Raw genomic sequence first — 280,765 nt, 5'->3', positions numbered from 1 at the left:
AATGTGAAGACTGTGGCTCTGAGAATTCATGGGCCATGCAGGCTCCTAATGGTAAGGCAAACATCTCTTTAAATCATGGTATTCAAACTTCTGCAATTGCCTCTATCAATAACCTAAATTAGAAGCAACAGCGTTTTCTTTTTATGGAGTCCAGCTTTGTATTCCTCTCACCCAGGTGACATTCTATTTTAATGCTCATCTCTTCCTTTCCTCTATGTTACCATCTGTTCACACTCATTCTCCCTTATATTTATACTGAGGAAAAACTTGAAGCATGATCCAGTAGCCACAGAAGACTACACCTATAGAACATCTAAGCTCATTTTCTCGTTCATGTGCTGTTGTTCCATACAGTCAATTACTCTCCATGTTGCTTAGATTAGTCTGTTTAAATTATAATCAACTGGGGGCAAATATTGCTCTGTGTGTGTGCACATAGCCTGGATCTTGGTTAGGGTCTGTGGGCACTACTATAGGACTAAGGATAAACCCAGGGAGGCTGAATGGCTACGTCATAAGGCTGTTAAGAAGGAACCATCAGTGAGTATTGCAGGTCATGGTGGACAAGTGAACACAGGGGGAAAAAATCCACCTCTGTGGATGGCACAGCTGAGCTGCCCTTTGTTGTAGTGCATTGATGTCAGGCTGAGGGTGATAAACTGTTGAGATAAAAAATGAAACCCCTGTGACAGGCAGTGTTAGGAAACACATTGCTAAAGGTGCATTAAACTTTGATGGCTCTATTTATACATTATACATGTGCAAGTCAGCAAAGTTGTACTGGTGGTAATTTTCCAAAGGAATCAGCTAATAATGTTACAGCACATGCTGGAACAAACTATTGCACACGTTGCTGCTCCTTTTATTATATTTTTTTTCCTGTTTTTGCTTATTAGTACACAAAACAGGAAACATTCCACACTGCTTTATGCCCCGGTGTATAGTCCAAGGAGCAAAGCAAAGGGGAGCTGTAAGGAAGATTGATAGAGAGATGCTCTGCCTCTATAAACAGAATGCTGATGAAGAGGAGAGAAGATGAGAACTGGAGATCTCCATATGTTTGAACCACTTAGGAATCACAATCTTAAGGAAAAGCCCACTGCAAAAATTATGCAAACTATGCAACAAGGAAGATCAGCAATTTTAGGAAAGGCTGAACTCCTTCAAAGCCTGAGGCCACGGGTGTTTAGAAACCATGCTGACAAACAGCATAAAATATCCTGATCGAAAGGGGCTGACAGCAAAGCAACCAGCTGAGACTTCAGTAGTTTTCTCCTTTGAAGCAGAACTCCAGCTGGTTACACAGTTGGAATATGGGGTTAAAAAAGAAACGGGTAGCATCAGTCTTGTCCTCAAAATACCTGTAATGCTGTGGACAATCATTGCTGCACAGAGATAGGCAGAAGGCCTGGAGACTTGGGCGATGGCAATAGCATATATTAGAGGTGTTTTGTTTTCATCGTGTGGAAGAGTCTTAGACAAAGCATCAGCAAGTCCTGATCCAACATCAAGTTTCTCCCAGCAGTTCTCCAGTGCTCTAATGGTCCAGGTAACATCTGGGACAGCACAGTCAGAAAGGATAAGCACCTTAAAAACTTGGGTTTTCCAACAGCAGGTGAAAAAGCATCACCTTTTTCTCTCATCTCCCCCTAAACCTTATATCATTTTCCAGGCTCTTCTTATGGCATTCAGGCCTCAATTATCAGAGACACAACTTGGACCATAAACAATATTTCTCTCTGGCAAAGGTAGGCTGCTTTATTACTGGCCTCAAAAAGAGGAAACAGTTTGAGAATGGAGTTAAAGGAAAACCAGAACTGCACAATCTGAGAGCAGCCTTTTCTGATCAAGACGTGAGTGCTGTGCTGGTGAAAAGTAAATCAATAATACAGCCCCCGGGAAGGCTCTATTTATGAAAAATTCTATAAATTGATGCTTATGCACTGCTAGCAAAGAATAATATTTTCTTTAAGGGGCCTGAATCTCTGGAGATAAACAGAGGCTGGAAGGAAGTCAAGGTATATTTATATACTGACTGTATAAACACACGTAGTGTGGCTGAATGTGTCGAATTTAAAACATGAAAGACAGGCAGGGATGCAGGGAAGGCAGCATTGCTGTAGCCTGTAGGAAAACTGCTGTTTTCTTGGATGGCAGAATCCACCCCTATATGTGCAAGCAAGAAGTGGGAAGCCACAGAGGAAGGATCCTCTGCATTGTGCAGCTCATACAAAGAGAAATGCAGCAGGGAAGGCCTGTAAGGAGGATGCACAGTGCATTATGAGTTTCTTGGACAAAGGATTCCACTTCCACAATCCTTGCACATGAATGATAGAATCTCTCTCGGCTTCCACCCTTTTGAGGCTAAAGAAATAAAGATGCTCCAGTACATCTTAAAAAGCTCATTAAAAGATGCAAAGGACTCCACCCAAGGTCAGCAGATGGAGTGTGAATGTAGAGCTCTTTGTCTCTAATTCAAGGACTGAAGGAAAGGCTTTGTTTCAAAACCCCCCTGATAGGCCAGCAGTCATTCAGAGGTCACTGGCTTGCAGTTCAAATTGTGTATCACTGCCCTTGTGCCATTGAAAAGCTTCTCCCACTATTTTCACCTTGTGACAAAGAGGGGAATTGTAGCTGATGAAATACAACGTGACTTCAACTGACAGCATGTACCTGCCTCCTTCCTCATGCATATTTTCTTCCTAGATGTTTTTGGCTTCTAAAAGTCACCTGCCTTTACTGAAGTGATGAACAAAGTCTGTTATTTTACAGATACTGCCTTGCATTTATCACTCCTTACTTTAAAGCCATTCCCCATGGTAACCACATTAGCATCCTACTTACTCCAGGCTCCTTCCACTACCAAAGCTGAGATTTCAAATGGCATCAGCTGTGCTCTGCACATTAATCCCTATTTAAACTGAACTTCAGAGAAAGCTAAAGGCACCAGATTCCTTATCTACACGCTTCAGTTAATGACAATGTCTGATAAATTTGGACACCACTTAAGTTGGTGTGCATTCCAAATCATATTAAAAGCATAAAGATGCATGCCCAAACTTTCCCAAGTCCATTATTACCCACCCAACTGCTTCACTCTTTCCAAACCCTTCTTATTACTGTATGTTTGCACTCCAATCTGCAAAGGCTTAGGAAGAAGCTTTGCACAAACTATATGCTTTCCCAATAAACACCTGAATTCTTGTATGATTACAGCCTTAGATTATCACCTTGTATGTACAAAACCAGTTACCCACCCACCCACATATATATATATAAAACAGCATCAGAAGTCACTGGGGGAACCAGTAGCCAAAGTTTCTAGAAGTTTCTCCTAGGCTGTTTTCTGACTTATGCCTCAGTGCATTTCCCCACTTCTCCCTTAGGAAAGGTGTAATTATCTCGATTTCACAAACAAAGCATAAGCTGAAATAAAACGTTACTCATAGGACACACAGGGAATAAGTGGTAAAGTAGGAAATGAAACCCAAGAGCCCTGCCTGCCCGTTCCCTGCTCTAATTTATACAGAGCAGGAGGAGAACAAGCCTGCCCATCTGGACATCCACACAATGGGGAAATTCTACTGTAAAAAATAACACTAATTGCTATTACAGACAGAGCAGAAATCTTCTTGCTTTTGCTGAAATGGACTTCAAAGCTTCTGCTTTTCTTTCATTTCATAAAAGCTCCAGGAGCAAAAATTCAGCATTAATGACAAAAACGGTTTCTTCTCATATAGTCAAAAACCATTGGTTTGAAAATACCTTTTCTCTCAGCCTCATCAACACCCCCTCATCATAAAAAGGATTGGGTCAGCTTCAAAAGAGACCCAGCATAGGATTAGTGCAGAGAACTTGGAATTACACTTGAGGTCTCTGCTCAAGTGCTGAGATTTCAGCACACGTTCACTTGTTCCAGGAGCAAGAGGCAAGTTTCCCACCTCACCTGTGTCAAACAGAGCTTGGAGAACAGAGACATCTCAACAGTTGCCTTGAGAGGACAGCAACTAAAAACAGAATATATACATGAAAAACCTCAAGAAGCAGCATGGAAGGCATCTTCCAAAATGTCATGTGAATCACTACCATATGTAGAAACATACTGGGGAACAGAAACTCAGGAGGTGTTTCTGTGTACAGCATTCTAAGTTAACAACCTGAACTCCCAGTTCTGTGTGTCAGGTCTCTCCTACAAGCTCTGATAAAAACCTTTTGCTTTTCATGCCTGACTGATACTGAAACAATGTGTTTTTTTCCTCTCCAGGATTTTGCATGCACAGAATTAGAACATCAAAGCTTGGACTGACAGCCCTCTAAAAATGGGACTCTGACTATTCCAGTCTAGATTTGGAAAGCAACTGATTACACAAGGTTCTTCAACAGGTTTTTGAATGCCTCAGGGCACACTGAACAGAATGTTCCCTTCTAATGATGAACAAGAAGAGAAGGGCTGCTCAAAAAGACACTGTGAAGGCTTGGTGGACACTACTTTATAAAGAATCCCATGCCCAGAAAGGCTTTCATCACTTCTGTTAGTTTTTGGGTGCTGAAGCCAGTTTATCACTATGAATACAACCATGGAAAACCATAATTTAATGGGATATAAAGGCCCTCTGCCTTAAAGGTGCAGGGCATGGCCATGAGGTCTGATGAAGAAACTTGAGTGACAGTGGGGTAAAAGAAATGGACAAACTAAGAGCAAAGTTGTACTAGATCACATTTCATAATCACTTAATTACTCTGTAATTAGCCAGCAATTACGGTACATTTACACAAGGCGTTTGGTTTTAGCCTTCTTGAAATTGCCACTAATTTGTCTAACTGGAAATGCACCAAGCAAGCAGCAATAATTACAACATGAATATGATGTAGTTAGATATCTAGAGTTTAATAGCACTTCATTAAGAGTAATATCCAAGGCTGTTATGTTGTCATGAAGTTAACCTCCCAGTCATAGGAATAGGCATTATTTACACATTTGGAAACAAAACTGGGATGTAATTACACTGTCATTACACAAGAAGCCTGTGTTACAGCAGCCACTGAAAGGAAGTGACCATAAGGTCACCATAAAGGCTACAAAGACTGTTTTTAATCGCTCACCAGAAACTTCAAAGAACTGTAAAACTGAAAAGAGAAGAACCTTCCTAACACAGTGCCGAGCCTCTCACTTCAGGAGAAACAAGCAGCAGAAGAGTCGCCAAGTTTCCATTTCCTTTCAAGGTTTAAACTCAGACCTCAACACTGCAGCCTCACTGGAACCACTGCTTCAGAAACAGAGCCTCCTCTGCATGTTCTGTTTGGTTCTATGCATGCAGATATCCCAGTATGTTCAATAGGCAAACATCTTGATCCTATGTGAAATCCTGTCTGACTCTTAAAGCAAAACCAGCCTTCAGAGAACAACCAGATGGATGCTGATTATTCCAGACTGGCGCAAAGTTCAGTCTACCTTATGTTCAGTGCACACAAAGAAAGGCAGTCAGAAGAACTCAGGCCCAAGATCTCCCTGCCCAGCTCTCCTGTTTGAGCCCAGCTATTCAAATAGTTATCACCTGCAACCACAGAAACAACTGAAAGCAGAGCACAGCACGGCAGCTAACAGGACAACTGCACCCTGTGCTACCAGAGATAAGAAACATCAGAAAAGCCTCAGAAAGTTGAGTTCAGAAGGAAGGAATGGCAGAGGCAGGACTCTGTAATCACAACTTTCAGTACAAAGGTTGTAATTCAATTTCAGAGTTCTGCTCCAGTGCTTCTCTTATGATGTTAGCAGAGAATCTCTCAACAGAATTAAGGAATTGTATCAATCAGGAGACAGACACTTTACATAGAGAGAAAGCAAGAGAAAGACAGTTTATATGTGTGTGTCTGCACTGTGTTCCAATCTAATTACTTATAATTATAAGGTAGTGAGATGTGAAACGCTAATTGAAAACTTCGGGTGCTTACGTCTCAGTCTGAGAAGAATTTGTGTGCCCATCTGGTTAATAGGAAAGGGATTTTATTTTCTAGATCATTGATTTATCATCATTAAGGGCCCAGATACGCAGTTCTGTAAGTCAGCTTCAGGAATATGTTTTTTTCCATTACGTTTATACTCTGTCTGAAATTGCCTCCAGCGCTGTGAATGTTAAAATTGACTGGATTCAATTTAGTGAGATCGCCTTCTTGCTCTGTCAGGGGTTATTTATCTCACTTAGCTTTCATAGAGGAAGTTTCTGTTGTGGTTTTATTTTTTCCCTCCGCTTTGTTTTTTTAAATAGAGGTCTGTGTAATTATTCCTTTCCTGTTATTACTAAAATCCAAGTGCCAAACTGCACTGACATGGAATGGTAGCAGTGTCTGGATGGCAGCTTTTGTATAAACACACTGATTCTTGCCAAGTAGGAGCTCAGTAATCACAAGCGAGGCTGTTGTTTTATTACAGCCTATACAAGAATGAGTCCCATTTAGCATCCTGAAATTCCTTCTCCATTTAGTGCCAAGGTCTATAAGGTACTATAGGACATTACATCTATCACATCTCAAGTTCACTTAGCACGTGGGCTCATGAGAACTTGTACAACAGAAACTGCTTACAGAAGAGGAGCAAGAATTCTCTAGAATAGCCAACCTTTACTTCCATAAAGCCCTGTGCAAGTATTACTACCAGTCCTGGAAAGCACATTACATGGGGAAATGGGGAGCACAAGACTGAGTGGACAGAAGAAATAGATGAATAATGCAACAATGGCACATAGTATTAACATGAGATCATGTAAAAGATGTGGTCTTGTACTCAGTATCTATTCCAAAGGACAGATGGATTAAACTCTGCATTTTGCAACTTACTGTGTAAAAAGATCCATCGTGTTTAACCTTCCTGGGCCTCCATCCCACCTGCCACACTCTATAGCACTTATCATACATCAGCTTCTAACAGCTATCACAGTATTAGTGCTAACAGCATGGGTAGAAGTATAAATACAACTCTATCCAGCAAGAGCACAGTGAAAGCACCTAGTGCTCATAAGTCCACAATGAGTACGTCCGAATCAAGCCAAACTCCTCAGGCTGAGATACACTGAAGGCCACAGTTGTGAGAAAGCCTTCTGTGTGCTCCTAATGATTTATTTATCCACCAACTCCAAGAGGAACAGCAATCTGTTCACCCTTCCACCCACCCCAGGCGCTAACGTACCTTTTCATTTCTCTATTGAATACATTACCCAATAAGCAGGTTTTGATGAAACTGCAGGGCTGCAGTCTCAGAACAAAAAGCACAGAAGGTATAAGCAGCCATAATCTTCATTTTCACAAAACACAGCATCAAAGGGCCACTATTTGTGAAGGACAACTCTCCTCTGGCATAAATACGCACCTTTTTCTGGTCCAATGTACCTCTTTTTCCTCTCTTTTTGCACACAATCGTTCCGAGGAAATAATTAAGTATTCTATGGGGCCAGTGGGCATCTCCCCCCTGAAAAATTCATCTTACATAAAAAGAAAGGCTTAGGCTAATGTACTGAATACCTTGCGATAAGTACGCTGCCCTCGGGTTCCGTTTGAAAACTTCCATTTAACTACCATTCCAAAATCAGCTCACAGCATTTGCAAAATGATTCATAATTGAACTGAGATGCCTCCGGCCGCGCTCAGGTTCTGTTCTAAGTGAAGTCCCTGAATCTGTTAAAGAGCATCAAAGGATTTCGGTCCAGATAAAAATAAATGGCTTGCTTTGCTGGGAAATCCACAAAGGGGAGGGAATATACGCTCTGTCTACAGCAGGGGTACTGGACATAGATGCTGCTTTTCTAGAACTCACTCTGGAAACAACCTGGCTGCTGCTGCTGAGATAAGACTTGGCCGCTATCCTCCTCCTGCACATCCTGCTTTCCTTTGGCAGCTAATTCCAACAAACGTGCAAGGAGGAAAGGAATGAGGAACGGAATACGAGGCACATCTCATACACCAGCTCTGCAGTCCAGATGTGGCCAGGAGTGTCTATGGGGACCCAGACTTTATTGCACACTGTCCATCTCACCACTGAAAGAAGCAGCTTATGTCTACTTCCTCCCCATAAGCCAGTCAATACAAAAATAGGTATATCCATGAAACCTTCCTTTGGGTACAGATGTCTGTACTCTGTTTGAGGGAATGCTAAGATAATGACTTGAGAAATGTAACTTCCCCAGACATTCTGGCACTGCCTTCCCATTGCTTTCCCTTTTATCAGTGGTAGAAAGTAGGCCCACTCTCCATCAAACAGAGATGACCTGGTTAAGGTGAGGTGACTCAGAGCAGATTGCAGCATTTTCTACAAGCTTTTCAAAGTGCAATGAGCCTGACAGCAACTTCTTCATCCCCTACTGAGCCATTCTCCCACATCTCTCATTTCCCTCACCTCCCACCAACACAACCAGTTACATCCTTACCTGCCCTTTTGCTACCGCAACCCTTGCATGCATTTCCTATTTGATTTTTCTTTCCAGCAGGGGCCCTGTGAAAGCAAAGATTGGCTTCCTGCAGAGGGGAGAAAACCACTCTATAAACACTAGGCTGGTGGAAATCAAATTTGCTATTACGGTTCTTGAAATAAAGACCTTTTTTCTTTATCATTAGTTCCTGTACAGGCCTTTCTTCCCAGCTGGGCTTACAGCACTGAGGATACTGATCGCTAAATGCCCCTCAATGAGCACACACCAGAATTCAGACACTTACAGCCATCCAAACCAATCTAGGGGAATCTGGTGAAGAAATGCTCTCACGCTTGCAGCAGAGCTATTAAACTTTTCCCCTTGCTGTCTGCAGCCAGCCAATCCCAGGCACGTGTTCATGCACTGACAGGGCTACAAGAAAGAGCACAAGCTTAGAAATGATGCTAAGATGTATTTCTTTGTCTCTACACTCACGGTTTCATGGGAGCCTTCCAGTTATTCATTTGCAACTTCCTATAATAATCATGCTTTCAAGCCACTCTAGAAGCCATTATAATCAAAAGGCCAAGTATCCAAATGAAATCAGGGCTTCCCAGGCACAGAGGCTTCAATTTGCAAGACCTCCAGCTTTGCTCCTAGTTCTACCACTGACCCCAGGCAAGCCAACTCATTTTTCTCTGCCTTAACTCTATACCTTAAAATGAAGGAATAACAGCTGCTTTTAGCAGAAGGAATTCTAATGGGGAAAAAAAAGGGAAGCTAAATCAGTATTACAGCTTTGCTCAAATATGGTACTGATGGAGAACACAGTGGAACACTGACAACTAACTCCATACCTAAATGCCTTAGAAAAACTGCCATGTATCTCATTCAAAACATGAGAACCTCATTCAAATAGCACAGAAAGAGAAGATGGGAAAAGGACAAACGCTCCTGAGAGGATTTGAACATATAACTCTAAAAAGATTGGGATGATGCTTATGAGAGACAACATTACAGTTCCTACAGCCTGAAGCTAATGCTGAGAGGCAGAATAAACTGGATGTGGATGTAGCTCATGGTAAAGGTGTCACTGCAAATACAGCAACCACTGTAGAGAAGTGGAAAATGTCACTGTAATCTAATGAAGAGTGACTACAGGTACCGACAGCCTTGTTTCCTAGAGGAAGCTTGTTCCAATACAACCCAACACTAATGAACTGAGGACACAAGGCACCAGCATCACATGGCAGTAATAAACAACTGTTGCCCACTTCCCTGCAATCAGCCTCAGAACCAATTATCAGATGCCAGTTTTGCTCAGGTAACCACAGGCAATGCAGCACTATGTTGGCCTTCTGCTTATGTTCACCTGCTTGAAAGCATATACACGTGTTCATTGTGCATCTACAACTGCACGTGTATGTGTCAACTGTGCAAATTCTTGGTATATCAGCCAACAAACACATAGACCAATGTCTCTAATGCACATTCATTTTAATGCAGAGCACGTGTTTGAATTTCTATCTCTGCAGGTCTCCCCCCTGTGAAAGCACGTCCTGATTAGAACACATACGTAGATGCACACGTCTGAAAGCATATGTGACAGGCATACAGATTCCCCAGGTATCTCCATCAAGATGTGTATATGTGGAAGTGTAAAAGCTGTGGTGAGTCCTTGGGAAAGCAATGCTACCCGTCTGCTGCAGCAAGCTGTCTTGTGATGTCAAGTAATAAAGCAATCAGCCCTCATACCAAGGAAGAGCAAGGAGTTTTTAGAATGATTGCACCTCCATCTAACAAATTCCCTCTGATGCATCCTTTTCTTCTACTACAAAATTAGCATGGGCCTAGAGAGCTTATTAGCATGGGCTCTTCATCGGTAATGCGCTCACATCTCAATACTGCAACAGGAAGCCAGGAAAAGGCATGAAAGGTGAAAATCTATATGCAGAGAAGCTTTAAGCATTAATGAGCAAAGCTTGATTAAAAAACAAACAACCTTCCCCACCCACAATCCCCTTGGGAACTGTTTGTCTGCTGGGTACAGAGGATTTTGTAATGCATTTTGTAACAGTAATACCTCTAACCTATAAAATACTACCAACATAACTCAAATCTTGATATTTAATATCAGAGATCCAAAATACACAGAGAAGCACAATGACAAGAGAACACAATACAGTAAGATGGAAAAATGTATTCCCACTTCAGAGTGAGAAACAGGAAACTGATGCAATGGTTTGCTCCCAAAGCATCATACACATCATTGCCCATAGGGGTGGGACAGACCAGAGCTGTATTGATAGAGAGGCTCCTAAGAAATGCCTGAGAAAAACCAGTTCCTGACTTGAACCAGGTTAACAGGTGGGTAATACACAAACCCATTTACTAAATGCCACTTGAAAAATCACAGGCAGCATAATTGACTTTTACAGCTCGAATAATGTAGGTCACCGCGTTAGTGCAACAAGAAAATGAACGTATGCTGGAGTGAAAGACAGAAGGGAAGTAATTACAAAATATAGATTAAATAACCATCAGATAACAAGCATAATAATAACAACCAGGGTGAAGATAGGGGAGAAACAATTTGTTAAATGGATTGCAGCAGGGTTCTAAGAAACTGCTGGGCTCAGATGCTAGGCCCTCTTTTTGATCCTTGAGTGAAAACTTGAATGAGTAAGATATTCCTCCCCTTTTCATGCTGATATCCTACTTCTCATGGTATCAGCTTGCAGCTTGTGCAGCCTAGAGGGTTATTAAGTTAGAACCTGATTATATTAACACACAGTTCTTAACTCTTGCAGAAACAGGAAGCCACAAAGCTCCAGCAAATAAGAAGGATCACAGTTCAATCCGACAAAGCCCTGAATCCAGCAAAGTCTCACCTAAGGCTTGGTTTTATCAGTGCTTCTGCAGGTTAGCCTGCAGGAGTTAAAACAACACAAAAACACACAAACCTACAGTGAGTGGCAACCCAGATGTTCCAGGGCAAGGAACCAGAAGGGGTGTAACACAGCTGTGCTCATACTCAACCGATATCAATGGTGACATGACACTGACCTGCACTCCAGAAGAGAGTATTTTGTTTTTCCTCAACTCCTGCAAATTCACACCTGCTGGTGAACGTGCAGCTGACACCCAGAGACTCAATGGTGGTTGCTGTAAGGAAAGCAGGAACAGAAGCTGTGGAAAGAACAAACAAAGAGTCACCAAGAGCTTAATGGAAGTGAAAGATGCGTAATCTGTATATTGAAGAGCAATAAGATGCACCGCCTTTCACAGCCACCTCTGAAGTCAGCTTTATGAGACCAAAGGAAAAAGACACAAAACATGTCCTACAAATGCATGCTTGAAGAATCCTTTGTTTCTCATGAATGCAGGAGAAAGTGGCACCGTTCAGCTCATTGCTTCATTGCATCAGATGGCTGTGCTCTACAAGACCTGCAGAGTTCTGCTGCTTTTCTCCCTTAAGGAAACAGGGATTTAACATGGGCTCAGCATCCCCCATTCGATCATACACTTGTACAGCTAATGCATAAACACAGCATGGGGAAAGGTGTAAGAAACAAGACTCACTTCTGCCCATTCACAGCCCAAGGGAAGGAATAGGATGAGCTTATCTCACAGGACACAGTTTTTGCCTTTAAGTGCAATAAGGGGCAGCACTGCCTTACAAAGCAATTTGCAACATAGACCCTAATAGACATTCTCTAGAGGCAATACTTCTGCTGCATGCAGCTCGTAGCTGTGTTGGATCATCCTTGTCCTCCATTGCTCTGTTCATTAATCAATGGCTCTGAATGTGAATGAGTTCAGAAGGAGTGAGGTGAAAGGCATGGCAATTTGCTCACAGCTTGATAATTATGCATTTTTCAAAATAAATTAAAGCCAGAGCTAACAGCAGCACACTGTTTTCAGAAGTCCTGCTTACACAAAGAAATTAATTGGAAAGTACATTGATTGGAGGGGCTGCTGAATTCCAGCATAGAATTTATTTCCCTGTTGTTCTGAAGCAGCTCCTGTACAGCTTACCAAATAGAAGACCTCACCTCCAACAAACTGAGAGGGGGATGAAAGGCAGCATAAATAGCCCTCATTCATTGGAAACTGACTGGAGAATCCTCATTGCCTCTTATAATAAAGCAGCGTTCGGGAGGGGAAAAAGATCACAGCCTCCTTGTTGGTTCTGTGCTACCAAAACAAGTTCCAAGCACACATACAACTTGCCACTCAATCCAAGGTAAGGTAGAGAGGTAACCTCACACATTCCCAGGCAATGAGACACCACAGAATGTACTCCATGAGGACCCTGCCTTAGGAGCATCCTTCCCACTGAGTGTGCTACACAAGCCAACACACAGCAAGATCAGGGCTGTCTTCCAAGCTATTACTACAGCAGGTTACAGAAAGTGATTGTGCTCTTACAGAACCAATATGAGGCTGCTTCTTCTCCTCCTCCTCCCCCCCTTTCTGTTTTTCTTTACACAGAAAGCCAGCACGCCAGTTGGCCAGGATACAGAGTGCAGTAGCCAAAGGGGTTTTCTAGTCAGTTGTGCACCTTCCCTCTGCTAAGCATGGAATATCCCTGTGTGCTACAGAGCAACACTGCAAAGATAGCACTGAGTTCCAGAGCAGTTCTGTAGCCCCCTGATTTTCAGCCAAATCATGGTGTTAACCATGCAGCTCACAGCATTAACTATTCATACCAAGGCTGTGCTCACATCAGGGGCAAAACCCTGCTGAACTCGAGAACAGTTTGACAGTTAACACCATAGAATCTGTTTACAACTCTGAACCTGTCCAATGCTGAGCATACAGCCCGTTCAATCACTGACATCATCACTTCTCTTCTACAGCAGAGCACATATGGGCCCTCACACCTTTAATCAGTTCCTTGACACAACGTACTTAATTGCTTATCCATTCACTAATCAACACTGCTCATCGCTTCTTGTATGGATGAGGAAGCCTCTCCTTGGGGTCACTATGAGCCCAGCAGAATGACTGATGAATGGATTACAGACACACAAGCTACTATAAAACTGACCTGTCTCAAAACTACCTGCATTCAAGGGGAAAAAGAAAACAACAAGATGTCCAAGGAAATATTGAGTGGGCTAAAGGGCTGTTGTCCCCCCCAAAAATGGCCTCAGATCTTCTGGAAATACAAAAGAACACCTAAAGAAAACCTCCCATCCCGTTCCAATTCCTGCTGTAAGCCAGTCCTGTGCTCTGGACCAGGAAAACTGAGGTTCTACTCCTGGAAGTGATGCATATTTGAGGCTGTCCTTATCCTTGGTTGCTCCACATAACCGTAGTTCAGCATTTGTTTCTTTTATCTGCAATATATCTTCTTATTTGCACCTATTCAGGAAATCAGCCTCCTCACTATGCCCAGAGAAATACAACCACCTCAGGCAGAAGGCACTTCTCACCTCTTCAGAAGCAGAGGAACAAAGCAACTGCTGGATACAAAGGGAAGAGGAAAGGTGCTGTACTCTATACTGGCAGACCTCACACTGGGGTCAGACAAACACTTCAGCCATAAAACTCAACAGAAAGACAGCAAGGGCTGCACTACAATTCTGAGCAACCAAACCCTTCAAAACAAGCTCATGTGAGTGTGGATGGACACAGCTGCAGAGCACACCAAAGCAAAAGGGTCAGTGTGCCTGAGATACATCTCACCCTAAGAAAGGGCCCTCAATGTCCCCCTTGGGGAGCACCCCAAGGCTTGCAGCTCTCTGCAGGTCTTGCTCCAGGAGCTCCTCGGGGCTGCTGTGCTGCAGAGACAAGCAGAGCATCAGTGATTTTACTGCGCCGTTTTTATTCCTAATTCATTTACACAGCAGAGCTGGGTGGGACCAGGGAGGCAGCAGCCAATTAAGGAACCATCAAACTTCCTTTAAAAGCCTCCCTCAACAATGCTCCCCCCCCTCCAGCCAACACGGTAATTGTGTCTAATTTCTAAATTTTCATGCAGTTGCTGCATTTGCCTCCCCTTAATGAGATGTAAATGTGCTGCTAGTTTGTGGATTTGGTTAATTGCAGGGTAGCTGAACTGTGATTGGCCAGAAGGTTCATTTTTAAATTTATTTATTTAGCACACACACAAGGCATTTTAAAGATTCTTTTCTCCAGCTAAGAGAAGGAGGGGGGGATATCTTCTATATTCCTGTTACGTTCAGGATCCGGTTGCAAAGAAACCATCTGGCTTTCCAAGTGTTTGCTACAGAACTCAAAAGCCACATTCCATGTGTTTGAAGTAAGCCTGAATACCTCCTGTTTGATTCAGGCTCAAAGCAGGACTTGAACTCAAGTATCTTTGAGGGGCACAAGGAACACACAAAGCACTTTGAGTGGCTTCACTACACAACATCACTAATTCTCTGAGCTTCAACTCACCCACCTCCCACAAAGGTATTTGAAAGAAAGACTGAAGCCCTTAACTGTGAAAGAGCAGGGTCACCACTGACTAGTCCAACTCCAAACAAGCTCCACCAAAGCTCCAAGGAAAAACAAACTGATTTTGGTACCTTTAAGTTACTGTCAGTGTAGACTCTGCCCACATAGAGGAGAGCAGTTAGTTGCTAAACCTCAGTCGGATCTTATCCAGTAGCTCAGGCCAGTTCACAGCTGTAAATGCAAAAGCAGTTTGGCTGCACAGCTGTGTAGATGAAACCCTTTCTTGCCCCATGCAACCTCTACTACTAAGGCTGACTATACACAACAGGTCCAGTTTGACTTGCAGATCTCAAAACATCAAGAAACATCCTCCCCTACAGACTGTGACCATCTAATATCAATCATATAAACATCACAGGTCTATTTCTGCAGGAGCAGCTTGCAAAGCAGACCCACCAGTAAAAGCAGAAAGCTCTGGCTTTGCAATTCAGAGAGCAGATCTCCTGCTCTGCTGCTACTTAACAACAATTAGTCTGACCAGACTTCAGAAGTATAAGCCTTAAAAAGTATAGCTTGTTCAACACTGGCTGTTCAATATTAAAACCACCGACTATAAATGTATTATTTATGCTGAACTTCTTTAACATTCTGAATTTTATAGCATCGTTGCCTTCACCACTTAACTCCATATAAGAGCTCACCGATATAATTGAGGCATGATCACAAACGTATCCCCAACCTTCCAAGCAAGATGATTCTAAAGCAAGATTCACCTCAACATTAGATATCTAAACAGAGGACCTAAAAACCTTACTCCAGTCATCTAGAAGCCCCAGAAAGTAACATAAAGAGCCTGAAAAAAACCAAGTCTCAGGGTCCCTTCCCCATTCTGTTGTCTTACAGGAATGCCTGAGGATACACATCAGAGCACAGCTCCTGTGGGACCTATGCAGATGTACATTTAAATATTCTTCATGGCTGGAAGGCACAGACCTCAGAGCAAACCCAGCACGCTTCCTCTCATGGCAAATCTAAGGGGTAACACAAGCATCTGAGCACTAGTGAAAAAAAAACTGCTGTGCAACTGGTGATATCCTGCCATGCAAGTCATTGCTGTGTGCCCTGGAGAAATGAAGATGATTTGGGCTCTATTTGCCTGCCGTTTCCCCATATACAGATACCTACAAAGGCAATCAGCATGTCCCAGGGCCAAGGGCATCACTTCTCTCAACCACTGTCAGTAACAGCCAATAACACCCGCCGACACAGTAAGGGGAACTGACAGCAGGGAAATAATTTAGCCTTTAAATGACACGTTATCCAGTTAAAAGCCATTTACCTTCTGCTGCTCGGTGTGTCATTGCTCATTTTAGTTTTGAAGTGACATCTCCCCAAGTGCCATTAACATGCCAGCAGTGAAAGGGAATTTATAGAGTATGCACCCTGTTGAATTACAGCCCGGGTGGTTGTGGCAAAGGAAAATACTTTGTGGACTCCTTATTTATTCTGATAGCTCCCATCCCATGGGATTCAGAGCATCCAGAAGGAGAAGCATCAGGCAAATCCACCATCATCTTCTCCCCGTGGCACAGTATGAACCCATAATGTTATTTCAACAGGAACTTTCTGGAAGGATCTCCCAGCGTTTGATGCAGCACAGCCCTCATTGTAAGCTTCTCTTGCTGGAGAAGGAATGGGTGTATTCTAAAACACTTGCAGGCAAACACTGCTGAGAGGATCACAGCAAAAACTTACCAGCAAATGCAGCGATCCTGGGTAAAGCGCAAAGGATTACAGTATAAAACTGAGAGAAGCTCCATGCAAGTGCATGACTCTAAAACGGAGATTCTTTCTCCAGACTCTTGCAGTTGCAAAAACATCATGTGAAACCTGAAGTGCACAGATACCTCAAAGACGAGAAGATACCCAGGAGCACCATCCCTCCCTTCTAATCACCCAAGAAATGAACAGCAATGGATTTCAAGCTCTTGGACAAACTGCCATCACGTGCCTCGATAGCATCAGGATAAGGATAAAACTCACCATTTATCACGTGCTCACTCTTCAACTCTTAGCAGAGCTCATCAGGTTGTGCTGTGGGACAGATGCATCCTCAGACCAGATTGATTGTTCTGCTTTGCACACTGGGCTGCATGCAGCAGCGTGATTGGGTAAGGAGTGTTGTTTCTCGCTTCCTAAACAAAGTTGCCATCTCAGTCATCATTATTTTGCACAGTTATTACCTCTGGGTTTTAATATGTTACTATATGGATACTCATCAAATAGAGAAGTACGCCAGTCCCAAGGGATGGAACCCTGCATCCCATGAAGGAGGGCTGTGATCTTGGAGTGTTTGCATGTGATTCCTGAGGTTCCTAAAGCAAAGGAAGCACCTGATGCAGGGTGAGACAGGAGCAGAACCTGTTATTTTGGCTAAATTTCCTTCCTGCAGGGTAAAGAAATAAATAAATGAGTGCTTGAGAGAGGTCTGAACCGAAGGGTCTTTCCCCACTGAGAAATCTTGATCTGATTCTGTTCAGTAATGTGACTTGGTGTTTCCGAGGCCAGAGGGGGCAGCTGCTCAGCAGGGGAGGATGCTGCTGCTGGCAAGGTTTCTCTTGTTTTAATCTTCTTTATCTCCTTTCCTTTCAGTACTGTCTCCTTCACTGATCCATCATGCAGGGTTAGGCAAATCACGGTCCTTAATGCAAGCAAATGGAACAGCTTTTCTGGTTTCTGCTGCTCTCTGTGACCTTTAGTCTCGCAGTATGAGTCCAGTTGACCGCATGACCTTGCATGGGGCAATTAGCACATTTTCTATTGATGGTTTTGCATAAATGGCTCTTCTAGCAGTGGCTCAGCAGAGACAGTGGCTTTGGAAGAATGCAGCAGTGTTTGTGAACGTTGCTCATTGCTTTAGACTATACGAAGTCTAAAGTTGTGCTCTGCATTAATCTGAATGCACCACACTTAGGACTCCCTTGGGACTTTGCTCACTGCTGGACCCATTTTCATTCATCCATCGTAAAGCACTGATTTTTCCTTTCTGCATCTCTCTCCGCACGGATTCCTATTTTTCATTATCTTTTAGAGCACTGAGGAGCCCCGTCCCCTCCATCCCCTTCTGCTTGAGCCACGGGATGATGATAAAATTGTTTTTCCCTCCAGCTCTTTTCAATGCATCATTTAGCAGACCTCCTCTAACATGTTCTGAAAAGCCTCTCTTATCCCAGGTGGAGGGCGGGGAGGAGAGGCTGCGGGCCGCTGGGACCATGAAGTTGAAATCCATCTAGGTTTAAATAGCTCAAGGTCAGCTCAGGATGGAAAGGACAACAGCAGACTTCTGGAGACTCCATACAATGAACTGTTGATTGGAAAAGCTCCTTTGGATCCCTGCGGAGCAGAATCTGGAAGAAATGTGTTTTTCAGAAGGAGGACAGCGGGTTAGTTGTTAATGATTTCAATAAAGCAAGAGAAGGCACATTAGGAGGTTGGCCATGAGGGTAAAAAAGGAGGCTGGTGTGTTGCTCATTAGCGGTTTGCTAAAATTAACTCCATCACCGTGTTTGCTTTCATTGCGAACCTTCCATTTAATTGCAATTATTGCTGAGCTGCAGAGGAGGGGCCCTGCTCTGTGCTACGGGTTGTAGGATAAGGGGAGAGCCCAGAGCTGCCGTGTGTGAATGGGGTTGTCTGAGTGGCGGAGCTGAGCCTGCTCAGCCTGGCTTTGCTGTGCTGTTACCTTGGGAGACCAGGGGGATTTACTGTTGGACCTCTCCTAATGTATCCTGTGTGTTGTTTCTCAGGCAAGAGCAGGAAGAGTAAATTAAAAGAATAAAATAGAGGGCTGAAGGGTAGGGAAATGAGTGATAGCTGTGCTGTGGTTTTCTGCCACCTTGCATTAAGCCCCAAGCCCTACAAAATTAATTTCTATAAGAAAACAATGTTGGTTTTTTTCCTTTGTTTTTTACCTTTTCTCCTCTCTGGATTCTTGCTTTTCCTTTTTATGTTCTCATTGTTCCCTTCCGCCCTATTGAGTCTTGTCTACTATTTACTGCCTGTCCTCTCTTTCCGCCAGCAATCCTATACTGAAATGCCTCTCCATCTTCTGCACTCACAACCTTTAAATAAAGAAAAAGCTTTGTTACTCTCAGCAAGTTGCTTGTTAGCATTTTCATAGAAGCACAGAATGACCTGGGTTAAAAAGGACCACAATGATCATCTCATTTCAACCCCCTGCTATGGGCAGGGTCACCAGCACCAGCCCAGGCTGCCCAGAGCCACATCCAGACTGGCCTTGAATGCCTGCAGGGATGGGGCACCCACAGCCTCCTTGGGCAACCTGTTCCAGTGCGTCACCACCCTCCGGGTGAAAAACTTCTTCCTAAATCCAACCTAAACCTGCCCTGTCTCAGGTTTAGTTGATTCTTAGATTTTAGATGATAACGCAGAGTGAAAGAACAAGGAATTGTTGTGATATGGTTCCAGCATTGGAAGAGAATTCTGCTTTCTACATACACATACCCATATAGTTTAGAAAATGAATAGAATAATACGTTAATATTGGTGAAAGGGGGAGAAGTCATCCATCCCATTACAAACTATTACGCCTCCCCTTACCTATTAGGAAGGTTTTCTCCGAGGGGCAGTGATTATTCAGAGCCAGCAGAGGTTAGTTAGTTAATTTGTGCATGCAAAGCAAAGAGATTCTTCAGAGCACCAATAGAGACTCATCCCAAATCAACAGGAATAAACACTGTGTGTCCCTGGGAGACCTCACAGCTGCTGATGCTGAGCGGGACTGTGGTGTGTTATTATACAGGTCCACATGGTACTTGTTTGGGGGGTTTTCTGGATGCTACTGCAAGTAAAGTCCAAGGGACCTGGATGGGAAGGGAATAAATGAGCTGTCTACTGCGCTGGGTTCAGTTGCATCTTTGTTTGCTGATTCATATGGATGAGAGGGAGGAGCTGGGCTGTGAAGGCAGATTGCAGGCAGGATGGATGCAAATAGAGGAATACAGCGGAGCAAGGTGTGTGTTTGTGATTGGGGCTGGCAGTGCTGTGTGAGGCCCAGCAGAGAGACAGGACATCTATAAAGTCCAATTATTGGCATAAACAGTAGAGGAAGAATAAGGAGCTCCCAGCTGCTGACCTTACTGGTGGGTAATGCTGAATGTTCAATGGTCACAGCTTCTGGAGTTGGAGGAGATCCCTGCATGCCAGAGCGTTTTATTGCCTCTTAAATGTGCGGGGAGCCAAGGCTGTCGTGTGATGCTCTGGGTGGAGGAAGACAAATGAGCCAGTTAGGAGATAGTAACAAGGACTTATGGCCAAGCTGGTAATTTGGAGCCTTCTGTATATCTGCTGCTACCTTATCTAAGAGAAGGGCAGGGGATGAGTGAAGCAGGTGGTTTAAAAGCAAAACCATAAGAAGGTGCCACCTTTAATAGCTGTAGATGAAAAGGGCAGCGAAAGTGACCAGCTGCTTCTTAGCTGTTCTGAGCCTCCAAGCAGGTTCTCTCCAGCCGAGCCCAACCAATAAACTGCTCCTGCATCTGACTGTTGGTTTCTTTGTAGCTTCAGCTCTCTGAGTGTTACTACAAATGAATGTCTGCAGTCCAGAGCCAATGTGAGAACAAACAAAAACCCCAATGACAAAAGTAGAATAATGGAAAGGAGGGAATGTGCCCTGGCAGAGGATTAAAGGTCCTCCAGGGGGTCTGCAGTGAGCTGTGACCCTGCTTTGTAAGGGAAGAGGAATGGTAAAGAAATAAAGTGGAGCCTGTGCAGAGCAAAAGGGGGTATGAGGAAGGATGAATATGCAGAGATGAATGTAAGGCAAACGCAGCTAGGGGGAGTTGTGCAGAGTCAGATGAAGACGTTCACAGAAAGAAAGCGAATGTGTGACTGTGCTTTGCAAGAAGCGTTTGGGAGAGATATTTTAACAAGGCCTAACTATCTGACTGTGGGGCTGAACCTGCATCCTGTCACTTTCAGATTGCAGCCAAGCTCAGCATTAAGTGAATTTAGTGCCATCCTATGCCCCAGAGAGAAATGAGTCAGGAGCTGGCACTCACATCCCCCAAAACGTTACTTCTACCAGACATGGTGGCTTTTAGCTTCGGGGTTAAATAAGCCTGTTGCACTCTATGTCACTATGGAGATGACTGCAGGAGGGCAGGCTTGGTTCAGCGAGGCACTGGAAATCAGAGAGCTGCTGAGATGGGTCCTGGCTGAAAAGAAGCTCTAAAGCTCAAATTTGGCACTTTATGTCTTTGGTGGTGGTTTAAATAGATACAGCTTGTGTGGGTAACCAGCTGGAAGAGTGGCTAGAAGAAATCAATGTGCTTTGCTGGAGGACACTCACCTAAGCATCAGCAGAGGAGCTAATGCAGCCCCTCTGGTCCCAGCCAGCTTTGATGCAGATCTGAAATCAGCTCTTGCTGGGGCTCTGAAGCAAGACATTGTAGCAGTGCAAACTGCTGCTCCCTGCAGAAAATTAATAAGGAGACTTTGGTTTCTGCCCTGTGTCTGACCTAACCAGCTAAACAGGTTACACTGAGTTTTAAGAAGTGCCCCAGTTTTCCTTTTAATAGGCAATTTTATTTTTTTTTTTCCTGCTTAATTTGCAGAAGAAGCAAAAAGCTGTTGTGTAAAATTTATCAGCAGCAATTGGCTCTCATTGGAGATTGGGAATGGGAGGTTTCATCATGGGGGGGAACAATGCTCCAAATATTCACGTCAGCCTCAGTTTCCCAGTGCTCGTGCTAACCCTTGTCCTGAACACATTCAGACACAAAACCATCCCTGTTTTATCCTGTCCTCACCTCCCTCGAGTCTGGTTCTGGAGTTTTGTAGCATTAAGTAACATCTGATAGGGGCTGAATGAAGGCAGAGGATAAGCCACGGTTCCCTTATCTTTGGATAAGGTGTATGCAGACTTTCTCTCCCTGTAAAAAGTAGGAATACTACACTTGAATACAGTGATATATGTACAGAAGGGCTCTGGATGTCTGGCCTAGCAGTGGCTCTGCCTGTCCCTGCACGAGCTCATGTTTTCATGCTGCAGTAGCTTCTTTTGGCAGCAGCTGCAGACAGCTGTGATTCGTGTTGTGGGGGGGTACAGGTGAGCTGTAATGTAACTTCCTATGAGAGACGTTAAAGAAGTGGAAATTATTACTGACATTGAAACACTCAGATGGGGATTTTCCTTTTCTATTCCCCCTACAGTAAATGTTAATTATACATGAAGTTTCACTACAGCAGAAGGGATTATAATTAATTTATATTTGAACTATAATAGATTTCACTACAAACTGCATTTCATTGCAACAAAGTGCATTATGACTGTTGTTTGCTGCCAGTAATTTACATAAACCGACCACAAAGCATTGCATCCATTAATCCTGCATTAAGGACAACAGCAGGGGGATGAAAGTATAAGAAATAAAAATAAATGAAAGCAAGTCTGTTTAACTTGTGAACAGAGCGCTTGTGCTGGCTGCAGAACCTCACAACCTAACCTGGGAAATGCAAAAAGGAGCGCATTGGAACACAGGGGATTGGGATGGTGATGGTTGATAGCAGATTTTGCTGTGTGCCAATGCTGTGCCAGTGTAGAGCAGAGTGTGTGTGCACAGTTGGGCCCTGTGTTGTTGCAACCAATTGGTCTGCACTGGTTGCTGGGTGTATGAACCAACGTGGTGCTCGGGATGCCTGAGTCACCCTCACCTAGAGGAGCTCAGATGGTGGAGCAAGTTGCATGTCAGCACTTCCATCTTCCACAGAAGGCTATTAAAAGCCATGCTGATATTGTAAGCGGGTTCTACGTATGCAGCACATCTGGATGCACTCGAGCTATCTTTATACCAGAGAGCTGGGGCAACTGAAAATCAAAACTGCAGCTTCAGCCAAGAGTGCAGTCAGCACGAAGCTGCTGGGGCAATCCTTGCCTGCTTTGCACTTTCTTTGCTTCCTGGATGGTTCATGGCTGCTCTAAAGGCTCTTGTGGGCACTTCAGAAAAGTCTGGTTTGCTTCCAAGAGATTTCTTATGCAATTCATATTTCTGCTCCAGCTGTAAAATTAACAGACTGTTTTATTACTGAGGCTTCATCATTCAGGAGGACCCATGCAAAGGTGAGGAGCTGTTTTAATCCCAGCAGAATGACACCTTGGCAGCAAAATGGTTTTGCTACCAAGGAGGCATCTGCTCAGAAAGGGGGAGAAGCCCTGAACAACGTATTCCAACTCCTCCTGACATGAGAAGAAGCAGGATGGGGCATTCTCATTTTGGTGCAGCGCAGAGCAATAGTGACGTTTGGGTCTTCCCAAGAGATGCTGTCCCCCAGCACAAGGCTCAGGCATTTGTCCCTTAGTTGCCTCTGCCTTGGCCTGAGATAAAAGACCATTTCCAGAAAGCTCTCATGGTGAAAATATTTCTGTTTTCTGCTTCTTTGCAGTTGCCAGTCTCACAAATTTCTACTCTGCTGTCACCAGCAGTGGCCCCATTAACGTTATTTATAGTGTTTGTGCCTTGGGCTTTGGTTGTGCTCAAGGCCCGTTGCGTGTTTGCAAGGAAGGGAAGAACAAATCTAACCCTTTCAGTGGCATATCTCAGCCTGGATTGTATTCCAGATTCTCTCTTTCACACCTGGGCTGCCTGGATCTGTGCCTGACTTCCGTCCATACCTTGGTTTGCTATGACAAACTAACCCTTCTCAGGCTGTATTTTAGTTATTTAGAACTTAGCACACAGAGTGTTGTGAAACCCAGCCAATCCGATAAAGATGCTGCAGGGAAAGGCAGTCTGCAAAGCCAGATGCAAATGCAGCCAACCAGAAAGTAAAAATGTATTAATACTGAGAGAGCAGGCAATTATTCTTCTCTCAGAGTCACAAGGATTTCAGTGCGTGTGACCTCAGTGCTACTTAAGGACAGCTGGGCATTGGGATCAGGGCTGGAAGTGGGCCGGGCCATAGTTGGTTCAGAGCCCACATCTTTCCCTGCATGGTGCCCATGAGCTGCAATTAATTGATGCACTTAAGAAGCACGTGTTGGTCTGTGTGGGAAGAACCTTTGCAGGTGACTGAAGCTGCTAACCTGAAGCATAAAAAAATCATGAGTCAGGCTCTATCTGATGCCTCTTATCCTAAAATTAAAGGTCTGTGAGGTACTCTGCCTGAAAGCTGAACTTTCTAGCTGATCAAATGGCTGGAAGCTGAGGCTTTTTGGATAAAGCACCAGATATTTCCAGAGACAGTATATCTAGAAACTGCAGTCAAAAAGCTGTCCCAAAGGAGCTATTTCAGTGCTTCAGTTGATCTCTGGTGTGAAGTGTGCATTGCTTGGTGTCTGTGTGCAGGAGAGAGACTTGGTCAGACAATGTGTGCCTCCCAAACAGTCCTTGTATCTTTAAGACATCCCATAAACCACATGGCCTGGAATCAATCCCTGGGTGAAAAATTTTTTGTAGTGAACTTGTGCCCCGTTCCTTATGCATTTCACATTGTTCTGCAATATTTCAGCCTGTAAGAGGCCACTCAACGCGTTAATGATCAGGAAATAATAACGTTCTCAACCCAGGGCCAAGCATCCTCCATCTCCCTGCCATCTGCAATAACAGTGTGCTTAATGGGTGTGTGTGCAGGATGGGCTCTCAGGAGCCCTCAGGGAAGCACGTTGCTATGTGAAGGCAGAGTGAACTCAGCTGTTCCCAGAGGATTCAAAACTCTTTCCTATTTTTCAGTGACTTTCCCAGCCACGTCAGTCTCTCTTACCTGCAGCAGGTTCTGCTTTAGCTTCCTTTCTGAACTGGGAGCTGTTTGCTCTGTTGGCACCAGGGTACTTTGTGCATGTCCTGCAGCAGAGATGGATGGTAAGCAGTGAGAACCAAATGGCTGCAAAGTCTCCCAGCAATTGCCATGCGTGATGGAGGAGGCTGTCAATCAGCAGTCAGCAGCATCAGTGTTATTTTAAATCAAATATACAGGAGTGACTGACTATACTTGTAAATTGCCACTGGGCATCAATTGCATTTTGCCAGATCACTCACTAACAGCTTTGCTCTCTCCTGCTGTTATTGTGTTGTCTGCACTGCGTGCCTTTTGTGGATATAAAGGCAATGTATGATGCTGCCTCCCAACCCAAGAGAAATCCTATTTTGAGGGACGCTTCTCAGAGTGATTGGTCACAACCATTAGACCTAACACATGGCTTGTTCTGCCATCTAATTCATCTTCAGCTCTTCAAGAGACCAGCACTAAGGAAAGCACAATTACTGGGTTTGATCTAGGAATCACAGACTAAAAGCTGATGGCCTTTGTTAAGTGCTATGAGCATAATGGCCTCCACTGGGTATTAATCACTATGAGACTTTGAACGTGGGATCTTGGGCTATTTTTCAGAGTCCTGTCAATTGTGAGCAATGTGTCCTTGGGCAAGCCTTGCCTTTTCTCTGGGACTGCTCTCACACCCCACTGCACAAAGCATGGGATGATACTGAGGTGCCTACAAAGACTGGTCCGATGATGAACGAGTTCTTACTGCATTTGTTTGAGATCTTTGGATGCCAACTGCTATTTTAGTGCTAAGTAGTATTGATTATCATCATGCATATGTAATACAGTAAGTTGTTATTCATTTCTTTATTGCTTCTCTTCTTTGACATGATCTTTATTAGATACCTCAGGGGGCAAGTTAATAAAACTGTCTGCTTACATTAAGGAAGTGTTACCCTCAGTACAGTCCCACTTGCTGTCCTAACAAAAAACCCATCAGCTTGGCACAGGGCTCCAAGGCACTGGTCCAGCACACCTCCCAAGCATCAGGCTGGAATCCTGCAGTGATAGATGCTTCCTTTCTTTTTCTTCTGCTGCATTTTGTAACTGCAAGCCTGACCTGGCATTGCTACCAATCATAAAGAGAGGTTGATTCTTTCCTGAGTAATCTCATAGTGCTTATTTTTATAGGTATACTGAAGACAATGATCCTGCTTCTGAATGGGAGATAAGCAAAAGACAAAGACAGAGCTGCTGCCTTTTAACTTGCGTGACAAGCTTCAGTGATGAGGGCAGTAGAGGAAGACAGAGCTGTGCCATGACATGTAGGAGAGTGAGCAATTTAGCAACTGTGCTATGAATAGTCACCTTCTCAGTATTAAGCACACTGTGTGACGTTGCAGGGATGAGGCTTAAGACCTGAACTCACCACGGTGACAAAGTGATGCTGAACTCAGCAGCACTGAAGTATCTAAATACCTTTGTAGATATGAAGACGAATGCCTTACTGAGTATGAGTTAACATGACTGGAAAAGTGAAGTAGAACACGCTCCATCTGAGGCTGTGTCTCCACTTTTCACTGTAACTGCCATTTTGTGTTATGAACAGCACTTGTTGCCAGCCTTGCCCCAGGCAACGTTAACGAATTGTATTTCCTCTGATCTGCCCAGCTGCAAAGAGCTACACCATATTTTGCTGCAGGAGCATCCCTGGAAAACTATGGAACAGCAACACAGAGCCGCTGGCTTTGATGGTCTTTCATTGATTGGCCAACAGCTTCCATCAACAGATTTGCAACACAAGGGTGCCAGTGTGGCTGGTGACCCAGCCAAACACGTGGCAAAATGCTGAACAGAACAGGGGAGCCAAAAATTGCCAGCTGGAAGCAGGGCAGTGGAGGGAGAGACAGCAGCAAGAGGCTGCCAAGCTTTAATGCCCATAAAGCTCCGGGTCATGGGGAGGGACACTTGATATAGGTAGTTTCTTTCCTCTTTCTTCCCTTCTTTGGTCTCTGATATTTTCCAGTTCCCGTTCTCTGTAAGAGCAAAGCTGGCAGAGCTGTCAGGCCTCCTCATCACACCACTGGTCAGATTTTGTATGAAACCTGGAGGGAAGAAGCAACTGCAGCAGTTTTACCAGCGTTTTACCTCGTTTATGCCAACTGTGGTGTGCAAATGACTTGTTTTATGACTCTGCCATCCTTTCCCGTAGAGAGAGGGAGAAGCATTCTCATTTAATATTAATCTCCCCTCTGCGGATTCAGGCAGCTTCTGACACTGTATCAATTATTAAAACTGGTTGAAGAAATTTCCAGGATTAAAGAGATTAGTTTCTTGTTGATTTTGGTAATTCCTCCTGCTTTTGCATCTCTGAGGCTACGAGTGCAATGCAGCTTCTGCATTCCTGTTTGCTCAGGGTTCGCCCTAGTCAGGGGCAAAATGGAAATGCTGCTTCTATGATTGCCAAGGTCTTGCCTGAGCTGCAGGCTTTGATATCAGGGAAAGTGAAGTCCTTAAATGGGTTCTTTCACTGGGTCTTCCCTTTGGTAAGCAGAACTGCCGGAGCAGTCCCACACATCACTCCAGCTGAATGGAATGTTTGTGGCTTCCTATGACATCCCATAAGTATTCCTTTGCCTTAATTAGCTGGTCAGGCAATCTTGCTTAACAAAGGGAAGACCTGGTGATGCTCATATCTAAAACCAAGTTTCTATAATTACAAATTAATCTGGGAAAAGCTCTCAGTAATCTTTCCTAAGTATTCGCTGTTAGAAAGAATCAGATGGCCCATTATTTTTCTTTCCGAGTGTTTCATGCTGCATGATAGACTTTATCCATCAGCCCCAGAAACCAATCTCCTCCCAGCCTCCAGCACAGCCATCATCAATCAAACATGTAAGCAATGGTGCCAGAGCCCCAGCACTGCCTTTCCTTCACTAGCAAACCTCACAGCTTGGGGAGAGAGGTGGAGATGTGCATTTCCGACATTGATCATTCCCTCCTGCAGAGGAAGGATGATAGGAAGAGAGAAGAGAGAGGGGGATCACGTGTTAAAATGTTTGTTGTCAGCATCTCTGGCTAGAGACTATGAAGCTGCAGGACTGAGAGCTCAGGGAGAGCCTGGTGTGAATGATGTGTGGGAGGCAGGTCAGGGAGGGAGGAAAACAAAGTGTCTTGGTTTTGCTACCATTATTTGTATTAGAGAGGTACTACAACCTCTGCAGTGTCCCCATGTAGCATTGCCTTCCCTCTCTAGGAGAGGGTGGTTCTGAGATTGGGATCTCTCTGTGTAGATCAATACAGGAAGAAAACAGCCTTCCAATGGTGCCAGCATTCTTCCTGTTTCCTGAGTGCTCTCTGTCAGTGTAGGTCATCTGTTGTATGGTTTCCATCTCAGATCCTTATCCTGTGCTTTGTGCACCCATCACTGTGGTGTGCAGCCCAGAGAAGCCTCTTCCAGTTCATATGGCTGGGGGAAGAAGAAGGAAAAAGCGACTACCAGACGACCAATTCATTTCTTCTGTTTGCTTCATACTTAATGGAGTTCACATTCCTCATTTACACAAATGAAGAGGAAGGTGTTGTCTCCTGGGTGTAGTTTTCCAGCCGTTTTTGCAGACTTTGTCAGCAAATCATGCCTGTAAGGTCTGCGAGGGAGACAGACAACCGAGTGTGTCTTTCTGCCTTATGTCTATAACACTGTTGGTTCTCCTTGCAGGCACTGGGGGAGTTTATTCACTTGAGGTTTCTTTAAGCCTTTCTCAGATGCTGAGAATATGATCTCTGGGTGTTCCTACTTGAATGCATTAACTCCTTGAAGAAACCAGGCTGAGGCTGCATCCCCAGTTGAAACATGGCTCCTTGGTTTCAATGGTAATTAAGCTGGCAAAGAAAGCTGCATGGAACCAAATCACCTTGTGCTTCCATGCCTTTCTGTCCTTAAAAAAAAAAAATACTCTGCATGCAGGTTTACCCTAATTGGCTCTTCATTCTTGCAAGCCAAAGAGAGCAGCTTCTTTTTCACTGTCTTTGTGTCCCTGCTTCTTGTCCTAACTTAGTTTAGTCTTCTGTGAAATTGTTTTCTCTGCAGAGACAGAGTTGCCTCGTCTCTTGTAATTTCACTAGAATAATCCTTGGATCCATGCTAGAAAAATGCTGAGCGGAGTCAGTGAGGGGAGCACTGGGGAAACACAGGCATCTATCTGCACAGATACATTTCTTTCCTTTAACATTTGCTCTATGATAAAGTAGAAAAGGCAGTATGTGCCAAATGAGCAAAAATAGTGGGGCACCAAAGGCAGCTGTGGGGGAAATAGCTCCTTTGTGCAGAGCCTCACTGCAGGCAGCTCAGGGTAGTCTGTATGTAGTGTGTATAGAGACCCTGCATGCACCCAGGGTTAGGCTGGATGGGACTCTGAGCTCCTGATGGAGATGTGGGTGTCCCTGTGCATTGCAGGGAGTGTGGCCAGGTGGCCTTTAAGGTCCTTTACAACCCAGACTATCCTATGATTCTATGAAACAGGCTTAGTCCTTTAACTAAATGAAGAGTCTTCATCAGCATCCTGTAACCAAGATAAGCATTGCTCTCATTTTTTTTACATGGATGTATAGAGGTAAAGCATGGTTCCATTAACAGGCCATAACGTTTCCAACATAGCATCTGAATCCCTAACCAGAAGGTGCCAATAGACATAGCTATTAAATGTGTGTGATTTAAAGCCAGAAGGGAGCAGCCTCCTTCATACAACCAAGTGATTCTTTTCCCTTGTTAGATAAATGATGACTATAATACCAAGCGTAACAATTCCCAGTTACGCTAAAGAGCATCTCTTTTCTGAGTTAGCCAATAGCAGTTTTCAGATGTTATCGACATAGCCTACAGTCCCAGCCATATCACACCAGTCCTGGCAGACGGTTCATTGCTCCCTGTGGAGAGAATAGGACTTCTTTCAGAGTTTATTGTCCCTGTATCAGTATTGTGCCTCAGGTTATCAGCCAGCATCCAAATGGCAGTGCTCAGGAAGCTGCTTATCCTGTGGTCACATTGTTCTGTAATTTCTTGTTATTATTATCATCTATTTGCTTCTGAATCCTGGCTGTTGTCAGCAAGGAGATTTGAGGTAGGTAGGCATGATCCAGTTAATATGGCAATGCCCACATTCATAACCTGGTCGTAACCTGTGGTGCACTGAACTTTGACAAAGTCTGATAGATGAAAACTTTCTGTGGTTAGAACAGCTAGAGTAGGTCAAAATTAGAAATAAAAATGATATGGCTCGAGATAGGAAGGTGTAGATTGGGAACCCACAAGGAGGGGGCAGCACTCGCTGTGCAGTGATGGGGTCTGTCACTTAACATGTGTAATGTGATGGGTGTCCTAAAGTATGAGAGGTTGTCATTTAGTCTGTGGATATGCATATTTGTTATGCTGACAGACAACAGAGTCCCGACTCTGTAACTAATTAAACAGTCAAACCAGTCAACAGACATGACAGATGAAGAATTGTAACGTGAAGAATTAAACATATTAGTTAGAGAGACCTTGCAGTGGTTCTCCGTTTAGTTTTGTTGACTATCAGCAGCCTGATCCAATGGATGGTGACCAACCCATAGCAGGGGTTTAAGTCCCTTCCAACCCAAATGTTCTATGATATTATGAAGGAAACCCACAGTTCACTGTTTGAAAGTTATATCTGTTACATTTAAAGCATCAAAGATGAACTCTTTTCTTCTTGCCCATCTATTTGGTCTTTATCTTGCTCATTGGTAGTGCACTGTACCGTTATTAAAGTTACACAAGGAAGTCTATTGTATAACCCTCCATTTTTATTTTTATTCAATTATTCATTTCTAAGCAGCACAAGTATGGTCTCTCTCCTATTCAGCCTTATTGCTTTAAACACGGTGAACTAGGCAATGCATTTCCTGTCTCCCTCATTCATAAAGCCATCTGGGTACATCAGCTGTGATGGATCATTTCAGTACTTTGCCTTCTATCCTGGAAATGGAGCTTTCCCTCCCCTTTTAGATAAAAGCTGCTAATATTTGAGTCCCAGTTCCAGTCAACCAGGCCACCAGACGTAAGGCTTCCTGACAGCATATTTGGGCTGTGAACATGTGATGCTGCTCCTTGCTTCGCTAGGCCAGACAATAAATATTGTGGAGGCAGAGCAAGAAATGAGAAGGGGATTTACAGTGCATAGCATCATATGGCTTGTAGGCAAGGTTCATCCCTGGGTTTGTGCTGTTCAATTCAGAGGAATTATCCCAAGCAGTGAATCTGCTCCAATGGCAGACATGCAAGACTGGAATTTCAGTTGTTTATTTATTTATTTATTTTAACTTGGTCTTGTCAAAACTCTATGGGAGAATGCTTAGCACAGAGCTCTGGGGATTTACACACCACTTGGTTGCAGAGAGCAGGGGGAATTTTGAGCCTGGGATTTGACTTCCACTCACTTGGCATTGAGTTGCTAAACCTATCCGACTTTCAGATGGATTCCAGTAAGAGCCAGGATGAGTACAGTGCTGATATACAGATATATATATACAGATATATATATATATATGCTTATATACAACCCCAGAGTAGGTGGAACTTAGCTATTAGATTAAATTCTGAAGGACATTGGTTTATGTGGAAATCACTGAAATTGATCAGATTATGAGTCTTGCTTATTTAGAAGAAAATTAAACCTTATGGTATTTGTGATAATTTGGACATGCAAGCTTGTAGCAGCAAATAACTAATGCCCTCTCCTCCCTCCCCCCCATAATATGAAACCATTTACACCTGAAGCTGGGGTTCCTGAAACCAAAATTCAAAGGCAGCCCTGGCCAAGGGAGGTGTAGGGAATGGGCAGCGAGAAGGAAATGGCAGCTTTCGTATCTGCCTGAATACCTCTGTGGCCTGTTGCTATAGCATCTGAGCTCTTCCGAATCACTAACCAATTTGGACTGCAGAGCCCTCCTGTCCAGGATAGAAGCATTTCCACTGCTTTAAATTCCTTCTTCCTATGGAGAGTTAAGCAGAGTGGATGGGAGGGAGAAAGGTATGGAGAGACCAAATAAATCAGTATCATTTACAAAAAAGGTGGAAAATTGAAAGAAAGGGAGGGGAAAGAAGCAAGTGCTAACAGTAAAATGAAAAATGAAGTGCCGTGATAAAAATGATACAGTGTCCATGCAGCCCAGTGCCCAACCTTGAAAATCCCACGAGTAAAACATTGCTCGGTGAAGATGAATCCTTTCTCCTAACCTTGTTCACAGCTACAGCTTTGAAGGTTAGAAAATCATTCCTTGCTCACTTTGCAGCTCTCAAATGAGTTCCTGCGTTTCTCTGCGTATGGATGGGTAGAATGGATTGGCTTAGACTGAACTGAATGGGCAGAGAGATTCTCTGTCTCTAGGAATGTTGTGCAGTGTCATTTGTTTTCAGTGAGAATGTAAGAAAAAATCCTCCCTGAAACAAACAAAGGGACCTCAATATGTTGCCATCAGGCGATCTGTTTGTTTCAGCCATTGGCCGTGCTGAAATAGCTGCACTGCAGCAGAAATGCTTGGAAGAAATAGGAGGGCTTCAGCAAAACTGCACAAGCTATAGGAGTAAGTAGCTTGTGGGTTCCTGCTCCTTTTGCAACTAAAAGGATCTGTGGACCTTCCTTTGTAGCTCATCCCCAAATGAGCTACACAAGCATCCAACACTTGTCTTCCCCTTTTTCACTTCTACTTGGAAGGTGAGGTCTTTAGACTGAGGCTGGGCACTATGACTATCCATGAGGAAAGGCCCTTGATGGGAGTTTTTAGACCCTGGTTAACATGAAGTGGACTGGCCAGAGCTTGCAGGTCACAGTTCCCTACATTTCACCCAACTGGCTTTAAAAGGAGATCAGTTCTTTTAGACCTCAGGAAACCAGGTGGTTCCTCGCCACAGGCAAAATAAGCAAACAAAAAAATGGATGCCATCAATGTCCCAGGTACTAGAGGTAAGATTGGCAAGAAAGGCATGAGTAAAGGCAGCAAGAAGCACTGGGAAATCTCACTGATCCTTCTAGGATCAAATGCTTTAGATGGAGAACGTGGTAATAGATTAGAGGACTGTCTCAGATCATCGGGGAAGTTAGCCAGAAAAGCAAAAGCATGCAGCAATGAAAAAAACAGCCTCAAGAAATGGAAAATAGACCTTTTCTGTTTTTAATAATATGTCAGCTTTTGTATAAACTGGCCCCGAGCCCAAAGATACGGACTGTTGCTTCCATTTACAACAAGACCATGTCTGGCTTTTTGATGGCTGTATAAGTAAATGCTCCATTATCTCTTACGGATATATATTCAATATGCTATCTGACCCAAGGTTTATTCATTCACAGATTTGGTCATCTCTTTAGCAGGAGCGAGGCTCTTGCTTTCATCGAGGAATTTCAAAGCGTTCCACACATATCCGTGATTTCAGCTTGTTAAATGTCACTGAAATGGAAGCTGAGGCATGGAGAAATGAAGTAAATGTCTCCAAATTCACACTGTGAGTCAGAAACAGAGCCAGAAATAGGCTGGCAATGAACATACTAGAGATGATGGAAGGTCAGGACAAAGCCCAGCGTCACTAGCGGGATGGAGCTGCCTCTTTTCAAGGTAAGACATCCTCTAGGATTCATGATGTGCACAAAGAGAAGCTGATAAAATGAGTGCTCCTGCACTTCTTATGCAGCTCTTGTCTATAGCTTCCTCTCATTTCCCCATCTATGTTTCTGTCTTTCTCCTCATCAGAAGTTATACAGCCCTTTGTAGCATATCTTTCACTGGCAGATTTCCAACAGTTACTTTTAACCTTCCAGGATCCCTCATTCACATGAAGGATGGAGATGCCTTGGGTGCTTCTTTCACTTTGATTTTCCTGCAGAGGTTTGTACCATGGCTAAGCACATTACATAAGAGTCACCGCTTGATGCAATTTGTGTTAGTTCATTAAGCACAAGATATGATTAACGTGAACACTTCTTTAATCAACCAAAGATGCTGTTACAGGCACTTAAAAGTCTTGTGCTTTTCTAGCTGTTCCTTTCTCCATATTACTTTTCTGTCTAGATTTACAAGCGAGCAGACAGTCCTCAATCTCTATGTGGCACTGTGAAGCAGTTAGGAGCCGTGGAAGCATTTTCAGTGCTGGATCAGAGAAAGTGGAAGAGAATCATCTTCCCCTAAAATAATTCTGTAGCTTTTGCTCTCGTGCATACCTATACAGGCTAAACCAGAAAGAAAGAAAGCGACGTTTATTGCCATCTTCTTTCTTGGCTCTCAGTCTCGAAGCCACTTTGACATGATAGTTATGGTTTCCATCATTATCTCCATGAATATGTGACCACACAGGGTCTTTTCATGCATTTCACCTAGTGGTTGCTCATCTCTATTTCAATACCCTTTGTTACCAGTCCTGTTATTTCATTAAGGAACGACACTCTCCTCACCATTTGATTCTTGCAGTTCTGTCATCTCTGGCCGCAGTGGTGCAAATGTGTAGTTCTGTGTCCATGCTGCAATGGAAGTAACTTGGCATCTCTTTGCCCTGCCTGGTATCATCAGACCACAGAGCAAACTAAACAAAGAAGCACAGACACTGCTTGCAATTCACTTCGGCTCCTCACTGCAGCCTGGTGATTCTCCATTACATCTCTGCTCATTATGAATACAGATAACAGACTATCATGAGCAGAGTAGCCTTATCCTTAAGAGATAAAACTTATCTGTGTGCTTAGATCAGCAGCCTTCTTCTTGCCTAATCTCACCTTGGAAAGCACAGTAATTGCAGAAACATAGAAAGGAAGAGAAGAGAAGGGGGTGAGAACCCGGGTGAATGCTTCTCTCTAATTCTACCCTCTGAGCTTGTGAGCTTTCACTGCTTCCTAGCCACATCCTTTCTAAGTATTGAGCATTTACAATGAGCATTGTAAGGAAACAGTCCTTTATAAGAATTCTTTTGTTCAAATAAAAGCAGAAATAAACCTTATGCCTAGCCGCAAGAATAATCACACTGGGTAAAAGAACCTCTTGTACTCAAAGCTTTGCTGGTACAATAGGCACCATGTACACACCACTTTCCTTTCAGGCTAGATTTCCTGTATTTTCCCTGTTTTGACTCTTTTTAGTGTTTTCTTAGAACAAAAGCAACATCCCTATCCTCAGTGTCAGATGCCTGTCTTTTGACCCTACTCTGCTGCAAACAGTGAAAGCAACAAGAGCAGGGTGGTTCAAGTTGGGGTTCAAGCTCTAACCCAATTGGGGTCAAGCATGTGCACAGCCCTGCTAACAGAACACATAGCTTGTAGGGGAACTCCTGCCCCAAATTCTGCATTCGGAGACAACAGACAGATCCAGGTGCATGTTTCTTAGATGGGTTTCCATTCTCACTGTAGTCTAAAAACCAGACCTTTTAAATTAGTTCGATTCTGGGGTTTGTTTTGGAAAGAAATCCAATGTGACCCATAATCCCAATTTCCTTCTTGGCTGACTTTACAGCAGACATCCCAAATCCCCCACCAAACTCGTTGCCACAATCTCCTCGCCCTTGGTGAAAGCACATGCTTAAGTTTTTGGGACAATTTTCCACATTCAACTCGTGTCATTTCACCCTCTAAATCCAAGCCGAGACTGTAGAGTTATAAAGGAAAAAATTAATAGAAGGCCCTCCTATTTCTAAAACCTACAGTTTAATATTGATTTTGGACTTTCCATGAATCAAAACAAGCCTCCTGTGCAGAAATCCTCTGTAGGTCCCATGCTCAGCTCTCCCCTCAGCATATTATATCGATCCACATGTTTGTGCCACATGAATGATGGATTTATCGCATATCAAACCTTGCAGTATTCATTTAATGCCTCTGAATAAAACATCTCTCACAGATTAACAGAGCAGTTTTAAGCGAACAACCATTTTCATCTGTTTTAAATTTTCATGGGTACTTTTCTGGAGAACGAGTACATTGTTAATAATTGAAGGGATTGAGACCTTGCTAATCTCTTTGTATTTTAATAAAGTCCTGTTGCACCCTGGACATTTCTTTTTAAGATCTCAGCATTTATGAAAATTCATTAAATTTTATTCCCCTCTCTTTGAAATGAATAATCCTGAGATTACATGAGAAGAAGTGATTGTTTATGTGCCAAAGAGTTGGGACTTTGTTGTGTGCAGAGAGATGCAAGTGTGGCTTGTGATGGATTTAGTGAGAGGAGGGAGCACCATTTTTCAGGAGAAGCAGAGGGAGAAGGAAGCAAGAGATGAGAATAAATAGGGAAGCAGTTTTGTCACAGAGTCATATGGGCGTATGGAAACCAGACAAAGTGCTGGTCGGTCAGTCAGGAGAAATACATGCACGTGGGTGAATGCATTCATTGCTAGAATACATATTTTCTCCTGTCCTTTCATCACTCCATCTACATTGCAATCTCTATGACTCGTGCGACTCTTTCTCCAGCTCACCTTTTGACTTCTGTCTCACACTATCCATCCCTGCCTGTCTCTCAGACTCCAATCTGAATTTTCTCTGACTCCACGCGGTCCCATTTCTCTTTTTCAAACAAAATCACTTCTCTGCACACAGCCCCAGGATTACTTTTCAAAGGAGAAGAAAAAACCCAATATGTACATGATTTCTTTTATCATTTTCAGGACGGTGTCAACCCCTTGGAATGCTGGTCTCAAAACTATTTCATTCCAGTAAATTTCATTAAATTCTGTAGTAGGATAGAGCATGTTTGGTGCAGGAGTCTGATAACAAGATTCCTGAAGGCTCCCACAGATAACGTGTGTTGGTGTTACATGCTCAAAACAAGAAGTGACTGATGAGGCTTTGGCAGAAGTAGCAGAAAAAAAAGCAAAGCAATTCCACCTGATGCCATCTTAGGAAGATGTTTGTGCACAGAGAAGGGGGTCAGTCCTCCTTCATGAAGATTTTGGTGGCCAAGAGATCTGTACTGATTCCAGCCACCCTTGAGCTATTCTGCTGCCAGCTGAATGGCCAGCTTTGGTTTGAAGGGATCGTGGTGAGGGGGACCAAGTTCTCATGTCATGAGCTGAGACCTTTGCCCCCTCTGTAAAACTCTTTGAAACGCTGCCTGATCTGTGACCATTCTTTGCGTAATCTGTGCCAGGCTATCAAAACCATTGAAAAGATGCTGAAATGCTGCTCATGTGTTGGTGGGAACAAGAAATTGGACTGGGCAGCACAGCTTGGGTTTGGATTGACAGGTTTCTATGCGAGTGATTTCAAGCAGCAAGTTGTGAAAACCTGCTGTGGGAATGAGCTTAAAATTGCTCTGCATTAAATCTTCCTCTAGAGGAGAAAATCTTTCTCTTTTTTTGCATTTATAATCAAGTTTCTGCTTAGCTGTTTACAGATGAGCTCGTGGTGGAGGATGGAAAAAGGCAGAATCTGTGCATGAGACAGATTCCTAAATGGTGCTGCTGTTATCAAGCTCAGCAGGCTGGGTTTGATCTCCAGAAAACATTTCTGTATTGCTAGAAAGGGTTTTCAACAAGAACATCAGTGAATTAAGTACTGCTAATGAGGTCTTTGGCAAGGAGTATGGTCACAGAGGGTGACAGCAGCCACTGCCATCGAATTAGATATAAAACCAAATGTCTGAGTACCAGTGATCTGTGTTGCCTTCCCATTTGCAGACTAATATTCTTCCTATCTGTATTCCCCCTGGATGTGCACAACTTAGAGCTCCTTTCACTTCCTATTTCAGACTGTGTAGCATCATCCTTAAATAGCTGTCATACTTCACCCAAGGTGGGATTTGCTGCATTTAAACAGTGGATACCAAGGTATAGGATGTGACGTGGAAGCTGAACTAAACTGTGGGCCATATTGCAGCAACTTACATGACTTCAGTGGTAGTTTCCGTGGGAAACTGGATTATCCATGTGCAGACAGATTCCCAGAATCACACACAGCTGACATTTATTACCCCCACTGTGTCTTCTGTTGCATCCTCGACTCTTGCACCAAGAGGCAGCACAGAAGAAGGTTCTCTTCTAGGGCAGCACACAGCTGGCATGTCCTCTCCTTGGAAGTGAAATAGAGGCAATTTACACCTTTCCATTACACATTTGTTTAGAGCGGTTGCCTTTCTACCAGGTCAACAGTCTGTTCCTATACACTTCCTTGTCTCTAAAAGATATAACCCGCTGCTTTCCTGCAATCCAGGCCCAGTTGACTGTGACTGATGGCTTTGCTAAGACCTTGGGAACTTCAGGCCAGCTGTACATCTCAGAGGAAATAAGGATTTAGCCATTTTAGAAAACAAATGACTTGTCTGGAAGTTCACTCTCTCTCTGGGGTATAATGCAATCAGTGCTCACACAAGTACTGCATGCGCTCCCAGTGACCACAGGCTGGAGAGTAAAGCAAGGCTGGGCTCAGCTGCAAGCTATTTGTGCTGCTGTGACATGGGCTTATTTGGGCTTGAAGTGCAGCGATGTCAGTGCTCTTGTCACCTGGAGCTCCATCCTCAGGATGATCCTATTTTTACAACTCCTTTGTCCCAGACTGACCTCCTTTAGCTGCTGCTTAACAAATGCACAGTCGTGTGCACACAATGAGACATGAGCATGCAGTCGCACAATCCAAAGTCTCATGTGCTCATCCATTTTCCCTCTACTTCTGTTCCCTTCCCGTGCACCCTTTCTGCATCTTCTACATTGAAGGTCTGTTATTTTTTAATATCCCATATCCCCAGGTGTATTTTCAAATATGATCTATAGGTGAATGCTGAGCCAGCCGTAACCCTGACAACACTGACCCAAATGGTAATCAGCAACATGGTCTAATTGAATAATGTTGAGTTTAAACCGGTGCTTTGCAGAACTCTGTTAGACCCTGCAGAAACTCCATGTAATTTAAAGATGTTGACTGAATTTCACATTCTCCTCTTTGCTTCCACACCTGAAGACGTATCCCACAGTGGTCAGAGCAACATAAATGCTTTTTTGGGACCTTCCATTAATTTATGGGGCTTATCTGTGCCCTGAAAAGGGACGTAAATGCCTTTTTGGGTCTTTCCATTAATTTATGGGGCTTATCTGTGCCCTAAAAAGGGACATAAATCCAACACATCTGTGCACTCCTTTTTCTCTACTGGGACGCTAACCCAGGCTGTGAAATGAAACCTCATTCCATACGTAAGTGTTGTAGTTGAGAGGTTATGGGTGTCCCATCACTGTGCACTGGGATGGAGACAGCAGTACAGCAATATAGTGAGGTCCCCATGGCACAAAGCATGTGTTGCTTTGGATCAGCCAGTCTGCCACAATGGAAAGCAATGACTGCAAGTGGAAAACAACCTGCCTGTGAATGGGGAGGGGTGTTGACTTTCTGTCATTAACCTTTGAGATTCTCTTTGGCAAGGAGAAAAGTAATGAGCAGTGGCCAGTGATGTCACTGTACAGAGAGCATTCCAGCCCACTGATTTATGGGGCAACTAAATAATTCAGCCTGCCTTTGCAGTACTGTATTAATTCTTTCTCTGTCACTGGGGCTGAAGGTTGCCTGGGGAACATGGACTTAGAACAGATAAGCTCATCTTCCTCGCTGCATCTTGGACACTTGAGCCAGGACCAGGTGGGTGAGTACAGGAGAAAGGTGCTGCTGGTGGGAGCATTGGGAAACTGCTGGTAGAAATGGAAAGGGTCACTGGATTCGTCTGCTTTTGCTCAGCATCCTGTCCATAAGAGCTTAGCTGTTTGGAGAGCACACTGAGAGCACGATGTCAGTAAGAATGGAGTTTGGGGGTGGGATTTGTCACCTTCCAGTTAGCAAAGATAATGCTGCCTATAAGTATCTTTTTCTAAAACCTTCCATTTTCCTAAATTCTGCCTCCAGCAAACCCAGTCAGTGCTTGGTTTGTTTGGTGCTTGAGACTATTCCACATTCCATCACCTTATGCTCCTTTCTTACCCATTGATTGATTGACTGATTGATTGCTACTGAGACCCTTTAGCTTATATTTTACTTCTGGCAAAGGAAGAGCCAAAGAATGCTTTAGATCAGGGCCAGCTGCTGTTGCTGTAAGGCAAAAGTAGCACTCATCTTCCATCTAAAGACACTAATAGGATTTTTGTTAATTTCAGAGCACAGGGTTCTGCTGCCCTTCACATTCTGTCCCAAACTCAAATCTCTTGAAGACCCTTTGAAGACTTTCGTGAAGAACAACTGGTCTGGTGAAAGAGCTGAGTCCAAGCAACTTTTCAGCCAACAGAATTCTTGCAGGATCTGCAGATGATCCAGGAATAGTTCTTGGATGAACAGGGAGCCCAGAGCAATGCAAGATAATTGCCAAGGACAAGACTGGGTCAATCCAAGCCTGGAGCATTCATCAATTTAGCCACAGTAATTCCAGCAGACATGCACAACTTTGTCCCTGCTTGAGAGCATAGACCCAGGGAACCTCTGAGCTGCAGAAGTTTGGAGAGCTTTCTCCTGTATGCAGTCACTTCAGCAATGGTGAATGTGTGTGTGCATAAGTGTAGCAGCTCCAGGAATGCTACAGATGTGTTGCTTCCTGTGGAAATCACAGCCCCCGGTGTGAAGAACATCTCAAAACTACATTCAGAGGCCCAATGATAGATGGTGGTTTGGAAAGAAAAGACAGGAGAAAGATGGGGACTGAGGTATAGGAACAGAATATGGGATGGGAGAGGCTGGCAGCATGTTCCTGTCAAGGTGGGCTGCCTGGCACCTGACATTTCACAGAGCCATAAAAGCCAGAAAGTAAACAAGCCTCATTAATTCCAGCAAAGGGCAATGTACTCACAGCCGCCAGATTCTGCTCTTTTCTTTAGCTTTCTCCCTTATTGTCTGAGGACTCCATTGTCATAAAGAGCTTCACAATTTCGTAACAAATAGAGTTTTAAAATATTTAAGGAATAGTTGAATAGTAACACATATTCCATGGAGAAAGCAAATCCTCATCTTCCTTCCTTCGTACCATTGCCAGACATCCCTCCTTTTCTACTCCACCCACATCACTTTGTCTCAGTTCCCCTGATGTCTTCCTCTGCCCCTCTCTCATTCTTCTGCAGCTTCCCACTTTGCCATGCAATGCTCACACAATACACACGCCTTCCCAAATCCTCCAGCGTTCAACACAGTTATTCTCCTGTCTGTTGGGAAGGAAGAGATTTGGGGTGGAAAATTTAATGAGGTGATCCAGAAGCCAGCTGTTCCCTATTTGTGTTTGTTTCTTGCTGGAACGAGATAATTTGTACATCCACTTGGCAAACTGCAGGACAAGGCGCCAGCCCAGCTCTGTGGCTCATACAGGCTTCCATACACTTGCTCTCATATTGGGGGTGCAAAGCTGTATCCCTGGGGTGCAGCTGAAGGCAAGCTAAGCCATACCCTGGGCTATGCCTTGCATAATGCTGCCAGGATACAGAAGCAGGGTGCCTGGCAAAAGGAGGAAAGCAGCTTGAGAAAGCAGCTGATGCTGAAGAGCACACGCAGCAGTGACAGACATTATTTGCAGAGGTGCCAAATCTGTTCTGCAGGATGTTTCAGTTCAGGCACAGGGTAGAAAATCACGCTTCCTCCTAATAACATGCCATGCTGAGGAGCATTGGAAGGGATGACAATTCAGCCAGGAATGCTCTCTCTTTTCACAGGGCCAGCCTGCTGGCCCACACACAATAAAAGAAGATGCTGCATTGTTAGATATGAAGCATCGTATTCAAGCAGCAAGTTTATTTTCAAAGATGAAGGACCTGTAGTCTGTTCCTGTCTGTGGAAAGGTCCCTTTTTGAATAGCCTGGACAAAAAAAGCTTCAGGATCATCTGTGGAGACAAGAGGCAGCTCTCCCACTTTGCAGAATCTCTTTCTTGCTGCTAAATTCACAGAAATTCAAACCAGGCAAAAGTCGGTGTGACGATAAGGATTGTTTTGTTATTTAACAAGACTGCCCAGAATTAGAATCAAAGCAAGGAGTAACTTAGGGGTGTATGTTTAAATATCTTGCTCCGGGATGCTGACGTCACTGTGTGCATGAAGGGTGAGATGTGATGCAGTGCTGGGGATGGATTACTCCATCCAAAGAGTTCAGGAGCATCCTGCACACAGCTTTCTTGCCTGGGCTCTCTATGTCTGCTCTTCTCCTGTCAGCCTGTGATGCTGAGGCTGTGCAGTGTGGAGAAAGCCTTTCTCTGGTCTGAGGACTGGCCTGAGAGCAGCATCCTGCCTCCTGTGTCTCACCTGCTGCTGCTTCAGAAGTTCCCTGTTACGTGCATGCAGGATTCATCCTGCACCAGCCATGGCCTGGGTTAATAGCTGCTAAATTCAGTGCCACTGGGATCTTTCCTCTTGGAGAATCACCATGGAGACCCCGATGTGACTGTACACAGCACACCTCTTGGCCCTGGCATTCATCCTTTTGCAATGTACCACAAAGTCAGCTTTAGCTTGGGGGAGCGATCAAATAAATATGAAAACTGCTCCCAGAGGAGGTAAATATTCACTAGACAAGCAGAATGAAAAGCAATAATATACCATGTAAGCTGTTGCCTTTTATTAGCTCAGCTCCCTTTTCTCCCCTTGTAAAGTATTGTTGCACTGTTATATTAATCTTCACTCTGAAGCAAATTAAAGCAGGGACAGTTGTCAGAGCATTATTAAGAACATCTGTTTAATTAGGGCTGCTTTTGCATCAATTTGAGAGAGGAATGTACCACCAATGTTCACCCAGTGCTGCCTCGCTCCCCTTCCTACCCCTCCCTGGGTGCACTGTGTGCTGGAGGGAACTTGCAGGGAATGTAGGAGCACTGGGAGCTCTATAGCATTGCACCTCATCTGCTCCTGAGAGGTGTCAGATCTCCCTATCGGTGCTGGGGAAGGAGGCAGGGATATAGCTGTCATGGGTTTTTTAGTGATCTCTGTTGAGAGCTTCGATCCCTGCTTTCTTCTCCTCAGAAGTTAATTTGGAATTCTGTAAAGTGATCGTGAATAACTATTAATTATCATTAGCAATTTGCCATTCCAGGCCAGCCTTTCATCTGGGAATCTCTGAGCAGTTTTACAAATGCTAATTAATTGAGACTACTTCATGAAATAGTCTGTTAAGCTCATTTTACAGGGCTAAATCAAGGCTGAGTCACACAAAGAGACTTGCTTGTGTCAGAGGTGATGCTGACAACTGAACCCAGATATCCCAGCTACAAACTGTGTGTGGCAACCACTCCAAAAGAGAGGTTCTCAGGCTCTCCCACTTTCAGTGCTGGGTGATGGCTCTCCCCCCAGTACTTGCATAAGGCAATGCCAGTAGGTAATGAAAAGAAATTGCCAAAGGTTTGGCTACATCTGTTCCTTTTACCTGCATGAGATGGTTTTCAGAAGACAGGTCCACTAGAAAGGATAAAATATGAAGGTCTAAATGCAGCCTGCCTGTGATTGCTGGAATGTTAAGAGAGGTTCAGGGTTTCCCAAAACACACTCTGTTCCTCCTTAAACACTTGCTCCTGCTCTTTGTCAAGGCAGTGATGCAGGACAGCTTTTGCTGTGACCCATTCAAAACAGTTCTTACAATCCTATACCCATCTATCCATCTTTCTCCACATATCTCTGCTTTTCTTTATGTCTCCAGATTGCTCCATCTGATTGTCAAGGCACCATTTCTTCTGTATTTATGTAGCCACTCACCCAGGCAGCCAGAAGTGAATTAATCGTTGCATCCACAGCCTCAGCTGGGAGAGGCATTGACTCACAGATGCAAGTCCAGGAGGCCAAGAGCTTTGCTATGTGAAAAGACAGAACTCTGTTTGGAACTGCCTAAGATGTTCATAGTGCTGTCCCATCACATGGCTTTGAAAATTAGAAGTTGTTACTGAGTTAACCCTACTCTGTCTCCATTCAGCACAGACCATTTTCCCCTCAGGTTATATTTCCTGTAAGGTCTGTCACTTCAGTTCCACACATTGTTCCCATCTGATGTGTCAGTCAGGGTTAGAGCTGTGTCAGATCACACAGTTCAAAGCAGTGCATATCTACATGTGAATCCAAATTCCAGCAAAAAGCCTGAGATAGAATCATTAAGATTGGAAAGACCAATAAAACCACCTCATCCATCCACCAGCCCATACCTTAGAGCTCTCTAAACCACGTCCCTCAGTGTGACTTCTATCCTTGTCTTGAGACAGCGACTCTACTGCCTCCCATAGCAACCCATACCAATACCTCACCAAAGCAAGAGCTGGAAGATGAAATCCTAGAAATAAAGTCATACGTTGTTTCTCGATCTACAAGTGCAGGCTGATGTCTGGAGTTCTGAGATGGTCTGAAGAATCAGGTCTGAATCACTGAGGTTTTCCCATCATTATAAGAATTAGCCATATAATTAGGTATTATCTGAGAATTATCCATAAATACTCACCACAACATGGTATTTGCTAAGTAATAATTAGACTATGAAAAGAACTCAAATAATACCTTTGTCAAGAAAATTAACGGCCTTGCCTTGCATTTATACAGCATCATGCTGAGGGGGTAATAGGGTTTAAAATTGCAGTAAATTACAGCTCGACCAAATCTCAGCCCCCTTAAGTGTAAAGAAGCTACAGGGCAACAGAGTGTCAGGCATCCCATGGAATTCCTGAGTCAGAAAGCAGAACAAAATGCACTTCTTTACAGCAAGTCTGAAATTCACTTGGCATAAAATACATCATGGTGCTCTTCAACATCCAGCTCTGGGATGAGACCCAAGGTCTGCTCACAGGGGCAATACCTGGGGGCTACACTGGCTTCAGCATTTTCATTTTAATTCAAGTCTTGGATTTGGGTGAAACAAGAACTCCTGAAGATGAAAGGGACTTCAAGGAGCAGCGCTGCATTTTGCTTTGCTTTGCAGTGCCTCAGAATCCTCCTGATGAGCGCAGCAGAAAGTTACGTCTTTATTTATCACCATTAGAGATGTTGAATTTAGTCTAAGGAAGACAAACAAGCAAATTCCTCTGAATTTCGTATTTCCCCTGGATGCATTTCAGAATCACAGGGAAGAAGCACAGCAGGCCCTCAATTATGCAGCAAACTTTTGCTGCAGATGACAAAGTGCTGAGCGTCTCAAAGCAGACGGCAATATTAAAGGAGAATTTAAATGTTATCTCAGTTGTATTTTAGCTGCCCTCCCTCGCTGAAGGCTGTGTAAAACAGGGACAGCTTCCTTCCTCACAGACCACATTGGTGTTTCAAATATAAATCTGTAGACGTGCACTAAATAAACACTTCAGAAAAGATGGGGAGGAAGCGAACAGCTCTGCATGCACAGCAGGACTAGGAAAGCAACCTGAGAAAGAAGCAAAGGGCCACATGAAGGGCTCTGAAGGTAAAACAAAACACTGAGCAGATGCTCATTGCAGGGCATGTAGTGGGCAAGCATAGAGCCATCTCTGAGGTTGGGGGCACAGAGGTATGCCAGGACACCAGAGCACACTGACTGCAGTGCATCTGAGCCAGGCACTATGGGGGAAAAGCAGTTCTCATTTTGCCTGAGTTTTGCATGTCAGAACTTGGGACATGACCTGTAAAAGCAGTAGATAAGGTTGGGTGTTTTCTCCCCCTGGTTCTGTTGATCTTAATGGTGGTCTCTCTGTAGTGGTCAAAGCCAAAGCTGTTATCCTGTCTGAAATGTGGGGTTTACCAAAGGAGAGTTGAGTTCTATTTGACTCTTGAAAAAGGGGAGTGCACCTCTTCTGTGAGGCATCCGGATCCCTCTTCCTACGTGCTCTGCTTGTCGGATTACCCTGCACAACACATTCACATTCCCTCTCCTGTGCTGCCAAACCTCTATGCTGATACTGTGGTACCTGGTGCAGTTTGATCAATAGTTGCTGTCTCTTAGTTACCTGTAAAGGGACTGGAGAACAGACAATGCATTGGACATTCCCTGCAGCAGCTGGCACACAGCTTTGGCCATAAGGGAAATGTCAGACTGTCACGTGCTCTATGGCGTGCTGCTGGTGGACTTAGTGCCCTTTGAAATGGGCATTTCACAGTATGGAGACCTGTCTGTGAATGTTGGGATTGAACCTCACCAAAGGCTATTCCTGCAGCAGCCACAGCCATCATTCAGTGCCAGACTGGGACCTGGCTGACTCTGCCTTGGAGAGGGGGGCAGCTCTGGGGCTGGCAGCTGGGCTTGACTCCTGCTTCTTTTATGTTCATCCTCTCACAAAGGTTTCAGTAGATCTGAATCCCGACCTGGTTGTTCAGTGAGAGAAAGCAGAAGTGAAATTTTTATGCCATTAGGAACAGCTGAGGAACGAAAACAATTTGTCCAAAGGAAAAACAATGTTTGAGGGCATCAGTGGTACTTAAATGTGAGCAGAAAGTGCAGTATAAACATTAGCTGCTGTGCAGGAAGCTGTATCAATTGAAATCTCAAACAGATTTAGAAATTGTTTTTATTACAGCTTAGCAGTTCCCCTTTCAGCCTTTTTATTGCAGGTTTTAAATTCTAATGTGTGCAGAGGACCAAGTAGGTGACTTAAACCTGCTACTGCTCGGCGACCTTTGGTGTTATGCAGCAAATACCTCATGGTATATTGGGAGTCCTCTTCTCAGAAGGCTTTGAAGTCTGTATCAGGGGACAAGATGTGCTTGTGTGCTCTGATCCGTGAAGGATCTGTGCTATATTTGCTCACTTCAGAGAAGTAAACACCTGCGTGTTGAGGACTGAAAATTTCCAGGCAGTGCCATGCTGTTAGCATTAGGACTGGCTTAAAACTCTTGTAAATTTGGATGAAAAAGCTTAGAAAAAAAAAACAGCCTCTATCTATTGCACACACCTACACCAGCCTGAGCTACTCAAATCTGCATGCAGGTGTTGGATGGGAATATGCAAGTGGAAACACGGGTGTAGTGGGACCCTGGGGCTGCTAGTTGTTCTCCAGCTGATGGCTGCGAAGGGGACCACTCTGGCAAGGCAATGGGAGTCTTTCTTTTGCAGAGCTCTGTATATGTGGATGCTGCAGCCCTGCAACCCATTGCTCTACCGCAGATTGCCGTCTGCCTGTCGGTGGGGGGAATGTTTCACATGAGTGCGGCTCCATAAGCTGCTTCCATCAGGCTCAGCCAGGTTAGTGCAAACATATCATTTATGCCATTTGAGCTAAGCTGACCGATTAGGACTGAAGTGGATCAAGGGACGCTCTGAAGCAGCAGTCTGTCTGCAGAGCTGCAGGGCTGCTGAACTCAGACAGAAGGGCAGTGGCGATGCACTGAGGAAGGGAGACGTCTTAAACTTCTCCAGCTGGCTTGCAGAAGGTCCATCGTTTGGAAAAGGCATTCTGGCACCACGTCAGCCGGTGAGCTGAGTGTCAGTATAAATCCCACAGCAGGTCGTGTGGAACTTGTTTTGTGAATTGCTGCCATCTCAGTCAGAGTTCCCCGGTGCATTCAGGTAGATGGGTGAATCTTTTCCACTTGCCACTGCCTATTTGGTCATGTCACCTCACACTGCCTAGCAGCAGGCTTAGGGCTGTCTCAGAACTGCTTCTACTTCAGCAGTGGCTGCTCCTCCTCACTTGTCGTCTTGTTTTCTGCTTTGATTCAGGATTTTTCCAGCACTGGAAACATAAAACTGAGGCATGGAATTGCATCTTCCTCCCTCCAACAGAAGGCTGTTAATGCTATTCATTCATCAGCTCTTCCCCTAATATTTCAGCAGAATAATTCTGTTCTCAGGCTCAATAGTTTACATTTAACCCCAGCCAAAAGAGAAGTATTTGTTTCCCTTCCTCCCTCCCAATGAACACATCAACTATTCTCAGCATTGAGATGTCCTGAGATACAAGGCTGATGACCAGTGGAAGTGAAAGCACCGTCTCACGCTCTCTTTAAACTTGAAATAACTCTTTTTCCTACAGACTTCAGAGTGATGGAGGAGGTATTGAGCAAAACAATTCAAGGTGAGAACTGACCAGCCTGAAATCTTGCTTAGCATTTTTTGGCATTGGGTTTTTTTCTGTTCTTGGAAAGGAGCACCATTTACTACTTACTCTGCAAGGAGATAATCCGCCATGTCTTTCTGTTACTGTGATGCTGTGACCATGGACTAAGCCCTGGGGTTGATAACACCACTGTAAGTAGAGCTTAGTCCTGAGCTGAGCAGAGAAGTTTGTGGTCTCTGTAGTCTGAATCAGATAAGTTTAATGCAGAAGTAGTAGTTTGATTGTCAGCATTCCATGTACACACGTACCGAAATGCACGAGGTCAGTGTTGCTTGAAGACATGATGGGAAATGATGCAAAAAGGTCAGAGACAGGCGTCAAGCTTCAGTTTGGAAGTTTCCTCTAATGCTTTCCTTTATCTTTTGTAGCAGCTGTGGCTGAGTTCTGTATTCATATTAGTCCCTTTGAAATCCTCCCGCTCTCTATTTTATCTAGCACTGAATTCCACAGCTTAATTATGCATCTGAGAAAAGCAGCAGTTGACCCGTATTTGTCACAAAAGTGACGCCCTGCCCCACTACTTCACACATTCATGCATTTGCAGGTTCTCACATCTTCATAGCAGGAGCAGCTGTGAGCTGATGTGAAGAGGGTTTGGGTGGCACCTGCTGAGTGCAGCATGGTGAGCACATGCCATGGAAAGAGATGGGTACACATGGGGCTGCAACCTCCTGTTTTTCTCCTGGTACACACATCTGTATAATGTTTCGGTTTGGCTTTGTGTAATGTTTTCTATACATTAAAAAAGAACGTGGCTCCTCTTTCACCTGCAGAGGGAGCGCTGGGAGGGCCAGGGAGAAGGCAGCTCTGTCTCCCCCATTAATTGTCAGTCTGTGACCCCCTCAATGCTGATGGTGCAAATCACACCCCTGGTGCCTGCCTGTCTGTGATCTTCTATCTAAGACAAGAAGAGGAAGAGCTGTTTGTTGGCTTTCTGGGATGCCTATGGCCCCATGTATCAGGAATTAAAATCTTAGCTCTTATATCCTGATGTTACACCTACTGCATTCAAATGCTGATATTCATTTGTGCAGGGAAGGAAGGAAAGAAAGAAGGGAGGAAGTGAAATCCAAACCTATGTAAGCAGGCTTCAAAAGTGCAATTCTAGCAACACAGTGCTGTATTCCAGCAAGAGATAAAATCGCCGTGCTTTGCATATATTAGAGATGGGGTGATGAAACAGGCATTTAGATGACCTAAAATTCTTGGTGGATTACCATAGGAAATGCAGCTACTACAGTAGGATCTGAACATGGAGTTTGCTTTTCCAGCCAGCACGTAGCATGGTCCCAGGATGACGTAAAGCCACAGGGTGGGATTTCTTGTCAGCCCACACACGTGCTTCTTACAGAAAGATTCTCCCCTTTGGAAACATTCCTTTGATTGTGATTCTTCTCAGCAGTTTTCTGTGACCTTTGAGTTTAGAAGGCCCTTAAATACCAAAAAGGAGGAAAGCAAAACATTTGTAGTGATAAATTTTCACCCTTGCTGGCAAGTCAGTATAGTCCTATAGTCTTTGTTGCGTTGTCTGACTCTGGAGGATCAAAAATGGACCTCATTTCCAACAACCTTGACCGCACCAAATTGCCAGCAGCATCCTAAATCAGCGTACATGTAAATAGACTGCATTAGATATGGAGAGCCTTACTGCATTGCAGCTCAGAGCATGGAGATATCCTGCATTTACTTCAACAGCTCCTGTTTATTCAGCTCTGTAAAGTAGGAGCTAGGACTTTGCAGCTGAAGTATGGCCACATGCACCCAGCAAACCCTGGGGCTCTGCAGGCAAGCTGTGTGCTAAGGAACACCCCAACTTAGCACCATGGTTTTATGCTAGCAGGTGCCTTGCTTGCTGGAGGCACCCTCCTGCGTGGGAGCTGGCTTTGCTGTGGCTGGCAGGCAGCAGAGTATAAGGCTCTCTGTTAGGAGGTGGCTCACCTCAGTGCGTGTGCTGTGGTCTGGTTGGATTCCTTCCACTCAGTTTAAATCACTCCTGCAGTTTCAGACAGATGTGGTATGTTTTACAGTCTTTGCTGAACTGCTCGATTGTCTGGCAGTGTGCTGCTGTAAGGTCTACTGCTTGTCATGCCAGTACTGGCTGCATTTCAGTGACAGATGACATTTTCCTAGTGTATGCATAGCTTATAACCAGCTTTTATTAAAGCTTTCTCCTTGAGCAAAAGGACGTGTATTAAGAGGAGACATTGGCAATCAAATCCGGGGTCTCTGATGCCATCCTGTTGATTGACTAAGGACGAACCACGTCCCGCTTCACAGAGCACAGCAGGAGTCCAACAACAGAAAATCTCTTTTCCTTGCATCTCCAGCTCTGTCTCAGCCAGCACTCAGCCCAAATTTCTCCCTTTGCTGTCTTTCAGTTTTGCTACTGGTGCTATTTCTGCCTCTGCAAAGCTTCTCTCTTGGCATTCCTTAGCCTTGCTGCTCTTCCACTAACAAACAAATCACAGCAAATAGCCAACTGCGTGTCTACATCTGGGAGCTCCTTGCAAGTGTATTTTTTGGTGGTGGTTATCTGCCAGGTTTCTTGATGAAGCACGAACTTCTTGTCTTCTTCAGCTTCTGTATATATCTGCTCTCATAGGAAGGGAGGTGTGAATACACATGAACATGAAATGTATGGATTCTGTAGGAGTGCAGATATGAATAATCATTATTTTTGTGTGCATGTGTGTGCATGTCTCTTAGTCTGTGCTGGATGTGACACATAATAGTACAGTGATTTTTTTCCAAATCTGATGCATTTCTGTTCAGCATCAATATAGTTTATTCATCACATGAGTCACTGTTTTAAAGGCCCTTGCCTTGCCTTGCCTTGCCTTGCCTTCCCTGCCTTTCCCTTCCCTTCCCTCTATTCTTTCCTTCCCTTCCCCTGGCTTAATTATTTTAAGCTCTGCCTCAGAGTGAACTATGAAGGATAGGTAAAGCAGGTAGAGAGCAAATGGAGCAAGGCAGCTGGGAGATTATTAATATTGAAAATATCAGCAAGTATCGGCTCTCTGATCACAACGCTTGTTTACAAAAGGACCTTTCCACTGTGTGAGGATACTTGTGCACTCCACCAAGCTAGTTGGCATTCAGAGCACACCGTAGTATCAGGTTCTGTCTCTTGCTCTGTGGCTGTCCAGAGAGAGATTGCAAAATGAGTCGACAGGTAGATAAATAAAGAGAGAAAACCGGGCTATCGTCAGAGACAAATACAGGTTTATGTAGATGGAACTTGACAGGAGGTGGGGAGAGACTAGTCACAATTGCAGGCTCTAAATGGAAGTGTTGCAATTGCACTGGAGCCTCTGGTCCAAAGGGCCTGGGAAGGAGACTGGGAGGACTGGGAAAGGAGAGGTAGGCATAGCCAGGTATGCTATGAAATAACACCTGTAGCTGGAGATGATGTGCTGGAATGTCTGTTCCCTGGCTGAAGCAGAGTTCAGTGTAAATACCACTAATAAATAATATTGTATGAGCAGTGATCTGAAACTCCCCTTTGCTCAGTGCCATCTACATTGGCAGGCAGTAGCAGGAGATGGCGCGGTATTTCACAAGCAACATTTGCCAGCCTTTGTTCAAGACTTAGTGCAGATGTTCAGTTCAGCCATGGTTGTGCCCCTTTCTGTTTGCTGCTGGCTGAGAAATACATGGGTGAGTCTGGCTGTATGGGAGAAGGGAGCTTGTAACCTGTCTTCTGTTAGTAGAATGACTGAACGAGAATCTCAGCCTCTTCCCAGTGCGCTCACTGATGTATGTCTGCCTTGTAGGGCTCTGAATTGCACGCACCTCACATCTCTGCAGATCAGACCTTGTTTGAAAATCAGTGAATTTCTAATACCGTGAGAGGAAAACATCCCCATGGGGAAAGATATCTTAGATTCCAGTAAGGTGATCTGCACGCTAAAATGATGGGAACAGAAGGTAAGGCTGGGGGATGAGTCTCTTGCCTCAGAGGCCACTAATGCCCAATCACTCAGATAACATAAAGAAGAGTTCTACATTTTTAGCCCCTTCAGCACACAAGGCATTCTCTATAGATGTAGCCCCCCTTGCCCTTTCCTCGAGCACAAAGGCAATGTCATACAAGTTTAGGCTCTGTCTATCTCACACATATCCATATACAGAAATGTACACAAAAGCTGTTTTCACAGATTCAGTCCCATGTATCTCCATCTCAGAGTTCAGAAGGTTCCGATGGCTTTTGCTGATGTGCACATACATAAACAGTCTCTCACATCCCCACACATGAAAGCGAGTTTCCGTATCTTTAGTTCTGGTGTCATACGAAAGCAGGTTTTTCTTCTTTTCAAAGTGTGGGAGGCTGTTGACTATCTTCAGATTCCCAAAAGTAAAATAAATAACAAATCTGCAAATCCTTTTCCCTTGGCAAAGCACCGTTTAGACAGAAGAGCCCCAAATGCTTTAATTTAGCTGAAATTGTGTACTTGGTAGAGGTATAGCATGGTAAATGTAACGCTTGTGATATACAAGAGATCATCCTAGATAATCAGCTGGCTCCCTCTTATCTGCAAAAAAGGTCTATGTTTTCTTTTGTTCTGTTTCCTTCTGCAAGAGAAAATGGCAAAGCAGTAGAAGAGTGTATGGGAACACTGTAAAAGCGTTTGTTTCCCTGCTTTCCAGAATGTGAAAATGGCAGTGGGAGCCAAATCTGTTGATGGAAACAAAGGAAAGTTCATTTTTAAACAGCAGATAATAGATTGGTTTGCTGCAAGTTTGTTCTCTTTAGAATTCTCAGTTTTCGTTAAAAGTAAGCCGAGCAGTAAGCAAGCAAGCAGGAGGCACAGGAAATTGGGTGAAACATTTTCCCTTCAAGATTTTTGTCCCAAAAGTAAAACAGAAACAAGGAGCATTCTTTTCTTTGCCAGCTTGTCTATAGACTTTCGATTCAGCGCTGTGTTTTTGTACCTCCGGTAATGAACTGCTGTGTAATGAATCAAAAATGTCTTTAAGGTTATACAGTACAAATGCGTGCATGGCATTCTTCATCCTGCATTGCCCTCTTTGTTCCAGCAGCGCTCTTCCCCACAGGGAACAGGAGGTGCTGACCTTTGGGGTTAAAGTATCTGGCACTGGGGGATGGGTGTGAAACTATCAACATCCTCATGGGCCCATGTCACACCAGCAGCATTTGGAGCATCTTTGCCTGGCAGAGAATAGGAGCTGAAGAAGGGGTCATTTTCTGACATCACATTACATGTTCTCAGGGTGGTCTCCAGTCACACTGTTTGTACAGCTTAAGGTTGGAAATATAACAGTTGCTGTTATCCTGAGATAAGGCACAATGAAACGGTGCCTGTAACTGGTGAGGGTTATTTCAGTATATCAAATTATTTCATGCTAGTAGGCTTTCAAATGGACTCTAATTAAATTAAACAGCTTTTTTTTTATTATTATTATTTTTTTCATTCATCACCGCAGGCAGATCAAGATTGTGTTGCAATTATGAGGGAAGATCTATATTTATCTCATGAAAAGAATCTGTACAGAAGCCACAGCTGTATCTCTGCCTGGCACAGCATTTCCAGCCTGCACTAATGCTGTAGAACCTTCTGGTAACGAAACCTCTAACGCTGTGCAGTCACTATTACAGGTCCTTCTTCTCTTTTGCTTGAGAAGCCATTGGAGATGCTAAAAAAAACGTTTATTTCTTTCTTCTATGATGAAGATAGAAATGGAATGCTGAAATTCACGTGTTTGCTAGAGCTGGGACTTCAAGAGAAATATCGAATAACTTTGGTCACAGCAGAGAAGCACACAAATGCAGTGCTAGGTAATATCTGCTGCAGAGTTTCAGTTGTACTTTGGCATTCATTTTCTATCTCATAACCTCATGCAGTTGTATCTGAGTACCTTATAGTCTGCTGAACCTCTGTCCTCAGAACATCCCTGTGAAAAACTGCCGACCAATTTTCCCAGGAGATGCAATAGAGATTGGCAAAAGAAGTTCATAACTGTTCCAATATCAGGCTCTCATCAATTCACTGTTGACAAAGGTTACGCTGGAAAATTGGTTTCCCCCAGCACAAAAACAACGTGATCAGAGGCATTCCGTAATGATGAAAGATGCTCTTTTTGTAGCAGGCCTTAGCTAGGGAGCTGTAAAATACAAGTTCCGCTTGTAAAATCTATTGTAACATCCAACATCAGTTTTGGCTCTGCCAAAGCTTACTCAGTGTATGCTCATGGTCAAAGCAGTTCTTCCTCTCCCTCAGTTCTACCTTGTTAAAGGTTTCCAGAGTATCTCAGCTTATACAAGTAGTCAGTGTCAGCCTCTGTGCCATGTTCCTTTATCTCGAATATATCTTGTGAGATTCTTTTTAATGCATATAAAAAGAAATGAATGTCAATGCAGAACCCTCCTTTCTCGTGGCTTTCTGGTGATAACAATTCAGAGCGAGGAGAAATGAGAATTCGCCTCTGAATCTGTCACAGCAAACAAATGACCGTATTAACGCATGCCCTTCTTTGCTTTGTTCATTTTCCTTTAACAAGCTGTGATTTTTACCCATTTGCCAACACGACGCAGCTTCTCAGTAAACAGCTCAGTGGGCCAAAGGCTGGTCAGCTCTCAGTCTATCCTTTAACATCAGGACAGGGCTGAGCACCAAAGCTCTGTAGCTGCATAAGGAATAGACATGATCCATGCACATGGTGAAGATTTGCTGTATCCCAGCAGGGACAAACAGGAGATCTGTGTCATGTTCAACTCATGGTTTGCATCCAGAGAGGTCTAGGAACATCTTTCAAATGCTGCTTCAATAAGCAGCAAATTCAAAACCAGTTAAAAGTAGATGGACAGGGAGAAACAATGTGAGGAGTGGAAAGTGGTGGCCTAGCTCTGCTTAGATTTGGTATTCTGCATGTCACACTTCATCAGATTGTGAGCTGTAAAGACAGTGTGTTTGTGCTCAGGGGCCTCCAGGTAGCAGCACTGTTGCATGTCTGAAGCAAGCAAACACCTGAGCACCAGCAGGCACAGGTTATCACAGAGAACATCTCCCCTGCCTCATACCATTCATCACAGGGCCAGTGCTGCCCTCCCTTTACATGTTGCTTTTCTTGCTGTGCATCACTAAAATTCTCCTGACTTAAAACTTCACACTCCAGCCAAGTGTCTAATATTATTAATCCAATGTTATTACTATGAATGTTATTCAATGTGCTCATTTTTATCATGGTTGTGCTTAAAAGTCACACTTGTATTCCTGGTTTTCTTCTGTACGCCCAGGCAGTACCAGCACCTTTCCAGAAAGCTTTCTCAGGTCAGCCAGACAAAGCAGATCACTGCTGCAGCATTATGCATCTTTCTTGCAATCCAGTTGGTGCAACAAACTTCTCATTTCAAGTCCTGGTGCCACTGAAATGAGCAGGAACTTTGCCACAAGCATCAGCTGGACAAGGATTTCATCTCTAATACAGCAATTGAGCCAGGGCAGCTAATGGCACTTGGGTTTCATCTTCCTTCAAAGAGACTAAATTTCCTTATGTATTTGTTTATTTATTTTGGTTTTTGCTAATGAACAGGTGGCCTCTGGTTCCTGACTCCTCTTTGTAATGAAGCCATTTGCAAATATGCTGCAGAATTGTTTACTAAACACAGTTTACCAGGCTCTTGGAATAAAAACAACTTAAGATGTCCAAGAGCTCCAGCTGGTGATGCACCTCTTACGATCTGTTATTCAGTAATGGATTGTAATTCCAAACACGACACTACTTATTCCACTGTGTGGAGTCTAATTAACTGTCAGAAATGCATTGTTGAAGGGATGATAGATTATACCAAGGAAAACATTAATGAAGCTCATTCCAGGCAGCGTACGTGAAGACCACAGCTGATGTCATGGGCTGCATGGAAAGTCCATTCCTCTTGGCTTCCAAAGCCTCCAGCAGGGAGAACCTCAACTGCCTGTCAATCCCACCCAATTAAGAGCCTGTTAGATGCACCCTTTTCTTTTGCTGCCATGAATGAGGTGATTTGTGTCTTTGCAGGTAGCTAGGGTTACCACAGAAAGAGACACTATGGAAAGCGAGCAGTGATTGTGCCGTAGTCACAGTGTGACTTAATTATTCCTGATCTGACAGAGCTGCCCGTTAGCAGAGTGAGTGTAACGTGGCCATGGTGAGGGAAGAACAGCCTTCCCAGAGGGGAGAGCTCCAGTTCCCCAGGCAGCCCCCAACACCTGGACCTCCCGGAGGGGAAACTGCTGCAAACAGGGCACTGTGCACAGCCTGTCTCCTGCTGTCACAGACTGTGCCATCTGCTGAGGAGAGAACATTTCTTTCCAGTCTTCAGGTGTCAGTTCAAAGGCAATAGCAGTGCATGCAACGGTGTGAAATTAAGGGGGGATGGATGCCCGTGTGAGCCCAGGGGACAGAGGTGAACAAAAGAATTCTTCACACCTTGTCCTGAGCAGATGGCACCAGATTAGTCCTTTTTATATATTTATTTACTTACTTATTTTTGTTACCTCTTAAATAATGAAGCAGTAACCCAGCTTAGAATAGCAACATCTGGCTCATGTCATGCTGATCTTCCTCAGGGTTAAGTGCATGTTATCTCAGTAAGGGCATGGTCACCAGCACACCAACTGTATGGCTGGAAACTGATTCTTTTAATTAAATCACATTATTGTCACAAGTGTTAAATCTAGAAATGTTCCCTTCTATCTGAAGACCTTGGACCAGAGGCTTAAATTAGTGGATATTCCACCACTTCTGCCTTTTCTACTTTCCCTAGTCACCAAGCCTACATCAGGCTGGAAGAACAGAAACAATCCTTGCTCTACATTCAGCTGGACATCCTGTTCTCCTGACCCTGAAGCTGGCCCTGGGCTGGCAAGGAAACAAGTTGGAGCTGGGGTTGTTTCCTTAAGCTGATGCTCAAGGGCTTGTTCAACTGATTAGTTCAGCATAGTGGGATGCCCTGGAGATGGATTCTAAGACTTGACCCTTCCAGTCTTCCAGCCCCTTCCTACCCCTGGTCTTCATAGGAACAAACCCATCCTGTGAAAACGAATGGGATTCAGTAAAGCACGGAGAGGTTTTCACTATAAGAAATTACATCCTTTTCAATTATGGGATGATCCCAAAAGAGGTGACAGAGTGCAGCGAACAGTTTAAACCAACCTGCATATGCCAGCTGTAAGATGAAAGGCAGCAGATAAATTAATTAAAAATCTGTGGTGCAGATGTGCCTTAAAACACCTCTTACTGTCCATGGAATTCATAAAAAGAAAGAAGAGTACAAAGGGAATGGAGTAGCACAAGGGTAAATCTCTTAGCGTGTTTCTGGCACCTGATAATGTTGGTTAATTTAAGCCATAGACAATCTAACACACACACACACACACAAACAGCATTCCAGCAAACAAAAGTCTTAACTGAACAAATCATTTTTCACCCTTTTTATGATGGCATTTATCAGACAATCTCCGAAATAAAGTTCGCCTCACTTATATCTCATCGGGAAGACTCAGTGTCTGCTGAAATGAAAGCAATTAATTGAGGTCTTTTACAGAGAGCTGCATTACTTTCTCTCATGCATCACTGAGTTAATTATTTAATGACATATAAATCCTAATGGTTCAAAAGGTCTGGAGCTGTGCTGGAACTACACTGCAAAGCTGCCTTTCATCTTTCTCTTCCCACAGAGGAGCAACTTCCACTTTCTTGTGAAGAAGGAGCGATCTCTTTGAAATTGTGTTGTGGCAGCCATCAAAAGGTGCGATATGAAATGTTTATTCACAGGCAGATCCCAGATATTAAATGAAATGAAACATATGTGAATGCCTGTTTGTTTGTTATTCCCCTGTTAAACCCTAAAGACATTTTCCTATCACTCTCTCTCATTGGATTAGCTGCTGAGTAGTAGACGTCTGTTTGATGCAGCGTGTTAGCTTCATTAGATAATATTTCTCATTAAGGAAATATCACAGAATAATTAATTTGTAAAAAGACTGAACATATTGTTAATAACAATGCCTTGGATTTGTGTGGTACCTTTCATGTGGGAATCTTGGAGCACTCTGCAGCACTGAATTAATTCGTGATGAACTTGCATTTTGTCACATCACTGCAATCCTGGCATCACTGGGGCCAGAGCTTTATGTCTGTCCTTCAGCCAGGATATGGTTTTATGCTGACATCTCTCCCTGCTCGAGGGATGCCAGACTGCTATGGAAGTAGACTGGGGAGTGTTGAACTCCCATTTCCCAAATTAAGAGTAAATGCTTAGTGTTCAGGCTTGGCTTGTCACCTTTGCATCCTTGCATCTCATATCATGCTGAATAAAAGTGAAATAGCACACATAGCCCCCAGTTGTCCCTGGGACAACTTTCTTGGAGCTCACACTGTCTCCTTCTTACTTGCAGCCATTTTCTGAATGGGTTTGAGTGCCTGTTTCACAAAAAATAAATGGCTCTTTCTCAAAGCCTTACTCTGAAGCCTGGACCAGCATTTGAAACATTATCTTGTGCCCATCACAATCAATTAAAAACATAGCACAGATACATCCACTGCTGATGAGGGAAATTCAAACACATTTGCAAACCTCCCTTGTCTGCAACTGAGACAATAGGCTGAGCACAGCTGCCTGGAAACAACTCAGCCAGCAGCAAACAGCTGCAGCTCTCACAGTGCCTGCATTTCAGAGAGACACATCTGTGAGCTGGCAGGGCATCCAGACAGCTTGGGGTGAGAACACCCTACTGCTGAAACTGTGCAAAAAAGCCAATTCCTGGAGACACAGTGGGCATTTAGCAAAGAGTTCAATATGTTCTGCAGATCTGTTTAAGCCACGTTACTCTGTTTGGTGTGCTTTTGGTATCTTGTATGCTTTGGACAGTGGAAGCACTTGTGTGCATTTCCATTCCACCCAACCTGTCCAAAATCTGAGGGGGAAACAGTTAAAGGGAACAGATGAGGTTTTGATATGAAAAGAACACAGAACTTCAAATGCAAAGCAGACTGATTGTTTTCCTCTTTCTAGTGACAAGAACGTGTGCTAGCACTGGGGTGAAATATCTAGGATAAATGGAGCTTGGAAGAGGTTGGTCCAGATTCACTTTTGCATTAGCCACAGTGCTGGTGCAACACACTGTTCTAGGAAAGGCAGCTCTGTGCCACTCCTCGGTTCACCAGCATTTCTTGCATCTCCTTTTATTAAAGAGCTGTGGCAGCCTAAGGGAGAGCTCTGAGGAGCCTGCTATTTAGGGACACCACTGCATCCACATCAGCTGGCATTTCTTCCCCTACATAAATGTGCTGCAGAGGCCACATTCCTCCAGAGTTCATCATTTCTGCAGCAGCTCCTCCCTCTTTCCTTCCCTACCCATATGAAATGAGTGTTCTGTGTAGCAATTGAAGACACAAAGTGCAGCAGAAGGATCTGAGTGGTGTGATGTGTTTCCACCAGCTCAAAACGAGGAAGAGGCACTGAGAATTTATGAAGAAATGCAATGTTTTTCTAGGTCAGTCATACCAGGTTGAAAACAACAAAACACACAGGTACACCTGCACAAATAGATGGAAAAAATATCCCTCTTGACCTCCAAAAGACAATGATGGAACCTGTAAATCGAGGTATCCTTATCTGGCTGTGTTTGGAAGCCATGGGGTTATGATGGGAAGTGGCTACTATTACCCTCTGGCTGCAGTTTCTCCTTCATATTTGGTTTTACCCACCCTGAGAGACAAGACCTGTGCCAGGTAGGGCTTTTTAATGAAAAATCCTGTTCCAAGGACCCCTGCTAATAGAGAGATCAAAGAAAAAGCTTGGCTTCTACAAAAGCAGCTGAAGACATACACATCAAACTAAATGCGAGCAGAAATTAGCCAGGAGAGTGAGGACCACTCAGAAAAGAATTCTTATGCTTGATTTAACAAGAGCCGTGTGGTTTTAGCAAATTATTCTTACCACAGTGTTGAGGAAATGCCCTTTTCCAGTGAGTTGCTGATTCGTCATTTCAGCTTCAGCCAACAGGTTCTCTTTGGTTTCCTTTCCTCGGGGAAGTAGCTGTAATTGAAAAGAAAGAGGAAAATGAATTAAATAGATCCACCCTGAAAGTGAATCGCAGCCTTTCAAGTTTCCCAAAGTCAGACAAGCTGCTCCTGTTTCTGAAGGAGAAAAGCAACTGGATGGCCAGGACAGAGGAACCACTTCCAAAGCATTCCAGCCATGCTTTCTAAATTAAGATTCCATCAGGCACTTACTGGATGTTTATTGTGTACTGACTGATTGTGGGAAACATATTTATGGGGATATGAGACCTGCTGATGTCTAGCAGTCGTCCAGGAAAGGCTGGGTGGACAACTTCACTTTGCAAAAGTCATCAAAGGTCAATAGAGACGTTGTGTGATGCTCCATCAAAGGAGCTCCATCAGTCATCTGTTCCCTACACACAGGTTCCCTGAATGTCACGTTGTGCTGCAGATGGCCTGGTGCTGGGTCCAGATGAGCAATGCAACTGACTGAATCATGGAGACAACTTGATATATCATCATTTGGCTTTTATTTAATCCACAATAACATTCCCCTCTAAGCCTAAATTAATTGCACAGTAGTACATATGAGTCACTTAATTGTAATTGTTATTACCTTAATTTCTACAATTACAGTGGATAAACAACTGTACTTCATTTTCCAAATGATGTGGCTTACATTTATAGCATGCATTCTTTCTACCTTGCACGTTGCCCAGAGCCAGTCTTAAGAAAATTTACATTGACGTAATATCCTCCGTAGCAGAGGATTCTGAGGCATCACAACTCATTGTGCTCTGCACTTAACCCAGCTGTGGTCGCCTCCTATGTGGGACATGGTGACTAATTAGCACCAGCCTGCCCTACTGTGCAATCACTCCAGATATCAGCTGAGGATCTGGGGTCTTCTTTTGGTGGCTGTACCCGCTGAGACATCTATAAAGCCATAATGTTGTTGGATTTACTGCTTTTCCAGACATTGATGGGCTTTTAATAAACATTTTGTAATCTGCTGGTTCTGGGTTCCATTCTAGTAAATGGCTGATCTGGGAGCAGTGTTTCCTTGCTGCTGAATGAGACAACGCTTTCCCAGCAGCAGAGCTTTGCAGATGCCTCGCAGCTGCTGCGCACATGCAGATCTATAAAAGGAAAGTTCACTAATAACTTTAATTCTTGTTCTCTCCCCTCAAGTTACAATCCCTTTAATTACAGGCATCTAACATTTTTCAGCAGTTCTCACTTCCCAGCAAATAGTTTGGCTAATAGTAGCTGTATTGATGGACCCATCCACCAGAGCACAGAAAGAACCAAAGCTCACAGATTTAGAATGAATGGAGTGTTTACCTGTACATCATTTTAATGGATGGTGAAATTCATTCTCATGATAGGCCCATAAATGTCACTTTCTGTCTGCCACAGCAAAATACTTGCGTAACAAATGGCGTGCTGCATTAATACCCAACAAGAGGACATTCAAAGCAGCTTGACTTGCATTACACACGCTAATAACAGCTCAACCTGGGATTTTTATTCATTCCCGCAGCAGAAACACATGGGTGTAGGTACAGCAACAAGGAAGATGGATGATACGAAGGCAAATAAACCAGTCTGGCTTCCCAGAAATGACACTCTTTGTTAAGCTTGGGCTTATTCCAGATGCTCTGGTTGAAACAATTATTTTTTAGCCTAGCTCCGAGGAAATTCTGAGACTGGCCAGTGTCATACATTTGTCAGAATAAAGAGTTCCATCTCTGCCATCGTAGTGCCCAGAGAAGCAGTGAAATCAAAGCCCTCAGATCGATGGGTGTGCATGAAAGGGGAAATATAACCCTTTCTTTCTTTATATCCTGTTTTTCCATCGTCTTTCAGAACTGCAGCAATGTCACAGAATCATAGAATCACAGAATTGATCAGGGTGGAAAAGACCTTGAAGACCATCAAGTCCAACCTTAACCTATCCATACTGCCCTAACCCTTACAACCCACTGCTAAATCACATCCCTGAACACCATGTCCCGTCTTTGCGCCTGCCTGCAAAATACTGTGGACACTGGGCAGTATGTGAACTGTAAACATCAATAGGCATTCAGATTTTATTTTGTTTTATAGCACCTGCGTACTTTTTATCCAGGAAAGGTTCCATTTACTGAATTCCCACGAATTCTAGAGTTGTACAGATTAAAAAGCAGCAATACTGCCCATCAGACCCAGGGACAGCAGTGCTTAAAGCTATGAACCCTTTGCAGGAGGAAGCTGCAAGGCACAGAGCTTGAGTAATGCAGAGTAGTTTTCCCCTGCTTGCCAATTCCCATGACCGATGCAGCTCAAATGGCCTCGAAGCATCATCCAAAAGGGCAGTGTTGCTCAGCGTTTGGACAGAGTCATCTCTTAGGTCTGCATCAGAAGGCCAGGAGCATCTGTTAATCTCTTGAGCACTGACACTGGATCAGGACATATGGCAATTGACAGGCCCTCAGAGGAGATGGGATCTGAAGGGTTCATCTGCTGCTGCTATTTTCTCTTGCAGAGCTGCTGTGAGAATATGTTTAAGGCAAATGGCCTTGCTCCACTCTGATGGCCTTTCTGGCTTTTTATGTGAGGAGAGTGGTAATTCCACAGTGATCTTTCAAGAAGGTTGGTTCTCTGTATTTAAGAGCTTTGAATTGTGAAGGGAACAGGAAAATATAATCTTCTTATATTATCATTAAAGGCATCAGCTAATCCTGCTGCAAAAGGTATGATTTGCTGATTGGAAGGAAAAAAATAATTCTTCTACATAGAAATACATATCACCAGCTAATGAAAACTTCTTCCCTGTTCCTCGAATGCTTATCTGCATCTGATATATGCCAAATCCCTTCATGGTTAATACAGAATCCCCATGTAGCAAATGCTGTGTCCCTTCCTTTACATACTTTCCTTTCTTTTCACTGCTGTAGAAATTCAAGCTGCAGAAAAACAGCAAATTACTGATGCTGGGACACAAACACAATGCAGTTTTTTTAAGAGGTAGCAGTCAGGTGGGTAGTCAACCCCGGGTGAGGTCTGGGGTGCACACTCAGTTCTTCATGTTGCTGCTGACTTGATCTCTTGCCTTAGGCAAATCACTTCACCCCTATGTGCCCATGGGGAAAATCAATATTAGAACACCCAGCTTTGCCCCACTTCTTTCAAAAACAGAAAAGAAGGAAAGATCTGTCTAGCTGTGTGACAGTGATCTCTATCGGCCCTCTTGGCCTGGGCAGGATGGAAGGAGGTGCTGACTGTAAATCCCTCCTTTTCACAGACAGATTCCCCACCAAGTGAGCCTTGAGGAGGCACAGCAGTTGTGCAAACTCCCAAGTGAGGAAGAGGGATGTGAGCAGTGTAAGTCTGCTTCTGTGCAAAGCCATTTATGCTGTCAATTTGCTGACGGTGCATTTTCCCCCATGGCGTATTTTGCTATGATTATAGGTGCAAATTGGCTAGATTTACCTTGCTGCAGTGTGTTTATGACAGTTCCATCTGCAGGCATGCAGGAAATTGGCTTTGCTAATAACACGCATTGCTTCCCTTTCCTTTTTCCATCCTTCTACAGAGATCAGCTCCAGACCCTGAACACACAGATCTGCAGTGGCTTCAAACAGACATTCCATGATTGCAATGAGCTCAGACATTCCCAAAGCCTGTATATTGCCAAAGCTGAACAGAACTACAACATGGGGGGGGGGAAGAAGGGTTAATTTAAAAGTAGCCTGATTAGCTTTTACTTTGATTAATTAATGTTTTCATGGCCTTTTAGCAAGAAAAACCCTTCTGGCAGCCATGTTAGCTCTGTGAGGTGCCACCAATGTATCCTGACCAGCTCACTGCCCAACCTGCGGCCTGCAATGGAGTAGGCCGCATCTTTACATCTTACACCACAGGCCTCCAGATTTGGGGTGTTTTGTTCTTTTGTGCTTAGTCACAAAGGCACTAAATATGCCAAAATTCCTCCAAACTTACCTTTTTTCAGGATTCCTGCCTTTTTCAGGTTTCCAGCCTCTTTTTCACCCCTCACACCCACACTGTCCTCAGGCCTTCCCCACAGCGACAAAACCAGGCGCTGAGGCAAGAAGGAATGTGGGCCAGCAGTGGGACAGAGAACAGAAATGGAGTTTCAAGCTTGATGCACCTTGCGTGGAAATATGAGTGGAAGCCAAAGAACCCCACAGAGCTGTGTGGGATGGGGACAACCACCAAGAAATCAGCTGCAGATGATGGTTTTACAAGTACAAAAGGCACGCAGGCCGGAGAAATGCAGAGAGGCTGCTGCTTCAAATACTGGAGGACCTCTAACATGCAAATGGGAAATATTACATTAAGAAGGCTCATAGGGAAGAGTAGCCCTGTGACATTAGCTAGAATTACCTTAGGCACATGGGTTGACCATCACCAAGTACAAAGACACAACCAGCTCCCGACACCGCCGGCAGCAGACGAGGTTTGCAGCCAGCTGGCAGCAGAGGGTAAGTCTCTTATTTTAACATTTATTTGGTGCCAGTATTTTGCAGTGCTGAGTGATTGCAGCGCTATTTGAAAATGAATAAAATTATATTTGGATTTCCTATTTCTTCTCTTTTTTTTTTCTTTCTTTTTTTTTTTTTTTCTCTTTCCTTAATGACTTGCTTTTAGTTAATGAAACGGACGCTGCTTCTTGGGAAAGAAAAAGAATAGGCTGTGATTTCCAGCCAAATGAGTATGTGCTTGCCAGGGTCTGTCAGTGCAATGCCCCATTAAATTCTGGGCAGGATCTGGGCACAGGGAGCTGCTGCACCATCAGCACCTGAAACCCTTTTCTTGTCCAATCCTTTCTGTCCCATACCCGAATTTAAAGCTCAATGCTGTTTGTTGGTCTGTTATAACAAGGTGTGAATGTGTTAATGCGATCACTTCAGGAACGCTCTAAGAGGAAATGTATTGTGCTGACCAAAAAGTGGGCAGCAGTTGTTATTTTGAAAGAAAACATCCTTTATTACCTCAGAGTAACAACTGTGTCTTGGAAATGTTCTTAAGATCCCTTTAAGCTACAGTGGTCACAAAGGTAATGTGTTTCTTTGGCCCAAATATAGCAGGCACCCTGTACTCCACTTGGCCCTAAGCAGGTGAGCCAGCCTGGTACATCTCCACCAGAGGGCTGGAAATGCAAACACATAGTAATTTGGTTAAGTGGGAAGAGGAGGAAAACTCATCATAATAGTTCAAAACAAGAAACCCAAAACCAACAACCACCCCGAAAACAACAAATAACAGCTGCTTTTTGCAGGAGCAGCAACGGCCAATTTTCCTTCTCATAAAAGAGAGAAATGATGTGTGTCTCTGAGCCTGCTGCAGCTGCAGAGCACAGCCCTAACCAACTTTCCGGAACAATATGATAGATTGTATCTGCATAATCAGAAGGAGGCAAGATCCTAAAGGCACAGAAGTACTAACAGGCAAGAAAGCCAGGGCTCTGTGTGCTCACCCCATGCATCACCTCAGCAATTACCTTCATACTTACACAAGTGCACTGCTTGTGGTTATATTTTTGGCTGAAAATAATGCATTTGGGCACTCTTTTGAGAGGTGGGGTTGCAAATATTTGAACTCCTTGCTTCTGTTCCACAAAATCACTCCGCTGTTCCTTGCTGCATCTCTGTCATTTTGGGCTAAGTGTGCTGAGCTGTGTGAGTCACAGTTCTCATTTGCATCACCTGTGGCATTTGCTTTCTCCTAAAAAACTCTTGTTCCTGGAATTGCATTATTTCTCAGAATCTCCATGGACTTCTTTCTCTCCCTTATCCCTTGTGGTGAGCATCATATTTTCATGGTTGTGAGTAAAGTAAAATACTGAGAATGCACGCTCCAAAGAGGAAAGAAAGCTACATTCTGGGAAGGAAAAAAAAGCATCAATTGCCTTTTGTGACACAAAGTTGTGAGTGTAGAACTAAGTGCAGCTGTTGTACAGAATGGTGACGTAGGTCTGCACTTACTCAATGATCCTGAAAGATGTCTGTGGGTGGCACAGGACCAAAAGCAGATTTAAGCTTCTGCTCTCAGAGGTGAAGCTCTCTGCCTCAAAGTGCTACTCTGACTCATCTCACAGCAGGGCCGTGATTTGATACACGCTGTAGCCAGATGTGGCCACGGAGATAACACTTCACCAGATGTGTTCAACAGATGTGAGTGACCTCAGTGTTACTTCAATGACCTTATTTTCCCTCCACAGATCTTCAGACACACGTATGTGACTTTCTCAGCCTTCTGCTGAAATTAAGAACATAAATAGTTACGTAGCTCATCTGGTTGCAGATGGAGTGTGCTTCAGGTTAAGTTTCTATAATTGCTGAAGTTGAAAGGCAAAGAAAGAGAACTCCTAGTGTTTGTTTTGTCTTTAATCATGCCTTTACAAAGTCAGTTTTGCGGATCCCTGGGGTTTAGCTGGAAAGTTTTGCACATCTAAGAGAGGCGGTGCTGCCTTCCTCCTGCCCTCTCCATTATTTGTCTGTTCCTTTGTGGTGGGTCCCTCTGAATCCGTGAGCATTCTCTGGGCTTTGTTGTTAACTATATTTATTCCTTGGAGATGGCTTTCACTGGGTTGGCAAACAAGGCAGGTCCTATGAGATCCTACAGCCCTTGGCTCTCTGATGGCACCAAAAATGTGTCTATAGGCTTTGTAAATGCAGGTGTACAGAGAAAGTACTCTGCTAATCCCACTGCACTGCAAGGTCACCCTTACTAGACACTGGAATCTGTGTGGGAGATGTTGCAAATATCCCAAGAACAGAAAGAGCTCCATTGTGAGCATGTGACAGGAGCCTAAACCAAGATCCACTTCTGCAGGAAACTCAGATTGCTCTGGTCCCCCTGCGCACAGAATGAGCTGTGTTTTAACAGGCTTATATGTTTAGCTTATTTCTTCACAGAGCACTCCTTTCAGCACATAAACAATATACCTAACATCTATCACATTCTTTGCTTTCCTGTGTCCTGAGAAAGGAGCATCTGGGGACTGGAAGCAGTACAAATGGTGCCATGTTTCAGATAGAGAAGGCAATGTCAGAGAAACACTCCTTGTGTTGGGCATCTTGGGAAGTGCTGAACTATCTAATCCCTTTTCTTCCTGGAGACAGAGAAGCTCCTGGGCTGTGTGATTCAGGTTAACTTCAGGATTTGGTTGCTTTTGCATTTTGGAGGTGGTACAGCATGGCCTGCAGGATGAGCACAGATGACCTCATGTCTAGAAGAGTGTGGTGCACCCTGTTCGTCTGCTTCCAGCCAGAACAAATGCACTTCCTGAATGTCTTGAGATCTGATTTGAAGCGGTTCCCCGTTCTGAATGTCTCCCTTCAAAAACAAATACATAAATAAATTATTTGCAGGGATTATTATGTCTTCTTTTAAGGGAAGAAAAGAGAAAAAGGTAGGCTCTGAGTATAAAGCAATTACACTTCAGTACTCTATTCTTTTTAAACATGCATGGAAATCAGAGAGGTATCTCCTTGAAAGCTGCTGGAGCCTCACTGATCAGACATCTCCTTCACCACGTACCATCAGACTTTGAGGGCAGGCAGAAGGTATGTGGTGGGAGTTGGGAAGGGATGTGCACCCTTCCCCCAGCCTTGCAGCACAAGGACAGTCATTGCTCTTCTCTGTCAAAAGCTTTAATTCCTAATTTGGGAGGTAATTCTAGTGCAAATGAGTGCGCCTTGCAGATAGAATTAGAGTCTGTGTGATGATTTGGAAAATACAATCAATTTACTCCAATTGTTTGTACATGTCAGATCTCTCCAATAATGAAGAATTTACTCCTCGTGCATGAATACAAACAATGAGCTATTAGCCATGCGAGATGAGAGAGCCTGTCAGAAGCAAAAACCCCAAGATGCGATGTGCTACATCTGAACATCAGTGAGGATGTGCCCAGGTCTGTGCCATGGCTGCGGGGTGGAAGCACTGTGGCTTCAGTGTGTGATGAGGGGATCTCCTCCTGGCCTAGGGGATGGAAATCAGCTCCTCCATCCTGGATTATGTGGGAGGAAGGTGAAGGGAAAGCTCTTGATCCTTCTGCCATAAATGGGGAAGAGAATCTGCTGGATTTGGAGCTGCAGTGCCTCTGAAATGGGGTTTGTATTGATCCCTATTGCTAAGCCAGCCTATATCAGGTTGCTCCCGAGTCACGGTGGCTGCAGCCCTTAACAGTGCTTCTCCATGGCTCCCCAAGGGCTTAAGGTGCCTCTGGAGCTCCTAAAGGATGCTACAGTGCAACATCTATTGAAGTCCTAATTGGGACTTTACTGATGTTGACCATTATAAATAGTGTAGCTGTGGTTTCTCAGTTGCAGTAACACATTTCTTAATATTTTCCCCATCTGGAAGACAGACTGGATCTCCAGCTGCATACAAGAGCTGTGGATTATTTGACTATACGGTGATTTACATCAGCGCACAGTCTCGTGTTTCTACCTCTTTTAAAGCTCTTACAGACTGTTCCTTTGTTCCACGCCCATCCAGGGCTCGTTAGAGGGTTAATGGAGAGTGACTGTTGGTCTAATCATTAATTTCAAATCATTTCATGCTCTGATCTAAACCGCTTTTTAGGAAGCAAACAGTATGCATATTTCATGAAATTAATTTCAATGTCTGTTTAATTGTGAGTGCTCTCCGTGAGCCTACGAGATACTTACTGCTCCTTTTTGAGCTCACAAACATGGAAGCTATGAAACTGATAATGAACTGCTGCATCCTGAACCTCCTTCAGCCCCTTGGACTGGGAAGCAGCTGTTGGGAAAGGTTGGTACCACATCTGCAGACCACAAGCCCTGTGTTGCCTATTGGAAGGGGTGACTGCCTTAGCAGGGCCTATGCTGGCTGCTGGGAGCGGATGCTGCAGTGCAGAGCTCACCTCTGTGCTGCATCCAGGTGGGAGATCCTTGTGGCTGTACGTTATTTAGGCGTACAGATGTTAAAGCATATGTATCCTATCTCTGGGGCCAGCCTTAATGCTGTGGGAAATGTATGAGACAGTAAAACCTACATTATCTGGGATTTAGGATGTTTGCTTTGCAGAAGGGGGGATTAGAGAATAGAAAGCCTGAAATGACCATCTGTCTGCAGAAAAAGGATACTGTGAATTACAATTTCTGTGGTCATTTTCCCTCGTTTCCTTGGCTTTGTTTGATAACTTCTAGCAGAGGTGATGTCCTTGTGCCCCCAAACAGTGACATAGTTCACGCTGAAGTTTTCTTCTCCTTATGTCCTTTTCCGTGGAGCTGCAAGATATCTGTAGGAAGCATTCACTTATCTGTTGCTCTCAGAGTTTTCTTCTTTTTGCAGCTCTGCATAATCTTAGTGCTTCCAGCACCTTCTCTCTAAAGAGTGACAGCTGTGAGTATGCACCTCGTTTCTGTATTGCTTCTACATCTAGCATGGAAATGCAATTGCCTCTGGGGTGGAATGACTCATGCTGTTGAACCTATCACTGCACAATAGTTTAGGTCAGGAAGAAAGTAGTAATACTGTGTGCTTATATAGTAGCGTTGTCGATTTTTGCAATGTGATTGTGGATCTAATGGTATTTGATGTTTCTCTGTAGAGCCTCTTTTCCTGGAAACACAGGAAGCTCGAGCTTCTGTTTTTCAATAAGTTTCCAGGCCTTGTGGCTTTAGAGAAGGAATGTGAAAATGTGTGAAATGCAGCCTACAGATTCACAGTCCGGGGTATCTTGGGGAACAGGAGCTTTTTTTGCTTACTGTATGTTTTCTTTTCTCCCTCCCTCCCTTACGCCCTCCCTCCCTCCTTCCTTCCTCCTTTCCTCCCTTCCTCCCTTCTTTTTTCCACTTAACACACAAACCAGCACCCCCCACTTATCATTTCCTTGTTTACAGCAAGGTGAGTCGTATTTACAGTGCTGGGGAATTTGTCAGGAGATGCATTCTGCTCGTCATCTGTTTCTTCCCCATTTCAGAAAGCAATTAGCAGGCGGAGCATGTGAATAACAAAATGTGCTGGAAGGGGCTGCTCACCCAACTGTGCCGAACAAAACGGCTGCTGTCAGTTCCTGCAAGCTGACAGCTCTGACACCAGGGTACAACCCAGGTCCTGTAAACAGAGATGCCCTGAAATGGCAAGTCAGCAGGAAAGAGAAAAAAGAGGTGCACAAGTAACAGCAAGCAGACTTTAGGGATTTTGAGAGAACAGCCTTGGGGCAAATAATGGCCATTGGGAACATAGAGCATAAAGCTTGGTCCTTCCTCTTTCCATGTAAGCTGGGAAATACCGGGGGAAATAACTTCTTTTGCACTGACTTTTGCTGCTTCTGATGCAACCTGTGCTGAGGCAGTATGTGAGGCTGTGGTGCAGCAGCTCATTGCCATAGGAAGGATACAGAAGCGGACCTTTGTGTCAAGATCTGCTTTGACCGTCCAGCAGCAGCTGTGCAAAGGGGCTTTGAGACTCAGGAACAAAGTGGTTATTTAGGAGGGAGATGTTTGTTGTTTTCATGTTCTTTTGGAAGGATGGGCTCAGCTCCTTGGCATGGGATGCTACTGGGTGGGAATGTCACGCACAGCCCACACATCACTGATATAGCCATAGAAGCACCCATGTGCTGGGCATGGCCCACTGCTGCAGCCTGGAGCTCTGTTAATGCAGGTGGATGGAAGCACACGTCTGCATTCCTGATCTAGGTCCAAATGCTGAGCATTCTCCTGGCTTGCTTTTGTCTGCTTTTAGATGGAAGACAAGGGAGGAAAGGGGAAAGGAGAGTGAATAACGAGTAGATGTTAAATTTCTGTTTATGAAAGGCTTCTTGATGGCAGTCATTTAAACAGCACTCAATAAAATACACTCCCTCGGAAAAGCCAGTTCAATTCTGTACCGTACACGGATTTGCAGTATCCAAGACAGATGAGATCTCTCCCATGCTTTCACAAGAAACAATTTATTTACAGCTGTCAGGCCTGCATGGCCATTGCCAAACCTGGCAGCTCTGCAGAATAAGCCTTTGTTTGGTTTATCTTCCTTGCTTCTTCCTTCAGCCAAAGCTTTGTTCCAAGAAGGTCAACGGACAGTCCTGTCTGTCAGCTCATCCAGACCAGTGCTGTGAGTTGTTGTCAGTGTGTGGAAAGGATCTGAGCAGAAATCAGTGCTGCACAGGAGTCCATTGAAAGGGAAATCTTGTTAGGAGGGGAGCAGAGGTCGTGCTGTAGGGAGATGAAGGATCATGTTTGATGCAGCAGGTGGTGGAGCGTTCTATACCCTTGGTGTGAAGATGCGCATCCTCTGAGGCCTCAGCATCTTGCTCTGCCACAGCGACTCCCCTCCATTCCTGCACTGATTCTAGTGGGCTGGGAGCATTCCTAGCACTGGGGGCTTTATCAGCTGCGCTGCAGGCTTCTTCCTTCATCCCTGCCAAAGGGTTTGCAGCCTGTGGCCTCTGCTATGCAAAGGCAAAACGTTTTGCTGCCAAGAGGATGGTGTAACTGAGATTTAAGGTCTGTCTGTATGCAAAACCCTGCCGCGTTTGAAATGGAAGTAGAAACACAGTCATCCTCAATCTGTTTTTTTTGTATGATTCACAAGGGGACTTCTGGGACTTGAAAAGAAAAAGCATGTCCAATGCCAATAGATAAGGTCGCAGTGCTTACTGTTGCATTAGCAGCATTTTAATTGCAGCATTGATGTCAGAGCATTGAGTGAATGTGCATTCATACCCCATCAGCTTTATCAGTGACAATGTTGTTGCCATTTAAATGTGTGAGGAAGCAGGCTCTGAGGTCAGTGTCTTGCATAGGATCATTTGGAGGCAGCAGCTGAGCTGAGCCCCTGTTCCTCTATATTCCCAGCACTGGAAGTAAAACAAAGCTTCCTCCAACCTGAGCCACTTGATGCCCAGGGTACTCACCTCCTTTTTGGGGCAGAGGGAGCAGAGATATGAGTGGAGAGCTGTCTGGGGCTGGAGAAACTCCTCGTGTTGCTCATCCTGATGCCTTGGGGCTCCCTGCTACTAACCACAAGCTGCTTTTGTGTCCTTCTCTCCCTTACTGGTGGCTCTGATGGCCTGTTGTTTAACATCAGTTTCACCTTCATTGCCAAAGCTTGTGGGCCCAGCAAAGAAGTGTAATTAAAGTTTGCTCAGACAAAGGCGTTTGGTGACGAGACGCAGTGTTGCTGAATCCACAAGGGGCACAATTAACTGATAAGAGTAAACTAATTGTTATTCATATTAAATTAGGGCACAGGTGATTTGGAAAATCTATAGACACTCCCATATGCTTTGCAATTTTGCATTGCAGATTATGGTTTTATAAGGCCCTTCTGGGATTCAGATTATAGAGGCGAAGCGTGGAGCTGTATCTAAACTGAACCTACTGTTTCCTGATTAACTACATGATAAAAACATAAATGTGCACATCAGAGAATTTATCACTGTGTTTGCATATTAATTTTTCTTCCCAGGAAAAAAAAACACAACCAGTTTTTTATAGAACCGAACCATTGCACTTCGTGACAACTGAGTGAACCCAGAGCCAGTGATGTGATTTCAGTGCCGTCACAGAACCGTTTGGAGGTGGAGGTGGCTAACAGAGACTGGGCATGTGACAGGGATGTGTGTGGGAGATATTTGCTGCTTTGGTGCTCTCATGCTGTGTTTAGGAGGTAAGAAGCAGCAGGACAAGGGGCTGCACATGGATGTAGGCACTGCATAGAGTTCTTGCACTTGTGGGGCAGTGTTCTAGCAGGTTCTGTTGGTTTAAAAGAGCACTGAAATGAATATTTATGAACAGGTGTAGTAGAGATGCGAAGTCAGGTCTTGAAACAGTGAATGAGCACCTAGTGGGAAGGCAGGGCCAACCCCAGGGGAGCTCAGGTGCACGCAGTGTACCTGAGTGACCAGAAGGACTTGCTGCTAAGTCTCCTGGCCCCCAAAAACATGAAGAGCCTTCAACGTGTCATCTGAAAGTCTCCATTTGAGCTAATCTCCCTTATCACACCAAGGCACCCAGTGGGAATCCCAGCCCTGTGCTTATTTTCTTGCTTATTCTCCTGCTTATGGTCTCCAGTTGTGGTACCTGGAGCAAAATCAAGTTTCTATCCAGTACAATCCATGTGTGGAGGTTTGGAAGGCAGAACTTAATTACTGAGTAGCACAGAGAGAGCTGCATCAATGCTTCTGTTTGTTTGCTAACAGGGTGCTTCCCAATGAATTAAAATCCCTCTGAAGACCGTTTGGTGGATGTGATTGAGTGCTGTCTGGGGTCCATTGGTCTCTGAACAATCTCTGCCTTGGATTCTGGCCAAAGCAACGATCAGAGAAAAGCTGCAGCTGGACAAGGAGCCCAGGCGTTATTGAATCACTCCTGTTAACTCCCAGCAACGTATTAAACCATTTCCTCTTTGATGCTCCCCTGAGTCAGGTTTACCTGTGATGGGTCTTTAGGCTGTGAAGTTTCTTCCAAGCCATCAAGAAGCAGCACTGCTTGCAAGGAGCTCTGTGTGGTGGTGCCTCTCCTTCCAAAGCCAAAGCCTGGCTCTCATCTGGGGTGGAACTTCAGTCTGAGGTTTCTTTGCAGGAGGAAATCCAGTGGTGAAGTGATACGCTTGGCCTGAACTTGTTTGAGGATTTGAAGGGGAGAGCACCACCTGCTGATACGTCACTACGGCTGTTCTCTCTGTTCCCCCCCGTGCTGGCTCTGACCCCTCCTAACTGTGTGACTCGAGTATCTGTGAAGCATCCCAAGGGCACCCTGCTTCAACAGTTGGGATGTGCATGTGTCCTTCATGTGTGCACAGAGACTCGATGGGGTAAAAGAGCTCCTGACAGGTGGTATTGCCAGGGAGGAAAGCATATCCTCATCTTAGTATAAAGGGAAAGATGGGCCATAGGGTATTCTGTGGCTCTTTTGTGCTCAGGGAAGGGTTTTCCTCCAACAGCCCTTTTACTCATATTGAGTTGTCCAAAGCCCTCTGCAGGTGCCTTATCCTCTGTGTGTGTCTGTGGGCTGTGAGCTGGTACCCAGCCTGCACCCCTAGCTGCTCACCCCATGCTGCAGGAGTCATGCTCATTGATGAGGAAGCATCTCCAACACCTTGTGTAGGTTGTGAAATAGACTTCTTGGGTGAAAACTAAGGAGATTTTGGATGGGGTGACAGCTTTTATTGCTGCTTGTTGTACATTTACTAGAAGAAAAAAAGAAACCTTGTCACCGGAGCAGATTTGTCACAGAATTATCTGCTGGTTTGCCCCCCACACCCCTCACTTAAGTCTAACAGACTAAAAGGCTGAAACAGCTCTTTGTAGAGTTGGTAAGACATGGGCATTCTCATCATGTGTTGGAAATGGTCTGTTCAAATAGCAGAATTTGTGGTTCCACTCCATAAGAAGCTTATTCTCTGCTTGAAAACCAATTGGCCTCCAGGTAGAAGCTGGGATAGGAGGCACCTACTGGTGGATCTTTGTGCCCAGCTCGGACCAAAGGAAGAACAAGTACCTGTTCCAGAGGCTGAATGGAACAGACAGGCTCCTAAAGGGAGTAAGCATTAATGGGTTGAGAGATGCATCGCATGGAGAGCTAACGTGAATGGCAAATTGGGGTTGTGAGTGTGAGCAGCCACTGCTCAGCCTTGAAGTGGGATTTTCAAATGAAAAACCCACTTTCTAGTGTTTTTAGACAGGGCTGGACCATCTCTTTCCTCATCCATAGGCAATTTCTCAGCCCTGGGGTTGCTCTGGCAGCTGTAATGCTCCATCCCAGCAGCCCGGCGCTGATCGTGTGCTGAGCTGTACCCTGCTATTTGCAGAGCATTTGCCCTCATGCTTTTCCCTTTGCCCCGTGCTGCCTCGGCTAATGAGGTTATTGTGCAGCCGGAGAGAGGCATCCGCTCGTGTTTGTGCCTGGCTGCAGCTCGGAATGGAGATGCTCCTGACAGTGCCAGATGGAGAGCAGGGAAAGGGACGGCAGCTCTGCCACCTCCCGGGAAAACAGCCTGGTGGGAGCATGCCCTCCCCAGCACCGAGCTATTGGGGTCTGCAGGGGAGACGAGGCAGTGCTGGGCAGGCAGAGCACACCAGGCTGCAGCACCGAGTCTGGGCTTTGTTGTGCCTCCAATCCTATGGTAATAAACCTTACGTAAACCTAGCCAGAAGCATAGCATTAATATTTAAAAAATGACATTTAAGGTATTGAATATACGCTGCGTTCTCCAGAAGGATATCTGTGTGCGTGCGTGTGCGCACTTGAGGCTTTGTTTTGCTTTTATAGCGGATGGCTGTGTGTATGTATTTTACTCGGGGTATTTGCGCTATAATAAGAAGGGGGAGGGAGCAGGGAAATACTGCTCTGTTTATATTCTCTGCTGTCAGTGGTGGAGCTGGATGGTTTAGGTTCAGCTCCTCTGAAGCACTCTGATTTCCAGCAAACAACTGCCTTCCCCCCACCCTGAGACCCTGTAGGAGCTTTGCTGAGCCTCTCCTCAAGCCCTCCCCTGGAATCTGGTTCTGGTAACGTGGCGTGCTCCATATCCAGCGTGCAAACAAGTTGATATGCTAAAGTTCAAAGGGACAACCTTGGAAAATGTCAGAGCAGTCGCTCTGCACTGTTGTTCTGCTGCTCTGATCACAAAAAGGAGCTCTGAGTGCTGTAATTTGCAGGCTGGGGGCAGGGGAGGGACATAGCAGTGTCTCTGTACGTGTCTGTGTCCCTCCTAAGCTTCTTTGACTCTTTTCCCGGTTCCTTTCACCTTTGTGAGTCTTTGGAGACACTGATGCAGAGCTGAACCTGAAACGTTACTGCTCACCCATAATTTTTATAAATCTCAGGTGTGACACATCTCCTCTCTTTCCTCCCTGCATTTTTATGTGTTTAGGTTTTGTGACAGGAGCTCTTTTATGTCACTTCTCTCTTGTTTTTCCCTGTCAGTCCCAGCCCTGAAACAGTCAGCAGCGATGCCCTTTCCCGTCTCTTGATATAGGCCTCCAGGGACGGCTCCTGCCCATCCATCTCCTGCGAGCCACACCAGCAGTGAGCTGGGGACATGCTGGAAAAGCACCGGATCTGAATCTGCCCTTTGATATAAGCGGACATTATGCATTTTTAATAGACATAGAGCTCAGTGAAACCCTTAGTACTAGCTGAATTGGCACAAAAATCCCAGGCAAACAGTCTTTGGAGCTGATGTCTCCCCAGGTACCTTGCAGAAAATGAGCCCAAGGACACAAAACCACCACGTTCTCTTTGATTTCAGGAGCTGGTTCATTTTGCAGAGGACATGGCTGAGCAGAAGGCACACAGTGGTGGTCCTCTGTGCAGTCTCTCTGGATTGGCCAACCCAGAGATGCTTCTCATTCACCTGCAGAGCAGGTGTAGTGTGAGAGGGGAGGCTGTTGCAAGACACCTTCCTTTAAGGCATCTCCCTCCATCTCCAGCACTGGCCTTGAGCTGGCCAGCAGACATCCCTGTGCCCTGGCAGCCCTTTTGGTCCCCCCCATAATGAAACACTTGGTGGCAGTGATGGAAACAAATGGTGAAAATCTGAGGCTGTTCCATGATACAGAACTCCTCCCTCTGAGTACTGATTCCTTTTGCAGAAACTTGAAGGCATTTTCTTTCTTTGTCGTTCCCTTTTGGTAAAGTGCAAGCAAATCTCTCCATACCTATGTGTTACCATGGCACTGTAAACTTGCCAGATGGGAAAGAGGGAGCAGCAAGGCATTAGCTGTGGCTGTAGGTCTGTGCACATACACTGACTGGTAGCCAGGAGGTGATGGTAGAGCGTGGTGGGAGCTGGAAGCAGGTAGGCAGGCAGCAGTGGCAGGGAAGCAAGAGGTAAGTCCCCCCCCAACCTCAGGGCTGGTTGTTGGCTCGTGATAAGCTGCCTAGCTGTGAGCGTGGCATTCTGAGGCATATGTACTGTGGTGTTCAGCCATCTCAGAGAATTCTGCTGCTGAGCATGAGTCAGCCCTCCCTGGGTTAACTGTTAAAGAGCAGTATCAAAAGATATGATCTTTTTCTGATCCCTGTGCCCTTCAAGCCCTTCCTTTTCTAAGTGGCCCCAGCAGAGAAATGGAGTGTCCCTAAGGTCTCACTGCACTGTCACAGGTCATAGAAGTGAGATGTGACTCCCAGCTCCCCATGGACTTGGTGCGATTGTCCTCACATTAAGGAGTGTGGAAAGACATGATGCTAAATAAGAGGAGCTGTGTGACATCTAAGGAGTAGGGCCCACTGGTTCAGAGCCCAGGTGGACTCAGCCTGGGAGCCATCAGTCAGAGTCTGTGTGCTACAAGGCACGAAGGGTGCTGCATGAAGCAGAGCTCAGCCTGCCTTCCTGAGAGCCTTGCTTTCCATCTAGCATCATGTCACCACTCTGTCTCGGAATGGTGCTGAGCCTCCTCACCAGCAAGACCCGTCCCTCGCACCCATCCCTTCCAGCCTCATGCTTCCCTCTTGCTGCTGAGCTGGGAGAGCATCTCCCTTTGCCTGTGGCAGTAAACTCACTGGGTGATGCCGTGGAGTGAGGATAGCAACAACCAATTCCTTAAGGGGCCATCTCAGAGCCTTTCCTGGCTTTTCCTCCTGTCGCAGGGAGAAGTGCCCCTGCCTAAGTGGAATAAATTGGTACAGACCATTAGCAGCGCAAGACCTCCTCCAGCGGGGGAAAGGAGGGGGCTGTCGGCGCTGCTCTGGATACAAAGCAGTCAGCCACGCTCTGGCTCCTTCCTCCCGCATCCCGTTGGCCTCCTCCTCCCTGTTTGCACGCTCCCTCCCTCCCACGCTCGCTCCCTCTCTCATTCTTTCCTTCCCTTACCGCTGCAGAGAGACAGACCTGGGGAACTGATGGTCCACGGAGGAGGAAGGAGCTCTCCCCTGCATTTCTTTGAGGGTGAAACGGAGAGGCAGAGAGATACGATGAAGGAGCGTTTTTGTTGCTGCCTGGATTAAGAAAGAATACATAAAAAATATATATAAATAAATAAAATCCGGACCCAACAAACAAGGAAAAAGGGAGGAGAGAAGGAGGAGGAGGTTGTTGGGGGGAGCCCACTCCAGTGGGTGAACAGCTGCTTTGAATCGTGCCTCTGTTCCCAGGGATTAAAGCATGAATGGGAGCAGCCTCCCAGCCACGATGGAGAGAGAAGGCGGTTCAGGCTGTGGGAATAAGGTAACTCTTGCCTCTCACAGACATTGCATGGCTGAGCTGAGCAGGACAGAGATCCTTTATGCACTAGGGCTGGGTGTGTGTATGTGTGCATGCAATGGGCAGGGTGTGGGAGGAAGCAAGAAAGACTCCAAGCAATTTTACTATCTCTTTCAGTGTATTTGAAGGATGCACAAGGGGTCTTGGGGGCTGCAGTGCTGGAGATCGCTTTACCTCCCTTTCTCAGGCTGGGTGCCATAGGATGTCAGGCTGCTTTGCCTGGGGAAAGGTTGGCTGGGAAAAAATGCCCATGTCTCGCCTCCAGGAGCACTGTGCTCCCAGCTTTGCCCTCCCAGCCCTGCACCTGCTCTGGGGCTCCCCTCGTGGGCTTGTGTGCGGCTCTCCAAGATCTGCTTGGGGACTTCAATGGCCCTGTGTCCCCCAGAGCCCACCCGTGTACTCTGCAGAGTGACAGGAGGGAGGTGAGAGGCAATCAGAGAGTTGCTTTTCTCTTTCCTGGGTCAATCTCTGCCTTTTCTTTGAACAGAAAGAGCAGGGATTTAGGAGGAGGGGGAACTGAAGTCCCTTTCATTCGTGCCAGCCAGTGGCGAGAGCCAACTTTGGGGCTGCTTAAAGGGAAAAGCTTTCCAAGTGTTGGTTGTTTTGCTTTTTGGTTTTTGGGGTGTTTTTTTTTTGAGGAAGAAGAAATGGTTGTGCAATGCTCTGCCAGCTGAGGATGATCTCTGTGTCATGTCATGTTGTGTGAGTGGACTGGGATGAGAAATAGTGATTAACGGCCAGAAAGTCCATAGCGATCAATGAAGCAGTCCACAAATGACGCTTGCCCTTTTCCTGCTGAGCTTCTCTCTGCTATAGTTCTTGGATCTGTGACCTTTAAGGTCCTCATTTCTTTCAGCCAGACCAGAAAGTACAATTTCAAACCATGCTGGGAAGTGGCTCAGCCCAGATGTTGTTTGGGAAAGCATGGAGGAAGTCCTGATGTCTCCAGATGTAGATACCATACCCACTTCATGCCCATAAGCACCTTTGGGGGCTTCTTGGAGGGTCTTCAGCTTGTCATGGAGCTGGGAGGAATTTGCTTTGATTACTTTGCTAGCAGCATGTCACAGATCATGTGCACACAGTGCAGAGAGTCACAAGCCCCGATGAGCTGTCGATTGACTTAAGAGCTTGTATACACTTGTAAGGAGTTCACAGCCTGATGTTTGCTATGGACTCAGAGGCAGTGCAGTCTGTTCGTAGGTCTTGTGTGCTTGTCTGACACGTGTTCCTGAACATCTACAGCAAGGTGATGCCAACTTGTGAAAACATTGTTGTGTATGTGCATGGACATCAGTACAGAAGCTGGGCTGTGGAAATGTGGAGTGGAGCTTCCTTTTGTATTGTGAGTAATTCTTGCTTATGTGAGGACATTGAGCCATTGAGGTGCATCTTGCTGACTTGTTTGTGTGATTAGTGCTTCCCTATATGCAAGTCTCTGATGGGAATGAAGTGACCAAGATTTGGCTTGAGAAGATGGTTGGGATTGCTTGGGTAACCTGACAGGGTCAGTGTGAAAAAGGTGGGAGAAAATGGAGGCGTGTGGGGGGGAGGGGAAGGTAAAATAACTTTCAGTACGTAGCACCAAACTCTTCTCTGCATCAGCTTCAAAGCAATGAGAAAGATGGAAGATATTCAGAAGAAGGGATGGAGTAATTAGGCTGTGAAAAAGAAAGATATTGTGTCAGAAAGGCTAACCCTGTGATATGAGCCAAGAGCCTTGGAAGTGGGCAAAGCTGGCAGGGCAGTGGATGCTGCAAGGAGGGGAAGGTAGCTGAGCAACATTTTTGTTTTCTTGGTAGAATATTTTGGGGTATAAGAGAGGGAAGAAACGCAATGAGCGATGCTGACTGTGAGTACTTTCCCATCTCATGCACCCAAGTTCTGAATCTCTCCTGCCTTCCCATAGGCATTCCAGGTGAAGCACTTAGCTCTCCTGCACAGCACTAGGAATCTGGGGTCAGTAGTGAGGTGGTAACGGCTCTAATGAGAGCTGCTGCTTCTGAGCTGGGCTAACTTGAGGAAGGTGCAAGAGATGGGATGTAAACCTCGTGTCATTTCTGTTCTCTAAGGTGGCAAATTGAGAGGGCATCCAAAGGAAAGCTCTCCCTCTACATGTATGTGTTGGTACAGAGAAGAACTTTCATGGGTGTTAATTGGCATCTCGATGTTTCCTGACCCAATGAGGTGGCTCAAAGTGGAGAATAAATACCGTCCTTCTAAGGAGGAACAGTGCCCTGAGCCAGGGACAGGACTGTCACCTTGGATGTGTCACAGGCCTGGCACAGTTTGTGATTCTGTTCTCCTGTGGCTTTGTCCTCAGCAGGGCAGTGTCTCAGCCCCAGCCAGCTCCAGCAGTGCTGGGGTTTTCTCTCTCCTCCCCTGACCTGCAGCATTGCTCCGTGTCTTTCTGGGTTTTGCTCTGCAGTTGTACAACCCCTGAGGCAAAAAGAGCCGTAAGTGCATCTGGTGTGCAGGGCTGTGTCACATCAGCGTGCCCCCAACACCACCAATTTCTAGTAAATAATTTCTCTGACAGGGAGATCTGGCCTGAGCTGACCAAGAATCCTTCCAATTGCCAAGTGTGAGCACAGACCCCACTTGTGTAACGCTGGCTGCTCAGCATCACGATAATGCGTTCTGAAGGGAAAGCAGCACATCTGCCCTTTGAATTTTTTTTCCAGAACCCTCACATTGCAGCAGCAGAAGTCTTGGGAAGTGAAAAGAACTGTTATTTAAGGGACAAATTAGGGCAAATGTTGCAGTTCTTTTTTCCTAGTGTCTCATTCAGTCTTGCCCTTTGCAGTACCTTTGCTCTCTCTTGCCCTTGTTTCACTGCTGCCAGCTCAAGAAAGTTGTGCAAAAGCAGTTTGTTCTTCTTCAAACAAAATCCAGTGTGCAGATGTGAATCCACAGGAAGAGAGGATGCAGAGCCAGGCTGTTCTGCGTCACTTTGCATTTTGTCTTGCAGGGATGCACAGCATGAGAGGCTGCCTGGGTTCCAGATCTGCTTTATGTCTCCGACTCCCAGGGACGCAGCAGACTTGGGTCAGCATCCTTCTTGGGGCTGTTGCCCTTTATGGTTTTCTCACCCCACACTTCTTTACAGCTCTGCATTGTGAAGTGCCATGCAGCAGCCCTGAGAACTGAGTGGGCCTCTGCTTTATTTTTTGTTCAGACATATGGCTGGAGCAGCTTCAATACACACTATGGCAAAGCATCTTCTGGAAGCAATGTCACAGGAAAGGCCGTCTGCAGTATCTTTTTCATAGGTCCACACTCTCTGTACTATGTCATTCTTTCTGTTTTACTTGAGGACATCCTGAAATGGGATATTCCCAGTGATTTGTTCCCTGGATGGCAAGAGAGGTGGCCTTTGCCAGCTGCAAGGCCTGAAGAGTGAGGATGGATTCTCCCTCTTTCTCCTGCCAATCCCAACTGCTTGTGTTTGATTTGGCAAGCTGATGTCAGGGCTGGATTCACTTTCCTCAAGCGAATAAGGGCCTTGCTGAGTAGAGATCACAAGGTGTGGCTCATAATTAATCTTAATATCCTGATTAGACGTGTGGACCACCCCCAAGTACTCTAAGCAGCACAGCATATTACTCACTACTGAACATATCCTCCTACATTTTCTAATGGAACTCCACAGCTCCAGGGAGCTGAGAGATGGGAGAACTGAGGGCAAACAGTTCCCAGCTGTGCACTGCTATAGGTCTGTCCCACAGCTGTAGGCAAGTTAATCCATTCTGTCTTTGTACAGAGAGTTGAGCTCTTCTGAGATACACACACCTCGCATGCTCCTGGCCCTGCCCCAGCACCACGGAGCCTTTAAGCAATTTGCCAGCTGCACTGGTACTCAGCAACCCCTCCGGATGATCCATGGGGAGCACAGTGTGATATTCTTGGCAGTGACAGCAGAATAAATAGGAAATGCTTAAGATCCCCTTCCTGCCTGGATCAGAGCTGTTTTCCTCCAGACAGGAGAGGAGCTAACCTTCTTTGCAAGGCTCCCTGCATTGTTCTGTAACAGCAGGTGATATGTCAGCACTCAAAGGGTGTGTGGTTGCATCGGTCACTGCTGGCCCAGCTCCAGTCTGTACACTGCCTGCAGTGCTATTTATTGTTAGCTCCTGAGATGTGGTTTGCTGCTCCTTGGTGCTGCGTGCATCTGAAGCATAGCGTGTAAGGAAGCAGAGGAAATGGTTGTAGGTGGAAGGAGAGCTAGATGCTGACAAGAAAAGGTGAATGTGAACATACTGAGAGTCTTCTGGCAGAGATATGGGAGAAATTTTGCTCATTAGAGTGGACCAATCTTTAGAAATGCATACAAGCCTCCAGCTCTGATGCCTATGAGGAAGTGATTTATGGCTTTGCATCGTGACTGAGAATTCTCTCCATCCAGCTCCAGGCTGTTGCAAAGGTGTGTGTGCACCATGGAGCCTACTAAAGACTGATGTCTGTTGGGCCCTTCTGTGTCCTCTCTGAAACAACAACAGCTGGTACACAGCTCTCACAGTGAGGGAAGTGGTGCTCAGACTCTCCTTCCATTCCTGCCTGGTGCAATCTTGACTGGTGGGTTGGGTTGTCAGAGGAAATTGCTCTTCTGCTCTGTCTGCTGTCTGGGAACCCCGTCAAAGCCCAGTAGGAGTAAGTAAGGAACTGAGAGCTGTGGCACAAAGAACGGTGGCTGCAGAAAGGTGGGAATCCCTTTGCTTACTGATGTCTGCTTGCATAGATTCAGCTGTAAAGTGACATGGGCGGTGGGAATTCGTCTGGAGCTGCGAGCTCACAGCTGCAGTACCTAATCTGCAGCCAGTCTGCTCTCCAGCCTCATGAGCAGTATGTGAATGGGGACAGAACCCCAGTTTCACCAGTGCTGCAGTTTGCTGTGGTCAAGGGGAATGAGACGTGTTTTGCTTTGTGAAAGCAGACAGGCCTGTCTCAGCTGCTTTCCTAAATGCCCTGGCACGGTTGGTTTGCCAGATTTGGCACCTGAAAGACAAGGAAGGCTAATTCAGAAGAAATACCTGCACTCTGCCTGTTCCCCAGCTTTCATACAGCTGGGTTGAGACCGAAAGTAAAAGGATGGATGCTGAGGCTCCGCTCTGGATTTCATGAATGGATGAATGTAGAGAGGCAAGTGGGGATTTTGAGGGGATTTGGAAGCTGCTCCAGGATTTGTCTGGCAAGCAGAGCATTTATAATACTTCCAGCACTACGATAACATAATGTCAGCATGATTCAGGTCCCACTCCTGTTCTTGGCAAACAGGAAGCCCAACTCCTATCACCACCAGGAGGAGAAGGATCCCATTTCTGACAGGTTGTAGTTTTAAATAACCCTACTCTTGTCTCCCATTGGTGTTCCAAAACAAGAGCTGAGATGCTTCTGTGTGCTGCTGTGGACGAGTGGGTCTGGCTGCAGATGCTTATGAGAGAGGAGCAGAGCTGCATGAGCGGTGCTGCCATGGAGCAGAGGAACATGAAATGAGAGAGGAGTGGGTGCCTGGGCCAACTCCCACCTACCCTGGACTGCTCCATAAATACCAGCGGGGCGCTGAGGCATTCTGGCTGCGCTCCTCGCTTTGTTTTTCCATCTGCTTAGCAGCTTCTAAAGCTAAAGAAGAAATGTGTACCGACACATTGCTGTTAACGCAGGTGGCCCTGCAAGGGCCAGGACTGTGCTCACCAGTCTGTGAAGGAATGTACTTGTGGTAGACCCACTCCCAGCAAGTAGGAGAGCAAAAGGCAGTAAGTGCTGTGGAATGACATTTCTCTGACCAGAGTAGGGTGATCTGTGATTATTCCATCTGAATTCCATAGACTGTGGTGTGGAGGGTAAATTTGGAGCTTTGCTGAGATACAGCTGGCCCTGCAATGCTTCTGGGTCATGTTCTGCCATCTCTCCATCCCCGCTGGGATGCAGCTGCAGGCCCAAGGGAAAGGCTGGAGTTTGTGGAGTGTACAGGAGGTGAGTGATGCTTGCTGTGCCATTAATGAGGTACATTAACCAGATGATGAGGGAGCGGCCTGACAGGGCTGTTAACTCCTGTCCTTTGCTATAACAAAGCTGTAAAACCCTCCAGAAGCATCAAAGCAGGAGAGCAGCAAAAAGAGCAGCTTTGCAGGAGGGATTTTACTAGGGGCTGGATGTGGTATCTGGAACCCATTTTGGTACATGGATAAGCTGATAATTTTTCTGAATAATAGATGCACTTGTTGATTGCTGAGGGGCAGGTAGAGGAGAGGGCTGTGTCTCTAAAGGAGGCAGCAGGACACATGGGGTCAGCTGCAGTCCTGAGGGCTCCTGCTGGACCCGGGGAGCTGTGGGTTCTTTGTGAGGTGGTTGCTGTGCTCAGATTAACAAGATGCTTTGAGATACTCCTTCATGCAGTGGTACTGAGAGCGGCCTCTTCCTTGAGACACAGCTTTCACCTTTCTAGTGACATGTTTTGCTTCTAATTTGGGATACAGAAGTGAAATCTGGCACAGGCCTGCCATCCTTGAAAGGCTGCCAGCCAGTTTATGGCACTCCCTGACTGTATGCTCCCCACAGCCTCAGTGAGACACAAGATTTGCTCACCCTTCCCATCCTTAGCTCTTGCAGTAGCTGCAGGGATGCATCACACCCTTGGGAGAGCCTGACTTTGGCTGTGTGACACGGGCTTGTAGGGATATTCAGAGGTTTATTCAGATGGGCTCTGATCCACTTGTATAAGTGGCAGCTGGTTATGGAGATTAGAGCTACAGAAGTCACTATTAATGAATAATTTTCCCCACTGTCTTCCTTATAATAGTGGTGTGTCCACAAGGCATGACTCTAATGCATTCATTTTCAGTGAGCGTGCAGCTCCTCGAATGCCCTTCTGTAGGAATTGGAAGTACTTGTTTCTCTCCATCAGTTTCTTCTTTATACCAGGCATGATTTTTACCAGGGAAGAGTCTCAAGAGCAAAAATTAGATGCTCTGAAAAGGCTGGGTGGGATATGAGTAGTAGAAAGGGCCTTGGGATGGAAGTGTTGTGGGCTGAATCCCAGCAGCAGGGTGTTGTCACATTCATCATGTGAAGAGGTGCTAGGTAGGAGCATATAGAATGCCATACACCTGCTGCTGAGTGCCTGTAAGGCTTTGTGCTGTCAGGATGGGGTGAGCAGGGGACCCGAGCTGTCTCCCAGCTGCTGCCCTGGTCCTTGCTTGGGAAATTCAACAGCTGTGAAACTGATGGTGGCAAAGGATTTGTTACGATCCTCTGAAGCTCTCACCCCACGCATGCACCTCCTTTCTTCCTCCGATTTATCTTTTAATAATGCTGCCAACATTATTTCTCATCTCTGTCTCGTGCGCTCTGCGCTCTGCCTGGCAGTCCCTTTTGTCTCACACAGGCATCTTGAGCCATTCTGCTCTAATGGGGAGAGACTCTGGCTGCTGAAGTTAATAACTTATCCTGCAGCCTGCGTCATTCCTGTTACAGAGCAGCTGTGGATGATGCAGCCCTTGCTCTGTGGGAGGGAAGGGGTTGTGGTGGAGGTGCTGATCCCATTCAGTCTGGGATCAGCCCAAGCACTGGCTGTGTGTGGTGCTGAGCCCTCCTGCATGCAGACAGCACTTATTTCTCCCTCTTTATCTCAACTGTTGTAGCTCATTTTCAACTGAGCCAAAGAGTTTAGTAAGTTTGCCTTATTCTTGAAGATTAGTCATCTGCAGCGATGACATTTGCTAGACTGACAGCTCCAATCAAATGTCAAGGGCTGCACTTGTGCTTAAAGATATCTGTTTAATTTAAAAATAAAAGAAAATCAACCTGACTAATTAAGCGTTGCATGTCGAGATACAGTGTAGGAAAGCACTGATGTGTTCCAGGTTGCTTGAAGAAGCTTCCAGGGTGCCGTGGCCTGGGGTGGGCAGAACTGGAGGGAGCAAAGTGTGGGTCTGTGCTGTGCCTGTCAGTGCTCCTGCCTCTGCTCTGCCCTTGGGCAGGGGATGGCCTGCCCCTCTGTCCCTGCCATGAGCTTGGTTGTAATAATAACGATGTAATTTGCCTGGTTGATTTGCATGCAACATAATTACCACATGATTACAATATTCTTAGAGCAGCCATTACAAAACTCTTTGGTTTCGCAGAGCTATCTAAGAGCTTATCTCACTCCTCACCTTGCATGTGTGGCCCTGCAAGGGAGTCTGGCTGTCCATCCCTGTCTGCAGCGCTCTGTATGGCAGGTTATACCCATGTACTTTTAGCTGCTTGCACATTTGAGCTCCTTGAAATGAGGCACTGTGTGGTTCATGGGGAGTATTTTCCAGTCTCCTGGCTATTCTGGAGACAGATCAGTGCCTGGCTGAGCAGGTCAGGTTTGCATACAGAATGGAGGTGCTCTCATACATGACAGGGGCTGGCAAGTTGTGCTGGGGAGCTGGGCAGCACCAGAGGCACTTGTGAGGATTAGCCTTCCATAGGAGCTGCTGCTTCACTCTGCTTTGACTTGGGCTGAGAAACCATTGGCTTAATTCTATACCAGCTTTTATTTGGCTTTTGCATTTCTTATTCAAAATCTGTGCAGGGTTTGGCCTTTGGGTGTTTTTAAAACTCGGAGAAATGACCTTTCCTGGGCACACACACCAGCCCATCAGATCGGTGAGAGCTGTGCTTTGCCAGCACCTGCAGCATCAGAGTTTGTGCCGTTTCCCTATTTAGCCTGTGAGCTACTTGAGCCTTGCCATTCCTGTCCAAAAGTAGGCAGCTATTTTCATCTCACCCCTAGAGCAAGCTGCGGTGCAGGTGAGCCAAAATCACTCAGCCACAGGGAAGCCAGTGTCAGATCTGGGTTTGGATTGGAAGCTGGACAAACTGTGGATTTAGCCTTTGCCTTCTGCACTCAGAGTCAAACTGAGAGCCAAATCCTACCTCCTTGGGCACTGCTGGAATGGCTGTGGGTTGATTGGATTGACACACAGGTTTGTTTTGCTGGTAGACACAAAGAAATCCTTGCCTTCCAAATGCCTCTCAGCTGGCAGACGGGCCACGTTATCCTGACAGCTGGTTCCCAGGCAGGCAAAGCTTCAGTGCTCACTCTGGAAAGAGGAGATAGAGGAAGAAGGGAAAGTGTATGATGGAAGGAGCCCCATGTGCTTGCTTTTGGCTGGCACTGTGGTGTGAGGAGACCCTGTTGGATCTCAACGGTGACCAGAAATTGAAGGGAGGTAGTTTGAAAATGACCTTCCTGTTTCTGAGGAGAATATTGTGTAGGTTTGTGGCTGCACAAATGGGCTGCGGAACGGCAAGCAACGATTGATTGTGTTGCAAGCTGCTGAATTACAGTTGGGCATTTGCTTTATCATCCCAGGTCCCTCCCCACCCCCTTTCCCTACCGTAGCCTGAAAGAATCGATGTTAATCCCTCAGTCCCATTAGTGACTTTTGCAGAGGTCACAGGCTGGCGGTCTCTACGTGCTGTTTAACCCCCAGCACTGAGCAGGGTTTAGGATTTGAGCCTCATCTCTTTAAAGAAGCTGTCTAATGGAGATGGGAGCTGGGGATTTTCTATGCTTTCTACAGTTTTGGGCTGACTTTGTTGCAGGCTTGTCCACAGCAAGCAGACGGTGTGCAAGAAGGCAGGAATTTACATGTGGATGTATAGCACAGAAGCTCTTTGGTTTGAATTGCCTGCATGGCTGCTCTTAGAGCCTCTAAAATGCAAAGCAACCAATGCCAGGCTCCTGCAGCTCCTTGCAAACAGGGCACGTTGGAAGTGGCTCTCAGCCACTGACAACAAAGACATGAAGGGGGTGCTGGTCAGGTGAACCTTGTTATTCTGACAGCTGTGCCACTCATTTCATCACCCAGCTATGTTATGCGTGTTTAACTTGTTAGGTTTCTTTGGGCAGAGGGAGGAAGGCAAGCCCCCATGGTGCACAGTGTTAGCTTGGCATCTTTGGTTCAGTGATTCCACGGTGCAAGTCCTGTGAAATCTGAATGGGAAAGGAGGAACCTGGCTGTCACAGCCTGACACCTCTGGTAGGTTGCTATCAACCCCTTCGGACAAAGCATATGCAAAGCCTCTTATGGAGCTGTGGAATTTAGACCAATCATGTTGAAATTGGGTCATCCTTTGTTAATGTCCCTTTTAAAAATCCATGGAAGTCAGCGGTGCGTAAAATATTCAGTGTCATGCAGACCACGGAGATGGAAATAGAGTCCGGAGATACGTCTGCTTCTGACAACATTGACGTGGCCTTAGCTGAGCAAGGGGCTATTTTGAGGCATTGCTGTGTCACCAGCCTGAGAAGACTTCATGGAGAAGGATGAGGAGCTGATGTTGGAGCTCTTTCCTCAGCACACGTTCAGCATTCACCCACGAGCAACCTCAGAGAAAGCTGAACGACTTTTCATGGGTGTCGTCAGCATTTCCCCAAGATAACAACTCCCAGTTGCCTTTCTATTTTGGAAGTGGGCTGTAAGTCAAACAGCTTTTCATCTCAATAGGAAGAGAGATGCTTTTTAAAACCAGTGCGTGAAGTGATCAAGTAGGAGCGGGTGCTGGAAGAGCTTTCTAATCTGAGGCTCGAGTCAACCCACAGCTTTCCATGCTGGAACAACCCCAATCCACCAGCACAGCCCCTGGGACCTCCTGCTGGCCAGGGCCAGGATGCTGAGCATCCCAAGGACCCACACTAACTGCTGCCAAGTGTGTGACATGGTTTTGATGGTGCCTTGCTGAGAGCAAACAGATTGCAAAGCCTGTGTTCAACTCTCTTCAAAAGCACTGCAATAGAGAGATACCTGCTGCTGCGGTGCTGATTGCTTTTCTGTACAGAAAAGGAAACACATTTAGGACAATGTATTAAGCCTCTTAAGGACTTAGCACTTAGCAGAAGGTCCATTTTGCTGTTGGAAGTAGCAAGATGTGAGGGTGTTTGCTGTCAATGTAGGAGCAGTGTCATCACATCTCCAGCCCTGCCCATCACTGCAGGTACCTGCCAAGGCAGAGCAGTGTGGAAGGGGTTAATGTGGAGAGGAAAAAGTTTCTGGTGTTTGTTAAAATTTGGCTTAAGCTCCGAGACTCAGCGGTGTCTGTGTTTCCAAACTGGGTGGGTGGCTCATTCTAATTCTGGATATGCAGTTTATTCACATACACAACTAATCCCTTTTTGAATCCTGTTAAGTTCTTGTTCTCCTTAGTGTCCTGTGGCAATAAGTTACAGAAACTAATTGTGCTTGCGTTGAGCTCCCTTGATCCACTTTGCTCATGCTTGCTTTCAGTTCTAAGTGTTGTTCAGAGAAGCTCATTTTCAGGTTTTATCTTGGTTGTACTTTTTTAGTGAGACAATCTGTGTTCACAGTCCCATTCGTTGCAACCAGGGGCTCAGTGTTGGAGAGTCACATCTGAGCTCCTATGGCTGGATGTGGTTCTGCTCTTACTACCAGAGGAGCAGCAGGAATCAGAAATGTTTCTGATGCATTTAAACTCCCTCTCTTAGTTTGCAAAGCCCTCATGCCCATAGAGCTGGGAAGAGCTGAGGGTGGAGTCAGCACCCCCCTATATCAAAGAATAAGCAATTCAGTTCTAGCAACGCTCTACTTAATAACTAAACCACAATTAGCTTTGTAGTTTTGCTACTATACTTATAATAGCACCCATTAAAGTTATGGGGTTTTTAGGCAGTTACGGCTTACAGAGTAATTAACGAGCAAGAGGCTTTATTGCTACCTTTATTTTCAGCCAGTGCTTTACAAAGGTTCTCTGCCAAACAGCAGCTCATGGACAGGACCCTGTGGGTAAGGACAGGACCCTGGGCTGGGTAAGGAGACCCCAGGGCTGCACTGCTCCCCATGGGCCAGCAGCAGAGCTTGGTGCTCCTCTCTGCACATAGAGGATGTTTGTTTGGGTGGCTTGGAGCTTTTGGTGCTGTTCCATCTAGGCAATATTTTTCCTTTGGTGACTGATGCGTATACACAAGCTCAGCGAAACCCATTCTTCAGCTGAATGTGCTCCAAATTACTCCTATTCAATAAGGGGAAACCGAGGAGCGATGCTGTGGGGCTGAGCAGCCCCAAAGGAAGAGGGAAGGGGAAAAGTGACGCTAAACCTGACTGCAGAGCAAACCAACGTTCCCTATGGCAAGTGTCAGAGCTGACGCCAATTAGCCGGGTCTAAAAAAAGAACCTTCCACATTTAATAAGCCAACACGTTACTAACGCATGGCTCTGGGATTTATTAAAGCTTTTTTATTAGATGAATGCCCTTTTGATATCACCATGCCTTGCCACCATTGCCCTCTGCCGGAGGATGAGGAGTCTCTCCCACCACGTGGCCTTTGTCAGATCCGGCTCTGGCAATGACAGGTTTCCAACCTGTGCAAAACACCTTTGTTTTAGGAATGCTTTAACTCCGGGATTGCTTACAGTTGAGCTGATGGTTTGTCTTATTTTGCTTTGGTTTTCCATACTTTTGCTTTTCATAGAAGCAAACGGAGCATGTTCTTTTTTAATTAATTCACATTTCAATGTGTTCCCCCTCCTTTTCCTACCATTGTCAACTGGAGACAAGCCAGGTTTTGTTCTGAACCTTTCAGTGGCAAAAAGAGAGTGGTATTAGGAGGGGGCAGGAAGGGAGCGGATGCCTGGAAGAGGAGCAGTGTTTCCCCCACAAACAACAGCAAACATCCTGGGGCAGCATTGGTCATAAGGGGCTGTTGGGCTGCAGGGTGAGCTTTGAGCTGCCAAGCTGTGACTTTCCTCAACAGCAGCAGAATGAAATCAGAGGCGACCATCTATTTCCTCACCGTTGTTGTTTGGAGGAGAAAATGGATTTCAACTCTTGAAGCCTTAAGGTGTGATGGAGGGAGGGAGCATGGCAGCGTCACTGAGGCCCAGGAGAATTCTGACCGTGTCCTTCGGTCAGGTTTATTGGGGTCATCAATAAAACATCGCTTTGTGAATTAACACTGAGCATCTGGAATGCTGTGTTTGCTGGGGTACAGAAGTGTGGGAGGCAGCTGCAAGTGAGATACATTCCCATGGCAGAGCATCATCCCCTGGAGCTGAGAGCAAAGCTGTGCTGGCACCTGGAGCACCAACTGACACATGAGTGACCTGGAAGCTGCTAAATGCTCTGTGGCAAATTAAAAGGAACTGCTGCTGCAGAGACCAGTGTACAAATGGTTGGAGCCTGCTGGCTTTCCTCTATTCTATGCACAGAAATCATGCAGTGTCCCAGCCTAAAGGTGCCCATTCTCCATCACATAAAGCCCAGAATTGAGCTGTCCTATGGGAAGAGATTGAAAATTTGGGATTTGATCAGCAGGAGGCAGGGAGAGGTAAAAGTACTGGCTTTAGGGGAAGCTGCCTTTGACAAACAGGGCATTTGGTGCATGTCAGTCCATGCAGGCATTTCTTTTGCAGGATCACTGCCCCATGCCTGCTGTGTTTGCAGAGAGGCACTGCAAGGTGTTGGGGCCTTTCAGAGGCACCCTTCTGTGCCCTACCGGTGTGCTCAGAGGGCATTGCTGGCTTTAGCAGGGAAATCAGAGGGTACCATTGCTCCATGCCTTCTGTTCAGGCACTATCACAATGGCAGGATGAGGCCAGATGCTCTTTCCTGAGGGCACCATGTGCCTTGGCAGTGTGAGGCAGGAAGGATCTCTCTTGCTTTAATAGCTGGAAAGGGATGGAGCAGAAGGCTGATGTTTGCTGGAACAATTCCTCCTCTTCCTATCTGCTTTATTTTGTCTGGATAAGGCTGATTTCTTCAGTTCTGAAAAAATTAAGGACAAACCTGCATTGCCAGGAGATGCTTCCTAGAAAGCCTTTGGGCTGCCCAGTTGCACAGCACTTATTTCAGGGCTCAGAAAGTTTCCTTACCACTGATTCCCAAAACCAGGCTGCAGGAAGCCCCATTCTCAGTAGAGGGGATGTGTTTGGTGGCTGGTTTGGGGTTTTGTTGTTGTTTCCTCTGAACACCCTTGCAGAACAATAGCTGTCCTATGTCACGCTCACTTGGCACCATGGTCCCTGGCCCAGATTTTGGCATGGTTATAGATGTGTCCCCAGAGAGAGCCCTCCTGGAGTTGACTGGGAGTTCTCAGTTGTGTTTGTAGGTTTTGTGTGGGTTAACATGAAGGAGTCCCCAAAACATTTGTTGAGGATTTGCATGTGAATTTGAAGGACAAAGGCATATCCCTACCCTTTCTTTTCCCTGGCAGAGGAACACCTCTGTGATTAAAGTGCTTATCTGGAAGAGTCAGAATCCATCCAGGGACTTAGATATCACTTGCTTGCACTTTAAAGGGACAGCCCATCCGTTCCTGGAGCCATTTCACTTCAAGTCTTCCCTTGGGCTCGGTGCCATAGACTCAATGTGCAGCTCTATGGTCGAGGCTCAGACAAGGAAAATTCAGATCAGTCTGAACAGGGCTAAATTGGAGCTCTGAGCTTGGATCTCTCCACAACTGCCCAATACAACTGAGAAAAAGCAAGCTCCATGGCTGTCAGGAAAAACATCCGCAAAGCAGCATCTGTATGCATCACATCCAGAACCTGGGCTTCAGGAGCTCCCCTGTGATTTAAGGAGGGGATCTGATGGTTTCTAGGGCATTGCAGGGAAAGAGAACAGTCAGGCAGCTTGTAGCTGTGAGGGTGAGAGATTAGAGCTTTTGCCCAGCGTGGAGACCTCCAGCCTTTGTCTGCAGTAATCTTTGGGCTCTTTGTGACTGCAATGCAGCCCTGGAAGCAGCAGGCTAATGTATTCCCCCACCAGGGAACAGCGGTACTAAACTGCTACCCGTGTTTGCAAACTGTCCGCCGTGTGTATCCCTGCTAAGTGATGTACTTCTCTTGCCAAGATACTGGGATAAAATACAGTCTGCTTAAATCTTGTATGTGCTTGTGTTGAATCAAACTAAGCTGCTGTGGCAGTTTAATATACTCCACTTGCAACACCTCCGAGGTGGAAGAAATGAACCTGAACAGGCCATTGGAAGCCTGAGTTAAAACTGGCTGCATCGAAGGTGCCAGTGGGATGGTCAGAGCTGAAGGATTACAGAGACAGGCAGTGTGTGGAGCTGCTGGCTTTGCTGGAGCCAGCACAGGGTCTGTGCTGATTGAACTATGAGACAACTGGATTGGGGGTGAAGGGTCCTTCTGGGCATGGATCAGAACTGGTATTGAGCAACTGCTGCTCGGCTGATGTGGTGGCCTTGTTCAGTGAGCAAATGCAAAGGAAAACAGGGCCCTGAGCACCCAGGAGGCATCCATCTCTCCTGGAGGGGCTGGACACATTTCTGTCGCTCACTGCCCTGGTGTAGTTTGCTTTTCTCAGGGAGGATTGTTGAGCTTTGTGGAGCAGCAACCTGGTACTTTTCTCTGCCTTCTTACCTTTGCTTTGTGTTGCAGGTTTCCTGCCAGATGGGTGCCTGAGGTTCCTGCTGGAGGCCCCAACAGCATCCCATAGAAGTGCTCTCCTGGTCCCAGCAGCTGAGGCCCCTCCAAACCTGCTTCTGCAATGGGTGGGTTGTAAGCACTGGTAAGACCTATGAGTCGTGTCGCCTTCGCTGCTCTCTCTTTTCTCTCGCGTTCTCTTTCTCTGTCCTTATTCCTTCCTGCCCATTTATTTCTGTTCTCCATTTGCTCTGCTGTTCTGTCTCTGGGGTTTTCACTGTCAGGTAATGAGGAGCTGTGGGTCCAGTCAGTCTTGGAGATGCCGAAGAGACGAGACATCCTGGCTATCGTGCTGATAGTTCTGCCCTGGACACTACTAATCACCGTCTGGCACCAGAGCACCATTGCTCCACTGCTTGCAGTGCACAAGGGTGAGAGAAATCAAACCAGCCCATGCCAAGTCTGCGCATCACTCCCTCGTCCTCATCTCTCTCATTTCATCTCTCCATGGCAGCCATTCCCATCTCCGCTCCCAGTCCATGCTCATGCAGAAGCTTCCCCACTTCTGCTGCAGGAACAGCCCTGTGCTTTCCAGGAGTCTTTGGAGACATCAGTCTCCAAGCCATGGGACATGTTCCCTACACTTGGAGAGCTCTTCCCCACCTACATCCAGATTCAGTGGAACAGAGCACAGAAGGAGAGTGCTTTCCTTTACTCCCCAGTTATATCTTTTTTTAAGGGAGGAGTCTTTATTCTTTGCTGTTCCATTCTCTGGGCATCCTTCTGGGGAAGAAGGCCAGCTCATTTTCTGTCTCTAGTCCTTCGCTCTGGGAGATTTTCTACCCTTTTCACTGTAATGTTCACTCCATCCTCAGCAGTTTCTTTTTCTTTTGCTGAGCACTCTGGTGTGTCATTGGAATTGTCAGGAGCACAGAGTCCATCCTGAACAGTTTTACCTTTTCCTGGAGGACTTGGACTTGCAGCCACCTACAAGGCTTAGGACAGCTCTTAAGGGAAAGGGGACTCATCTCCAAAAGGTGTTTCACAGGATGTGGGATCTCTATTGGGCTCCAAAATGGGGTTTAGAGAAATATCCTTTCTATATAGTGATCTGAATTGATGCCATAAAAACTAGGACCAGTTTGTTGGTGAATGACCGTGGACAATGAAGTCGCAGCACGGAGACAGCCCTGCTGTGACCCGGTCCTGAACTTGCTGGTGCCCTTGGTAAGATGCTTCCTCTGAGAGCGCTTCTGTGAGCGCTCAGTGGAAAATGAGTGGTGATAGAGACCGACCTGAAGCTCATGGGAGAAACTGTTATGTGCTTGCAATGCATTTCTGAGATCCTTTGGTAGCAGGTGCTGAAAATGAGATGTGCATCTATATGCTAGTGGGGACATAGTGACAGTGGATAAATGTGCCAGGATTTACAGCTGAGGGTTTGCAAACTATCTCATATGTCTCCTTCAGGCTCCATCCTGGCTAATTATCTTGTGCCCGTGTCCAATGCATTTTGCAGCTTTATTTTTGAATTGATTCCGGTGCTCGGTGCTTTCAGATAGCTGTGTTATGCAATGCAGATGTGCTTCACCCTATATAGGATGTGATCCTCACGTGTGCAGGATCCTTTGGTCCCCAAACACACACCTTCAAAGCTACCAAGTGCAAATCCCTCATTCAGTTCAGGGCTGTATCAAAGGCTGCGCTGCTCTACGTGTAACATGCTATGAAAAACAGATAGTACCCTGCTGGATCAGATCTGATGGCTGTCTGTTCCTGTTCTTTCTCATCTGAAGTCCCCAGCAGCAGCTGGCTTTGCAAAATCTGGGGCTCTAAGAGTCAGGCACCCACTAGAGAGCAGCTGCCGTACCTCTGAATGGCAGCGCCCCTTTATCTCTCTCAGTTCCTAACTGTGGATGCTGGTGTTCCTGCTGCTCTACATAGTGTGAAAGTTGAAGGCTGAAAAAGTGACAAACTTGTTTTTTTACCTTGAGCTGAGTGCCTTACCCTTGCTTCCCTATGCTACATCCCAGGCCTGTCAGGAAGCAGCAGGGTATGCAGTGTCCTGGCCAGCAGTGATGCAGGGAGCTTCAGGTGATAGAGGGACTCCATGTGTTCAACAGCTCCAGCCCAGTTTGATTCCCCACTTTCCAGTCCCAGTGCTCCAGTGCAATGAGTCCTGCCCTGCTGAGTGTGGTGCCGGGAGCACTGGAGCTCTTTGGGAACAACAGATCATCAGTCCCTGTTGCTAATTTCATTATCTAGATCTAATTGCTCTACAAGTCTGTCTCCTCTGGGCTCTCAGGCCCTGACGGGTGCAGCTTTTCTAACAGCAGGAACTTTGTTTCTCGTGGGTGTTTGCCCCCGATTCCTTTATTAATTTGTGTACTTATTTATTCAAGCCTCTGTTTGAGCTTGTTTCCTTTCCTCTTGGGCTGTGGGGGTGATCTCCTGCTATCAGTACACAGCCTGCTGGCTCATCTGGGGGGACGGGGGGTGTCGGAGGAACGAGTCCATGCGGTTTTTCTTCTCTCATACCCTTGCTCAGATGATGGTGGTGACTCCCGGCGTGATCTCGCTGCAGGCTTGGACTCCAAGGAATACTGCTTGTCGGACCGGGACATTGTGGAGGTGGTGAGGACAGAATATGTTTATACTCGCCCACCCCCGTGGTCAGACACCCTTCCCACTATCCACGTCATTACACCCACCTACAGCCGGCCCGTGCAGAAAGCAGAGCTGACACGCCTGGCCAACACCCTCCTGCATGTGCCAAACCTGCATTGGATCCTGGTGGAGGATTCCCAGCGGCGCACACCCCTCATCACCCGGCTGCTGCGGGACACAGGGCTCAACTACACCCACCTCAACGTGGAGACCCCTCGCAACTACAAGCTGCGGGGAGACATGCGGGATCCCCGCATCCCTCGGGGGACCATGCAGAGGAACCTTGCCCTGAGGTGGCTGAGAGAGACCTTTAACAAAAACAACAGCCAGCCTGGGATTGTTTATTTTGCTGATGATGACAACACCTACAGCCTGGAGCTCTTTGAGGAGGTAAGAACTTGCTGGAGGAGCCCCAGCCACCTGAGCACAGCATGTGGGCTGCAAAAGGTGCTGGATACATCATCTCCTGTGCTCTGGATCAGTCCTGTGTACAGTGGTACCACTGCAGCTTTCCTGAAGGTTTCAGGGCAGGCTGATCTAGTGGTTGGCAACCCTGTCTGTGGCAGGGGGTTGGAACTAAGTGATCTTTAAGGTTCCCTCCAACCTAAGCCAAACCTCATTTCTATGATTCCTTTGGGGCTTGGTGATGTGACTGTTATGTGTGCATTTCCCAGTGTCAAAAGCAATGCAAATTAATGGGGACCCTAGTATTGCCTATGGCACACGGTGAGGAGGCATACATCCATACACTTCTCTCTGGATTAACATGCTCGAGAGGAGCATGTGTTTGACAGCACCTGCTTCATATCCTGGAAACATGGAGCCCTTTGTGCTGCCTGGAGAGGGGTCTGGAGGGAGATGTGTACCTCACCTCTCAAGAAGGACCTGTTCCCATACGCTACTGAGGCTGAGATCCTATAGAATGGGACAAGAAAGTAGGATTGCCTCCTTCTCCAGTGGCTGCCAGTTCCCATACCAGGGATCTCCTGTTTATTCACTCCATGCATGCCCCGTTCTCTTCCCTGATGGCTCTCACTTCAGCTTGGATAGCCACAGAATATACACGCTTTTAAAGCTGAAAGCAAACTCAAGCTGAATGTCTTTCTTCCACTTTCCTCCTTTGAGGCTGGCGCTGGCAGCATCTTCAGAGAGACTCTGTGCATTAATAAAGCAGAAAGGGTTCCTTCATTCACCCGCCTGCTTCACCCATGTGCTTTGCTGAAAGAGCCTTCTCCTCTCTGATACCGAGCTGCAGTTAAGGTCACATGGAGCCAATGGAACGTGCTGTGAAATGCAGAAGACACGCACTATTGTTCCCCGTGGACAGGCACTGCCGTTAGCATGTGTATAATGCAGAAGGGCAAGTGCCAGAGCTCTTCTGGTCTCGTTTGCAGTAATTAGCAGTGATGAGATTAGCTCTGGGAGATCCCTGATCTAAGAGCCTGGGCTGAGAGCAGAGCGTGAAGCTGAGGCTGCCAGAGAGCAGGGCCAGGCACTGGGAGGGCAGGCAGACGGGCATTCTGATCATCTGTACTGGCAAGCACACACTGAAGTGTCCCCTGATGGCTTCTATCTATTTCTGGTGACTCTATGGGGAACGGAGGCATCTAACATCCCTCTGGATAGCAGGGCAAGCTAAACCCACTTACTTAAACCTCCGTTACAACCATTGCTTGAAGTTTTGTACCTAGTGCTGAGCTCACACTCAGTCCCATGGCCATAAGCCCCTTCCCAAAGCACCACACTCCTGCAGCCCCGGGCTGCACACCTTTCATGGGTGAGTGATACACAAAGCTCCATTGCTCCCGGCCCCACATGTCTCTTGCAGGACGCTGGGAAGGTGAAGGTGTTTTGCTGGAGGTCTGTTGTGTGGTGGATGCTGTGTGCAGCCCATCCTTCAGCACACACCCACTGTGCCCTTCTCTCTCCTTTGCCTCCAGATGCGCAGCACCAGGAAGGTGTCGGTGTGGCCAGTCGCCTTCGTCGGTGGCTTGCGCTATGAGTCCCCCAAAGTGAATGCTGCAGGGAAGGTCTACGGCTGGAAAACTGTGTTTGATCCCCATCGGCCCTTTGCTATAGACATGGCAGGGTTTGCTGTGAACCTCAGACTGATCCTCCAGCGATCTCAGGCTTATTTCAAACTACGAGGAGTGAAGGGAGGCTACCAGGAGAGCAGCCTGCTGCGAGAGCTGGTCACCCTGAACGACCTTGAGCCGAAAGCTGCCAATTGCACTAAGGTAAGGTCTCTTCCTCATACATGGGATGTGAGGACATAGTCATAGGGCACGCTGATAGTTATTGCCCTTAAGACTCTCCAGTCCAATCTGAGAGGCAGCAGATGGATATCTAGCTGGGATGACAGGAGCATGCGAGATACAATGAGACAATGCTGGTTAGCCTGACAGGCATCAATCAGAGCACATCAGCAACAGAGGGGCTGTCAAGTGCTCTGAAAGCTTTGTGAGAGGGTGGCAGGCACTGGAGGGACTTTATCTGGGATCAGAGACTCCTGCTTGGTGCTCATGCCTCTGTCTGTAGCAGGCAGCCACCCAGCCTCCATTGTGTAATCATCCCAAGAGGACTTTTCTTCTTTTACAAATGAGCTGTTACTGCAGACAGAGACAGTGTTGGGCCATCTATTCCAGGTCCTTATCCACTTCAGAGCTGAAAGCTTTTCCTGCAAAAAAGCTCTGGCCTTGCCCTACAATTAGATCTTTCTGCCTCTTACCCCCTTACTGCCCTACTAGCTAACAGCAAGTGCTGGCTGGAAATTAGTGTGCTTTCAGCAGATCAAGGGAGATGCTCAGGTTGTTTTAGGCTGTACAGAAGAGTTGGGGCACTGTAAGGGAATTAGGAAAAGGCTGGAGGTAAGAAATGGTGCTGACAGACAGGCTGCCGTGCTAGTGCTGCACATAGAACTGCAGGTCAGAGCTGGAAAGGAAGCAGGAATTGCTGCCCAGGATTTGAGGCAGACTGCATTTCTTTTCCTGGCATGGCTGTAGGGATCTTACAAGGGTCCTTGTTGAGAACTGAATGCTGTCTGCTCCTGGCAAACTCTGAGTGCAGCTTTGCAGGTTAGTCTTTGCCTTTCTGCTCTTAGTTGCTGCCAGCAGCCTCCATTTTCCAATTGCTGTTTTGTTCACCCTTCTGATGAGGAGGAGAGTCCAAACGAGCAGCAGAGGAGGACAAGAGGTGTCTGTGCTCTGGGGTCCCCAGCATCACAGCGCAGACTCTCAATGGGCCAGTGTGCTCCTAGCAAGTGTCATTGCTTGCAGCTGTAAAGCTCTGCAGTCAGATTTACATTACAGATTACGACGTGCTCAGGTACCATCATTAAGGAGGGATCAGAGAACTGTGTAAGATAAGCACAGATGTCTGCTCTCCAGCAGAGCTGCCCTCGCTATGTATGGGGCTGTAATGTTCAGCTGCCTTCATCCCACAGATGCTCACTCCTGCAAAAACCTTACATTGGGCTGAAGGCATACATTCTATTTATCTTCTTCATTTGGTACCCACCCAAAATGAAGAAGAAAATGAAAGAAGTTAAAGTGAATTGCCCAGGCTGGTTAGCAGTGGGGTTGTAAGGGAACGTGGCTTTACAATCATGCTCTGTACTTCTGTGTCCTGCTGCTTCTACATTTCCCCCACAGCACACAAAGCTCTCTTCAATCCGTTGACACATTACATCTGACAGGATCAAGGTCTAAGAGATCTCATGTTCCCATAAGGTTGATGTAACTGGGACATATTCTGCTCCCCATTTCCTGGGAGTGCCTGAGGAAACGAGCTGCAGCGCTCAACCAGAGCCCTTAAAGGACAGGGACCTTGTCAGCGGCCTCAGCTATTTGAACAGCACGAGAGCACAGACACAAAATACAAGGGCACTGCAAATGATGTGCTTCTTGTTCCAGCTGCTCGTTCAGCTCCTTGTTTCCCCAGATGGAGACAGACTTCTAGTTCTGTGGGTGAGGCAAGTTTCTGTGCACTTGGGTGGTTTTGGTAACTAAAAGCAGCCATTTCTTTGCTCTCCTTCCCTCCTGGCTGAGCGTGATCTGTGATTAAAGCCGTGGGCTCCAGCCTGGCATTTAGGTGGATGTTGCTGAAGGAAACTGGCTGGCAGCCGTGTGCTGGGCAGGGATTGCTGGGCGACAGCGTGAGTGTGGGCAGCGTGAAATGCCACCATGGGAATGGCACTGCTGTCACACACACAGGCTGAGAACAGGCAGCAGAGTGTCCCCGCAGCGCCTGAACCCCAAACTAATGCTGTGGGTCTGGGAACCAGCTCTGAGAGGGGGAGAAATTCTTGTGCATTGGAGGAGAGCAAGCCTGGCCCTGCAGCAGCCAGGGAATTACGCAGCAAAAGGGACCAGAGCTGACTGCTTTGTGACATCACGGCTGTAAAACAGCTAAAGCTGACTGCTAATGGGCAGGGGGAAGGAAAAATTCAGCCTAAGGCAAGAAAGCTTGTAAAGGAGTGCTTTGCTTCCTCCTGATTTTACCCTGTGGTGCTGCAGAGTAGGCAGGGAGTTGGCTTCATGAGCTCTTTGTGTTCCTTCCCTTTCAGGGCCTGAGCAGCAGGGTATGGATGGAGCAGATCTGCCCCTTTTTGCTTAGATTGCTCCTGAAATTGGGCTGCTGGGTTTGTGTGGTTTGCAGTGAGCATTCAGTACTGTGGCTGCTGTGCAACAGCGCTTTGTTGGTTAAGCTTCACACTCAGTGCCTGAGTTGGTGATTTTTAGGGGACGTGAAGAACCTGGAGGGCTCTTTTTGCCTCGTTGAGCCCTGATGAGTCTCCAGAACTGCTGTGCCAATGCCATCCCCTGTAGAACAGCTACATCTGAATAGTTGGGGTTCTGCAGCACTCTGCCTGCTCCAGGACCTTCGGATGACATGGCAGTTGTGGTAGCTCAGCTTGGACCACCAGAACCCTTAATTTCCTTTTGGAAGACAATGAAAAAGCCTGCAATGGCGACAAAGCTATAAAATCTCTTAGATCTGTTCCAAGCCTTGTGATTCTGGATGACAAGGCTGTCAATGACCGACATGTGTTGCAATAGTGAGGACTTCTACAGGGAATGCAGGTGAACTGCAGGATCTGCTGCTTATGGGAGGTCAGGCACTCAGAGCCCCCCTTTGCTCCCATGCTAAATGCACGTTTGCTCTGAGATATCAAACCAGTGCTGCTTGTGGAAAGCATCAAACTGAGAGCAAAAGCAGGTGTTGCTGTGTAAAATGGAGCTGTTCCTCCCATATTAAAGAGCACCGTGTGAGAAATAGTAGAAGCTGCTGCATTGAGCCGCAGACTCTGAGAATCAGTCAGTTGTGGTCAGTTAATTCCACGTAACTGCCTTTTTGGCACTCAGATTTAACAATGTCAAAGCGGGATGCAATTGCAAAGAAAAGCTATTAATGTGTATTTGTGCCTTGGTGCCTGGAGCTGTGTGAGACCAAGCCCCGTTGCTGGCAGTGTTTGTATGGGAGCAGATCTTCCCAGCTCCTGCTGGAAAGCAGAACTGCCCACCAGCTTTGTTTCCAGCACCTGCCCTGCATTAAGGCTTGGCTATTCTGTTTGTTGGATGAGGAGCTCTTAGCTGATGCTGATGCTGCCCAAAGAGCTGCTTGGCGAGACCTGTTTGCTTTTGCTTTTCATTAGGAAGTAAGGCAGTAATTGCAGCAGCGTAATAGCAGCGGCTTCTTGGGAAGGTGGAGGGGCTCCTGTTTAACTACAGGGGCCTTTGAGGAATGCTCTGTTTGCCCTTTAGAAGCAGAACATGGCCTCATTTTTTAGAAAAGCAGGGAGCAGGTACGAGACTGTTTGCATATATTGGGATTGAATGCACCAAGCATTGTCATAGCAACAAGAGGGAGACCCCCACGAGGAGGAACCATCACCGAGCAGGTGAGGGAGCAGGAAACCACAGCTCTGAAGGGACAGAACTGCTGCCAGCAATCCAGCTTGTAGTGCTGAGCAATGAGCATAACTGAGTCTGGTGAAGGGAAAGCATTTCCAGAGCTTGAAGCATGGCACAGCTGCGAGGAACCATTGACCTATAATGTCTCCCCCACCACAGATGTCAGCCAACCTCTTCCATTTATATTTTTTCCAGTTCTCTTTTGTAGGTGTTGATTTACATTGAGCTTTACTGCTCAGATTTTAATAGGAGTTCTAGTCCTGATGTGCTTCAGTGCTGGTTGGAGAGGGGCCCTGAAGGTGATGCAGCTCCACAATGCCCGAGGGTTGGCTAACACTGTAAGCAAGAACCAGAGTCAGGATGTTGACTATGGGAAACATGCATCTGATCCTGCGGTGATGAGGGAACGGCCTTACATCATTGGCAAGGTTGATGAGCCTTTGGAGGAAGATGGTTGCTAACCACATGGAAGGAGCAGGTTAATGTCCCAAGACAGTACACTATAAGATAGGTAATTTCTGTGCACTGTGCATTCTGGGTAGCAGCAGGCCCACCTAAATGAAGCTTTATGCAAACCTCCTTGCAGCTGTGAATGCACCATTAGGCTCCAGGGTAGATGGTTAAATAGCACTATTGACTTAATGTGCAAGAATGTTTGTTAGTGCAGTGAAGGGACGAGGCTAATGACTTCTGCTGGTTTATTCAGATTTTAGTCTGGCACACGAGGACGGAAAAGCCTGTGCTGGTGAATGAGGGGAAGAAAGGATTCACAGATCCCAACGTGGAAATCTGAGCGTGCACAGCTGAACGGAGACCAACACCAGGTGAGAACTCATGTTCTGGAACCATAAGGAGGAGCAGCAAAGGAGGAAAATACCAAACAGTGACAGGACATACAGACCACACAGTCAGTGGCAATAAGGGAGGTTGTAGGTTAAACCCCATTGTGTATCTGTTTACCTAAGGTCAGCATATATAGTGTCTTTGGATGCCACTGCTGGAAGAGCAATGGAGAGGAGCAAATTGCAGACGTGCATGTTGGTGGCTGACTTGTCCATTGTTCGTTCATGCCCTGGCTTCTCACCTTTAATTACCCGAGCATTCTGGTGCATTCAGTCTTCTGTATCTCCAGAGTGCACCCTGCAGTTGGTTTGCTAGAGTGAAGGATGGAATATTTGCTCATATCCATGTCCAGACCACTGCTCTTCATTCTTATGGGGGAAAAAATATATGCACAAATCCCTTCAAGCAGAGCACAGAACCAGGCCTGGAGGGGAGAGAAGGTTCTTGTTCTCTTTTCCTCTCAGATACAGAGAAGTCAGAGCAGCAAGGGGTATGGGAGAGGGGCGGATCTGCTCACAGCAGTGTATTTTTAACATAATGAGTTCTTACAGCACGTTCCCTCGGGCTGCGGGGATGGAGCCCTGCCTGCTGCAGGGCCTGTGCTGTGGCCCATTGGCAGGACAGCAAAGGAAAGCCTGCACTGCACACTGTCTGTGCTATATATAGCAGCTTTGCAGAGAGGCCATAGCTCTTCAGCGCTGTCACAACTGCTTTCCACCAACACCCAGTTGCCTAGCAGCAGTAGTCACAGCTCTGCAAACCAAGATGGGTTTTGGGTTAGCTCCAAGGGGTGGCAGCTCACTGCAGCGAGGCAGAGGGGTAATAAACATGCTGGTTGTGTCTCTGTTGCAGAAGATTTCCTCATGCACAGCCTCCAAGGTTCCTCCCCACAGCATACAGCCAGAAATGCAGTAGCCAGGACCTCTGCTGACTTCCAAGAGTTTTAGTGTACTGAAAGCAAGCAACACTGCATACATAAACTACCCGGATCCCCCCTGCCCTTCCTCCTGGACTCTGAGCAGAACCTGATGCTCCGGGGATGGAAAAAAAGCACAGAAATACAGGACTGAACTTCCCTACGAGAGCAGCTGCCCTGTGAGACGCTCGGTGTGGGAGAACTGCACGATGCACTGAAGATGCAGCTCGGCTGGAAGGGCAGCCCAGACTGAGCGGGCTGTAATACGGGACCTGAGAGCAAGGGTGAGAATGCACACATGAGTGTGCTGGCCCCGATGACTTGTCCTTCTCAGACACGCACCCTGCAGCTACGTGTCCAACAGCCAGAGCAGCTCCCTGCTGACATAAGGGACAGCTGCCTCCTGAGGTGGCACCTCAGCCCTTAATTCTAAACCTACTTTAATCAGTGTTTATTACGCTGCACAAGACAGGAAGGCTTTGGAGGAGAGTGAAAAGCAAGGCAGGTTAGAACAAACCCATTTGTACATCTGTTTCTTCTACCCCCTTCTTCTTCCCTTTATTCAGTTCCATGGTTTGGAGGGCACTCTGTGCTCCTGGATGGAGTTACACGCACAGCACACAGCCCTTGATGCTAAAAGAGCTGTGGGTGGGTTGTAAAGAGATTGTTGCAGCCATACACCATAATGCTTTGTCTGGGCTCAGATCTTAGTTCTATTTAGCTCTCCTTTGGTTCACGTGAACATCAGGTGTGGGATTCTCAGAAGGGCGCTCCTACATAAAGCTAAATTTCTACTCTTAAAAAATAAACTACTTAAAACTAGGGTTTGAACATGAACAACTGATTTTAGTGCATTTACCATCTTAGTGGGGCATATCTTTCAGCCCTAGCTCCTCTTTCAGGGCTGGATTGGTGTGCAAAGGAGTTAAGTAGTGGGAACAGAGCAGCATCCTTGTAAAGGGATCCTGTGCTTAGCACGCTCTGTTCCCTCTACCTCTGGCTCCAGGTAGGCTGAAAAACTAAGCAGAATATTAGTTGCCTCTTCCCTGCTCTGTGACATCAAAGGACCTGAGGTACTATTGATGAAAGGGTATTCTCTGATGAAACTATATCTTGCTCCTCAGCAAGAGGCACGTGGCTGAGCAATGCAGAGGAGGAACCTGGGCGCTGCTCCCTTGGCTGACTCTATTTGAAAACGACACACTTGCTGAGGAAGAAATTAAGGTACAGCTTAGCCCTTCTCCCTACTTCCAGCCAGCAAACACACAAAAAACCCTTAATACACACAACTTAGCACCCTCCCCTCACAGCTGTCAAACATCTCATCAACCCCCACTGCCCCAGTTCTTTCATAAGGGTCTGAAGCACAGTTTTCCCTTTGAGTTGAAGGAAAATGTAATCCCAGATTTGGTTCTTTTTAGCCCTAATGCATAGAAGTATTAAAGTACTACAGATGGGATTGTTACCTTCACGGTGCAGAAGTCTCCCCTTGGACTAATGGCTGTGCATTCCCTAATATTTAAAGAAACATTTGGGTTAGTTGGGGGAAGCTCTCAGTCACAAAGCCTTGCTACACAGCCTTTACAATAATGTTCTTTTAGACTGGCTGAAATAGTATTGGGATAGAAAGCATCCAGTTCCACTGGCCACTCTATTGGAACAGGCACTGTTACCTTGTGCTAAAATGGGAGCTCTCTGCATCTGAGCAGACCGATTCTGTTCTTGTACAAGCATCAAACACCTCAGTTCAGTCTGCACAGCCTAGAGGGGAAAAAGACATTGTTAAAGGCATATAAATTCTTCTGCTAAGGTAGTTTCCAACTGATGGCCTCTCCTAGCTGCATGTTTTCATTCACTAACGTCAGCTCCAGCTCCTGCTGAGCTGCAGCATTCCCTCCTTGGAAGGAATTAACTTCCAGAAAAAACACAAAAGCCCAAGTCCTGAGCACAGCCCTGCTTTTACACTCCTCAAAGTTGAGCCCTTCCAACCTGCACAGCAGCACTGTGGGTCTGGGGAGCAGAGATGTGCACGCTCAGCGAGGCCAGCTCTTGTCAGGGTGGAGTGTATGACAGCCACACTGTCTGTTCTCAGTTTTAAATAAACTGTATTTAAATTTGTTAAATAAAATTAAGTATGGTTTTTAAGAGCTAGAATACCCTGCAACTCCATTATGAAAGGCACGTGGTTGGTGCTTCTCAGAGCCCAGATGTGCTCACCCATTTATGTATGTGACTCCTTGGCTTCTATCACAACCAAAAACTGATTGCTGCTGCTTTACAAGGGGGAACTTCATCCCCAGGTGCAAGCAGGGATCTCTCTCTTGTCAGTGACTGGAAACTCTTGCTCATTCCTGACCTGAAACAGGACGGTATTTTTGATAGAGGAAAAAAACACTTTTTGAATTTTTAAAACTTTTTTCTTTTTTTTTTTCTCCTTCTTTCTGAGAGAGAAACAACCTCCACATTAAAACACAGTGGAACAAAGCTCACACTTAACTCATTTAACAACCAACGTGGCTTCCAACAAGTGAACCGGTTGCAGCCCCTCTGCAGACTGCACTGATAAATTGTGCCTGGAAGTACAACACCATGTGTTTCCACACCTGGTTACTCAAATGTTCACCATTTTCTCTCTAATTATAAAAATGAAGAGGTCAGCAATAACACGTTTTTAAAGTCAGTGGAGAGCTGGACTCGGGGTTCAGTTCACTCTCTCCTGCCTCCAGCACCGTGTTACTCCCTAACATTCACTGCTGTCTGTAACATCACGCACAGCCATCCAAGCCACAGCTCCTCGGCAGTGCAGGCAGATGAGCTTCCACATCCATCACTGGAACAACAGATTCTGGTTCCTTTGGGGCCCATTCTCTCTTCTGAGCTTATTGCCAAAGAGCAAATCCTTGACCTGGGTCTAGTGGAAATTAAGAGGCCCAAGTGCGTGGGCCATCATGTCCCCAGACATGCAACCAGGAGTGTTCAAGATGAACCAAACATGGGAAAGAAGCTCTCATCAGTCCACATACTGGGTCCTTCCCAAGTAAGGTATGTCGACAGACTGTATGATCCGTCCTGCAGCGCGTTCCTCAAAAATAATGATCTGCAGAAGAGAGGAACACGGAAAGCTCTTCACACAAAGGCTGAGTTACTTAACAACTTGTAAGGGTAAAGGGCACACAATCACTGCAGAGGAAGGAAGCCTCATTTAGAAGAGATCAATCAATATGATTCAGAATAGTAACTCTGATTCTTCAGCACCACACAATGCAGAAAATGAACGAGCATCAAATCAGCTTCGTCTTGATTTTGAACTTGATGCTGCACTTTGAAGTTTAGCTGAGATCCCTGTCATGTCTTAATGGCTGTCAGAACCACACTCTTAGCTTTAGAGCAGCACCTCCCCTAATTTTCACAGATCCTAGGAGCTACGTCTCCTTCCTTCACTATTGCCCTGGTCTTCAGCTGTAGCTAGCTAATTAACGTATTGTATGAGTTTAGCTCTTTGGGACATGACCCAGAGCAGGATCTTTAACAACACACACACACACACCAAAGCCTCTCACCTCATTGCTCCCTTTCCTCAACCAGGGGCCAGGAAGGTACAGTGTTTCCTGAGGTCCAATTTTCCAGTAGCGGCCAAGGTTGTGACCATTGACAAACACAACTCCTTTTTCCCAGCCCTGGAATCATACAGGATTAGTGAAGCAGCTGTATCTAACATACAGGATCTCTTTAACCAGCTTTTGCAACCCCTCATGAATCAAAACCGGTGGGGAAGGACAAGGACTTACCTGTAGCTTCAAGAAAGTATCCTGTGGCTGATGCTCTATCCACAGCTTTCCACGGAAAAAAGCTGGACCGACGAAGTAATCTGGGACTGCGCTCCATCCACCAGCGTGCTGCAGGCTGCAAGAGAATGGCCAAGCACAGCTAACACAGGGAAGCTCTGGGCAGCACCAAATTCCAACAGCAGCTTCAGCATCACTTCAGAGCCCTGCTTACAGCAGTGGATGGGTTACATACAACAAGGCTGCAGTTTCCTTCCATGCCTGATGGAAGGAGTTGCTTCCTACTGGTAGTGCCTTAAGGCGATATCCTTCATGCTGCAAGAGGGTGATGCTGTTTAGCAAACTGAAAGGAACAGGTGGAACACGTCTTGGTCTTCATTCTCCTATACTTGCCATGCCACTGAAATGCAAGTCTTTGGTGCAAGAAAAGGAGATATGGAGTTATCACTATCCATGATAATCCAGGTTTTGCATGTTATCTCTCAGAAATTTGATTTTTCTTTTTTTTTTTCCTTCATTTTTCCCTCTTTTAAAAGCCTGTTTGGTTTCACATCACCTCTCTCCCCTTCCCACACATTGCGGGAGCTGTGCTATCTTGGGGGACGCACACGTGTTATTTTCTGACATTAAGAAAACTCAAAATAGTCTTGTTGGAACATTGGTCAGAGCCCACGGGGTATCTGCTGCCTTAAAATGCGTGGAGAAAACAGCCCAATGTTCTGATAAGGTATCAGCAAGGAACTTAGCAAGGCATGAGTTTACTCACCCACTTTTACATGGCCTTGCCTTTCTGTTACACGTGTAACTGCTGCCTCTCAGATTCTGCAATGCTGCTAAACAGTTGGGTTTCAAATGAGCAAGAACCACATTTAAATCCCACCAACCTTTTCAAGAAGTCAGGTTTCATCTCCAGACTGTAAATCCTGAAGTTCCTCAGGGGGGTTTTATTCAAGAAGATGTCACCAATTAAGCCTGCAAGAGCAATGGGGGTAATGAAGAGTTGAAAAGCAGCTAAAACTGATAGATTTTCCTCTCTGAATGCAAGGGAACAGCAGGAGATGGAAAGCAGCCACACTCTGCAATGGAATTAGAGTCCATATGGTCCCATTGCTCATCCAGACTGAGTGGAGAACATTACTATACTTTGGCCTCTCCACTCCCTCCTTCGCTTTAACTCACCAGGCCATTAAAATACCCTCCAAGCAGAAAACATTGTTGGCACGCACAGCAGATGGGGTTTTGTTGTTATTGTTGGTTTTTTGTTAGCTGCCCACATAGAGATTTGTTAAAGCAGTAGATCAGTTACTTCTCTAATAGGAACACCAAAGTTTAGCACAGGGAAGCACTCACACCCAGTGCTGATGCACTGTTTTTCATCCAAAGATCTTAAGATACTTTAAGAAATAACTTCCCTCCAGCACTTCCTTGTTAGATACTCTGCACATAGCAAACAGTGCCTGGGTCCTAATCTAGCCCCCTAATTGCAGGGCTGCAGTTGAGCCTGCCCAAGCAGCAGAGGCTTTATACACAGTATAAAGCAGTAGAACAGAATTAGTACAGTCACACGCCTCACTCCATTATTCTTTCTTGTACACTTTTTGCATACATTTCCCCACTAAAATAGTATCCTGGGGTTTCAACCTCTTCCAGCTCCACAATGGTACGTAATGGACTTGAATGCTTCAGCAAATGCTGCTCAACAGGATGTAACTGGTTCCTCCTGAATATGCTGAGCGTTGTGTGAGCTTTAAAACGCTGTGATCCTCCAATATCAAACCCCAGAGCTTAAAAAAGGTTTTTCTCCTTCCTGCCCTGTGAACAAACACACTCAGAGAGCAACAGAATGGGTACCCTCCCATCACCTGGCAAAAACTCACCTTTCCGCTGCTCGTTCAGCGACAGGCCGTAATTGACACGACCACGGTTCTCAACCAAGAGTCTCAACTGCCTGAATCCCTGTGAAGAAATAAGAAAAGAAGAAGATATGGGATGGCATCAGCTATAGTAATGCACAGCATGTGATGCAACAGCCCTAATGCCTGGACAGCAGCAGTCAGCAGCAGTGCTGAAGAGGGGAGGTTGTACCAGGACCTTTGGCAGTTGCAATTCATCTGCTTACTGATGGTCTCAGCCTTTTTGTGAAGGTTTTCTTTCTTTTCTTCCTCCGTTGAATTTTTAAATACCAGATTGATGGAGAAATGGAGTTTAAGATAGTGCAGGCTTTTGGCATGTAGCTTTGCCATAAGCCTCAAGAGCAGCACTGAGTATTCATGCCTGCTCACCTTACCCAAGGGGCCGTGCACAGCAAGAACTTGGCAGTGAAATAATGCTGTGTTCCACCAGCAAAATGGTGTCTCATTAGGGCATACCATCTTCTGCATCAGAGTACCATACCAGCTCGTTAAATGGATTAGATGGGACGTACCTTCTTGGGAGCTACATCTCATTACAAGTTTTGGTTCTGTCTGCCACCTCCATCAAGTTACCTGTCCTTCAGGAAGGGAGAGCTCCACCGTGTTGTAGTCCAGCTCACCAACATACATGGTGTTAATAAACACCTGCAGAACAGAGCACGAGAGACAAGAGCAGCATCTCATTAATTAAATTCATGGGTTGCATAGGTTACTGGAGCAGTATTTGGGGAGAAAACTGTCTCTAATGGGGATTAGAACCAAGGGTCCACAGCTCTGTCACTGATTCAGTCTAGGTGGAAAAAAGATTCAAAACCAGCATTTCTCAGAACATTCCAAATTTAAAGATATTCTGAGTTTCAACAGACCTCAAGCTGATTTACAAATGAAAAAGGTTGGTGCTTAGCTGAGAACTGAAAGAGCAAGTCATGTTTCTAATGTAAAAACATCACATCTTACTGCGTGGTCGGCCCATTTGCTGCCTTGCTGCTGAGATCAGAGCATTCACATCAATGGGAAGTTGGCCCCAGGCTCCTCACCTGTGCTCGGTCACGGACATGGTCTCTAGAATGCAGTTGTCCACCACCAAATATGACAACCTCGTAGAGTACGTATCCATAGGACTGCCCACTGCTATCGTTTAGTTGGAGGTTCTCCATGTTAACTGGAAACTCTGATTTTATGGGCTGCAAAGGAGAAGCAAGAAGTGCTTTCTTAGCACCAACAGGTCACATAGAGGCAATTCATTTGAGACAGGTGTTCCACTCTGCCACAGATTACTACCTGTACAAGTGATGGTAACACATCCCAGAGAGAGATATATTGATGCAGGAGGATGGCACCGTACGACGCCTTGCTTTCAATCATGGGAGGGAGAGGAAGTGGCTGGCCTGTGATGCAAAAAGAAAGATGGAGCAACTATTTCAGATGCAAAAAGGCGACACAGATTTAAGGCCTCTCCAGAGCTCTTCTGATCAAACTTTCCATTGAATTACAGAGCCTTGTATCTGCTGCCAAAAAACGTGAACATCTGGGAGTACAGTGAGATGGTGCCAAGTGCCACCTGCCTGCTAACAGACTAAATACCTGAAATCCCTGGTCCTCCTCCTTCCTGCCTCTTGGGAAATGCTCCCAGTCACACAATCAGAGCCATAGGGCTCCAGCAGTGTAGATTATTCTGATTTTAGTGCAGTAGACTGCAACACTATTTTGGCTCTAGGATTTATAATTACCAATGATTGTGCTGAAGAGTTGTCGGAGCTTGAAAAATTTGGATGTATAGTCTCCAGCCTCTGTCAGCACAGCATCGTAATCTGAAAAAGAAGCACACATACCATCATTCAAGAAGTGAGAGCCCAAGACAATTCATTCAGCATTAAGTTAAGGAAACTTGCACTCTACAAGCTGTGTCACTGTGCTTAGCGACGCATCCTGGAATGGGTCTGCAAACAGGGAATATTAATGTGAGCCTCCTCTGAGATAAGCATTTGCTTCCAAGCTATATTCCAGCTCAGCTACCCATGACCATGGGGTTACACTGATCATTTCAAAACACTTCTACCAACTCTAAGTAGCCCAAAGGGCAGCCTGAGCTGTGCTCTCACAGCAGGTGCATGAGCAAGGCAGTGACAGAGAACTCACCATAGCTGGTGACATCTGACTTGTACTCATCAGTCTTCAAAGCACCATTCATGAAGCCAAAGTTGGTGCCTCCATGAAACATGTAGAGATTGATGGATGCTCCTAATCTGAGGATGCTTGCTACAGTATTCACCATTTCTGTAAAGGAAAGGCAATGCCATGAAGTCCACAAACCAATAAGCTCGTCTGACCCTCTTCTAGTAATTCAAAGCAGACTCAGACATTCTGGTCTGTGTAATTACAGCAATCTGCATTTAGCCCTCAGGAAGGGCAGCGCATCCATTGGCACATTGGGACAGATTAATCCATGCAAATATACCTCTTCTAATAGGCAAAATAAGCATAACTCGTGGACACAGGCTGGAGTTTTGCTGTTAAGCAGAATGACCACTCAATCATACTCCTAAACTCAACACAGCAACAGTCCAGCTACAAAGACAGCTGCAGGTAGATGAAACAGGCATTAAAGTAGACTTACAGAGGCCTTAGATGCCCTTGAGGTTGTGGGATTATTTATTTTAGTGCCTTCCTAACGAGCTTAAAAAACACAGTAAAAATGATGAACAGAGCATCTGAAAAGGTCCTGCCATTTTCCTGTTACTGTTTGCAGAGCAAGAATCCCCCCCCTCTACAACACCATGCACTGCTCACCATCCGCATCGAAGACACAGTGAGGGCCTCCCCAGTTATCAAACCATCCGGTCCAATACTCCATCACCATCATTGGCTGATCTCGCTGCACCAAAACAAAAACAGAGTTAAAATGGACCAGGGTGGTGGAGCTGTAGCAAAAAAAAAGAGACTAACCAACTGTCACTGTTTAGCTTCTGCTAGAAATAGGCATTTATAAATGTCTACTTATCAGCTACGCCACTGCCAGCTGAGGGTTTGCAGGTGCACTGCAGCCAGTGCTTGCCAAGGTGGGAACAGCAGACCTTAGCAGCTTAATGCCTTTTTAATGCTGCATATGGTGTTGGCAGGAAAAAATTAGCCTTTGCAGGAATTAGGTCTTCATTATAAAGGTTCTGCACACAGAGCAGTTGCTTCCCATTCTTCACTGCTTGCCAGCTCCTTTAGCTCCTGCAGAATTCCACCCGGCCCCATCACCTTGCACAGAACAACTGGCACTCCCTGTTCATGGTATTTATTTCCAGTCAAGGCAATTTGGCCATTTATTTGATAGGGGCTTTATGTGATGCCGCATGAAATAGCCAAGGTAAGTGGCATTAAAGAAACTCATGTTTCATTAGGAGAAAACAACTGCAGGTGCCTGTAATAATCCAACCGCTCCAAGTTCAGACCAGCTCTCAGTGATATGTTTAATCACTCCATCCCCAGTAAACAAGTTGAATAAGTTCTACTGACTTCTGGAATAAGAGATCATGACAAGGAAAAGGTAACGCAGCCTCACAATCCTTATGAATATGAATGACAGGCTTCCTGTCTTCTAATCAGTACATGTGGCAATGGGGGAGCTGCTTTTGCTGGGCTGTGTTTTATGTACGTGTTCAGTTTGTGGGAAAGGTGCCCTCTGTTCATTTGCTGCATGTGGTGGAATTTTCCTAGACCTGAAGAAAGCAGAATCTCTTTTGTCTGAACGAGACAAAAAAGAAGTTAGTGTGATGGGATGCGGCTCTCAGCACGCCAACAGCAGGGCTGCATTTCACAGACTGAGCAAAAGCCAGGCGAAGAGATCAGAATAGAATCGATCGTGACCAGGGGCACATGTCAGCTATTCTGAACTTCCCAGGCTGACATCTGGAGCACACAGAGCAATAGAGAGAGAAGAGGACGGAGGAGAGGAAAGGGAGAGAAAGAACCTGTCACTAAAAATCAAAATTAGCTCTTGCCTTGCTACCCCAGCATCACACAGGATACTTTCTGCATCAGATGCTCATTAGGCAATTCCCTACCTCTTTTTTCATACTGATTCACATCTCTGACAGCGCAGGGAATCAGAGATGCTCAAGCAATGCACTCCGTGTGAATGCATTTCTGCAGCAAACATTAAATGCCAGGTAGGCTGGGCTGCTCTGAGGGCACAGCGCTGCTGGAAGGAGCTGCTGGGAACTTATTCAGCATCTGAAGAGCACAGCCTTCAAACTGAGTCCTAAGGGAACGCACAGCAGCAGGATAAAAGAGACTGGGAAAAAGAGCAGTGATCTTCTGGAGGGAAGGCAACTGCAAATAGGATGCTATTGGGCACCAACACTTGAAAGTGGAGTAAGCGCTGAAAGTGGGCATTTATACGTGTATAGAATCAGCTCCACGTATAATACAGCCACAGTAAGGCAAGTTAGGCAGGGACCAGACAGCTCCCCTAGCTTTATTGGATGGTCCCTTGTCCTTCCCACTGGTACACACTGCACTGCCACTACAGAAAACATGTCTGCCAAGCAGCCTCATGGAGAGCACTTTCTCCTGCCAAAGCGTGCTCATTTTAATTATTTAATCAATCACTGAATATTCAGAAAAGAATTACTAGGCACTCAAATCTGTTAGGCACTAAAGATGATCTACGCGGGCAGACCTACAAATTCAACCAAGGAAAGAGGAATAATTCAGTTTATTGCAGCTCGTGGCCCTGTGACAAAGCACATCCATCGCCAGATGTCAGCGCCCTGTTGTTTTACAACAGTGGGTGCAATTGTACCATACTCCAGTAGCTGGACTAATACCTTTCAATGTGTTATGTAGGATCCTTTTGTGGATTTAATAGTCATTGAAGCCCAAGTAATAACGAGCTTGCTGCCTGTACCCAAAGGGTAACAAAAACTCCAACTACCCTCCCAAAGAACATTGTCTTCCAACAGAAGGAACATGAACTTTCTGTTGAGATAAAGCTGTCCCGCAAAACTCAGACAAAACAGAGTATTTCTGCATTTTACCTGTATCTTATCCAGGTATTTCAATACACCAGGTTCCAGCTTCTGAAAGTTAACAGTGGCCAATGCTGTCAAGGAAAGAAAAAAAGCTGTTATTAATTCCGATGCCTGCAAAATGCTTTCATGTATGGGACCGCCTCTCTGGGCATCAGCCCAAAGGGAACTGGAATATCACCCAAACCACCTCCCCAGAAATTTCCCATCAAAGTCCTCACTGAGTATGTGGGACGTGAGGGGACCACAGCACACAGTGGAATACCTGCAGGCTGTGTTCTCAGCCACAGCATTCAGAGCTACTAGAAAGAGAGCATCAGAACGCCTCATCAGCTTTAATTAGAGGCTGCAAAGCACCTAAAAGGCACCACATAAAGGCAAACTTATTATTAGAACATCATATCTGAATGGCACACCGATCTCCCAGGCTATAGCTGCAGGAAAGCCAGGCAATCTCACTGCTTGTGATGTCTGCGGGGATGGAGAGAGGGGCTGCAGTGTGAGTGAGCCAGGCAGAAACTGAGACTGGAAGATGCCTCTGTGCTCCTGCCCCATGCAGCACAGGGGAGCCAGCAGTGCTGTGTGCTGCACCGACAGCAAAAGGCAAAGTGAAGAGCTGGCTGCAGAAGCTGATGCATTACAACACAGCGACCTGCTGTCAGTGTCCTAGCCCATAATAGATGCTCGAATAGTTTTCATACTTTCCTAGACCTCAGTCGCTTCATTCTCCCCAAGAAACTTTGAAACTGCAGGAGCAGGAGTGTGATTCTCTTGTAAAAAGTGACTTCTTACAAGAGCCGGCATGGGATCCAGCCCCAGTTGTGTCACACAGAGCACTTCAAACAGAATACTTACAGAAGCAAAAGCTTCCTTCTCTATATATATACCCTGAAACTAATGTGCTGAACTATATAGTGTGCTGAGCTGAAGAATTTAGCACAGGCAAACACAGCAGGAGAACAAAACATAATGTAGACTTAGCCTTGATGTGATACATTAGTTGGCAATCCAGAATTAGGCAAAAATGCCCAATTCTGCTCCTTGTGCAGATTAACAGCACACCATTCAACTCTGGACAGGGGATGGAGAACCAGGCCCAAAGCCTTACTCAGCCTTTCCACTGTAGGCAGCATTCCCATGTGTACAGCTTTCCATCATGGTGCTTTAGCTTTGGCTTAGTGGGAACCCGGAGCTTTATTTTGGTGCCCATCACAGTGCAACATGCTGGAAAAGATAACTCTGAGCATGATGGAGCTGGGAACTCTCCTGCAGATGCTGAAGGATGGGGCTGTTCCACACCTCCTGGACAGCAGGGAGAGGGTGACCCTGTGTGGTCACAGCTGGAAACTGCTGTGCTCCATAAGAATCAAAGCACTGTGAGAGCACTGCTGAGAGCTCACACTGCTGAGCTGCTGGATTTGTCCCTCTGGTACTTCTATATACAAACATAGCATCCATTCAAACAAAGCAGTAAAGATTCTCAGCCCTTTAATAGCACTGCCTGGTGTGACACAGGAGCAGCGAGGTGTTTTACCCACACCCATTGAGAACCCTCAAAAGCAGAGAGGCTGCCTCCATGTGGGGCAATGCTGCAATCACTGCAGCACTGGGAAATCTTTCTAAGAAGGGATTGCTGTTGTTCTGCATGCTTGCAGCCGCTCAGGGCTGAGATCCAGCCACATCCACAAAGCAGCCACTCTCATTCAATGTGATTTCATTCAGTTTCATCCGCTGCCCCAAGGAACAGCCTCCCAAGCACTCACCTCCTTCCACTAAGCCATATGATAACCCATTCTTGTTGTCTGAGGTCATCAGCAGCTCCACAATCCCCCTGCTTAACAGAGCCTGCATTAAAAAGAGGAAAAGCCACTGTGTTAACAGCCCAAATTCTGTATTTATCAGGATATTAAAGCACATTATCACCATCTCTCTGTCTAACAACAGAAAGTAATAGGAGAAAAACGCCCATTTCCAGTGAGCACATCCATCACAGGACAGCTCGGTTCCTTGGATAGTCACGCCTGAAAGAATTGATGGTTCCTCAGTACCACAGAGCTGTATGCAGCGGCACTCCCAGCTGTGTTAAAATGCATGCACACGCACCTTATTCCCACCAGGAGTGTTCTCTCACACTTATCCCTTTACACTGTGGCCGATGTTTGAAAGAGGGATTAGGAATTGCTAGTAACAACTTAACCCCTCTTCTCAGCACAGCTGCAGTCAGAGGGACTCCAACAGCTCCACAGAGCTCTGAACACACACCTTCACCTTAATAACAAACCATGAACTACAAAATGGTGATACGAGCACCTACAGCACGTGTGCCAACTTATTACAGCCTGCTGAGCATCTCACACAACCTACCTTAGAGACAACAGATTCAATTCAGAGTGGAAAAAACATGTTTAGTTTATCAATCTGCCATCAATACCCAAATGGACGCTGGGATCTGCTAACAGAACTGGAATTTCCAGTAAGTTTTATTAAGATAACTCTTGAAGCACTGCACTCAGAGCTAAATTTCTTCCTTTTTTAATATATTTTCTGCTGAAATACAAGTGCAGCACGGAGAAACAGCAGAGCTGGAAGGCATTTAAATGCACTGCAGGACTTCAGTGCACAGCACAGAACCCAGGAATAGCAGCAGTGTCAGAGGCAGACACTGGTGTGTGCTCAGCTAACCCCGGGTCACTGCCAGCACACCCTCTCGTGGCCTGAGATGGGTGTGAGAGCAGGACAGGCTTTTCAGGTTGTGTGTGGATTGCACTGCACAATAAGGTGCAGCTTGATCTGCTTGTTGCTGTTGGAGCTGAAGGCCTGAAGCACCGCAGACCCCACTCCAACCCAAGGAAGCCCTACACATCCAGCTTTCCCACAGCTTCTTCTGGAAGCACTTCACAATTCCAGAATACAACAAAGCAGCACCACAAAAATACACCCACAGGCCTGACGAGGAAAGTTATCTGTTCTGACAAGTCCATGGAACATCACAAGCTCTTTCATCACTGAGATATGGGAAAGTAAGAACGGAGCTGGCACGCTGTTCAGACACAACAGTCTCTGTGCCCCACTCATCCGGGGCCCTAAAAGCCACTTACCCACATGCTTGTCAATGGGCACGGCACACAACAAGCAAAACTATGCAGATAAAAGAGGCTATTTCGACTTTATCAGCTCAGGTCAGCAACTAACCTTAACATACTTGTATGCATACTTGCTATTTATCTTTCCAAGCAACAAGAAATCACTCCATAAGGTAGAGTTAGTTCAGAAACAGGCAGCTGTTAGCTTCCTGCCTCGCTATTGTACTGGGGAAGAGTGAGCAGGTCTGACTCATGTTAGATTCTCCTCCTTGGGTACTGGCCAACTTCACCACACAGCCTGGAGGCAGGGAGCAGTCCATCTCCAACTGACAAGGGTAAGGAAGACGTTAGGTAAATTAACCTTCCTTTGGGTAAATTAACCTTCCTGATGCTGGACCTCAGATTACAAGAGGTTAGGAATGGAGAAACCCTTCTTTAATGCAGTCCAAGAGAAGTGAAGCAGGACTAACAGGAGGCAGCTTCTTCAAGGCCAGCTTTGAATGATGGCCACTCCTCTATTACCCTGTTACCCTCTTCAGTACACAGGAACTATACACAGGAACTCAGTTTTCCAGTAGTGAGAGGTGTAACCAAAAGAAGTACCATGGAAAATCTATCTGGATTTAGCACTGATGCTTTCAAGGCTTCCCGAAGCCATGGTCACATTCACTCAGAAGAAAGTACTGCAAGGAAGGTGCTTTGAGTGGGACTCACCACAGAAACAAGTAAACAGGCCAACATTACCATTTTCACATAGGCCATGTAGTTTGAGTCTTTGGCATAGGAACCGTATTCATTCTCCACTTGCACTGCAATGATGGGACCTCCTCTCTTGTACTGTTGGAAACAAAACGGAGATGTTCACTGTGATTTCTAATCAGAAGGAGCAAAATCACAGCAGAGCTGGCTTATAGAAAAGATGCATGAATCTGCACAACCCTTCCCAGAGCCTACACAGCACAATCACACATCTCACACTGCAGAGCTGGTATGGCCAACTACAGCCAACAGTGGCTCCCCAAGTGAAGCTGGTAGATCTGTCACTGCTTTGACCTGCTGCTGCTATACAGACCAACACTCATCTGTATACAGAGGGGCAATGGATTGTACTTGCCTGAAGAGGGACTACGATTGGCATTAGACGATCAAAATAGGCATCCACCGCCTCTGTGAAGCCCTTGTATGTTGTTCTCAGCTGCATCTCTGGGTCCTGCAGCAGCCAACTATGAAAAAAGCAGTTTTCAACTTCAGAAACATGACTCCTGTAACTATAGAGGAGATAATTCAAGAGCAAACCAAGAAGCACAGAAGGGTAAGCTTATCGCTCTAAGGTTACTCCAGAATTCCCTGCATCCCCAAGGGCACCCTACAGTTAAGTGCTCTCTCATAAAACCCCAATCATCATTCAAATCAATGGTTCCACTAATTGTTCCCATGGTCTCTTCTGCTTATTTACAAGATTTAGTTGGCTGTTTGGGGGTTAACAGAGAAACAGTCTAAGTGCAGAACTGTGTGCTGCTGTAATGATACAAGCAGAGCAGGACCGCACCACCCCTGCCTCTGCAAAAGGCATCAGTGAGTTCTGCTTTCAGAGGTTGGAAAGACATCCAGCTCAGCAAGCTGACCAAAAACACCTTCAAAGTTCAGTACCTGAACCGTGTAGGATACAAAAGGTGTTTTGAAAAGATAAATAAATAAAAGGACTAAAAGAAATAACCCTCACGTTTGGCCACGTGTCTCTGCTGAAGGAAAACAAGAGGTCTGTAACCAGGCACTGGTTCCACTGGGATCCAGTAACCAAGCGAGTCTCAGTACTGACGTACTCAGCTCAGCTCCCAAAGGCTCCTACCAACAATAGCATTCACCTGCTCTTACCTGGGCAGGCCACCGAGGTCCCACTCTGAGCAGATGTAAGGTCCAGGACGCAGAATCACCCACAGCCCATTCTTAGCTGCCAGGGAAAGGAAGGCCCTAGAAATACAGACACTGATTACTGTCTGACTGCAGCATCCATGCTTCGTGTGCTCCTAATATGCCAATCACCGGGAGAATTTAGAACCAGAAAGGAATTACTAGGTGAAATAATTACACTGGATTCATGCTAAACTTGTAAGCTCCTGGGGCTCTGGGAAGCAGGGGAAGAAGTGAGGATCTCCAACACCAGACCAAGGCAAGGCTTGGAAGCTGGAAATGCTGTCTTCACCCAGAACCAACACGCACGCCCTCCCCTCAGTATTTAATGACAATACTTGCACCACATACTCTAGATCCAGGTTCTCACTGAAGTCAAACTTCCCTCGTGTTTGTTCATGAAGGTTCCATGGTACATACCTGAAAGGCAAAGTCAGGGCAGTGAGAACGAAGCTCTGTGTCTGTGAAGGACAGGGAAAATAAAAGCTGAGCACTCCATTTCTTAGTGACAGACTCAGGGATTACAGAACGCACACATCACAAAGTCCCCTCTTAAATATGATCTGTGCCTCTTTTTCTCATGAGCCCTTTCCTTGCTGCACTCTTTTCCTGTGCTGTGCAGTGCCTGAGTTTGTCAAGACCATCAAACTCAGTGAGATTGGCAAAGAGGAACAGCAGTTACTGTCTGCATTTAAGTGACAATCTAAATCGGAAGACATGGCAGCTGTGTAAACCTCAGACATGCTAAAGGATGGGGCAGGACAAGGAACTCATCATTTGCCACAAGTACCAACAGACATCGCCACCATCAGGGCTGTACACATCCCAGGGATAAGAGCAAGGGTGCTTACGTTGTGAGGGTGTTCAAGCCACACGCCTTCATCTTTAGCATGCGATCCTCCCAGTATTCCCTGGGGACTCGGAAATAGTGCATGGAACCTCCAAATATACGGAAGGGCATTCCTTCCAGCAGGAACTGTGAGTGCTTGGTCTGCAGGCCCAGTGTCCTGCCCCACAGCCGCACTGGGACCAGTTCACTCCAATTAAACCTGCAAGAGAAAAGGGAGAGGTGAGCAGCCTGCAGCACCTCCTCCTACAAGGGACTCGTCGTGTCACCCCCTCAGTTTAAAGAGAGATTCAGTTCATCACTCAGGAAGGATCACGTCTGCTGTCATCACTAACTTATGTCCACCTGTATTGCTGCTCACACCAACTCCTTAATGACTTATCTGCCAATAGAACTGGACCAAATGAGACGTCGGGTTCCAAAGCACTTACCAGCTGGAACATTCACATCACAGCTCCATTCAGGTCGGTTCCTGCACGCAGGAAACAACCTCCTATTGCCTTGCACTGCTCCCCAGTTCATTCTGGGAACCAAAAAAACCACATTCTTATCAACTAGTCCAGATCCAAAGCAACTACAGTGCCTCCATCAGACCACCCGTGTTCCAGAAATGAATACACAACAGAGCTGGACAATAGAAGCTTGTTCCACTGAGACACCATCACGGCCAGATGCAAGAAATGAATTCCAGCCTGAAGAAAACAGCGACCCACACATTTCATGTGTCACATTTGCAAAGGGCTCTGGCTGTGTTCTATACTAAGTGCAGAGCGGGTGTTAGCAGAGGGTTTACTACAGGGATTACTGCCCAGGAGCCTGCAGCCATTACCTGTCGTCCAGCACGAGACAGGGACACTACAAGGAACTAAATCTAAGGCTTTCCACATATGGCAGGGCTGGCTGGCAAGCACAGAGTACCTGTGTACAACAGCATTCTCACAGGGCTCTGAAACAACAGGCGGCAGGCATGGGTAATACCTGGAAAAGCAAGGCTGGGTTAGAATTCGCTGCCTTCAGACAACCAGCACGACAGTTGTATTTAAAGGGTGAGGGCCTGGATAGGAATGGGATCAAAAATGGCCATCAGCAGAAGCTGAGCACAGACACAGAATGATGACTGAATGTTGGGGAGCATTAATGGGCTGGGGGAGCCCGAGGCAGAAAGCTGAAAGGTCCAGGTGATGTAAAGCTCCAAGTATGGATAAAGGCACACTGCAAATCTGCTCCTGAGCCAGACAAAGCCCTGAGTTACACCTGCAAACACTGGAGGCAGAAGGAACACGGCCAGATAAAAATAAACTAATCACTTAAGCTCATCTCCTTAATCCCGGCCATAACTCAGCTGGAAGGTCCCCACCAAGTCACCAAAGAGGGCTGGGAGACCTGGGGTCCATATTGTACAATTGCAATGGAACTTTGCTGTCACCCTACGCAGTTTGCATGGATGGTTTGCAATGGATAGTTTACAATGGATAGTTTGCAATGGATAGTTTGCAATGAATGCATTGCAATAGATAGTTTGCAATGAATGCTTTGCAATGGATGCTTTGCCATGGATTCACTGCTGGGTAGCACAGACTCAGATCGATGCTGAGGTCCCATCCATCCCCCCTCTATTGCAATACATGAGGGCTCAGGTGCGCTCAGCACGCTTGCCCCGATCCCCACGCTTTGTGCCCAGCTCCCCATATCCAAACTGCCCATTTTTAGTTATTATTCCTATTTTTATAACCCAACCCCTCACATCCCGGCCCCTTTTCCCCCCTCTCCCTCACACCCCGTGGTCTCGGCGGCTCTCACCTGCGTGCCAGCAGCCACAGCACGAGGAGGAGCATCGCGACACCCCCGAACCGCCGCTGCCGCCGCCCTCCGCACGGCCACATGGCGGCGGCCTGAACCGAACCGGACCGACACCAGCACCAGCACCGCCACCGCCCCCCCCCCAGCCCAGAGCGCGGCTTTGGGCCGCTCCGCCCGCCATTGGCTGAGCGCCTCTAAGTCCCGCCCCATATCGCTGAGCGAGGCTGCTGATTGGTTCGTCCTTAAGGTGGGGCGAGCTGCGCAGCGGGCCGCACTCAGTCAGTCACTCAGTCACTCACTCACCCAGTCAGTCAGTGGGGTCGGGCCTGCTGTATAACTTGGTTTTAATCTCAACCCCACAGCCCGAGCAAAGCGATCACAGCTTGATCCATTGACAATCATAGATTTACTGATTCCAATTGGATTTGCCAACGTTTGTGCTCCCGCTGCTTTGATCCGAGGGCTGCAGCATCCAGGAGGATGGGAGTGTATGTAAAGCCAGCAGGTCCTTTGAATTAAGGTTTAATTGGTAGATGAATGGGTCCAAGCCATTCTAACTCCAAACCTGGAGCTCCCATGTCCCTATTCTTCCACGAAGGATGGATGGCAGGCAGCCCACAGTCATTATTTGGGGATAAAGGCCTCGTTTGAAGCTGTGATTCACATCTTCAGGCTGCACAGGCTCAGATCCTGCTTTCCTCTCCCATGTTAAGATTGTTGGCTATAGGTGAGCTCCCAGCTTCACCCCTGTAACAGGTTCCTGGCCACAATCATCCTCATCACCTCATTGGTACCTGCAGTGGGTCAGAGATGCAAAAGGTTGTTAAGAGATGGTCTGATTCTGCACTCAATGAGGGCACACAAAGTTCTTCCCCAACCTACAGTCTATAGGACAGAAAACCCCTCCCCAGGGGAACCATTTGAGGTGGCATTTCTGAGATATCAGGCTGCAATACAGCTATAAAGTGCTAACACATTGCTTAAGCTTCATAAGCACTAGTGCTTCCTTTGATATGGGCACTGAGCTGCACAGGATCTGTGTGAACAGCTGAGTTCACTGCTTTGCTATGTGGCACAACTTAAAGCTTCCATCCCTACACGGTGCGTTGGTTTTATGTATACGGGTTTCAAAGAAGGGACAGCAAAATGGAAAGGAAGTCAAACAGAGATTAGAAAAGGCCATTGCACACGCAGTTGTGCCCAAACATTGGTAGAGAAAGAAAGCCAAAGACTAAATGGGAACTGCTGGGGAGTGTCAGTGGGAGTCACTGGATAAAATTGGATGGAGGCAACACTGACATAACAGAGATCTCCCCCTGCTGTAAGACCCTTCAAGTACATGGCAGCTTCTCCAGAGAGCTGGAGATTTTACACGCAGAGCTCTTGGCTGTGGGATGCATGTGATATCCAAGGGTAGTTCAAGCACAGGGCAAAAACAGCTCCTGAAACCCTAGAATCAGTCACGTGGCAAGGCCTGGAAGGCTTGTTCTTTCTTGATGCTCAGCCAAATCCCTGCTAGTAACAGCATCTTTTACCTTCCAGGATCTGGTGGACTCTGATGTCTCGCACAAACTGCTGCACTGCGTAATCCTTCAGGTAGCCATAGCCCCCGTGCATCTGCAGAGCCTGGTTACAGATCTAAGAAGACAGCGTTGCTGCTGAAGTGACTTGCGTGGTGTTGAGGACAAGTCAGAGACAGAAGCACGGTAAGAACCCAATGTCTTTTCTTCTGGTCACCTCATCTCATCTCTTAGCAGTCTGGTGTGACAGCAAGGAGCTTTCAGTTCCCATCAGTGCTGCTCTCAGTGCTATCACGTTACCTAAGTGCTGCTTCACATTCATGGTGCATTTATGTGAACAATACAGCATATAAATAACCAAGAAAGGCTTGACTTAATAAAGGCAGGTTCTGCTGCGTTTCCATGCTGCTACTGATAGAAAAACCAAAACACCAGATCACCACCTAGCGGCAGTCAGCTGAGGAATCTGTTCAAGGCTTTGATTTCTATTGAGGTGTGACTCCATGTGTCATTATCTATCAACTCGAGACATACAACACAACAGGCAGCAAAAATGGTCTAGAAAAGACCACTTCCTAATTAGGAGTTATCAGCATGTAACATGGGTGTTACCCTTTGAATGCTCTGCTGCCTATCCCATGTCCTTGCTTGGCCCTCTCAATAGTTGTATAGAAAGCCAGGAGGCCTGAACTGTGAAGAAACAACTACTGCAGCCTCCACAGGGTGCAGAATTCTGTCCCATTAAACATCCTGGTTCTGAAATGAGGCTCAATGAACACACTCAGGTCTCCCAAGATTCCAATGAAGAGGCCAAATGAGCTTTGAGTAACCTACCGCAAAGCACTCATCGGTTGCAAACAGCTTGGCCATGGAGCACAGCACGGCTGCATCTTCCCTTCCATCCTGCAGAGCCCGTGCAGCATTGCGCACCATGAGCCGCGCTGCCACCAGGCGCGTCGCCATCTCTGCCAGCCTGAACTGCAGGTACTGCCAGGGAACAAGGAAAAATGAGGTCAGCATCTTTACAGAGCCCTGTGCCCTGAACCACATCCCCGCTATCTGCAGGCAGGTCTCATGCCTGACGTGCTTTCTTACTATGGAAAAGCACATTCCTGACTTTGATCTCTGATCTCCCTTCAGATTTCCCTTTGGCACACTGAGGACGTCTCCCTCTAGCTGTTTGTTCAGAGTGTAAATCTGGTAGGGAGTTTACCTGGTTGTTTGCTAGGGGTTCCCCAAACTGTTTGCGGACAGTGAGATGTTCCTGAGCCAGGAGAACGGAGGCGTGAGCAGCTCCTAATGAGCAAGAAGCTGGTGGGAGAAAATGAGAACACAGAGTGACCATGAAACTAATGCAGAGAGTCAAGACTTCTCTCTTGTCTCTGCTGTCTGTCTTTCTTACCAATGTTTATCCTGCCTCCATTCAGCCCCTTCATGGCAATGTTGAAGCCCTGCCCTTCAGCTCCCAGCCGGTTGCCAACAGGAACAATACAGTCCTCAAAAATCACAGCTCGAGTTGGCTGGGAGTTCCACCCCACCTGGAAGAAAAAGTGCTTTGCAAACTGCTCAGGGAGCAGCACACATCCTTATCACAGCAGAGAAATGCTCAGCCTGCTCTCAGCTCCTCGATCTCATTGCTAAGAGCACCTCAGAGCCTGTGGTCTGTGTGGTTTGGTGTCAGTGTGCTGAGCTAGAAATGGAAGTGGATTTGAGCAGAGCACTTCTGAGATTAAAATCCTTCATTTAGCAAAGTGAACGTTACTGTGCAAACTTCATCAAAATTGGACGTGGCTGATTCTGGTCCCATTCAACAAAAGGTTCCCGGTGCTTTGCAGATGAACTCATCTCTGTCCTGCTCTTCCCTCACAGGAAATAAAAAGCAAGGCTCTTACCTTCTTCTCTTTCTTGCCGAAGCTGAGACCTGGTGTCCCCTTCTCCAGCACCACACAGGAGATGCCCTTAGGGCCTGGGCCTCCTGTGCGACACATAACAACGTATACATCCGTGTCACCTCCTCCACTGATGAAAGCCTGCAGTAAAGTACAAGAGGAAAGGGTTGGCTGCTATATGCTAACTCAGAGCCTGCAGCGCCAGCCAGGGCATGAAATGGAGGGGTGAAGTGATGAGACAAAGACTCCACTGCCAGGAGGTATTTAGGGACCCAACTGTGCTAAGCTCTGTTGGATGCCCTGCAGAGGGTGTCATGCTGTGAGGATGACAGAGATAAGGAGACAGTAGGAAATGAAAAGCATGGTGAGACCCAGGACCCTTTGAGCATGCAGTGCCATCCAGCAGCTTTAAGAGGAGCAAAGAGGTACCTTGGAGCCATTCAAGACATAGGTGTCCCCTTTCCTCTTAGCTGAGGTCAGCAGGGAAGCCGCATCACTTCCACTTCCTATTTGGGAGGTAAGGGAGCAGCCAATGAAGCAGGAGATCTTTGAAGACAAAGCCTTTAAGGTGTCCTAGGAATCATACCCAGAACCACTGGGGTCTGTACCACAAGTATTCACCAACCATCAACTTCTGGTTGATTGCACAAGAGAATGTGAAAAGAAACATTCCACCTCTGGCTCCAGGCGACATTCACATGTAGTAAAACCTCACTAGGAGTGAGGGAGGGGAGAAGATGTTGTTGGAAAACACTCACCTGGCTCAGTAAGGCAGTAAGAAGCAAATTTTTCCATGCTACAGAGCGATGGGCAGAACCTGTGCCTCTGTTCCTCATTGCCAAAGGTGTCGATCATCCAAGCACACATGCTGGAGCAGGAGAGAAGGAGCAGCATTACAGTGTGTGCATGTGAACACAGCCCTAGAAGGAAGGTGGGTCTGCATTATACAACCAGACCGACACCATCCACCTCTCTGCAGATCCTCACTTGTGGATGCTGATGTAAGCAGTGGTGCTGGTACATCCCGTCGATAAGGCTTCGAAGATGATGGAGGTATCGAGACGTGACAATCCGGAGCCACCCACATCTGGCTTCACATAGATGCCACCAAATCCCAGCTGGGCTGCCTTGCGCATTGTTTCCACTGGGAATATTTCCTATTGGGACAGACAGAGACATCGAAAGTGCTCAGTCCCAAAGCTCTGAAGTGTTTGGTAATTGGGATTGGGTTAAAACACAAGCAATTACCTTTTCGTCCCACTCAGCCATATGAGGAGCCATCTCGTTGGCAGCAAAATCAAGGGCCACTTTTTGGAATCCCTTCTGCTCCTCTGTCAGACCCACAGATGCTATTAAAAAACAGGAAGAGATCCAGCAGGTCATCATTCATACTCTGCGCTATGAAACCCATTTCTTTGCTCCCTGGAACCATTGGGATCTGGGCAGTGCACACATCTCTGGCTGCTCATTGCCGTGCTTTGAGGTTGGGGCAGGGACAGCACAGCTCCTCTGGGCCTGTGCTGCACAAGGGAACACTCGTGCGATGTTCAAGGATGTTAGAAAGCGAGCAAGCAAAAGAACCTCTTTGGAAACAGCATCTAAAGCTGTAACAACGCACTGCCCTGCTGAGGCTTCTCCCCTTAACGCGTCACATTTAAACGCCGGGGCAATTAAACGGGGAAGTGTCACGGGATCCTTTAGGTCTCCCTCCATCCCTCCATCCCTCCCTGGTGCAGCAGGAGCCGTCCTCGCCCCACGGATCCTTACGGTCGATGCAGGAGGCGATGCCGCGTTGCCGCAGCAGCAGCGGGGTCATAACGCGGCTCCGGGCCGCTCTCCACGCCATGGCGGTGCGGGAGGCGGCGACAGCGCGACGGCAGCCGGGAGTTGTAGTCGTCGGATGGGGCTGCCCGCATTGGACGCTGAAGGAGGCGAGCACCGGGCAGGGCCTTTTTTTTTGCATAACGGTTCCAGACTTCCGACTGTAAGAGGGAGGTGCGATTCCTCCGGGCAAGGCGTGAGCATCCTTAGGGGGAACGCGGCCGGAGCTGGTGAGCGGAGCCACGGGATGGGACGGGACGGTGGGTGTAGGTGGTGGGAAAGTTGTTGGTGGCTCGGTTAGAGGGGAGGAGAAGCGCCCAGAGCCGCATAACTTGTACCAGGGGCTGCTGTTGGAGCGGCCGAGCTGTGGGTGTTTGCATGCAATAAGCTCCGTGCTGGGCAGGCACTGAGCCATGCAAGGAAGCTGCTTTCGCTTTCCCGACAGCACGGCTCCTCTTACAGGCAGAAAACGGCCATGCTGAGGCCGAGCGCCTGCGGGACTTAACTCCAACAGCTGCTCAAAGCAGCCCTGCTGCCAACGTCCATCAGAGCGATGGAGCCCGGGTGTGGTCCTCAACCAGTGCCAGCACTTGCACTGATAGAGGAAATGACTGAGCAATAGGGAGGAAACGTTCTCTCCACTTACTGCACAGCTTTTCCATTCTCTCAGCCATCCCAGCTTCTTTTTTTTTTCCTCCAGCTTGACTCAATAAGCAGCGATCTGCCCCCTTACATTCAGCAGGTGCTGCTTCTTGGTGAAGAGAATTAAAGAGCCCAGAGATGCCCTGGCCGAGCAGAAAGAGGGACAAAGGAGCAGTAGCAGGTCTGTACTACGTCCTGGTTAATTGAGTATCTCTTACACGAGGTTCTGGGCTACAGTGCAAGTACAGTCATCCTAACTATCATGTCTTTCAAGCCATGTGTCTTTGAGACAGCATTTGAGACAGCATTTCCTCTGTAAAAGTGGGCTGAGCATCCATGTGTGACTGAGACAAGTCTGGCAGGTGTAAGAGAGGGACAGTGGTGTATTCTCAGCATGAGACGGTTAAGAAATGTGACTCATCCATTTATTAACAGCTTTCACATCCTGCATGCTACAGCTGGTCGGTCGAAGTATACCCAGTTTAGTGGCATAGAAATGATGTGATAACATGCAGAAAACACAAAGCAAAAATAATTAAAAGCCTTGCACTTAAAGCAGCATTACCTGATGTTTAAGGCATAAGATGTGAAAATTACCCAGTTTGGCTCCTCTGTGTGATACATAAAGAAACTATCCTATATGTAACATCCAGGTTTCAGCACCAGCCCATATCGGAAACATTATATTTTACCAGAGTGGTCTTTTCTTCCTCGTTTCTTTTAAGATAAAAAGGAGCCTGATGCTAAAATCGCCAAGACTGAGGAGGAGCCTGAAGATAAGGAGGAAGAGGAAACGTCCACGAAACCTCCAGCTGGGGGCTCCAAGTCAGGATGGAAGAACTGGAAAAAGGCAAAAGAATCTGATTCAGGTGGAGAGGAAAGCAAGATAACATACTGCCATTGGCTTCTGAAATCGGAGCCAGAGAGCAGGCTTGAGAAGGGAGTGGATGTGAAAGTAAGCACTGACACCCATTCTAGTATCCTTATTCAGCAAAGTCAACAAAGCATAGAAGCAATTTCACTCCTAACCAGAGCATTAGCACCGGAGTGCTGAATTACGGGATCAAACAATTCAGACTTTAGAATTTCAACACTATTTGTAATATCAACCCTATTACTGAGTCTTTAGTACTTCTCTAAAAGCACTTGTCTTCCTGAAAAAAGGACAAGACAATTCTGTTCACTTTAGGGGTGACAACACAGGGGTTTGATACTAAAGAGGAAATTGGTTCCTTAGGATGCTTAGCTTTAGGCAGCAGGGACTCCATCTGTTTCATGCTCTGCCCTTACACTGGGTGCAGCATTCCTTCATGAGGAGTTTTCTTTAAGCCCTATGAGAACAAAACCATTTTTGTGAAGTTTGAGCTCTAACTGAAGGAGCTTCAGACATTAAAGCAAAACAGACCATAAGGCAACAGAGATCAAACTGCCTCCTGGACTTCACCTTTGTGTTCATTCCATTTGGCAGTTCAGCATTGAAGACTTGAAGGCTCAGCCCAATCAGACAACCTTTTGGGAAGGAGTAAGAAACTACCAGGTAAGAAGCAGAAGTCAAAGGCTGAAATATCACTAGAAATCATATCAATTGCTCAAAGCCTCTCACTTTAATTTGACAGGCAAGGAACTTCCTGAGAGCCATGAAACTTGGGCAGCAGGCATTCTTCTATCACAGTAACTGCAAAGAGCCTGGCATCGTTGGCATTGTCAAGGTGAGTGCCTCATTCTGTGTGTTGGAGGGGAAAAAAGTCATCAGTGGGTTATCAAATGGTTTGTTAGCCTTACTTCTGTTTCACAATCAAAGGAGTGCAAAAGGAAGTCTAATCAGAGCAGCAAATAGGCTTAGGGTATTTAGGCTTATTGTACATATCACAGCGAGCATCTCTGGCATCTTTCCCCAGAGAAATGAAACCACACCGCTGTTACCTTGCTGTCATTTCAGAGCATCTCCAGCCATGCAAAACATTGCTCTGCACTTGTGGTTTCTGACTGATGTCTAATTTACCAAATTCTACTGTGCTGACTCTGCAAGAAAGCAGTATAAAGCCTAGGGCACAGGAAAGCTTTTTCATGAAGACCTGTACCCAGTTTTTCTCTGTTACGTGTGTTCCCTCCACTTGGCTCTCTATAGAGATGATGATGCTCCATTGATATCCATTCTGTTCTACAGGGCTTCCATCCAAGGAATCTAAAGGAAGGAAATATATCTGTTAGAATGGATTTCACAGAAAGCAAGGCTCCCTTTTGCACCAGCATTATTCCTCGTCTGTCCAGGCACAGCTTTCTCAAGGGCATTTCACACCCTTTGCTGACAACAGCATTTAATTGACAGGAGCTCGTCTCACATTCATCTCCCATTCTTGTTTCAGATTGTAAAGGAAGCATACCCTGATCACACACAGTTCGATCAGAAGGATCCTCATTATGATTCCTCCAGCAGAAAAGAGAACCCCAAATGGTCCATGGTAACGTAGCAAACTAAATACAGTCATCTTAAGCTCTGTGTTTGAACCCAGTGCAGTTAGGAGCCTCTTATACTGCGTATCTTTGGAAGCTTCTGCCCTATCCTACCTACCTTTTTCTCCATCAAGAGAAAACCCAATCCTGATTGTTTTCTCTACTCTTCTGTTACTTCCACAACAAAATGCATCTCCCTGCATTTTCAGACCTGCCTGGCAGGGAGGTCAGTTCTGCATCCGTTGCAGAACTCTGAGTCAGGAGGAACAAACATCTCCAAACACTCCTCTTAGTCTATAGCAATGAAAACTATGGTTTTATTCATACTAAATTATAAGGAAGTAACTGCTGACAGGCTGGCTATATAACCTGCAGCTTTGTTTTATATTGTCTGTGACCACATAAATGTATGTTTCTAGCTCATGGTGCTAAGATTGATGTAAATGACTGGCCTGCCAGAAGCTTCTGATTTTCAGCCTTCAGCAAGAGAAAGCTGCTGTGCCATTACAAGATACTATACATTGGTCCCTTGGTTATTTGATTCAGTTTAAAATCCTTACTTCCCCCAAAGATCTTATGTGTTATGTGGATGCTAAATCCTTCTTCATCCATGCTCCTTTGCTGCTCATCACCTGCCAGGTGGATGTCCAGTTTGTGCGGATGACAAAACGTTTCATCCCCCTTTCTGAAATCAAGACTCACCACCTGGCCCACAAAGCAGATGGGGGGCCCCTAAAGGACATGATGCTCTTCTCAAGACAACGTCTTTCTGTCCAACCACTGACACAAGGTAAAAGCCTTTTCCTCCTCTGGTCTCAGTGCCATTCCTTCTGAGGGGCAGCCTTCAACCAGACAACTTGGAAGTCCTGCTTATGACACTTTCTTCCTTACCTTTCCAATGCAGAAGAATTTGATTTTGTCTTGAGCCTGGAAGAGGAAAAGCCACATTAAGTAACTGACGGCAGCACAGCTTGTACCCAGCCCATTGATGCCTCCTTCTAAACCAGCACAATCCTCAAGTTTACTCAACCACAGCAAGGAGAACAAGCCTGCAAATGGTTTGAAGCTTTACGTCCCTTACTCCAACACTGTTGTTTGTTTGTTTGGGTTGTTTGGGTTTTTTTTTTTTGCTTATTTTTAAATAAAGCCTTTTAGAATCAATTGCAGCTACTCGATTTTAGCAGTGGTGACATTCTGCAGCTTCTCTCTTGAAAGCAACATCCTTGAGGATGCAGTTCCATGTACTGCAGTGGGACGTTCTAATGTCACTGTGCTTCTGCCTAGAGCAAGAAGATTTTGGTGTGTATTAACCCAATTGCTGCCAAGCAGATCACTGTTAACTTCCTGCAGGTACAAAACTTCAGCAGGGACATCAGCAAGGAGAAATCAGCCTGCTAAATCTTAAGCTACGTGGCCTCCATCAGCACAGCTTCCAACAGTGATATATTTTCTAAAGACCATAGCAAAGAAAAATGCCTTAATACCATAAAAAAACACCACCACCATCCCATGCACCACAAATCATATCAGACAAACTCACGCACAGCATTTGAAAGCCAAGTCTGGCTCTTTTTTAATTGGAGAGACAAAAAAAAACAAACCCAAGTTTTAAAATACAGCCATTGAAAAGACGATGAATTAAGAAACATGTAAACACAGCAGAGGCTTAATTACAAGTTGCACTGCTTGGTTTAGTACTTGCCCACTCCTCCCTACATGAAGCTGCCGAGGAGAGAGGGAATGACCCAAGTAATGCACAGAACCATCCAGCTCAGGGGAACACAACTCAATTAGCGTCTGCCCCGCACTGTGCTAATGAAGTGCTTTCCTATAGTACCTTGTTCTTATGCTTCCACTTATCTGCTCAGCACATCTGCTCCACCCCAAACAGAGGGCCTAATGGGGTTCAACGATTCTTATATTAAGTAAAAGTGGGGATCATTTCCCAAGTGTGATTCCGCAGCTCGGGGAAAGAGGCACAAAGGAGGAAGAAACAAAACAAAAAGCCAAACAGGCTCATGCATTCAACCCTACCCATGGAAGGAGAGTCACAACTGGATGATCTTTAAGATCCCTTCCAACCCGAGCCATTCTGTGATGAACAGATGATGAATCAAAATCTCCTTACAGTGCATTATCAGACTGTACTGATGCTGTTCAGACAGTAAACAAACCACTCCTGGAATGCAAAGACATTTTCATCCGTGGGGCTTCTTTAATACCACATAGCCTACAATCAAAAGGAATTCACAGGGGGAAAAGCTTTACGTAGGAGGAGAGCTGAGGGTAAGCAAAGGGTGGTTTGGGTGCTGCTGTGCTCAGCTTAGCTGTGGAATGATAGTCTGCTATCCCCTGAGGCTCCTGCAGGAGCTTCGCTTGTCTCTCAATGATTGTATATTGCCACAGCGCAGGTGGTTCCCCCTTCATAGAGGGGGAGTAGAGTGTCAAAGTAACATCCAGATTGCTTTGCCATGTCAGACCTGCAGACGTTGCCACCCCTTGCCCCGGCGTAACAAGGTTGTCTCAGCTTTTGCTTCAGTCTGAGGAGCTCACAGCTCCAGCCCATGGCACACGCTTCTCACGTAAAGAAGAGCAAGTCACGTCTTCACTATTACAGAGCAGAAACATGGTGTGACACGAGCATTCAGCAGAGATGAGTTCATTAGTGTCCTCTACAACAGAGCGAGACTGCCCAGCTCTACTAAAAACCACAACCTTACACATGGTGATTAAAAGATAACTTACTTTGGCAAGCAGAAACACACATTGATCACTGAAATACAGTAGCTGTCTTATTACATAAAAAGCTCCCCTTCCCACCCTGACCCCATTCCCTCCACCAGCATCATTCGACTAAACAAAGCAGAAGATGCCTCCGTTTCCCAGCTGCAAGACAACTGTTCTACATCCAGCTGTAGGACAGAGGCAGAGGAGGTTCATTCCAGAATCAGAAAGAAGCTGGACAAAACCACAGCGAGCCACAAACTTGCAGGGAAACTCAGCCAAATCCCACTTGATGGAGCTCCGATCCCAGCATCTATTGCAGGCTTGTCTCTCTGGTAGGAGCTCCAACCACCTGCTTCTACAAAGGGCATCTAAACAGGATGGATATTCTCCAAACTCAATCAAATCTACAAAGCCATTTCTAATTTGTAACGGAGGAGTGATTCCATTCTGGGAATGTTCTCATGATTCTACTTAGTTGAAGACTAAAAGCAGCTTATTTTAGAGTTTAAAAAAGAACAACCAACAACACAACTGCATTCAGGTTCTCAGTTCAAGGCACACCCTCAGACCTCACTGGTGACTTCAGCTCAGGCCTGAATAATGTCCCTCTGGAATATGAGAACTCCACCATCCTTCCAGCTGCTGCTTGGCTCATCCAGCAGCACACATCAGCCACGAGCTCCTTAAACAACTGCATCCTCTCTCTGGCGTTACCAATCCTCACTCTGCATGTGAGAGAGCAAATACAACACACGTTTCTGCACTGCTCTCAGCCCTGCTGCAAAGCCTGCTCTGTCACAAGGACACAAAGCACAAGCAGGGCAGCATGTGCAGTACAAACTCACTCCCATAGTATTTAATATCCCAAAACCAAAGCTCCAGACCTCTCAAGGATGCTCTGGCCTGCAGATGGGACCTGGCTGAGTGCAGCAGCCCCACACACACTGCTCACAAGGCGCTGCTCTCAGCCTGCAGCCCTCCTGCCCCGACTTCTTAACCACCCAGCACCACTGTCTGCTCCTCCCAACCCTCACTGCACTGCCCAACCTGTGCCACCTCTCTGTTCCATGTCCCACTGGATCCATATGCCTCCCTCCCTACCAACCAGCCCAGCTCCCCCTGGCACAGCACACAGCCAGCAGCTCCCATAAGGACACAGAAGCCATCCCGCTGCCCATGCTCCACCAGCAGAGTGGCTGCGTGGCACTGCCTGACTCAACTGCATTATGTAACTGCTTGTGACAAAGAATCCACCACCAACACAAAGAGGAAGAGGAGGCAGTGAGGGGATAACACGAAACCACTTCAAGTAGGCTGCACCTCAGTCTCCGACTCCCTCCTCTACCTTCCAACCAAATGCCACGTCATTTTCCCTTGTGAAGATTTCTGAAAGGCAAGAAAAAGATACCCATCCCACGCAGTCCCAAAGCAACCTCCACACCGCTGAGCCGCAGCAGCAGCTTTGGCCTTCACTTGCTCTCTCCCTCCCCGCAGCCACCCCAAAAGGGTCTCGGGGCAAAGAGGAGATCAGGCAGCTCCGCAGCTTCCAGATGTGCCTCAAAGCAGCCGACCCGAGGAATGTAGTTGATGGGGAAGCACTGAGGTACCTTCAACTCTGCACCACCAGTGCTCCACCTTACCCTGCCCTCCCAGCCCCTTCCCACCCTGCTAGTCCTTTGAAGAAAGGAATTGAGTTCAAAAACGGATATTTGTTTTCACGAAGTCTCTGAAGTGTTGTTTTCTTCCTCCTCGCTGCTGTCCCCGCTGGATTCACAGCAGCCCTCCTCTGCATGGCCTCTCACTGCCGCCCGTTGTTCTCTGCAGGCTGGTTGGGGGTCTTGGCCTCCGTGTGCGAGGACGTCCCCTCAAAGCGCTGGGAGGCGATGGCCGCTTGGTGGGACATGCTCTTCCTCACTATATCTCCTTTCCTCCAAAGCACCACCTCCTGCAGCAACACATCCAGCAATGCTTGTCAAGGCTTGTGAGACCTGCCCCCAACCCCACCCAGACCCAAAGGCTGAATGAACCAAGCTGCCCAGCACAGCTCGCACCCAGTGGGAACTTGCCCACGCTGGCATCTCAAAGTCTCCTTCCTGAAAGCCTGGAGGACCAAGGAGCCGTTTCTCACCTGCTGTTTAAAGTAGCGTCTCTCTTCCTCGTCAATCAGCACCAAATTGAGGTAATAACGCACTGAGAACTTCTTATTGATGTCTCTCATTGTTGGAGTCAGCTCGTAGCCAGCCAGAAAGAGTCTGATGGGAATGGACTCCCCTGCAAAGAGCACACAACCATCAGCATGTGATCCTGGAAATACAAGCTAGAAGTGCCAGCAAAACCACTAGCGCTGAACTTGAACACCTTCTGCCCTGAGCTGCAGCAATGCTCACAGATTCAGCTGCAAATACTGTTCATATTCCCACCCTTAAAGACATGAGAAGGATTTCAAGGGGATCATCTGCTTCCTCACCTCTCACAGGGGCACCATCCATGATCTCATATTTAGCTATTGTGTCATTCTCGTGATAGACATTGGGTCCCGTCCCTGTCGTTTCTCTCTTGATGATATCTATCTCCATGTGTTTGATCTTGATCCGCACTAGCAAGAAGTAGATCTTACCAACAATCACGTCTTTTAAATGATACCTGATGTATGAAGGAAGAAAGCACCACAGTCAACAAGGCAGAGCAGACCAGGTCACTTTGCTCTTACCCTTGGCCCCAGCCATTAAGTGGAGCACATGAAGAAAGTGCATTTGAGGACCACATGCAAGACATGAGCTTCAAGCATTCCCCCTAGCAGAACCCCCACCACCACTGGCCGCTCATGAGACACTTACTTGGACTTGTTATACTCAAACTCAATGTGCAGGCAGTCCTCAATCCCCACCTCCATCTTAATAGAGGAGTTGAGCTCTGGGTAGGTGCTCAGAGTGTGCACGACTATGTCCATCTCCTTCACCACATCGTTCAGTCTGCGGCTGACAGTCGCTCGGAGGAAATACCTGCAAGGGAACCCCCATCCTGTTAGTGCTGCATAGGCAGCAATGGAGATGAAGCAGGGAAGGACATGGGGCTGAATAGATTGCACTGGGCCATCCAAATAAGCTTACTGGTACCCTGGCTTGCGGAGCAGCCAACAGGTTGCAAAGCCAAAAGGGAACTTTCACATGGAATAACAGACTATGACTTTTCGAAGCCTCTGTGCATTTGTGAGCCTGAATTACCTAAGTGTTATTTTGGGGATCTGAATAAGAGCTTGTAGAGCATGTATGGAAAACCAGTGTCGTTTTGCAAGAGGTAAGATCACATCAGTCTCCAGTGGCTGCAGATCTCACCATTTCCAGCTCACCCTCTGAACCCAGTTACTGGATGTGAAGTCAACTGGAGCGCTTAGGTGTGAAATACAGCTTGCAACATACGAGCGAGATACCAGCAAGGCATCTGTTTGCATATAGAGCACAATTAAAGTCAACAAGACTGATTACACGATGGTGAAAACGTCCCTGCTGGGGACTAAAGCAAACAATTTCTTCTGTTTTTTTTTAATTGCCGAGTAAATTGGAAAATATGAGGTAGATTCAGAAGGGGCTGATTTCTCTTGTCACTTAAATGGGGCCAAACAGGTTTCTTTGAGCTTTACATGCTTATAAAACCCCTCAGAGACAGCCCTTCACAATTCAGAGCACCAGATTTCACTCGGAGTCGCATCATAAACTCACAGGGATGTTTTGGAAGGGATGCTGCACTCCATTATCACCGCAATAAGCATCAGCACATTGCACAGAACCGAGAACAGTGGTCAGCAAAGGGAAGAGACTCACCTCAACTTCACATTCTGCCCCGTGTAGGACTCATAAGGTTTTTCCACGTGTGTGAATTCAAAGTCAAATATCTGTGACTGAGTGAATTCCCCAGGACGGGCCAGGTCTTTCACCAGGGACACAAACTCATGGTGGTTTCCTCGGTCATAGTAGAGCTCTAGGAAGATACAAGTCCACATTAAAGCAGCAATACAAAGTGGGATATGTAGATTTCAGATATCATGACACCAGAAATAAGAAAGGAGCTGTTCTGCACCAGCACAGGTTCCTGATGTATTGACTTGATTTGCTGCTAACCCTTCCCACGCTCATCTACACTGAGAGCAGCCCTACAGCTTGCATCACCTTTAAGCCAGAAGACATTGGCTCTTCCATGTGCTTTAAGGCATCATTCAAAGCAATGCATTCAGAACACAAGGCCAACAAACACTCAGCAGCAGCTCGTGCCATTTGCTCTCATCGTTTCCTACACAGCCTTAAACTCAAGGCCAAAGGCACTGGCACTATAATGAAAGGAAAAACACTGCTGCTTCTATGGAACAGCAGTGACAGAGCAAAAATGGAGTGCTAGGAGGCTTCCAGCTGGTGCTGCTTTGCTTCTGATTCACACCAGAGAATAACAACAGCACAGATCCTCACTGATTCTGCACTAAAGCAGTGCTCAGTGCATGGCAACCAAACGTGTGTGTCCAGCAGCCCCTGGAGAACAGGGAAACATCAATGAAGGGAGAGCATTCACCTTTGGGAGCAATGATCAAACTAACTCAACTCATGTGGTCACACTGCTCCAGTTTACCCCACAAGCTCCTCCTTTAATGCAAGCTGTTCCTTCTACATGAAACAAACTTCCAAGTCAAAGCAACGACAACTTCAACTCTGCAATCTGCATTTGCAGCTGTGTATTACGCATAAACCATCAATGAAATCTGCCCTTCCCAGCCCTGTGTGAATGCAAGACACCCACGCAGCCCTTCCAAAAAGCAAAGCCTCAGCCAATCTGATATATCCCAATGAGAAAGCAAAAACCAGATCACACACACGGGTTCACCATCAGCACTGAGCTGTGCAGAAGAGGCTGTTGGGATGGACTGAAAGAGTTGAGGAACAGCAGCGAGATTCAGGTGTAAAAAACAACCTGCCAACATCTGGTTGGCACAATAACTGCAGGTGAACTGAAACCTATTGAGTGCTCCAACACTGGGACTGCTGCACTCCCAATGGCACATCCCACATCTCAAGCTGGTAATTCAGCTTGTACACGTGCTGACCTCATGGCAGCCAGGAGCCTGAACAGAAGGAGATGGAAAGCACGCAGGGAGCGCCATCAGCAATAGCAGCTTCCACACCTTCACCAGCACAAAGGGCAGAAGCAAAGCTCCGAGCACACACTGCAGAACCAAAGGACACAGCAGCTCTGAGCACACATTGCCTGTGTGTGCTGTATTAACTCAGGGCTGCTGTTCCATACACATGGATAGTGATGCTAAGAGCCACATCATGGAGTTATTGAGGCTGTGGGTCTCATGCACGGCCTGTGCAATGCTACAACCAGCAGCAGTGGGTGTGTCAGCTTCTAAGCAAGCAGGAAATGCTCACACCCAAACTAGGGCCATGCACAGGGAGTAAAACCATTTTCATCATCATTTTGGATGATTTACCATCCTCAGCCCCGAGTGCAGCTGCTGCATAGAGACCAATAGAGCGATACACAGCCATGGAGCTGTGCATGAAGCAAATGGACACAGTGTGAGCCCCCAGCCCTGAGCCTGCAGGATGGAGTTTGACGCCGGATTTCACGTTTATTACGAGGTTCGGAATAACGACCTGGATCGGGGCCGTGGGGGATTCAGCTCATAACCCACTTTTATGTCACAGCCACTCACCGATCTGCCCGATGAACTCCACCTTGATGCCCTGATGCTCCAACCTCCTGTTGGGGTGCTTTAAGGTGAGGATGACCCGGCCGGACACTGTTTCTCCATCATAAAATAGGAAATATTTCTCTTTCTTGCCTTCCTCCGTTTTATGCTCCACCCGCCTCCTGCTCTCGGCATCGCTCAGCACCAGCTCCACCTCCGCGCTCTGTCCGAACCCGAAGAAGCTCATGGTACCGGTACAGCCCCGAGGGGACAACGGGAGCCCCCGGGATGGAATAAAGGGGCCGCAATGCGGCACAACGGGGCCGGTAACGCTGCGTGATGGACCCGCACCCACCGCCCCGCAACGCACCGCACGGCACCGGCCCGGCTCAGCGCACTGCGCATGCGCCGACGGCTCGGGGCCGGGATCGCGGCACGCTCCCCCACCCCGGCCCGGTCGCACAGTGCGCATGCGTCGAGCGGCAGCGTGATTTCGCGCGTCCGGAAGTGATTTCGCGCGTCCGGAAGTGATTTCGCGCGTCCGGGAGCGCTGTGATTGGTTGCCGCGAGGAAGTGGCGCGTGATTGGTCGGTTCGAAGCGCGGCGGCGCGATGGCGGCGGGTGGTGAAGTGACGGGGATCCTCACAGAGTGGAAGATAAGGGATGTACGGGATGGTGAGTGATAAGGGCTGGGAATGGGGGCGATAAGGGCTGCGATAAGGGCTGGGAATGGCTGAGGAGGAAGGGAGAGTGATGTGGGGTCAGATATCAGTGCGAAGGGGGAGTGAGAAGGGCTGTCTGTGGGGTGGTGGTGTCTAAAGGCCTCAGTGGGCGCTGGGGGAGGGTAGGCCTTGGTTATGGCACTGATACCCTATGGCAGCTCTCTATGGGGCTGCCGTGCTCTATATGGGGCTGCCGTGCTCTATATGGGGCTGCCGTGCTCTATATGGGGCTGCCGTGCTCTATATGGGGCTGCCGTGCTCTGTATGGGGTTGCCGTGCTCTGTATGGGGTTGCCGTGCTCTGTATGGGGTTGCCGTGCTCTGTATGGGGTTGCCGTGCTCTGTAATGGGGTTGCCGTGCTCTGTATGGGGTTGCCGTGCTCTGTATGGGGTTGCCGTGCTCTGTATGGGGTTGCCGTGCTCTATGTGTGTGGGGCTGCCGAGCTCTCTGTTCGCTTCTTGTCTTTGTCTATAAGCTGCTTTGTTATCTGATTTACTTCTACCCGTTATTCTCGCAGTGTGGGTGAGCACAGTCTGGGATCTGGATTTCAATGAAACTGAGCCTTTGGATCCTCACATCGAAGAGGAGATCACGGAGGATGGGCTGGCAGCCTTCAATTCCCTGTACCAGGCGCTGGCACCGTTTGCCACTGGGGATGACAAGAGCAGAGGGGTGAGTTGGATGGATGGCGCCGGGCTGTGCTGCTCAGCAGCAGCTCTGTGCTTTTCTGTTGCTTAGTTTGCCCTTATTTCACAGCAATGCTCTAAGGCTGCACCGTATGACTCTCATCTGACACGCTCACCAGAGTGTTTGAGATGGAGCTGATTTGCACATTGAAAATATATCCAAACCTTTTCATTTAAGGCCTTTCCTTTGTGATATCCTTATAGGAAGTTCTGTTATTATTGGGTTTCTTACTGTTGTTCTCGTGTTTTGCTTTAGAATATCTGGCGCTTGTTTGTCGAAAGCAACATCTCTCGTAATGCCCTCGTGGCTGTGTGGCACCACTTCGTCCAAAAAGGCCTGAATAAAAGAGCCAATGCACTACAGAGGGTTTATGCTCTCCATGCAGCTGGGTTGTACTTCTTACTGCTTGAAATCCCAGGTGAGTAAAGGGCTTCACCTCCTTATTGTTGATTAGAGCGTTGTTTATTCTTGGAAGGGGTTAATACTCTTTGTGTCCAGAAGATGGCTCACGTTTTCCTTTCTGGACAGGCAGTATAGCTCATCAGATGTTCCACGATGTGATGTTTGACAAATGTCTTCAAACCCTGACGAAATGCTGGCCTCAGGGACAAAGTCTGATGAGGAAGAGGAAGAATATGCACACTGAAAGCTCTCAGACCAAGCCAAGAAGAAACAGAAGAAAAGGAATGGCAAACTGGAATGACACCCCTAGTGTAAGATGTTTGTGTAATCTTCAGATACAGATCTCTATTAGCAAGCAAATCATTGACAAGCTATTTCACTTCTAGGTCAGTGTGACACTTGTTCTTGCTTTTTCAGCCCTTGTGTTTGTGTTTTTTTTTCTCTTAATCTTTTATTCAGCTGTTGATCCATGCTCTCAATCCCTTTGATTAGGAATTTCTAGAGGTGTGATGATTCAACATCAGCTGCAGTTCTTTGGCTGCTGACTAATAGAAAAATGAAGCTTCTTTGTCTGTGACATGTTAGCTGGGAAGCACCAAAATGTGCAACAGAGATCTGTCCCTGCTGTGGGATAAGATGATTCTGTTTCTCTTATCTGCCAATGTAGATGGAAGAGGTACTTGAAGATGAGGTGGAAGAGGATCTTGAGAACTTTTACTTCTCAACAGATGATCTCCTTCAAGTTCGCAAAGCAATCCTCCTTCTTTTAAAAAACTTCTTAAGGTTTCTACCTAAGTTCTCCCTCAAAGAAAAACCTCAGTGCTTCCAGAACTGCCTGCAGGTAATGAGATTCCTCGAGCAGAACATTATGTCCCCCAGCACGAGCTTGCAGTCAGTGCAGAACACTGTATGCTCACAGAGCATGGGCAGTGCTGCCTTTCATAAGCTGCTCCCCCAAATGAACTGCTCTATGTAAACCTTGGATGGGGTGCCTGCTCTGTGGCTGTCCCTCAAGCTCAGCATTTGCTGCTTACTTCAAGCTGAGTAGTTAGTGTTCCATTATAAGGTATCAACCTTCCCTGTAGCTGGGGGAGAGATGCGAAGTATTGAGCCTGTGGGCTCTGGGGTCTGCTTATGTTCTGCTTTGATTGAGGGGCGGTGGTTTCAAAGCTCCAAAGGCTCACATTCTCTGTGTTCTGGTGTCCAACCAGACCAGCTTGTCCTCATGTGAATCAGCTAAGTTTGGCTTTCTTTCCTTGCAGACTTTTGTTGAAATGACAAACTTTGAGCCAGTGGAAGGCGAGTTTGAGATTTCAGCAACAACGTGAGCAATTGATTCTGACTATTTAAACACTGCTTTAAAAAGTAAAGCCCTCGATGCTTGTGTTGTTATTATCTTGTTTATACCAAAATGAAAGCATTGATTTCTTTTACTCGAGATAATTAGGATGTGTTCCACCTAACTAACAGTAAACAACGTTCAGTGAATATTGAATGTTTTCCAGTCAGTGGCCGTGTTTAGTTGTAGTAAATGTTTCTCACATGAGAGATGACGATATCTCTGCCTTCCTTTGTTTAGGAACATTACTCGTGCCAAGTATATCCCTGAGCTGGCCTACCACGGACTGTGGTTATTGTGTTCACCTCTACATGGCACAGAAAATGAGGTAAAAGATGGTTTTTTTCCTATCCCTAGTGCTTATTTCTTTGGCTCGTTGGATGATGCATTTTGTATTCATTATGTTCTGTGCTTTAATGCTTCTTGCCAAATGAATCGAATGCAAAGAACAGCTGCAGTGCCATTAGATCTCAGATTCTTAATGAAGACAATTCCAACATCCTGCCTTTGCCTGAAGTTTCCTTGTTTCCTGCTAGGTGGAGCTCCAGCACTGCTTGCTGCTGTGCTTGGATTGTGCAGTGTAGCATGATGGGAAGCAGGGAAGTGTTGTGCTCAAATAATTATAAGCAGGACGGATGCAAATTCAGAGAATATTATCATCATGCAACATCCAGTTCTACCAGAAATCTGTCTGCAGCTTTACATTTTTATTTGGTTAAATTATCAAGCACGCTGTGTCATCTCCTGCTTATCTGTGTGCTGTTCTTTGGAGATGGAGCTTTTGAACTGTGGGTGTGACTGTGCTGCTGTGCTTCGGAATCAGCATAATCCCATCTGAACTAGTTTTGAGCTAGGAAGCCAGGGTGCTGTTGGCTATTTAGTAAGTAAGCCTGGAGCTAAGTACATGCTAACCTGGTATGCTTGCCTTAGTAGCTGCCCAGCTTCAGCAGCCAGGAAACCTGTGTGTTTCAACCACCTCAGTTTCTCAGTGCAGCTTTTCAGAATGGTTTACATTTGTAGTATAAAGAAGCTCTAATAGCTCCCTCTTTCAGACCTGCTGCATGTTCCCTGTCTCTCCTGTTAGGCTGCTCAGGGAGCATCAGGATGATGATACATGCTGTGGTCCCTGAAGTGCAGCAGGGAGGAAACTGCAAACATTCACATGCACGTGGTGGTAAAACACGCTAGGAAAGATGTTTCTTGTGTTATTGTGTCCTCCCTGCATTATTCCGCTAGAGGTCATCATTTGTCAGGTGCTATTGTTTGGTTCAGAGTTATTTCATAACCGTGGTTAAGAGTGCTGATCTATCTGCTCTGCTCAAGGTAGATGAAGATCTATCTTGTTGCTGAAGGTGAACCTGAAGATAACCTTTTCCTTCCAGATTCTTCGCTGTGTCTTCCATCGAATCCTCAATGTCATTCTAATGGTGCAGGGTGGCGCAGGTTCCAGACACACGGTCCTTGCAATCACATCAGCTGTGATCAGTGCCAGGAATCAGGCTGTAAAATTCATCAGGTGAAGTACAAAGCTCTGACACTACCCTTCCTGTGCAAGTCTGTTCTTTCTTCTGGCTGCCTTTGCTTTACTCTTTGGTTGATAAAGGGATGAGACAAACTGAGAATGACTTTGATGTTGTTTGCGCAATTAAGGTTTAATTAAAATTTCTTTAATGTAAGTTTACTGAACTTGCTGTTGGAGGAGAAATAAGGAGCTGCTAGACAGTGAGTGGAGGGGACATACCTTCAGTGGTTTGCTTTCTATTAACATGCAGTTCACTTTCTCTTCAGCTCTTTGCTGTCTCTTGCTTAAGGATATATTTTGCCTTTGTTGTTCTTCTGTGTGAGGATCCGTGTTGTTCAAAAACACAGTTTGTCTAGAGATCCCCAGACAGAATTCAATCAGTAGATTGAGAATAAAGCAGCTTTTCATATTGCCCTCTACTTGTAGAAAAGTATTGGAAGTAATTTTTTCTGCCTGAAATGTCAGGTTAGTATAGAAGGTAAGGTCTGCTTTCTTGACCGTGTCTCCTACTTTGCACTTGTGATTCCTGAACATGCCGCCCTCCTGACTTTCAAAATGCATTTCAAAAGGAATACCCTACACTTGATTTTTTTGCTCTGTTATAAAAACAGCCTTTCTTAAATGTGCTTGTTTTTCTTCTGTGCAGTTCAGTGGTAGAGGAGCTGAAGGAAGTTGCCTTTCCTGTTCTTCGAATATTACTGCAGCATATCTGTACCAAGGTATGCTAAGCTTTGGTGTATACTGGGCTGAAGGACTTTGGTGTGAATTTGCACTGTCTGTGGTGAGAGCTGAAGCAATGACCAAGGAATTTGGGATTGTCTTCCCAGTGTTTGCTGAATGCACCACATTGCCCCATTAATATTTCTCCTAAAACCTTCCTGGCTTCTGGGACGGTGTGTTGGAATATCACAGTGTAAGCTGCTCTTGCTTTTCAGGTCCCAGATAAAGCTGATTATCGCACATATGCTGCACAGGCCTTGGTGACTTTGCTGAATAAACTCCCTTGTACGGAGCTTGCTGACTTCATTGCTTGGCTTTATAAATACTCACTCCACACGAAAGTAAGTACATCTCCTTAACATCCCACACTTCGACTACAGCAATACTTTGGAGATGGCGAGCTTAGAATCAGTCTTGAATAGTGCTGTTATTGCAGGTGGGCTGAGCAGGTAACATCCATGCCTGTTTTTATACTAACAAAGTGTCTTGTGTGCTTATTTCTCCAGATTTCCTACAGAGTGTTTGCACTCGATGTAGCTTTAGCTTTGTTGGATATGCCTGAGAGAAACCTGGACTCCTCAGTGTCGCTGGATCACCAGAAGTTTCTGAAGCACGAGTTCTTAGTGCAGGTCATGGTGCTTGGCCGCTGCTCAGACAGAGCACCTGTAGTTCGTAGCAAAGCTCTAAGCAGTTTTGCCCACTGTCTGGAAATGAAAGCTGCTGCTACTTTGGATAGCATACAGGACTTGTTACAGAGTAAGTACTGTCAGTAAACTTCATGGTTGAAGCATTACTTGAATTGTCTGGGGAATAATTGCTGGGACATAGTAGAACTGGTTGTCAGGATCTGTAACGCATGCTGTAGCAGAAGTGCTAAGTCAGGGCTTGAAACAGTGATGGAGCTGGTGGGAAGGCAGGGCTGACCCAGGGGAGCTGGGGTACATGCAATGCACCTGAGTGATTAGAAGGAGTTGAACCAGGTTCTACCCTTTCCCAGACCTTATTTAAAGGTTGGCAATGGAGGTGAGGGTATTTCTTGCTGGTGATCCCTGCCTACCTGAGGCCTTCCAAAGGTAAGCTGCTCTTTTCCTTTATTTCTGCATTTATGGCTGCTACATTTGGGCTTGTTCTTGTTTGCTGTAGCCAAAGACTTTGCCACCCTGCTGTTATCATCCCATTATAGCCTTACACCTGCACAGAGCACCTTTGGTAAGGGAGGTAATAGATGAGTCTTACTTGTAGCCTTACACTTGGAGGGTGGTTATTTTGCGTACATGCTCTAAATAGATTACTCCATGAGATACCTTTAACGGATGTATGAGAAGCTGAAATTGTACAATAAAAAAAAGTTAATTTTTGTCTGAGGGTTGATTAAATCCTGAGTTGCCTTTTGCTTCTGCTAAATTCGTATCTTCGTGATTGGCATTCTGAACTCCCTCGGGTTTGGTAGAGGCCAGATGGCACAGTTGAGAAGCGTGCACACATCATTGTGTGGTTGGATCACTTGCCTTAGGAGAAAAAAAAAGAAGCCAAACTAGAAATCAGAGTGACAGAACGTGCTGAATGGGAGCGATTCATTTAATTTCTGTTTTAATTTCTTTTTGGCAGGCTATGACCGTGCAGCCTTGGATGCAAACACAAACAGTGCCAGTTTGATGCTCAGTGAAGAAGGTGCGGAGTCATTCTCTTATGATAAGTCTCAGGCTTTTCTTGGCGTGCTGCTTTCTAAAAATATGTGTATCCATAAAACGTGGGACATGTGTGCAGCTCTCTATTTAATGGTGAATCACGTGGAGTGAATGTATGCTCAGTTCTTAAGCTTTTAACTTTTCTTCCAGCTACGTCCAACCATCCGCTGAAGACCTTACCAAGCTTCAAAACGATTGAGCTGACAAACAGCAGCAGTGCTGCCATGGTGAATGGTATGTCACAGTTACAGCAGCCTTTCAGATAGCTCTTCAGAACTTCGATTACAATTATGTTTTCTGAATCTTGTTCGCTGACCATTTCTCAAAGAGCAGAGAGATCTTTCTGGAGAGCTGTTAAAAAACACAGGTGGTGAAGGGGTGGAAGTGCTTGCTGTATGGAAATGCCATTTCCACTTAAATTTGGGAAATACATTTAATTGTGAAATGCTGGTGTTCATTTGTATTAATGTGGTAGCAATACTCATTGCAAAGCAGATAATTTATACTTTCCCAAAAGGATGCTAATTGATGTGGGATGCAGTACTTGTAGCTCCATAGATTTAAGGGTAATTAAACCTCTTGCTTCAGTGCACAAAGAATGGATGTATTTTTGCTGCATAAAACACAGCACCTTTGACTGGCACTGTTATGCAGGGAAGCATTTAATTCTCAGCAGCACCAGGTATTGGCTGATGTTAAAAGCAAAGTGGGAGGTTAAATGGACTGATTTGCAACGTCAGTGTGCTAGATCTGATTCCTTAATGGCATGAAATCAGCACAAAAGTTGGCTTTCGTGGCTGTGATATTTCATTGAATCTCTTCCTCTTCAATGTGGAGTCCTCACATTTAGGCCTCTGTCTGTGTCTTCGCTCTCAGTTGTTGCTATTCACCTCTCTTGAACTGCTGACAATTCAATTTACTGCTTAGCTCGCATCCTGCCTCTGTGTCTTTGTTACACTTCTCATGCTGCTCTTCATGTGGGATCCCTCCATATCTTCATGAACCAGGCTCCTATCTTCTCTATTGAAAGCTTTCTTTCAAAACATTTTGCTGATAAATTTCATTAATCTGCTCTCTAAGATAGAATATCCTCAGGCCACTGAAGGTATTGTGTATTCCCTGTTCAGTTGCAGGCTCTGTGTGGCAGAGGATGCCTGGTTTTGTTATCTGATACACCAGCTGAGCCGCTTGGCACTTGGCAAAACAAATTAAGCAAAGGATTGGATCAAAAAGGGCTGTCTGAGGCTCAAGAGGATAGCTAAAAAACAGGCTTCTCAGAGCCAGTCAAGGTGCATTAGCAAAGCTGTCTGGCACACACTTGTTTGGCTTCTGCCTGTGCTAATTTTGCACTTCTATGAAGACCAAACAGCTTGTCTTTTAGAAGCAAAATAAATCTTTGCTGAGGATATTCAGAACTTGCAAAATGCACAAGGGCAAAGATAAGACTGGTAGGGATAATCTGCAGGGTGAAGTATACTCTATAGAGTATGCAGTGCCTGTCAGCCTATAAACACTCTATTCCCTTGCTAGTTTCTCTTGCTAGTTCTCAGCCATTTAGATCTCAGGGCTTGTTTGTTTTTTTCCCTATGCCACTATGCATAGAAATCCATGACAGTTGGCCAAGGTTGATCACTTTAGCAGATTTGGTTACCTTTGCAATAGCAGCATGACTGTTCTCTTGGCAGTGTCTTGCAAAGAAAAGGTTGTGTGCTTTTTCTGTCAAGCTATTCTCAGGAGAAAGACTCAGTTGCAGTTACCTGCCTACTAAGAAAGCACTAGTCATGCAGATTGAAATCCCTTAGCTTCATTTGATTAAAAAAAGCCTACTTTTAGACCCTATATTTATTGGTTCCCAATGACTAATTGTTTCTCTTAATGGAAACATGGTAGATCTCCAGATGAATCTCTCAAAGTAACAGGTTTCTGTATTTGCAAGTTCAAAATGTCCTTAGGAAAACTTAATTTCCAGCTTTGAAGGCAGCCTGATACCTTTTATATACAGAAATAAAAGAACTGGGAGTTACAGATTATTCCTTTTTGCTCTGTGTATGAAATGATTTGGTATATCACCAGATTTTGTGTTATGTCCTATGATTTATTTTCAAGATAGAAGAACTTTGGGTTTTTCTTCCCCTTGTCAGAATGGCAGCTGCAAAGGAGAACCCACATTCTTTCAGTTAGTTGTTGTTGTGCTTTCAGCCCTCATCTCTTGCTCCTGAAAACCTTGGGCAACAAACTGAGCTCTGCAAAGCATACAGAGGAGGTCTGGGTGGGTGTTATAACTTCTTTTTATCCTGGGTTTGGATAGGAAAAGAAATCATGGCCCTGCTGAGGCTGAGAGCTGGAGATGAGAAAACCACTGTGAGGAAATCTGCTCTCCAGGTATGGTGTTCTTTGCATGATTTCTTGTTCTGCATGATTACACAGAATGCCATTGGAACAAATAATTGAGCTGTAGTACTGCAGTGAACTGTATGTAAGTTTGCCCAGCTGTAGCTTCTTGCTATTCCCACCGAGTGCATTCAGTCCTTAAAAAGGTCATTTTTGCTAGTTCTTGATAAGTAAATAATGCAAGGAAGAAATAACATTCTAGTACTCTTTTGCTGGCATTCACTTATTCCATCATTTAGAGAAAGAGCCTCTTTCCAAATGTCAATAGGTATTTAACTTAAGCGACTTCCTTACAAACTGGGGCATAAGAGGTGCTTTGTTTCTACCTTGTTAGCAAGAGTTTGGGCTATATCTGGCATCATTTTGAGGGATGCACTGCTTTTCTGCTTGCTTCATTTTAATTAATTAAGTCATGAACTTTGAAAGGTATCTTCTTCAATGTGAATTTCACTGTTTTATAGGATACGGATCTGTTGTTGACTGCCTTTCTCCCTGTTAGTCCTCTTTCCCTTAGTTCTTCCCCTCCAGGATAAATCAGGATGAGAACACCTCAGGTTAAGGGTTTCTGACTGTTTTGTTGTGAGGTTTTCAATTCTTTTCCCTCTTATTGGCAGGTGAAAGATGTAGGTCATAACAAGAGAAACATTGGCTTCAAGGGGGAGTTGTGGCATTGACTCAATGCAGAATTCTCTTATAAAATCTGAAGGACTGAGAAGTTCTCTTAGCATTCTGTATCAAGTTCTGCCCGGTACTTAGAAATTACTAATGTTATGTTTCCCTTTCATTGCGATACATTCTATTCCCTGTTGACTTAAATTAGGGATTGATCTATTTCTGATTAATTTCCCCATGCATCCTGGCTCGTATTCCCGATGAACTCATGCTGTTTTTTGACCTGCAGGTTTTTACAAACATCCTGAAGCACAAAGCAATCCCTTGCACTGCAGAAGATTTGTCCACTCTTCAGGACCGTTGCCGGGACCCCGCAGTCTCTGTGCGGAAACAGGCCTTGCAGTCTGTGACAGAACTCCTCGAGGTGAGGAAATGAACAACACCAATTCTTATGGCTGAAATGTTGGTTTAAGAGGATGAGGGCACAGCAAATCACTTATGACTGTGCTCTTTATTTGTTTTAATCATCTCTTGACTTGCAATCAGTGACTTGCACATACTTGCCATTTATGTGGGATGCTTTCAACTGCTGGAAATGCTTTTCTTTTCCCTGCCTGTTGGTTTTATGTGTCATGGAAGGGATGTTTATGTTGCTGTCCTTCTGAAATTTGAGAACCTGAATCATTTTGCTGTGATACAGCATGTTCATGATGCCACTGTAATGTTTTTCCTTCTCTTCTATTTATTCTCAAAGGTTTGGTAACTTAGTCATGGAGCATAAGGTTTGTATTAATCAAAACCCTCTTGTTTTAGTCTTAAATCATCTGCATTACAGTTTTATTGCAATACTCTCATAATTATTTATAGAGTTTCAAAACAAACTATTGCATTGCTTTAGCCCAGGTAGTTTGGTCAGAGTACTGTACTTTCTGCTGTCAGTTGAGCAGTGAGCTAATTGTAACTTATTTTACAAGTTAACAAATGAATCTCAAGGTTTCTAGGCTTTCGTTGGTCTTATCTGTGCTTGTAGGACCACATCATAACTAAAGGAGATGTTTCTAATACAGTGTGTTTCTCTCAGGTCCAGCACGATGATGTCCTGGTGCACAAGGCTTGGTTGACTGGAGTTGTGCCTGTTGTAATGGACTCTGAAACTTCTGTTCAAGAAAAGGCCTTGGAATGCCTTGATCAGGTTTTGTTGCAGCACATAAAGCATTACAGTAAATTCAGGAGGGAAGACAAGAAGCAGGTGCTGGCATGGGATCTCCTTACGCTGCTGACTTCGGAAAGCCAGGAGCTGAGGTAAATGTGGCTGTCCTTCATTGTGGGCTCTTCTGGTGTTTCCAAAACACTCCTTTGTCCAGTGCACTGGATCTCTTTGTTGCCTTTATTATCTTGGCATTCGTGGACAAAATCCAGATTATTTTATTAAACTTCTAATAGGATTAAAACATGCAGCTTTTCCTTTACGGTAGGAAATGGCTTAGTGACCGGAGGACTAAGATACAAGCATGGGCTTATGTTCTCAGCTTTCCCATCCTCTGTGTGACCACAGAACAATAAGTGCCACAGTTGAAATGCATGTACCACCTATTGCACAGGGGCAAAAAACTGAATGTATTGGGTGTTTTTTTAAGCTATTTGAACTCTCTGCTCAAAGCAGACAATGAAAGCACACATTGCTCTAGAGATGGCAGCTGTCATGCTGTGAGCTGCCTGTGTTGCTCTGCCAGTTCGTAGGACAGAGGAGCTGTCAAACATATACACCAGCAGTTGGTGAGAAGAGCACAGTTTTGTTTTGTGTTGAGTGTTTTGATTTGCTCTTCTTGTTACCTGTGCAGTCTCTCCAAACCCTGGTGTTCATACACAGGAATGTCACTTGCTGTTCTTGATGCGCTGGTAGCAGCATGAATGTTAAATGGAGGTGTTGTGATGACAGAAGTAAGAGAGGCTATAGGAAGGGAGAAGATCTTATTATTTCTGGTGTACAATATGTTACTTGTCTTATGACAAATAGAATGATTCTGCCTTTTGCAGAATGTTGTGGGATGAAGCAGAAGAAATGGGCTAATACAGTATGACAAGGACGCAACATTGATTAAAGCCGGCTGTATGTTTATTAGTCAACAGGGCATAATAGCTCAGAAATAGAAAATGAGATACTGGTTGTGCTGCCTTGCAATCTGTAAAACTGTCAGTGTTCTAATTTGGGCTGTTTTATGACACAGTTTGAAGATTCATGGCACCTTTACTTGGTGACCTCGAAGTACCTTGCAGCTTGATATATCTCAGAATAAATCTGTCCATGTGAAATGGGTAGCTAGAGTTAAACAGAAGGATGCAACCAGTGCTGTCCCATTAAGGATGTTAAATAGAAACTGCTATTGTCTTTTTGAAACTGTCTTTGGTACAAATCTTTGGTTGTTGTTGAAGTATCTTCTGGGCTTGTTCTGATTCAGGTTCCTCTGTCTGACAGACACGTTAACTCCAGGTCTGTAGTGCATCAGGACTGATCAGCACTGCAGCCATCTGAACTCTAACAGAAAGAGTGACCAACAATAAAACACATAGCAGAAATCCTATCTACTCTGGGTAGAAGGCAGGTGAAGTCATAGCACCCCTGTTCTTCACAGCATGTTCTGGGCAGATGTTGGATTTTGCTAGTGGTCTCCACGACCCCAGGAGTTTTGTTTGCTCCTTGTTTATCATGCTTTCTTTTCTTTCTTCCTTGTAGCTGTTATATGAACAAAGCTTTTCATATTTGGTCCCGGCAGAAAAAATTCTCTTCTACTTTCATCAATAACGTGATGTCTCACGTGGAAACAGAGCATGCTGTACCAGCTTGGATGTTGCTTGCTAAGGTGGCAAGTTCTTCACCCAAGCTGGATTATTCCAAGGTCATCGAATCCTGGTACACTGTCAGCAGGTATGTGTGCTTTGACCTCCTCTATTCTACTGGGAAGAGATGGAGGTGAGGATGAGGAAGTGAGCCCTATCTGTCCTTCCATAGACATAGTGCTGCTTAGATCACCATTCTTTAGTCAGGCAACGACGTTCTGTAGCTAGGAAGTAAGCAATAACCCACAGATTTGTGCAGCCATCAAGTCTTACATTGAGCTTTTTGAGTTTTCATTTGGTTTGATGAGTCTGCCTTGATAGAGCGTAGCCAAGATGCGTGGATTTTTCTGCTGTGGTTGGTGGTTTTCCGAAGCATAAATTTTAGCTTGTCTGCTCTGCTGTTTTCCAGGCAACAGAACACGAGCAATGATTCTACAGGACATATACTGTCTGTTGTCAGTCATGTTGCAAAGCACCTCCCTAAAAGCAGCTGTGAGAGACTGATTGGTGAGTGGCCCTGAGAAACTGCAGAGTAGAAAGTACAGTTTGGTTTTATCTCCTAGCTAAGGGTTATTCTCTGTGAGTGGTTGCTTGGCCGACCAAATCCCCATGCTATGTGTGTCATCTCCTTTTCAGATAACATCAAGCACTGGCTGAAGGAGTTTCAGTGTCCCCTGGAGGTGATTAGCCCAGCTGTGGAGTCACTGCAGAAGCTCTGCTGTGCGTATGCAGGTGACCCAAAGGCACAGGTGCGACTTAAAATACTCCTTTTAAAATAGTTTGTTTCATGTGTATACGGACTGACTCTTGAAGGCAGCTTCTGTCTCCAGTCTGTTGCTTGATTGTCTCACTGAGCACAGAGGATCCAGCTCCAGCCACTAAAGTCTGTTGACTTACTGCATTCCTAAATGAGACCTGCACTATCAGCTATTTCTGAGGGTTGGTCCATTAGAAGCTATAAGCTTTCACTATAAGCTCAGGCTATTTTACACCAGAGCTGGTGCTAATGCATGTATTTTCAAGGCCTCTCTAATGGGCCCAAGCACACAGTTAGCAACACATTGTATGCATATAAGGATTTTCAAATTGGGGATTTATGTGTGCAGATGCTAAATGGAACTTAGCCATGATGTTAATAAAGTGCCTGATTAATTTTGTTTCATTGTGGAACAGAAACTGCTCAACCAAGTGTTTGGAGACTTAATATCCACTTGTGAAAGTTATATTTCAAATATAGTTCTCAAAGAGGACGGAGCAGAGCAGTTGCAAGAAGATCTCTTGGTAAGTTTGGTTCCCTTTTGTGGGCTGGGCAAAGGATGTGAATTTTCTCCAAATGAGGGGGCTGTTAAGTTCATGGCAGTAATGGTTACACAGGAAAGTCCTGCTGACTTAAGGCTGTGGCTGAGCTGCAGATTTAGTCTGCAGCGTTGCTTTTTCTTTCTATAGGTGAGGCACCTCTTCCTCTTGGGTGAGGCTGCTCAGCTGTGTCCAGCCAAAGTGGAGAAACGCATCTTTCTTTTGATCCAGTCCATTCTGGCTTCTGATCAACGTGAGGCTCTTTCCCTTCTGCCTTTAATTCTCCTTTTATCAACAGTGCTGTTACCCAAAAAGCACTTTTTCTTTCCTGACCCATTCTTTCTTAGTGTCTAATCCTCCTGATGATGAGGAAATACCGGCTTCTCAGCCACTGTCCCAGTTCAGAGGATCAGCCATGCCTCCTGTGATCAGAGCTCATGCATTCATCACTCTTGGTAAGCATCGTCCTGCAGCAAGAGTGCCCTTTATATCCAATTCCCACCCTTCCTGTCTGCTCTCTGCTTCATGTTCTACTCAAAGGCCACGTCAGCTCTAACAGATAGATGCAGCACTCAGTGTTTTGTTTCGCTTCTTAGCAATGCAAATATCCATGGTAACAAGTTGCACAAACCATAGAAGTCTATGAGACTGTTTTTCAAGTCTGTTGATGCATTTTTCCTATATAGTACTCTTCAGGCATATGCTGTCCTTGTACTCAGAATTGGTTGCTGTCTAGCTGAGTGATCTTCTAATTTGTAGTAGGGTGCTCAACAGAGGATGAAGAAAACCTGGTGCTTTCGGTGCAGCGTAGAGCAGAATTTCTGTACGTAGTTACTTGTTCTCCTTAGTATGAATGACTGGGCTTCTTTGTGATAGAACCCTGATCAAATCTGCAACTCCAGTATAAACAAGTGTGCTAAGTGAAACTTTGGGTATTGTAGCCCCACTGTATATATGAGCAAATCTTATATCTGTTGCAGATAGAATCATTCTTTCATTAACTGCTTTGGGAACCTTAATATTTCTTGTACCGAGCTGAGAAACAGTTAGGAAGAAGTAATGTTAGAATGCAGGCTATTTTATTTTCAGTTGGTTTAGTAATGTTCCTAGAGGTGGGTGTCTCCCTGTGATGCCTATGACAGCTGGGGCTGTTCTTTTTAGCTGCTTTGAATAATACCCCGTACACAGGAATAGTTCACTGTGAAGGAGGGAGTTTGGCATAGAGGCCCACAGTATAGGTCTAAAAAGAGTTTGGAAGAACTCCTTGAAGTATAATTTCTTTGAGAGGTGGTGCAGATTGCTCATCAAGTTTCAGCATATGTTTCTTGTTTATTCACCTGTTTACTACCCGATTCTTCTCTTGGCTCATCCTGGGCTCAGAGCTGTGGTGGTTAGGAATATATTCACAGCGCTGACAGTCTCATCTCTATTTCACAGGTAAACTGTGTTTGCAGCATGAGGATCTGGCAAAGAAGTGCATTGCAGCTCTAGCTCGAGAGCTGGAGGTGTCACACGACGTGGCTGTTCGCAATAACGTCGTCATTGTTATGTGTGACCTTTGTATCCGCTACACCACCATGGTGGACAGATACATCCCCAACATTTCCTTGTGCCTGAAGGACCCATATCCCTTCATTCGGAAGCAGACATTGATTATGATTACCAACCTTCTGCAGGTAAACAGAAGTCCCCTTCTGTTGTACTAAGCACTGACCGAGAGCTTATTGCTTACAACTTGATTCTGGAGCATAGCTGTAATGTTTCTTAACTTATGAAGGCTTCAAACATGCATTTTGTTACTATTTCTCAAGGTGGGCAAACATTGATGATGCTCAGCACAGCTGGATAACAAGATTATTTTTATTCAGTGGTTCTCTTATCTTGGTTTCTGTGAATCCCCTTCCATTTTGCTCCTATATGAATGAATGTACTAAGCACCACAGCACCTTTTCCCTCCACATCTGCTTATTGTTTTAAAGTTGTGGAAGTGGAGAGGCTGACAATATTTGCCCCTCCGGTGTTCACGTGAAGCCAAACAAAGCAGATTTGGAGTGTGTTTGGCTCTCACAACAGCGTTGAGGAGCATCTGTGCCTTTGGCACTGGAAAGCAGATTTTTCTTGATTCTGCTTTTTTATTGGTGAACCTGGATGCTGTGTGCTTATTCTGCTTCAAGCATCTCCTAGAACTGTCTTTTTGAGGTTTATTTTCTGTACATAGTGGTGAAGTTGTATAGCTTGTTTATTTTTCGATGTATGTTCTGGCAGGCTCCATCAGATACTGCCCTGGCTGCTCTGTGAAGCCTCATGTGAGGTTTTTCCTTGTTCCTTACTTATCATCTGTCCTTTTCTTCTAGGAGGAGTTTGTGAAATGGAAGGACTGTCTCTTCTTCCGTTTCATTAGTGTCTTGGTGGATCCAAATCCAGATATTGCCAGGTAAAATACTCATCTGTAAAATACTGGAGGTGTTGAGGAGCACAGATGTACTCTGTTCTTTATGCTTGGCCTTTTTAAGCTTTCTGCCACATTCTGTAGTACTTTGACATAGCAGGAGAATCGCTCACACTGATCATAAGTACACATGCGTGAAGTTTTTTTGTGTTTCCAAGTCTGAAGCTGCTTTGCTTTAGGGGAAATGAGAGGCATTTTCCTCCAAGGATGGAAGGTTGTGATGATGCTGGGTGCCAATGAGACTTGGACAACTTTCTGCCTGGAACATCCAAACTTAAGTTTGGTCTTCCCAGGGCTGTCAACCCATCATTGCTTACAAGTTGCATATTCAAGCCTGCTCTTCTTTTTTTAATATGCAAAAATATCTTTCCAGTAGGTGGTGGCATTGCAGCATCTTGTTCCTTGAATTCTAGCTGTGGAACACGCTGCTATTTCATTGGTAGCCTTTTTCTTTGCATCTGCATTCAGAGGCTGTATCTACATAAAAAATACTTTCTTCAAGTCTGAGATTGACTTTCAGCTCCTGCCAGACTTCTGGTGATTAACTTTTTGCAGAAAGTGCTGTGTTTCAGGAGCTTCACTCATAAAGATAATGAAAATGCTGTGCCTGCATTCAAGTTAAATTTATTTCTGCCTCTGTTTCAATGGCAATAAGAGAGCAGTACTGCAGAGCTTAAGGTCAATAAGCTAGTATGTTGTTTAAGCCCAGATATAACTGGGCAGGTATTAAATGGGGGTGTTGAGGGAGACTCAGGAGTGGAGAACTCCTCCTGTACTGCCTGTGACCCTCTGCTGTGTTTCAGGGGTGACTTCTCTTTCCTTTCTAGTTTTGCAGAGTTCTGCTTGGTGCATCTCTTGCTGAAGAGGAATCCATTAATGTTCTCCCAGCACTTCATTGAGTGCATCTTCCATTTCAATAGCTACGAGAAGCATGAGAAGTACAACAGGTTCCCACAGAGCGAGAGGTCAGTTGAGCACGTTTCTACCTCCTTACTCCTGAATGGTGGCCACGCAGACTTTGGTTACAGAAAGCATTTGTGGTACTTCATATTGATGTATGCAGTAGGGGGAAAACAGCTCAAGGAGATGGTGTTAAATTAAGTGGGAGAATTTCTGCATGTAATTTGTGGGAGTGTGTGGTATCCTGGCACACTGATGGGTCTTGAAAGTGACATGCAGATATTCCTTGTTGATTTCAAGTCTTACTATTTTTGTGAGATGGCATAATGTGACTTAACCACGTAAAATGTCTTTCTCTACTACAGGGCGAAGAAGCTCTTCTCTCTGAAAGGAAAAGATAACGAAGAAAAAAGGATGTATATCTACAAGTTCCTACTGGACCACTTTACAGACGAGCAGAGGTTCAGCATTACAACAAAGATCAGCCACAGTGTCCTGGGTAGGGGCCACCTTCAGGAAAAAAAGATAATTAATCTGGCAGACAACTTGTGTCCATTTAAATAAACCCATAAGGCTGTGAGTCCTATGGTGTTACCTTTCTGTCTTTCCTGGCACTGTTTTTTCCTCTGAAGTGATTTTTACTTCTTCCCTGCCTGTTCCAGCATGCTTTGTAGATGGGGTCCTTCCATTGGACATGGAAGCCAGTGAGCTGCTCTCAGATACGTTTGCTATCCTTAGTTGCAAAGAAATCAAGCTGTCGACTATGAGATCAAAACCTGAAGACGACATTCAGCCTGATGAAGATGAAATGGCAATGGCTAATGCTGTCATGCAGGCAGCACAAAAAAAGCTCATCTCACAGGTAAATGGCACTTGGATCTGGCTGGGAAGAGGACTGTCCACAGTGCTGAGAGGAGTTTTAGCTTTCTGTGTTGCAGAGACTTGGCAAGCATTATTCATGTATTGTTACCAAGGGCATGCAATACATATATGTTGTTGTTCAGGCTCTGGCTGTAGATCCACTCTGCCCTAAGGGCCTGTATGGAAGCACTGTGTATTGCGAAAACAAGATGTTAAGGCTAGATTTGTAACAGACCCTTGTGCTTGTGAGGGGTCAGTTGGAGTGATCAGAAATGCATTTCCTGTTTAAGAAAAGAAAAAGCAGCTTTAATTTGTTTAAATTGCTTCTACACGTCTCCTATTGTTAAAGCATCTGAGCCTAAATGGTTTTTGGTGCACCTTTAGACAATTTGCTTTCAATGTACGAGCAGACTCAGTGATCCATCTTGAAAGACTCCCATTTAGGTTAAAAGCCTAACCTGTACACGTGCAGTATAAAAGTGGGCTTAATTGTGATAATTCCTATGCTATGAAGCAGTAATTCCTTTCACTTAGCCCATTCATGTAACAACAGAGTGATTTCTCCTTTGTTGCATCTCGTAACTGTTTGTGCCTTGTTTAAACAAAGGTTCAAAAGAAGAATTTCATAGAAAACATCATCCCAATAATCGCTGAGCTGAAATCTTTGATGGAGCGGAAGAAGATCCCAGCTCTTAGGGACCTTATGGTCTACTTACGGGTAAGGAGGAGTGTTCTCTTGTTGGCTTTTTTTCCCCCTCTTAACTTAATGTGTTAGGTACATAACCAGTAATGGAGCGAACAGCCTTCTTAGAAGGAAATTTGGAAGGCATATGATGTTGTGACACTGCCACTGTGTTAAATAAAGCAGGAGGTGGAGGGATTTTAGATTGGGATCTCACAGTGTGTTACGTGTGAGCCTCCTCATGGAATGTGGGCAGAAAGCTTGAATGCTGGAAAGGTTTTTCATGTTCTGAAGTACAAATTGGAGTTTAAACTCTTAGTCTGTTAAAAACACCTCTGCTCTACCAACTGGTATTTCCTTTTGCACTTAAGCAGCTGTGATCTGAATGGAGACATGAATCAGTAGTCAGGAGAGATTTCTGAAAGGGTTTAAATATTCTCTATTGCTATAGGAAATGATGCAAGACTACCGAAATGAAATCAAAGAATTCTTTGCTGTGGACAAGCAGCTGGCAGCCGAATTGGAGTATGATATGAAGAAGTATGAAGAGCAGCTGGAAAAGGAAAAGTCAGACCATGAGCAAGTCTCGCCATCGCAGGCAGAGGTTGGTGGGGCTGTTAACTCTGTATGCCTTCTGACTGCTCTACAGAAGTCTATACAAAAATTATACAAATAACACCTAAATTCTGTACATCTGTGGATGTTGTAACATTCTCATACTTCTGTGCATCTGCTGACCGAGGCTTTGGTTTCAAACTCATTTAATGTTAGAAAAGCAGCAAACAACACACGTCAGCCAAAGGCAAGTAGCAAACAATTAATATAAAAACAATTCAACTTAAAAGGAAGTCTAATTTTCCACTGTTGGTGCTTATGTGCTGTATCACTCTGTTTCCAGAGTGATAAAGATGATAAATGGGTCAAAAAGAAAAGGGTTTATTTTGGCTGATTTTATACTTAAATGGAATGGAAACTTATATCTGTGCTGGTCATGCAGATCTTTTTTTAGAGTCGGCGTGCTTGGCTCAATTGTCCCAAATCATTTTAGATACCTACCTTAAAATGAAATGACTTTTACCCTGGCAGCTCCTTTCTTTTTCTGCTGACCTACAGAAGCACCTATATATATATAGACCTTTAAACTAGAATATACATATCCCATCATAACTTACTATTTGCTGCTCGTTATAATTTTGACCATCCATTTAAGTCCATCACACAAAGGATTCAATCACACAGCAAGCTGTTCTGGATGTCTCTTATCTAGAGTTGTCTGCACTTAGTCTGTTTTTAGATTTGCTCTTTCTTTCCTTTCTGCAGCAGCCTCCATCTTTGGAGATGCCGTTACCTTCTGGTGCCCGGAGTGATAATGCCCAATCCCCTGTTGCTGGGAGGCAAATCTCATCCCTTGGGTCACTTCCATTCTCTTTGCCTTCTGAGTTTACTACACCTAGAACTGATGTTCCGAAGCAGCCCTTATATGGTCACAGGTATGGGTTTCTTTATATTACAGGTTGCAGTTCTGCAGGCCTATTCCTTTGTTTGTCTGTTCTCTCTTAGTGGTGTGAAATTCACAATGTGAAATCTATGTTTGGTCCTGAGATTGTAAGGGGTTGGGAGGGAGCAGGACTCTTCCTCATGTCATGCTTTTCACCTTGGCTTGCAGCAAGAAGTCACTTCAGTGTTACTGTCTGTCTTTTGCCCTGTAGGCCGGCATCCTTGAGCACACTTGCCATCCTGAACTCTGCCTCGAGAGCAGTAAAGGCCAGAAGCAAGCAACGCAGCAAGAGTGCCGGGGGAATTTTATCAGCTCACTCGCTTCCACCAAGCACAGCTAACAGCAAGCAAGGTAGAAAGATTGCTGCAAACTGGTTCAGTGTCGGCCTGGGTCTAGTTGACACAGCATGGTTGTTAGACCCAGGAGGTCTCTGAACATTTCTATTCTTCTTTTCTTGTTATATGTAGCTTCTTTTCAAAGCATGAATAAGCTGTCTACTGGAGCACACGTTCCTGTGGGGGGCCGTGCAATCAGCACACCAGAACGTAAGTAATCCAACAGAACTCTTTCAAATTGGGCTGAGCACTCCTTCTGTAAGAGAGGTAACAATGTGTGGCTTCCCTGAAGAGCAGAGGAAACTAGTCAGGATTAGCAATAGATAAATAGAGAAATATGGCTGTGGTAAATCAGAATTACTCTGAAACTGAAGGTCTCATGGGAAAGGATGCTTCAAATATGGTTTTCATTTATACATCACAGGGTGTTACGTATTGAATCAGTGCATGAAAACATTTTCAGCAGCCCAAAATAACAACGAACCCACTGCCCTTTCTTCTTTTATCAACTGAGGATTGCTGAGAAGGCATGTTGTTATAATTCCTTAGCAGGTTACGCTGCCCAGGCTGTGCAGGATTCTGTTGTCCCTTAATACTTAGAGTGTAGCTTAGCATTGAATTACAGAACCCTGCTGCAGGGGGAAATACTCGGGGTTCAGTCCTTTTCAGCTGTACAACAGGAGATTCTTTTGTCCAAACAAAAGATCCCAGGTGAGTTGTGACCTGCTTCTGTCACTAGAGCATGCAGTGAGCTGTGTCAATTGAGATACCACGGAGATCTGCTCAAGGAGGATTAATAACCTGCACAGTCATTTCTGATTGTTCTGCCCTAAGGAAGAACTGAACTGAGCTTTAGAGAAGGAATGATGTAGTTGTTCTTTTTTTTTTGACTCTGCTGTAGGCATTAAAATGAAAATACATAATGATGAATCTCTAGTACACAAATTGCGAGTCTGCTGTGCTTATATCCACTGCAGCCGAATTGCCATCTCACAGAAGCTGACCTTCAAAAGCTATGCCTTTTTGGAATGGGTTTTTTTCCTGACAGCATTCTGCAGTCTTACAAATGAAGCTGACTTTCAGCAGATTTCCTTGCTATATGTCAGTTTGTGGACACATTAAACTCCTTTAGGTCTCTGTTTCTCATTACACTAAACTTCCCCTGCTCAGGAGTGAACTCCAATTAAGTTAGGAGTCCAGGTGAGCATCTGACAGGTCATTGTCATTAGGCAGTTGTCCATGTTTGTGGGGCAGTGATGATGATCTAGAAATGCAGGTATCTGAGTGTGGGTTTGTTTTCCTTTTGCCTGTGTCTGTGTAAATACTTGACCTGCATGCACACAGGAGAGCCAGCGGCACGTAGCCAATAAGGCAGTGAGCTGTGTGGGAGTCTGCAAATACCTGACATCCGCGAGCAGGCAGGAGCAAAGCAGTGGCAGTCATGTGCATCCACTGGAAAATCTGGCCCTTCTCCTCCCTGTACGCTCCACTGTTTGGCTCGATTTGTCTGTCTGGATGTTTCTCCTTGCTGGCTGAACAGCAGGCAATGATCTTTGTGCAAAAAAGAAACTGGGGTATGTTTTTAGAGAGCGGAGATCTTTAATTGCCATATCTCTGTCTGGAAGCTTGCATGGCTGTTTCTCTTCAGCATAAGCACCATATGGCATGCAAGGAGGAAGAATGTTAATCTGCAGTGGTACTAAGGCTGAATTCCTACTTAGTTTCAAGGCAGCGTGCATCCTTTGGTGAGGAGACAAACTGTATGAAGCAGTATCGTTTTGGTTACTGTGTTGAACCATCTGCATGGTGCTGCTGGGTCTTGCAGGCTGACAGACAATCAAAAGGGAACATTTTCTTTTCCCCCCAGGTACGTTGTTCTAACACTGTTGGAGCTGCAGCTCTTTGTAAATCATTTTGTACTTGAGAACAACAGCTGTCTCTTTATCTTACTCAACCGTCCTGTCAGTCTGTCCCCTCTGTCTGTCACCTCCTTATCTCTCCTGCTAATTACTTTGAGAATGGCTGAGTGAGTCTGGACAAGTGTAGATTTATTCACTGTGATACATAAACACATGTTTTGAAGATAATACCTTTCTTTGATTGCGAGGGAAGCCTCACTTGATGGCAGCTCTGTAGCAGAGTTTCCATTTCCTACTCAATAAAGCATTCTCTACTGTAATTCCTTGTGAAGGTTTCTGGGAAACAGGAGCGTAAAACAGAGAGCTGAGAGAAGAAAAATCTGAATACTGTGACATCTCTCCTGAGATAAATGACAGGAAAGTGACAGCTGACAAGCATGGCCTGTTCAGGCAAGCTAAATTCTACCTAGCTTCCCTGTCAAGTGATTCCTTGTCTGGCTGCAAACAGTTCCTTTTGGAAGGGCTGATCAAATCCTTTGTCAGCCTTTAAGGGCCCTATTCTGCCTTGTTTGGGCCATGTAACCAATCTGACTGTGGTGCTGAGGGCAGTTCATGAGGTGCTGTGCCATCATCATTATGGATGGTGGCTAAGCTGCAGTGGGAGGTGTGGCTCTAGCACCTAATGCAGGACAAGGAGGTGCACCATCCATGTCCCACATGTAGATTAGTTTCCTCCACACACAGGGAAGGCTGTAATTCAGGAGTATGAACCTGATGTACACAGATGACCCATCAGATTCAGCGCGTTGATTTGAGGCTGATGGAGAGGCACTGAGATCTGATGGGTTGGAGAAGAGAGATGCTCTGCCTAACTGCTTGCAGTGAACTGGATATACTTATTCAGTGTAACACCTGGGTGTTGCACTGCAGCTTGTCTTCCCTCTGGCTGTGTCACAGACAGCTGGCTCACGTGTATTTTTTTCTTTCAGAGACCATTAATGACTTGACTTTTGGTGCTGGGGTCAGTTGCATCAGCTTGACACACACACCTGGTTCCGCTCAAGGCAAGTTACCCACAATTCTATCTCAAAGTGAGGGGATAAAAACCCAAATGATCGAATCTGTGGCATGTTAAAAACATGAAAATATGTGCATTATTTGCAGAGAATAAAGAGGCCGAGGAGCAGTCGGGAGATATTATTTGTTTGACATCACCAGACAAACTGTAAGTTCAATCTAGATCCGAAACAGTGACCACAGTGAGAAGGAATGCTGGAGTGCTTTAAAATACATGACGACTTTGTTTCTTCCTAGACCATCCGTGCCACGAGAGTGGAAAGTAGAATCTCCAGCAAGGAGAAAAAGCAATCAGAAGGTCCCTCTGAGACGATCCCAGCGGAGGACTCCTCTGAAAACAGAGAACTGATCCTTACCATGAACTTTTACGCAGAATCTTCATCATGTTGGGGGAAATCTGTCCTTTGATCCGTAGTGACAAATCACTGTGGACAAGTGTCCTTCCTTACCTGTTTTTCTTCACATTTTACGTGTCTGGAGTATGGATACGCAAAGTGTGTGTTAACATATATATTATATTATAAACTGCTGCTGCTGTTGGCAAAGCTCAGTGAAGTGAGGAAGTGCGAAAGCTCTAGTATTAAGGGAGGCTTGCAATTCATTCACAGGATGTATAATTTGTCCATTTGGAAAAGTACGAGCATAATGTTGCTACGAGCTTAGCACTAAGCGCGTTTTATCGCAGTGTGCAGGAATGTGAGTGGCTCGGCTTATTCACTCAGTCCCTCATTGTCCCTCTTGGTGATACACATGAATTACTTTAATTTGAACAAAGGTAGAACAGCTTGTCACTGCCACACCCCTAGATCTGGTAATTGCATGCTACATCACCTCTTATTTGTTGTGCAGACTCCTGCGTGTGTGAACAACCTTCACGTCCTTTTATATGGAATATTTCCATTCTTGAACTGTGCAATTTCCAGTTATTAAGATTTTATGAAAATAAATGGTTATAGAATTAATTCCACCCACAACTTCTCCCTTCTTCTTGATCTAACAAATTATTGCCACATCCTGCTTTAACTTGCTAAAATCAAGGCTGGTAAGTCATGTATGTACGTACCTTTGTGCTCTGTCTAGAGGCCTTGTTTATCACCAGTGTGCCTGGTGAATGCTGGGTTCTGAACGCTCCTGCCTCCCTCTGATGCCATGTAAGCCTAAGTGAAGCTTTTCAGTTGTTAATTTGTATTACAGAGCTCTTGCCCTGGATTTCACTGCAACTGGAAAATGGGACCTTACCAAAGGCGCAGATCACAGCACAAATGGAGCCAAGGAGGCTTAGTGCCTCTGTGCCAAAGCCCTTCCAGAGTCACTCACCTTCTGCACTGGAATCTCCTTGTCTGCTCTCACTTTCCTTATTGAAAGAATAGAGAAGCCTTCAAGTGAGGTTAAACTTTGTTCTCAAAGTCAAAGTGAAAACCTGAGAGCAGGAGATGCGTGGAATGGCTTTGGCTCAAGCAACGGTTAATTATGGCTGCGTCCATTTATTTTGTTGTTCTCCTCCATTAAAGTATTACTTAACTGCTTTGCATGTTATCTTGCTCTGATTCCAATTTTATCTCCTAATTTGTGCTTTGTAGCTCTTGCTCTGTCCCACAAAGATCAGCCCTGTGAGCTCTGATCGGCCTCCTATAGAAAGAACCAAGGACCACGAACTGATGGACCATGAACTGATGAACATGAATGTGCATTGGACTTCCTGCAGCCCAACTCAAGTGAGTGCTCTGAGAGAGAACTCTTCCACTGAATTCAAAGCAGAAGCCAGCAATGAGGTTACTTGATTTAAGAACAAGGAAAAACCCACAAGAACGCTTCAGAGCTCAGGTATTTATGTAAAACATTCTTGGCAAAGTTAAACGTCATACATTAGTACAAACCTAAAAATTATTCACAATGATCCAAGTTCCATCCATCAGATCTCATGAGCTGTGCTTTGGGGGTCGTCTTCCCCTCCTCTCGTTAGAGATGCCACTGTCACATTGCAGAACTGAATGATAAGTTGTGATTCTTAGTTTGCAGGCTTCCCCCATGAAGGCTGCCTTTGGCTCATAGCAAGGCTGTAGATTGTACTCTCAGAGCTACCCTGGTTCAGCCATTTACCTTCTCTCCTTTATTATGAGGATCCTACAAGCAGCACAGAAGGGTGGATGTACAGAAAGTGCAAAGGAATGTTACGCTCACTGCTGTTGTAATGATGAGAGGCAGCGTGCAGTGAATGCCACTGTGTGCCCATCTTAGGAAGGCTGCCAAAATGGAGTTGAAAAACAGCCACGTCTTGGTTATAGAAAGAAATCGCTGCCTTGGCTTTAGTTTTGCTTTCCTTAGCAAAAGGAAAAGTGGTAATGTTTAATCTAAATAGAACAAATGCAGTAATGGCATGTCCAGCGAGGCCCCTAGCAAACAAAGCAGATGAATGCAGAACGCTAAAACAAAATAACACTGACAGTCCAAATCATCAAGTATTCAAAACGCTGCCTACGGGGAGAGTGAAGACAATTCATATTGGAAATACAAGAACACTCAATTATGCTACATTTAAAAAGAAAAAAGTTCTTCAACCACAGCACAGTCCTAGTGTTGCATCCACATCTTGCAGCTCTATGCAACCCAGTGTTGGAAAGCAGTATCAACTCATGCATCAACATGAGTTTCCATTTCTTCTCTTTAACGCAAAGAGAATTAGATCGCTTTCTTTTTATTGGTTTCTTTTTTCTCTAGCTGGTAAAAGTTGCAACCAACACTACAAAAGTGCTTCTGTGTTGACCTTTTGCTTTCCCAACTCCAGAAGCAGTTGCTTGGCTATGCATCTAAACCTGTAACGTTGCCACAGCTGTCCCAGCACCATGTTAGTGCCTCAGGGAATTTGCAGAGGGGGGTTGAGCAAACATTAAAGTCACTCTGTCACCTTGTTGGAACTGAATCCCAACAGCCATCCCTGGGTTATTTCTTGCGACACCAAAAACAAAGCGTTGGTCGCTGGCAAGAAAAGTTCAATGTATAAAAAAGTCGATAGGTCCCGCTATAGATCTACAAAAACGATCCCTGAGTGACTCTGTTCTGGGTCTTGTAAGACCTCACGTGGCAAGGAAATAGCTGAGGGGGGCTGAGGAGGGAAGAGATGCTGTTGTACCTGCAGCTCTGTATTACACTGCAGTAACACCGAGCTGCTCTGACTGTGCCATAGTACAGCAACGTCTGAGCTCTCCTCTGTATCTTGGGAAGTAAAAAAATAGCCACGTTACTTAAACACGGCTGGCATCACGTATTTACACTTGAAATAGAAACGTTACCTTTTCTGAAGTAATCAAAATAGATCTTTGCAAAAAAATTTAGGATGTGGGGTTTTACAAAAGAAAAGGAGAAGGTTAAAAAGAGAAAAGCTCACAAACATCTCAGTACCTTTGCTGGGCCTTTGGGCCCATAGAAATATTTGGCTTTGATTTTCCTGTAAGGGCTAACTTAGCACACTGGGTTCTGTGCCTGCACTGTGAGCCTCAGTAAGATGCAAGAGGGAAGCCTGCTTTGTGCAGATTACAATGTGGGGTTACCTGTAAAGCAGTGAGCAGCAGCAGCCCTTCAGCCTGATGCTGCCCGTGTTTCTTGTTAAACAGAGCAATGAGGGCTCAATAAGCAACAAAAAGGGCTGAGAACATGAGTTGTGTTTGCTGTACGTGTGTCTGTCAACTAGTTGGGTGCCTGTTCACACCTGAATGGTCATAGAAGCACAAGATAATCACAAGTCACAACCTGGGCAACAAACTGCTGCGAGGACTTTCCCTTTGCATGGGTAAATGGGTAACACTTACTCTTTGCAGTCCTATTGCTGTATCAGCACCTTTTGATCCTACTAGTAACTCATCCTAGTAATGTCTATGTAATGCTGCTCCCTGGTTGCTTTGCACACTGTGGCCGTGTCCCTGCAGCACAAAGAGAAGGCAATTCCACAGGCTTCCATAGCACAGTCTCTTGGGAAGTATTTCCCTTCCTTACTCCAAGGTTTAAGGGATCCTGTTGGTGTCTCCGGAGTCAGAGAGATGCAGGTTGGGCAGTGAGGAGTTGCTTTAAACTTTGGCAAAGAAAACAAAAAGATCTACAGCTAGCTATCGAGTTCTTGTGTGTTCCAAACTCTTCCAAGCGCACTTCATTCATCTTTTGCTCTGGCTTCGAGTTCCTGGAGGTATTTGCACACTTTGCAATTTTCTTTTGGCATCTTAGATGACAAACGAAGACTTGTGCCTGAAGTCGCCCTGCAACCAAACAGTTGTGGGTGTGGGATGGATGTGGTGGCATTGCAGGCTCCCCTTATTTCCTGCTGCCCACAAAAGGCATCAGCTGTACCAGATGAGTGCTCCCTCTTTCCTTCTATCATAGCACGGTGTGGCACAGTGCTTCCTCATTCCCTATCTCTGCTAATAGGGAGAGGCTTTTTCTCATCCTAAACCCAGCCATCTATTCAAATCCCAAAAAACTCTCACTGCCTGCCCATTTAATCCAATGAAACTCATCCTAAGATGGGGGGGGGGGGGGCAAGCTATAAGAGAACTGAGACAGAGCAGAGCTGTGTTCTATAGCTTTTTTGGCATCAATCGCTTTGAGCAACTTCAGCTGCTCATCATTCCTAAGGAAATGACTCAGCCTTTAGCCTTCTGTTTTCTCCCTGTTTGAAATCCTTGTTTCTCAGTGGTGTTTGCTCTTAGAAAGTCTATAGGCCCTAAAAAAGAAACCCACCCTGGTAGTGCTCTGCCCACCCTCTTCCTCTCCAAAGCAGAGAGATGTTAAATGCAAATCGATGGTTACCTCATCATCTGTCCGGATGTAGTTAACACAGTCGGGTTTTGCTGGAGTCTTGTAGCTGAAATAAAGGAAAAGATCTTATTTCTGGGACAGGGAGTCTGTAGGATTCGAAGGGAAGAGGTTGGATTTGGACTTGGGGGGCAGAATGGGCTGAATGGAGTTGGGGGACAGAAGGAGGACTTGAGGGGCAGAGTTAGAGGTCTGGACTTGGGGGAAAGGAAGGAAACAAGGAAGAGCGGCCCAGAGAACAGAAAGCAGAGCGAAACCTCACATGGAACAAATGGATCTGGTGAGAATCCTATTTACATCCATCATCTCTTCCTCAGATTCTGCAAGAACACTGAGGCTTGTTTCTGATCTGTGGGAAATTCCCACCTTCAAGTGCTAATGCTGTTGTTTTTAACATTCTAAAAGGCTTGTTTTTAATCCCAAATTTAGGCTCCAAGTCACAGCTAGCACGATTTCCTGCAGAGAGCCAACTCTTCAGCATCCATTTGCTGTGCATCTCCTGATGCCTTGAGCTAATTGTGCAGCCAGCTCTGCTTGCTAAGTTGTAGACCTCTGCCAACAGCACCTACCTGACAGGTAACCTAACAGTCACCTATTGGACAAACACCTACTGCTATTTAATTGCGTCGGTCCCCTCTTACTGTGAATAATATGAGGATGTTATAACACAGCTCTCGTTCCCTTATCTGGTCCTGGTAGTGAGCACAGAAGGAATGATAGCAACAGGAACAACTAAAGGAACCTTTGGTGCAGTGCTTAAAGAGGGAACTGGATCCTTTAAGAACTGTAGTGTTTGGTAGGGAACTAAGAAGGAATATATCCAAGTTGAGCACTAAAATACATACAGTGAGATGGCAATGGATCCCAGCTTACCTCTCCCCACTGTCTTTGCTGTTTGCAAAGTAGCCCCTCCTGTAGGCACAGCAGATACCGAGTGTGATGAGCACCAACACCGCCAGGACCACCAGGACCCCACCAATGATCCCACCGATGTTCAGGTCATCTGACAAACACACAAACCACAACCCAGCCATTTTATGTGTCTGGAGCTAGAAAGACGCTCTAGGATGCCCCCCTTCCTTCCCCATAGTGATGGTGGTTTATTTACATTAAAACATTAATTAACATTGCCCACAATTACACAGAGCCACTCACAGACTTCCATCTCCTGCTCCTCACACTTGGCAAATCCAGCATCATTTGTTGCAATGCAGGAATAACGACCTGTGTCACCTTTGTGCACAGCATGGAAAACCTGGGGAGGGGGGAAAAAGGGTTATTTAACATGCTGTATTTATTAATAACCCTTATTTAACATGAGGGTTATTTGACATGTATTAGAAAGCAGGGCCTGAGCTGCTGTGGGGATTCACACAAGGAAAAGATTCTTTCAAAGGGGGAATTCTCTGCTTCTCAGCCAGCAAAAATAACCTGCCCTGTAACATGAGTCTTGATTCCATCTGCAGGGACATTACCAGAGTTCCTGTGGTGGGATTCAAGCTGTAGGATGAATTCTGGAGCTTGGCATTCGATTTCGTGTCCGGCGATAAAGGTTCGCTGTTGCGATACCAGCTGTACGTAGACTTGGGGTAACCTTCATTCTCGTGGCAGTGCAGGGAGGCCGTCTTACCCACAGGGACAGCTTTAGGCACTGTGCATCTTGGAGTCACAGGTTTCACTATGGGGGAGACACAAGCCATGAGCACAACAAAACGACTTGGCTTTGTAAGGTGGCTGCGCTACGAAGGCATCGACACCTCCAGCTATTTCCAGTTGGTCTTAAACAAGACCCTGTTGGATGCCATTGTTACAACAAAGCTCTTCTGCAAAGCTATCTGGACCTGAAGCCGTACCTTGGACTGTAAGCTGGATGTTTATCTCATCTATGGTTTTGGTATCAGAAGGTGCTGCCACCTCACAGCGGTACGTGGCCGTGTCCATCCGCGTGGTGTTTTTAATCACCAGTGATGTCCGGCTGAGGATTTCTGCCCTTGTTGCAAAATCACCTGATAAGAAAGAGAGAGAAAAGTGTCGGGAGAGACACACAGAGTGACTTTAAGCACCTGAATCATGTGGTTGACCCTGGAGACCAGAGGACCACCAAGGGAATTTGATGGTCTATAATGTTAAGAGCCTTTTTTCTCTGCTGTGATCACAAGGGAAACCAGTGCTGCTAAGCATAGAAGAGAATGAACTGCGAAGCAGCACCCCAGAACTCAAAAATAGGCAAAATTAGCCATCCATGTCAGCCTCAGATCTTTTGGAAGGCTGCTCTGGATGTGGCTGTTGGTCCCATTTAAAGTGAGCTCTATCTTGGAGTAGCACCAGTTGCATTTCATATGGAAAGATTGCATTTGGTCCTGAGAGCACAGACATGGAATGAACATGCAAGGAGTAAATTCTGGAGGAGATGCAGCATTGACTTCCATGTTCATCTCCTATGTAGGATCTCCCTCCAGCTCTGGGGCTCCCTGCTGAGAGCAATGAACATCTTGCTCTCCTTCCACTTTGTGCTTGGGCTGCTGAGCTCTAGTTCCAGAAGCAAACAGCAAGACAGCTACGGGTCCTTCCTCTTACAGGCTTCTCAGTTCTATCTGTTGCTGAGGCTATTTGGAAGTCTCAATAGGACAAAGAGTCTTCATACCCTGCATTTTATTGTCAAAAAATACATAAGAGGTTTCTCCATCTCGGATTTTCTTCCATTCGATTCTGGGATCCGGCGTTACAGTTGATTTAATGATACAGGACAGCTCAACACCTAGCAAGAGAAATAAAGGGAATACAGATTAATGGGCAGCAGCTGTATTTTTGTTCTGCTTTAAGCCGTCTCACACGCTGTTTTATTAGGAGATGCTGCCCACAAAGCAAAAGCCTCCTCTTTCATGTGCCTGACAAACAGAAACACTGCTGGGTTCCAGGAGCTGTTGGGGAAGATGGACTTTGGCCAGCAAAAATAATAGCTATACAGATATCAGCTATGGAGAAGAAATGAACACGCTGTTCTCTCCAGGCTCTAACGTATGGCAAACAAGACCTTATGACAGGGTGAGCCCGCAGCACTGTCCTGCTGCTAATCAGAGCGTACGATGTGAGTCAGGACGGCAGAATCTCCCTGGGTGGTGTCTGCTCATCTTCTGGTGACACATTGTCTGCCTGAGTGTCCTGGGGACCACGATGCCCAAGGGAAAGCTCAAGGCATCCCATCCCTATGGAAGGAGGCTTCGCCATCTCCATCTCCTCCACTGAAGGCAGCATTGCAGCACAGCTGAGCGGTGGCTCACCCTGTACCACACTGCTCGTCTGTCTTAGGCCCAAGATAGAAGATAAATTTCCCCAACCCCCTTTCTGTGTATTAATTGCAAGGCAACAGCCCTTCCTCCATTTGGGATCCAGTTCAAGAAAGCACTTAGGCAGCCACTTTACAACGCCAATGGCTTTCAGGGGACTTCAGCAAACTATTTCAATCAAATCTATGCAAAACCTCAAGCTCTCATCACCCCCTCACCCAAAAACCAGATACCACCAGCAACAAGCAAAGCTTTTCTCAATGGTTTGGGTGCATTGCTCCAGGCAGTGCACGGCAGTGTTGGAGCAGCCTGCAGCCCCACAGCACTCACTCTGGAATTCCTGCACCACGGGTTTGGTGTTGCTGGATGTCAGCTCCACAGCCAAGAGTCTGTAGCCTGGAAAAATAAACAGAAGAGAATAAGAAATAGCACAGCTCATAATTCACCCTGCTAGAAGCACATCGCATGTTGGGAATAGCTCTCCTCCAGCTCCAAGGCCTGACTTCCCGACATAGAAGCTGTTCCGCGCTACCCATGGCAGTCCAGCATGACGAAGTTTATTTAGGAGCTGTGGTGTAAATACAGGAAAACATAATTGTTAGAAGCAGCAATTAAAGAGGGTGATTAGCATAACGGCACAAAGCCAGTGCCAACACAAGCCACCTCCCTGTGCTTCACACTTAGGTAATAATGGGAGGGAAAGGGACATATGACAGAGGTTCCTTAAAGGAAACTCGATGTTCCTGTGTTTTTTTTCTTGTTCTTGTTTACAAGAGATCATTTTTCAGATAAGAGAAATACGCCCCACCAAATAGATAAGAGTCTGACTGAAGAACTTCTGGTCTTTGAAGGTCCCTTCTAACTGAGCCATTCCATTCTATTCTCCCATAGCCACAACACAGCTGGAAGCAGAGATGACATTACCACGATCTCACATCATTCTAAAGAATTGAAGGCTCCAGCAGCTCTTTTCCATGAGACAGGGACTCCATCAGACTCTGCCCCATCTCAATTCTCAGAGGTTATTCCCAGCAGCATCCTTCCTTTCCCACCCATTAAACACAAGAGCATTCAGGTCTATCCCTCAGGCACAAAGCAGGATGGCAATGAATTTGAGGCAGAAGCTGAGTCCTTGGGGGCTGTGCAAGAGCCTCACATTATTACACGTATTGACTGCGGGCAGAGATCAACGTGGCTGCTTCAATCACCTCTAAGCCACATTTATTCTTCTGTGCATGGCACAGGCACGCTCTAAATAACGAGATGCCTACAGCTGCGTGGCACAGAACTCCCCAGTGAGCACACAGACTGTAAAGCAGGAGCAAAACATCTTTACAGCTCTTCTCAGCATCACTTGGAGGTATCCCTTTCACACCGGTCTCTGTAGGGCTGGAGCAATTTAACACAGGCATTGCTTCCCAGCTGCCAGCACCGTGCAGCATCTGCACTGTGTCTCATAGCTCTGCTGTTGGCCTCGTCTCTTTGGTGACTGTGCTCGTGCACCCGCTTTGCGTTACATCATCCTCATAGGGGCAGCTGTCACCCTTAAAAAGTTTGATCTGAAGATGTTCCTTCAGGCATCTACGGGCCCAGTGCAAAGCAAGCAGCGAAAGCTCTGTGTTATGTAAATCCCACTTGAAAGGTCTCAGCACCCAGACTGTGCAGGAGAAGGCATGCACTCCTTCCCAGAGCAGCATGCATGCCACAACAGAGGCACCCACCAGATCTGTATGTACTGTGGGCTCAGCCAGACATATGGTTGAATCCCAAATGCCATCAGCTCTCCAAATAGACTTCAGTGCCTCGTCCTGGATTTTACAGCGTATTCTTATGGAGCTTCTTTTAGCTGAAGGGAGCCAGCCCATGCATGTTGCTGTGACTCATGGTATCTGAATCACTTCAAAACGCTGCTCTGAACCTACAGAAGAAATAAACTAGCGGCTTTATAGACAACTGGGCTGTGTTAAGCCTCCCGTCTCTGGCTTAATGCAAAGCCTGACCTTTTTGTCTCCATCCACCCCAACCTTTTATCTGCTTAAAAATTCAAGGCAGAAATTTGAAGAGGAGCTAAAATATCCCTTACGTTGGACAGGCAACGTCAAAAGGATGGCCAGGAAAACACCAAGTTGCTGCCAAAGAGGCTGCGCTGCAGCAAAGCACAGCCCTGTGCCAACGGTGCAGTTATCTGATACGGTAATTGAAGTTAATGCACTGTTAGGCACAAGCAGTAGGAAAACATGCAGCTGTATTTCAACACCCACCCACTGGAGAAACGAAAATACGCCTTTCTTGAGGTGTCCATCAGCCCTCCATTTGCAATTCAAAACGCATCGTCTAAGCCATGTGGGAATGCTGCAATAAGCCACACGCCTTGTTAAGCATCTCTGCTTTTCTGGATGGCAGGAATGCCATGAAGGTGAGAGATTGGTAGGTGTTAGAAACCCATCAGCCCAACGCTTTGTGTGTCAGCACTAACAGCACCCAGAGATGGAGTGAAGGGAGCAGTAGTGAGGGTACATCACAGAGGTGATGGGGGCAGTGGGTGTGAGACAAGCCCAGCTGACCCCAGCACTGTCCCTGCGTTGGATGTGCTGTGCAGGAAGGGAAATAGCTGTTCTATTTGTGAGAAACCCCCAGAGGGACAGCAAAGGAAGCCCGCAGTGCTGGGCTGAGCTGGATAAGAGGAGGAAGAAGGAGGCCAGGCTCTGCGTGCTGCTTGCTCTGAGGAAATGGCAGAAAACTGAAGAAACATCTGACCTCCTGCACCACAAAACATCCATCCCTTTTTCTCTTTTCAGGCTCTTTTTCCTCTTCTCTGTCCCCAGTGCATCTCACTCCTGATCCACAACTCAACCTGTGCCAGCGCAGCCAAGGTGGGGCAGGATGGGTGATAGAATGTGTTATACGAATGAGACCCCAAAAGATCATAGAGTCCTCATCAGGGTGTCTCACTGCCTTTCTCAGTGATGGTTCCTTTACATCTGCTTTCAGCCCCTGCCTCCAGACCATGAGGAGCTGGTGGTCCATCATGTGCTGATGAGGCTCTTTGTGAGAGCAAAGTCTGCACTGAGGATGGCTGGGGAAGCATCCAGACAGAGCTGCATGCCCTTCTTATACCACAGCTCTCAATGTGTAGAACAAAACCTTAACCTGTTTAAATCACTTAAACCATCACCTTCAAGACCTGACTGTATTTGCTACAGACGAGGCCCATTGGCATCCAAACCATGCACACCATCTTTCATTTTTTCCCCTTCCCTTCTTGTACAAGAGGATTTACTGTTCCACCTCCTCACCAGACAACAAAACCATTGGTACACAGCCAGCCTACGCAACCACACTCAGTTGTGAAACAAGTTGTTAGCAAGCAGATACAGAACCCTGTTAAGACAAAAGCTTCTCAAAGCAGCCTCCTTCTGCAGATAACCCTTCCTCCTCTCTCCCATGCAGGGAAGGAAGCTCAGCCATTTGCCCGATGAACCACGTGGTGCTTTCTGATCATCTCCCAAGATCTGGTTTCGTTGTGCTGGGTTGCAGTTGCAGACACGCTGCCTCCAACATCCATCTGACAAGGGCTTCTGGAGGGAAGAATTTCACAATCCTTGGTTGTGGCTCTGCTCAAGGCAGCACAGCATGTTTACAGGTGAGATATTAAGGCCTTGCATCCCTCTGCACTTGCACAACAAAACAGCCTATTCTCACCACCAGGTTTGCTCACCATCAGATTTGGATCTGCAAATCCAGAGGCCCATGCCAGGAGGAGGCATCACGAGCCACATGCCAGAGCTGTCTCAACAGGTAGGTTTCAAGCTTACTAACACCTTAGCACACACATGAACCCTTGGCTGGGCATGTTGAGCTTGGATATTATCTACCAGTAGGTTCTTGTGCTCTCTTCTCCCTAAGAGAGCATGGATGCTTTAGGAGAAGCAGCAATGAACCAGGTTGGCAACCTGCTGAGATTCCCGTTGGCAGAGCTTCCCCATGACCACTTTCATCTGTTACTGGGTTTTACATTCATCAGTTAATCTTTGGTCTTCCCAGATGCAGTGTCCCCTCCAACTCAGCCCCATTTCACTGGAGGAAGACGATGAGTAAGGAATACAGTATATCAGCATGCAAAGGATGTATGACTGTGAGATCTGGAAGAATGCCTTACAGCAGCGAAATTAAAGGCTGGGAACAAAAACGGTGAGCACTAAAGGGAAGCAGGGATATCTACACATGGCAAACTTGAAACCAACCCTTCCTGCCTATTCCCACTTGCCTTCCATTGTTTCCCCGGGCAGCCCCAAGAATTGCCATACAGGCACATCCTACGTTATTTCTCACTTCTGCAAGTCCCCTTCCTCCTAAAAGTGGCAGATGCTGGTAACCAAATTAGTGCAAAGTGGGAGGGAACCAGCTGATAACTGCGATAAGAGCCAGAAGCAGCACAGTGGTCTTCCTCCAGTCCTCTCCCTTCCTCCCAGCTGGGCTCCCATTCCAGCAGACAGATGTTAGTCTTTGGGATGGAGTCAGGTCATTGATACACAACAGGGAGCAGTGGCCAAGACCAGGGAGACAGAAGAAACTAATGGGGAAAGGGACAAGTTCCATTTGGGCTTTTCTTTAACCTAATGGCCTTGTGTGGGAGTTTGACTCCAGCATTGCAGAGAATCTCATAAGCCAAAGTGACGTTTTCCAGGCTGAACGCCAGCCAGCACACAGCCCTGCTCAGCAGGTATTTGACTTTGGGAACTGGGGTGCTCCCTACCTGCCTGACCCCGGCTTTTGCTGAGGACACATATATCAAATAGCTGCCTGGAATGCAGAGGCAGGAACTAAGCGGATATGCTATCAGCACCAGGCTTTGCAATGCTCTTTAGTGTCTGGCTGTGTCCCAACCATCAATACAGAGACTCGCAGGGTTTTAGCCTATAATCCTCTATTCCTCTGTCTGTGACTCTAATCTCCTGATCCCCCCTGTTCTCCTCCAGCCTATAGCTTGACCAGCAAAACACAGATCTGGCCTTCTGCTTATCAGAGCCCAACAGTGTCATCTTCATGAGGAAAATGGGAGATGGGAAGAGAGCAGAGATATCAGAGCTGGGAGAAGGGAAAAAAGGCAGGAAGCTGTGTGAGCTATGGGCATGAAGATGGCTGAGCTCTGATCCATGCAAGCGGATCTGAAGAGACTTACCTTGTCAACATCAGCCAGCACAGGCTGCAGAGGGAGGTGTGCTGCAGAGTGCAAGGCATGGCCTGAAGGAACATCACACAGGCAGCCTGGGTGAAGTCAATGACAAAGCTGAGGGACTGGGTGCAGGGAGAGCATCATTAGGGAGATGCTGGCCTGAATGAGCAGGAGGAAAGCAGTGTAATGTCAGAGCAAGGGAGGAGAGGGGAGAGTCATTCCCAACCTGGATTCCTGACCAATAGAGCGGAATAGAGTGGAAACAAACTTTGGCACGGAGAAGTTAAAAGACTCCATGTCCTGGGGGAGCTGAATGAGCCACACGTCCGAGAACCAACTTCTCCCAGCCCCTGACTTTGTTTTTCTCCTCGAACATATCTCACTGCTATTTTTAGCAGAGCATTTTCTCAGCCCAATGCTCCCAGCTGAGTGCTGCTCAGGGGCCCTCGTCCCAGAGAGGCACAGCCCGGCAGTGTAAGGTTTGCTGCTCCTGTCCCACCATCCCTGCTGGCTTTGGGGTCTGCATGTCAAGCTGTCAGCAACGTCCTGGCATTCCCCATGTATGTGGTGCAGGCAGGGTGATGCTCTCACACACAAGGGGCTGCAATCCAAAAGCAGATGAAGAAGAGGGTGGGCTGAGCTGGTAACCATCCTCAGGCTGGTATTGAAGAGTCTGAATGATGAAGAATGGCAGGAAGGAGATAGAAAGAAATGATTAGGCTGACATTAATAGCAAGATTTGCTTCTCGGTGCTAAAATCTATTTGGGTTCCTTCCAGCACCTCCAAAGGAAACAGTGGAAACCTTTTGTTCGTAAAAGTCACAACTAAAATCGGACTGGATAAAGCTTAAGGAAATACCTCTCAGAGGACAACCCTGCCTTGGCTGCTGGAAACAGATGAGGTAACTCCCTTCCTCTCCTCTGGTTCTCCCAGGCCCCTTGTTTCTCCTCAGCCAAAGTGCTAACCTGGCTGCCAGGCCATTGCCCGGCTGCTCAGCCTGCAGCACAAAGCTCAGGATAACCATCCATGTGCAATTAGTGATGCGTCAATTAATGTCTGCGACACTCAGCAGGGAAGCAATGCTTGTAATTTCTTTTATTTCCAGCTTGATTGAATACCTGCCTGCCAGAGATGGGCGCATAAATCAAAAGGCCAGACCAGGGCACACGGGTGGACAAATTGAATACAGCAGGGATGAACCCCCGGCTTGTCTGTGCTAATGTGCTCTTACAGCTTTGGGAAGCCCGGCTGATTGAGAGCTCTGAGTGCTGTGAATGGAAGGCAGAGCAGCAGCAGTCGGTCACAGCAGAGCTGCAGCCGAGTTGGTCCCTCTAACAATGGCCCCTTCTTGGTCAGTGTGTGTCGCCTGCCTGTCCTGGAGACATGTCAATGAAGCAAACAGATTGGGAACATATTTGCTCTCCCTGCAGCAGCACAGAAGCCAGCCCTGACAGAGGAGAGCAAGCTGGGCTCTTTTCTGCTCCTTCTCTCAGTGCCAAGTTTTCAGCTCTGCTTGAAACCTGCGGCCGGGTTCTCCTTTGGCAGGAGAGAAGGGAGGAGACAGGCAGGGTCAGGAAATACTCAGCTTTCAGCTCATGCTTGCAGCAGTTGGCTATGAGAGAAGGCAGCAGACTGACACAGCCACACACCTCCAAAAGCCCCATAGGAGATTAAATCTGGCACTGCACAACTTCACCCTCCTCTCCAGCTACGCTTAAACAAATGGACCCGAGAAGACTATTCACCTGGGCAGCCCACAGATGCAGCACGAAGGCTTGTCCTTCCAATTAGAACCTTCAGAAAGTTCCTCCAAGCCCAGCAGGAGTCCCAGGAGCTCAGAGCCCCTCTATTGACTTCCATGCACACGTTCAAAGCCACGGGCACTTAACCTTTGAGGCTCCCTTGAAAATCCCAGCGACGGCATTTCATGGATGAGTATGTTTCCCCTAACATCTGCCCCCTGTATCAGATGCTGCCAGAACCTCTCTCCTGGCTCTGCTCCCAGCTGGAGGACAGACAATGGGCATCTGAATGCAGTCTCTGCTTCCCCTCCCGAACAGCCTGGGGGGGTGATGGCACATTGGAGCCAAGGCAGCCTGAAAGCACAGCTTGCCAGCCAGCCAGCGACAAGTCTCTCCAGGTCATGGCCTGCCATTTCTCTCCCAGTGCAGCTGAACCACTGGCTGCTGTTGTTCCTGGACATCCAGGTCAGCTTTGCTGGGCACTTAATCCTGGCAGCATCCAGCTGACCACACTGAGTCTCTGCAGCACACTGTTGCTGTGTTCAGCCTGAGCATGTTCTGAATGGGGCTGAAGTCATCTCACCTGCTGGGTTTTGGGCTTTGCTGGCTAGAGCAGTGGGTTACAGACCTCTCCTGCATCTCTCTGCCATGCCAGCTCCCTTGGAAACACTTAGCTAACACATAGCTCCTAAAGAGCTATGGCTCTGTCTTGCTAGAGATAGCAAGGCTGCTTGCATCCCAGAGCTGTTCAGCCTGTTTGGCACTGCTGCTGCTTGGGAGACAACACCAGAGTGAGAACAACCTGTCTAGACATCAGTTACCTTCCATCAAATCCCACTGCCACATCAAAGCACTGCTGCAAACAAGCCTACAAACTGGCTAAGTAATAGCCCCTGCACCAGCCAGAGGCAGCCAGATCCATCCCATTGTGCTTCTCTTTAACCCAAGCTCTTCTGAGAACAGGAAGACATGGGATGGAACATCTCCTCATGGGACCAACAGAAGTGAGTGGGAAGTCACAGCAGTTCAATTCAATGCTTGGGAGACCTCGAACTGATGGGGACAGCGGTGTGAGCAGTTCTAGGTCCCTTGAACACAAGTTACATGCAGTCAATGCTCTGGGGAAGCACCTGAAGCTACCATCATCCCTATGCAGCCACTAAAACAGCACCATCTAGCTCATTATTTTAACACGGATCCTTTGAAATAGTCTCCTGTGTGAGAGGCAGCTCGGAGAATCCTGTCTGGCTTTCTTCTATCTCAGGCAGGAGCAGACTTTATTTAGCAGACTGCTGCTAACAGCTCCGTCTCATTAGTCAGTGTTTAGGGAACCAGGCTGCAATTGTTCTGAAGCCTGGTGTTGCAGAAAGCCTTGCTAATGAGGTCTAAAGGAGAGATTCCTCCTGACAGGGCCACAATGACCCAGAAATCCTACTTAATTCCCAGTCAGTGAATAGTGCTGAGTAACAGCAAGGTGCAGAGGCAATGGGGGCTGATCGCAGGGCCAGCATGTGGCCTCTGTTCACACTATGGGCTGTGATGCAAGAGCTCCAGGGTACAGCCCAGCGCTGCTCAGCTGTGTGCTGGTTGCCCAGGCAGAGCAGCCAGGAGTCTGTCAGGCAGATAAATGGGGATTTGCTATGGGAAGGTTTGCAGCCTGGTCTGTGAAAGACGTGCCACCATGTGCAGAGTGCACACAGCGCTAGGAGTGGAAATCTCTGCTCAGTGCAATAGGAATGATAGGATTGGGCAATCTGAAGCAGCCTGGCTGTAGTTGGGGTTCTGCTGAAACCTCCTCAATGGCAGCAGCTGGAAGTGAGCTCCGCACTGCAGCAGGGTTGGGCTCCTCTGGATCACGCTCCCTTACAAACCATGCCAACAACTCTGCCAAGACCCTGACTCAGCAAGCTCAGCTCTTACCTTTGTTCCCAGGCCTTGTGTGCCCCACAGCTCCCAAACTCCATCCATGCAGCTACATCAGCCTGGGGAGCAGCATCCCCTGCCAGGCCATGGGCTCACTCAGGTGCTGAATCCTCAGGTGGATGTGGGATCCAGCAGCTCTGTGTGCCCTAGAGGTGCTGTTAAGTTCTGCCATAACCACTACTCCTTATTTCCTCTAAGAAAAAATGCAGCAGGCTGGCACTGCCTTGGTCCACAGGCATTCCAAACCATCAAGTGGTTTGCTTTCAGCAAGCAGAGCAAGTACCATGATGAGGATCCCCTTGGCTGCATGGCCCAAGGCCAGCGAGGGGAGAAGATGAGGTACAGGGACCCAGCTGGAATGCAGCCTGCATGCAGCTGACCTTTTAGACCACCCCCAATAAAGATTCTTGCAGGCATCTGCTTGCCACCTGTCTCAGCCAGCAGACGAGGGACTAAAGCAGGAATTCTGGGCTTGAATGCACAGTCTGTTAAAGAGTGGACTAAAGACTCTCACCCACATGAAGCTCTTGCTGATGTACGCTCCGTAACAGACCCAGTGCAGAGGAATGCATGTGTGTAAGGCTGCTACTCCCATACCACAGATGCACCCCCCATCAAACCCACAAAGAACTGCTGCTCCAAAAAACACCAGCCAAAATGGTGTCTAGAGACAGTCTTAAAGTGACTAATGATCTGGGGAGCCTCTGTTTCTGAACGCCCACTCTGAGATGCTTGGAAGGAGCATCATTTCAAAAGGCATCATCTAAGATCACTGGCCATGCTGGACCTGTTTTTGGCCCTCACGTTGAGTTTGACTGTTTTCCAGCTGACACCTCAAGCCAAACTCCTTCAATGTCAGCTCCAGAAGAAGGAATGGCTCCGAAGCTGAGCTCGTTCTGCATCTTCCCTGCTCTGCTGGCACAGGGGAAGGATCTGCCTTGGAGACATGAGGAAAAGCCATATGCTGTGAAAGGAAGGACCAGCTTTATTTTACCAGCCTGTGTTCCCACCAGAAATGTGCTTTAAAGGCTGCCTTGCAAAGTAGGAATTAAATCCAAAGGTGTCTATGCATCTTCCTTGCTGTCATCCCATTATCAGTCATCTCCATCCTGCTCCCAGCCAGAAGATGAAAGGTTCATAACACCACTTATCTTCCCACTTAAGAACATGCTTAGCAGCTTGCTGCTAAAGAAGAGCATACTGAAAGCCTGGGGAAGCAGCTGTAAATTCTGCAAATGGGTTCCCTGGCATTTCTTTGAAGGAGATACTACTTCTCAATGAAGGATATGGAAAGGAAACCAGGGAGGGAGGAGAAAAGGGAAGGCTTTGTAGCAAAGAAAGACTTGGTGTCAAGAACCTGAAGCTGAGTGACAGATGTGAGACGTATGGCATGTGTGGGTCTCAGAAGTGCCCCAAGGATGAGCCAGGAATTAAAAAGCCCTGGGGAAATATTTCAGCAGCAAAAATTGTTTGTCACCAGACCACAAGAAGCTCCGAAAACACGTTCTCCTCAAGATTGTGCAGTGCTACAGCCAAGGGAAGGGATCCTGTTACACCATGCAGGCAGTAGGGCTGGATGCAGCCCAGCTCCAGCTCCAACAGCTGAGGCCAGCTCACTGCACGAGTCCCCTATGCCTATCATAAGGGATAAGCTGCTGCCTCATCTCTCCATCTGACCCTCACCTCCTCTCTTCATTGAGCTAATTGTCATCACAGCAAACCTGGGGCCAGCTTGCTTTGCTCCACGCTTAGCAGCTGAGTCAAACCCTCAGAGCTGCCAAACAGACTCTGTTCCAAATGTATGCAGAGCTTTCTGCATCTCGAGGAGCCTGCAGCACAGCACCACAGCCCTGCCCTGGTGAGGAGAACAATTGCTATTGTGGACCAACAGCGGGCAGCTGGTGGGCAGCAAGCACGACTTGCTGCTTCACTGGGGAGAAGCCCCCAGGCTCTATCGTGCTTACAGAAATGAGCTGGAATCTGGAGGTCCTTCCATCCCCAGCAACCCAGAGCTGCTGACTTACCAGCCCTGCTGACATGGGGCTCAGTGTCAACCAGCTCAGCTGTTAACATGGAGCACTGAAGATGCAGTTGGTAACTAGAAGAGGGAGTGCCTTAAAAGCTGTTGCCAGCCACAGTGCAGACTTCAAAGGGCTTATCTTTGTGTGGGAGAGCATGCAGTGCCTGCAGGCAAGGACAGCTGTTTGGCCAGGCCCATCAGAGGACTTCTGAGGGTACCTGGTTTGACCCTTCCAGCATGAGCAAGGCAGGCTTGGAGGCGGAGCTCTGTGCTGCCCTGTTATTTATGGGATGCTGAAAACTGGCCAAAATGAAGGGAAAGCACCAGATACATTAGGATGCTCACCAGCTCATATAGCTGGATCTGCCTGAGGGAGAGCACAGAAGATCCAGGCAGTGATTACAAAGCACTCTGGCTTTCATCTCCAGATCAGCAGTCCAAAGGCAGCTCTACCAGCACTGACCAAAGCACAGCCAACTCATAGTGACTGGCTGCTGCACAAGGAGATAAGGCATCGCCTCCTCATTCCCTGAGAGATCAGACCAGCCCCATCTATTCACTATGTGCAACCTCAGCAGAGTAGATAAGACCAAAGGAACACACAAAGCAACGCTTCCCCTGCTGTAGGAGCTCCTCTATCAACAAGTTGACTCATGGTGGTTGCAGTCAGCTTGTTTCATGGCACTTGTGTCCATTCCTGCCAGCAAATCATTCCTGCTAATGAGGGGCTGTGTGTTATTCCTCTTCACTTGGCTGTAGGTCTCTGGACACCTGAACTACACCAAATCCCTCTCCCAAAGGTGGAGGATTCCCACAGGGCTGGTCCAGAGGGACAAATGGTTGTGCAGAGCTGGGTATAAAGAAATATTTAACTCCAAGCTTTTGCAGAGATTAATGCAGAAGAAAAAGATTAAAGCGAAGATTGAAGGGTATGTTAAAAATAGGTGTTGATAAGATCCTTTGGGGGGGGATAAAAGCTATTTTGCAGAAGCCACAAGAGCCAGAAGACGCTGAAACACCTTTCCTGACCATAAATAGGGAAGCTCCAGGAAACCATTCAACAGTGTTAGCAGCCAAAGCGCCTCAGAAGGAAGTCCATTAGCAGGCAGCAATCTCCTTAATGGATCCTCTGGGTATGTGGAGGGCTGCCTTGCCTATGGATGCTCCATTCTGTCTGCTGCTGTGATTCAAGAGTTGTTAGTGCAGCCATAATCATTGAATACTGTAAGGAATGCTGCTAATCTTTCAGGAAGCCCAACAGCCCGATGAATGGGGATGTAAATTGGTGCAGTGAGGTGTTGTTTGCTTCATGCAAACCATGCAAGGCTCATTGGGTGCCCTGCATTTCTTCCCTTAGAAGCAGAGCAGCCAAGCTCCAGCCCACCTGCAATCTGCTGGCCCTGACCAAGGACGTGCCCCAGAGGTTACAAAGGTGGGGATTTTATTCTAAGAGGCCGGGGGTGTTTGAAGCACGGCCAAGTAATGGCTACAAATCCCCTGAGATTTCCGTGGATTTCTGCAGCTCAGCAGCAAATCTCACCTAGGCCACCAAAATGGGTTTTTAATAGAGCAGCCCAAAATCTGCAAGTGCTGAACGTTGCCAAAGTGCTGCCTTTACAGCCAGATGCCAAAGACGTGGCAAGTTGCTGGCAGGTTGCAGTTTGCAGGCTCTAAAGGGAGCCAGCTGCTTCCAAATGAATTAAGAGGACTTATTAAAAGGGCTTTTTTTCACCCAGAGGGTGGTGATGCTGCAACAGGTTGCCCAAGGAGGCTGTGGATGCCCCATTCCTGCAGGCATTCAAGGCCAGGCTGGATGTGGCTCTGGGCAGCCTGGGCTGGTGCTGGTGACCCTGCACATAGCAGGGGGTTGAAATGAGATGATCATTGAGATCCTTTTTAACCCAGGTCATTCTGTGATTCTATGACTCTTACAAACCTGCTGATCTTATTGTGCCTTGTAGTAATCAAGGACATCGATGGGAGCAGGTTAGGATGCGTTCTGGCCTTGACTCTGAAATCCAGGGATTTATGATTAAAAAAAGAAAGAAAGAAAAGCCCATGTATGAACATGATCTGAACAGAATTTAATTTCATCTACTCCATCCATTACTGCTCTGAAACCTTCATTTCCCCTTGTAGCAGCCTGCGTTAAGCCCCGTGCCCCGTCCTGCACTGGGGCACGACATAACCCAGTACACAGAGCTGTTTTTACTGACAGCTGAATTCTTTCTTCTTAATTATTTCTGTCGGATTTCACTTATTTAAAGAAAGAAGAAGCTGCTCCAGCATCTTCTACCTTGGTTTATATTCTGCCACTTGTCAGGTTTGCAACACGCAGCACCAACCACAACTTCTTTGGACACCCAACGCAGCAGCAAAGCTTTGAGGAACACCCTCTGGAGCCCCTCACTCTGCTCTATCAAGGAATTTGGATGCTGCTCTAATGAGAACTGGGCACCAGCTCAATTATGCAGCTGTCTGACTGGTCTGAACTTCCAAGCTGCGTGGTGGACAGCTGAAGCCCATCAGAGGAGTCACACAAAGGCTTCTTACAGTGAGAGGCGCAGCAAGGCAATCAAAGGCAGCTACTGCTGAGCTCAAGTGCTAACAGACCCACAGCTGGCTGTTCTGGGGCAGGAAACTCTTCCTATCACTCTGAAGGGTGATAGGAAACACAGACCTGAGCTGCCCATCTGAAAGAAGTCTGGATTTCTTTCCTTCTCTCTCTGCTTGTTTCAATCCATTCTGTCCTCCTGACACTGACAACCTGCATTTTCAGCATGGGAATATGAGACCTCAAGCACAGCACCTATCTCCTCTGCCCCAAACTGCTGGCACAGCCATACCCACACAGTAATCCAGCCCTGTGGGTGAAAACAAAAACCGCATCCAGAGCATTCATTAGCTCAATTAATGCCATTAAGTGGTTCTAAGGCTGCAGCCTGACTGAGAGAGGTTTCTTGGCCACTGCATGGGGCGATGCTCAGAGCTGTCATTCCCAGCCATTTCCAACAGCACAACACTGCAGATACAATGGGGAGCAGACAAACACACCCCTCATCGATTGGAAGGAGGTGGTGTGACTCATCTGCCAGCTGATAGTGAAGCTAGATTGAGCGTGCAATTATCCTCATTAATTTCATATCGTGAGTTCATCTGTTTTCTAATACACACAGCGGTTTCAAAGCAGACCATCATCATCTGCATGGAGAGGCACGTTCATCTGGCTTTGTGGGACTTGGGATCCTGCACAAATGTTGCTAACTCCTTCTCACCTCTCCCAATCTGCCTGGTAAGGAGTGATGGAGCTCCTCGGCTCATCAATGCAATCAACCATGAAGCATTCTTAGCTCTAAGTGTGCAACAGGAGGCACTGCAAAGAGCGAGAACGCGGGGAGCACAGCCTGCAAGAGAAACTTAAATCATCAACCATGGGAGCTGTGGGGGAAGCAATTAGCGAGTGGGGAGCTGGCAAAAGATGGGGGCAAAGCAGCAGGAGAAGCAGAGCGGGGCCACCTGCAGCCATTGCCTGTATTTGTGAAGCTGGCTGCAGCAGCTCGTGCTGCTGTATTTGATTGTTTAGGTGAGGTCTGGCAGCACAACCTGTGTTCCTGGTGCAAACCCTCAGTGTGGGGATGGATGAGTGAAAAACAACCCAGCAGGCGGGGAGACCCGGAATTCAACTCTTAAAGGAAAATAAACACATCAGTGAGGAAGCAGAGTTCACTACCAGGGCAGCATCTCCATCCTCTGCTCCTTCTCCCTACAAAAACCCCACATTTTACTCTCTGGATCTACTTGTGCCTCAATAACCAACTAATTCCTGACAGCATTCCAAGCAAAAAGGAATGCGCTGGTGTCACGTTCTTTGTCAACAGCTGTAAAGCTGATGGGATCCAACAGCTCTGCGGTGGTGGTGCCTGAATAGGAACACCAAGCCCTCCCCAGGAATTCTTTGGAAGACATTATTAAGCATCTGATTTTGGCACTGCTCTCGGAGCTGATGGTCCTGCTTTCTCACTGCCTGCTGAAAGGAAAGCATGGCTGCAAATAGCTCCTATCAGCAAGGAACAACATCGGTGCTGCAGCAGGGCCAGCAGCGTTTGCACCAAGCAATTCCTGGTGCTGACAGCTGAGTGGGAACAGTTGTTGGTGGCTGGGACAGATGGACTTCATAGCTTACACAAAGGGAAGTAAGGACTTCTGTTTGCTAGGTTGAGAAATGGCCTTTGCACAATTCAAACCTCAGAGATAAATCAAAGGGAGATTGGAGCACGCTGAGTTTGGCACCGCAACGTGCCAAGGACCTGCCTCCCCATTGAGGACGTGCTTTTATTTTCATCAGGAAATACTTGTGAATTTTGGGAAGGGCTGCACAGCTCTGCCCTCAGTCTGACACGTGAAAGCTTCCAAATCCAAATGCTGGAAGGTTGCAGCAGAGGCATCGAGGCAGGACGCACCATAGATGTTGCTTACAAGCTCTGCTTTCCACCACTGATGCTGATAATTTCCGCTAGCATAATTACGGCCATGGCATTTCCCTCATATGCAGAATCTTTAGATGCTTTTAGTGCCTGGAGCGGGGTACACACTGCACTCTCCATGCTTCACTGCCTTCTGTGCTGTGGCAATGTTTTGAGGCCATGACCAAGAGTTGGGTCCATTCTGGATAGAGAAGCACAGAGGCCATCCCTGCTCTATAGTCTAAGAAGCACATTGAGCTCCTAAAGCAGTTTTGCAGCATCTCACTGGCCTTGTTGCCTTCCTTCTCTGCCAACCAGTGGGCTGGCATCAAACACAACCCTATGGGACCACACAGCAGCAACCCAGTGCACCTTTAATGTAGGATTCCTCCCGGTTCACTAATATGACTATAGTGCAACCAGGTGTGAAAGCAGCGGGGTCTGCCTGCATTCAGCAACTCCTGCCTGTCCAAAGAAGCACCCAAGTAGCTGCAGCTCATTTCCAGGCTGCTGTCTTTTAGGCCGCATTCAACAGGATGCTCAAGCACTGCTCCAGCACAGAGGGAGGAGAGGAAATGCCCCTTGAGCCCAACTGCAGGAGAAGCTGAGTGAAATCTGCTGTTTTTCCTCACTCAAATGGAACACCCAGATCCAAAGTTGGGACCTGGATGACTGTGATGCTCCGGGTACTCACAGTTCAGCCTCAAACCACAGCAAAGCAAACAGAGCCCCCCAGTTGCACTCCTCATCCCAATGGGTGCTGCAGTGGAACGGCTGTATCTTCTCACCCCTTAATTTTGGAGGGAACAGAGCCCAAATCTTAACTTAATTCAAAGCCCCAACGTCTGAAAACCATTAGGGACTGAAGAATTCCTTTGTCCTTAGATAAACTGGCTGAAATATTTCAATGCACTCCAGTCTCGAGCTGACCCAACGCAGTTATTTGTGTGCACAGCCCCGTGGATCTCAGTGGCTGAACTTTCCAAGTCAGTTGCTGATTGGCACTCTGACCTCCCTCCATCCCTTCTCCTTCTGTCGCCTGCCTGGAAGGGGGGAGTGGGGGGTGGGGGGCAATGGGAGCCCACCGGCTGCTGTCCCCCCCTCTTCATCCCCCCGCTATTAATAGCCAGACAACAAATGAGCCCGAATTCATTCCTGAGCGGAATTAGCAAATGTTTTTGCAATTAAAAACTGCAAACATTCATGCGGGCCCCCGGAACAATAGGAGCCTGTGCCTCGGCTTGAATAGGGACCAGTGTCCGCCCTGCCTGCCTGCCGAGGCTGCACATTCCTGGCACCCTCAGCCCTGGACCCGCACCTCGCTGAGCTGCTTCCCCCCCCATCTCATCCCATCCCACAGCTCAGCGCCCTTTGGGGTCCTGTTTGGGGTAGAGGCAGCGCATCCTTCCCATCACCGCTCACCCCGGGATGGGACGGCGGCAGAGCATCCTCACTTCGCCGGGACCCCGATGAAAGTAACACATCCCTCCTGTTCCCCACGATCAGAGCAGCACATCCCCTTTCCTCTCCGGGTTATGGGCAGCGTATCCCCCTCTGTCCCCGGCACCAGCGCACCGCGTTCCCAGCCGGGACGGCGATCAGGGCCGTCTCTGCTCGGGATGGCGATCAGAGCAGCGCATCCCTTCTTTCCCCGAGCTCGGAGCGGCGCATCCCCGTTCCCGACCCATCTCCGCGGCACCGCATCCCTTTAACCCCCCCTCTGCGCATCCCCCCCAGACCCCAAGGACCCATCGGGCATCTCCGGGCCGATCTCCATTGCCCGGCACTCACCGAACAGGGGCAGCAGCAAGAGAAGCGCCGGCCGCCGCAGCGCCATGATGGGGTGTGCGGAGCTGAGCCCTGCGCTGAGCCTGCGCACTGCCCCGACGGGGGGAGGATGATGAAGGGGGGCGGCCCGGGGGCGGGGGTGCCGCTGATGTTGCTGCGGTAACCGGGCGGGGAGCTGCGAGGATGGAGCCTGGCACGGAGGGGCTGCGGATGGGGCGGCCCCCGGGGTGGGGATGGGTTCGGTTATGGGCAGTGCTGGGCGGTGGGGGGAGGTTTGAGTGCGTGGAGGGCTGTTGGGGGGGGGTGTGCCCTGCTAAAGCTGACTCGTGATGTGCAATGAGCGGCGGTGCGAACTTTTGGACGAGTTAAAGCGAGGGAGAAACGCAAACAGACAGAGCTGCATCTCGTGCTGTGCAGAGTGAGAGCACCCCGAGTCTCTGTACAGTCCCCAAAAGCATCTCAGAGCCTTTTCCATTAGTTAACGAGAAGCAAGTCCCTGCTCCATTTGATCCCCTGCAAGACCAAGGATAAGGGGATGTGGCTCTGAGCCTGATGGGTGTCCCATTGCATGGAGCAGAACCAGATGGACTTTAAGGTCTCTTCCACCCCAGATCCTTCTGTGATTTGAAGTCAGGTTGGATGGGTGCCGGCTCGTGCGTCAGTGCGCTGTGATGGGGATGTAATTAAGATGCTGTTGAAAATCAAGCAGCTGGAATGAAAGCCAAGCTCTTCTCTGTACCACGAGCTCGGCAGAGCGGGTTGAAATTAAGGGATGTAAAAACGTATTTAACTTGATAACGTGGTGGATCTAACTCTCAGTGCTAATGAGGAGACTTAAAGGGCTGATCTGAGCCTGGTGAAATTAATATGAAGGCACTCAGTCCTAATGGCCAGATGGGACACTTCAGTGATGATGCGGGGGATGGACTCGCTCAATAAGACTTGATGGCTTACAGCCCAACAGCACCAATATTTGGGCCGTGTCCCCATTAGCAAAGAGTCATTTTAACCTGTTTCCTTTGGACTGAAGGGATAGAGAGATAAAATCCAACAGCAATTAAACATCACTGAGCCACCAAGTTCCTTCCCGACACCAAGCAACCACCTGGGCAGGGAAAGCAGCAAAATGGATGTGAACTCAGAGGACAAGAGTGGGGGATGAGATCTGGAATATCACCTCACTTCTATGCCCACCCCTGTGTGCTGCCCCACGGCTGTGTCAGGGCACAGCAGAGCCATTGGAGATGTGAAAAGGAGTCACGATCAATATTATACGATATACTGTGCCCATCAAGCCAGGATGGCAAAGTGCTGCAGTGTACAACATTGATTTTCACACACAAATGGAGCTCCCCTTTCATTATTTAGCGGTGAAACAAGTAGCTAGAATAAAATATGCACTGAGAGCAGCCCTGTGCATGCAGGGATGTATTCAGGCATGATGAGGGGCAGCGCAAAACTGCCTCTTCCCATGATCTCATCCATCACTGAAGCTCTTCCCATCCACCCTCAAGATGCAGGAGGGGAGGGAAGGAACGCAGGCTCTGCCAGGGAGCAGGGATGGCTGTTCTCACTGCAAGGAGGGAAGGAAGGAGATGGGGAGCAAACTGAGAGAGGGACACATGGAGGCTGTAGGGAGAGGGGTGTGCATGAAGTGTTTGGGGTCTGAAGGGAAAGGCCTTGTTCTCCAAGCTCGTAGTGCCTGGAGGACTAAATGGAGGTTCAAGCCCTGCTGGGAAGAAGCTGCTCCAACAGCCTGCACCTGTCATGGTGACTTCCAACAGCAATGCACGTGGGCAGGAATGCTGTTCTCTGAGGCCCTGAGGATGCTGGCACTGAGCTGTGACACTCGTGTGAGGCCGTCTGTAGCCTTGGGCTGTCCATCTGCACCTTCCCCTCTGTCAATTGGTGCCAGCTCCCTCTCAGTGCTGTGCCAGGCCCATGGGACAGGGGGGGACACTGCATTCTGTGCAGTGCCTCTCTGAGCTTAATTCAGTATCTCTTCTTTTTTCTGCCATCCACAGTCTAGACAAGCTGTTGCTTCCTGGTGTCACAGCCCATGACCCCACTCCTACACCCACCCCATCGCTTTTCCCTGGTTCATGTCTCAGGCATATGCTCGTCTATTTTGAATGCTGTGTATGTGTGAGGCTGAGTTGCTCCTAATCTTGTCTCCCTCCCGGGGCGTCAGTCACTCTGGCATGTGCCTTTTCCCTGTCTGCCTCCCTCTGTTTATGGACAATGGATATTTTTAACGCCAACCTCTAATTAGAGGTAGCTTTCTCTGGGTGGTTTGCATGGAAGGGAACTCACAGGGCAGCAACAAGGCTCTGGGGCTGGAGCTGTGTGGATCATTCCTGCCCAGCACCAACCTGCTGCAGGACAAGGAAGGGCCAAAAGCCAAGCTCACTTACCAGGGCTGGAGCCAAGAGCAACACCAATTACATAGAACACATAGACACCCTTTCTCCTTGGCTTCCAGCCCCACATCCTTACCTGCCTGGTTCTCAGCATCCTCCCAAGCCAGGGAGCAGCCCCAGCACAACACAATGCAGCTCGCTGTGCACAGCCCTTCCCAATCCCCGCCGTGCAAGCAGCATCTGGCTGAGCCATCAGGCAGCGAGCACCCCTCGGGCACACTGCGTCCTGCTGCTCCATTCACAGCCAGCTCCTCTCCCCTGCCCCATCCCCCAGCATAGCACAAGGCCAGCTGGGCATCATCACGTTCCATTGCACACTTCTCCTGCCAGCACCAGCCAGGGAGATGGCACAGACACACAGAGCAGCAGGTTGGGCTCTGGCTGGTGACCCAGCAAAGGGCTCAGTGCTGCTGAGCGTGGAGCTGGTGACAGCAAAGTCTTTTCACCTTCCTTGTTTAGTAAGTGCTTTGGGTTTCTCCGTGCTGGCTCTCTGCTAGCAGAGCTCCCTGAGTAAAGCTGGTTTTAAATGTTCTCCGTGACTCCCATGGAAATCAGCTCTGTGCTCACATACTGCAGGTGAGGAGGAGTCAGGAGCCTGGCTCTCCTTCATCACACGATGTCTCCTTGTCCTCACCTATGGGATGAGCTTACCAGGTGACACGGGGCTTATCTCATGGTGAGCTGCACCGGTGTCTAGACTGCCTTGGTGACTGATAGCATGGTTTCTTGGTGTGTCAGTGCATGATATTTTCTATTGGGGCTGTGCCCCGTGCCCTCCTGGTGCCCTGCAGCAGCCAGGCTGCAGTGCTGAGCACAGCACTGAGCTGGGTTTGGAGGAGGAGCAGGGCTGTAATCTACCAGCCGAGTTGCACCCGTAAAGGCGATTAGACATATGCCAGTTAATTCATAGCAAACAGGATGGAGGGAGAATTTGCCACTTATAAAGGGCAGACGAACAAGCCCATCATTCCTGCCACTCTCGGGTAATACATGCTGACATAAGCCCTGTTTAGCTGCAAGTTTAGCATTGCTAATCCCACTGGTCCACGCCTCTGGTTTTCCATCCTCCTCCTGGCATTTTTCTTCCCCTTTCTCTGCTCTGCCCTTTCCTCCCGGTGCCCACATCCCTTTGGCCTTTGGGGGAGATGCTCTGTGTGTGTGCTGGGTGCTCTGCTCAGAGAGTTGGCTCCGTGGGGTTTAGATGGAGCACAAGTGATACCCACAGATGTCGGTGTGGGCACTGTGGGATGGCTGCTACATTGTCCCGTGGATCCTTTTGGCTTTCCATCACCATAATGATGTGGCTGTCCTTGCTTGGCTGACCCACCCACACAGAGCCCATGGATTTTCTTGCTGGTGCTGTTAGAGGCTAAGGCAGCTTGCCCTGCTCTGAGCCCTCCCCCGCAGCAGCAGCATCTAAACCTCATCCCTGACCTGGTCGGCTGCCGGGAGGGGATGGGAATCCCGGAGAGCCAGAGAGTGTAGCTATAGGGCAGTGTTTCTTAGGGGCGGGGGGTTGCTGGAGGAGCCATGGGATGCGAGCAGAGCTCTTGCAGCAGGGCTGTGCAACAACACGTGGATATTTTGGCACGCTGCTGCGGGATGCTCAAGGTGTGAGCGCTGCGCTGCGCTGGGGCGGGTGGAGAACGGGCACGGGTGGGGGCTCCGAGCATCGTACCCTGCCCGAATCGCTCGTGTCCGTGTGCGGAGCTCCAACACGCATTTCTCCAGCCCAGGGGTTCCCCCTCGTGGCAGGACGAGTCCTGCTCGCCGCATCTCCTGCCTCGGGTGGCGGCGGCTTTGAGTGCCCCGCACCTCCCCCGACCCATGGCCCCATGGAACCAGATGCTCTGCAGACGTGGCGAGGTTTGGGGCTGCTGCAGGAGATGAGCACAGAGCGGAGGGCTCCTCTGGCACAGTGAGCGCATTGATGCGCAGCCGGCGGCACCCACGCGTGGCCGGGACCGCCAGGGGGAGACCTCGGCCGCGGCAATGGGATGTTCTCCGGTTGGGAGCAAGGAAAGCAGCGCCCGTGGCCCCGAGTGGGGTGAGCGAGGAGGGATGTGCGGGCTCTGAGCGCCTGTCCGGGCTGAAAGATGCCTGGGATGGGGAAGAAATAGAAGCAGGCCCAGTGCTTTTTGTTTGGATGGATTCCATTTGTTCTGTATAAATAGATCCTTCCTTGCACCCAGGCTCGGCTCCCAGGGAGGGTTAGAGGTGCAGTGGGTAAAGGGGTGTGTGCTGGGATGCAGCGTGCAGTCCCACTGCGGGTCACCCCACCGGGAAGGGCGGATACAGGGGTGGGCTTGGGGTGAGGACTCCCCCCTTTCCTCTGTCCCCATTGTAAGTCAGGTGTCTCCCTGCCTCAGTCCCCCCCTCAGATCTGCTCAGGTTCCTTCAGGTCTGCCAGCAGGAGGATTCCAGGGGTGAAGGCACCACTAGGAAGAGCCAGTGGGGCTGGATGGACCCGAGCTGTGGTGTCCACATCCAGCCCTGGGGATCCCAGCACCCCCAACCCCAGCAGGAGGGGTGGGTGCAGCAGAGGGGCAAAAACGTTCCATGTTGGGGCTGCTCCCCCCATCCCGGCTGAGTCAGGGCACTCCCGGTCACGTCCCGGGGGGCGGGTGTGGGCCTTAAGGACGCAGCTGTCTCCCCTCCACGTCCTCTCCTCTCCTCCTTCTGCTCTGCTTCATCATCTCCTGAGTCATCGTCGCTCCCTCCTCCGCCGCCGCAGCGGAGCACAGCCGAGCGAAGCGGGGCAGCCTCGGGGCTGCAGACGGGTGAGGAGTGGGGTCGGGTTTGTGGGATCCCCTCCTGCTGTGGGATCCCCCCTGCTGAGCACCCAATGGGTTTGGATGGAGTCCTTTCTCCCTCTCTGCTCCGTTCCTTCGGTGCTCGGAGCTCTGTTCTATGGCAGGTGCTCACTTCTGGCTGCTGGGGCAGGAGAGGCTGCTCTGAGCCGCACAGAACCCGGCTGTCAATCCCCGTGCCCCTGGGCATCCTCTTCCCAGCGCTAATCCCTCTCACCGCTGACAATTTGTGCCCTATTAGTCCTAATTTGTGTTTTCTCTCCCAGCCGTTTCCCTTTGTGCCGCCTTTCCTGGGCTGCTCCCAGATGCCACCTCACCACGGCAAAGCTTTTCTGAAGCCCTTTTATCCCCCCATCCCCAGACCTCTGCTCTCCCCCTGCCCATCTCCGTGCCGATATCTGGGTCACGGCAGGGCATAGAGCAGCACATCTCCCATCTGCTTCCTCCTCCTGCCTCTCCTATGGGCATCCCCCGCTCCCTGGGTACCACAAACACTCGGGGTACCGCAATCGGGAGGATGCTGAGAGCAGAACGCAGCGGCTCCTGCAGCAGCATCGGGTTGTGTTGGCAACCGCAGGGACAGCGCTGGCATCCCAACAGCCGCCCCGTTGTGTCGGCGGCTGCGACCCGGCGCCGGCAGCGGGGAACAAGGGCTGCTGTGTGTGCCCAGCACGAGGGTTGGCCCGTGGCCCCGACATACATTCCTGCCACGGGCAGGGCTTTCCGGGCTGCAGGAGGGGGGATGAGCTGGGACTGTGTGGGGCTTGTTGTGATTTTCTTTTTCCCTTTTGTTAGAAGCCTATGAGCATCTTTTCGAGCAATTAATCTGGGTCATGACATTCACCGAGACTGGAGGGGCTGGGGGCTCGTTAGCAGCCAGCACGTGGTCACCTGCATCTGCCCAGCACCAGGAGCAGCATTGGGTCCAGCTTTGGCTTTTCCATTCCCCAACACCCCGTGGCCATGAGCTCCCACCACCGACATCAAGGACCTGGCTGCAGGAGCCGGGAGATGGGGACCACCAGAGCCTCTCTGTGCTTGGCTGAGTGTGGAGCAACATATGTGCTCGGATCTGCTCCGTGCCTGCTGTTTATCCGCTTCCTTCGAGTTAACTTATGTTTCCCCCACTGCCCATCTGTCTCCTTCCCTTCCACTCTTCCCTCGTCTCATTGCACACAGCGAAGGGTCCCCATCCCCAGCGGCTCTGGGTGACCCAGGGGTGGCTCCATCCCTCCTGACCATATTCAGGAGCAGATCTGAGCCCACTCATGCAAAACACTTTCTTGTCCCCTTCCCCTTTCCCCATTGGGGGACACCAATGCTTCCTGCCCTTATTCCTCCAGCCTGATGGATGCTCAGAGCCTTTCAGCACCTCCGAGGCCATTTTCTGTCCTTCCCCTCCATCTCCTCCCTCTCCCCTGCGCACTGTTTGCATTTCAGATTCATTTGATGTCTCAGCAGCGAGGCAGGGAAACCCCACGTGCTCCCCACCAGTGCTTCCACCCGGAGATGGGTTATTAGGGATCCCCGGGTTCTTCAGGGAACACAAAGGCACCAAGCGCCATATCCCGCATGCACCTGCTTCCCTCACTGCTTCAAAGAGCCCTTGTGGCTGCTGCCTCCCACTCCTCCAGCTCTTATTTATAGTCTGCCTTGCTCTCGCTGCTTTTTTCTCCCCTTTCCCCAGCACAGCTGAGCTGCTGAACTGGCGGCGTCGCAGGGATGTTTCTCCATCAGCTTGGCTTCATGCAGCCATCGTGAATGAAGCAGAGGAGAAACTGTCTGTGAGCCTCAGCATTGTGCTCCTCCTGAGCACCGAGCATCCTTTGAGTTGGGCACGGGGTGACCACTTGGGACCCCATATACCATCAATGCGAGGGATGTTGCCATGGCTCTATGGGCCTGCAAAGGACAGTGTAGGTCTTAGAGGTGGGACATCCAGATTGTCCCATTGGCACAGCTGGGCTGAGGTCATGCACATTCATGATACTGATGGTGGTTCACAGCCTCCTCCCATAGCTCTGTATGAATACAGCATCCAGGTGAGGTTTTCTCTATACTGCTTTTGTTGTTTTCCCTTCCAGAGAGCTGTGCTGATGGGGCTGCTGCTCGTCTCTGGTGCTTGCTGCTGCTGCTGCCTGCTCCTCTCCTCCTGGGGGAAGGTGGTGAGAGGACACGGCAGGAGGAGAGGGAGGGAGAGGGAGGGACCGTGGACTGAAATAACAGCCCCACTAAATAATAACACAAAACACCATCACAGAGTGATAGGTTCACCATCTGCTGTGTGGGTGCCGGAGCAGGAGCTGCACGCCAGCCCTGTGCCTGGGTACCACTGAGTGACTCAGCAGCAGGAGGGAAGGAGGGATGTGCTGGAATTCCTCTGCCCTGCGTGCCCTGAGAAATGACCTGATCCCATGATGGGGACCCGATGTGGGACAGAACAGCCCCCGGGTGGCCGTTCACAGCCAGGTGCTGTGGGATGCCATCACAGCTGGGGTCAGACTCTTCACACCTCCATCATTTCCTTGGGAAGGGGGGGAATCCAGGTGGAAGCAGAGGTATTTCTTAGGAGGCACGTTTCCATGGCACCCAGCAGAGAGATGCTTTGCCACAGCCCTGCTGCTCTGTGGGGTCCCTGGGCATGGAGAGAGAAGCACAGTGTCCCCCAGCCACCAGAAACCTGAGCCCAGTGTCCTAATATCACCACTACCCTTAGCACAGGGATCTGCAGCCTTTAGGGTCTGATACGTGGGACATGTGCTGTCCTGGTGTCCTCAGATGTCCCCTGATGTCCCCACCATGCCAAGGTCACAGGGATGCTGCATGGCTGGAAACCATATGTCACCCCAAGGTGTCCCCAGATCCCATCCTTTTGGTTCTGGGAGCATCATGTTCCCAGGTAACATGGTCCTGGCTGTGCTGGTGATGGAAACAAAAGCACCATTACTCACTGCCAGGGGGGAGTGGCTCAGTGCATTACTCAGCCCCTCCATCAGACAGGTCTATTCTTCACCCATCAACCTGGGGCAGTGGGGAGGAGGAGGAGGAGGAGGGCAGTGGGGGATGATGGCTCCAAACAAGTGGTGTTCTGTGCTGGCTCCATCACCCCCTGCTCTCCCAGTCAGGTAAGGGACCACGCTGAGGCTGTGCAGCTTTGGGCATTAGTAGTGGATTAGAAAAGCTTGTTTGGTTTGCTCTGCATATGGGAATTTGCTTCTTTCTGCTCTCAATGTGCTTGTCTCCCCCAGGGCTGGGTGTAGGAACCCCTGTCTGCAAGGAACCCCTCTAAGCACTGGGTACCACCACGGCTGGTTGCCCAAGCAACTGTCACTCTCACCCAACATCCATCACAGCCAACATTTGGGTGTTATCACACCCTAAACACAGCAGGGCTGTGGTGATGGATGCTGCTGGGGGATAAGGATCACCCCATCACCTTGCCATCCATTTCACAGCACTCACAAACACCTGTTGGCAGCTGTGTCCTGGAGACTCTGTAGGAGATTCTGCATCAAACCAATTAGGATTTTAGAAACAAAGGTGTGCTGTTAATTGACTCTATCCTTGCGAGTTAATAAGGCGCTGGTGCTATTGTTTCAGTGCAGATATGAATGTAGGTTGAAACTGGGGGGCTGCAGAGCTGTCCCATGGGCATGGAATGTGTGCATGGAGTATTTGCATGAAGGCATTCCCAGGCTCTTAGGTGGTCACAGCAATGCCTTGCAACCCTCATTCATGCATTAAGCTGTGAAGGGCTTTAATTAACTTGCTCCATGCATGGAGGGCTCGTGTGCCCACCTGCTGAAGGGTATGTAACACTTAGGGCTGCTTCACCACTCCTCTGCATCACCCTGTGAGCGTATATAGCAGCATGCAGACATGCCTCAGAGCTGATAAGAGCTGACAAGAGCAGCCCTGCCTCTCTTGAATGAAATTGGTCAAGGTGTCCCGGGTGCTGCAGGAGGGCTGGGAGGGATGTTAATAGAGCTGCAGCAGGAGATGGGCTCTCCCAAGCAGAGGGATGACGGCACGCAGGAGGGGCTGTCAGAGCGAGGAACATGGGCGGGTGGCAGCTGGTGTGGAGAACAGGTTGGCTGGGGTGGGTGGGAGGCATCAGAAGGTGTTTGTTTTCCAGGGGAAGGGAGGATTTGAGGAGACAAGCTGCAGGCAGGAGATGGGTGCAGAGCTGGGAGGATGCTCAGTGTCCCAGTCCTTCCTGGAGGGGAGGAGTGGTACTGGGAGGTGACATCCCTGTCCCTACAGAGTGATGTGATCCTGGTCCCTTGGGTCCCATTTGGACACCCTCTGTGGGTGTGGGAACATGCTTCCCACTGCCTCCTCCCCCCCCACTCACGCTGGGGCATTCCTGCTCCTTTTCTGAGTCAGATCCATTCCTGAAACAGCACTTTTGTCATTCACTGACTTAATTTTAAGTGCAGGAACATATTAGTCAAACAGATCTGAGGTTTTTTTTCAGCACCGTCTAAGAATAAGCGCTGCCTCTGTGGGTCAGAGCTCCAGCTGGGGAAGAGCAGCAGGTATTCGGGATACTCCTTCATTAAACTGGAAGGGCTCTGTGCTGTATATTTTGTCCAAACCTGCCTGTTTTTGGCTCACAAAGTGCCTCCCAAAGGGAAGCCCAGCATGAAGACACCCGCTCAGCTTCCAGCTCTGCTCTCATCCCAGGCTCCTGCAAGGGATGCCTGGGAATAAAAGCGTGAATCAGCCATTCTCCAAGCACGGAGTGTGATGAGCTCCTGCTGCTCCCCATGGCCCTGCTGCTATGAGCATGGTGCCTATAGGGATGATTTCATTGGGTTTTATTGGCCAGGCATTGCTACAGCTCCTGTGTCCTCACCAGGGGATGTTTGCATGCTGAACACCTTTGCATTTCTGCAGGTGTTGCAAGAAACAGGGCTGTGCTTTCTATTCCCCTGCAAAAAAAAAAAATCCCAACACCCTGATATTTTGCTGATGAGAGGGGTCAGGTCCAGGTGGTGAGAGCTGAATGCAAATGCTGATGGAGGACACAGAGCAAATGCAGGCAAGGGCACAGGACAGTGACAGAGCTCTGTGCAAGGCTGCCGTGTCCTTGCCAGCTGGAGGTGACACAGGTGCATGCGGCTGCTGCTGCATGGCTGCTTCCTTTGGCCCATGCTCCCAGCACAGCAGAGCCCTGCTCCTTCCCTGCAGTGCTGGGGATGTGGTGGCCATGCAGATCCATGCCCAGCACCGACGGAGCTGCAGCACAGCAGGGAAACGGCTCTTATTTGCTGCGACAGCTTTGCAACAGATTCTCTGGCGGAGCTGATTGCAAACTGCAATCTTAAACTGTAGGACGGCTCCTTTTTCCAGCCTGGGAGTGTGAGAAACAAATTTGTTTGGGTTATAAAAACATATTAAAACGCAACACATTTTGTTGTGCAATATACATCGTTCTTCATGCCAATTCTATTTTTTTTAATGAGTGCCTTCCAGACAAAGACGTTCCTTATTAACTTTTCCTGAAGGTAATTGCTGGGAAGGTGGCTTGGGGAGGTGTCAGGCAGCCTGTGTGATGGCTGCGGCCTCAGGTAGGAGCTGCAGGGCTGGGAAGTGTTTGGGTCTCTCCTGGACGGGAGCGGCTTTTTGCTCAGTAGTTGCCTCCAGAAGCATGGAGGTGTATGTCAGGATGCACAGGTCTTGATGGCTGTAAGTGTAATATTATTCTACCACACTTGAGTGCTTCTCTGGATTCTGGGCTGTCCCTGTCCTGTTTGGAGCAGTGTTTTTGGGTACCACCTGCCTCTTTAATGCTGAACTTGGGGATAGCAAGCTTGCCTTGGGTCTCCAGTAGTGGGTATGTCTGGTAGGAGCCATGTTGAGTGCTGTGATCCTTATGAATCCCTTTCAACTTGAGATATTCTATGAGTGAGGCCCCCAGGAGCTGCAGGCAGGTTTCAACCCAGATCTCAGTTCTCTCAAACCCAACAGGAGGCAGGGCCATGGGATGGCACCAGCAGGTGGCACCTCCAACAGGTTTCTGGGCTCTCCGTGTCCTTCTGCTTGTGTTGCCAGCTGGAAGGGGGTGTCTTTGTGGCTCTGCTTTGGTGCTATTGTCAATGAACTAATCACAGCTGACCCCCAACCCATCTTCTTGGCAACTCTGCTTTCCCAGGTTGGCGTCAGCTGCTCTTCAAATCAAGGAAAATGCCTGTGGGTTGTTTCTTCAAATGGCACCAACTTTGATTTGTAATTAAAACGCGCTCCGTTTAATTAGGAAGGTATCACACAACCTTTAGAAACCCGACTATTTTTATATATTTACTCCCATTGCTTGTGTTTTCCTTAGTGACTCCAGCTCCAATTAAAGCCACCTCCTTATTAAACCACCAGCTCTTAAATAAAACCAGCAGCTAAAAATACAGCCTGGCCACCTCACACCTCTCCCATTTATCCCAGGCACTTATGGGCAGACCCTCCTGCTGTTCCCAGCTCCATCCACGCTCTGGTTGATCGTTGTGTTCCCTTTGAATGGGACACGCTGCTTCTGTTCTTTGTTTAGTGTTTATCCTCCATGAGGAGCTTCAGGAACCAGGGCAGCTCTGGCTCTTGATGCTCCGGTTCTGCTCCATAGAGCTTTCCCCCCACCTAGAGCAGAACCTTGCTGGTTACAGGCTCAGTGCTCAATGGGGATGGGATGGAGGGCTGGTTTTACTCCAGTATGACCATGAGGATGCTGTGGTGGGGTCAATCTCCTGCCCTATGCAAACAGTTTGCAAAGCCTTGTTGTCTTGCTCCTTGGGAAGCTCATCTTGACGCTCCTCCAGCTGCAATACGGTGCTTGCCATTGCTTTAACAGGACTGGGGGGAAACAATCTGCTTTCACTCACAACATTTCAGGATGATACATGTATTTTCAATGCAGGAACAATAGCCGTCCTGCCAAGCTAAACACGAGCTGTTCCCAAAGTTGTTGGCATTTTGCTTTTTGCCAAGGGTCTAGAGAGGAGGCGGGTAGGCAGCCATTAACTCTTAACAGCAGCAAAAAGGTGGCACGTTCCTGTGCTGCAGGGAGAAAATGAATCAGAACAAGGAGAAGGTTTGGAGCAGGAGGAAATCCCTGGCAGGTTGTGGTGATGCAATGGATATCGGTGCTGTGCTTGCAGCCAATTGGACTCGGTGCTTTGGGAAACCGAGGCAGGAGGTGTGGTGTGCACGGGAGCATCCCACTGCTGCCTTTGTAGCAGGGGTGGATGCTGAGCTCCGTGCAGCACCGAGGTAATTTCCCAAAGGTGCCTGAAGTTGCCTTAATGTGAGCTGTCAAAATGATGTAGAATCGTGCCTGGCGGGCTGAGCCGGCTCCATCTCTCTCCCAATACATCTAACCGTGACAATTTTGTCAAAGCTCGTTTTTGAAAAGCTGTTTTGACGGGGTGCTAATGGCTCCTTCTTAATCAGGCAATTGTGAGAGCTGATGTCCCTAAACGCGGAGAAAGGAAGCGGCTTCTTTCTGTTGTAATTAAAAAAGATGCTCCTATCGGGTTGGAAGGAGAACAACGGAGGGTTGGAGGCTCTCAAAGCTCTGCTGACAGCCCTGCATCGAGGTGATGCTCACAGCATGAGGAGGCCCAGGGAGGTGTGAACCCATTTGTGGGGTGTATTGTAGGGGATGGAGGGCTGGGGCTGCTTTGGAGTCGGGAGCTGCCTGGGCTCGCATTAATACAAAGCCAGGTTAAAAATAAAAATCAATAACCATCAGATTATTGAGATGGGATTAATATCAATTTTAAACACCAACTCCTCCCCAGCATAAATAACTACCCGGCATAGCCCGGCTAATGAGATCGGGAGCCTCAGCAATCAAGGCGGAGGATTAGAGATGATCAGAATAAATCCCAAATGATGAGGGATGCTTCCGAAGTGTATCCTTGCAAGACCCCACCAGCACAGACCCCATGGAGAATGGGCTTTGTGACCTGCCTGTGGCTGCTTGCTGACTCCTCAGGCATCAGATCACTACCCCCAAATCCTGCAGAATCTGATTTCTGTTGGGTCAAATCCCATCCATCCACAGAAACTCATGAGTTCCCAATGTTTTCTGCCTTGGGGCACTGGGGGTGGCATGTAGGCCTTGCCCATAGCCTGCTTGCCACACCTCAGGTCCCCAACCACCTCTCATAGCCACCCTGGCTCTCCAGCTGTGCTTTCCCTTCCCTGCTCCTGCCTTAATCCCCATGTGTGTTTTTAATGTCTCTGCATGCCTCTAAGCTCTTCCGAACCCAGAGGCCAAATGCTCCTTGTAGGATTCAGATGTCTCCCCTGTGGATTAGATGGGATGGCAGCAAATTCCTTGTAATTTCCTTGTGCGGGTGTATCATCTGCTTGGGGGCTGTGGGGGACAGAGGGGCAGCTCTTGTCCATTCCCCATCCATGTAACATGTGCTGAAGGTTGGTGAGTGATCCTGTTCTTGGGCTCTGACTCAATTACTCTGCTGGAGCCGAATGGATGGGAGTTTTGGGGCGGAAATTCCTTTGAGTTTGGGGCCGTATAGGGTAAGACAATGAGGCTTTAGCTCTTCTTGCTGCAGCCCAACAGCCCTCACTCAGTGCTGGTGGGTGCCAGGGCCATCCCTGCTGCCTTTCTGGGCTGGGAGCACGGATTTGTCTTTCTGATGCCTCAGTCAATGGCATCGATCAGGCTGGAGTGAGGGTTCAATTGTAATTGGGTCGGAAGACCCCGTGCCGGGTGCCAGACAAGTAATTAGGGCAGTGGGAGCAGTGGGCAGCTGGCTGCTATGGGGTCAGGACCTGGGGCATTTGCTGGGGTCCCCATGGCATCCCAGGGTTGGCTCCTGTGTCCCCAGAATGTGGTGTGCCCTGGGGTGATGAGAGCAAAGGGACTGTATGGACATAGGGAGCAGGTGATAGGGATCCCAGTGGGAACCAGGTTTTGCTGTCTGGGGGGGAGGGTGGAAAGGGAAAATTTCCCTGCAGCAGCCCCAAGCAGCCTGAAGCTGGGATGCAATCGATGTGCAGGAGCTGTTCCAGCTCTCCCTGCCCTTCCAGCCTGCAGCTTGCTGGCAAATCCCACCCACACAGAGCTGGGCTGCTGCTTTCAGCACAGAGACTGGGGAAAGGGCCCCTGCTGTTCTCCCCCAGCGCAGATTCCTGATCATCTGGGTGGGAGGTTCAGCTCCAAACTGTTCCTTGCAGAAGGAAAGTGGGTCTCGTGCGTGATGGACACCCCTAGATGTTTCCTTTATGGGGATGCACGTGAGCATCCAAGCTCGGCCTCGGGGGATGCTGCATGTAAATGGGTTTGGGAGAAAGGCGGGGGTGGCTTTTGGTGCTGGTGGGAGGATGGAAGGGAAAGGAGGATGTAAACTTGGGAAAAGGTCAGGCGTGCTATAAATAAGTGGCATCCGGCAAAAAAAATGTCAGCATGCAGCAGCAGCGACACACCAGCCTTGAGATGGAGAGGGAGGCTGTTATGGGAGAGATTGTGTCTGTGGGAATTGGGGTTACGGGATCTCGGGTGGCAGAGCTTAAAGGGAGGATCTCCCTCTGCTCAGCATCCAGGGATGGGGAATGGACAAGGTCATCCATCTGCTGCACATTGTCCCATGGTGCAGGCCCTTAGGGCTGTCCTGCTGCTGTCTAATGGGGAAAATCCAAGGTTGGAGGCATATTTCTGTTGTCTCCTCTCCCAGGACCATGCTCAGTTCATTCAGGGTTAAGTTCAGGTGGGAGGTTTCTGACCATCCAGCCAGAGCTGTGGCTCATGGATCTGGATGATGATGCAGTGATAAGCGGGTGGACAACACACCTGGAACCTCACAGCATCCTTGGGGCTGTTCTGGGGCTGGGGGCTGCCAGCACATGGGGTGTGGTGCTATAGAGCTGCTCAACCCACGCTCACACCCCACAAGTCCCGCTCTGGGTCATCCCCTCAGTTGTTGGGAAGGTGCTGGTGCTCCTGGGCTGATTGCACATTTGTCCCAAAGTGGTGTGACTCGCTGCCTAATCATCCTCCCCAGCAGCCTCTGAATGCAGAGCTGATTGCTGCCTGGTGGCGGGGGAGCGGATTCGGGGCCAAGCCCAGCTGTGGGAAGCGATGCTGATGGGGAGCTGAGAGCTGACAGATTCATCTCCCATGTTGCTGCCTTATCCCTTTAGCTTCCCTGCTTCTGCTCACATGGCAGTGGGTCCACGTATCCCAGGGACTGAGAAGATCCCAGCTCTGTGTCCTCATGCAAATCAACCAGAGGGAGAAGGGCACATGCAAAGTTGTGCAGTGGGTAAAGAGCTGCATTCCTGGTTTCTGGTTGGAGATTTCCTCCTTGCCACTGCAGTGTCATCTGGTCATCACCCCGAGCTTCTGCATCCCTTCTGGTTTCAGGCTGTCACTGTAATGCCCTGAGCCTGGAGCAAGTCTGCTGCTGGTGGGAGCATGGAAAGGAGGGGACAGTGTGGGGAGTGGGCACAACTACGTTTCCTTGAGCCCATCCCCATGGTAGCTGGGCTGCAGCAGTTGAAGGGCCATGGCCTCCACTGAGCCAGTGAGGGACAGGGAGCCCCTCTTTGGTGGATAGCTGCAGGAAATAAAGTGTTATCTCTGACTGAGATACTGAGATAATACTGAGGACAAACTCTGGTCCTACTCAGCCCCCAGCAGTGGCTCTGTTTAGTGCTACCCACTTTCAGGAGCAGCAGCACAGTGAGGATGTGCGCAGCTTCAGCCCCTTCTCCCCTGCGAACAAAGGCAGCTCTGAGACTCCCCTGCTTCTTGGCACGCTACAACAGAGCCCTTCTCTCTGGCAGCAAAAGCCCTTTCCAATCCCCAGCATGCTGCAGCCCCCTTCACTACCTCTGTGCTTCCCCTGCCAGGGAGGCTGCATGTGCTTGTCCCCATCCCTGTGATACAGGGATCCAGGGGACCTGGCTACAGGAGCCCAGCATACCGGGCTGCAGCCTGCAGCAGCACAGGGGGGAGCACTCCTGCCACCAGCAATTACCGGCGATGCTGTTGCCACCACATGATTTGGGGACGTCAGCAGAGTGTGTCACTGCTGATGACAAGCTGCATGTGCAGGGGATGGGGAGGATGCCAGGGTGAGAGGTTGGAGTGCTGGGACTCGGCATTAAACCAGCCCCACTGCCTGACCTTTGGTGAGTTACCTGTCCCCTGTGCTGGCACACAGGAGGTGACCAAGCCCTTCCCTCCTGCTCCAAAGCCCCGTGCCTCAGTTTCCCTGCAGTACAGAGGAGGCTGCCATGGGGCTGCACTGCCCCCAAGGAGCGATACTTTTTGGGGATGTGCTGGGGGGAGGCCAGGACTCAGTGTCATTACTCACAGTGATGACAGTGCTTATGACAAGTCCCCAGCCTCCAGGAGCACGTGCTGTGCCCAAATTCCCTGTGCGGGGCTGTGTTCCCAGTGCCAAGAGGCCCAGTGAGTAATGGGGTGGGTGGTGGTGCTGGGGCTGTGTGGGAGAGGGATTTGTGCTGCTGCCAGGAGGGGACAGCAATGGGTGCCTGCTACCCCTCGCTTGAGGTACGCCCAGAGGGGCTGATGTGGGTCAGGGTCTCCAATCCCACCTGGGCTGCATCTGCCCCAGCCAAGGTCCTGTGATGATGGCTATGGGATTTTCCCCATATAGTGATGGGATGTGGACCCTGAACCTTTCTCAATGTGGGCACTCTTTTCCTGTGTGGCTGCAGAGAGCCGTGTTTGGGCTGGATGAGATAAGGATGGGGTATCACATTACCGGAGCCAGATCCTTCTTTGAGGTTAATCAGACAAGGCAGGCAATTGCTGCCTCTTGATACAGGGAGTGTTGTGTGAGTGAGTCTATTAGTGGGCTGATTACTCATCAGCTACGTTGGAGACCTGCTAACGGGAGGAAAAAGTTGTTAACGTGACTCAGCTGACCCCACTCCGCAGAAGTTAGTGTGTCTTTTCTCAAATACCACAGGTGGATTGCTCCACATCTTGGCCGGGGAGGCATGGCAGGATGCTGCTCTTTGCTTGCCAGCTGGAGTCACAAGCCGGCAATGAGCCACCGGGTTCAAGAATCCAGCACTGAGCTGCCTGCTCTATCACAGGGCTCTGCATTCTCCCTGTGCTGGCAGTGATGCTGCAGGCTGGCTCAGCATTTCAGCTCCTGCTGCCTCTGCCCCAAAGCTGTCCCTCTCTTTGGGGTATGCTCCGTTCTCCTGGTCCCCTCCCAGGGTGGGGAGGAGGTGACAGCTGGGCGATGTGGGATGCTGTGAGACACCGAGTCCCACTTTCCAAATGTGGGCCGTTGCCTCCTGAAGTGCAGGAGGCAGCTCTCCCGGGAGATCAGATGTTGTGAGACTCGTGACTCCATCATGCAAATGCTGGGGGCTGTGAATAATCCCATACGTGTGCTCGGCGGGGGCTGCAGCAGCCCAGGTCCATGCAGGTTGTGCTTCTCTAGGGATGCTGTGATGCAGGTCAACCTCTCTGTGACCCATCAGGTTAATTGAGAAAAGCAAGCAGGTTCTCTTTGGCAGCCCATGCCCTCACTGTGCCATAGCACTAGAGCTTTGTTCCATTCTTTTTACTGCCCCACGTGAGAGGCTGAACCAGAGCCTCACTGCTCTCAGGGCTGCCCAGCTCCATTTCCAGCCTCATCTTGTATCTCATTACCAGTTTTTTGTGCCTATTCTCAAGCCTTCCCCAGCGATCCCAAGCCCAAGGGGTCTTGCCCATGGTGCCATGGGGAAAGCTGCATTCCAATGTCTCTTGGCACGTGCGTTGTCATTGCATATACTTGCAATGTCTGTACCTCTCAGAAAAGAAAGCAAATCAAACACGATGACGTTGTTATCCCTCTTGTAAGGCCAACTGGTAAACATACCACTGGGCAGTTGTTGAGTGACTCAGCCCTGCATGATGTGCTTTGCTCTCCATTCCTTCTCATGGGGCAGAGGGCTGTGACACCAGGTTCTGCTCTGCAATGACATTTCCCACCCCCCCCCCATTTCTGTGACCTTCTGAGCTGGGGAATGATGGGCATCCCCAGGCCAGTGGCATGGAAGAGCTTGAGACGGGAAGGTGCTGACCCTATTGGGGTGGCACCAGTTGTGCACTAGAGGATGGGCCCATCCCCAGGTGCAGAAGGGTTGTAGCCGAGGGTCCTGGTGCTCCTTGCTTGCTGTCAGCTCTGCCACAGCCAACTGATGGGAAAGTACACGGAGTGCCCTGCTCATGTAAATAAACCCGGCTATAAATAGAGAGGGAGAGAAGTGTGAAAACAGTGGGGAATGGATTTTATAAAACTAGCAAATTAGTCTGGAAAAACAAGGGTGTGAACCAGCAGCCACGCTCCAACCCAAGCCATATTCCTGGCTCTGTGATGGATGGCAGAGCTGTGGGGCTGGGTCGTCCCCATCGATCACAGGCTCCGGGTGCCTCCTGCCTTGGGCTGTTGTGTATGTATAATCAATGCCCTTCATTATGTTTATTTTCCTTTGAATGTATGGAGACGCCCCAGCTGAAACCATCGAGAAGATCCGGATCATCACGATGACCAAAATAGATGGTGGCACTGCAGATGGGTGGGTTGAGCAGAAGGGGTGGGGGACCGGCAGCTGCTCCAGCCTCTCCAGACCCTCTTATGTCGGCGTGGGCATCACGGCTGTGCCAGCCTGTCCCTCCCAGGCTGCCTGTCACCTCATGGCAAGTGCAATGGCCCGTTTTTCTCCTCGAGAGCCGGCCAGGCTGCTTGCCCATCTGGCATCAGCAAAGGTCTGTGCAGGGAGGAGAGGTGGGCAGGGTGCAAGGAAATGGCACAGAGCTGAGTCTGGGTGCCACGGAGGGGGCACAGAGCTGCTGTAGGGTGTTGACATGGGCAGAACAGGATGGCAGGGGGATGTGGTAGTGAGCAAGTGGCACAGCTGGTGCTAGGGGTGGCATTGGTGGGATGATGTGTGTGAGTGGCACTGTGCTATGGTGGCAAGTGTGTGACACAGGTGAGAGTGGCATGGAACAGGGGGTGGGTGGTGATGCTGCTGCCATGCAGGGGGGTCGCAGATGGCAGCAGGGCCATCATTGATCACTGAGCATCATTGATCAGCAGGGGGTCAGGGATGGATGGTGGTCATCAGGGTGGCACTGAGATGGGTCTGGAAGGTGGCACATGTGGGCAGTGCTTGAGGGCAGGTAGTACAGCAGGGGATGAGGGGCATTGCTCAAAGATAGGTGGTACATCTGGGGATGGAGAAGTGACATTGCTGGAGGGCAGGTGGTGCATGAAGGGACACAGAGGTGGGACAAGGAGGTGGCACTGCTCAGGGGCAGGTGGTACAGCTGGGGATGGGGACAGTGACATTGATGGAGGTGGTGCATGAAGGGACAGAGAGGCAGCACTGTGTATGGACCAGTGGCACAGAGGGACAGAGGGATGGCACATCTGGGAGCAGAGAGCAGGGGGCACATCTGGGCACATCTGGGGAGGTGACATTGCTCGGGGACATGTGGCACCGCTTGGGGACGGGGAGATGGCGCTGTACGGGGATGGTAAGGCGGCATTACACGGGGCCAGGCGGCACATGGGGATCGGGGAGGGGGCCCAGCCTGGGGACAGGCGGTTCCTGGGGGTGACCGCGATCGGAGGTGACCCCTTGTCGTGCCGTGCCGGCATTGCGCATGATACTGCGGCGCGGGGCCCCGTGCGCGCCAACCCACCTTGAAACGAGCCCGGGCCGTATCGTCATCATATCACCGCCCACTCCGCCGTATAGAGACCAGTGAGAGAAGAGCGGAGGCGGCACCGAGCATCTAAAGGGCTCAGGCTAGGCTGCGCGCCGCGCCGAGCGGCTCAGGCAGGTGCGAGATGGGCGCAGCCGAAGTGGCGGCCGGTGGTCGGCCCTGAGCCGCTCCTCCGGGCCGGCCAACCCCATAACGGCACGGGGAGAGCTGCCCCGGCCCGGACAGACCCGACCCGACCCGGCCGGGCCGCCCGGCGGGCGGAAGATGCTGCGCACCGGGTGCCGGTAGTACTATGATTTGGTATGTGGCCGCTTTGGTAGCAAGTGTGCTCGGAGCCCGCGGGCTGAGCGTGCAAGGTGAGCACGGCTGGGTGTGTGTGCGTGTGTAAATGGGGGGGGTTGTACCGGGTGGGTGGTTGTTTGCACCGAGGGTTGATGCGGGGCTTTGCATCTCGGGGTGGGGGTGCGGTGCACGCGGCTTTGCTGCGGTTCCGGGTGGGTTTTTGCATCTCCTGTTGTTTGTGCAGCGTGCTGGGCTTCATTGCTTTATTCTTTATTCTGCTCTTTATTCGATGCTGTGACCTCCCGGTGAAGCAGCGGCTGCACATCGGGACGTTGCGGTGCTGCAAATGGTGCGGGTTGTGCAGCTGCGGATCCGCTCCGGGCGTTGGGATTCTCTTTAGGAGAAGTTAATGGGGACGAGCCCTTGCTGGGGATGTGTCCTATAGGGGTTTTGGGTTTGCACCCCTTGTTTTTTTTTCCCTCTTGCAACTCAGCGAATGCGGAATGCCCTTCCCTGCAGGGCTGTAGCCTCGGGGGAAGGTGGGGAGGAAGGGGGGGGGTGGGTAAGGAGAAATGCAAAGGGCTTTGGTGCTTTTCTTGCGCTGTGAGGTCAGTGTTCACATCTGCAGGCTATGGGGGGCAGTTTGCTCCCCGCAGCCCCTGTGGTTCCTTCTCCGTCGCTGGGTAAACTGAGGCACAGGGTTGTCCAAGGTCAGGCAGGAGACAGCAGCAGGGACTCACCCTGCTTTTCTCGCTCTGCCTTCAGCCGCCAGCCCTGCAGGGAGCAGGTGAGCCGCGAGCTTGTCTGCTGATGCAGCAGCAGCTCCAGGCTGGTTGGGGGAGGGGAGGGTGGTCCTGGGTGCCCCCAAACCCAATTATGGGGACGTGGGAGCTCCCCGAGCTCACTATGGCACCGCTGTGGGGTTGTCTCATGGTGTTGGCATCCCTGCAGCTAGAATGAGGGGGGTCAGAAGGGGACTGTCCCTAATGGGATGAGGCTGCCCTAATGGGGAGGGGGTGGCGGGGCTGGCACGGGTGAGTGGGCTGCAGGGGTTGGCTGCTCTGCGTACGGCGAGGAGCCGACGTGATGAATGAGCTCGCTGTGAGTAATGTGTGGGTGGGCGCAGCGGGCGGGGGGTGTGCGGCCCCCGCGGGGATGCAGCATTGTGGGCATGGGGACGAGACGATGCGGAGAAGGGGGCTTTGCTGGGGGATGATTGCGGTGTTCCCTGCCCGAAGCCGTGCTGGGGGTGCGGCAATGGATGGGCGAGAAGCAGGGAGTCCCGTGGGGGGGTGGCTGTCACCCTGCATCACTCGGCTGTGGATGGGGACGGCGTTTGTTGGCGATGTGGCTGCGGGGAGGGAGCCGTCAGCGTGTGCTTGGTGGCAGTGCTGCATGGCTTTGCCGGTGTCCTGCTGGCCCTGGGCTCTTCTGCAGGGTCTGCCTATCCTGAGCTGCTGCACCCAGTGCTGTGCTATCAGTCTGATGATGCTCGTGGGCTGAGATCTCATCCTGCACCAGATTTCAGCCCTCCCTGCCTTGCCGGCCTCCCTCCCACTGCCACCGCCTCTTCCTCCTCCTCTTCCTCTCGCAGGGCTGACCCACAACCCCTCACAGCCCTGCTGGCTGTGGGCAGCCCCCTGGCCTGGCGAGGCTCTCCCAGGGCTTTCCAGGCAGTAATCCGCTCAGCGAGGCTGCGTTATCCCCTCTTATGGTGAGGGGGAGGAGAGTGGAGACGTGACAGTGCTGGGGTGCGGCGGCAGTGGGTGTCGGGGGGCCCGGCCTCCTGGTGTTCCCTTGGGGGCTGTGATGATGCTGGGGCTTTCCTCCCTCTCCTGTTGGCGTGGCATTGCAGGGATGGCACAGCACGGCGTGCGGAGGGATTTTAGACCTGGCTTTGGGTGAACCACCAGGATGTTGGCACTGGGGATGCTCACCTCCCGTGGCGGTGCTGGAGCTCGGGTGCTGCATCTCTGGCACGGGGATGGTTTGGCACCAGCGTTGGGCAGCGGGTTGGTCCCATTTCAATCCTTTCCTGGAGGACTGTGCTCCGTTGGATGAGAAGCACAGGGATGGATGTGTGTGCCGCGCTCCCCGGCTTGGCGTTGGATTTGTGTGGTGGTGATTTTCTGCCTCCATTGCTGTTGCACTGGATGATGCAGCTTCTCCTATGATGGGAGGACCCTGCGAGCCTCCATCCCTCTGCAGAGCTGCTGCAGGACAGGTCAGCGTGAGCCCCCTGTGTTCTGTGCCATGCTGTCGGCACTTGGCACGCTCCCATCCCACAGGGATGATGGAAGCATCCCCTCTTCCTTTCTCCATGGCAGATATCTCCTTAGCCTGGTGCTCTGGGTGCCCGGCTGGCCTTGCACGTATCACTCTGTTCCTCCTGCTTCCTGGCATTGGTGGGAGGACTGCCTGCGCCAGGAACAGCATGATTCAGGATCTGCTGGCGGGTGGCTCGGCTGTCAGCACACAGAGTGCTTGTGCTGGAGTTGATATTAAGCTGGAGGACTGGGATGGCATCGGGATGGAGAGGACCGTGCGCTGTGCAGGAGCCAGATGCAGAGCAGGTCTCCCTGGGGCTGTTTCTGCTCCAGCATCTGCTGCAGCTCAGCACTATGAGATGGCTCTGGGTGTTGGGATGCTCTAGTATGGAGAGGAGGGCAGGTGGCATTAGGAGTTCCATAGTGACCCCCCTAAAATCCAACGTCCTTCATTTGTTGGGGAGACCAGTGGCTGACAGCACAGTCCCACTGTTCCTATCACCATCACGGTGCGTGGGCAGCAGTCAGACTTAATGCGTGCCCCCATGGGGATGGCATTGATGCCACATGGGATGTCCTTTGTCCCTGTGCGTTGGGTTTGAGCTTACCACCTTGCTGCAAACCTGCTCATCCCGGGCTGCCACCGCTGCCTCTCTGTGCGTGACCTTGAGGTGCGTCGCTTGACCTCCATGCAGCGCAGTCCATCCATCTGGAAAATTGGGTTTAAAACACAGGAATCATGCTGAAAGAAAACCAGATGCTGCTGTTCAGCTGGGGGAAGGGCTCCTGCCTGGGGACAGGAACAGCAGGATGGTGCCCTGTTCTTTTCCCTATAACACAGCAGGATGTCTCCTTCCTTCAGGCAAAGCATCCTTATAGGAAGTGTTGTGTGAGCACATCCCATGGGACATCCCAATCTTTAGAGCCGAGCCTCGTTGCTGCTGCATCCTTGCTTCCCTCCTGGATCCCAGCAAGGAACAAGGGTAGTCCCAGCCTCAATGGGAGCCCCACGATGGCATCGCCCTACGAGATGGCAGCCTTCCCACTCCCTCTGGGATGTGTTCCACTCCACCTCCACATTCTGTATTCTCGCCTCCTGGCACGCTGCGTGCCTTTATTTTTCCTGGATCTGCTCTGATGATGAAGCCTGTTGATTGTGTGTTTTTCTTCACAGAGCATCCCCAGCTCATTGCGCCGTGGGGGCATTTGGGGTTTGCATCCCTGCAGTGGTTCTCTCCTTTGACCCAGGTCTCAAAGCCCCAGGTTATGTCTCAAACCCCCCCCTTGAACTTGGCTGGGAAAATCAAGCCTGTTTAAAAATACCCTTTCTATTTGTGCTCTGTTTCTTCTGGCGTCTGCGGGTTGTTTTCAAGCATTTCTTCACAAATGTGAGGGTGGGAAATGCTTCTTTTAATGGCAAGCTGCAGCCTCCATTATTGTTATGCTTTCAGGAGCTGGGACTGGAAGGGAAACCTGCATGTAGCAGAGTCAGGGCTGGGTTTGCAGGTTGGGATGGGGCAGCCCTGGTGCTTTCTAATGAGTGCAGGGCTGGGCACTGTCCCCATTCCCCTTTGCAGCTGGGAACACAAGATCATGATGGGGTTTCTGAGTGTCCATCCTTTCATCTCTGTGCTGGGGAAGCTGCTTGGGTGGGACTGTTTGGCTGGGGGCTCGCTGGCCACGTGGCCTATTGGCTGCTTTGCTGCACGTGGTCATATGCCAGAAGAGGAGACCCTGGTGCAGCACTGACCTATTTTCCTCTGTGTGCATTCTGGCACAGAGGCTGCGGGTGGAGGGTCAGTGCTGGGTCTGTCCATGAACTAGGAGTCACTGGGGTCACCTATGGGGACTGATGAGTGCCCAGGAGCAAATGACTTCTGTTGTGGCACCAGGAGGTCCCCCCAGAGCCCATCCCCTTGGCATAGGGGTGCATGGCAGTGCTCTGCCTTGCAGCACCATCCATGCTCTGTTAGGTTTCTGGGAGCTGAAAACCAGCATCCCATCCCCTGGGATGGGAGGAGTGCTGGGGAAGGGGCTCTATGCTAGCAGGGGGATGGAGCTGGGGGCAGCGAGGTTTGGTGAGGGAATGATGATGAGGTTTTGTACTGTGTTCATGCTGGTAAGCAGGAGGGGTGTCCCTTGGAAGGTCATGGGCAATGCAGTGCCTGGTGGGGTGCTGGGGACCCGCTGGGGCGAGACAGCAGCCTGTGCCTGGGAGGCTGGGCCGGCGTTGTCCTTGGATGCTCTTGAGCTGCACGTGACAGCTGCTGTCCCTGCTCTGCACAGGGGGGCTGCGGGCAGCCGGGGGGAAATCCCACTGCTCCCAATGCTGTCTCCCTTCCTGCTGGGAGCTTGGCCACGTCCCAGCATTGCCCTGAAACCCATCCCTGTGCCACAGCCCCGTGTATAGGAGCAAACCCAGGGCTTGGCGTGGGGAGCTGGGGGTGCTGGTGAGGTGGTGGGCATGCTTTTGGTGCTGAGCCGGCTCCTTGCAGCTCCTCACCATGGGGGCAGAGCTGCCACCGTCGCTGCTGACAGGGTGCAAACGCCTGGGCTCATCAGCAATGCAGAGCTAACAGGGCCCGGGAGGTGTGAGTGTGCCACTGGGGTGGTGCGAAGCGATGGCAGTGGCCCCACTCCTCCCTTCCCCTATGGGGCCATGCAGAAACCTCGATAGCAGTGCAATGCAGTAAAGCTTTCTTGCATGCATTGTGGTGCTTTCACCCTCCCTTCTGCGCACAGCCCTCCCCATTCCCATCTCTAATCCAGCACTGAAGGAAGCAGAGATGTCTGGCTTGGTGAGGGCTGCCTCGCTCTGTGGCACAGAGCGGGTTGGGGCTGTCAGAGCCCCGGGATGCCGGGTGGAGGAAGGGATGGATGGATGGATGGATGCACGGCGCGGGCCTCTCGCCGGTGCGCGCTTGTGCCAGAGCCAAAAATAGCCAGTGATGCTCAGCTCTCGCGGCGGGGAAGCGGTGATGTCACTCGCCGCCAATCATCAGCGGCCCCGAAGAGCAGCGCGGAGGAGTGGGAACGTGCTTCCCCGAGCATCCCTCCCCAGCATCCCTCCATGAGCATCCCTCCCCGAGCATCATATACCTGGGAGCGGGCAGCAGCCATGGATGGGCGGCTGCATGTAGGACCGAGGGGTCCCTGCTGTGATGTGCTCATAGGTAGGGCTAAACCCCACATCTGTGGGTTTGGGAATCCCCAGCCTGCAGTGCTGCAGGATGGGTGGTGTGTGGAGCTGCTGCATAGTCCTGTGCTGCATCAGCCCCCCCTTCCACCTGTGCTTTCTGTACTGCTGTTTTTTGGGGGATTGTGGAGAGCTCTGGAAGCCCATCTGGAGCTGCTCTCTTCCCACATGCTGGTTGTGCTGGTGATTTCTCACCACAAAGGCATTGAGCTGCTGTTCTGCAGGGCTCACGGTGTGGGAAAGGCAAGCAATAACTTGGGAACGGGGACCTCCCTGCCCTGGGTGCTCGTCTCCTTTTGTGAAAGCCGTACTGAGGATGCTGAGCTTTGTGCTGATGAAAAGCATAGGATGATAACAGGCTGCAGCCAGGGTGGAGCAGCACCATTGCTGGGAGCAAAGAGGCTTTAATTGCTGCGGACAGGGTGAGGGACTGGGTGCCACAGGTTGCAGCTGGGTTTGAAGCCTGGGGCTCTTGGTGATACTGAGGATGAGGACTTGGCCATTCAGATGCCCACATCCCAGGGCTGCGGGTGCTCTGTGCTGCTTACTGAGCTTGCCTGGCTTCTAGTTTTGGGGTGGTGGGACCGTTGGGGGTGGCAGTTGGCATCTCCATCCAGCCTTATTGCCAGCACAGTGGTATGCAGTAGGGTGAGCTACTTTGTTCCCCATCCCAAAGCCTCCAATTCTACCTTCATCCTCTTGCAGGTGCCCTCGGCTCGAGGGAGGAACCCGAGTTTGTGACCGCTCGCGCTGGCGAGAGCGTGATCCTGGGATGCGACGTCATCCACCCTCTGACGGGACAGCCGCCTCCCTATGTGGTGGAGTGGTTCAAGTTCGGAGTCCCCATCCCCATCTTCATCAAGTTTGGGTTTTACCCTCCCCATGTCGACCCGGGGTATGCAGGTGAGGACAGGAGGTCTCTGTTTCCTCTGGGGTGCGTGAGGCTCCGCTCAATCTGCTCCTCTATCGGCAGCCGCGTGCGCTCGCTCTCTCTCTCTCATCGCTTTCTTTCCACCCAGTTGGTTTTAATTAAGCAGCAGCACTAGGAAGCCAGCTGGGCTGCGTGGGACGGGAGCAACCGAGGCAGAGAAACTCAGGGTGATACGTGGTGGCAGCGGCTGCTGCTGCGCCCCAGAACAGCTGTGATGCTGGGGAAGCTCGGGGGAGTGAAGCAGTGGTTTGGTCCCCTCTGGGGACATCTCCCTTCACTGGTGGCCAGGCATATGTGGCATTTCCAGCACAGCCATGTGGCTGCACACTGTTGTGTCACCTTTCCCGTGTGGCTGGAGGTGCATCTGAAGGCTGAGATGCTCTGTGGGCTGGTGGCACAGTGGGGGTGGACCCATCGCAATGTACCATCACCTTGGGGACCACGGGTATGCATGAGACTGCGGTGTCTCCTGTGAGGATGCATTGGTGGGGTTCAGCATGATGTGGGCAATTAGAGTGAGGTGGGAGGGTCTGGGGTCATAAAGCTGATGGGTTGTGCTCTCCCCACAGGCAGGGCCAGCCTGCACGACAAGGCGTCCCTGCGCATTGAGCAGGTGCGCTCCGAGGACCAGGGCTGGTACGAGTGCAAAGTGCTGATGCTGGACCAGCAGTACGACACCTTCCACAACGGCAGCTGGGTGCACCTGACAGTCAATGGTGAGTCCCAAGCAGCAGTGCAATGTTGGGGTGCAGTGCTGCGTCCAACCCAGTGCTGCTGTTCTGTCTCAGCATGGCACCGTGGCATAGGATGTGCCAGGAGGTTGCATGCCTGGGGAGCACAGCTGTACTGGGAGCTTGCTGTGCATGAGTGAACAGAGATGGTGATGGGATGGGGGTGGGATAGAGGACAGGGTTGCTGTTGCACTGGGATGTAGGGTCAAAATCAGACCCTGTCTATTGTCACCCCTCTCCATGTGCATCCTTGCAGCACCAGGGTTGGTGTTTCAGGCTGAGCTTCAGGGTGTGATTCTGTGCATGGCTTTGTAGATCTGATAGGTGATAGTGGTGGACAGCCACCTTCCAGGTCTGGCAGAGCCCAAGCACACAGGCTGCTGGCACTGGCATTTGGCAGAGGGCAATGGGGCAAGTGCCCAGACCTGGGGAGCTGCAGATGGCCTGGGCAGCAATGCCAGGAGCAGGGGCCAGGTCCCCATCACCACCATGCATTGAGGCTGTTCTGCAGGATGATGCTTTGACTGGGGAAGGTGGAGAACTCTGGTGTGGCCGTGCAAGGTGCAGACTTGCTGTGGGGTTGGGCTGGGTTCCCTTTGATGCTGGACTTAGATCCTATCTGCACCTTTAAACCAACAGAGAAGCCATCCAGACTGACTTCAGGCAGGAACATCACTCGCAACGGGGACAAACTTTTATTAGCAATCACACCATTTAATTACACAAAGCCTGTTTAAAGGCGAGGCATCAAGAAAACAGGGCAGGGCCCGCATCTCCACTTCACAAACAAATCAGAAAACCAAATCTTTGTTTTCTTGAAATTCAGATCGACTCCACTGTCTTCTTTTTCCCCTCTTTTCCACTTTATTAGTGCCGCGCATTCAATTAATTAGCAATTTGCCGTTTGGCACGTCAGGAGCTGTCTTTATTTTTAGCCCTGGGATGCAGGGTGCTGTGCTGCGGAGGGGCTGCAGCTCCTGCCTGACCTTGAGCCACTTATGGCACCTCCAGGAGGGCCGTGGCACGGTGCAGAGCTGCCTAATTGAGCCCAATTAGCGAGCAGGAGCAGGGCATGGAGTGTGGTGGCTGTCCCTGCCTGCTGCCTCCTTGCATCGATGCGATGCAGGATGAGCTGCTGTCCTCTAATGAGCTCGGAGAGGCTGGGAAGGATAAGGAGGGAGGGAGGAGGAGGAGGAGCGCAGGGTGAGATGGGAGGAAGGCGTGTGCAATGGCTGGTGGAGCTCTGGCCATGTGGGGATGCAGGAGGAGGATGGTGTGTGCTCCATCTGCACCATACAGTGTGCACAGACCCTGCAAAGCACTTGGGGAAATGGCATTGGGTTGTGCATCACCTCCCAGCCCTGCAGAACTGGCTGGTCACCACCTGCTGGTGCGAGCCCATTTCCCAGCACTGAGAGCACTGGGATGAATGGGAGCTGCTGGGCACTACCACCACACCACAGGGCAAGGTGACCCTGTGTGCTTTCCCCATCCTTGTGCTGCTCTTTGTGTTTTCTGTATGGCCTTAATAACAAAATAATGACTGTAATTCTGCAGGGTTGAGGAGCTGCTTTCGGGGGCAGGGCTGTGGCTTTCCCCCTGTGCATTAGGATGCTTAATTTTCATTGGGGAAAATAAAAAGTCATTTTGGGAGAAACAAAATATTATGTATTTCTTTTTGGGGCTTTTTTTTTAACCCCCCAAGCAGATTAAATTACCAGCCTGTCTTCCTTGAAAGTGGGCTTTAACAACTTGCTGGGAATTGGGGGCGGGCTGTAATGCTGCCAGCCTCTTTAATCAGAGAGGAGTCTTTCGATCTGCACTGCGGTGTTTTCTTATGTTTTGACAATAGCGAGTTAATGTGTGATGGGAAGGGAGGGGGAAAGCTGTGCTGTGCCCTGGAGATGCCAGAGAGGAGAGGGTGCCATAGGGTGTACTCAGAGGGATTCTGGTCCTCTGTACAGCGCTGTGACATTGCTGTCCTTGCAGCTCCAGCCCTGTTAGCCTTTGGGTGCTGCCTGCCCCTTTATGGGGAGAAAGGATTCACAGGGTGTCCTCATCTCTGTCTCTGTGCTACCGCATGACAGCAGTCATGTGTGGGATGGGGAAGGTGACAGTGCTCTGCTTCCTCCCCAGCACCCCCCACCTTCACAGAGACACCACCGCAATACGTGGAGGCGAAGGAGGGCAGCAGCATCACCCTGACCTGCATGGCATTTGGCAACCCCAAGCCCATCGTCACCTGGCTGCGAGAGGGCGAGCTGCTGGCTGCTGGCCCTAAGTACCAGGTGGGTGCCATGAGGGTTCCCACTGCGTGTCTCCTGCGGTGGGGATGGGATGGATGGTAGTGCACGCTGTGGCTGGAGCCAGTCTTGCTGTCTCAGCACATTTCCTTGCTTCCCAGCAGTGGGAATGGGGGGGGGAGTTGTGCTTCCTGGGCTGCTGGGGGCTGTGCACCCTTCCCCCAGGAGGGGATGAGGGCCAGGACCTGGGGATGTGGTGGCTGCAATGGGATGAAATCAAATGGATTGTGCAGGGGGGGGGCTCCCCCCAGCCCTGTTTCCCATCCCATAGTCTCCCACTCCTCTCCCGGGCAGAGATTCCATCCGAGCCATAATTGGTAAATCAGGCATTGGAATCAGCGCAGGCACTAATGAGAGTAATTAGGAATCATTTGTTACTAATTGAAATAGAAGGATGAGGCAGAATGAGCGGCGGGGAGGGAGGCTGCCTGGGAGCGCAGCGCTCACTCGCGGGAGGGGTTATGCTGCAGCCTATGGGGGTGACAATCCCCATCCATCCTTTGCATGTCTCAGCCCTGCCAGGGCTGTCAGGCAGTGCTGGGGGCAGGAGGTTGGGGGCCATAGTTGCACTGTGACCATTAACAAGGCCATGGGGGAAAATGGGGAGCTTCTTGTGGTCCCGTGCCCCACAGGGACACCGAGCAGTGCCCATGAGACTGGGATGGCCACTGAGCTCTCTGCAGAGTGCAGCACTGTTGTTGGGAAACGCTTGGCAGGAGCAGAGCAGTTTAGAGTCTGCTGCACGTCAATCACTCCTGCAAGAGATGAATACATTGTGAGAGATGAATACATTGCGAGGCTTCTTTTTTTTTTTTTATTATTATTATTTTTTCCCCCTTGGCGTTGAGCAGAGATGTCTGTGTTGGTTTATTAATATCGGCGTCTTGCAGAGCGGGGAAACCCATTTCTCAGCCGACTTCTACTGGCGGCCTCAAATCCCATCCGTTGCCCTCCTGTTGGCTTTGGGGGTGCAGGGGGGGAGCAGGCATCCTGCTGGTGGGCTCTGCATGGTCCCCAGACACTCTGTGATCCCCTCTGGTTGCCCATAGGTGAGTGATGGCAGCTTGACGGTGCTCTCTGTCAGTCGGGAGGACAGAGGTGCCTACACCTGCCGGGCATACAGCATCCAAGGGGAGGCTGTGCACACCACGCGCCTGCTGGTCCAAGGTGAGTGGCCTTGGGGTCCCTCAGGAGCCTTTAGGAGCTGGGACATCCCTATGTGTCCCCATTCATTATGTGGGCTCAGTTGTCCCTGGGAAGATCCCAGCCCTGTCCTCGTGGTACAGCAAGGACCAGTGTTGGTTGGTGGCACAGCTTGGCCACAGCACATTGCTACCCACTGCCCACAGCCTTCCATGAGGAACGCCATCAATAAATAAACAAAGGAGGAAATGAAGCCCAAACCCCAGATGTATAAATGATACTGGGGCTGCCAGCTCCAAAGAGAGCAGGGGTAGGGTTGCGCTGGGATCCTGGGCAGCACCAGTATGTACCTCATCCCCTGTGCATTGCAGTGGGAGATGTTTGGGTTGGGGTCCTAAACACCAGGGCTGATGTGAATTGCCAGGAGGGCTCTGCATCCCGTTTGTAGGGCAGCAGTCCATTTAATTGGGCCACTCTGGTGACCACGCTGTCATCTCAATGAAGCAGCTGTGCCGATTAGCAGCCGGGCCCTGATTGCAGCTTGGTTTTGTTTGGAAATCAAGGAAAGATTGAGAATGTCACAAAGCGCCTTGTCAGATAGCGGTGATATATGGCCGGCCTCCTGCTCCTCTTTATTAGATAAGACTTTAATTAGGTCAACAGCTACTGGCAGGGAGAGGAGCTGGGGGGGTCCTGGCGTGGGCAGGAGGATGTGTTTGCAAGGAGAGCGGCCCCAGCCTGGTCCCTATGGGGATGATGGAGACCGGCCCCAGCCTGGTCCCATAGGGGTGATGCTCTCCTCTCCCAGGACCTCCCTTCATCGTTTCCCCTCCGGAGAACATCACGGTGAACATCTCTCAGGATGCACTGTTCACCTGCCAGGCCGAGGCATACCCCGGGAACCTCACCTACCTGTGGTACTGGGAGGAAGAGAACGTCTACTTCAAGAAGTGAGTTTGCAATGCATCCCACACTCATTTTACTGCTTCCCTCCGGGCTCCTCCTGTAGCTTTTGCCCCCTTTCTCTTCTCTCGCAGCGACCTGAAGCTGAGGGTACGGATCCTGATTGATGGCACGCTGATCATTTTCCGGGTGAAGCCAGAAGATGCTGGAAAATACACCTGTATCCCCAGCAACAGCCTGGGCCGCTCACCATCCGCCTCCGCCTACCTGACAGTGCAGTGTGAGTGCAGTAAAGCCTAATGGGTGCTGTGAGGTGCCTGCCTGCTCCCTGCTGTGCTTTGGGGTGTCTCCTGCATGCTGATGCTCCAAATCTTGCATCTTTAGGGCCAGTCTTATGTTGCTGCAAAAGGCTGAGAGCATCTCTGTGTGCTGGTGGGGTGTCCTGGGCACCAACCCTAAGTGGGATCAGTGCTTGCCTTCCTGAAAAGTGGTTTTATCTCCTCTTGCTGCTGCTGCTGTAGGTGCTCCCAATTGCTGCTCTCATTGCTTAGGCACGGAAACACCAAATCAGGGCTTTTACCACCAAATACCCGCTTGTATTTTCTAGGTATTTATCGTAGGTTGCGTGGATTTCTTTGAATTTGTAGCCGTGCATGGAGTAGTTTCAGGCAGTAACTGATCTAAACAAACGCAGAACAGCTCTGAAAGGAGCATTGCTGCCCACGCCTGTTCTTTCAGGCTCCCCCTGCTTTAATGGGTAGTGTGCCACGAGCGTCCTATGGCATTCGACAGTAATGGTCCAAATTGCTATGCTTTGCAATTGCTGTATTGCTCTGCTGTAAAAGACTGTAGCGATTTTATTTTATAATGAAAGATAGGCTCGAGCAAGCTGGGCTTGAAGCATAGTTCCCAATGGCTTTACAGCTGTGTATGCAGCCCCACTGCTGGTAAATGCCCTGCGATGGAGAGCCCGATGTGTGCTGCTCTATGGTGTGCCCAAAGGGGCAGGGTGCATGCAAAGCTGGTGCAGGGCTTGTGCTGACCCAGACTGGAGTGCAGCCAGCGCCTGGCGGAGCCTCTCGATCCCATTACTGACTCCAACCTCTTGATTGCATTTCCGAAGAGGTCAAGTTAAATGCGGGGGGATAAAGCTGGTCCCATATGCTGTAAGCTGGGTTACGGTGGCAGTGAGAGGATGCCTGGTTTTGGGGAGCACTTGTGTGCACATCCCTGTGCTGCTGGAGTCAGGGGGGGGCTTGCACCTGAGCTTGGTTGCTTTTGCCCTAAGAAAGCATCAATGAGAAGGATCTTAATTCTCATGCTGGGTTTCAGCTCTGCATGTTTTGCCCAGTTAGCATTTCTGCACCCCAAAAATGATTTCATCCCTTCACGCAGCGTTAAGCCCTGTTGGGAATTTCCCATAACCTCGTGCTGTCTAGACAAGATTGTAGAAATACTCGCTCTTCCTATTAAAGTAACTTCTTTTTTTTTATATATATATATAAAAAGCTTCTTATTAAAGAAAGTCGAGGTTCTCTCCAACCCACTCGCACTTAATTAAAAAGCTCTTAGAAGTGCTGTTAATGACACGTTCTAGACTCGAGGATTGCGAGACGCCTTCCCGTGTGGGTGGTGAAACGTGGGGAGGTTGGAGGCATATTTTAAGTGTTTGCATCCCATTTGGAAGGGTGGAGGTGGCTGATTTTTTTTCCATGCAAGCCAGCAGCAATTAGGCACAGGCTGTGAGTGCAAACAGGAGGTAAACAGCTCTGGCCAGCGGGTCTCTGCCGTGCTCCGGGGTGCTGCACTTGGTGTGGTTAAAGGTTCTAGAGTTGCTGTACTGGAGTTGTATCTTATATAAACAGCCTTTTCCTCTTGGCATGCAAAGTGAGCTGTAGGGCGGGTGGGTGCCTTGCTTGATGCATGTGTCACCTTGTGTGTGTCCTGCAGGCTGAGGCTGTGCTGACGGAGCAAGTCGGGCTGGATGTGCCGAGCACTTGCATTTAGCATTTTGTTTTAGATGCAGCTTTTAATGAGCTCCATGTAGGAGCACTCTGGGTGCAAGCAAAGCCTCATAGAAATGCCAGGTATTAGAGTGGATTTGGGTGCGTAGCAAGCCTGGAGATAACAACCTGTGGGAGCTGGGGGAGCATTTGGGTTTTGTACTCATTAGAAAAGCAATGTGATCCTTGGGAGCTGGGTGGTGGCTGGGCTGATGGGCTCCTTCCCAACACTAACACACTGCTGCTGCTATCCCAGATCCTGCCCGTGTGGTGAACATGCCCCCCATCATCTACATTCCCATCGGGATCCATGGTTACATCCGCTGCCCCGTGGAGGCAGAGCCCCCAGTCACGCTGGTCAAGTGGAACAAGGACGGCCGGCCCCTGCGCATCGAGAAGGTGAGCAGTATGGGAAGGGTGGCAGGGAATGGGGTGGCTGCTGTCCCTGCATGGCGTGTCCTTGCCTTGGACAGGATGGATGGTGCTGCCTTACCTTATCAGCAGCTTTGCTCTGAGTTAATTCAGGTGCCTGCAGACATGCTGTCTGTCTCTCAGCCCTCTCAAATGACCTTTGGATGGCTCTGTGTTCTTCCAAGGGCAGCTAATGGTTAAAAGACCCTTTTAACAAGTCTCCATCATCCTTTAATCATTGTTTGATGTTCTGAGCCATTAAATATTTAAGAAAAACACTCCGTATTTTAATTTTTTTTTTGTTTAAATATTAACGATTGGATGTTTTTATTTGGTTTAAACACGCTGTTGATGTGGGCTCCTTGGTGCCACCAATCCTTGGTGTCCCTATTGCTCAGCTTCATTTCTCTCTGATGGGGATGCAGAGGAGCCTGAGTGGAGACTCCTGGTCCCCCCAGTTAACAAAAGGTGGGAGCTGGGTCCTGGAATTACTCCAGTCTGTGACTTTCTGTTTAATAAATGCCCAACGGGAGAGTGCTCAAAGGAAAAAGCAACCTCAGTGCGTTTAGGCACGTGTTTGACAATAGTTGGAAGGGACCTACAAATATCATTGAGCCTATCTGTATCATCTGGGGTATGACAGGCTGCAGTGAGTCCTTTGGGTTACTTGAAGAAGCCTGATTGTCTACAAGGGGGAGGGGAAGCAAGCAGATAAATATGTGTCATCTGTGTGCTCAGAGCTGGGAAATCCTTCCTAGGGAAGGACAGGGAGTGAGATGCTGGCGGGGATTCAGACTCCGTGGGTGGGATTTGTCTCACCTAATTTTAGGTGTCTCCAGGGCTGATGGCTGTTGAGGACTACTCATACTCACCCAGGCTGCTCTCGCAGTCCTTGGAGAGAGATGTGCTTCCAGGAGACGGCTTTTCTCTGGTTGAGATGAGGCATCCACGGCTTCAAGTGGTTGAATCACTCCCTGGGATGTGTGTGTACAGAGAAGGGCAATGGAGCTGTGAAGAGTCTCATTGAAAGGAGTGGTGCTGCACTGCACAGCTGCCCAGTGGCCTCAGTGTCCTTGGCACTGAGGAATGTGGTCAGTGGGCATGATTGGATGAGTTGGGCTTAGGGAGCTGCGAGGTCTTTTCCAACCCAAAAGATTCTAAGACCCAATGATTTCTCCTCATTAGCTAGAAAAGAGGGCTAGAGCAATGGGAGTTACCTTGCAGTGAGAGGACTGTGTGCAGACAGGCTGATCTCGCCCGCTTTTCCTCTCTCTGCAGTTGAGGAGGTGGCCTGGAGATGGGTTGGATGCTGGGAATGGAACTGGACACTTGAAATTGATTTGGGAATCTCAGGAGATGCCACAGCCACCCTGGGTTGAGGTGTTGGGGTTGGCTGAAGGGAAAGATAAGTGGTGGTGTGTGTAGGATGCATTAACTCCCTCTTTCTCCCCACTGCAGTACTCTGGCTGGAACCTGCTGGAAGATGGGTCGATCCGAATTGAGGAGGCAACCGAAGATGCTCTCGGCACTTACACCTGTGTGCCTTATAACGCCCTGGGTACGATGGGCCAGTCTCCCCCTGCCCGACTGGTACTGAAGGTAACGTGCATAAATTTGCTGCCTTCATTCATGGTCCTGAGAGGGGTCATTTTTGCCAACGAAAAGGTTCAGTCTTGCTGACCCAGCCTTAGATTTGCAGAGAATTTTAATGAAGAGCTGATTTAAGCAGTGTAGAGAAGCTCCACGTGCTTCTGCTGCGTGCTCAGCCCAATGCAAGCCAGGCTCTGCTGTAGTCACCAGTGCTGCTGGGGTAGGAGCTGCTGCTCTTTGTTCTCTGAACAAAAAGGTGGTGCTGAGTTGTGTTATTGCTGAGGCTCATGCAGTACAGCTCAGCAAACCTCATGTGTACGCACATCCACTGAGACAGTTGTGGAGCTGATGAAATCGGGCTGATACCTGATGTGACGTGGGTGTTTTTTTCCTGTTTACCTCCTGAGGGTTTGAACAAGGCATCGTAGCACTGTGTCTTCTCAGAGGAAACTTGTGTGTGTAATTTAGTGTACCATAAAGCCTCCTCAGCAAACGCTTTCCGCTGCCTTCACCTCACCCAAACTGCTGATGGTTTTCATTTTGGGAAGGTTTGGTGGCACAGAGCTGCTGACGTGTGGCAGTGTGGGCTCACTCTCCTTGCCTTTTCCCTTGGCTGCAGGACCCCCCCTATTTCACGGTGCTACCAGGCTGGGAGTACAGACAGGAGGCAGGAAGGGAGCTGTTGATTCCTTGTGCTGCTGCAGGAGACCCCTTTCCTATCATCGCCTGGAGAAAGGTACCCGGCCTGCCAGACAAATCTGCAGTGCCTTTGGCTTTTGGTGAATATTGCAGACAGAGAAGCCACACTCTGTCCCGGTAAGAACAAACTGCAGGTACAGCTGCTTCGCTTTGGGCTGAGCCACTGCCGTCCTGTCCCGCAGGTGGGTGGGGGAGGCCCAGCTTGTGGCCACCGAGTACTTAATACTGGGAAACCTTCATAGCAGCATCGGCAAAGCTGAGCTCTGCTCCCACCCCGGCTCCCTCTTCCTCGCTGATGCTGCTCTCAGGACCCTCCTGGCCCTATGTAAGGCCAGCATTGATGTCACTGATCCTACAGCACAGACCTCCTGCAGCAGGAGGGGATGTGCCACCACAGTGGGTCTGGGGGATCTGCCCTGGGCTTGGCTGAGTTTTGGCAAGGGCCTGGACCCACCAGTGGCTGCTTCACTGCCCTGGTAGTTGGGAGACTGTGGGAAGAAGCTATTTTCATTTTGCTGGACTGGCCGTGGCAATCTGAGGATGTTCCTTTTTGCAGGGCCAGGTCTGGTGTGATGTCACCAGGGCTTTCCTGTCTCCCTTCCCCTTTGCTTCCCAACTTTGCTGCTTCTGTAGGAAAGCCACTGTCCAGCTGTCAGGATCATCTCCTGGAGCCTCCTGTCCCCTACCAGCCCTTCTCAGAGGGCAGGATCCCTTCATTGCCCAATGAGCACCATCTGCACTCATCTCAGAGCAAGATGCTGGATCTATTCACCAGCTGAAGGAGGACTATAACTTGTACTGTTTTTGAGTGGCCTATCTAAATCTTGTTGGCTCTTTAGTCATCTTATCCATCTTATTTTATCTTCCTACCCCGTCCTCTTCTTATTTAGGTTTATTTCAAAATACTTTTGTGCTCTCTGACTCTCTTCCTCACAACGTAACTTGGCTTTTCCTCCCCTGACCTCAGCTAGGACTGAATGGGCTGAGTGGAGTTTCTCAGTGTAAAAAGTAAGCTCCTTTGCTCCCCATCAGCCTTTGAGGGCTGGTTTCCTCCATCCTGGAGGACTGCAGAAGACCTGGGCTGGGCACTGTTAACCTGCCGTGCTCCTGCTGCAGGTCCCTGGAGCCCATCAGTGGGATCCATGCATGAAGAATAGCAGAAGAGGGCTCAGAGCAACACGGGATTTGTGCAGCTTTGGATAATGGGCATAAACACGAGTTGTTAGAAGAGGCATCCTTCCGCTTGGCTTGAGAGCTGCCAGGCACCTCCACGCACGCCATCCTCCCGTGTCCCCAGGCTGCCTCCTGCTGAAATCTCTGTCACTGGCTGGGACTGAGTGGAGCAGGAGGGGCCGTTGGGAATCTCCTGGGGCAGACACCCATCTCAGAGAGTGTTTGTGGGGACACTCAGTGCCTCATCCCTCCACAGCAGTGACAGTTTCAGCTTTGGATGCTGGAGGAGCCACGCTGAGTTCTTGTGAATGGTTCAGTGTCTGTAAGAGCGCTGTGGGGTTTTAGACTTGTGTATGAGTTGGGAATATCAGCCTCTGTTTTGCATGTCTCCCGAGTTACTGCGCCAGGTCACATTGAAACCAGAGAGACTTTGCAGAGAGATGGGAACACTTGCTAGCACCTGGTGTTGCCCTGCAGGCCTTGCAGGTAGCTCAGTCATTGCGTTGCTGCCTTGCCTGGCTTGACGTGCTTCTGAATCGTGGTTTTTCTCTCTTTGCCATGCTCCCCTTGCTCCTTGCCCAAGGTAGGGAAGCCCAGCAGGAGCAAGCACAACACGCTGCCCGGAGGCACCCTGCAAATCCGCTCCCTTGGCAAGGACGACCATGGCGAGTGGGAGTGCATCGCCACCAACGTCGTCGCAAGCATTACTGCCAGCACTCACCTTACAGTCGTAGGTATGGGCAGGGGATGGGGCCTCGGGGATGGCTGGTGGCACAGGGACATGTTCCTGGGGTATACACAGCAGAATGCTGTGCGTGGGATGGGATGCTTTCCATGCAAAGTGATGTCTCCCTTTAATTCCAGCTGCCAGTGGTGCTGTGTTTTCTGCTCTTTTATTTTGGCCATATGCTGCTGGTATTTCTAGCAGACATTACAGATAGGAAAGCCTTTGCTTTGTGCGGGTGGAGTCCCTTTGTGTCATGGCTGGAAACAAATCCGCACTAGGAGCTGTGGGCTGTGTTTGTGCTGGGGATCACAGCCATGCCCTTGCTCCTGCTGCAGCCCATCTCTCTCCCTGCAGGCACAAGCCCTCATGCCCCAACCAGCGTGCATGTTGTGGTTGCCATGACCTCTGCCAATGTCTCCTGGGAGCCCGGCTACGACGGTGGATACGAGCAGACTTTCTCAGTTTGGTACGGCCCTCTGTGAGTCATCCTGGCATGCTTTGCTCTCTGCTTCTTTTTCTTCCTAGCTGAGCCCAGCTTTGAGCAAGCAGGGCTGTGCCGTGGCGGGGGGTTGGGCTGGCAGGGGGATGGGGGTCGGGGGGAAGCATTGCCTGGGTCTTGCTGTGATGCAGAGTAGAACCCCAGTGCAAATCTATGCCCTGGGGTGGGTGGGATGGGAAGGATGGAGGTGGCCCTGGGCTGTTCTCTGCAGCTTTTCTCTGCTCTTTCTGGGTGCAGAGGAGCTGCTAGTGGGGCACTGCAATGCCACCCAGTGCACTGGAGTGACCAGCAGCAGAGGTGCTGTGGAGGGCTGCAGGTCTGCAGTGTTTCCTTTCTCTCTTGTGCTAGCCAGTACATCTGTCTGCCTCAGCACATTTTAGTCTGCTTACACGGGGAGACACTTTGCATTCATGTAACTTTGCCTCTGGCATCTAATTTCAAGATAAACTGTTTATGAAGCTTAGCAGCCATGGAGAGGATGGAAAATGCAATCTTTAGAGAGTACATCCTGAAGAAATGTGACTAAGCAGAAATGATCTCTCCCTCCTCCGTGTGACTCCCCGGGGGCCATTAAATCCCAGTTTAGCTTGAGACCGGTGATGGTGAGATGCAGGCTGGGAGACTTTACTCCCTGAGCTGCTGGTACCCAAAGCAAAGGGTACATTCAACCTCCCCACAATGAGGCTGGCTCTGCTGGCCCCCCACCCCGAGGCAAGAGAGGGCAAAATGTGTCTGTAGTGAGGTCAGGCTTTTTCTTTGGGCTCTGCATTTACAGTTGTCCTTCTCTTCTAAGAGCCATGCTTTGAAGTGTGAAGAGGGCCCTTTCACAGGCTGGTGCTGATGTCCTCCCCCACTTCTTCAGCCTTTCTTCTTACTCCCTTTCTTTCCTTCCTTTCCTTAATTTGCCCAGATGGGGTCTGTTGATAGAGTGGAGATTGGAGAGATGCTGCTTGTAATGAGTTCTCTGCTCTAAACTGAGGATGGTCTCTACGCTCGCACAGTGGGGTTGGATTATTGTGTCAGGAGACAAAGGACGGGAGAGAGGAAGAAGGAATTGAACGAGTGGAAGAGAAAAATGGGGAAGTGAACAGAGTGGATGTAGCAGCACAGACCTTGTGTAGCTGCCTCTGAAAACGTCCTTGGGAAGGACTGATCTGACCTCCTCGCTCTTGAGACGTGTCTCACCTTGCAGGGAGGTGGCAGCTGCTGGCTGCCTGCCTAGCCCTGTTTTTCTCCAGACCCCACATGAAATGAGAGCAGCCAGAGGCAGGGAAGGGATGTTAAATTGAATGCAGGGAGCATTGGTGAGTTGGAGAAGGAGGGAGAGCCCCATGCAGCTGCCCTGCATCCAACTCCTATGGCATGGGAGCTGGAGTCCCTGCTGTAGCCGCTGTGATTTTGGGGCTCTCCTGTCTGCAGCTGCTGGGTTTGGTTTAGACACTGCACGTGCACAGAGCTCTGCTGAGCTGCTTGTTTCCATGGCTTGCTGCTGCTCTTCCTGCCTTACCTTTTGCTCCCTTTATAGCGGCATTACTCTTCTTTGCTCCAGATGGGTTTACCTGGCAGTGCACCGAGAGCTCACGTATCTGCAGAGTGGAGCTTCTGCAGTGATCTTTATTAAATCCTCAGTGAGCACAACAGAAACCTGCAGCTGAGGGCTGGGTCTCCCTAGAGCATCTCTAGTGCATGTGTGGAGTTCAGCGATATTTGCAATATCACTGCAGTACAGAGATGCTGCTTTGAGCCATCAGGCTTTTTCACCATGATTATTCCTGTTGGTAGAAGTGAATTGGAGATGGATGCTCATGGATGCTGTGGTGACTGTGTGCTTTATTCACCCTGAATTTGGGGGGTTAAACCCACAAAATGGGGCTTTGGCTAATCACCTCCTGTATGGGATTGTATGTACAAAGATACAGCTGATGGGAAGCTCAGCTCTGGCTTGGGAGCTGTCAAGGTATGAATGAGAACAGGGCCCATCAGCCAACTTTCTTATTTTACTTTGGGGATGTGATGGAGGTAACCCTTAGAGCAGGGCTGCTGGCTTTGCTTTTGTTTGTGGCCTCCCTGCTGTCAGGGTGTGGGGCTGCAAGGTGGTGATGGCAGTGACCGCGGTGCGATGGGACAGCACTCCAAGTCCTCATGCACGCTGACCCTGAGCCAGCTCTTGGGTGGCAACGGTCAGCACCGCATCCATGCACATTGCTGCTGCCAAACCAAACCATCTCTCGGGAAAGCTCCATTATCACTCAAGAAGTTAACGTGGCATCTTTGTACTCCCAGTCAAAGGCACATTCCCTGAAGATGCTCCCTTCTCTCTTGGCAGGATGAAGAGAGCCCAGTTTGGCCCCCATGACTGGCTGTCTCTCCCTGTGCCAGCTGGTTCCAGTTGGCTAGTGGTGGATACATTGGAACCGGAGACTGCATACCAGTTCAGTGTCTTGGCTCAGAACAAGCTGGGCACCAGCTCCTTCAGTGAGGTGGTCACTGTGAACACTCTAGGTAGGTCCTTCCCGAGCACAGTGGGAACAGTGGTAGTTTCCAGATGCAAAGGAGGTGTTTATGAAGTGTCCTGGATGGAACCTGTGGACTTACAGGTGCTCAAGGCTCCCAAAAGCTTGTCCCAGGGGAGCAGTACTGTGGTCCTGGCCACCTTTCATATCTTCCTGAAGTTCAGCTTGGGGCAGGAATTATTAATAGAGCACAGAATCACTTGCATGTGGCTCAGAGCTGGAGCTCTCACAAAGGGCTTTGAGCTGGGTACCAGCCTTGGGGCTGTCTCAGAAATAGGTCGAGAGAAGAGGAGGCTTTCTGATGCTGTGCCCCTCTTTCTAGTCCTTGTATCTTTAGTCCACCTGTTTTTGGAAAGCTGCTTTTCTGTCTCTGTGATGAGAGAGCACATGCCTGAGATATGTCCTTACCTGCTGCGAGGTGGGGAGCTGCTGCTGCAGTGATGCTCTGTCTGCTGCTGATGCCAGCATGTGGGAGGGATCCTGGCACACTGCTCTTGTGCAGACCCATATAGCATGGCTATGTGTGGAGGCACGAGAAGCTACTGCCCCAAAATGCAAGGGGGAAGAGATCATGGCGATGACCTCAGGGAGGAGAGCATCTGCTGCGTTTCCCTCGACCCCATCTCAAAGCTTCATCTCCTCTGTTTGCAGCATTCCCTGTAACAACTCCAGAGCCTCTGGTGTTGGTTACCCCACCGAGGTGCCTAACAGCCAACCGGACGCAGCAAGGCGTCCTCCTGTCGTGGCTTCCTCCCGCTAACCACAGCTTTCCAATTGACCGCTACATCATGGAGTTCCGTGTTGGGGAGAGGTGGGAGATCCTGGACGATGCCATCCTTGGGACCGAGAGCGAGTTCTTTGCCAAGGATTTGTCCCAGGTGAGCAGAGAGGGGCTGCATTGGAAGCTTTTCGGGTGACTCGTTTACTTCTCAGGGCTGATGATGCGTTTGGTGTTTTAGGACACCTGGTATGAGTTCCGGGTCCTGGCTGTCATGCAAGATCTCATCAGCGAACCCAGTAACGTTGCTGGTGTGTCCAGTACAGGTAAGGGCTGCTGCTTCCTCCTTCCTCTCTTTGCCTGGCTGCTGTGGGAGCATCTGCACTCTGCAGTGCTGCTCTGGTGGGGTTATGCATCACTATAGCAGTGCTGGCTGGAGAAACTGCTTGTGTGCGTTTGCTTGTGAGCTGTGAGCTGGGTTAGGATTAGCATCCCAACACAGCTGGTGTATCACAGGAAGCATTAGTCTGTAAAGCAGCATAACAGTATATTGGCTGATGCTGTGTTGGTGCTTTCCACAGCCAAAGAGGAATTTGAGAGCTGGGCCACTCTGCTCCCTTGTGCTGTCTTCAGAGCAGCAGTGCTGGGAGCAGGCGAGGACAAAGTGCCCTTCTTGGTCCTTGCTGCTCTGTGGGGTGCCCTGAGAACAAAGCTCTGAGCCCAGCACTGCGCAGCCTGGAAATGGAAATGAAAGGTGCAGAGAGGGAAATGCAGCACTGCAGTGCGGTGTCCAGAGCAGGGGGTGGAAAAGCAGCAGAGCTTTGCAATAGGAGACTACAACACATTGCAGCTTGTCCCCTGCACAGCAGTGCAGCTCAGAGGAGCACTCCTCCAGCCAGGGCTGGGCAGGTGATGGTGATGGGAAGGGGGAAATCTGCAGGAGGAGAGGATGCAGTGAACCCTGTTGGTGTGGTTTGCCTGGAAAAAGCTGAGGAGCCGCCCAGTTGGGCTGCATGCAAGAATGAAGCAGTCTCTCTCTGCCCCCAAGTGGTGCTGGTGCGATGCAGGGAGCCCGCTGCCAGCAGCCTGCTGCTCTGTCCTCCTTGTGCTGCTGCTCTCCTCTTGCCCAGTGTTTCTTATTGGGTTTGACAGCACATGGGGCATGAAGGCAGCTGCAGCCACGGGGTGTGCGTGTGTCCCTGACCCTCCTGGGTGCTGTTTGCAGCTCAGAGCTGCTGCTCCCAGCAGGCGAATGTGCACTGACCCTGCGTGTGGATGTGTGGCAGGAGCACTGGCGTGTGCAGGATTTGATAACTGCTCTTGCATCTGCAAATAGCTGCAGCTAAGCTCTGGTGGTGATTCAAATTCACTCCTGGTTAGAGAAGTGGTGTGGTGAGGGTTCAGGAGCATCGGTGCTGGTTCCAGCCCAGTTTTCATTGAAGAGCTGCAATATGCTGTATTCACACACTGGGGAAAATACTTGGTTTTGCTACCGTCTGAGCTGCAGTGGGTTATTACAGCAGCAGATAACTGCAGCTTTGATGCAGCTGTGTTCATTTGTGCATAAATGTGGATTTATGCGGTGGGAGCACATCTTCCCTAGGTATCCATCAACAGAGATGGAAGGGTCTCTTTTATGTGACACCACTTGGCCTGCAGCATCACTAACTGGTCTTCCCAAATGGGCTGGATTTAAGGCAGGGTCTTTCCTTCAAGGTTATCGCTGCAGAAACGTGTGATCTGTCTTGCATCAAGGCAGCATTGCCCTTCAGACTGTTGATCCCCCAGGCAGGTTGTGTGTGTGTGTCTCTGTGTAACACCTGATGGTTGCTCTTTTTCCCCAGACGTATTCCCTCAGCCTGACCTGACGGATGAAGGTTTAGCCCGCCCGGTGCTGGCTGGCATCGTTGCCACCATCTGCTTCCTGGCTGCTGCCATCCTCTTCAGCACACTCGCCGCCTGCTTCGTCAACAAGCAACGCAAACGCAAACTGAAACGCAAGAAAGGTGAGCTTGGCCCTGGTTTGCTTCTCTCCTCGTCCTTTCTATCCTCTTGTTGTCTCTGTCCTCTTTCCTGACTGTGTTGTGGTGGTAATGTTCTTCCCTGTCTTGTCTCTTCTTCCACCCTTGCGCGTCTTCAGGTGAAGCTCTGACTTCATCCCCCGGCTGTGCCTGAAAGCGCCTGTGTTCAGGAGTGGGAGAGGAAGGGTGGGTGAAGAGGCGGCACAGAGGCCTGAGATTTCTGAGGGCACAATCTCACATGGTGACAGCTCTTAGAGCTTGGGGGCTAGGGCTGGGATGTCCCCTTGGCTGAGGGGGACCAATGCCCTCCCCAACCCCCCCCCCCCCCCCCAAGCAATGGGCTCTGCAGCTGCTTGGCTCTGCCTGGCAGTGCCCAGTGGCAGCAGTAGGCTAGAGAAGATCCCAAGGAGGAGACTGCACCATTTTCCTTCCCTAAAGCTGGGCCAGCAGCCACCTTACAGGAGCACCTGGTAGGGAAACCACCGCCTGTCCAGGCAGCTGGGGAGCCGGAGAGGGCAGGGGAATCAGCTCCTTTGCCTCTAGCGTGTGAAACTGCGGCAGCAGGACTGATAGGAATCTGTGACGGGAGCTGTTTGTTGTCAGCAACTATTAAAGTACAGCAGCAATGAAAACTTGGCTTCTTGTTGAGTGTCTTCTTTGTGGCTGTGATGTTGTTTGTGTGTCTCTCTGTCTTGTTGCGCCTCCTCAGCGTTCTCTCTTCTTTCCCCTTTTATTCTTTTCCAGACCCTCCTCTCTCGATAACCCACTGCAGGAAGAGTTTGGAGTCCCCGTAAGTATCTGTCTTAGATTTGGCACCAGGCTGTGGGTCTTCAGGGTGCCCCTTCCTACAGTTGTTGGAAAGGTCGAATGGAAATATCTGGCCTTGTTTTGTGGCTTCTGACAATTTGGTTTCGATGTTCTGTAAACTTGTGGGAGCAAAATGGTTCACAGGAGACAAACAGGCTTTGGAGCAGAAAGCAGCAGGGACAAGCACAGCGACCTTTAAGAGACAACCTTGTGGATCTGGACGTGTTGACCAGGTGGAAATGAATTACACACCCAGCTTGAAAGTGGCTCCTCAGGGGAAGGGCTGCTGCTGTGTTCGTAGTCCTTTGTGCAAGCTCAGCGTAGTTTTGAGTTGTTCTGTTTGCTTCGTTTATCTTGGGAAATTCAGAATCTTAAATGCATATCTTTTCATTTCCCATGAAGTCTCTGCTGAAGTCTCTTTGCTTGTATGCCTAAAGGCTGTGGGTGAGGATGTTGCACTGGCCACAACTCCTTCCAGAGCCCTTCAAAAGTGCTAATAGCCACTAAGTAGCAGAAGCATCTTTCTGATGCGAGTGCAAGATTCTGAGGTGTGGACACCTCCTGCTTAGGCTCCTGGACTGTTGCACAGCGTCCCTGTGTTGGTGGATCTTAATCTTCCTTTTTTCAGCTCATCCACCGCACTGAAATGGCCATGTTCACATCATCTCTGTTGGATCTGCTATCTTTTGCCCTTCAATCCTGTTTGTCTGAGGCTTTCTGAATAGGGATGCTGTTCTGATACTTATCTCCTCCTGCCATCTCTTTATCTTTTGAGGCTCTCAGCCTTAAATTTGTGTATTTGAAATGGGGAAAAAATTGATTTGAAGCCATCTGTCAGCATCTCTGTGTGAGATGCTGAGATCTGCAGGAGGGAATGTTTGCCTGAGGTTCTTCTGGAGCCCTAAAATGGGGAAGCACCTCATGGGGGCTTTCCCAGAGCTGGGTAGCTTTGGCGAAATTAGGAAACTTTGGAAGGAGTTGGAAAAAGACTCTGGATCTGTCTTTCATTCTGATGGGACTGTGGAGCTGGTTGTGAGACGTTGGAGCAAACTGCACCCTAAGGGGGTGCAGAGGTGTCCTGAGGAATGGGGATCGTGTGTGGTGTTTCTGGCTCCTCTTTCCCACTTGCTTCTCACAGCCTGTGTTGGAGCTGGCCAAGCCATCGTGGTAGTCCCCACAAGTTTCTTCCAGCAGTTTCTCTTTTGAGATCTTTGCTTTCTGGATCCAGCAGTACTTCTGGATAAGAAGAGCTTGTTTCCTCTCCGGTGACCGCTCCCTCTCTTGGTTTTTCTCCCCTGTGGTCCAGGTTGTCTTCTGGCAAGGTGAGTCCGGAGAGCATCCGCACGCTCCGTCCCCCCTCCGAGTCCTCTGACGACCAAGGCCCACAGGCTAAGCGGATGCTGAGCCCCACCAAGGAGAAGGAACTCTCCCTCTACAAGAAGACCAAGCGAGCCATCAGCAGCAAGAAGTACAGCGTCTCCAAGGCGGAGGCCGAAGCTGAGGCCACCACCCCCATCGAGCTCATCAGCCGCGGGCCAGATGGCCGCTTCGTCATGGACCCAGCAGAGATGGAGCCTTCACTGAAGACACGGCGGATCGAGGGCTTCCCCTTCGTGGAGGAGACAGACATGTACCCTGAGTTCCGGCAGTCGGACGAGGAGAATGATGACCCCGTCGTCCCAGCCTCGGTCACGGCCCTCAAGGCCCAGCTCACCCCTCTCTCTTCCAGCCAGGAGTCCTACCTTCAGCCACCAGCATACAGCCCCCGGTTCCACCGGGCACTGGAGGGTCCCGGCGCCCTGCAGGCCACAGGCCAGGCCCGCCCGCCGGCCCCCCGGGCTTTCCACCACCAGTTTTACGGTTACCTCAGCAGCAGCAGCCCCGGGGAGGTGGACCCACCACCCTTCTACATGCCAGAAGTCAGCCCGCTGAGCTCGGTCATGTCCTCCCCGCCGCTGCACCCCGAGGGGCCCTTTGGACACCCCACCATCCCCGAGGAGAACGGGGAGAACGCTTCCAACAGCACGCTGCCCTTGGCCCAGACCCCTACGGGGGGCCGGTCCCCTGAGCCCTGGGGGCTCCCCTTCGGCAGCCTGGAAGCGTCCCCTGCGACAACGTTCCCCCCTCAGCTCCAGCAGTGCGAGGCGGCGGCCGAGGGCTCCCAGCCCACTGGTTGTCTTCCTCGGGGGCCGCCTCCTTCCTCTCTTCAGGTCGTCCCCGCATCCTACCCGGGCATCCTGCCCCTGGAGGCACCAAAGAGTTGGACTGGCAAGTCACCCAGCAGGGGCCAACCCTCTGTGCCCACCACCACCAAGTGGCAGGACAAACCTATGCAACCCATGGGATGTCAAGGGCAGCTAAGACATACCAGTCAAGGTATGGGCATACCTGTGTTGCCTTACCACGAACCGTCCGAGCCCGTCGGCCACAGCGGCACAAGCACATTCAGCCTGGACACCAGGTGGTACGAGCCCCAGCCCCGACCTCGGCCCAGCCCTCGGCAGGTCAGGAGGGCTGAGCCCAGTTTACATCAGGTGGTGCTACAACCTTCGAGGCTTTCTCCTCTGACCCAAAGCCCCCTCAGCTCCCGCAACAGTTCCCCGGAGCTGACTGCTCGTGCCAGGCCCCGTCCTGGCCTCATCCAGCAGGCCGAGGTGTCGGAGATCACCCTGCAGCCCCCCGCAGCGGTCAGCTTCTCCCGCAAGTCCACGCCATCCACCGGATCCCCCGCACCGAGCAGCCGGGGGGAGAGCCCCAGCTACCGACCTGCCACAGCCTTCACCTCGCTGACCACTGGCTTTTCTGGCTCCCAGGGCTCCTCCCTGCCCACAGACACCATGGATGTTTTTGGAGACATCCCTTCTCCAAGGAGGGCTAGTGAGGAGATTCTCAGACCGGAGCCCACATCGACAACGGTAGCCACCTCGGGGTAAGTGCGTGAGACCTGTGGTCCCCCTCCCCTCCCCAACCCCCAGGCCCTCTCCCGACTTTCCCCATCCCGCCTCACCCCCCCCTTCCCTCCAACTCCCTCCCCGCCATCATCATCCGAACTGTAGGGTCTCTCTGGGTACGCTGCAGCATCCCTTTTGGAGATGGCGTCCCGCGGGCTTTGCTAGGCCATGGCTCTGCAGAGGCTCACGCTGCGGGCGCAGGGTGCATGGCCGCTGCCCGAGCCGGCTCGGGGTTAGGCGGGCGGCCTTCCCGGTGCTGCTTTCCTCCTCCCTGACTGCTGACATGGGAACCAGAGCTCTGTGGTTGGGCTACCAGGCTGACAATTGCCTGGGCTGCAGGCCTGGCTCCTGGCTTGCAGGTAAGTGTCCTGGTGTCACCGGCGGTTGTTTCCTCTTCTAGCTTCTGGCTCTTGGCTTTCTTCGAACGTTAGGGCTGCTGCGCCTGTGTCTTCCTTCTGTTCCATCCCGCGGAACCTAGAGAGCTTTAATGCATGACAGAAACAGCTATAAAAACCACCGCCCCATCTGCAAAAGGGATGCTGCAGCCCCAGGACGCGGGCAGGGAGAGATCAAGGACTTAGCCCCACCAGCAGCATGTCAGGAGAGGAAAAAATAACCCAGTGGAATTCAGGAGGCCGCCGGCACGCTCAGATCCTACCCTAAAGAGGGATGTGGCTGCACTAGACTGTAGCAGCTGGTTTTCCAGGTACCAGGGTTGCTCCAGGCAAAAAGCGTCTTTCTCTCTCTGTATTTCTCCTCTCTTCCTCCGTCTCTTTCACAGCACCCTAGAATCCCGTAGCCGTGCTTTCGTTCCATCCTTTCGTCTCGCTTCATTTCGGCTTGTTGTGTAGGGGGGGTCTGAGCCCCTCGGCTCTCCATGGAGCCCCGCGGTGCGGTCGGAGGCATTTGAAGCAGAGCCGTGGTTTTTGGGGTGGGGGGAGGCAGCCTTTCACCCCGCAGCGCCCTCCACATTTCACTCCCACTCTCTGGTACCTGGAAGCGTTATGGCCTTATAGGAAATCCCTCCAGCGTGGCTGGGGAAAGGGGTGTGTAGGGTGTAGGGGAGGGCTCACGGGAGAGGTTGGGGAGGGAGATGGGGACCTGGAGGACCTGAGATGATTTCTGCAGAGTTCTTGGGAGTGCAGGGCCGTAGTGATGCAGTCATGTACACATGGGTCCACGTCTCCATGCAGTCTCAGAGCCAGGGCACCCCGAGGAGCTCCAGGTACAGGACAGTCGCAGGACAAGTCTGTGTTAGAGCACTGTTGTCCGTGCTTTTAAGCAGTGTATCCATTCGCTTTGTTGATTATTATTTTTGTTCTTTTTTCCTTTCTCTTCTGTTTCTTTCCCCCTTTCTTCTCCAGCCTTGTTTCGTTTGTGTTTCAGTTTGGTTTCTTTCCCTCCTTTTCCTTTGGAGTTGTTGACGTGCTGATGTGTTGCGGAGCTCGGCTCCTTGCGGGTGTTGATAACTGCTTTGTTTTTGATTAATCTCAGCTATCTGGGCAGTGTTGTCGAGACAAGCTTCTCCTCAGCTCAATAGGTAAGGGTGATCCATGTCCGAAAGGATGGTGTGGGCGCTGCGGAGGGTGGCTGGGAGTGGGGCATGAGAGGGGACATGGAAGGGGCTTCTCCAATACCATCTCTTCCTTTAAAGGGGAATAAGGAACTATAAAACATTAGGAAACACCTCTGAACGCACAGTCTCTGTGGCTTTTGGGTTTTCCCCTATCCCTTTGGAGGAGCTCAGAGCCCTGCACCTTCAGCTGGTTGAAATAGCTGCCCCTGGTTCTTGTGGGCAACAGCTCCAAAAGAGGTTTCCCATTCCATTCCACAGAATGGAGGCTTTAGTTTCCAGTTTCTTCTTCCCAAGGTTTCTCAGATGTAGAAAGTGGGAGAAGTCTTTGTTTCAGGGTGGGCTCTGTGGTTGGCAGTACCTTCACTGCAGTTCCAGGCAGGTGGAGTGTTTCATCATTCCTATTGTGGTGAATGTAGTTACAGTAAAAGCCCTCCCTCTCTGAAAAGCTCCTTGGAGAAATCTGTAAGACTTCTCCTGACCCAGCTGTAATTAAACAGCTATAAGCAAATCTGGAAAGATTCTCTCAAGGAAATACCTCTCAGGGGCTCCCATGTTGGAGCAGTTTCCTGGATGGCCACAGGCATCCCTGGAATGGCAGCAGGAGCAATTGGGAGATGGTTTCCAGATCTTATAAGGCAGAGAATTTCCTCCTTTTTTCAGTTTCACTAAAATGGATAGAACCAGCTGGGATGATGCTTGTTCCCAGCCCTGAGAAGTCAGCCAGGCTGGCTGTGAATGGAGAGGTGAGATTGAAGATGGGACTATTTTAGGGCCTGACCATCCCCAAGCTTTGTTAGGTTCAAAACCTGCAAGCATGAATGAGAAGTGTCAGTGGCCTGGCTCATACTACCCCAACAGCCTGAGAAGCCCATTGAAGTGGGAGAGGTGCCTAAGGGAATTAGGCAGATATTTCTGGGAGCAAGAAACCCCTGTTTGTTGCAGGGGAGTTGGACTAGATGACCTCTAAAGGTCCCTCCCAACTCAAATGGTTCATGGAACTCTATCCTGAGATGGAGAGTGGAAAGGAAGGAGTGTTGGGTCTTGGTGATGGAGCTGGTATAAGTACTCCATGGATAAGTCATCTTAGCATGGCAAAACCCCTCTGGTTTGAGCTTTGCAGCTTCCAGAGCTCCTGAGCACTGTTTTACATCCTTTATTCATGGTGATTCCCTAATCCAAGAGATCTAGAGGCCTAAATGAGTATGGATTCAGCACAGCCTGATCAGACCAGTCTCGTGTCCCAGCTTGGTGTGGCTCTTGCACAGGTTGCACTTGGCTCCTGTCTCAACAGCAAGCCCCATGGGTGGGTATGTACCAGGAGCAGGGTCACACTGTCCTACAGGATGCTTGCAGAGGAGCTGCAGTGTGTCCTGCCCTGAGTTGCTGCCAGGGGTTGGAATTGCAGGAGTGAATCCAGGGTTGTTCTCCCAAAAAAGGGGGAGCCATAGAAAGAATAAATCTTGCTGTAATAAGTGAGGAATCCTGTAAAGAGCCCAGCCAAGTGATTTTTATGATGATTTGGGGTTGTAAAATTGTCAGTGGATGCAGAGCACGGGAATTTTCTACTAGAGCAGCTGGATTTCTGTACTGCAGTAATAAAAGCTGAGAGGAGGAGAGGGAGAGGCAGTTTGTGAGCTGGTGGCAGCTGCAGCTGATCCCCCAGCACTGGGAGCAGGAGCTGCCATGTGGTGGCTTTGCTGGGTGAAGGTAAGCAGGGAGAAATGCTGCCATTACTGAGCTAGGAGCTTCCCATCTTCTGCTTCAACCCAGTGGGCAGTGATTCATCTCTTACCAGGGAAGAGGGCATTGTTGTCTCTGTGCAGAGGGAAACCCAAAAACCACAGACGAGACACCGAGCTCCTGTGCCCCTTGGCATTGCAGGCAGCCCCCCTGGCCTCCATTGCCAGGACAGTGCTGCCGATGCCAGGAGCTCATGGGCTGGGTGCACCGTAGCATTGAGTGACAAAGGGACATCGGTGCCAGGCGTGCAGGAGCAGGAGCACGCCTTGCTCCCAGCTTGAAAGCAACCAGGTTCCCCTTTAAAGACTGTCCATGTGCTGATCCTCTGCATGTGTTTCATGCCTCCTCCCGCTTGGAGAAGTTGTGAGTCCTCCTGTCTGAGTGCGTTCTTCTTTCCTTTCTTATGATTTTTTTTTTATTTTTACTTCTTTTTTTTTTTTTTTTTTTACGTTACTTATACGTTTTCTCACTCCTGGTTTTCATTTATCTTCCTTTCTCCCCTCTTTTCCCGTGACTGTTTCCACCCCTTTCTTTCCACTCCGGTCCCTTTTCCCCTGTCCTCTCTCCTCTCCCGTCAGCATGGTGCAGTCCATGGTGTAGATGAGTTGTGTTGTCTGCAGACTTGCAGAAGGGCCCCCATGCTCTGCTGTGCTCCCCACTGTCACCAGCCCCCTCCTCCCTCATTTTGGCAGCAATGGCTTGGCAACAACTATGGGGGAAGGGGCTGCAACTGCTGCGTCTCTCCAGCACTAAAGGATCTCAAATGGTGTATGGTGGCATCCTGGGATGGAGGTGGCATTGGGCACCGCCTCAGAGCAAAGAGCGCAAGGGGATCACACAAGACTGGAACTTGAGGTTGAGCCTCGTGTAGGCAAATGGAATTCTTCATCTGAGTATGAGGGGTTGGAGGAGCTTGGCTGGGACGTGATGGACACTGGAGATGGCCAAACAGAGGCTCTGATGTGTCCAAACATATCACTGGATATCACTGTCTTGACTCAAGGAGAAAAGAAGATGGGGAAGGATGTGAGAGACCTCCACAAGGTGACACATGCACCTGATGTCCTTGAAGGTCACAGCTTGTGCTTTCACGTGGCTTCCCCCTGGTGGGCAAAAAAAATACTAGTGATGCTTAAGGAGCCTTCTCCCTTACAGTGCAAAGATGTTTGAAGAAAACATAGCAGTGGTATTTGTTGGTTTGGATAACGTCACCCATAACTATCCTTCCTTGTCCTGGGGCTGAGTAACTCACCACTCCTTCCAAGACCTCTCTGTGCACGTGTTTCAGACCTTTGCTTGTTCAGAAGGGCTCTCCTTTGAAGACTGGAGGAAAAATTCAGTGCTGAATGTTTTATGGCATTGCACAGGAGGTCACGTCTGGAAGTCACTTGAAGCTTCTTTGCTTAGCTCCATCCTGAGGTCTCCAGAAGTTCATCCCCCCACTCTGAACTTGTCGTCTGTTGGTGCTCAGGATCCCTCGCACATGGATGGCTGCCCATAGTACAGACTCTGGGGGCAGGAAGAGGCTTTTGGCTGGACTTAAAATGCAAGTTAATTCGATTGAGTCGGAGACCTTTGAAGAAATAAAGGGTGGGTAGAGCAGATAAGATTTGGCTGGTGAGTAGCATCGTTTTGTCCTCCACTGTATCTCTTCCTTGCCAGAGGTCAGACAGTATTTATAGTGGCACATGGGTTCACTGCGCTCGCTGTTTATGTTTGTGAATATAAATACAAGCCCAATTAGGGAGAACTAGCGGAAACGAACTTCAGGCAATTTCCTCATAATCCCTTGGTAAATCTGTCTTGTTTTGTCAACATGCCACAGTCACTAGCATCTTCTTAGAAGAAAAAAGAATGGAAATAGCAAGAGGCTTTAACATACGGAGCTCTAATAGCATTAGCAAAGTTGTCTGGGCTGCAAGACAGAAAGACATGCTTGTGGGCAATGCAGTGATATCCAGGGCTTGGCACACATGAGCCACACGGCAATGGACTGGTATTGGAGTAGCTGAGGTTGCAGTTGGCCAAGTACCTTTCTTGCTTAAGCTGGCTGTGGGAAGAAGGCATTTAAGCGCAGCGACTCTACAAGCTTGTAAATGTCTTCCCTGAGAGGGAAGACGTATTTGTATCCTGCCAGCAGGGCTATCAGCCTGTGTAAAGAGATGCTTCATCTTCAGCTGATGCACTGCTCTGCTGGGAGCTGGAAGAGAGGATCTCCGGGAGCATCCACTGCTTGATGTCTCTGTTGCAATGGGAAACATGAAAGGGGCTTTTCTATCCCAGCCTTTGGGTTTCCATTGCGTCTGCTGCGCCCCAGCTGCTTCATTATATTATACTGCATTTTCCTTGGTGTTCTCTAATGCTAATAGCAAAAGCAAGAAGCTCTGTAATCCCATGTATCTTCAAAAACAACCCCTTCTGCTCCCCGTGGGGGGAACAGCCCTGGGGAGCTCTTAGTGCCTCTCCAGCTGAAGTGTGTGCAGCTCCAGCAGCTTCTTGGAATCTCAGATGTGAAGCATTGCTCATGAGCTGCACTCCCACACTGGTATTTCATGGCATACATAGAGACTGGCAGAGGGGGGAAAGCCTTGTATATGTGTGCACAGCTGGAGAGATGAGAAGTTCCAAATGGACCTCAGGTAGCATTGCACCTGTCCTCCTCTTCCATGCTGTTCCTGCTAGGCACCTGCAGTGTTTGTCATGGTGAATGGGTAACACCTCATTGTCAGCCCCAGGATGGGATGGAAGAGTTTGGCTTCAAAATTTTGGTGACATGGAGTTGGACTCAGTGATCCTTATGGGTCCCTTCCAATGCAGGCTATTCTGTAGTTTCATCTAGGTGATGCTCCGACCCGTCTGTCCTGCTGCTTTATGAGGTGCTTGTGGGGTCCTGTCCTTCACAAAGGTCTCATCACTCCTCTGTCTGGGTTAGACACAGCTCACAGATCTCAAACCTGCTGATATTTTCAGTTTTGGTGAATGGTGCAGTAGGTGGCATCCTTGCCACAGTGCTCATTTACCATAGTCGCCTTCGTTATCTTCAGCAGTGTGTTAATGGGGAAGGCAGGAGTGCCTCTCCTCACTTGTGATCCTCACCATTCCCTATGCATGGTTTTTTCTGCATACCTTATGTTTTGAGCCTGTCATGGTTATTTGCTGTTAGTTGGTCTCTTGGACTGGATAAGTGCAGTGAAATGGGAACAGAAGAAAAGCATTGTGTGTTTGGGTAGAAGTAAATGTACTGAGAAGGTGGATTCACCATCTAGAAGTTCTCATTGCCTTAACTGTGTGTGGGATGTGCCATGTACTCACTGCTGGAAACTGCACCAAGGAAGAGCTCTGCTCCCATTGTCTGCTGGCAATAACCCTGGAAGCACAGCCAGCCCTGCCTGACCTCAGGGATGCTGGTTGGGGCTGCACTTGAGCCCTGCAACCATCACAGAAACCTGAAGATCCTGGAGCTGCTGTTTGTGCTGCCTGATGTGTTGCTGATTTGGTGATGTGCTTTGGTCATTGAGTTAGGAGACCAGAAGAGTTCCATCGTCATTCTTTGAAGGATGGGACAGGGTAAGCGCAGGCTCGTGTCATTTCTGGGCACCTCATGTGCAGGCTGCTGTCACATCTGAGGCTGATCCCATGGCCTTAGCTGCCTGAACTTAGACCTCTGCTTCTGTGGCATGAGGTTCATACAGTTTGGAGAGACTGAAAGCAAAACAAACAGGAAAGAAAGGAGAATGCAGCAAATGGGGGGATGCTGTGATGTGTTATAGCTGAGCTGGACTGGCTGCTCTCCGAAGAAAAAGGTTTTCTTCTACTGCCCTGCATCATAGCACTCATATTTTTCAATCCTTGGATTGAAAAATCCTTGGCAAAACAGGTACAGTAAGGGGAAATGGAGCACAAAGCCTTTGCAAAGGGGAGACCACTTAACCTTGAGCAGACTCCTGCACAAGAGTTACTTGGGGACTAAGGCTGGGAAACTCTCTCTTACAATTACTGACTCCCACAGGAAAAATCCCTTTACGAATCCCCTCCTTATCCCCTGCAGTGAAATCTTGTTGGTATTTTCATTTCCAAGCTGTGGTGCATCCTGTCCAGCAGGGCCAGAACATCCAGCTCCTGGTATCCCAGTGTGAAGGAGCAGAAGCTTCTGTGCCGTTGTATTTGTTGTCACTTCTAGCTGGGAGCAAGCTGCTGACCCCAGCTATGCCCTTTGTGTCCCTGTCTGTTGTGCAGTCCCTGTTTTTCTTGCTATGGGAGCCAGGCAGGATCCCTGCCTCCTTCCTACTCGTTGCGCCGGTGTCTCCCGCCCCGTGTCGCGCAGGTCTCGGTGCTGTCGTGCCGCTTCTGCGTTTCTCTTTCTCCCTCTCCATCCCAAGGGGTTTCCCATCACTTCCCAAAAATACCTTATCGGACATAGGATCTGCCCCGTCCTTTGTGTCTAGCAGTGCCGGTGTGGCAGGCAGGTGAGCCGGGTGCCGGCTGCGCTCTCTCTGTGCTGGGACTTTGCAACGCAGCTGAGTGGGAGGGGATGGGGACACGGACACGTGTGGGTCTCCTGTCTCCTGCGGCAGCGTGCCCGGCCTGGGCTTTCTCACCTTTTCCTTCTCCATGGCAGAGCTGGCTGGGGTCAACCGTTCCCCGCCTGGGACGTCCCACAGCCCAAGCGTGACCCGGAGCCGCTGATGGCACGTGTCTGCTTTTCCTTTCTAGAAAACGTCCATCTCCGTCCTGGGACGCTGCTGCACCTGAGAGGCTCGAAGCTCTGAAATACCAGCGGATAAAGAAGCCCAAAAAGTCATCCAAGGGCTCCTCGAAATCCAGAAAACAAGCCAGTGAGTGTGAGGACCCCGCAGTCCCCCAGCAGCGTCCCCCTATAACCCCATGGATTGCATGGGTTGGTCTCTGAGTGCCTGCCTCCCAGATGGATGGCTGCTTGCCCACATGCTGTCTGCAGTCCTTGCCCTGCTTCCCAACACCATTCCCCTTCCATCCTTTAACATCTGCTCATTACCCATCTTTAGTGACTGTATTTACTTTTTAAAATTTATTTAGGATTTTTCTATGTTTGTTTCTTTTTCCTTTTCTTGCATGCTGGAGCCCCCATCCTTCCTCTTCCTCCTCCCTCCCCTCCACTCGAGGTGACTTTCCACACCCTCTCCTACAAAGGCCTATTTTCCTCCCAGCAAATCTTTCCCCCTTCCTTACCCCACACATAGTAGGGCTTGAAGTGGTGTGGGGAGGAGGAACAGACTTGATATAAGCTCTGTTTTACAGCAGTGCTACAGGTGGGTTCCACATCTCATCCTTCTGCCTTCTCTCCTCTGCAGACGGCTCTGCCTCCCAGGTTCAGCACCTTCCCAGCTCTCAGGTACTGTGGCCTGACGAGGCTGTCTGCCTCCGCAAGAAGAGACACCCTCGTCAGGACCCCTTTGCCCGCCTCTCAGCGCTGAAGGACGACCTCTGCCACCGGCAGCTCCCCGAGGACCAGACAGCCATCCTCAACAGCGTGGACCACGACGACCCCAGTGGGCACGCCACTTTGCTTTAGCTTCATGCTGACCCAAGAGAAGGTTAAAAGGGAGAGGGTAGAGGGAGCCGAAACCTCGTCTGCGTGCACGCTGGGGTTGGGCAACTGGTGGCAAGGATGAACTGGGAGGACGTGGGGTGGGTTGGGGTCTAGAGGGGGGATGCCTGGGGCTTTTCATATCTGCATCTCTCCCTTAGAGCTTTGGTGAGATGGGGAGGGGGTGTCACACCTCTGTGTCAGGGAGTTTTCCGATGTAAAAGGCATAGCTGGAGATTCTGACATCTGCTTCTGCAGGGTGCGTGTAGATGGAAATTGTGAGATTAAGCAGCCGGCCCTGAATTGAAAGAAGGAATTATGTGACACGAGGTGTAATCGATTGACAAGGAACTAACAACCCAACTAGCTAATAGCTGGTAATCCCGTGAATCTGATTATGATAAAGTATGTCCAAATGGTCCCAGGAAAGCTGCAATTATGAAATCTCCTTGCCTCTCCCTGCCCAGCCTCCCATTATGTGAAGATAACAGCAACAACATCACTGACATCTTTCCTTGCCTATCTCTGAAAGGGAAAACCAGAAAGACCCCAAGGCTTCACACCAGCCTGAGAAGTGATAAATCACAGTTTCTCCGTGTATTTGCATTTGAACCTTGTTAACATGTACCAAACTCTTTGTAAGCAAGCAGGTATTGGGCCATTTGCATCCATGGGTATTTTCCCCCCAAGTCTGGTTCGTGCCAGCTTTGATGAGGGTGGTTTTGACCAATTCTTCCTGACACTCCGTGTATCACTAGCATATGTCCCTCAGTGCTGTGCAGAAATGTGATTTCTTACTATGGTCATGTCTGTAATCTCTGTTCATAACTGCAGAACGGGGAGATGCCGCTGTACGTGTGCGTGTGAGCAGGGTTTCACTGTGTGTTCCCAAAAGCCACCGTGGCCAACATGTCCCTGAGCCAGGGCAGCTGGAAAAGCCCAGCTCTGTGGGTCACAATGGACGGCTGCTCCAAGCACAGAGCTCAGCCCAGCATTTGGCATCATTTCGAAATGTGTTGCTGCTGGTTTCACTGTCCACCCTTTCTCCCTCCTGCTCCAGCCTGGCTGTGTAGGCGACCTGTGACACCTGCTTTGGGATTTATCCCTCCCTTTGCCCATCCGAGGAGACTCGCTGTTCCCCTCTTGGTAATGCTGTTCTAACTCTTCACCAGAATGTATTTTCCTAGGGTAGGTTCCTTTGGCAATTGATGTTTCTCTGGGTTACGTAGGCCTTTTCTCAGCAGGAAAGCTGCAGCCTGCTCCAAGAACACCAGGCTTCTCTTTCCTGCTCTGCCTCCACTATCTAACTGCGTGGCCTTGGGCAAGTCACTGAACCTCTCTGTGCCTCAGTTCTCCCATCTGTAAAATGGGGATAAGTCATATTTAAGCACTTTTGTAAAGCTCTTGGCTGCCCACGGGCAGCAAGTGCTACATATGTGCTGAGTGCTATTACTACCAAGTGATCCCTACCTTTAAGATACTTAGAGATTTTTTTATTTTAAGTGGTAAGATCAAACACTGCATCCAGGTTTGCACACTTCTTCCTCTCTAGCAAAGTGCTAAACCCGCCAGCCTGCCTGGGAATAAATACCAATGTCACGTGGATATTCTTGCTTTAAGCTGATTCAGGCTGTTAGAAAAAGAGAATCCAAGAGCCTGTGTAGGCATTGCCGTTTGCATACAAAACTCTTGTTTATTCCCAGGTAGAATTGCCAAGAGATGCTCTGCAATCTTGCCTTTTAATTGTGATTTGCCTTGGTTATTGCTCTTGCTGCTGGTTGAACCTCAAAGGGCTTTGATATTTGGAGAAACATGCGACCTCTCAGCTGCCTGGCCAGAGCAAAGGGTCAGGGCATGGCAGTGAGAACAAGCCGAGCTCCCAGTGAGGTTTTAGGTAGAAATCTGTTCATCAACCTGCCTAGAAATATCTAGTTTTAAATGAAACTGTGCTTTGTCTTCCACCGAGATGTTCAGAAACCTGCAACAGCGAAAGCAGAGCACGACGTCTTGTTTTCAAATCTCAAAGCCCTGACTTAGGTTCGAACTGCTTGACAGAATCCTCTAATTGATGATGAGATACTTTCAAGCTTTAACAACTTCCTTTAGGTGGTCTTCAAACCGTGAGCAAGTTTGTCTCGGGAAGGAGGGAGGGTTTCTTAGAGGTGCCTCTCTCTTCTGTGCCATCAACCACCAGAGTGAGACTTCAACTTCGCTAACAGTATAACAGAGTATTTCTTTTATTTGAGTGTGTTTTAGGGCTTGACCTAGAATCCACTTGGATCTGAATTGATTTAATGCCATTCGCCTGCTTGGCAGTGGGACAAACTTGTGGGTAACTTCAGCTCGCTGGTGTGAGAGGAGCTGACGTTGGCCCCAGACCTTAGCCGATGTCACAGCGGAGGAGGAAGCGGGCTTAGCCCCAGGGCTCACCTCCCTGCTGTCCCCAAGGCTGCCCGCTGGCACCGGCCCTGGCCTCCCTCGCTGCACAGACCCTACAGGTGATGGTGACCGGGGATGCTCAGTGGTGTGGTACCCTGCAGGGAGGGGGGTGTGGAGGCTCTGTGCCGGCTGGACTGCAGCTTGCTCGCTCTTCTTTTGGCTCTCATTGCCTGGACCTCTCTAGTAGGTTTCCTTGTTCATTTGAGCGCTTTCCAAGCTATTTACTCTGCCTGTTTGCACAGGCAAGGCAGTGTCTTTGGGCTCTCGAGGTTGGGGGACTGTGCCCCCATCCTGCTGCAAAGAGGAGGATCTGGAGTGCAGGAAGGTTGACTGAGTGCGCCAGCTTGCTTGGTCAATCTTTTGAGAGTTTGTTTTCCTTTTTCAGGTGTTTTGAGCTGATGGGCCCTCTGCTTTTCATTGTCTTCGACCTTTAAAGGCTGGAGCTGCAGCTCTCTCTCTTTCAGCCGTGTACCTGCCACGCTGCTGCAGTGGGAAATCCTGCCGGGGCTCCTCATGGACGCGGCTCTTCCCTAAACCATCCCTACCTCCTTTCCCTGCTAGACCAAGTTACCTTCCAATAGACTCTTGCCACGTGCTGGGCCGTGCTTTGGCAGATGGGCTCGCCTCTTGCTTTGGCAACCTCCTCGCTTCTCCCAGCTCTCTGGTTTCCATGCCCTTCAGGGGTTTATCTCCTCTGCTCCCGCGGACCTGGGACATCGAAGCTGTGTCAGATGATGCCAACCATTTTCCCCCATTCCATCCCTGTTTGAACTCCGTTTTTGTTTTGATGGTTTGCAAACACGGCTGCTGCTGCTGCTGCTGCTGCTTTTCCTTTTTCTTTTATGCTGCAAAATATATCTTGATTTTTTTTATCTTTCTGGGCCAAACTCTCTTATTTTGTAAGCTTGTCTTAGGGTAGATGGTTCTTGCTTTATAGGTAAACATAAGATCCGTTCCTCCTTGCACGGTGCAAATGCAATGTGTTTCATTAGGTCTCATGCAAAGAGCTGGGCTGTGGTGGAAGAAACACCTCTGAATCACATGCTGTGATGAGGACACAAGCTGAATGTGTCCGTGCAGTGAACCCCAGTTTTTGGGGTTCTGGTGCTGCAGGTGGGTGAGAGTGCTACAGTTCCATGCTTCAGTTTCCCATGGGCTCTGCAGGGCTGCAGGAGCACTGAGGTTGCTGCAGGTTTGTTTTGAGAGCATCAGGAAGTAAGAAATGGGCAGGATTCAGCAGCCCCCAAGCTGGGGAGGGGGTAATGCAGAGGTGTATGTACAAGGGCGTTGTGTAGATCTAGTTTTGGTGGGCACCAGGCTGTTGTTCCTGCGTGCATTTCCTTATCAGTTCATCCATGCATGGAGGCTGGAGACAGTTGTGTTTGTGGTGGAGTTTTGCTGGGCAGCTCTGTGGACTCGTGCATGGCAGTGGTGCTCAGTAAGGTGAGTTATGCATGTTAAATGGTCTGCTTGGAGCATGGGGCCGGCAGCTGGGAGCTGCTGCTGTTCCCAGCTCTGCCATTGGCTTCCTCTGAGCCTGCAGGCAAGTTGCTTCAGCACTCTGCCTTGGTTTCCCCATTGCTATAAAGGGAATAACAGCAAAGCTGTACCTACCTCCAGGGATGCTGTGGGCCCAGGGTTTGTGGTCAGCACTCCAGCAAACCTCCCAGCAGGGCTGGGTCATGGCTAATGGCATCAGGGAGTGACACATGCCTCAGTGCTGCACATCTCTTGCAGTCTGTGTTAGGACAGAATCTGCTCGGTGGTTTGGTCTCTCCTCCTCCTTATTGCAGTGATGTAAAATTTGGATCTCTTAGAGTTTTGGGTTGGTTTCCCCATGTGCTTCGGGCTGTAGTTCTTGGCTTGGGGTGTTCTTTGGAGAGCTGAGGCTGGAAGGTTCACAGTCTGATGGCAGCGATTCCTCCATGGCCCACTTGGGCTCGCTGCAGAGCTGCTGCTTTTTGTGGAAGGGAACATTTTCAGGGAGCCAGCATAAAAAGCAATGTATATATGAGATATAAATACATAGAGAACTGTAGGATGAGGGTAGATATGTATGCAGAAGTCGGGTGTATTTGCATGTAAAGGGTATGTTTGTCTATATGGGAGTGTTTAGAGCCGTGGTGGAGGGGGAGGGCATTGGGATGGGCAAAGCCAGGCAGAGCCTGGGGAGGATTTGGGAATGGATGGGCACAGGGCACCTCTGCCTGACCTTCATGCAACCCCATCCCTGCTACACAGGACTCGGTTGTCCTTTTTTCCCCTTTTTATCAATCATGCTCCTCCCCCCAGTTCTTTTGTTAGCTGTGTTCATTGTATGTGACTCATCACTGGACCATGGGAGCGGGAAGGAAAGAGTTAAGGGCCTCTTACCTGCACACAGGGCATGGGAGCAGAAAGGAGCATCACATTGCCTCATCTTCCATGTCACTGCAGTCGTTCAAAGAGGAAGCAACACCAAGCAGAACCCCTTATCTTAAATCTCTGTAGGTGCTGTTCTCTGGTTACTGGTGTTAAAGCATTTTGCTTTGCGTCTGTTCTTTCCAGAAGAGCATGACTCAGAAGAGATGAGAGAGATGTGGCTAAATGGGTTGAGAACTGCTGTGCTGGCCATTCTCAGGCTGTCCCAGTGTAGTGGCTCCACAGGACAGAATGTTCTGCCTCCCTCCCCCGGGTGCCATATGGCACATTTGTCTTTTTTAAAACTCATTAGCAGGACTTTTGGGATAAGGGGATTCAGCCGGAGCCACTGTTGGAGGTACATTAGCGATGGCTCACCTGATGCACTGTAGCATTGCTGCTTCATGCATCAAACCAAGAGCCCCTTGCAGAGCACAAAGCAAAGGCTGGTCCAGCTGTGGGGGGTGCAGGCAGCAATGACATGGCCCAAAATTGCAGATGTGTAGTGGCTGAGTTTGGGACCCTGTGCCCTTCTGCAAGTGGCTGGGATGAGTCAGGGCCACCTGGTGCAGTATTTCCCTATTTAAGTGTGTTTCCATCTGGCAAGCCTGTGCTGTCTGAACTGTCTGTTCCTTGTCATTGCTTGGCACTGGATGTCTCACCCAGCAGTGCAGGGTAACCTCAGGACATGTGCTGACAAGCATCCCGAATCCCCAGGGCTCTGGGCATTTTTTGATATGTGCATGGATGGAAGAAGGACCGTATGTGGGGAGGGGGTGGGCAAGAGAGAAAGGGGGGGCAGATAGGTTGGTCCAGGCTTAGGGGTTTTGGATATTGCAAGCATGCACTGTAGTGGTAGGTAAGGATTTTTATACTGGTTTCAATGGGCCGTGCAGGGGCTGGCATCCTTTTTTTTTGGCACTGGATGGAGCAGGAGGGGCCCATGATGTCCCCCTGTAAGGCTGGGGGCTCTGAGGACAGCAGGCATGGGGAAGGGGCTGCTGTCACACACATGGGCAGCATCCAGCCCCTCATTGCCATGGGGAGGAGGAGAGTTTGCCCAGGATGTTTTGCTTTACCATCAACATACCACTTTCTCTCCTGGGGAGAGTTTTCTTCCAGTTCTCTCAAGGTGACCAAGAGGGCTGCCCAGGGGCTGCCCATCATCCTGGGACAGCTCCATCCTGTGCTCCCAAAGCCCCTCTGATTTCTAAACCCCCCCACCCAGCACTTAAAAAAAAGAACATGACCAAACACGAGCCCCAGTATCTCTATCTGAAGAACGATATTGGTGTACTGAAACTGCGTTGTATATAAAATTATACAAATATATATTTACTTTCTATTTTAGAAGAAGGGGGGAGGGTGCAGGGGGGGAAGAATAAATATTTAAGACAATTCCTTAGTACTAGGTGTCTGAAACTTCTGTGCAGCATGAGAGAGGCTGTCAGAGGTGGGGAGAGTCTGAACAGCGGGAGCAGAGCGAGTATTTTTACATTATATTGCGCTTAGGCTTCTCTGCTTCTCCATCCACCTATAAATAGACAAAAACAAAAATCTATATATACAAATATATATATAAAATATATATATATATATATATCTAAGCCACATAGCTGTTTTATTTTTGTAACCATGCCTAGTGCTGTCTGAGCAATACGGTGGTGAGGGGGACGGGGCTGGCTGGGGCTCGTGCTCCGCTTTGGCTCCATCCCACATCCTTTGCCATCGCTGCCGCTCGCTGCCGCCTTGCTGCTTGAGTAGGAAAAGTGGGAGAAATAGGAGCGGGGTATTGGGGCTGCACGGGGAGCCCCGGCTGCTGCCAGCTAGATTTGTGCCGTGGCAAGGTGATGGTGCCCGTGGTGCTTCCTCTGAGGGGCACGGCTTGTTTCTTTAGTTGTTCTTTTTTCTTCTGGAGACAAGTGGAAATTCAGCTCAATGGGTGCTACTTGGAGAGGAGAGGATGTGGCTGGTGGTTGTGGCAAGGGCACAGTGGGGACACATCCTGCCCATGGGTGTGCTGCTGCTTCACCGGTACCTGAGGACCCCTCCTTGGCAATCTGCATGCCTTGGGGAGAGGTGGGCAAAGGGGATTCGGTCCTTTGGTGCTCCTGCAGGCTGGGTGGCCTTGATTGCCATCTCCCAGCTCCTCTGTAGGACCTGGCCCTGGCACTTAAATACCTCTCTAGGGAAAGAAGAGATCTGGGACCGGTGCTGTGGGGGCTGCTGTTAGGTGAGTGGGACAGATGGTGCAGCGTGGGGAGACCCGCACCCACTACAGGTGTGAGGGGAACGTGGCAGGGGTGCTCTGGGATTTTCCTTCAAAGCAATACGGACCCGCCGCCTCCCCTGATGCTCACCGTGCTCCCCATTTCCCTGGGGCTGTGTACTCCCCCATTCACCCACCCGTGAGTTCCTTCATTTGGGTGCTGAGCTGTGCCCAGGAGAGATGCCAGCAGCAGCTGTCCTTCTACTTCCCTCCTCAGGGGCCAGGATTTGGGCTTGCCCATGGGCAGAACGATGGGGTCAGGGGATGCTGCTCCCCTCGCCCAAGCCCACTCCCACACCCTTGGCTCCATGGGATGCTGTCGGGGCTCAATTCCCCCTGCAAAGGGGAGCTCCCCCTTCTTGCTTTTGTCCTGCCGTGTCCCTGACCGACTGAGGCATGAATGTAACATGTTTGGGAGGGTGAGGGTGTCCAGGGATGGCCCCTCTGCAGCGGCACCGTCTCCTCTGTAGGTGTCACCTGTATTTTCCATGATATTTCTGTCTTTGGGGTGGGTTTGGGGTGGGGGGCGGGGGGTTTAGGGGGGCTATTTCTAATATGGAACCAAGGTTTGTTCAGCGCCAATTCTTGATATCGAAGCAAAGCATGTTTGATGGAACTAACTTGCATTTATTAGCGGTAAATACATAAGTGAGTATTTTATATGTTTCAAAAGGAGGGAAAAAAAGAAAGGAAAGCAAAGGGATGAGCCACCTCTGCAGCCGCTTCCTGCTGGCGTTGGGGCTGGCTTGGCTTTGGGGTATCTCTTAGGGGGGTGGGTTATGGGGTGGGCAGCTCTCTCCTTTCCCCATCTCTCCTTGAATCACTTACAGGAAAAAAAAACACACACACAAAAAAACAAAAAAAAACAGGAGAAAAAAAAAAAAGAAAAAAAAGAAAAAAAAAAATTAAAAAAGAAAAAAAAAAAAAAGAAGAGATGTTTACAAAGCACACTTTTCCACAGTACTGTTAACCCTCTGGATGCCAAACAGACACACTGAGCCACTCCTCCCCTGGGCACTGTGGGACCAAGGGGTGGCCGTGGGGACAGCATCACCCTGTGTCCCTCATGGATGTTTTTAATATCTCTGTTGTTTTGTACACACAACCCCTCCACATCCGTCTGCTGTACAGTGCGTGTTCCTGGTGGGAGCTTGATTCTTGGGGGATATTTGCTTCCTGGGGGCTTTCTGCCCCCCCTGGGCTCTTCTAAGTGGGGGAATGAGGGGCGGAGATGCAGGGAAAGCACCCAGCTCTGCCTGGAGGGGGTTTGGGTTCTGGTGCCAGAGGCAGCCTGCCCACTCCCTGCCCTCCTGGCTGCACTTAAGGCCAAACTTTACCTTTTTTACCTGCCTGCTGCATGGAGCAGCTGTGCCTCAGCTCTCCATGGGGCCATCAGAAGGCAGTTGGGGTGCTCCATGGCCACCATCCCCAGAGGTGCTGTGGGACCTTCTGTGCTCTGCTCTCTTTGTGTTTCCCCCTGTGAAGGCCTGTCGGAATCGATCCAGAAAAGCCTACATTTCTGTAGCTTCCTTGTGCCATCCTTTGGGCATTCGGAAATCACATTGGTGTGCCATCTCCCTCAGAGCATCCCCTGCTCCCTCAGGCAGCATCGACTTAACTCTGATAGGTTTATAGAGTCTCTGAAACCGTCTTAGACTTCCATAGGTAGGTCTTAAATGTCCACCTAACTACAGTATTCTCCTTTAAGGCAGAATTTGCTTTAGAACCCAACAGGTCTCTGGTTGTGTGGGACAACTTTTCCTTTTTTTAAGAGTTCTTGCCTCTTGATATCCAGCCTGGACCATTCAACCTCGTCTCCATTTCTTGAATGTCGAGTATTACAGTGTATAACACACATTAGGGTGCTCTTTGGTGCTGTTTCAATGGCAACCAGTGGAACCGACCTTTTTATGTTTTAATCACAATAACAATAAAGAAATCTCCAGTACCGCTGGTTCCATAACGTTTATCATTGTGACTTTTTGGGTGTAGGGTTATTTTTTCCCCTCTTTTTGTTGTATTTGATTGGTTTAATGAAGACTAATGACCCGCTGCTGGGTCTCTGCAGAGTTGCTGACTGACTCTGTGCACGTTGAACCGCAGTCCAACAGCAGCTGGGTTTGGTTTGCTTTGTGTTTTTAATGGCACAGATGCACACAACGTAACTCGCATTCGGCGTGAGCCCGAGCGGCAACTAAAGAGGGTTAATTTTTCAACTTCAGGTACGTTCTTCAAAAGCAGAAAATGATTTAAAAAAGATAAAAAAAAAAAAAGAAACAAAACACTATTTTTTCAGTCAGCTTTTTTTTTTTTTTTCTTTTTCTTTCTGTAAACGACTTAGAAATAAATCTGAGACATGATGGTGCTGTACCAAAGCCTTATACAAAACTTACTCCGCGCTCTGTATAATCTCTGTATCCGTATTGTTGCTCTTGGCCTCTGTTCTCATGAAGGCCTATGAAATGCCAGCAGCAGGGACCGGCCGCGGCCTTGCAGGTGCCATCTCACCGCGAGGTCCCCTACATGGACCTCGGTGGGGAGGGGAAGCTGCGATCTGTCCTCGCTCCCCCTTATGGAGCAGCAGTGGGGTCCCTCACCCCGCTCTCTCCTTTTGATTGGGTGCTAATCTGCCTTGGGCAGGGAAATGAGACCTCGGGAGCACCGCATGCTCCTCCTCGCTGTTCCCCCGCCTGCTGCGGGGTTTTACATCTTCCAGCTCAGCTCAACCTACAAAGCGCTTGGCCAACGCAGCGCTCTCAGAGCCATCCCGCTGCTAGGGACTGCCCTGAGCTGCGTCTGCTATGATAGCTGTAAGCAATAAACCCGCTCTGCCAAGAAAAACTGCCCCCTCCGGCTCTTGGACTGTTGTTGGTTCTCAAGTCAATGCTGATAAGCCAACAAAAACTGGAATAGCGTTGAGTTTGAAGCCCTGCCTTACTGGAAGTAGCTGGTCTCTGCCTGCTGGGATTTTAAGGCCTGCTGGGTACTTAACGATGTATCGCCGGTAACATTGCATGTTGATAGATTGACTTTATTTCATTTTCTTATTTTCTTTCTTTTTGTTGTTGTTGTTTCTTTTTTTTCCAATGTACCCACTTAAGTAATGACGGCAGTGTTGCAATGTTAACGTCCAACCAGCCATGCTGTAGGAGAATGATGGGTTTTGGAATCGATTAACTTGCTCCTCATGTAACGTTACCCTGCTTCAGAAATGTTTTGTATTTTGATATAAATAAACATTTGCTAAAAAACAAAACAAACCAACAAACAACAACAGCAACAAAGCAGAGTCTTGTTGATGACATTGATTTGGGTTGGGTTGGTGTCTGTTGGGATATTGGGAATGCTTTTCCCCCAGGGTTGGGGAGAATTCCCTCTCCCTGTTGCTCCTGGAACCTTTGGGTGCTGGAACTGTGACTCAACAATGCTGGGTGTTTGGTGGTGCCATGGGCTGCCCCCAGCAGGGTGTCCAGGATGATCGTGTCCTTATGGATGGCATACATTGCAGCTCGTAAACGCCAAACAGACACAGATGGCGTACCAGTAAGCAGCTGTTGGGAATGGGCAGGCACTAGGGCAGTATTTGGGATGGGACTGGGAGCACACCAGGTGCTTCTCTTCCAGGATGGCCCTGCGATAGATGCATTTTCCATGGTCAGTTGGTGTCCATGCAAGGCAAAGATGAGGCAGGCAAATGCCCACGATGGTCCATGGGATCACGTACTTTAAATCCAAAGGGTGTTGGGTATTTTTGAGGGCAGAGCCAGCATGGTGGGTTGGGATATGACCCCTGTGGGCCTCAAGGCAGTCCACAGCCACATGCAGTTCTGCTCCCTTTGCAGGGTGAAGAACAGTTCTCGTGGTTATTCAGGATGCTGGATACGTGGTCCGGGCTGTGGCCAGGGCAGAGGGCATTACCACCGGCAGAGCCTAGGGCAGATCAGCAGGCAAAACCTCCAGCAGATCAGCAGGCAGAGCCTCAGGCAGATCAGCAGGCAGAGCCCCAGGCAGATGAGCAGGCAGAGCCTCCAGCAGATCAGCAGGCAGAGCCTCCAGCAGATCAGCAAGCAGAGCCTGGGGCAGATGAGCAGGCAGAGCCTCCAGCAGATCAGCAGGCAGAGCCTCCAGCAGAAGAGCCTCCAGCAGATGAGCAGGCAGAGCCTGGGGCAGATGAGCAGGCAGAGCCTCCAGCAGATCAGGCAGAGCCCCAGGCAGATCAGCAGGCAGAGCCCCAGGCAGATCAGCAGGCAGAGCCTCCAGCAGATGAGCAGGCAGAGCCTCCAGCAGATGAGCAGGCAGAACCTCCAGCAGATCAGCAAGCAGAGCCTCCAGCAGATCAGCAAGCAGAGCCTCCAGCAGATCAGCAAGCAGAGCCTCCAGCAGATCAGCAGGCAATGCCAAAAGCAGAGAGTACACCAGCTCCTCCAGACCTCCCACGTCCCATCAGTCCAAGCCCACAGGTTAGCATCCATAGCTGCATCCCATCAGGAGCCCCTCTCTCTGAGATATGAGGGGTCCTGGGGGCTGCTGGATTCCCAACATGCCCCTATGTTGAGAACCTTCAGCCCCTGGTGCCCATAGGGTGAGCAGGTCACTTCAATCCCCCTGCCAGGGTCAGCCCTTCTCCCGCCCAGACCTGTAGCCATGGATCATTTGTCCCCCCTGGCTTTCTGCAGGAAGGGGCCAATTTGGAGGTGCAGGTGTCTCAGCAGGTGGTCCTGAAGGATGGGTTTCACGTCTTGTCCATCAGGTAAATCCCTGCACTGCCCAGGGGTACAGGGCTGGGTGCTGGGGCAGCGGTGCCCCTGGGCAGCATCTGAGGGGTCTCACCTGATTCTTGCAGCAAGTCCTGTTGTGTGCATCAGATCTCGAATGTGCAGGAGGATGGAGAGACAGTGACAAGGCCGGGGCAAACAGAAAATGAGTGAGCTCCACTTGGCACAGCTTCTGGGGGGGGGGTTCCCATTCCCAGAGACCCCCCGTGTATGTAGCTTAGCAGGGGAGAGACCCACTCCCATTTGCCCTGCTCCCAGAGTCCCTTTATCAGTCAAGAATTTAAAAAGATGAGAGCTCCAAACCCAAACTCCCTGCAAGGAGAAAGGGCTGCTTGATCCCAGTGGGTGCAGCAGGCAGGGTCCTGCTCCCCTGCCCCATAACCTCTGTTTTTGCTGCAGGATGCGCTGGATGGTGCTCCAGGACATGCCTGACCTCAAAATTGATACCACGGTGGATGCTGCAACAAGAAACATGATGATCACCACGACAGACACCGACAACTTATCTGAATGCCCTACCAACAACTAGGAGGTAGAAGAGAGCCCCTGCTCCATCACTCACATCTCCCTGCACACCCCAGGCAGCCCCCAGGACCACCCAGCTCTATCTGCCTCTGCTCCACTGGTCTCTATTCTCCTCCCCTTTCCCAGCTGTGTCTGAAGCTGTTTCCACCTCTCCAGAACTGATCTGCCCCAGGAAATAAAAGGTTTCACGCACCAGCGTGGTTGTGTGTGCTGTATCCACATGTCACATCCATGCCCCCTAATCCATGATATCCCCTCTGTGTTCCCCCCAGCCCACAGTGGGGTCACACAAATGTCCTGGAGGGATCACACATGTATCCTGGGGAGGGGGGTGTTGCCCCAGGCAGCAGGCAGGGAGATGGGCAGCCTGTTGTCGAGACAGTCCCCATAGCATTTTTATCAACATTACTATCCAATATTCCCCAGCTGGTTTGTCTTTGCTTTCCATTTATCAATATTACCAGCTGATCCTCCAGTCCCCCTCTGCGGGTTTATTAATATTGCCCTCTGATCTGCGGGTAGCAGCCGCACTTTATATTCCAGCCCCATCCCCGGCTCCTCCAAGCCCCGACACCATGTTTAATTAGATTTTCATCTTGGCTCAGGCAAACACAAATTGAGCTCCTGGTATCTCTCTCCCTCGCGCAGCCAGTGCCTGGCCGAGGCAGATGCCGTCCTCTTCTGCATTAATATTCTGGCGTCATCCAAGGCTGGCGTGCAGCTCAGGGTGATGCTGTCCTGGGGGAATCATCAGTAAGAAGGTGTTGCTTTTTGTCCCCTCCCCGTTCCATGCAGCATTCCCCAAATGTCGAGGGCTGCTTTCTCCCCACAGCAGAAATCAGAAGCTGGTGAAGCTCTGAACCCCCTCACATTGCACTGCCCATCCCCGATGCTCTCTGCACATTGATATCATTTCTTCTTCAGGGTTTGCTTTTGGGGCTGTGCTCTGTATGGGATGGAAGAGGTTCTCAGGGCTCCCCATAGCTGCTGGGGTTCAGACTCTGCTCCCCCAGCCTCTGTTCCTTCTCTCTGAGCACTGCCCAAGGAGTGCATTTGCCTGAGTCAATAGAAACTTAATGTAGGTGAGCAGAGTGTGCCTGCAGGTCAGAGCAGTGCCTCACAGGGGACCAAAACTCCCCCCTTTTCCCCCCAAACTCTCCTCTCTATGCAGGCCAGGTTTGTTTCTCACCACGCTCAGCTCTAGCTGAGCAGCCTGCACTCAAACTTTAAATTGACTTTTCTTAGCTGAGCTTTGCGAGGCTTTCTGGAGTCGCACTGTCTATTCTTTGGAGCTTTTAGATGTCTTTAGTGGCTTAAGATGCAACTAAGTTCCCCCTAATCTCTCATCAAAGCATGTCAGTTTTCCTGCCCTTCTGCTGCGTAGGGCTCTTAGCCCCACACTCTGTTGTGTTTATCTCGAAGATAGGTAGGAAATGCCTCCAAAATCCTCCTCTTAAAAACCCAGATTCGCAGATGGGAGCAGCATTTTGCTGTGCTGATGTGATGGGGGTTCAGCACTCCCCATCCCCGTGTGCTCCCATTGAGACACGAGAGGAGCAGCCCAGTCCCAACCTGATGGGAGCCTCTCCATTTGCATGTTATCAGAGGACCCATGAATTATGCAGCTGCCATGGCAAGGCCGGAGAAATCAGCTGCAACATGCACGGGCTAAAATGTGTATTTATCTTTGTGTCTCATTGATTTATTTTCCACTCCTGTTTTTTCAAGCTCAGGCAGCTGCAGCAGGGATGGGAAAACAAGGCAAGCATATGGGAAGCGTCTGGAGGCAGTTTGCCCTGCTAACAGCCTTCCCATTGGGGTTCTCCACCTCCACAGAGCTCAGTGCTGCCATGGGGAGAGCAGCAGCTTCTGAGCAGCTTCGGGATGCTGCAGAGAAGAGAGGGAATGTGGCTGCTGGGGTGCAGGGCCTTCCCTAGGCTGGGATATTGGGGGAGCTGAGCTCACTCTGTGGTTCTGTGCATAATAGAGTGGGAAGTGCATGATGTGAGGTTTGCTTCTGGGGCACTGCTTTGTCTTCAGCCCAGTTTTGGGCTGACAGCGGAGGCAGAGCAGGGCTGTGCTGTTTGGGGTAAGCAGAGCTCCTCCATAGGCAGTGCTGCACGCTGCTGAGCCCGAGGCTGTAGGACACATCAGCCCCCATCCCAATCCATTACCACGTTCTCTCTGTTGTCTCTTTGTCCATCCATCTATCCTTTCCATTCATTAACTCCACCATCTGCTCCTCTGTTTCCCTGCTCTCCCAACCACTACGTCCCCCCTGTGCCTTCCCCCTCCTTTTCCACTGGGAGCCCAGATTCCCACTTAAAGACCCCATTTTGAGCTTGACACTCAGGTCTCTACCCTGAAGGAAAGCTCACAAATCTTTGGGGGTTTGTATCCCATCCTGATGGCTCTGAGACCCTCAGGAGCCTAAGGAAGGGATGGGACCTGCTCCATCACCATGCTGCATGGGTACCATGTCATGATGCTCCTCCTGCATCCCACCCCATCCTCCCTTCTCATCCCCTCTCCCCTGGCAGCAGAGGTTAGTCTGGATCACACAGCCAGCCGGATGCCCAGATTCCTGCTCCCTGGGGCTAATTATGGAACAACATTAGATAAAAGTCAACATATGTTGTAAAAGGCACTATGTATCACTGCCTGACAGTTCTTAACAATGTGCTCATGTAACAGCTGTCAGGCTGCAACGCTTGAAAATGAGTAACATGTTGATTTATGTATATCAGATCTGCCCTTACGTTCACCGGCAGCACCACGTGCTGGGGATGGGGATGCACTGTTTCTCTGCTCTGTGTCCCCTCATGAAACCCCATCCCCATCCACTCGAATGGGACTGGAGTTCATCTCCATGCCAACTGCAAGAATGCAACTCAAATGCAACCCATAAGTGCATGAGGTCTCTCCTTCTTTCCCCACTCTGTTCTAGAGCTCTTGGTGCTCTCTGCCTCCATCCAACCAAGGACTGGGCTGTTTTGAAGCTTTGGGGTGAGTGGGAGCATCAGATTGCTGCCAGCAGAAGCATTCAGAAGCCCCAGCTGCGTGCTGGTGAAGAAGGCAGCGGGTCCCAAATTAATCAGAGGTGGTGGTGAATTTGCAGCTCTCCTTAATGTCAGGAGACATCACCGCTTTGCTTTGCTTTGCTTTGCTTTCCTAGCAGGATTTGCATCTCCCTCATCCCCTCTAATTTATTCCAGCTCTCATGTTTTTTTTTTCCCTCTATGTGCTCGCTGGTTTTCCAGCCTTTTTGTGGGGCTGTTTTGCTGTCTTTTCTCTCTTAGCAAACACGAATAAAGCTATGAGCTACTCTTGCTCTGGCTTTTCCTTTCCTTTTTATCTAGCAGGGGGGTGCTGGGGTCTCATAACCCATAACAAGGCTGCTAAAAGTTGCACAAGCTGGAGGGTAATGCGTAAATCTCCGGGAAATTGCTCATTTCATTGAGATTTGAGGATATAATGAAACCAGTTATGTCATTTCATATAAAGTAATACGGAAAGGTCAACGTTGTTCCTCAACTAGCAGCCCTCGCTTTTAATCTGCAAAACAATAATGGAAATCTCCATTTATGGAGCTGTGAGTGGGTTGGTCTGAGCCTTCACTAAACCTCACATAAGACAAAATAAACGAAGGCTCTACTGCAATTTGCTCTTTATAGACTGATATTTACCAGCCTGGCAACTACTGTACTTTCTAAGTGAATATATTTCATTTCTTTCTTTTTCTAATACATATTCATTATTTACAAACTTGTTTCTACTCCCAGACTTTCGCTGCTTTGTCTGATTTCTCCTGGGGATCCTTTTAGGATACAGATTTCATCTAAAATATGATTTTATATATATATATGAGTTTTGGCTGTACAATTATCTCCTTCTAAATATAACTTTTAAACTCCCTACATGACAAAAAGGCCGTTTGGTGGGGGTATTTTTGTGTGTGTGTCTATAATGGAGTTTCCATTAACCACAGCACTTGGTACATGGGTTGGGACCTCCATTAGCCACAATGGTTGGCACATGGGTTGGGACCTCCATTGGCCACAATGGTTGGAACATGAGTTGGGACTCCATTGGCCCCAATGGTTGGAGCATGAGTTGGGACTCCATTGGCCACAATGGTTGGCACATGGGTTGGGACTCCATTAGCCACAATGGTTGGCATGTGTTGGGACCTCCATTAGCCACAATGGTTGGCACATTGGCTGGGACCTGGAGGTGCTGTTGAGCTCACAGCCCCCTGGTCAGCCAGAGGGACCCAGTGGGGACAAACATGATTTGATCCAGTGGAGGAGCATAGTGTTTTGTTTTCCACTGTTCATAAACCATGGGAAAAGCAAACACATGCTAATGGGCATTAGACACCGAGCAATTCATCGGGGCCAGGCAGAAAGCCCTATAGCATTTGTAATGCAAATTGCCCCGTCATGCCTTAATCATTACCGCTGGGAGACAATTAGGGTTAAAATATAGATTTCTCAACAACAAGGGCAAACAATAAAGAAATAATAAGAAGAAAGGCTTGATATGATTCATTTATATCAGCCTGTTGCTTTGAGGATTAGGTTGGCTGTTAGGGGCTCGAGCTGTGAGCTTCTGCTTGAAAAACACATTCAGTCCAGTGCTAATGGCCCTCTCTGGGGGCTGTTTGTAGGAGAACAGTGGGGTTCGGGGGGGTCCAGCACCCCATGGGTTTGGGTTTGGTGTTGCTGCAGCAATATGCTCCCTCCTGAGGCCTGGAATGAAATGGGTTAGAAGCACAGAAATGAATCAGCTCTTCCAGAGTCCGATCGAAAGTGCAAACCGAAGGATGGAGGAGGTGAGGAGCAAATGGCCTTTTTTGCATTTTTATCATCTGGTGAGTTTTATTGCTCAAGGTAAGCTTAATAACGTAGGACAAGAGCCCTGCTCTTGAGTGAAAGGAAGGGAAAGCTGAAAGCACCAAGCCTCACTCTGTAGCTCTGCAGAACCTGGACTCTGCAGTGTCCCTAATGGCCACCACCTGTGTGATGCTTATCAAGATTGCATTTAAGGCTGGTCCCGTGGGGGGGATAAACACCATCAGTGCTTTGTTCTTTAATTAGGCCATTAATTAGCCTCAGTGGCTACATACAGCAGCAAGGAGACAGGATGCTGGATGGTGCAGCTTTGTGGGTGCAAGAACGGACAAAGACCATGCAGGTAGGGGAGCCTCGACCTCCAACTATCAGCCCCAACCTTGGATGGGCAGTGCTGGGAAAGGCTGCGGTACCCAATGCGGGGAAATACCCCCCAAATATTCTAAGAGGAGCCTGCGGGCATCACAGAGCCCTGTTCTACCCACGAAGCGCAGGATTGCGCTTTGCCCAGCTGAGGGTGCTCTAAGCCCACAATCCCCACCTCCCTTTTGCTTGGTGCCCCCCCGGCCCCTCTCCCAACCAGGACAGCGCTCTCACTTTGCTCCCCCAACACTCCCACTTGTCACTGCTGCCTCCCCCACATCCTTTGCTAGCAGGTATTAGGGACAAAAAGCACCTTGAGGAGCATTTGGGGTGTCCTGCAGCCAGCACAACCTCAGCTGGGGGATTTGGGGGATATTTCATGCTTTTAGGGTGTATCCATCCCAGCACTGTAGGGGATGCAGCACTGGAGGAAGAACGTGAGTGGGAAGAAAAAGAGAAAGAAGGGAGAAATTGGAGGATCAACACAACAAAGTTGACTAAACCAAATATTTCCATCCCTGTAGGAGGGAGCGGGGCTGACTGGAATGTTAAATTCACCTCTATTTGCATCTTTTTAAATAGGAGCCGATAAAAGCAAATACTCCAGCACCAATAATTATAATATTTTAATTGCATTTCTTCGGGGCTTTTGTTTTTCCTTTTTTTTCCCCCCCTCTCTCTCTCTGTGAGAGACAAAGGCAGAGCTGCGAACTGGAGAAAATACCATTCCTGACGTTGCAAACTGAGATCAGAGCTGCACTGAGCATCCTTATGGGCAGGGCCAGTGCTGGTTAAGGGGTGCAGCACAGGCAGTAATGGGACCAGCCCTTCATCCCCAGCCTTCACTGCATGCTCCACTCCTGCAGCTTCTTCCCTTTCTTTGGGCTCATCCCAGCTCCTCCCATCCCATCCTTGAGCCTGGCATTGGCCCTTGAGCTTTGGAGGCGTCAATGGGATCCCTCATGCCAACAAGCCCACTGCCCCATCCTACTGCCACCCTCGCATTCTGCTGGCAGGCACACACAGATCTGCACGTGCCGTGAGATATTTGCAGGGTCAGGGACTAATAATTTAAACTGCTGAGCAAAATAAATAAGTGTAAAGCAAAACCAAACCCAGCGCGCCGCGGGAGCAGGCAATATTGTTTGCTTTTCAAATAGACACACAAAAAATACAAACAGTAGCGGGAGGATACAGAGATTAAAAGTTTTATAAACACAAAATAGCTGAAATCCCACCAGGAAGGTGGTGTTTCCATTCTGTGTGTGCATAAGATTAGCAACACTTTGCTGCTCGCTGCAAAGTCCCTCTTCTCTTTCCCCGTAGAAAACTCTGATCAAATGATCTTTTATTGGCGGAGGGGGGGAAGGAGGAAAAAAAAAACACCCTAAAGATTGAGATTTCCTATGGAAAATATTGACTTTTTAAATTGGAAAACGCCCCAGCTTTGGCCTGGAAGGCAGCCAGGAAATGATCCTTTTTCGGCTGCTCTGAATCAAAGATTGGAAATTCGAAAGGAAACGAGACGCTTTCCTTGCAAATCTTGATGTTGTCATAAAGCCAATATCCATTGGGCAGCTGAATAGGAGAGAGATCTCCTGGCTCTGACAGCGGCTGAGAAGCAGAGCAGAGCACTCAGAGCTCTGTGGCTTTGCTGCTCTGTCTCCCCTCTGAGCATTTGATGAAGGGGCTGCAGGGGCAGGAAGGGAGAGGAGAACTTTGCTTTAGCACCACGGAGGGGCCAGCAGTGCCTCTTAGGCTGTGCATCAACACGCAGCATCCTCCGTAGCAGTGCTCTGTGTGCCAGCAGCTGCCAAAATGCTGAGATGGGTGGTTCAGCTGGGAGAAAGCTTCAGATGAGTTATTTCTCAGCTGACATTAAGCCTTTATCTGCTGCAACAGGTTTTAATTTGACCAACCAGAAGCTGGGTCTAGTATTAAATGTGGAGGTTGGTGGCCCTGCCTATGGCACAGGGGTTGGAGATTCATGATCATTGAGCTCTCTTCCAACCCAGACTGCTCTGTGATGTGGGGTAGGGGGTCTGAACTTCTGCCATCCCCAGCACTGGGAGGCAAATACAGGGGCTCTGAGGAACGGGGCAGCTTTGACAAGCAGATCCCATCGCCCCCCACAGCCACGTGCTGCTCGTGGTGGCTGTGCAGAGCCCACCCTGCCGCAGAAGGCTGGAGCAGGCATTTGAATAATGAATTCTGTTTAAGACTGAAAGCTCGGAGATCCATCTGTAACAAGACTCGAAATAATTACAGCTGATGATTGCCTGGTACCTCAGCCAGAAAAAACAGAACAGATTTTGGCCGCCAGCAATTACAAGCAGCACCCGCCTGAGCACAGAGAGAACTTTCTGAGTGAATTCATGAATACATTTGAGCGGATCGGGAGCGATGGGGATGGCACTTTGGGGTGGAGATGGGACTGTAGGGACAGGGTGGCCCTGCTTGTGTGGCTCTGGGACCTTTAGGGTGCATGTCTTATCCATGTGTCCTGCCCACAGTGTGATTTGGGGCAGGGAAGAGTGGGCCATCAGTCTCTGCCCTTAGCCAAGCTTGCATGGGCTGAGTGCAGGGGAGGGTTGTTGTGTCCCATGGTGGTGCCTTTTGGTGGCCAGGGAAAGTCTGTGTGCTGCCTATAGAGGCACCGTGCATCTCCTGCACTCAGATTCACCTCCCGTCTAATAGCAATAATTTGTCAAACAGTGAATAATATGCTTTCCTTCTTCCGTGTCTCTTCCACGTATCATTTCAACAAGCTGAAAATTGTCAAATTAGACTATTTTCTTTGACTGTTCCATTTAGGAGAAGGGGGAGCTGAAGGCTTTGATAATTGCACTGCGAGCTGAGCGTCTGTCTTGTAAAATAAGCAAAGAGAGCAAATGTTATTGCCCAGGCTTTGAGGAATGCCCTTGCTGCTGAAGCCCAGCCTTTCTCTCCTGAGGTTAGATGCTGATGGTTGTAGCGTTGTTTTCTTTGCTTTTTCGAGCGTGACTGCCTGAGCCTGGCTGAGATTGACGTGGGCAAACCTTGGCTGCCAGCTCCGAGAGCCGCTCGGGGACTGTAAGTACATGGCACTATCACTTCTTCCCATGCACCAAAATTGCATGTGCTTTGAATTGTCCCAGCGTAATGCGTCTATATTCATCATTGCTCCCTTATCTTGTTTGGCTCCTATCTACAAGGATCTGCTTGGTTCTCCTCTGCACCTTAAATTCTCTTTTATCTCTCCGCGTGACACAGCCGAGCCTGCAAACAGCTGGAGCGCCGTTCTGCCTGCAGCTGGATGACAAACAAACCTTTGGCCCCCATATTTTGCACCAAGCATGGGGTTGTTGCCATTGCACAGGTGATATGTGGCGACTGAGCACCTCAGCTTTGCTCACTTCTGTGTGCAAAAGCCCTTCATCTCATGCCAAAGCAGCCTGCCAGCCACGAGCCAGATGCACGGGGAGGTCTGGCTGTTCCATCCTTAAGTTCTGTGCTGATCTTACGCTGCAGGTGGGTTTTTGCAGGTAGGTATTAAGATGAGTGGATATCTTCTTCAGTGATCTAAGTTACTTCCCCTTCTTCTCTCCTTATTGTTGGAGCTTGTTAAGTAAAACACAAATAGCTCTGGATGCCCTGGCCACAATGCCAGCCTGTCTGCCTCTCCATCACCCTGCTCCAGCACATGGTGGGATGTGCTGGCTCTATGTAAAAGTGCCACCCCAAGCTGATTACCTCCATGAATCCCCACTGACAGCACAGCCTGCGTGGGATCACCAAACAGGGACCCGCATACAGGGAACAGCTGCTTAATCAGTTCAAGCGGCTGGGAACCAGTTGACCGCGCATTAAGTATTCTTTGATTCACTTTAATTGGGACATCTCAGCGACCCCGAAGTCCAGCAATAAGGACAGTGGGAAGCTGATCAGACAGCTCGTTAACACTCAATTAATGCTGCTCAGCTCAGCACAGCAGTAACATTTAAAAAATGCATGTGTGCAGCCGAGGTGGGATGAAACGGTGCTGGCAATTTCCAGAGTGCAGGCACTGAGATCCGCGCGGCGTTAACTTGGTGTGCGTGTGCAATTGAAGTGGAATTAAAAGTTGAAGTGCAGTTTCTCGAGGTGAATGCAGTCACTTTGCACGGCGCAGAACGGGCTCATTGCTAATTTATAGGTGCAATTAAAGCGCACTAAGAATAAAATTCATAAATCTTTAGCTAACTGACCGTGATTTCTCTGAAAACTCTTTTTGTTCCTTCTGATGCAGGCGATGTGGGCACCCGGTGTGCCTGGAATAATAATGGTTCTCTCTTCCCTCTTCGTGCTCTTCCCTGTCAGTCTTTGTGGACTTTATTAATCTGGTGGAGATGTGATGGCTGTGTGTTGGCACGCAGCTTTTCTCCCCCTTGGTTGCTTTCCCATCATTTCCCCCTTGGCACAGAGCAGCTGGATGTGGGGATTCCCATCACTTCGTCTCCCTAATGAGCTCTGAGGCTGCTGATGAGCCTGTTGGCAGGGCCGGCCCTGCATAGACCCTCCCTCTGAAGGGACATGGCCAAGGGATGCCACTCGTCCCTGTCAGAGCTGCTGTATGCAGCTCCATCCAACTGTGCATCTCTGCCAACTGCCATTCATTTAAGGGCCTGATTTCCCTTCCCTTCCCTTCCCTTCCCTTCCCTTCCCTTCCCTTCCCTTCCCTTCCCTTCCCTTCCCTTCATAAAACAGCACAGCTTAAACACAGCGCTGCTGAGCAGCATCTCTCCTCCTCCTTCCATGCCTCAGTTTCCCCCCCACATCATTACAAGAGCACTTATGGTCACTTTTATCCTCCCAGAGGAAGGAGGGTGGATGGATGGGAGCAGTAGGACTATGCCATCAGCAAAGCCCATGGATGGAGGCAGCTCTGACCACCTCTTTGCTCCCTCCTTGCTCTGTAAACGCTTTGCAGTCCGGGTGCAAGCACAGAAGTGGAAAAGCCCCTATTATTCAGAACGGCGATGATGGAAGTAAATCTGTTGCTTTGAAAGGAGGGGCAGAGGGCAAAAATCAAAGTTATTCCTTTTCTTCCACCTCCTGCCCTTGAGTAGGAGCTGATAAAAATCCAAAGGCAGGTCTCTGCTCCGCCAGGAAATCAGACTCCACTCCGCCTTTGCCTCAGAGCCGTGCAGATAAAATATTAAGCAGCGGGGCTGGAGAGGAGCGGGTACAGCAGCCATAATCAGATGAGTAGTTAAAGGTCTGGCATCCTATGGGGACCACGTGTGATTGATCAGCCCCTGCAAAAATAAATAACCCGGCTCTTCAGATCTATGTAGCAATTTTAAATGTTTAATAAATCTGGATGTATGGTGAAGGATAAGTCGTCACCCCACGCTCCGTGCCTGTGATTGTGGCTGAATTCATCATGCTCTTTCTTTCAAAGGACTCCAGATCCTGCTGATAGACAGCGGTGGCAGCCTTTAGAATTCTTGTCCCATCTTTATCTCGCTGAGGTGTGATAGGAGCTGGGCTGGGGACCGGCCGTGCTTGGGATGCTCTGATAGCAAGCAGGGAGTATGGAGGGGGGGGGGCACAAAACACAGCCCTGCTGCATTTGCTGACTCCAGGTTTGCAGAAGGAGGATCTGAAAGCAGCTCCCGGCCACGAGGACTTGCTCATCAGCTGCAAACTTTTGCAAGCTAAAGCCGGACTTAATCCAGAGCTCCATCCCGGCAGAGGGAGCCGCAGGGACCTCTTAACAAGAGAACCCAAATCTCGCCCTATTCTCGCTTTAACAGGGCTGTTGCAAAGCACCTTTGGGGTCGGGCAGTTGTCCCTGCACGTGCATTGCTCTCTTGGTTAATTACCCCCAGCTGATTGCACAGCTCTATACCCGTTGGGCTGTACCCAGGTGCGCTGCATTGGCCCCGCTCCCCTATTGGTCGGCCAGCAGGTGTTAATTAACGGCCGGCTGTTAAATGGGCTGCACGAGGTGGGGGGTGGGTCTGAGGGTCTAAAGTTCTGCCCCTGAGAGACACAAAGGGGCTCGAATGGAGCTGGAAAAGCTGCTGATAGAGCGATGGGGAACCCGGTCCTGCGTGGAGGTGAGTGATTTCCAGCTGTGGCAATGTGGGTTTTTGGGGTGTTTTTGTGCTGTTTTTGTGCTTTTGGAAGTTGCTGCCTCTCCATGAGGTTGAACAAAATGGCGGCTCTCTCCTTGCCCCTCTTTGCATCCCCCCTGATGGGGGCATTGATCACAGCTGCCTTCATTACCCAGCTCCTTTAGCATCCCATACTAGTTTCCCCCTTCATTTTCTTCGTTTTCTATTAAAAAAACCCTTCCCTCATGGAAGTGAAAGCCTGAAATACAACGAATTAACCATCCAACCCAGTGAGTGGGGGAAAAAAACACCCAACAACTCAAGGAACTGGAGTGAAAAATGGGTTGGGGGGGAACAAAACCTCGATAAGAAAAGCAGGCAGGTGTTGGAGCACAGCAGACAGCTTTGGGAATGGAGGCATAGAGTGGTGGTGAAATAATTGTGCCCCTTCAGCTGAAGTCCAGCTCTGCTTTCTGCCTTGCTAACCCAAGCCTGCCATCCTCTGTTAGCTCCTGCAATATTTTATCTGCCAGCTCTGACTCTGTTTTCGGTGGTGACGGTGAGGACTTGATTAATTAGAAGAGATCTCTTTTTACCCAGCCAGCCTGGCTCTGTGGGGGGAAGGCAGGGAACTATTTAAAGGGATGAAGATGTAGTGCAGCAGCTGCCACCTCTCTCCATGGTTATGTGCTCACTCACCTATCTGCAAATCCATCTCCTTTTGCCCTCTGCCAGTAAATCCCAGTGATTGCTGGTGCAGAGAAATAAAAGTAGGATGGGTTCCCATTGCAGGGCATGGGTTGTTGGTGAAAGCTGAGTGTGAATGGGCCCGTGTGAGGTTTGGGGCTCACCTGTGTGCTCCTCTTGTTGGTTATAACATTGCCTATGGAGGTATGGATTGGGGGCTGTGGGTCTCCAGGACAAACCCAGTGGTATGGGCAGGTTGGCAGGAGCATCCTCTCCATGTTTCTCGGCTCATTACGGCCCAGCTTTGCCTTCCAGTGACACAGGTAATGAATCCTCTGCAGGGTGCCTGCTGGCTTTAATAAGCTGGAATGAACCGAGGGGGAGAATTAACCTGGCAGGATTAGCTCACTCTGCGCTGGGATGCTGGGAATGGCTCATCCTGTGCCGTGCAGGGAATTTAAACACTTCTGCTTCAGAAAGCACTGAGAACCTGCTGGGCTGGGCAGGAGCAAGCAGGGCAGCAGCACCTTGCTTTGGTGGCTTAGGATGCTGTGTGTACCTGCTTGGGAGGTGTGTGAGCAGCACCTAGGGCTGGTTTTGGCTCAGGCTCCTGAAGGCTGGTTTATCATAGCACTCAAATGTAGAGTAAGAAAACCTGGTGCCTGAAAACCCTGCAATTATGGTGTATTTGGTTGGGTATTTTGGTTTCTTGTTGTCAGCAAATGGCTTGGTAATGCAGACCCCTGCGTGTTTAATGCCAGTGGGATGCTTTGCTTCTATGAGCTGCAATGGGGCTGTAGCAGAGCTCCCAGTGCTGCTGCTCATTGCTCTGCCACCCCAGGCTCCCTGGGGTCACCCTTCTGTGCTATGGGGCAGCACAGGGAATCTGTGCATTGCACTGTATGGTGCTGCTGGGAGGGGGTGGGTGCATGGGATCCCTGCTTTTTGCTTTGCTTCCCACCTGTGCACAGGAGACCTTGCTCCACATGTGCATGCTAATGAGCCCTGCATGCAGTTCTTTGGGCAGAGCCTTTAAAAACAAGCATGGGTTTTTGAGCAACCCTTGATGGCACTGCTTGTAATTATCATGTAATTGGTGTAATTGAGTGCCCAGGGCCCATCGTTGGGGCTGATTTGCATGTTCATAACACTACATGGGGATAGCACCAAACCTTCCCTTCCTGTGTTTGTGTGGCTTTTAGGGTTTGGGGTTTTGGGGCCCTTCCTCCTGGTGGGAGCAGAATGAAGTTTGTGAATTCCTCGTGGCCTCACCAGCTCCTGTTGGGGGTCCAGTGCAGCTCTCCATTATTGATAACACCCAGGCTCTAATGAGCTCCCAGTTTGGATTAGCAAATCATTTGCAAGCTGATCTGGATTTTGTTGGAACATGGCTGCTCCTCTGAGGGACTTGGCAGGGTTTGGGCTGCTGCTCATGCAGGGTGTGATATCCATCCCTCTGACTGAGGGTATGGTGTGTGCTGCAGGGCTCCAGCATCAGCCCTGGGGGTGTACCTGCTCCTCGCCCCTAACTTGGGTTCCTGGCAGCAGGACACCACATCTAGGTTTGTTATAATTCCTATACAGCATCTCTGGGGGCTGCTTTGTGTGCATTGCTGTTGATGGGTGCAGTCCTGTTCTGCTCCCCTGCAGAAAGAGAAAAACAATCCCATGAAACAGGGCTGGGCAATGCTATTAAATCCACTGGGGATTTGGGAGGGTATTGTTTGTGCTTCTTGAATAATGCCTTTTGATGTGTAATAATATATTGTGCAGTTCTTGATGGCCAATATCACATTTATTTTAAATGATGTAATCAGCCCTCGGTGTCTCAGTTGATTTAGTCAATTAAGTTTTTAACCTCATGTCTTCAATCTCATCTGTGAGTAATTTAAATGTGGTGATTTTAATGGAAGTACATCTACCTGTTCATTTATCCAGACATATCATTGCCCTTTAAGTCTTCTCGTGTTATAGGGACCGGTGATGCTTTTTCTCTTCTGCCTGGGGGTGTTTATCAGCACTGAGGGGTCAGTAATGCCCAATAGGGCAGTTGGTTTTTTCTCAGTGCAATCCATATATAACCAAATGGAAGTGGCATGTACATGAAGGCTTTCAGAGGGGGATGGTGGGCTTGTGGGGCTGTGTCTAACCCTGATTGATCATAGAATGGCTTGGGTTGGAAGGGACCCCAATGGTCATTAACTTCCAACCCATGTGCTGCAGTAGAGATGGCAGTAGTTACCTCCCCAAAGCCAGTGCAGGCACAGCACCCATTGCCCATTCATGCAATGCTGCAGGTTTTTGTGTGGGGAGCACGTCCTGGCTGGGATTGCCTTCACCCCAAACCCAGCTGTGCTGCTGTTACCTTGAGCTTGGGGGCTGTAAAGCAGCCATGTCTCTACAGGAGCAATGCTGGGTGTCCATGCCCCATCTCTTTCCCAGCAGGGTGGGCTGGGAGGTGTCCCTGGAGGAGCCCCAGAGCCCTGCCCTGCTCATGGCTCAGACTAAATTCCAGCTGTGAAAATGCAGGTGATGTTTTCTAGCCTTCATTGGTGTTGCTAAGAGAAATCAAGATGAATGACCCAGGGCTCTTTGCTGGCTGCCTTTGCCTGCTCCCAGCCACGCTCCTTTCTCTGAATGGGATTTCTCAGCCCTCAGCATTGGGATGATGCTGTGTGAGCTCAGGGTTTTATCTGCTCCGTTGATCCCATGGGAACATCAGCGGTGGAGTTATTGGAAACCCAACCTGGGGATGCTGTCATTGGCTCTTTGTTCCCATCTCATAGCTGACATCCTGAAAATACATTTTCTTTTAGTTTTTGAAATGAAAATGCTTAGAAGGGGCATTATACAGTTTGCTTGCAGAAGGCAGCCTCCCCTCCCCCTTAAAGCCACCCAAAAATACTCATTTTTAAAACTTAGAGTGGAAAACGCGAGCAGTTTTTGATAAAAGCATTTCTATTCATGAGCAGCAGCTCGCAGAGATTTGCAAGAAATAAATAGGTTTTGGCAGCGTCGTACGAGGGGATGGGGAAGGTTTGGAACTTGATTTGGTGTCGTTTCACATGGAATCTTAGAACAAATTCACCAAGAGGAGTGTCAGGGGATGATGTGTTCCTATCTATCCCCAAACCAAACCTTGTGATGCTGGGGGGGGGCTGCAATGCTGAGCTGTTAATTACCTCCTGGTTGTCTTTTGTGATGCTTTGCTCCTTGGAGATCTAGCTCCATTTTGCCCTGGGACATGCTCACCACTTGCTGGGTGCATTAAAGAGCTGGTCTTGAACTCCTTCCAGTTTATTAGCAGGTGAAGGGCACTGTGCAGTGTCTCATTGGAAAGTCGATTTCTCCTGGCTTTTCAATAAATGTGTCGCCTCGTTATTCTTAACGAACTCCACACATAACATACAGCAGAGGGATGCAGTGACGTTGTGTGAAGCTGGTTTTGCAGCGGTGTTTAGTCTCATTGTTCATGCTCCATCCCCTCCCAGTGTGGGATGGGGACCCTGGGCAGTCGAGCTGATGCTCCCTGCTGTCAGACCCCACCTGGTCTGAGTGCTCCATTACGCACAGATGAGTGGTTTGAATGGCCATGCAGAGGTGCTCTCAGTGTGTTTTCAGGCTGGTGCTGGCTCTGTCCTGCCTTCATTCTTGCAGGGTTTCTTGCTTGTTTGGGGCTGTTTCTGCTCCTTCAGCCACAGGTGCCATAGAGCTGCAGATGTTGGGGTGCAGTAGAAACCCTCTGTGCACTAGCAGCCTCATGAGGAGGCAACTCAAGCCTTAAGTCTGCAAAGGGTGCTTGTATTTCCAGCAGGGAATTGCTTGGAGCCCGCTCATCCCCCACGTGTACCTAAACACATAAGGGAGAGCACAGAATTGCCTGTGCCATTTTCTTTTAAGCAAGGATTCAGCTGTGGCTCTGAAAACAGAATTAGAGGTAGGGCTTAATCATACGAGCTCTGGAAATAGGGTAGATTAAATCTTTTTAAGGAGGGTGGCTAAGCACTTTATTTGCTGTGCAGGAATCTTCAGGGGGTCAGAGACCAGAGAAACTAGATTTAAAGCTTTTAAATTCCTTTTTTTTTTTAATGTCCTTTCACAATGTGCTGTTGGAATGACTTTAAAGTTACGATTAAAGAGGCAGATGGATGGATGGAATGGAGACACTTGTTGAAAACAGGCATTAATAATGTGTGGTGTTGTTCTAATCCTTAAAGCGTGGCTTTGCTCTGGGGATGGAGTTGTTTTGGGTGGGGAAGACCTTCTGGTGCATTGCATTTACATCCTCATTGCAAGGGACATAGGGCAGTGTGTAAGGCAGGGTTGGCTTTAGTGTGGAACAGGGTTTTGTTCTTACAGCTCATTGCTCCCCGTGCTTTGTTGGGGTGGGGGGTTTGGTCCCATTTTGTTGCCTCAAATGCAGCCTGTTTAGGGATGTTGCTTTGATCCCACACTGCTCGTGCTGGGAGTTCTTCATGCTCTTAACTAGTTTTGTTGCAGCCTCATGTGTCCCCAGATGAACCCCTCTGTACCCCCCTCCAGCTGCACAGCATCCTCTGCTGCCCACCCCATTTCTAGAGCCCAGTTCCACCGAGCAAATGAGGCAGCGCATCCGGTCCCTCCTCTCGGTCTGCCAGTGAATTAGCACTCCATTAACTTAATGAGAGCTCTCCCAGCCACCATGGGTGCAGTCAGTGCATGGTGCTGCCAGCGTGGGGGTGGGAGCCAAGCTTGGCTGAGCCTAGAGGGGCAAAGCAGATCCCTTGTGGTTTTTCCAAGGGATTTTGGGGCTATTGAGGTTTTGCACTGCTGCATGGCTCTGTGTTAGTGTTGGGCACGAAGGGGAGGGATGCAGGGGGTGGTTGGTGTGTACACTGGGGGTGCTGTGATGTTCCCAGATGTGGCACAGAGCTGTGTGTCATTGCTTTGTATGGAGAGGACTGAGTGGGGCTGGGTGTCCATCAGAGGGATGTGCCATCTGTATGGCAGCCCCCAGCAGCACCAGCTCCCTGCCAAGCCTTTGTTTGCTGACAGAGGTAAATGTGCAATTTCATGGTTTGATTACAGCAAATGTAGCTGACAAAGTTCATGAGCTGTTAGGGGGAGGTGAGAGGAGGAGCACGACATGAGGAGGACATGAAGGTGAGCTCTATGTGCCTCAGGGTTTGGGTGCAGTGTGGGGCTCAGGGAAGGGGTGCAAGGGGACAGTTGCATCCTGTGGTGGTGCTGCATATACTGTGAGCTGCTTGCTAGGCTGGGAATCTTCTCAGATGGCTTCTGGAGACATTGGTTGTTACATGGAAATACTTCCAGGGATGCTGCAGTGGCAGACGCTGGGAAATAGTGCCATCTGGGTGCCTTGTTTGAGCCTCTTGCCTTGGTGTATGAGCTGGTTTTTCTTCTGCTGTTGCTCTCTCTGCAGGCTGCCCTATGGGTTTGGGGGCTGCCTTGAGAGCAGATCCCCTGCAGACCCCAGACCCCAGGCTGGGCACAGCTCCCAGCAAAGGCTTTGCTCCTCCAGCAGCCTGCAGCCAATGCATTGCAGCGGAAACCAAAAGGCAAAGTGTCAGGAATGATCTAAACAAATATTAGCCAATTAATATTACATGCAGGGGAGCTCAGGGGGAGGAGGAAGGGGAGATCTTGCTGGAGGATGTGCAGCCGTGCAATACCTGTCTTGCATGGCAATGGCTGAGAACCCCAGGTGGCATGAGCAGGAACCAGCAGCGTGCTTGGAAACAGCAATGTGGGTGTGAGCACCCTGCATGGCTTGGGTTAACTTTGCTGGACCAGTCTGGTGTATTTCCAGCTTGGAAAATGCTGTTGGGTTTCACTGATCTTTTTTTCTGGTGTTGCTCAAGGAAAAAGAAACAAACCCAACCTCTCACTGTCAGTCTGTTGCTATGTGTGGTTGTGGATTCAGGCCACAGATACCAAATGCTCCTATTCCCTGAGGGAGACAGTGCTGGTAGGAGAACAGGCTCTGCAGGGTGTGGGACCTCAAGGTTTGGTGCTGTTAAGCCTCTTCTTAATGGATATAGTAAATGAAGCCTGGGGGTGTGGGAGGGTGATGGAAGCTACCATAAAGCAAAGCAATGATGTCTCACCAGGGTCTCAGATGCCAAAACTCTTAAGGGGAGGAGCTCCAGGCTGACATGCAGAGCATCAATCTTGTTCTGATGATCTCTCTATGAAGAAATCCCGTAGCTGCTGTCTGTGTTTGTTTAGCATTGCCTTTGGGTGGTAATTAGCACCCTCTGATGGGGGATATAGGGACTTTGAACTTTTCTGTTGCTCTCCCCATGGGCCAGCGTGGCAGGAGGAGTGTGCTCCAGCTGTCAGATTGCTGCTCTGGAGGATGCTGCAGGCATAGGGTGGAGATGACAGCTTGTAACAAGTCCAGCTGTTAAATAAATAAACGAAGCAGCTCTCACCCTTGATTCTGTGGGTTAAAAAGTGTTTGCAGAGGAGGCTTAATGAAGTGTGAGAAACACGGCACCCCAGCAGCCTGCTGCCTCTCCTGCTGCTGGCTGAGTGGCCAATCTTCCACTTATCTAATGTGTGGCCGCAATGCTTTTGAGGCAATAGATCTTTGCATCCATTTGACTGCATCAGAGCGTGGGGAATGCAAAAGGGAAAGCAGAGATTAGCTGTTTTGTTAATGAATCCCAGGCTGGAAGTGTCTTCTGTGCATGTGTGGGGAGGAAACTTGAAGGTGTATTGGGAGACTGGGGGCAAGGCAGGATGGAGCTAAGAGATGAGACCACCAACAGGCTGCTCTGTGTTGTACTCCATCCAGTATCCAAATCTCAGTTCTAAGAGGATCATCAGGTGCCTGTTAGAATTACCCTGACATGAACAGTCAGTCAGAAAATGTACATTCATTTGAAAGGTCAAGTACATCCGATTCCTGCATTTGCTATGCTGGGGCTTATTCTTTCAACTTGGCCTTCTTTAATGAGATTCTTGTTTCAAAGCACCGCATGCGTGCTCAGGGTTTGGCAAAGTCAAGTATGGCACAGATGGTTTTTGTTCCCACATTTCCCCTTTCATCTGGCTGCCCTTTGGAAGAGGGTTTTGCTCTGTGCTGGTCAGTGGGGATGCAGCAGGATGGGCAGGGAATGAACCCTGTTGCAGGAGGGGAGATGAAGATGTGATAACAGAGCCATGCTCTGCTGACAACATGGATGTAAATGGAGAGGGGACTCGATGCCCTGGGGTACACAACTCCATTGGAAACCATGGCATAGAGAAGGCAGTGTTCAGCCTGCAATGGCGTTTCTTGATTAAATTAATGCCTATTGATAATTCTCCTGTTGTTTTGACTTCACAGGCTGTTTGAATTCAGTCTTGTCACAACAAAATACAAAGGAGGTCGCTCGGAGATTGATTTTATGTTCCCCCCCAACCCCCCTTTTTAATCCTGTCTTTGAAGAAGAGTGTTTTATACATTTTATTTCCTTACTTTCAGGTTGACAGCCGGGGAAAAAGGCTGCAAAATGTTTAAAAAGTGTGTTGTGCAAATAATTATGCTAAAACGCTGAGCATCCATGATGGGAGGAAGATGCTCGTTGATTGTAAAGTACGAATCAATTTTCTGCGTCACCAAATTACCGTCATCGGAGTCGGCTTTGCTGATTTATTCCCTTGGTTGATGGGTTGGTGACTGCAGGCTGCTTCCCCCGGAGAGGGTTTTTGATGGGTGATGCTTTGCTTTTCCCCTTTGTTGTTGTCCCCCCCCTCCCTTGCGATCTGTTCTTAAAGCGGAGCCTTTCATGCACGCTGCATCCCAAAACGCTCTGCCAAGTTAAATAATGTAGTCACAAAACCAAATATTGAATAATGACTGAAGGGGAGGATTAAGGGAGACAGCTGAGCAACAGGAGAGAGATCTGTGAGTGTTTTGAGCACAGGATGAGGATGCGCTGTGCTGGGAGAGCCCCCAGGACCACATCCTATATCCCAATGGGTGATGGGATGAGATGTCAACCCATCCAACCTTTATCAACACCAATCCTTGGCTTGGATTTAGGTCTTTCCACCCCTCCAAATCAAAATGGCAGTAGAAGGAATGCTAGGTGTGTTTTCCAGTCTGGCTTTAACCTGTTGGGCACAGCAACCACATGGTGGCTGGTTATGCAATACTTATATTGCAGGATGAGGGCTCTTGATGTAGCACAAAAAACCTGATGTAAATGGCTTTTGTGTATCTAGAAGAAAATCTATGATTCCACTAAATCAAAGCTGGAAACTCAACAGGCAGGCTATGAATTCAGGTGGTGTCTTTGCTGTGATAAATTCAAGATACTGGTTGGGAAAGAAGCATCAGGGAGGGTAATGGGACCTTCTTTTATTCTGGTTGGTCTGGAGCAGTTTGAAATGTTATTTAAGATGAATTCCAAGGTGATGATTTACATGGCAGGTGACACTGGAAAGCAAATTATTCTAGGAAGAAGCATGAGATGGGATGTATTTACTGCCTGTCCGGGCAAATTATCCACTCTCAGATGTCAGCCATGTGTTTGTGTAGAAAATGCCTATGTCTGAAATAGCATATAAAGTGGATGCCCGAAATAACAGCTAATAAAAGTGAAACCCCTGTGGCTGTTGTTGCATCCTTTGCACTGACCTCTTTGCAGCTCAGCCTTTGGAGGAGCTGATGTCAGGGACGATCTGAAGGTGGTTTTGAGTGAGCTCAGAGTGGTTCAGGAATGGAGATGGAGTTTTCCAGCCCTGACCGCTCTCATCCCTTTGCACTGGGATCGCTGTAGGGCGCCTCTATCACAGATGGATCGCGTGTGCTTTTCAAATGACTTATTTCATTTTATATTTAATCCCGAGATGGGTTCCAGGAGGATTGCTTTTTATTTGTGTGCGTGCCCGTGGAGAGCTCAGGATCTCATCTGGCGTTTAATTATACACTTCTGTTATCTAGCAGGTATTGTAGGTGGATGTGTAAATTAGAGTACTTCTGTTTACATAGAAATGAATGTATGGTATAAAAACAATTTACTTGTAAAAGACTCATCCTGTCTCTGGAATATGTTTGAATCGTAACACAATACAAAGTAATTTAATCCCTCCAAACCCATACGTTGTTTGCCTCTCATTTTTCCAGCAAATTTTACCTTCATCAAAAGATAAATCAATTTGTAGCAGCTATTGGCAGCTATTTAAGCTGGCGAATTGAACAGCTTAATTAGAGAAAGTATATTAAAGGCTCAGGGAGAGGCTAGCGTGTTCTGTGCCTCCTCTGGGCTGTGCTGGTGGGAGGAAGATGCTGTTGGTGGAGGAAGCCAGGTGGAAAGCAGCTTTTGGAAGGGGTTTGGCTGCTGTTTGGCTGTGTGTGCCCTGTGGTTGTTAGGAGAGCCTTCCCCAAAGCTGTGACTTACCAAGGCTGCCCTTTCTGCAAGGGTTGGCTTGAGCATGTGTGGTTTTCATAGAGCCATTCAGCTTGGGACAGACCTCCAAGGTCCCACTGTGCCCACTGCCCACATCCCTCAGTGCCCCATCCCCATGGTTTCAAAGCATCCCCATGGGATGGTGACCCCACTGAGCCTTGTGTAGCTGTGCTCAGTTTCTCCTTCTGAGAAATTCTTCCTAATATCCATTTTGCTGAACTGAACTCCCCAAGACTCTCAGCGTGTGGGATGGTTTACGGTTTAAAACATATATATTTATATTTAGCTAATTTTAAGCTTGAACTTGAGGTGCTTAGAAGTGGAGTTGATATTAGGATAGCCTCGCTTAAAAAGGAAAGCATTGTCAGTGCAGACTGAGGCGTCATCCATCTGTTCCTGAATCTGTTATCAGCCAATGTTCCATGTCTCTGCTGCAGTTTGGGGATCCTGATGGGGGAGGCAGCAGCTTCATGTGGGCTGTTCCTTCCCTCCTTTGCTTGGGGGCTTGCTTGCACTCAGCCCACCTTGATTTTGCATAACTTGGCAATGTTGGGTGCTCCTCCCTATGGGGACAGGGCTGCAGATGGAAGTAGAAGGCCAGAAGAGATGTTATGATGGGCAACAGCTCACCAGGCTGCCCAGAGCCACATCCAGCCTGGCTTTGAATGCCTGCAGGGATGGGGCATCCACAGCCACCTTGGGCAACCTGTTCCAGTGCATCACCACACTGCCTCAAACTTCATATGTTTTATATATATAACCTCATTGCAGATGGCTTGTTGTGCAGTAACGTGTGTGCATCTGTGCACTGCTGGTGTGCACAAGCACTGTTTTTCTTGCCTCAGCACAACGATTTCCTAACGATCTCTTACCCATCTAAGACGGATTGCTTTTCATGGTTCAGTGGTCGCAGCTCAGACATCCATTTCAATCAATAAAACAGTCAAAAGAGAGAATAGATTTACTTGTTTCTGGTTTTTTACATTTAATTGAAAATTTTCGAGTGATTACAAACACAGATATTGTACAGATTGCAGAATTTAGAAGACAATGAGTGCCAAAAGAAAAATCTCCTGAGCCCCGAGCACCCCTCTTCTCCCTGCTTTGTGTCTGTGTAGATTCTTCTTTCTCCTGGCTTGTAAAACCTGGTTGGATTTAATAGAGTTTCACCTAGACATTGCATGGAGCATATGCAGCGGGCTGTGATGAGCCCTGTGAAATCCTCTTACCTGTGATAGGGAGAATCTATTCCCATCTCACAGCTGGGGCTCCTGAGAGGAGCCCAGCAATGCCATGGTGCCATGAGCTGGCTGGTGGTGGAAAAGGGCTGTGGAAGCTCTTCTGTTCCAACCACAGGGGCTAAATCCCCTATAAACTGCCTAGATTGTAGCTTGGAGTGATGCCTGAGAAGCTTCCCTTTCTCCTAGGGGGTCTCTGGGGAAAACTGAAAAGCCATGCTTTCTCCCTTATTGTAAACTTAATAAACCTGGAGGCAGTGCAGCAGCTGAATATATAAAACCCGGTCGTCTGATAAGCTGAATATGGGAAAAACTTCAAGAAGTCATTGAGACCCCTTGTGCCATCTGCAAAATGAGGTCTGATTTCTCTCAGAGTTGTTTTTAATAGCTGGAATTACCAAAGATCAGCGTGTACTGGTTGATAGGACCGTAAGCGAGCGTCCTGTTTGGTGCCCATGGTGATATCATTTACACTGGCATTTATGCGATAACCTCCTGAGCACGCGGGTCTGCTCACAAATTAAAGCTGAACCTGGTATGCCTGGTGTGCTGCCTCCCAGACAGAGAATTTCCTGGATGCTTTTATTGTCATGTCTGATTTACTCAGTTATTCTGACTGCTGGAAGAGTGTTTGTTTCTGCTTGGACCACAGTGCGGCTCTGGAGGAGCTGCTGTCATCCTCTATCTCATCAAGTGCTGTGCTGACCAATGTCATCGGGTTGTGGTGAGCGTGGCTCCATGCTCTGTACAAATACAGGATGCAAATGTGGCCTGAAGTTGTACCAGGTTGGGTATTAGGGAGAATTGGGTCAGGGTCTTAGATATCTCTTCCACCTTTAGTGGCTCTATGATCCCAGGGAGGAGAGGCCAATTTGATTGCCATTGATAAAAGCTGGTGGTAGGATGGCTGGGTCTCTGTGCTCAACAGATTGTGTGTGTATACATATATATGTATGAATATATATGTGTGTATTGCTGCTGCTGTAGAAGTTGCTTGATGAGTGGTGGTTCCTCCTCTGACAGCCTTCTGCCTCTCCATCCCCATGGCTGTGATGGGTTTGGGGTGGGTTTCCCTCACATTCCCTCCCCAGAAGGAAACGTTCCTCTTTAAGATGCTCATTTCCTTTCCTCCGATTTCTTTTTAAGTACCAAATCAAATCCTCCTTGAAGAAGGAGCTTCAAATGGAAAACTCGGGCCAGCCCAAATTAGGGGGGGACATAATTTACTATGGTAAAAACACTTTGAGAGCTGCAGATGAAAACTGCAATTTAAGTGCCTAATATTATAATTATATACTGATGTGTTTTATTAATGGGATTGAATGCTCATAGCTTTGTAGTAATGAGCTTTTTTGAAGATCTGCATAATAGAGT

General features: G+C 48.4%; 9 protein-coding genes and 1 long non-coding RNA gene across 28 annotated transcripts; 6 read left to right on the top strand and 4 right to left on the bottom strand.

The window, feature by feature from the left end:
- The first annotated feature begins 77,139 nt into the window (after nt 1-77,139).
- B3GAT1 (beta-1,3-glucuronyltransferase 1) lies at nt 77,140-104,324 on the top strand. 7 transcript variants are annotated; one of them, XM_015883909.2, is made up of 7 exons: nt 77,140-77,743; nt 93,169-93,281; nt 93,438-93,584; nt 95,702-96,210; nt 97,761-98,057; nt 102,439-102,556; nt 103,431-104,324. In XM_015883909.2, exons 2-6 carry the CDS (start codon nt 93,278-93,280, stop codon nt 102,523-102,525), a joined length of 1,044 nt encoding a protein of 347 aa, XP_015739395.1. In that variant the 5' UTR covers nt 77,140-77,743; nt 93,169-93,277; the 3' UTR covers nt 102,526-102,556; nt 103,431-104,324. The 7 variants fall into 7 exon arrangements, with proteins under 7 accessions (XP_015739395.1, XP_015739398.1, XP_015739400.1 ...); XM_015883912.2 differs by having other exon boundaries at nt 77,147-77,743; nt 95,738-96,210; nt 103,428-104,324; XM_015883914.2 differs by having other exon boundaries at nt 77,150-77,743; nt 93,169-93,298; nt 95,738-96,210; nt 103,428-104,324.
- Nucleotides 104,325-104,457: 133 nt separating this feature from the next.
- GLB1L2 (galactosidase beta 1 like 2) lies at nt 104,458-122,002 on the bottom strand. 2 transcript variants are annotated; one of them, XM_015883903.2, is made up of 19 exons: nt 121,849-122,002; nt 120,053-120,250; nt 119,553-119,621; nt 119,166-119,261; nt 118,405-118,513; nt 118,005-118,127; nt 115,971-116,052; nt 114,217-114,281; nt 111,980-112,064; nt 111,329-111,466; nt 110,920-111,000; nt 110,471-110,577; nt 110,227-110,373; nt 109,763-109,834; nt 109,154-109,232; nt 108,161-108,248; nt 107,280-107,394; nt 107,052-107,168; nt 104,458-106,588 (listed from the first exon to the last, which is right to left on the bottom strand). In XM_015883903.2, the coding sequence occupies exons 1-19, from the start codon at nt 121,929-121,931 to the stop codon at nt 106,502-106,504; spliced, it is 1,941 nt and encodes a 646-aa protein (XP_015739389.1). In that variant the 5' UTR covers nt 121,932-122,002; the 3' UTR covers nt 104,458-106,501. The 2 variants fall into 2 exon arrangements, with proteins under 2 accessions (XP_015739389.1, XP_015739390.1); XM_015883904.2 differs by having other exon boundaries at nt 118,035-118,127; nt 121,849-122,001.
- Nucleotides 122,003-122,235: 233 nt separating this feature from the next.
- ACAD8 (acyl-CoA dehydrogenase family member 8) lies at nt 122,236-127,237 on the bottom strand. The gene is made up of 11 exons (XM_015883905.1): nt 127,025-127,237; nt 126,506-126,606; nt 126,245-126,414; nt 126,016-126,125; nt 125,687-125,763; nt 125,261-125,398; nt 124,771-124,906; nt 124,582-124,679; nt 124,203-124,355; nt 123,384-123,486; nt 122,236-122,642 (listed from the first exon to the last, which is right to left on the bottom strand). Exons 1-11 carry the CDS (start codon nt 127,218-127,220, stop codon nt 122,590-122,592), a joined length of 1,335 nt encoding a protein of 444 aa, XP_015739391.1. The 5' UTR covers nt 127,221-127,237; the 3' UTR covers nt 122,236-122,589.
- Nucleotides 127,193-131,340, top strand: THYN1 (thymocyte nuclear protein 1). 3 transcript variants are annotated; one of them, XM_015883917.1, is made up of 8 exons: nt 127,193-127,308; nt 127,779-127,901; nt 128,446-128,675; nt 129,189-129,257; nt 129,337-129,429; nt 130,087-130,182; nt 130,814-130,964; nt 131,079-131,340. In XM_015883917.1, exons 2-8 carry the CDS (start codon nt 127,859-127,861, stop codon nt 131,123-131,125), a joined length of 729 nt encoding a protein of 242 aa, XP_015739403.1. In that variant the 5' UTR covers nt 127,193-127,308; nt 127,779-127,858; the 3' UTR covers nt 131,126-131,340. The 3 variants fall into 3 exon arrangements, with proteins under 3 accessions (XP_015739403.1, XP_015739404.1, XP_015739405.1); XM_015883918.1 differs by having other exon boundaries at nt 127,194-127,308; nt 127,818-127,901; XM_015883919.2 differs by having other exon boundaries at nt 127,198-127,308; nt 127,821-127,901.
- Nucleotides 131,341-131,717: 377 nt separating this feature from the next.
- On the bottom strand, nt 131,718-139,001 carry VPS26B (VPS26, retromer complex component B). The gene is made up of 6 exons (XM_015883906.2): nt 138,606-139,001; nt 136,723-136,879; nt 135,739-135,903; nt 135,369-135,544; nt 135,030-135,172; nt 131,718-134,846 (listed from the first exon to the last, which is right to left on the bottom strand). Exons 1-6 carry the CDS (start codon nt 138,826-138,828, stop codon nt 134,700-134,702), a joined length of 1,011 nt encoding a protein of 336 aa, XP_015739392.1. The 5' UTR covers nt 138,829-139,001; the 3' UTR covers nt 131,718-134,699.
- Nucleotides 139,002-139,128: 127 nt separating this feature from the next.
- Nucleotides 139,129-163,990, top strand: NCAPD3 (non-SMC condensin II complex subunit D3). 2 transcript variants are annotated; one of them, XM_015883902.1, is made up of 35 exons: nt 139,129-139,256; nt 139,821-139,975; nt 140,246-140,408; nt 140,519-140,703; nt 141,060-141,233; nt 141,655-141,716; nt 141,972-142,059; nt 143,114-143,247; nt 143,900-143,972; nt 144,189-144,314; nt 144,480-144,729; nt 145,582-145,644; nt 145,812-145,895; nt 147,970-148,043; nt 148,954-149,088; nt 149,746-149,966; nt 151,399-151,590; nt 151,912-152,009; nt 152,139-152,251; nt 152,676-152,783; nt 152,949-153,051; nt 153,146-153,253; nt 154,236-154,474; nt 155,153-155,232; nt 156,075-156,212; nt 156,513-156,646; nt 156,810-157,009; nt 157,616-157,726; nt 158,142-158,294; nt 159,014-159,180; nt 159,400-159,539; nt 159,656-159,733; nt 162,372-162,446; nt 162,547-162,607; nt 162,697-163,990. In XM_015883902.1, exons 1-35 carry the CDS (start codon nt 139,193-139,195, stop codon nt 162,806-162,808), a joined length of 4,461 nt encoding a protein of 1,486 aa, XP_015739388.1. In that variant the 5' UTR covers nt 139,129-139,192; the 3' UTR covers nt 162,809-163,990. The 2 variants fall into 2 exon arrangements, with proteins under 2 accessions (XP_015739388.1, XP_015739387.1); XM_015883901.1 differs by having other exon boundaries at nt 159,011-159,180.
- A 281-nt stretch (nt 163,991-164,271) lies between these two features.
- JAM3 (junctional adhesion molecule 3) lies at nt 164,272-187,792 on the bottom strand. The gene is made up of 9 exons (XM_015883916.1): nt 187,666-187,792; nt 170,880-170,945; nt 169,907-170,020; nt 169,116-169,268; nt 168,738-168,940; nt 168,418-168,517; nt 168,136-168,265; nt 167,257-167,311; nt 164,272-166,706 (listed from the first exon to the last, which is right to left on the bottom strand). The coding sequence occupies exons 1-9, from the start codon at nt 187,709-187,711 to the stop codon at nt 166,671-166,673; spliced, it is 903 nt and encodes a 300-aa protein (XP_015739402.1). The 5' UTR covers nt 187,712-187,792; the 3' UTR covers nt 164,272-166,670.
- LOC116654376 lies at nt 170,014-176,627 on the top strand. Its single transcript, XR_004309588.1, has 2 exons — nt 170,014-174,740; nt 176,504-176,627. It is a non-coding gene; the product is annotated as an uncharacterized LOC116654376 (long non-coding RNA).
- Nucleotides 187,793-207,671: 19,879 nt separating the features above from the next.
- Nucleotides 207,672-247,674, top strand: IGSF9B (immunoglobulin superfamily member 9B). 6 transcript variants are annotated; one of them, XM_015884191.2, is made up of 21 exons: nt 207,673-207,967; nt 214,062-214,259; nt 214,857-215,003; nt 217,155-217,306; nt 218,371-218,488; nt 219,273-219,414; nt 219,502-219,647; nt 221,627-221,769; nt 223,240-223,380; nt 223,991-224,107; nt 225,827-225,977; nt 226,325-226,448; nt 228,796-228,971; nt 229,634-229,860; nt 229,942-230,026; nt 231,545-231,706; nt 232,466-232,511; nt 233,835-235,457; nt 243,509-243,630; nt 244,126-244,368; nt 247,186-247,674. In XM_015884191.2, the coding sequence occupies exons 1-20, from the start codon at nt 207,904-207,906 to the stop codon at nt 244,344-244,346; spliced, it is 4,305 nt and encodes a 1,434-aa protein (XP_015739677.1). In that variant the 5' UTR covers nt 207,673-207,903; the 3' UTR covers nt 244,347-244,368; nt 247,186-247,674. The 6 variants fall into 6 exon arrangements, 5 of the variants coding, with proteins under 5 accessions (XP_015739680.1, XP_015739679.1, XP_015739677.1 ...); XR_004309567.1 differs by lacking the exons at nt 243,509-243,630; nt 244,126-244,368; nt 247,186-247,674 and adding exons at nt 235,880-236,185; nt 236,974-237,019 and having other exon boundaries at nt 207,672-207,967; XM_015884194.2 differs by lacking the exons at nt 243,509-243,630; nt 247,186-247,674 and adding an exon at nt 236,974-237,019 and having other exon boundaries at nt 207,672-207,967; nt 244,126-244,201.
- A 7,201-nt stretch (nt 247,675-254,875) lies between these two features.
- On the top strand, nt 254,876-256,962 carry LOC107324314 (glutenin, low molecular weight subunit-like). Of its 4 annotated transcripts, none has more exons than XM_015884251.2 (6): nt 254,877-255,012; nt 255,312-255,584; nt 255,765-255,929; nt 256,082-256,219; nt 256,313-256,393; nt 256,644-256,962. In XM_015884251.2, exons 1-6 carry the CDS (start codon nt 255,002-255,004, stop codon nt 256,771-256,773), a joined length of 798 nt encoding a protein of 265 aa, XP_015739737.1. In that variant the 5' UTR covers nt 254,877-255,001; the 3' UTR covers nt 256,774-256,962. The 4 variants fall into 4 exon arrangements, with proteins under 4 accessions (XP_032304962.1, XP_015739737.1, XP_032304963.1 ...); XM_015884252.2 differs by having other exon boundaries at nt 254,878-255,012; nt 256,146-256,219; XM_032449071.1 differs by lacking the exon at nt 256,313-256,393 and having other exon boundaries at nt 254,876-255,012.
- Nucleotides 256,963-280,765: the final 23,803 nt, after the last annotated feature.

The sequence above is a fragment of the Coturnix japonica genome, chromosome 24 (genome assembly GCF_001577835.2).
Source record: "Coturnix japonica isolate 7356 chromosome 24, Coturnix japonica 2.1, whole genome shotgun sequence".
In the NCBI taxonomy this organism is placed as follows: Eukaryota; Metazoa; Chordata; class Aves; order Galliformes; family Phasianidae; genus Coturnix; species Coturnix japonica.
The sequence above is the reverse complement of the archived record's forward strand: the minus strand, read 5'-3'. Positions and strand labels throughout refer to the sequence as shown.

Bases quoted from the DNA above. Each gene is read 5' to 3' on its own strand.
- B3GAT1 (XM_015883909.2), top strand. The intron at 93,585-95,701 runs GTGAGAGAAATC...ACCCTTGCTCAG, and splicing joins ACTGCTTGCAGTGCACAAGG to ATGATGGTGGTGACTCCCGG. The intron at 96,211-97,760 runs GTAAGAACTTGC...CTTTGCCTCCAG, and splicing joins GCCTGGAGCTCTTTGAGGAG to ATGCGCAGCACCAGGAAGGT.
- GLB1L2 (XM_015883903.2), bottom strand. From the start codon at position 121,931: ATGTGGCCGTGCGGAGGGCGGCGGCAGCGGCGGTTCGGGGGTGTCGCG. The intron at 109,233-109,762 runs GTAACTTGATGG...ATTTCTTCACAG, and splicing joins TCTCCCTTCCTGAAGGACAG to GGATTCAGGCAGTTGAGACT. The intron at 107,169-107,279 runs GTAAGTCCTTGT...GTATGATTCCAG, and splicing joins ATACTTTCTTGAAGCTACAG to GGCTGGGAAAAAGGAGTTGT.
- ACAD8 (XM_015883905.1), bottom strand. From the start codon at position 127,220: ATGCAAAAAAAAAGGCCCTGCCCGGTGCTCGCCTCCTTCAGCGTCCAA. The intron at 126,415-126,505 runs GTAATTGCTTGT...CTGTCCCAATAG, and splicing joins TGGCTGAGTGGGACGAAAAG to GAAATATTCCCAGTGGAAAC. The intron at 124,680-124,770 runs GTAAGAAAGACA...TTCTCCCACCAG, and splicing joins TGGAGGCAGGATAAACATTG to CTTCTTGCTCATTAGGAGCT.
- THYN1 (XM_015883917.1), top strand. From the start codon at position 127,859: ATGCCCTGGCCGAGCAGAAAGAGGGACAAAGGAGCAGTAGCAG. The intron at 127,902-128,445 runs GTCTGTACTACG...GTTTCTTTTAAG, and splicing joins GGACAAAGGAGCAGTAGCAG to ATAAAAAGGAGCCTGATGCT. The intron at 129,430-130,086 runs GTGAGTGCCTCA...TTCTTGTTTCAG, and splicing joins GCATCGTTGGCATTGTCAAG to ATTGTAAAGGAAGCATACCC.
- VPS26B (XM_015883906.2), bottom strand. From the start codon at position 138,828: ATGAGCTTCTTCGGGTTCGGACAGAGCGCGGAGGTGGAGCTGGTGCTG. The intron at 136,880-138,605 runs GTGAGTGGCTGT...GTATCTTCCTAG, and splicing joins GGAGTTCATCGGGCAGATCG to AGCTCTACTATGACCGAGGA. The intron at 134,847-135,029 runs GTGAGAAACGGC...GTGTTGCTGCAG, and splicing joins GACGCTACTTTAAACAGCAG to GAGGTGGTGCTTTGGAGGAA.
- NCAPD3 (XM_015883901.1), top strand. From the start codon at position 139,193: ATGGCGGCGGGTGGTGAAGTGACGGGGATCCTCACAGAGTGGAAGATA. The intron at 152,252-152,675 runs GTGCGACTTAAA...ATTGTGGAACAG, and splicing joins CAGGTGACCCAAAGGCACAG to AAACTGCTCAACCAAGTGTT. The intron at 158,295-159,010 runs GTTGGTGGGGCT...TCCTTTCTGCAG, and splicing joins TCTCGCCATCGCAGGCAGAG to CAGCCTCCATCTTTGGAGAT.
- JAM3 (XM_015883916.1), bottom strand. From the start codon at position 187,711: ATGGCGCTGCGGCGGCCGGCGCTTCTCTTGCTGCTGCCCCTGTTCG. The intron at 170,946-187,665 runs GTGAGTGCCGGG...TTATTTTTCCAG, and splicing joins CTTGCTGCTGCCCCTGTTCG to GCTACAGACTCTTGGCTGTG. The intron at 168,518-168,737 runs GTAATGTCCCTG...CCCCCTCCCCAG, and splicing joins ATCCCACCACAGGAACTCTG to GTTTTCCATGCTGTGCACAA.
- IGSF9B (XM_015884191.2), top strand. From the start codon at position 207,904: ATGATTTGGTATGTGGCCGCTTTGGTAGCAAGTGTGCTCGGAGCCCGC. The intron at 225,978-226,324 runs GTATGGGCAGGG...CTCTCCCTGCAG, and splicing joins CACTCACCTTACAGTCGTAG to GCACAAGCCCTCATGCCCCA. The intron at 226,449-228,795 runs GTGAGTCATCCT...CTCTCTTGGCAG, and splicing joins TCAGTTTGGTACGGCCCTCT to GATGAAGAGAGCCCAGTTTG.
- LOC107324314 (XM_015884251.2), top strand. The intron at 255,930-256,081 runs GTTAGCATCCAT...TCCCCCTGCCAG, and splicing joins CCATCAGTCCAAGCCCACAG to GGTCAGCCCTTCTCCCGCCC. The intron at 256,394-256,643 runs GTGAGCTCCACT...TTTTTGCTGCAG, and splicing joins CCGGGGCAAACAGAAAATGA to GATGCGCTGGATGGTGCTCC.